Source organism: Capra hircus, chromosome 2, assembly GCF_001704415.2.
Source record: "Capra hircus breed San Clemente chromosome 2, ASM170441v1, whole genome shotgun sequence".
NCBI lineage: Eukaryota > Metazoa > Chordata > Mammalia > Artiodactyla > Bovidae > Capra > Capra hircus.
In genome coordinates, this window is record NC_030809.1 from 97488525 (window position 1) to 97776882 (window position 288358).

At 40.4% G+C, this 288358-nt stretch overlaps 1 protein-coding gene across 2 annotated transcripts; it reads right to left on the reverse strand.

The window, feature by feature from the left end:
* ACVR1 (activin A receptor type 1) lies at nt 93342-231222 on the reverse strand. 2 transcript variants are annotated; one of them, XM_005676108.3, is made up of 11 exons: nt 231073-231222; nt 172504-172678; nt 150409-150482; nt 131423-131686; nt 129055-129266; nt 121338-121437; nt 117757-117903; nt 109757-110032; nt 105537-105734; nt 95263-95393; nt 93342-94564 (listed from the first exon to the last, which is right to left on the reverse strand). In XM_005676108.3, exons 3-11 carry the CDS (start codon nt 150473-150475, stop codon nt 94430-94432), a joined length of 1530 nt encoding a protein of 509 aa, XP_005676165.1. In that variant the 5' UTR covers nt 150476-150482; nt 172504-172678; nt 231073-231222; the 3' UTR covers nt 93342-94429. The 2 variants fall into 2 exon arrangements, with proteins under 2 accessions (XP_005676165.1, XP_005676164.1); XM_005676107.3 differs by lacking the exon at nt 231073-231222 and adding an exon at nt 179947-179965.

The following is a 288358-nucleotide window of genomic DNA, read 5'->3' on the forward strand; positions in this document are numbered from 1 at the left end:
TTGAGCACTAGCTTTAAGCAGTTAACCTTCTCTTAAGGTGAAAGGTCATGTGATTTTTTTTTAGGGCTTCAGTTTACTAAAGATTCTAATGTCATTTGACAAATGCTTAATGGAGTGATAAACTACATAGTCTGTTTAAAGTCTGTTGGTGTTCTGCACATAGTAGGGTTTTACTAAATGATGGAGAGTGATTTTAACCACTTTCTTATAAGTGCCCATTGGCATTCATTAATGTAAGTCAGTTGCTTCTTTTTTATTTTTTTACCATTCTCGACTCGTTGAAAAATCTTAACCTTCCATCCAGGATATTTTGAATGGTGCTTTAGCTCTTAGCAGTAGTTAGATATAGAAAAGAGAATTTCATTCTTAGTGAACTAAGTGCATAAAAAAAGATTGCAGTAGTCTGAAGTTTATTAGTAGATAACAGAGAACACATCTTAATAAGGATAAAATTAAAATAAAAAAGAGGAATTCTTCCAGTCTTGCTTGAATTTCATCATTAAAAGAATGGGCCCTCAACTGTTTCTAAATACTTGGAATAAGAAATGCTCTTAAATAAGTAACACCTACAAATGATACTCAGAGAAGGCAATGGCACTCTACTCCGGTACTCTTACCTGGAAAATCCCATAGATGGAGGATCTTGGTAGGCTACACCCCATGGGGTCGCAAAGAGTTGGGTACGACTGAGCGACTTCACTTTCATTTTCACTTTATCCAGTTTTAAAGTAACTTTTTAATGTTATTCATAAGTGTGTACTCAGCAAAATATTGAAGGGCAATTTGCCAGTAACTGTTAGTTTAGAATTTAAAATTTTACTTCTGAGATTTCTAAAGAATGATTTGTACAAGTATATAAAAATAATCAAGCATGTTTGACTTTGGGAAACATTAATAGCCTAATTGTCTAATAAGAAATCTATTAACTGCTCAAATCACTCATCATCAGAGGAATGCACAATGAGATATCACCTCATACTTGTCAGAAGGGCTGTCATCCAAAAAGAAAACAAATAACAAATGTTGGTGAGAATGTGGACAAAAGAGAAACCTTGTACACTGTTGGTGGGAATAAATTGGTGCAGCCACTGTGGAAAACAGAATGGAGGTTTCTCAGACTAAAAATAGAACTACAAAATGGATTAAAGATCTAAATGTAAGACCAGAAACTATAAAACTCCTAGAGGAGAACATAGGCAAAACACTCTCAGACATAAATCACAGCAGGATCCTCTATGATCCACCTCCCAGAATTCTGGAAATAAAAGCAAAAATAAACAAATGGGATCTAATTAAAATTAAAAGCTTCTGCAAAAACAGAGGAAACTCTAAGCAAGGTGAAAAGACAGCCCTCTGAATGGGAGAAAATAATAGCAAATGAAGCAACTGACAAACAACTAATCTCAAAAATATACAAGCAACTTCTGCAGCTCAATTCCAGAAAAATAAACGACCCAATCAAAAAATGCGCCAAAGAACTAAGTAGACATTTCTCCAAAGAAGACATATGGATGGCTAACAAACACATGAAAAGATGCTCAACATCACTCATTATTAGAGAAATGCAAATCAAAACCACAATGAGGTACCACTTCACACCAGTCAGAATGGCTGTGATCCAAAAATCTGCAAGCAATAAATGCTGGAGAGGGTGTGGAGAAAAGGGAACCCTCCTACACTGTTGGTGGGAATGCAAACTAGTACAGCCACTATGGAGAACAGTGTGGAGATTCCTTAAAAAATTGCAAATAGAACTACCTTATGACCCAGCAATCCCACTGCTGGGCATACACACCGAGGAAACCAGGAATTGAAAGAGACACATGTACCCCAATGTTCATCGCAGCACTGTTTATAATAGCTAGGACATGGAAACAACCTAGATGTCCATCAGCAGATGAATGGATAAGAAAGCTGTGGTACATATACACAATGGAGTATTACTCAGCCGTTAAAAAGAATTCATTTGAATCAGTTCTGATGAGATGGATGAAACTGGAGCCGATTATACAGAGTGAAGTAAGCCAGAAAGAAAAACACCAATACAGTATACTAACACATATATATGGAATTTAGGAAGATGGCAATGACGACCCTGTATGCAAGACAGGGAAAGAGACACAGATGTGTATAATGGACTTTTGGACTCAGAGGGAGGGAGAGAGTGGGATGATTTGGGAGAATGACATTCTAACATGTATACTATCATGTAAGAATTGAATCGCCAGTCTATGTCTGATGCAGGATACAGCATGCTTGGAGCTGGTGCATGGGGATGACCCAGAGGGATGTTATGGGGAGGGAGGTGGGAGGGGGGTTCATGTTTGGGAACGCATGTAAGAATTAAAGATTTTTAAATTTAAAAAATAAATAAATAAATAAAATTTAAAAAATAAATAAATAAAAATAAAAATAGAACTACAGTTGACTCAGTGATTCCACTCCTGGGTATATAACCAAAAATAGCAAACACCAATTCAAAAAGATATATGCACCACAGTGCTCATAACAAAACTATTTACAGTTGCCAAGATATGGAAACAAACTGCATCAACAGATGAATGGATGAAGCACATGTGGTATATATACACACGATGTATGTAATACACATACACAAGATGGAATACTGCTCAGCTATAAAAAAGAACAAAATACCATGATGTGCATCAATATAGATGGACATGGCATTATGCTACGTGAAATAAGTCAGAAAGATGAATATATGTGGAGTCTAAAAGGTAACAAACTAGTGAATATAATAATAATAAAAAAAAGATTCACAGAGAACAAACTAGTAGTTACAAGTGGGGAGAGAAGGGAGGGACAATATATGGGTAGTGGGGTGGGAGATAAAAAATACTGGATGTAAGATAGCTCAAAGATGTACAACACAGAGAATATAGTCAGTGTTTTTAAATAACTATAAATGGAAAGTAATCTTTAAAAAATTGTATTAAGTATAGCCTCTGTTACAATTTTGGTATCCTTTCAACAAATTACATAGCATCATATATATTATATGTGCAAATTATGTAGCATTTGAAAAATTTTTTTAATCTATTAAATTACAGTACAACTATAGCTGTTTGGGAAGAAAGTTATTAACACAAATAATGCTATATTGTGCTGTGGTAAAACAGGTTATATGACAGTATTATATATGTGTTTATACATTGAAAAATCTAGAATAATATGGCAAACTATTAAAAGTGGATATATCTAGAAAATGGGATTGGAGAAGGAGGCAATATTTTAACATTCTATTTTTATATACTTCTATGTCCCTTAGGTTTATATATATATATTTGCTGTTAAAATATGTATGTCTTTTACACTATATGGGTGTATATTTGCAATAATTTTGTGCAAATGCCTGAGTAGAATTCATGAGTTACTACATTCCTATCAGCAATATGCAAATATGATGCTGTTTGATACTGTTGTTGCTGCTGCTGCTGCTAAGTCGCTTCAGTCGTGTCCGACTCCGTGCGACCCCATAGATGGCAGCCCAGCAGGCTCCCCCGTCCCTGGGATTCTCCAGGCAAGAACACTGGAGTGGGTTGCCATTTCCTTCTCCAGTGCATGAAAGTGAAAAGTGAAAGTAAAGTCGCTCAGTCGTGTCCGACTCCTAGTGACCCCATGGACTGCAGTCCACCAGGCCCCTCCTTCCATGGGATTTTGCAGGCAAGAGTACTGGAGTGGGGTGCCGTTGCCTTCTCCAGATACTGTTGTTAGGAATATGTATTGTTTTCTTTCACTATTCCCAACTGTGGGCTGCTAGTATGTAAAAATGCACTTCATTATTGAAAATTGGTCTGGCTAAACTCATTTATTGTTGTAGGTATTTGAATGTTCCTTAGAATTTTCTGTCTACATGATCATGTTATCTAGGAGTATAGTTTTACAAGTATTGTTGTTCCGTCACTAAGTTGAGTCCGACCCTGCAACGTCCTGGAATGTAATACGCCAGGCATCTTTATCCTTCACTATCTCCTGAAGTTTGCTCAAATTCATGTCCATTGAGTCGGTGATGCTATCTAACCATCCCATCCTCTGCTACCCCTTTCTCCTTTTGCCTTCAGTCTTTACCAGCATCAGGGTCTTCCAATGAGTCAGCTCTTCTCATCAAGTGACCAGAGTATTGGAGCTCTGGCTTCAGCATCAATTCTTCCAATGCATATTCAAGTTTGATTTCCTTTAGGATGGACTGATTTGATCATCTTGCAGTCCAAGGGATTCTCAAGAGTCTTCTCCAGCACCACAATTCAAAAGCATCAATTCTTCAATGCTCAGCCTTCGTTATGGTCCAGCTCTCACATCCATACATGACTACCAGAAAAACCATAGCTTTGACTAGATAGACTTTGTTGCCAAAGTGATGTCTCTGCTTTTTAATATGTTGACTAGGTTTGTCATAGCCTTCCTTCCAAGAAGCCAGTAATTCCATGACTACAGTCACAGTCCACAGTGATTTTGGAGCCCAAGAAAACAAAATCTGCCACAGCTTCCACTTTTTCCCCCCTTCTATTTGCCATGAAGTGATGGGACTGGATACCATATCTTAGTTTTTGAACATTCAGTTTTAAGGCAGATTTTTCAGTTTTATCTTTTACCCTCATCAAGAAGCTCGTTAGTTCCTCTTCACTTTCTGCCATTAGAGTGGTGTCATCTGTATATCTGAGGTTGTTGATATTTCTCTCAGAAATCTTAATTGCAGCTTGTGATTCATCGAGCCAGGCATTTTGCATGATGTACTCTGCATAGCAGTTAAATAAGCAGGGTGACAATACACATCTTTGACGTTGTGAACCAATCTGTTGTTCCCTTTCTGGTCTGTCTTTTGCTTCATGACCTGCATATAGGTTTCTCAGGAGGCAGGAAAGGTGATCTGGTTTTCCCAGCTCTTTTAAGAATTTTCCACAGTTTGTTATGATCCACACAGTCAAAGGCTTTTGTGTAGTCAGTGAAGCAGAAGTAGATACTTTTCTGGAATTCCCTTGCTTTTTCTATGATCCAGTGGGTGTTGGCAATTTGATCTCTGGTTCCACTGCTTTTTCTAAATCCAGCTTGTGCATCTAGAAGTTCTCGGTTCATGTACTATTGAAGCCTCGCTTGAAGGATTTTGAGCATTACCTTGCTAGCATGTGAAATGTGTATAATTGTGTGGTAGTTTGAACATTCTTTGGCATTGACCTTCTTTGGGATTGGAGTGAAAACTGGCGTTTTCCAGTCCTATGGCCACTGCTGAGTTTTCCAAATTTGCTGCCATATCGAGTGCAGCCATTTAACAGCATCATCATTTAGGACTTGAAATAGCTCAGTTGGAATTGCCTCACTTCCACTAGCTTTGTTCATAGTGATGCTTCCTGCTGCTGCTGCTGCTGCTAAGTCGCTTCAGTCATGTCTGACTCTGTGCAACCCCATAGACGGCAGCCCACCAGGCTCCTCTGTCCCTGGGATTCTCCAGGCAAGAACACTGGAGTGGGTTGCCATTTCCTTCTCCAATGCATGAAAGTGAAAAGTGAAAGTGAAGTCGCTCAGTCGTGTCTGACTCTTAGCGACCCCATGGACTTCAGCCTTCCAGGCTCCTCCGTCCATGGGATTTTGCAGGCAAGAGTACTGGAGTGGGGTTGCCATTGCCTTCTCCTAAAGTGATGTTTCCTAAGGCCCACTTGACTTTGTACTCCAGGATGTCTGGCTCTAAGTGAGTGATCACACCATTATGGTTATCTGGGTCATTAAGATATTTTTTGTATAGTTCTTCTGTGTATTCTTGCCACTTTTTCTTAATATTTTCTACTTCTGTTAGGTCTGTACCATTTCTGTCCTTTATTGAGCTCATCTTTGCATGAAATGTTCCCTTGGTATCTCTAATTTTCTTGAAGAGATCTCTAATCTTTTCTGTTCTTTTTTTTCCCTCTATTTCTTTGCATTGATCACTTAGAAAGGCTTTATCTCTCTTTGCTACTCTTTGGAACTCTGCGTTCAAATGGGTATATCTTTCCTTTTCTCCTTTGCCTCTTGTGTTCTTGCCACCTCTTCTTAATCTCTTCTGCTTCTGTTAGTTAGGTCCTTACCATTTCTGCTCTTTGTCATGCCCTTCCTTGCATGAAATGATCCCTTGATATCTCCAGTTTTCTGAAGAGATTCTAGTGTTTCTCATTCTTTTGTTTTCCTCTATTTCCTTGCATCATTCACATATAAAAAATAAATAAAAACACAAGAGTAAAAGAAGGCTTTTTTTTTTTTTTATCTCTTCTTGCTGTTCTCTGGAACTCTGTATTCAGCTGGGTATATCTTCCCCTTTTCCCTTCCCTTTCACTTCTCTTCTTTTCTAAGCTATTTGTAAAGCCTCCTCAGACAATTACTTTGCCTTCTTGCATTTCATCATTTAGGGATGGTTTTGGTCGTCACTGCCTCCTGTACAGTGTTACAAACTTCCATTCATAGTTCTTCAGGCACTCTGTCTACCAAATCTAGTCCCTTGAATCTATACTCATCTCCACTGTATAATCATAAGAAATTTGATTTACATCAAATGACCTAGTAATTTTCCCTACTCTCTTCAATTTAAGCCTGAATTTTGTAATAAGGTGCTCATGATCTGAGTCACAGTCTGTTCCCAGTCTCGTTTTTGCTGACTGTATAGAGCTTTTCTTCTTTGGCCACAAAGAACATAATCAGTCTTATTTCCATATTGACCATCTACTGATGCCCATATCTAGAGTTGTCTTGGGTGATTGGAAGAGGGTGTTTGCTGTGACCAGTGTATTCTCTCTCGCTTCATTTTCTACTCCAAGACTAAACTTACCTGTTATTCCAGGCATCTCTTGACTATCTACCTTTGCACTCCAGTCTCCTATGATGAAAAGGACATTGTTTTGGGGTGTTAGTTCTAAAAAGTCTTGTAAGTCTTCGGAATATCAGTCAACTTCGTCTTATTCAGTATCACTAGTTGGGGCATAGACTTGGATTACTGTGATGTTGAATGGTTTGCCTTGGAAATGAACTGAAATGATTCTGTTGTTTTGGGGATTGCTCCCCAGTACTGCATTTCAGACTCTTGTTTACTACAAAGGCTACTCATTTTCTTCCAAGGGATTCTTGCCCATCAGTTCAGTTCAGTCGCTCAGTCGTGTCAAACTCTTTGCAACCCCATGAATCGCAGCATGCCAGGCTTCCCTGTCCATCACCAGCTCCCGGAGTTCACTCAGACTCACGTCCATCGAGTCCGTGATGCCATCCAACCATCTCATCCTCTGTCGTCCCCTTCTCCTCCTGCCCCTAATCCCTCCCAGCATCAGAGTCTTTTCCAATGAGTCAACTCTTCGCATGAGGTGGCCGAAGTACTGGAGTTTCAGCTTTAGCATCATTCCTTCCAAAGAAATCCCAGGGCTGATCTCCTTTAGAATGGACTGGTTGGATCTCCTTGCAGTCCAAGGGACTCTCAAGAGTCTTCTCCAACACCACAGTTCAAAAGCATCAATTCTTCGGAGCTCTGCCTTCTTCATGGTCCAACTCTCACATCCACACATGACCACTGGAAAAAGGTGCCAACCTTAGTCGGCAAAGTAACGTCTCTGTTTTTGAATATACTATCTAGGTTGGTCATAACTTTTCTTCCAAGGAGTAAGCCTCTTTCAATTTCATGGCTGGAGTCACCATCTGCAGTGAGTTTCAGCCCCCCAAAATAATGTCTGACACTGTTTCCACTGTTTCCCAATCTATTTCCCATGAAGTGATGGGACTGGATGCCATGATCTTCGTTTTCTGAATGTTGAGCTTTAAGCCAACTTTTCCACTCTCCACTTTCACTTTCATCAACAGGCTTTTTAGTTCTTCTTCACTTTCTGCCATAAGGGTGGTGTCATCCGCCTATCTGAGGTTATTGATATTTCTCCCAGCAATCTTGATTCCAGCTTGTGTTTCTTCCAGTCCAGCGTTTCTCAGGATGTACTCTGCATATAAGTTAAATAAGCAGGGTGACAATATACAGCCTTGACATACTCCTTTTCCTATTTGAAACCGGTTTGTTGTTCCATGTCCAGTTCTAACTGTTGCTTCCTGATCTGCATACAGATTTCTCAAGAGGCAAGTCAGGTGGTCTGGTATTCCCATCTCTTTCAGAGTTTTCCACAGTTGATTGTGATCCACACAGTCAAAGGCTTTGGCATAGTCAGTAGAGCAGAAATAGATGTTTTTCCGGAACTCTCGTGCTTTTTTCATGATCCAGCGGATGTTGGCATTTGATCTCTGGTTCCTCTGCCTTTTCTAAAATCAGCTTGAACATCAGGAAGTTCACGGTTCACGTATGGCTGAAGCCTGGCTTGGAGAATTTTGAGCATTACTTTAGCATGTGAGATGAGTGCAATTGTGCAGTAGTTTGAGCATTCTTTAGCATTGCCTTTCTTTGGGATTGGAATGAAAACTGACCTTTTCCAGTCCTGTGGCCACTGCTGAGTTTTCCACATTTGCTGGCATATTGAGTGCAGCACTTTCACAGCATAATCTTCCAGGAATTGAAATAGCTCCACTGGAATTCCATCACCTCCACTAGCTTTGTTCGTAGTGATGCTTTCTAAGGCCCACTTGACTTCAGATTCCAGGATGTCTGGCTCTAGATTAGTGATCACACCATCATGATTATCTGGGTCATGAAGCTCTTTTTTGTACATTTCTTCTGTGTATTCTTGCCACCTCTTCTTAATATCTTCTGCTTCTGTTAGGTCCATACCATTTCTGTCCTTTATTGAGCCCATCTTTGCATGAAATGTTCCCTTGATATCTCTAATATTCTTGAAGAGATCTCTAGTCTTTCCCATTCTGTTGTTTTCCTCTATTTCTTTCTTATCTGAAGAAAGGCTTTCTTATCACTGAAGAAGGCTTTCTTATTTCTCCTTGCTCTTCTTTGGAACTCTGCATTCAGATGGTTATGTCTTTCCTTTTCTCCTTTGCTTTTCACTTCTCTTCTTGTCACAGCTATTTGTAAGGCCTCCCCAGACAGCCATTTTGCTTTTTTGCATTTCTTTTCCATGGGGATGGTCTTGATCCCTGTCTCCTGTACAATGTCACGAACCTCATTCCATAGTTCATCAGGCACTCCATCTATCAGATCTAGGCCCTTAAGTCTATTTCTGACTTCCACTGTATAATCATAAGGGATTTGATTTAGGTCATACCTGAATGGTCTAGTGGTTTTCCCTACTTTCTTCAATTTGAATCTGAATTTGATAATAAGGAGTTCATGATCTGAGCCACAGTCAGCTCCTGGTCTTGTTTTTGTTGACTGTATAGAGCTTCTCTATCTAGTATGAAAAGGCAAAATGATAGGATACTGAAAGAGGAACTCCCCAGGTCAGTAGGTGCCCAATATGATACTGGAGATCAGTGGAGAAAGAACTCCAGAAAGAATGAAGGGATGGAGCCAAAGCAAAAACAATACCCAGCTGTGGATGTGACTGGTGATAGAAGCTAGGTCTGATGCTGTAAAGAGCAATATTGCATAGGAACCTGGAATGTCAGGTCCATGAATCAAGGCAAATTGGATGTGGTCAAACAAGAGATGGCAAGGGTGAACGTCGACATTCTAGGAAGCAGCGAACTAAAATGGACTGGAATGGGTGAATTTAACTCAGATGACCATTATATCTACTACTGTGGGCAGGAATCCCTCAGAAGAAACGAAGTAGCCATCATGGTCAACAAAAGAGTCCAAAATGCAGTACTTGGATGCAATCTCTAAAACGACAGAATGATCTCTGTTCGTTTCCAAGGCAAACCATTCAATATCACAGTTATCCAAGTCTATGCCCCAACCAGTAACGCTGAAGAAGCTGAAGTTGAACGGTTCTATGAAGACCTAGAAGACCTTTTAGAACTAACACCCAAAAAAGATGTCATTTTCATTATAGGGGACTGGAATGCAAAAGTAGGAAGTCAAGAAACACCTGGAGTAACAGGCAAATTTGGCCTTGGAATGCAGAATGAAGCAGGGCAAAGACTAATAGAGTTTTGCCAAGAAAATGCACTGGTCATAGCAAACACCCTCTTCCAACAACACAAGAGAAGACTCTACACATGGACATCACCAGAAGGTAAACACTAAAATCAGATTGATTATATTCTTCTTGCCTATAGTAGTAGATATAATAGTCATCTGAATTGAATTCTTCCATACCCATCCATTTTATACCCATCCATCAGTCCAGTTCATTGATTTCAAAATGTTGATATTCACTCTTGCCATCTCCTGGTGTCTTCTGAATTGCCCATGTCCAATTCACCTTGATTCATGGACCTAACATTCCAGGTTCCTATGCAATATTGTTCTTTACAACATCTGACTTTACTTTCACCACTAGACACATCCACAGTTGAGCATTGTTTCCACATTTACCTAGCCACATCATTCTTTCTGGAGCTTTTAGTAATTGCTCTCCACTCTTCCCCAGTAGCATATCAGACACCTTCCAACCTGGGGGGCTTATCTTCCAGAGTCATACCATTTTGCCTTTTCATGCTGTTCATGAGGTTCTTGAGGCAAATATACTTGAGTGAGTTGCCATTTCCTCCAGGGGATCACGTTTTGCAGCAACTCTTCTCTAATGGGGCTTCCCTTGTGGCACAGCCGGTAAAGAATCAGCCTGCAATGCAGGAGACCTGGGTTCGATCCCTGGGTTGGGAAGATCTCCTGGAGAAGGAAATGGCTACCCACTCCAGTATTCTGGCCTGGAGAATTCCATGGACTTTATAGCAAAGAGTCAGGCACAACTGAGTGACTTTCACTTTCACTTCACTTCTCTAATGACCTGTCCATCTTGGGTGGCCTTGCATGGCATGGCTCATACCTTCATTGAGTTACACGAGTTCCTTCACCATGATAAATCTGTGATCCATGAAGGTGTTTACAAGTATACTTGTCTTCTAATCTCTGTGCCTTTTGTTCTTTCCTTATTTCCTGAGTGGGACCACTTATGCAGTGTTAAATATAAGAGATAAAAAGGTATGTTTTGGTCTGGTTTCCAGTCATATGGGCAAAACAACTTAGTATTTCATCATTAAATATGATGTTAAATGTAGGCTCTTTATGGATGCCATTGATCCGGTTGAGGAAATTCCCTTTTATTCCCTGCCCCTGAAAGTTTTTTTAATCGTGCATGATGTCTGCATGAATGTCAAATACATTTATTGTATCTACTGAAATTATCATATGGTCTTTTATTCCTCTTTTAGTATAATGAAATACATTGATTCTTGAATGATAAATCAAACTTGATTTCTTGAAATGAAACTTAATTTTTATAAATTGCTGGATTCAGAATATATGTTGTTGGATTCAACCTTTTTATCTCCCCCTCCAAGTTTTATTAAAATATAATTGAAATGAAACGTCATATTTAAGGTATGCAATATAATAATTTGATATGTACAGATTGTGGAATGATTACCACAATTTAGTTAACATCCATCATCTCACATTTTATATATATACATTTTGTGTTTGTGGTAAGAACTTTTAAGATCTACTTTCCTAGAAACTTTCAAATTACAGAACTGTATTTAACTAATCACCAGGCTGCACATTGTGGGTGATTGTGTATACACTCAGTCATGTCTGACTCTGCAGCCCCATGGACTGTAGCCTGCCAGGCTCCTCTGTCCATGGAATTTTTAGTCAAGAATACTAGAGTCAGTCACCATTTCCCTACTCCAGGGAATCTTCCCAACTCAAGAATCAGACTCTTGTTTCTTGCATCTCCTGCATTGGCAGGCAGATTCTTTACCACTAGCACTGCCTGGGAAGCTCATACTGCACATTATATCCCCACCACTTGTTTTCTGATTATACTCCATTATAGATTATTACAAGATACTGAATATAAATCCTTGTACTGTATTAGTAATCCTTGTTGCTTAGCTATTTTATGTATAGTAGTTTGTGTCTGTTAATCCCATGCTCCTAATTTGTCCCTCCACCCCTCTGTCTTCCCTTTGGTAATCATAGATTTTTTTTTTTAATGTCTGTGTGTCTACTGATGTTTATATAGATTCATTTGTATTTTTATATACCACATGTAAGTAATATCATACAGTATTTGTCTTTCCTGTCTGACTTACTTTGCTTTGTATGATACTTTCTCGGTCCCTTCATGTTTCTGCAAATGAAAATAGTTTATTCTTTTTCATGGCTGAGTATTATTCCAGTGTGTGTGTGTGTGTGTGTGTGTGTGTGTGTGTGTGTTAAGCAAATTGTCTGGACACTTGGGTTTTTTCCCATGTCTTAGCTATTGTACATAGAGATGCTATGAACATTGGGGTTCGTCTTTTCAAATTAGAATTTTAAATTTTTCCTGGATATGTACCCAGAAGTAGGATTGCTGGATCATGCAGTAGCTTTATTTTTACTCTTTTAAGGGACCTTCATACTGTTTTCTATAGTGACTACCAATTTACGTTCCCACCAATAGTGTATGAAGGTTCCCTTTCCTCTATGCCCTCTCCAGCACTTACTGTTTATAGACTTTTTGATTAGCCATTCTGACAGGTGTCAGGTGATAACTCATTATGGTTTTGATTGGCATTTATCTAATAACTAGTGATGCTGAACATCTTTTCATGTCCCTGTTGGCCATCTGCAGGTGTTATATGAAAAAAATGTTTGTTTAGGTCTTCTGTCCACCTTTTGACTAGATGGTTTATTTTTTGGATTTGAGTTGTATGACCTATTTGTATATTTTTGAGATTAATCCCTTGTCAATTACATCATTTGCAGATATTTTCTTCCATTCAATAACTTGTCTTTTCATTTTGTTGATGCTTTACTTTGTTGTGCAAAATCTTTTAAGTTTGATTAGGTCACATTTGTTTATTTTTGCTTGTATTTATTATGACTTGGAAACTAAGAAAATACTGCTGTGAATTATGTCAGAATGGTTTGTTTATGTTCTCTTCTAGGAATTTTAGGCTATCATGTCTTATATTTATGTCTTTATATATATCTTATATTTATGTTTTTATTTTGTATATGGTGTGAGGGAGTATTCTAACTTCATTGATTTACATGTAACTGCCCTGCTTTCCCAGCTCAACTTGTTGAATAGACTGTCTTTTTGCATTGTATATTTTTGCCTCTTTTGTCATATATTAATTGACTGTAGGTATGTGGGTTTATTTCTGGGCTGTATATTCTGTTCTTTTGCTCTATATAACTGTTTTTGTGCCAATACCACGCTATTAAAACAAAACAACTTTGTATTGGGGTATATCTGATTAACAATGTTGTGATGGTTTAAAGTGAATAGTGAAGAGACTCAGCCATACATATACATGTGTCCATTCTTCTCCAAAATCCCCTCCCATCCAGGCTGACTCATAACACCACGTAACACTGAGCAGAGTTCCACATGCTTATAGTTGGTCCTTGTTGGTTATCCATTTTTAATATAGCAGAGCGTACATGTCCATCCCAAACTCCCTAACTATACCTTGCCCCAGTCCTTCCCCCCGGCAACCATAAGCTTGTTCTATCTGTCTCAGTGAGTTTCTTGGCAAATTAGGAGGCTTGTCTCCTCCAAACAGGACCCCAGAACTGTGATGCCGAGATTGTGGCTCAGTCTGCTCACTTTCCAGGGAAAGGATACCTTTTTGTTGTTGTTATATTCATTAGTTTGTATTGTTTAGCTTTTGCATGTAAGTGACATCATACCATATGCTCCTGAATGGAAAAAAATATTTGCAAATGACTTGACTGATAAGGGATTATTATCCAACACATATGAACAGCTCATAAAACTCTGCATCAAAAAAATCAAATAACCCAGTTGAAAATGGGGAGAAGAATTGAATAAACAACTCTCCAAAGGGAAAGTTTAGGTGGTCAACAGGCACATGAGAAGGTATCATGAGGACCTTCTCTTCCTACAGATTACTCCTGGGAAATAGGCTCTAACCGGATGCCCTACGTTTTTCTGGCTACCTGTTTCTATGGAGAACTTTCTTACAGCTTTGGTTGTATGGGATCTCTTTTGCCAATTTCGTTTTCCATAATGATTGTTCCATATGTAGATGTATTTTTATTTGTTTTTGTGAGGAGGTGCTGAAGAACTGATGCTTTTGAACTGTGGTGTTGGAGAAGACTCTTGAGAGTCCCTTGGACTGCAAGGCAATCCAACCAGTCCATCCTAAAGGAGATCAGTCCTGAATGTTCATTGGAAGGACTGATGTTGAAGCTGAAACTCCAATACTTTGGTCACCTGATGTGAAGAGCTGACTCATTTGAAAAGACCCTGATGCTGGGAAAGATTGAGGGCAGGGGGAGAAGGGGACGACAGAGGATGAGATGGTTGGAAGGTATCACCGACTCAATGGACATGGGTTTGGGTAGGCTGTGGGAGTTGGTGATGGACAGGGAGGCCTGGCATGCTGCAGTTCATGGGGTTGCAAAGAGTCGGACACAACTGAGTAACTGAACTGAACTGAGCTCCATGTCCTCTTACTCTGCCATGTTGATTGTAGCCCCAGAACTTACTAATCTTATAACTGAAAGTTTGTACCTTTTGACTCCTTTCATCTGATTTTCCCACCTCTAATAACCAGAAATCTGATACCTGTCTCTATGATTTTGAGGTTTTTTAATTCCATATATCAGATCATATGATACTTGCCTTCCTTTGTCTGACTTATTTGACTTAATCACAATGCCCTTGAGCACCATTCACGTGGTTGAAAATGGCAGGATTGCCTCTTTTATGACTGAATAGCGCTCCATTGTATATGTACATGCCACACATTCTTTACCCTTTCATCTGTTAATAGGCTTGTTGTCATACCTTGGCTATTGTAAGTAATGCTGCAGTGAACATGGGGATGCAGATATCTTCTGGGACAGTGCTTTTGTTTCCTTCCTATGTTTACCCAGATGTGGATTTTCTGCATCATATGATCCAGGTTTCTTTACTTTTTAAGAAACCTCTATACAGAGTTTTATAGTGGCTACACCAGTCTACATTTCCACAGTGCACAAGTGTCCCTTTTTCACATCCTCACCGACATTTGTTTATTATCTTTTTGATAATACCCATCCTGACAAGTGAGATGAATTATTGTTTTAATTTGCATTTCTCTGATCTTGAGCACCTTTTCCTGTACGGTTAACCATTCATATATCATCTCTGGAAAAATGTTTTTTGGGATCTTTTTTATTTACTCAGATTGTTCCTTTGCCATTAAGTCGTGAGTTCTTTATATATTTGAGCTATTAACCCCTTTTCAGATTTGAAAATATTTTCTTCTGTTTCATAGATTGCATTTTCATTTTGTGGATGGTTTCCTTTGCCATATGGAAGATATTTGATATAGTGGTATCTTCTAGGAGTTTCATGGTTTTGTGTGTTACATTCAAGTCTTTAATCCATTTAATGACTTTGCATGTATAGTGTAAGATAAAGGCCTAGATTTATTTTCTGCATGTAGTTGTCCAGTTTCCCAAGAATCATTTATTGAAAAATCTATCCTCTCCTCATGGTATATTCTTAGCTGCTTTGTTGTACATTAATTGACCATATATGCAAGGGTTTATTTTTGAGCTCTCTGTTCCTGGTGTTCATTTTCATACCAATAGCATACTATTTCAATTACGATAGCTTGGTAATGTATTTTGAAATTTGGAATTGTGATGCTTCCAGCTTTGTTCTTCTTTCTAAATAGTGATTTGTCTATTCAGGATCTTTAATGGTCCCACACAAATTTAAGAGTTGTGTGTTCTATTTCTGTGAGAAATGCCATTGGAATTTTGATAGATTGATTAAATATAAATGGTTTCATGTAGTATGCACAGTAGTATGCACAGTGGGAGAAGTTTTATTGTTAAAATCTATGAGCACAGAATAAATATTCTGCTTATCAAATTTATTCATCACTCTCTTATAGTTATCAGTATATAGGTCTTGCACTTCCATGGTGAAATTTGTTCTACATATTTTATTTTTTGAATGCAGTTATAAATGGGATTATTTCAGTTTCTTGTAGCTTACTGTTAGCATATAGAAAAGCAACTAACATTTATATATGTTTATTTGAATCCTGTAACTTTAGTGAATTCATTGATTAGGTAGAACAGTTTTGTGGGTTTTGGTTTTGGTTTTTGGTTTTGTTTTTGAGTCTTTTAAAGCTTTTCTATATATACTATCTATAAATAAAGATTATCTTTTCCCCAACTTGGATGCCAGTGATAAACCAAACTTACATTCTTGTAACATACTCCACTTTTTATATGTAGCTTGATTTAAAATATGTTGTTCAAACCAGTTTCTGTTACCACAAGTATTTTGATCTATCTCTGTGAGAAATACTGGTTTATAGTTTATTTATAATGTCTTTGATTATGGTAACATGATAATGTTGGCATCAAAAAATAGATGAACAATATTTATTTTGAAACAGTTTGAAAAAGCATGGTATTTCTTCCTTAAATGCTTGATAAAATTTACCAGTGATAACATCTGCGCCCAGATTTTCTTCATAACAAAGTTTTTAAATGTACTTTCAGCTTATTTAACTGATACAAAGTTGTTTAGGTTTTATATTTCTTCTTGAAGCAGTCTTCATAATGTTTCCAAGAATTTGTTCGTTTCACCCACCTTGGTCATCAAATTCATTGGCATAACTTTGTCTATAATATTTTCTTGTTATCCTTTTGATGTATATAGGGTATCTTCTTTTACTGTTTTTCCTTTTATGGTTTTTCTACTGATAACTTGTGCCTTTCTATCTCTCTCTTGAAACATTGCCTTTTAATTTTATTAATGTTTTCAAAGAACTCAAGAAGAAGGAACACAAAAATTTAACAAAGAATTAGAAAATATAAATGATCACATATAGCTGAAAAGTATGACACCTGAAATAATACACTACAAGGAATCAGCAGAATAGGTGATGAAAAGGAGTGAATCAGCAGTCTGAAAGGCAGTAGTGGAAATCACTGAAACTGAACAGGAAAAAAAAAAAAAATGAGTCAGTTTGAGACCTCTGGGAAAACCTCAAGCATATTACCTTTCACATTATACTGATCCAGGAAGTAGAAGGTAAAGAGAAAGGGACAGTAAACTTACTTGAAGCAATAATAACTGGAAAACTTCCCTAATGACCTAGGAAAGGAAACAGACATGAAGGTCCAAGAAGCACAGAGTCCCAAACAAGATTAAACCCAAAGAGATCCACAATAAGATACATTGTAATTAGAGTGGCAAAAATTAAAGAAAGAATCTTGAAAGCGCAAGGGAAAAGCAACTGATTACATATAAGGGAGTGCCCACAAGACTGTAAGCTAACTTTTCAGCAGAAACTGTAGGCCAGAGATTAGTGGTGTTATTAGTAAACATAACCAAGAACACTCTACCTGGCAAGGCTTTCCTTCAGATTTGAAGAAGAGAGAAAGAATTCTACAGACAGGCAGAAGCTAAGAGAGTTAAGCAGCATTAAACTGGATCTATAAGAAATGTTAAAAGAAATTCTCTAAGTGGAAAAAAAACAAAACACAAGAAATATGAAAATTATGAAAGAAAACTTCATTGGTAATGGCAGGTATACATAGAAGGCAGTAGATCAACCATTTGTAATACTAGCAGGCAGTGAAATGAAGAAGTGAAGTCACTCAGTCGTGTCTGACTCTTTGCAACCCCATGGACTGTAGCCTACCAGGATCCTCTGTCCATGGGACATTCCAAGCAAAAATACTGGAGTGGGTTGCCATTTCCTTCTCCAAGTAGGCAGTAGATCAACCATTTATAATACTAGCAGGAATGTTAAAAGACAAGGCTAGTAAAATAATCTGTATCAACAACAAGTAGCTCATGGATGCACGAAACAAAGATGTAAAATATCATGTCAAAAACAGTAAACATAGAGGAAGGAGTAAAACACAAGGTTTTTAGAATGCATTAGAATTTAAGAGATTATCAGCTTAAAATAATAATGTACATGTTGCTATATATAAATCTGGTAATCTCAAACCAAAAACCTATAATAGATACACAAAAAAGAGAAAGGAGTCAAACATAACACTAAAGCTTGTCATCAAATCACAAGGGAAAACACCTAAACAGGGGGAAAATCTATTTTAAAAAAAACCAATAATAACTCTGAAAACATTTAAGAAAATGTCAGTGAGTACCCACCTATCAATAACTATTCTAAATGTAATAACTAAACACTCCCATCAAAAGACAGTGAGTTTATCTTTGTGTATGGCGTTTGGAAGTTTTCTAATTTCATTTTTTGCATGTAGCTGTTCAGTTTTCCCAGCACCATTTATTGAAGAGACTATCTTTTCTCTATTGTATATTTTTGCGTCCTTTGTCAAAGATAAGGTGCCCATAGGTGCCTGGGTTTATCTCTCGGCTTTCTGTCTTGTTCCACCTTCTAGAGTAATGGCAATAAAAAAATAAACAAACAAGTGGGATCTAATTAAACTTAACAGCTTTTGCACAGCAAAGAAAGCTATAAACAAGGTGAAAATACAATCCTCAGAAGGGAAGAAAATAATAGCAAATGAAACAACTGTCAAAGGACTAATCTCCAGAATGCACAAGCAGCTCATGCCCCTCAATACCAGAAAAATAAACAACCTAAACAAAAAGTGGGCAGAGGACCTGAACAGACATTTCTCCAAAGAAGACATACAGGATGCTAATAAACACATAAAAGTACATTCAGCATTACTCATTATTAGAGAAATGCAAATCAAAACTACAATGAGGTATCACCTCACATTAGTCAGAAAGACCATCATCAAAAAACTCTACAAACAATAAATGCTGGAGAGGTGGTGGAGAAAAGGTAACCCTCTTGTGCTCTTGGTGGGAGTGTAAGGTGATACAGCCACTGTGAAGAACAATATGGAGATTTCTTTAAAAACTGGCAATAAAACTATTAATACCATATGACTCAACAGTCCCACTACTGGGTATATACTCTGCTGCTAAGTCACTTCAGTCGTGTCTGACTCTGTGCGACCCCATAGACGGCAGCCCACCAGGCTCCCCAAAAAGAACACTGGAGTGGGTTGCCATTTCCTTCTCCAATGCAGGAAAGTGAAAAGTGAAAGTGAAGTCGCTCAGTCATGTCTGACTCTTCATGATCCCATGGACTGCAGCCTACCAGGCTCCTCTGCCCATGGGATTTTCCAGGCAAGAGTACTGGATTGGGGTACCATTGCCTTAGAAGATGAAAATTGAAAAAAACACATGTACCCCAATGTCCATCACAGCACTATTTACAATAGCTAGGATATGGAAGCAACCTAGATGTCCATCAACAGATGAATGGATAAAGAAGCTGTGGTACATAAATACAGTGGAATATTACTCAGCCATGAAAAGGAACGCATTTGAGTCCGTTCTAATGAGGTGGATGAACCTAAAGCCTATCATACAGAGTGAAGTAAGCCAGAAAGAGAAAAACAAATGCCATATATTGATGCATACATATGGAATCTAGACAGATGGTATGGATGAACTTGTTTGCAGGGCAGCAGTGGAGAAGCAGACATAGAAAACAGACTTGTGGACACAGTGGGGGAAGGAGAGTGTGGAACAAATTCAACGAGTGATGTGGAAACACATACTGGCTTATGTAATAAACACAGCTAGTAGGAATTTGCTGTATGATTCAGGGAGCTCAAACCAGAGCTCTGTGACAACGTGATAGGGTGGGGGATGGGAGGTGGGAGGGAGGTTTGAAAAGGAAGGAACATATGTTTAGCTATGGCTGATTCATGTTGATATGAATCAGAAACCAATATTGTAATGCAGTTATCCTCCAATGAAAAATAGACAGTGGCTGACTGAATACAAAAACAAGACTCATATATGCTGTCTACAGCAAACAGATACACTTCAGATCTAAAGAAACACACAAACTGAACTTGAGGGGGATGAAAAAGGGTATTCCATGTAACTAGAAATGAAAAGAAACCTGGAGAAGTAATATTTTATCATATAAAATAGACTCTAAAATAAAGGCTTAAAAAGAGACAAAGAACATTACAAAAGGATTAATCCAAAAAGAAATAACAATTATAAATGTACCTAATAGAATACCTAAATACATAGGATAACAAACATAATGGGAGAAATTGATGATGAAGTGAAATGAAGTCTCTGTCGTGTTCGACGCTTTGCGACCCCATGGACTGTAGCCTACCAGGCTCCTCCGTCCCTGGGATTATCCAGGCAGGAATACTGGAGTGGGTGGCCATTTTCTTCTCCAGGAGATCTTCCCAACCCAGGGATCGAACCCGGGTCTCCCATATTGCGGGCAGACTCTTTACCATCTGAGCCACCAGGGAACTAGTGAATTTTAATACCCACTTACATCAATGGACAGATCATCCAAACATATTAGGCCTATTAGGCCACATGAATTTTTTTAAATTTTATATTGGAAAATATTTGATTTACAACATTGATAGTTTCAAGTATACAACAAAGTGATTTAGTTATACATATATCTATTTTTCAGATTCTTTTTCTAGGTTATTATGGAATATTGAGCAGAGTTCCCCTTGCTGTACAGTAGGTTCTTGTTGATTATCTGCTTTATATATAGAAGTGTGTATATATTAATCCCAACCTCCTAATTTGTCCCTTCCCCCTTACCTTTCCCCTTTGGTAACCATAAGTTTGTTTTTTAAGCAAGTTTGTTTATGTTTTGTAAATAAGTTCATTTGTATCATTTTCTTTAGATTTCACACATAAATGGTATCACATGATATTTGTCTTTGGTTTACTTCACTTGGTATGATAATCTCTAGGCCCATCTATGTTGCTGCAAATGGCATTATTTCATTCTTTTTTATGGCTGAGGAATATTCCATTTTATGTATGTACCACATATTATCCATTCTTTTGTCAATGGACATTTAGGTCACTTGCATGTACTGGCTATTGTAAATACTGCTGCATTGAACATTGGGGTTCATGTATTTTTTTAAGGTGTGATTTTCTCTGTGTATATTCTCAAGAAGGGTAGTGCTGGATCATACGTGGCTCTATTTTTAGTTTGCCATAGTGGCTGTATCAATTTATATTCCTACCAACAGTATAGGAAGGTTCTCTTTTCTCCATACCCTCTCCAATATGTATTGTTTATAGACTTTTTGATGATGGCCATTGTGACCAGTGTGAAGTAATTCCTCATTGCAGTTTTGATTTGCACTTCTTTAGTCATTAACAATGTTTAGCATCTGTTTAGCACTGAAGAACTGATGCCTTCTAACTGTGGTGCTGGAGAAGACTCTTAAGAGTCCCTTGGACTGCAGGGAGGTCAAACAAGTCAATGCTAAAGGAAGTTAATCCTCAGTATTCTTTGGAAGGACTGATGCTGAAGCTGAAGCTCAAATACTTCGGGCATCTGATGCAAAGAACTGACTCATTGGCAAAGACCCTGATGCTGGGAAAGATTGAAGGCAGGAGGAAAAGGTGATGACAGAGGATGAGATGGTTATATGGCATCACTGACTCGATGGACATAAGTTTGATTAAGCTCCAGGAGTTGGTGATGGACAGGGAAGCCTGGCATGTTGCAGTCCATGGGGTTGCAGAGTTGGCCGCGACTGGCGGACTGAACTGATGGGATCGCAAAAAGTTGGACAGAACTTAGCAACTTCACAACAGAAAACTTGACATATATTTTATTCCATTTTCTAATTACTTATGTTAGGAGGGCAGTTCTATCCTTTTGTACTCTTTCATGGTCAGAAGTGGAAGCCTGTATTATGTTTAAGTGAATCTCAACATTTAGAAACAAATTTAAATTATAGAAATTAAACGTTTAAATTTATAGAATTGTTTAAGGTGTGTTAGTTTCCTACTTCCTGCCATAACAAGTTACCATAAACATACTGGCTTAAAAATGGCAATTTATTATCTTACAGTTTAATAAGTCAGAAGCCCACACATGTCTCACTGGGCAACAATTATTGTTGATGGGGTTACATTCCTTCCTAAAAGCTCTAAAGGAAGGTTTATTTCCTGAGCTCTTAAAGCTGCTAACAGCCCCTTCCTTTAACCTCAAAGCCAGCAATATTGCATTTGTCATGCCTGTTTTCCATAATCATATCTCCCTCTAACTACCCTCTTCCTGGATTCCTCTTCCATTTTTAAGAACCTTTGTGATTACATTGGTCCCTCGCAAATAATTCAGGGTAATATTCTTTTCTTACAATCAGCTGAATAGTGACCTTAATTCCAGATGTACCCTTTATTCCCCTTTGTTGTTGTTTAGTCTCTAAATCATGTCTGACTCTTTTGCAACCCCTTGGACTGTAGACCACCAGGCTCCTCTGTCCATGGGATTTCACAGGCAAGAATACTATAGTGGGTTGCCATTTGCTTCTCCAGGGGATTTTCCCGAACCAGGGATCAAACCCACGACTCCTACATTGGCAGGTGGATTCTTTACCAGGGAAATATTCACAGTTCTGGGGATTAGGATGAGGATATAGTTGGGGGCTCATACCCCATAAATAGTATGAAAAGGCAAAAAGATATGACACTAAAAGATGAATTCTCCAAGTCAGTAGGTACCCAATATGCTACTGGAGAAGAGTGTAGAAATAGCTCCAAAAAGAATGAAGAGGCTGAACCAAAGCAAAACCAGTGCCCACCTATGAATATGACTGGTGATGGAAGTAAAGTCCAATGCTGTAAAGAACAATACTCCATAGAAACCTGGAATGTTAGGTCCATTGTCGGGAGCCGCGTTAGGCATTACTGACAAAATGGAGGCACGGCCCTAAACCCCCTCCCTTTGTTCCGTAGGCATAGGCACGGACCAGAATGGAGGAGTTAGGCTTTGTGATTCTGACCTGTGTTTTCCTTTCCTTGGCTGAGTTGACTGAAGAGAATATTAAGGTGCTTATTGTTTTTGAGAGGAGCAGGAGAAGACATAAAGCCTTCTGCAGCTGTGCTCAGAGAATAATTCATAAAGTTAATCACTGACATTTGTTCAAGGACTTTTGCAAAAGACTGTTCCAGGATGAGCACCCAGGCCACAGCTTGAGGCCATAGGAGGGATTGCTATCTGAAGCCCATTTGTGAGAAAAGTGTTTATGGCAAAGGAGTTTGCTGAATGTCGGGCTTAGGAATAATTAAAATAGTTAGAAGTTAAAGATTTAAGGATTGCTGTAATGTTACAATATTCTACTATAGCTTATAGAAATTAGGGACTTTAGAGATATTATTAGCTAGAGCCCTTTCTAAGAAATAGTGCGCTTAGGATACTAGGGGCAAACAGGACTTAGAAAGATAAGAAATAAACTGAGGAATATGGTATGCAGCCCAGACATTAACATGAATTACAGTGTATTCACAAGGACACATGAGAAAAAGTAGATAAGAGAAGCACTGAGGAAGGAACTCCTTTTGAGGGGCAACAATGATTTTTAGAGAAAAATAAATCTGGGTCATTGTGAACTAAAAATATCAAACCTCTGACCTAATGCTTTTGCAAAAGTATAAAAGAGATTCATAAGTTTGAAATAAACAGGCAGTCCAAAAAAAAACTGAGAGGCTGCCTCAGATTCTCGTCAACCCCGCTCATCCCTTCAGGTTGAATCCCTGGCTGCTGGAGCTGGACTCTGGCAGTCCATGAATCAGGGTAAATTGGAAATGGTCAAACAGGATATGGCAAGTGTGAACATTGACGTTTTAGCAATCCGTGAACTAAAGGGACCAGAATGGGCAAATTTAAATCAGATAACCAGTATATCCACACAGTCAAGGCTTTGGCATAGTCAATAAAGCAGAAATAGATGTTTTTCTGGAACTCTCTTGCTTTTTCCATGATCCAGCTGATGTTGGCATTTGATCTCTGGTTCCTCTGCCTTTTCTAAAACCAGCTTGAACATCAGGAAGTTCATGGCTCACGTATTGCTGAAGCCTGGCTTGGAGAATGTTGAGCATTACTTTACTAGCATGTGAGATGAGTGCAATTGTGCAGTAGTTTGAGCATTCTTTGGGATTGGAATGAAAACTGATCTTTTCCAGTCCTGTGGCCACTGCTGAGTTTTCCAAAATTGCTGACATATTAAGTGTAGCACTTTCACAGCATCATCTTTCAGGATTTGAAATAGCTCAACTGAATTCCATCACCTCCACTAGCTTTGTTCGTAGTGATGCTTTCTAAGGCCCACTTGACTTCACATTCCAGGATGTCTAGCTCTAGGTGAGTGATCACACCATCGTGATTATCTGGGTCATGAAGATCTTTTTTGTACAGTTCTTCTGTGTATTCTTGCCACCTCTTCTTAATATCTTCTGCTTCTGTTAAGTCCCTACCTTTCTGTCCTTTATTGAGCCCATCTTTGCATGAAATGTTCCCTTGATATCTCTAATTTTCTTGAAGACATCTCTAGTCTTTCCCATTCTGTTGTTTTCCTCTATTTTTGCATTGATTGCTGAGGAAGGCTTTCTTATCTCTTCTTGCTATTCTTTGGAACTCTGCATTTAGATGCTTATATCTTTCCTTTTCTCCTTTGCTTTTCACTTCTCTTCTTTTCACAGCTATTTGTAAGGCCTCCCCAGAGAGCCATTTTGCTTTTTTGCATTTCTTTTCCATGGGGATGTTCTTGATCCCTGTCTCCTGTACAGTGTCACAAACCTCCATCCATAGTTCATCAAGCACTCTATCTATCAGATCTAGTCCCTTAAATCTATTTCTGACTTCCACTGTATAATCATAAGGGATTTGATTTAGGTCATACATGAATGGTCTAGTGATTTTCCCTACTTTCTTCAATTTAAGTCTGAAATTGGCAATAAGGAGTTCATGATCTGAGCCACAGTCAGCTCCCAGTCTTGTTTTTGCTGACTGTATAGAGTTTCCCCATCTTTGGCTGCAAAGAATATAACCAGTCTGATTTCAGTGTTGACCATCTGGTGATGTCCATGTGTAGAGTCTTCTCTTGTTGGAAGAGGGTGTTTGCTATGACCAGTGCGTTCTCTTGGCAAAACTCTTTCAGCCTTTGCCCTGCTTCATTTGGTATTCGAAGGCCAGATTTGCCTGTTATTCCAGGTGTTTCTTGACTTCCTACTTCTGCATTCCAGTCCCCTTAATTAAAAGGACATCTTTTTTGGGTGTTAGTTCTAAAAGGTCTTGTAGGTCTTCATAGAACCATTCAACATCAGCTTCTTCGGCGTTACTGGTTGGGGCATAGACTTGGATAACTGTGATATCGAATGGTTTGCCTTGGAAATGAACAGAGATCATTCTGTCGTTTTTGAGACTGCATCCAAATACTGCATTTTGGACTCTTCTATTGACCATGATGGCTACTCCATATCTTCTAAGGGATTCCTGCCCACAGTAGTAGATATAATGGTCATCTGAGTTAAATTCACCCATTCCAGTCCATTTTAGTTAGCTGATTCCTAGAATGTTGACATTCACTCTTGCCATCTCCTGTTTGACCACTTCCAACTTGCCTTGAGTCATGGACCTGACATTCCAGGTTCCTATGCAATATTGCTCTTTACAGCATCGGATCTTGCTTCTCTCACCAGTCACATCCACAACTGGGTATTGTTTTTGCTTTGGCTCCATCTCTTCATTCTTTCTGGAGTTATTTCTCCACTGATCTCCAGTAGCATACTGAAAGGGATGGGAATACCAGACCACCTTACCAGCCTCTTGAGATACCTATACGCAGGTCAGGAAGCAACAGTTAGAACTGGACATGGAACAACAGACTGGTTCCAAATAGGAAAAGGAGTACATCAAGGCTGTATATTGTCACCCTGCTTATTTAACTTATATCCAAAGTACATCATGAGAAATGCTGGGCTGGAAGAAGCACAAGCTGGACTCAAGATTGCCGGGAGAAATATCAATAACCTCAGATATGCAGATGACACCACCCTTATGGCAGAAAGTGAAGAGGAACTAAAAAGCCTTTTGATGAAAGTGAAAGAGGAGAGTGTAAAAGTTAGCTTAAAGCTCAACATTCAGAAAACTAAGATCATGGCATCTGGTCCCATCACTTCATGGGAAATAGATGGCGAAACAGTGGAAACAGTGTCAGACTTTATTTTGGGGGGCTCCAAAATCACTGCAGATGGTGACTGCAGCCATGAAATTAAAAGACGCTTACTCTTTGGAAGGAAAATTATGACCAACCTGGATAGCATATTCAAAAGCAGAGATGTTACTTTTCCAACAAAGGTCTGTCTAGTCAAGGCTATATGGTTTTTCCAGTGGTCATGTATGGATGTGAGAGTTGGACTGTGAAGAAAGCTGAGCGCTGAAGAATTGATGCTTTTGAACTGTGGTGTTGGAGAAGACTCTTGAGAGTCCCTTGGACTGCAAGAAGATTCAACCAGTCCATTCTAAGGAGATCAGCCCTGGGTGTTCTTTGGAAGGAGTGATGCTAAGATGAAACTCCAGCACTTTGGCCACCGCTGTGAAGAGTTGACTCATTGGAAAAGACTCTGATGCTGGGAGGGATTGAGGGCAGGAGGAGAAGGGGACGACAGAGGATGAGATGGCTGGATGGCATCACCGATTCAATGGACATGAGTTTGAGTGTACTCTGGGAGTTGGTGATGGACAGGGAGGCCTGGCGTGCTGCACTTCATGGGGTCGCAAAGAGTCAGACACGACTGAGCGACTGAACTGAACCATTGTATCTACTATTGTGGGCAAGGATCCCTTAGAAGATATGCAGTAGCCCTCATAGTCAACAAGAGTCTGAAATGCAGTACTTGGGTGTAATCTCAGAAACGAAATAATGATCTCCGTTTGTTTCCAAGGCAAGCCTCTCAATATCACAGTTATCCAAGTCTCTGCATGAACCACTAATGCCGAAGAAGGTGAAGTTAAATGGTTCTATGATGACCTACAAAAACTTTTAGAACTAACACTGAAAAAAATGATGTCCTTTTCATCATAGGGGACTGGAATGCAAAAGTAGGAAGTCAAGGGATACCTGGAGTAACATGCACGTTTGGCTTTGGAGTACAAAATGAAGCAGAGCAAAGGCTAACAGAATCTTGCAAAGATAACTCACTGTTCATAGCAAACACCCTCTTCCAGCAATGCAAGAGATAACTGTACACGTGGACATCACCAGATGGTCAATACCAAAATCAGATTCAGCCGAAGGTGGAGACGCTCTATACGTCAGCAAAAACAAGACCGATAGCTGACTGTGGCTCAGATCATGAATTCCTTATTGCCAAATTCAGAATTAAATTGAAGAAAGTAGGGAAAACCACTAGACCATTCAGGTATGACCTAAATCAAATCCCTTATGAATATCCAGTGGAAGTGACAAATAGAGTCAAGGAATTAGATCTGATAGAGTGCCTGAAGAACTGTGGACGGAGGTTTGTAACACTGTACAGGAGGCAGTGATCAAAATCAACCCGAAAAGAAGAAATGCAAGAAAACAAAATGTTTGTCTGAGGAGGCTTTACAATAGCTGAGAAAAGAGGAGAAGTGAAAGGCAAAGAAGAAAACAAAAAATATATCCATCTGAATGCTAAGTTGCAAAGAATAGCAAGGAGAAATAAGAAAGCCTTCCCAAGTGATCAGTGTAAAGAAATAGAGGAAAGCAAAAGAATGGGAAAGATTAGAGATCTCTTCAAGAAAATTAGAGATACCAAGGGAACATTACATGCAAAGATGGGTACAATAAAGGAAAGAAACAGTATGGACCTAACAGAAGCAGAAGATATTAAGAAAAGGTGGCAAGAATTCACAGAAATATACAAAAAAGATGCTAATGACCCAGATAACCACAATGGTGTGATTGCTCACCTAGAGCCAGACATCCTGGAGTGCAAAGTCAAGTGGGCCTTAGGAAGCATCACTACAAACATAGTTGGTGGAGGTGAGGCAATTCCAGCTGAGCTATTTCAAATCCTAAAGGATGATGCTGTGAAAGTGCTGCACTCTCTATACCAGCAAATATGGAAAACTCAGCAGTGGCCACAGGACTGGAAAAGGCCAGTTTTCATTCTGATCACAAAGAAAGGCAATGCCAAAGAATGTTCAAACTACTGCACAATTTCACTCATCTCACATCCTAGCAAAGCAGTGCTGAAAATTCTCCAAGCTAGGCTTCAACGGTGCGTGAACTGAGATTCCAGATGTTCAAACTGGATTTAGAAAAGGCAGAGGAACCAGAGATCAATTTGCCAACATCCGTTGGATCATAGGAAAAGCAAAGAGAATTCCATAAAAACATCTACTTCTGCATCATTGACTATGCCAAAGCCTTTGACTGTGTGGATCACAACAAACTGGGGAAAATTCTTAAAGAAATGGGAATACCAGACTGCCCTACCTGCCTCCTGAGAAATGTGTATGCAGGTCAGGAAGCAGCAGTTAGAACTAGACATGGAACAATGGAATAGTTTCAAGTTAAGAAAGGAGTACGTCAAAGCTGTATATTGTCACCTTGCTTATTTAACTTCTGTGCAGAGTACATCATGCAAAATGCTGGGCTGGGTGAAGCACAAGCTGGAATCAAGATTGCCGGGAGAAATATCAATAACCTCAGATATGCAGATGACACCACCCTTATGGTGGAAAGCAAAAAGGAACTAAAGAGCCTCTTAGTGAAGGTGAAAGAGGAGAGTGAAAAAGTTGGCTTAAAACTCAGCATTCAGAAAACGAAGATCATGGCATCTAGTCCCATCACTTCATGGCAAATAGATGGGGAAACAGTGGAACAGTGGCAGACTTTATTTTTTTGACTCCAAAATCACTGCAGATGGTGACTGCAGCCTGAAATTAAAAGATACTTAGTCCTTGGAAGAAAAGCTATGAAAAACCTAGACAGCATATTAAAAAGCAGAGACATTACCGACAAAGATCCATCTAGTCAAAGCTATGGTTTTTCCAGTAGTCATGTATGGATGTGAGAGTTGGACCATAAAGAAAGCTGAGTGCTGAAGAATTGATGCTTTTGAACTGTGGTGTTGGAGAAGACTCTTGAGAGTCCCTTAAACAGCAAGGAGATCGAATCAGTCCATCCTAAAGGAAATCTGTCCTGAATATTCATTGGAAGGACTGATGCTGAAGCTGAAACTCCAATACTTTGGCCAACTGACTCATTGAAAAAGACCCTGATGCTGGGAAAGATTGAAGGCAGGAGGAGAAGGGGATGACAGAGGATGAGATGGTTATATGGCATCACTGACTCGATGGACATGAGTTTGAGCAAGCTCTGGGAGTTGGTGATGGTCAGGGAAACCTGGTGTGCTGCAATCCATGGGGTCACAAAGAGTCGAACGTGACTGAGCAACTGAACTGATAGCTGGGGGGCTATCAGCCTACCTCAAAGGAGAAATAAACAATATACCATAACATCTTCCAATTTTTGATAATGGGTTTGGCTTAAGACCTAAATCAAAAAGAGTAACTTCAACTTTAAAACCCTACTGTTTACAATCTTAAGTATACCATTGACAATAGACTTTAAAAGATATTAATTTCTGCTTTTTGTGAAACAATATAGATTTGAAAACTTATTTTTTTATTCTGGTATCTATAATTACTACTGTTCTTTTTCTTATGTTCACAAGCTGTATTAAATATATAAACAGATGTAGATATAGTGTCCCTGCAGTGCACCTCATGTACAGCTTTGCAAATCTTATATTAAGCTATGTGCTTTTATATCAAGGTGAAGTTCCTTTTTCTAAGGATGAGATCTTTCTGTATGTGTTTTCTAGTTTTGTTGATGAATAATGAACCTTACAGCATTGTGCGGATTTGAAGTGTACAGCATAAGGATTAAACTTACATACATTGTGAAAAGATTGCAACCCTAAGTTTAGTAAACATCCATCATCTCATACAGATACAGAAAGAAAATTGTCTTCCTTGTGATGAGAACTCTTGGAATCTGCTTTCTTGCCAACTTTCTGATATACCTATAGTGATGTTAACTATAATCAGTAGGGTTGTATGTTACGTTCCTAGTACTTTGTGCATCTTATAACTTGAAGTTTCTAGTATTTTACTACCTTTGTTCAGTTTTCCCTCCTTCCACCATAAATCTGATCTCCTTTTCGTGGGTAGTGGTCATGGTGGAAATGGTGATTCCATGGTGATTTTTTAGAGTCCACGTCTAAGTGCGATCATACTGTATTTGCTTTTCCCTGTTTTGCTAATTTCACTTAGCATGATTCCCTCAAAGTGTATTCATGTTGTCACAAGTGTCAAAGTTTCATTCATTTTATGGCTGAATAGTCATTCTCTGTGTGCATGTATGTGTATCACATCTTATTCATTCATTGTTCAATGGACACTTACATTGTTGTCCATATTTTGGCTATTATAAATAATGCTGCAGTGAAAATGCAGGTGCAGATATCTTTTCAATTTAGAGTTTTTATTTTCTTCAGATAAATGCACAGAGGTTGAATTGCTAGATCATATGGTAGTTTATTTTGAATTTTTTTGAGGCAACTTCATACTCTTATAATGGTTATACCAGTCAACATTCCTATCAAAAGTTCACAAAGATCCCCTTTTCTCCATATGCTTGCCAACACTTGTTGTTTTTTGATATAGCCATTCTGACAGGTGTGAGATGATATCTCATTGTGGTTTTTATTTGCATTTTCCTGATTAGTGATATTGAACATCTTTTCATGTGCCTGCCAAGCCATTTTTATGTCCTCTTTGGAAAAATGTCTATTCAGATCCTCTGCTCATTTTTTACTCAGATTGTTGGGGTTTTTTGTTTGTTTTTGCTTTTGAGTTGTATAAGCTCTTTATGTATGATTTTGAGTATTAACCTCTTACCAGATAAATTACTTGCAACTATTTTTTTTCCATTCACTAGTCTGCCTTTCTACTTCTGCTTTTTTTTCTTTTCATGCAAAGCCTTTTTAGTTTGATGTAGTCCCATTTGTTTATTTTTGCTTTTGTTGTGTTTGTTTTGAAATAACATCCATAAATCATCAGCAAATCCATTATTAGAAAGCTTACCACCTATATTTTCTTTTATTAGAAGTTTTATGATTTCAAGTCTTACATTCAAGTTGTTAATTCATTTTGACTTAATTTTTCTGAGTGGTGTAAAATAAGGATCTAGTTTCATTCTTTTACATGTGAATATCCAATTTCCCCAACATCATGTATTGAAAAAACTGTCTTGTTTCCATTAAGTATTCTTGGCCACCTTGTGAAATATTAGTTGATGATATACACATGGGTTTGTTTCTGGGTCTTAATTCTGCTACCTTGGTCTATTTATCTAGTGGCTTTTTTTCTACCTTACTGTTTGATTACTATAGCTTTATAATATAGCTTAAAATCAAGAAATGTAGTGCTTCTTACTTCTTTCTCATGATTGCTTTGACAAATCAAAGTATAGTTTATATAAGTTTTAGGATTAATTTTTTTTCTATTTATGTAAAAACTGCCATTGGACTATTGACAGAGATTGCACTGAATCTATAGTTCACTTTCAGTACTATGGAAGAGTTAGTATTTTTAAGTATCTAATCAATAAACACAAAATACCTTTCCATTAATTTTAGTCTTCAGTTACTTTCATAAATGTCTTGTAATTTTCTCTGTAAAGATCATTCACCTCCTTCCTTAAATTCTGTTTTACTATTAGACACAATAGTAAGAGATTTTTTTAAATTTGAGGTTATTTGTTAGTATTTAGAAACATGGCTTTTTGTATGTTAATTTTGTATCCTACATCTTTACTGAATTCGTGAAGTAGCTCTAACAGCTTTTATCGTGTGGTCATTAAAATTATAGCAATTATTTGAAGTATTCTTGCTTTGCAATGTTGTATTAGTTTCAGGTGTACAGCGTAGCGATTCAGTATTTTTGCAGATTATATTCCATTACAGGTTTTTGTACAGTAATGGGTATAGTTCCCTGTGCTATACAGTAAATCCTTTTTTAAAGCTATTTCATATATAAAAGTTTTTTCTTTTCTGTTAATCCCATTACCACAATGTCCTTCCCTACTTTCTTCTACACTTTGGCAACCAGAATTTGTTTTCTTTGTTTGTGAATCTGTTTCTGTTTGCATATACATTTACTTGTATTATTTCTTAGATTCCACATATAATTAATAGTATATGATATTTGTATAGTTTGTCTTTCTTTGGTTTATTTCAGTAAGCATAATATTCTCTGGGTCCATTCACACTGCAGCAAATGGCAGTATTTCATTTATTGTGGTTGAGTAATATTCCCTTGTGTATATATACTACATCTTCTTAATCCAGTCATTTGTTGATTGGTACTTTGATTTCTTCCAAGTCTTGGCTATTTTACATAGTGCTGCTGTGAACTTTGTGGTGCGTGGATCTTTACAAATTAGTGTGTTTGTTATTTTTTGCAGATAGTGAACTCTGGGAGTTTGTGATGGACAGAGAGGCCTGGCGTGCTGCAATTCATGGGGTTGCAAAGAGTTGGACACTACTGAGCGACTGAACTGAACTGAACTGATCTCAGTTGGAATGGCTGGGTTGCATGGTAACTCTGCTTTTATTTTAAGGAACCCCCATGCTGTTTCCCATAGGTGCTGCACCAATTTACATTTCCACCAATGGTCAATGAGAGATTCCTTTTCTCCATGCCTTGTCCAGCATTTATTTGTAAACTTTTTCATAATAGCCGTTGTGACAAGTGATGTCATTGTGGTTTTGATTTCTACTTATCTAATAATTAGTGATGTTCAGCATCTTTTCATGCTCCTCTTGGCCATCATCAGTGGGTCATCTTTGAAAAAAAAAACAAACATCTATTCAGGTCTTCTGCCCATTTTTTGATTGGATTGTTATTTTTTGATACTCAGTTACATCAACTGTATATTTTGAATATTAACCCCTTGTTAGTCACACCGTTTGCAAATATTTTCTCTCAGTAGGTTAATTTTTTTTTGATGGCCTCCTTTGTTGTGAAAAAGCTTTTAAATTTAATTATGTCCCATTTGTTTATAGTTGCCTTTATTTTTTATGTTTTAGAAGACAGATCTGAGAAGGTGTTGCTATGAATTATGTCAAAAAGTGTTTTGCCTATGTTCTTTCACGAGTTTTATAATTTCATGTTTTACTTTTAGTTCTAACCACCTTGATTTTATTTTTTTAAATGATTTGAGGGAATGTTCTAATTTTATTAACAACATCAACTTTTTCAGTCCATACTTTCTGTTTGTGTCATCTTCAGTTTCTTTAATTGGTGTCTTAAAGTTTTCCAAGTACAGGTCATTTGTCTCCGTAAGTAGGATTTATTCCTTGGGTTTTATTCTTGTTGATGTGATTGTAAATGGTCTTGCTGATAGTTTATTGTTAGTGTATAGAAATGCAATGGATTTCTGTATGTTAATTTTCTGTCCTGCAGCTTTGCCAGATTGACTGGTGAGCTCTAGTAGTGTTCCTGGGGCATCTTTAGGATTTTCTATGTGTAGTATCATGTCATCTGAAAACAGTAACAATTTTACTTTTCTTTCTTTCTAATTTGGATGAATTTTATTTCTTTTTCTTTTCTGATTGTTTATAGCTGGGACCTTTAAATGTATGTTGAATAAAAGTGGTGAGAGTGTACATCCTTATCTTGTTTCTGATCTTAGAGGAAATGCTTTCAGCTATTTACCGTTGAGTATGATGTTACCTGTGAATTTGTTATACATGACCATTATGTTGGGGTATGTTTCTTCTATACCCATTTCCTAAATGGATGTCAAATTTTGTCAAAAACTTGTTCTGCATGTACTGAGATTCATTTATTTATTTATTCTTTGATTTGTTAATGTGGTGTATCACACTGGTCTGTGGATACTAAAAAATCCTTGCATTCCTGGGATAAGTGCCACTTGATCATGGTGTATGATCCTTTTAATATGTTGGCTTTATTTGCTATTATTTTGTTAAGGATTTTTGTATCTTATGTTCATCAATAGATGAACTATAAATTTCTTCTTTGTGTGTGTGATATCTTTGGTTTTGGAATTAGGGTGATGTCAGCCTCATAGAATGTGTTCAAAAGGACTTCTTCCGCATTTTTGGGACAGTTTGAGAAAGATAGGTGTTAAACTCTTCTCCAAATGTTTTGTATCATTCACCTGTGAAGCCATCAGGGCCTGGACTTGTTCTTTGGAAGTTTTTATTACTGATTCAGTTTCATTACTGGTAATCGGTGTTCATATTTCTTGGTTCAGTCCTAGGAGATTATAACTTTCCAAGAATTTGTATATATTTTCTATATTGTCCACTTTATTGGCATATAGTTGTTTGTAGTAGTCTATTATGATCTTGTATTTCTCTGCTATTGTATATAAGTTCTCATTTTAGATTTTGTTGATTTGAGCACTCTCCCTTTTTTTCTTGACGAGTCTAGATAAAAGTTTATTAACTGTTTTCAAAGAACCAGCTTTTAGTTTCACTGATCTTTTATTTTCTAATTTTAATCTCTAGTTTTATTAATGCTCTGATCTGTATGATTTCTTTCCTTCTACTAACACTGGATTTTGTTTGTAAGATTAGGTGATTTGAGATTTCTCTTGCTTCCAGAAGTAAACTTGTGTCATAAACTTCCCTCTTAGAAGTGGTTTTGCTGAGTCCCATTGATTTTGGATCATTGAGGTTTTTTGTTGTTGCATTTGCCCCTCTTTTTTTATTTTTTGTTTTTCTCTCTTTCTTCAGTGACTCATTGGTTGTTTAGAAGCATATTGTTTAGCTTCCAGGTGCTAGTGGGTTTTTTGTAGTTTTTCTCTTGTCGTTGATTTCTAGTCTCAAAATGTCAGAAAAGATGCTTGATATGATTTCAGTTTTCTTAAATTTATCAAGATCTACCACATGCTACACCATCAAGATCCCTTGATGGTGTAGCATATGATATACCCTGAAGAATGTTCTACCGGCATTTGAAAAGAATGTGTCCTGTTGCTTTCTGATGGAATGTTCTGTTTATATCTGATCTAATATTTCATTTAAGGCCATTGTTTCCTTATTGATTTTCTGTCTGGATGATCTGTTCATTGATATAATAGCTATATTTTGTTGTTGGTTTCTCCTTTTATGTTCATTAGTCTTTGCCCTGTGTATCTATGTCCACCTATGTTGGGTGCACATATATTTGCAATTGTTATATTTTCTTCTTGGATTGATCCCTTGATCATTATGTAGTATCCTTTTTGTCTCTTAAAACAGTCTTTATTTTGAAGTCTGTTTTATCTGATATAAGTATTGGTACCCCAGCTTTCTTCTGATTTACATTTACATACCTTTTTCCATCCCCTCACTTCCAGCCCATGTGAATTTCTAGATCTGAACCAAGTCTCTTGTACACAACATATATATAGATATTGTTTTTATTATTTTAGCCACTTTATGTATTTTGGTTGGAGCATGTAATCAATTTCCATTTAAGGTAATTATCAATATGTTCTTAGTGCTATTTTGTTAATTGTTTGGAGGTTGTTTTTGTAGGTCTTCTTTTTCCCTTCTACTTTTGTTCTCTTGTGATTTGTTGATTATCTTTAGCATTTTGTTTGGATTTTTCACTTTTGTGTGTATAACTATTAGAGGTTTCTGTTTTGTGATTACCATGTGGTTTCTACATATCTAGCTAGCTGTCTGATTATTTGAAGTTGCTAATATCTTAATATCAAAGCATTTAAAAAATCCTGCATTGTTACTTGCCTCCTCTCATGATTATTGTTTTTGATATCATATTTTACATCTAATTGTTCTGTATGTTCCTTAATTGCTTTTATGTGTGTGTGCTGATGGGTGGGGGCATGTCCCTGTCCATTTTTTTGGCCTGAGGTCCTAGCACTGATGCTTACATAAGGGTTTTGGTTGGGGTCAGGTCTTGGCACTCATAAGCTAGAGAAAAGATTCCAAGATGGCACACAGGTTGCCTAAAGGTTTCCTGACCCCACAGCTGCTATTAGGCATGTCCTTAGACACAGATGGCTAACAAACACATGAAAAGATGCTTAACATCACTCATTATCAGAGAAATGCAAATCAAAACCTTTCAATTCTGGTTTCCTCGGTGAGTATGGCCAGCAGTGGGATTCCTGGGTCGTATGGCAGTTCTATTTCCAGTTTTTTAAGGAATGTCCACACTGTTTTCCATAGTGGCTGAACTAGTTTGCATTCCCACCAACAGTGTAAGAGGGTTCCCTTTTCTCCACACCCTCTCCAGCATTTATTGCTTGTAGACTTCTGGATCGCAGCCATTCTGACTGGTGTGAAATGGTACCTCATTGTGATTTTGATTTGCATTTCTCTGATAATGAGTGATGTTGAGCATCTTTTCATGTATTTGTTAGCCATCTGTATGTCTTCTATGGAGAATTGTCTGTTTAGTTCTTTGGCCCTTTTTTTTTTTTTTTGAACACAATTTTTATTGAGGGATGCATTTTTTTAATTTTTTTTTTAAATTTTAAAATCTTTAATTCTTACATGTGTTCCCAAACATGAACCCCCCTCCCACCTCCCTCCCCACAACATCTCTCTGGGTCATCCCCATGCACCAGCCCCAAGCATGCTGCACCCTACATCAGACATGGACTGGCGATTCAATTCTTACATGACAGTATACATGTTAGAATTCCCATTCTACCAAATCATCCCACCCTCTCCCTCTCCCTCTGAGTCCAAAAGTCCGTTATACACATCTGTGTCTTTTTTCCTGTCTTGCATACAGGGTCGTCATTGCCATCTTCCTAAATTCCATATATATGTGTTAGTATACTGTATTGGTGTTTTTCTTTCTGGCTTACTTCACTCTGTATAATTGGCTCCAGTTTCATCCATCTCATCAGAACTGATTCAAATGAATTCTTTTTAACGGCTGAGTAATACTCCATTGTGTATATGTACCACAGCTTTCTTATCCATTCATCTGCTGATGGACATCTAGGTTGTTTCCATGTCCTGGCTATTATAAACAGTGCTGCGATGAACATTGGGGTACATGTGTCTCTTTCAATTCTGGTTTCCTCGGTGTGTATGCCCAGCAGTGGGATTGCTGGGTCATAAGGTAGTTCTATTTGCAATTTTTTAAGGAATCTCCACACTGTTCTCCATAGTGGCTGTACTAGTTTGCATTCCCACCAACAGTGTAGGAGGGTTCCCTTTTCTCCACACCCTCTCCAGCATTTATTGCTTGCAGATTTTTGGATCGCAGCCATTCTGACTGGTGTGAAGTGGTACCTCATTGTGGTTTTGATTTGCATTTCTCTAATAATGAGTGATGTTGAGCATCTTTTCATGTGTTTGTTAGCCATCTGTATGTCTTCTTTGGAGAAATGTCTATTTAGTTCTTTGGCCCATTTTTTGATTGGGTCTTTTTTTTTTTTCTGGAATTGAGCTGCAGGAGTTGCTTGTATGTTTTTGAGATTAGTTGTTTGTCAGTTGCTTCATTTGCTATTATTTTCTCCCATTCAGAAGGCTGTCTTTTCACCTTGCTTAGAGTTTCCTTTGTTGTGCAGAAGCTTTTAATTTTAATTAGGTCCCATTTGTTTATTTTTGCTTTTATTTCCAGTATTCTGGGAAGTGGGTCACAGATCCTGCTGTGATTTATGCCAGAGAGTGTTTTGCCTATGTTCTCCTCTAGGAGTTTTATAGTTTCTGGTCTTACGTTTTAGATCTTTAATCCATTTTGAGTTTATTTTTATGTATGGTGTTAGAAAGTGTTCTAGTTTCATTCTTTTACAAGTGGTTGACCAGTTTTCCCAGAGCCACTTGTTAAAGAGATTGTCCTTTCTCCATTGTATATTCTTGCCTCCTTTGTCAAAGATAAGGTGTCCATAGGTGCTTGGATTTATCTCTGGGCTTTCTATTTTGTTCCATTGATCTATATTCCTGTCCTTGTGCCAGTACCATACTGTCTTGATAACTGTGGCTTTGTAGTAGAGCCTGAAGTTAGGCAGGTTGATTCCTCCAGTTCCGTTCTTCGTTTTCAAGATTGCTTTGGCTATTCAAGGTTGGGTTTTTTTTTTTCATATAAATTGTGATATTATTTGTTCTAGCTCTCTGAAAAATACCATTGGTAGCTTGATAGGGATTGCATGGAATCTATAGATTTCTTGGGTAGTATACTCATTTTCACTGTATTGATTCTTCCAATCCATGAACACGGTTTATTTTTCTATCTATTAGTGTCCCCTTTGATTTCTTTCACCAGTGTTTTATAGTTTTCTATATATAGGTCTTTTGTTTCTTTAAATAGATATATTCCTAAGTATTTTATTCTTTTTGTTGCAATGGTGAATGGAATTTTGATAATATCATACCACTTCCTTCTGACATGCAAAAATATCTGCAGAGAAATGCTGATAGCTTTATGGGGATTCCCTTATAACTGACTCTTTCTCTTGTTGCCTTTAGAATCCTCTGTTTATCTTTCACATTTGCCATTTTAATTATAATTCTCTTGCTGTGGTTCTGCTTGGGTTCATCTTTTTTTAGGATATTCTCTGCTTCCTGCACCTGGGTGTCCATTTTCTTCTTTAGGTTTGGGGAGTTTTCAGCCAGTATCCTTCAAATAAACACATTTTCAGTTGCCTTCCTTCCCCTCTTCTGGAGTCCTATTATATGTAGGTTGGCATGCTTTATAGTAGATCTCATATGTTGTGTTTATTTTATTAATTTGTTTTTCTATCTGTTGTTCTAATTGGGTGATTTTCATTTTTCTATCTTCCAGATCACTTACACTTTGTTCTGTATCATTGAATTGACTATCAATTGCTTCTGGAATGATTTTTTTCTCAGAAATTGAAATATGTATTTTTGATTAGGTCATCTTTATAGATTCTAGTTGGGTGATTTTCATTTTTCTATCTTCCAGATCACTTACACTTTGTTCTGTATCATTGAATTGACTATCAATTGCTTCTGGAATGATTTTTTTCTCAGAAATTGAAATATATATTTTTGATTAGGTCATCTTTATAGATTCTAGTTCCTTGTTAAATGATCTACATTTATACTGATACTATTTCTTAATTCAGTTAGCATTTTTATTACCAACTTTTTAAACTCAGTGTCTGGTAGACTACCTGTTTTACTTTTTTTTTTTTTTTCAGGGGTTTTCTCTTATCCTTTCTACTGTGAGTAAGTTTCTCTGCCATTTGTTTTGCTTAACTGTCTCTGTCTCTATGAATTTAGGTGAAACAGTAATTCATCAAAGTCTGAAAAGTGTTTTTATGTGGGAGCATCTCTGTGTAGAGATAGAGGTTTTGGTTGGTTTTGGAGGGACTAAAATTTATGCAGTGTGTGGGGATAGGACTTCCCTTCTGCCTCATGGCTGTAGTCACACTATCAGAAACGATGTCTACTCCCCAGTTACTGAAGGGGAAGCCCTGAGTTTAATCTGGCTCTCTTCTTTAAGTGTGTGTTATTCTTTCTCCCTGCCCTTGGATCTTTGGCCCAAAGGAAGGGAGTGCTAAAGTAAATGATGCCCATGCTCTCACAGAGGTTTGATGCACTGCCTGTGAAGGCATATGTGGCTCGCCTTATATGCAGTCCAAGTTTGTGTTTTTCTTCTTATTGTGGTTGTCCCAAATCTAGTGCAGAGTTGTGGCTTGGAGTGGGCAGGGCCAGAGCATTTACTTGACTGGGACTGGGATTCAGGTCTTGTTGCAGGAACTGAAGCAGCAGCACAGCTATTAGAGGTCTGGACTGCTTCTGGGGTGCTCTTGAAAAAAAAATGCCAACACTAGCTGCATTCGCCACACCTGAACCCCCAGACCTTGAGCCTCCTCTGCATCCCTAGATCAGATATTTTCCCAGGACTTATTTGCTCCTGATCCAGCATCAAGCTGTGATGTGGAGTGAATGGGGCCATAGCATTAACTCAACTTGGAATGGAAACTGTGGTGTGTTGGTTTGTGGGAGTTTAAGGAGCCATGCTTGACCACCTCCAACTTACCTTGATTCATGGATCTGACATCGCAGGTTCCTGTGCAATATTGTTCTTTACAGCATCGCAGTTTACTTTCACCACCAGACACATCCACCACTGGTGTCATTTCTGCTTTTGCCCAGCTGCCTCACTCTTTCTGAGGCTATTAGTGATTGCCCTCCACACTTTCCCCTGGTTCAAGTCCTGGGTCAGGGAGATGTCCTGGAGAAGGGATAGGCTACCCACTCCAGTATTCTTGGGCTTCCCTGGTGGCTCAGCTGGTAAAGAATCCACCTGAAACGTGGGAGACCTGGGTTCAATCCCTGGAAGATCCCCTGGAGAAGGGAAAGGCTATCCACTCCAGTATTCTGCCCTGGAGAATGGTCCTGTATAGTCCGTGGGGTCGCAAAGAATCTGACATGACTGAACAACTTTCACTTCACTTTCCGCTCTTCCCCAGTAGGACATTGGACACCTTCTGACCTGGGGGTCTGATCTTCTGGTGTCATATCTTTTAGCTTTTTCATACTATTCATGTTCATGGGGTTCTTGTGGCAACAATACTGGAGTGGTTTGCCGTTCTTTCCTCCAGTGGACCATGTTCTGTCAGTGAGCACTGACATCTTAGAAATAAACTAAAATGGACGGGAATGGGAGAATTTAATTCAGATGACCATTATATCTACTACTGTGGGGAAGAATCCCTTAGAAAAAAATGGAGTAGCCCTCATAGTCAACAAAAGAGTTTGAAATGCACTACTTGGGTGCAGTCTCAAAAATGATAGAATGGTCTCAGTTCATTTCCAAGGCATACCTTTCAACATCACAGTAATCCCAGTCCATGCCCCAACCACTGATGCCCAAGAAGCTGAAGTTGACTGGTTCTGTGAAGATCTACAAGACCTTCTAAAGCTAACATGAAAAAAAAAAGATACCCTTTTCATCATAGGGGATTGGAATGCAAACTAGGAGGTCAGTAGGTACCCAGAGTAACAGGCAAGTTTGGCCTTGGAGTACAAAAGGAAGCAGGGTTTTGTCAAAAGAACATGCTAGTCATACAAATGCCCTTTTCCAACAACTCAAGAAATGACTGTGTACATGGACATCACCAGATGGTCAATACCAAAATCAAATTCATTATGTTCTTTGCAGCTGAAGATGGAGAAGCTTTATACAGCCAGCAAGAACAAGACCCAGAGCTGACCATGGGCTCAGATCATGAACTCCTTACTTTAAAATTCAGGCTTAAATTAACGAAAGTAGGGAAAACCACTAGGCCATTCAGGTATGACCTAAATCAAATCCATTACTGTTATACAGTGGAAGTGACTAATAGATTCAAGGGATTAGATCTGGTATACAGTGCCTGAAGAACTGTGGACAGAGGTTCATAACATTGTACTAGAGGAAGTGACCAAAACCATCCCCAAAGAAAAGGATTGCAAGAAGGCAAAGTGGTTGTCTGAGAAGGCTTTACGAAAATAGCTGAGGAAAGAAGAGAAGTGCAAAAGCAAGAGAGAATGGGAAATATTATTCCCAACTGAATGCAGAGTTCCAGAGGATAGCAATAAATAAAAAAGTCTTCTGTAATGAACAATGCAAAGAAATAGAGGAAAGCAATAGAATTGGAAAGACTAGGGATTTCTTCAAGAAAATCAGAGGTATCAAGGGAACATTTCATGCAGAGATGGGCGCAATAAAGGACAGAAATGTCAAGGACCTAACAGAAGCAGAAGATATTAAGAGGTGGCAAGAATAACACAGACCTATACAAACAAGGTCTTAATGACTCAGAAACCAAGATGGTGTGGTCAGTCACCTAGAACCAGACATTCTGGAGTGTGAAGTCAATTGGGCCTTAGGAAGCATCACTATGAACAAAGCTAGCAGCGGCGATGGAATTCCAGCTGAGCTATTTCAAATCCTGAAAGATGATCCTGTTTAAAGTGCTGCACTCAACACACTAGCAAATTTGGAAAACAGCAGTGGCCACTGGGCTGGAAAAGGTCAGTTTTCATTCCTGTCCTGAAAAAGGGCAGTGCCAAAGAATGTTTGAACTACCAGACAGTTGCACTCATTTAGCATACTAGTAAAGTTATTCTCAGAATCGTTCAAGCTAGGCTTCAGCAGTATATGAACCAAGAACTTCCAGACATAGAAGCTTGGTTTAGAAAAGGCAGAGAAACAACAGATCAAATTGGCAACATTCGCTGGATCATAGAGAAAGCAAGAGAATTCCCGAAAAACATCTACTTTCTGCTTCACTGATTACTTGAAAACCTTTTACTGTGTGGATCTCAACAAACTGTGGGAAATTGTTAAAGAGATGAGAATACCAGACCACCTTACCTGTCTCCTGAGAAACCTGTGTGCAGGTCAAGGAGCAATAGTTAGAACCTTACATGGAACAACAGACTGGTTCCACATTGGGAAAGAAGTATGTCAAGGCTGAATATTGTCACCATGTTTACGTTACTCATATGAGGAGTACCATCATGCCAAATGCCAGGCTGAATGAATCACAAACTGAAAGAGTGCCTGGAGAAATAACAAATTCAGATAGGCAGATAATACCCCTGTAATGGCAGAAAGTGAAGAAGAACTAAAGAGCCTCTTGATGAGGGTGAAAAAGCTAGCTTAAAACTCAGCACTCAAAAACCTGAGATCATGGCATCTGATCCCATCACTTCGTGGCAAATAGAAGGGGAAAAGTGGAAACAGTGACAGGTTTTCTTTTCTTGAGCTCCAAAATCACTGTGGATGGTAACTGCAGCCATGAAATTAAAAGATACTTGCTTCTTGGAAGGAAAGCTATGACAAACCTAGAAGCATATTAAAAAGCAGAGACATCACTTTGCTGACAAAGATCTGTATCATCACATCTATGGTTTTTCCAGTAGTCCTGTACAGATGAGAGAGTTGAACCTTAAGGAAGGGTGAGCACAGAAGAATTGATGCTTTCAAATTGTGGTCCTGGAGAAGACTCTTGAGAGTCCCTTGGACTGCAGGATCAAACCAGTCAATTCTGAAGGAGATCAGCCCTGAATATTTGTTGGAAGGACTGATGGTGAAGGTGAAGGTCCATTCTTTGGCCACCTGATGCAAAGAGCTGACTCATGAGATAAAAGACCCTGATGCTGGGAAAAATTGAAGTCAGAAAGAGAAGAGGGTGGTGGAATGAGTTGGTTAGATAGCATTGCTGACTCAACGGACATGAATTTTAGCAAATTTTGGGAGACTGTGAAGAACAGGGAAGCTTGGCATGCTGCTGTCAATGGCGTCACAAAGGGTCATACACAGTTTTAACGACTGAACACACACACATACACACAGAGCCATGCTGCCATCAGAGGTCAGCACTGCTTTCATGATGCCTCCTGGGCAACTGCTAATGTTGGCCACCATCAGTCTACCCAGACAACATCTTAGTCCCCTGGTCTGCTCCTGTGTCCCTATATCAAGTCTTCTCCCAGGCCCTGGCAGCCCTAGACCCAGTGCTACACTGAGGCATGGGAGGTGGGGTCAGGGTGTTCTTCGGCCTGGGAGTGGGGATTGTGACATGTTGGTCACGAAGACTGCTGTGGCTGCATTGCTTCCAGAGGTCTGTGCTACCTCTGTGGTGCTAGTTGAGTTAGCGTCAGCAATGGCTATTGTCTCTTTACTAGGTCAGGTCTTTTCCCAGTACCTTGCTGCCTTAGATCCCATGACAGGCCACTGTGTGGAGTGAGCTGGGCCAGGAAGTTTGCCCAGCTTGTACTCCCAGTACACTGAGGCAGCAGCCAGGAGCACAACAGTCTCTCTGCCCTGTTGGCAACCCAATACCCACACACTCCTCTTGAGCTGAGTCTAGGCTTCTCCAGCCTTTCCACCTGTCTCAGCACTTCTCTTAGCAGCCAAGAGGGCTTGTTTTTCCTGTCCAAGGCCTTGGGACTGGGATACCCAGTCTGTGGCATACTCCGCTGGATGAGAGCCCACTCATGCAGTCTGTCTTTTTCTCTCAGACCCCTTGCATGGTTCAGGTCCTAACCTAATGCTTTTTCTCCCATCCTACCTGGTTAGGTGGGATCTTTCCCTCAGCTTTGATCATTTAGGCGTTCTGCCAGTTTCCAGTTAGCTTTTCATGAGAATTGTTCCACATATAGATGTATTTTTGATGTGTTCCTTGAGAATGGTGAGTTCTACCTCCTCTTACTCCACTGATCCCCTTCCAGGATTTTCTATATATAAAGTTATGTCATCTTCAAATAGAAATCATTTTATTTCTTCCTTTCCAATTCTGATGGATTTGAATTATTTATTTGCTTGATTGCTGTGGCTAAAACAAACAGTACTATGTTGAATAGGAGTCGTGAGAGTGGGCACACTTGTTTCTGATCTTAAAGGAGAATCTTTCAGCCTTTTACCATTGAGTTTGATTAAGTTGTGGGCTTAATCACATATGATTTTTATCAGGTCGGGCTGATACATTTCTTCTGTACCCAGTTTGTTAAGGGCTTTTGTCATGAAATTTGTCAAATGCTTTTACTGCACCTATTGAGATGATCATGTGATTTTTTTTCATTCCATTAATGTGATGTATCTTATCGACTGATTTGGGTATGTTGAACCATTCTTACATCACAGGGATAAATCTCATGTGATCTTTCATTTCATGCTGAGTTATCTTTTTAACATCGTACTGAATTTGGTTTAATAGTAGTTTTTTGAGAATTCATGCATCTGTAGTTACCAGTATTATTGGCTTATACTGTCTTTCCTTGTGGTGTCAGTTTCTGGATTTGATATCAGTGTAATGCTGGCCTTTCTAAATGGGTTTAAGAATGACCCCTCCTCTTTGTTGTCGTGGGTTTTTTGGGAGGGGTGGGGGGAAGAGTTTGAAAATGATTAATTTTAATTATTTTCTAAATGTTTGGTAAAATTCACCAGTGAAGCCATCTGGCTCTGAGCTTTTTTCCTTGGGAGACTTTTTATTACTGATTCAGTCCCCTTACAAGTAATTGATCTTTTTCTAGTTTTCTGTTTCTTCCTGATTAAGTATTGGTTGGCTGTATATTTATAAGGCTTTTTCCATCTTTTTCTAGGTTGTCTAGAGTGTTTGGATTGGAGAAGGAAATGGCAACCCACTCCAGTATTCTTGCCTGGAGAATCCCATGGACAGAGGAGCCTGCAGGGATCACAAAGAGTCAGACACAGGTGATGTGACTTTTCACTGTGGAGTGTTTGGATATAGTTGTTCATACTAGCTCCTTAAAATCCTTTGTATTTCTGTGGTGGTAGTTATTGGACTTACTTCGTAGCTCAGATGGTAAAGCATCTGTTTACAATGTGGGAGACCCAGGTTCGATCCCTGGGTCAGGAAGATGTCCTGGAGAAGGAAATGGCAACCCACTCCAGTACTATTACCTGGAAAATCCCATGGATGGAGGAGCCTGGTAGTTATAATATCCCCTTACTGATTTATAATTTGTTGGGTTTTGTCCTTTATTCCTTCATTAATATACTTTGCCAATTTTTCATAGAAGCAACCCTTAATTTTATCAATCTTTTCTATTTTCCTGTTCTTTATTTCCTTTATATCTGCTATAATCGTTATTTCCTTTCTTCTGTTAACTTTAGGCTCAGTTTGTTTTCCTTTTTCTGAGTTCCTTGAAGCATAATTATTTGAGATTTTGTTTCTAGGCATATATTGCTGTGAACTTCCCTCTTAGACTGCTTTGCTGCATCCCAGAAGTTTTGGTGTTTTGTGTTTCCATTTTTGTCTCCATACTTTTTGTTTCCCTTTTAATTTCTTCTTTAATTCTTGGATTGTTCAGTACACTGTCAATATCCATACATACGTGAATTTTCCAGTTTTTCTTCTGTTACTTTTAGTTTCAAACCATTACAGCCAAGACAGTACTTGGTATGATTTTTAATCTTCTTGAATTTGCTAAGATTTGTTTTGTGGCCTGTCATGTGGCTTATCCTAGAAAATGTTCTTGTGTGCTTGAGAAGAATGTCACCAGGTAGAATGTTTTGTATGTCTGTTAGATTCATCTGAGCTATAATGTACTTAAAATCTGCTGTTTCTCCGTTCAGTCTCTATCTGTATGATATTTGCTCTACCCATTGTCAAAAAACATGGTATTAAGTTCTCCAAGTGTTATTGTATTGCTGTTTATTTCTCTTTTTTAACTTTGTTATTTTTGCTTTTGTATATGGGAGCTCCAGTGTTGGGCACAGAAATATTTATCATTGTTAGCTTCTTGATGGATTTACCCCTATATCATTATATAATTAACTTTTTCCCTTCTTACCGTTTTTATTTTAAAGTTTGTCTAAGTGTACCTAACTCTGCTTTTTTTTTTTTTTGGCAGGGATTGGGTCATAGGGGGAAGAAGTGTTAGCATTTACTCAAAACATCTTTTTCCATTCTTTCATTCTTTTTGTGTCTTTAAGGCTAAAGTGAGTCTCTTTCAGACAGCATTTTGTTGTATCTTGTTTTTTTAATCCAGTCATTCCATGTCTCTTGACTGGAGAATTTATGTTTAAAGTGATCTATTTATGTTTACTCACTGTTGGATAAGGACTTACTACTGCCATTTTGTTCATTGCTTTCTGACTGTTTTGTAGGTCCATTGCTCCTGTTTCTTATTCTGCTGTCTTTTGTTGTTTTGATGTTTCTTTCTATTTTGGTATCAATATGCTTTGCCTTTTTTATCATGTTCTTTTGTGTAAATAACTACAGAATTTTTCCCCTTGTGCAAACTGTTAGGCTTACATAAAATACCTTAAAACTGATAACCCCTGTTTCAAACTGAAAACAACTTAACTTGAATAAAATTCCTAACTCTCATACTTTATTTATTCCCTCACACTTCAGGTTATTATGTTATAGTTTATATATTTCTATGTATTATATACAATAATAGACTATTGTAGTTAAGGTTATTTGTACCAAGACTGTTTAATTTTTTAACTAAAGTTTGAGTTACACATAATCATTATCATTTTACAGATTTGAAATGTTCTTATATATTTACCATTACCAGTGAGTTTTATGCTACCTTCTTATGTTTTTATGATGATAATTAGTCTCCTTTTATCTCCACTCAAAGGACTTTAGCATATTTTGTGATATGGGTGCAGTTATGATAAACTCCCTGAGCTTTTGTTTGGGAAAGTCTGTCTTCATTTCTGAAGGACAGCTTTGCCATGTATGGAATTCTTGTTTACTTGCCATGTATGGTTATTCTTGAAATTTTTTCCTTTCAAAAATTTGGGTATATTATACAGTTCTATCCTTGCTTGAAATGTTTCTATTAGGACATCTACTGATTTTTTATGGGAGATTATTTATATGTAACTTCTGTTTCTCGTGGCTCTTAAAATTCTTTGCCTTTGACTTTTGTCAGCTTGATTATAATGTATTTTAGTGTAGCTTTACTCAGGTTCAACCCATTTGGAGTCTTTGGGGTCTCATGAATCTGGACGTCCATTTCTCTCCCAGAGGGGGAAAATTTTCAGTCATTATTGCTTTAAACAGACTTTTGGAAAGAAGAATGGAACTGGAGGAATCAACTTGCCTGACTTCAGGCTCTACTACAAAGCCACAGTCATCAAGACAGTATGGTACTGGCACAAAGACAGACATATAGATCAATGGAACAAAATAGAAAGCCCAGAGATAAATCCACACACATATGGACACCTTATCTTCGACAAAGGAGGCAAGAATATACAATGGAGTAAAGACAATCTCTTTAACAAGTGGTGCTGGGAAAACTGGTCAACCACTTGTAAAAGAATGAAACTAGATCACTTTCTATCACCGTACACAAAAATAAACTCAAAATGGATTAAAGATCTAAATGTAAGATCAGAAACTATAAAACTCCTAGAGGAGAACATAGGCAAAACACTCTCAGACATAAATCACAGCAGGATCCTCTATGATCCACCTCCCAGAATTCTGGAAATAAAAGCAAAAATAAACAAATGGGATCTAATTAAAATTAAAAGCTTCTGTACAACAAAGGAAAATATAAGCAAGGTGAAAAGACAGCCTTCTGAATGGGAGAAAATAATAGCAACTGAAACAACTGACAAACAACTAATCTCAAAAATATACAAGCAACTTCTGCAGCTCAATTCCAGAAAAATAAACGACCCAATCAAAAAATGGGCCAAAGAACTAAGTAGACATTTCTCCAAAGAAGACATACGGATGGCTAACAAACACATGAAAAGATGCTCAACATCACTCATTATTAGAGAAATGCAAATCAAAACCACAATGAGGTACCACTTCACACCAGTCAGAATGGCTGCGATCCAAAAATCTGCAAGCAATAAATGCTGGAGAGGGTGTGGAGAAAAGGGAACCCTCCTACACTGTTGGTGGGAATGCAAACTAGTACAGCCACTATGGAGAACAGTGTGGAGATTCCTTAAAAAATTGCAAATAGAACTACCTTATGAACCAGCAATCCCACTTCTGGGCATACACACCGAGGAAACCAGAATTGAAAGAGACATATGTACCCCAATGTTCATCGCAGCACTGTTTACAATAGCCAGGACATGGAAACAACCTAGATGTCCATCAGCAGATGAATGGATAAGAAAGCTGTGGTACATTACACAATGGAGTATTACTCAGCCGTTAAAAAGAATTCATTTGAATCAGTTCTGATGAGATGGGTGAAACTGGAGCCAATTATACAGAGTGAAGTAAGCCAGAAAGAAAAACACCAATACAGTATACTAACACATATATATGGAATTTAGGAAGATGGCAATGACGACCCTGTATGCAAGACAGGAAAAAAGACACAGATGTGTATACCAGACTTTTGGACTCAGAGGGAGAGGGAGAGGGTGGGATGATTTGGTAGAATGGGAATTATAACATGTATACTGTCATGTAAGAATTGAATCACCAGTCCATGTCTGACATAGGGTGCAGCATGCTTGGGGCTGGTGCATGGGGATGACCCAGAGAGATGTTGTGGGGAGGGAGGTGGGAGGGGGGTTCATGTTTGGGAACGCATGTAAGAATTAAAGATTTTAAAATTTAAAAAAAATAAAAAATTTTAAAAAAACAAAAAACAAGAAACAAACAGACTTTTGTTCCCTTTCTTTGTCCTTCTTGAATTTCTGTAATGTGGATATTAGTTTTTTAATTACATCCCATAAGTCACATAGGCTTTCTTCACTCTTCACTTTTTCATTTTTGCTCTTCTGACTGCGTAATTTCAAATACCCTAGTGGTCTTCTAGATCACTAAAGGCTTTCTCTGTGGTCAAGGTTGTTTTTAAAGCTCTCTATTGATCTCTGTAGTTCACTTATTGTATTTTTTAGGCCTAGAATTTCTAGAGTTTTTCATGACTTTTACTTCTTTCTTGAATCTCTCATTTTGTTCATGTATTATTTCCTAATTTTATTTTGTTGTCCTTTTGTGTTTCCCAGTTCAGTTCAGTTGCTCAGTCGTGTCCAACTCTTTGTGACCCCATGAGTCACAGCACGCCACGCCTCCCTGTCCATCACCATCTCCCGGAGTTCACTCAGATTCATGTCCATCGAGTCCATGATGCCATCCAGCCAACTCATCCTCTGTTGTCCCCTTCTCCTCCTGCCTCCAATCCCCCCCAGCATCAGAGTCTTTTCCAATGAGTCAACTCTTCGTATGAGGTGGCCAAAGTACTGGAGCTTCAGCTCCATCATTCCTTCCAAAGAAATCCCAGGGTTGATCTCCTTCAGAATGGATTGGTTGGATCCCCTTGCAGTCCAAGGGATTCTCAAGAGTCTTCTCCAACACCACAGTTCAAAAGCATCAATTCTGCAGTGCTCAGCCTTCTTCACAGTCCAACTCTCACATCCATACATGAGCACAGGAAACTGTAGTTCACTAAATTTAGGAGGATTTTCTGAATTCTCTTTTTGACATTTCATTGGTGTCCATTTCTTTAAGGACAGTTATTGAAGTTTTATTAATTTTCTATGGTATCATATTTATGATCTTTCATGATTTATTTCCTATATTTGTGTCTGTATATTTGAATAAGTAGTATCTTCTTCTAGACTTTATGGTTTGCTTTAGTTGAGACAGTTTTTCACCAGTCAGCTCAATTTGTACTGTAGAAGGTCAGCTGATAACATCCTTGGGCAGTTGAGGCTTGCTATCATTGTTGTTGGGTGTGGTCACTGTCCATGCTCCAATTTTGGAGGAGTTGCCACTTGCTTAGAAAAGGTAAGCAGGACTGCTGGCTTGATTCCAGTGTAGGATGGGGCCCATAGCTGCCAGGGTTCTTTGGTCTAGCTTCCTAGATGGTAGGGACAATACTATACTCATAGTAGCTAGAGCTATGAATTAGCTTCTTTGACCTGACTGTGCAGCAGAACTGACTCCGGGGCCCACATGGCTTGTTCTTTGGGGACCCAAATAAAGCAAACTATGCACTGAATTTCCTGACCATATGGGGTCCTTTTTTCTTTTTTTTTTTTTAATAGGGAAAGTCATGGGCTGTGCTGTCTGTTCAAGTGAGTGCCATTGTAAGTAGGACTGTGTCTTTATGGTCAGGCAGGTCTGGTAGCTATATTTAACAGAGGACGGCACTAGAAATTAGCTCCCTGCCTAGGTGAACTAGGTGAGCCAACTTTAAGCAGCTTTCCAAGTGTTCTTGATCATCTTTCTAGTTGGAAGTGACCAAGAGCTATACTCAACAGCAAAAAGTGTTATAAATTAGCTCCCCTGCCTGGGTGGAGTAGGGGAACCAACTCCAAGCTTGGCAAGGCTCTTATTTGTGGTCTTGATTCAAATCAAACTATTCCCCAAGTTCCCTGGCCAATGGCTTTGCTCTGTGGGCAATCAGCTCTACTCTCTACTCTAGCATTGCTAGGCTAAACACTTTCCAGGTATTTTGGCCAGCCTTTCTGGCTGGATGTGGCCAGTAGCTATATTCAGCAGTGAGTCAGCCTGTGACTCAGCTCCCTCGCCTGGGAAGAGGCAAACCAGTGTCCAGGGCTGCCGTGACTCTTCATTAAGGACTCAAATCTGGCAGACCTGCACCCCACCACATTTCCTGGTCAAACTGACTTCATTCTGCCATTGAGCAGAGCTGCTTATTGGTATTACTGCTTGTGCACTATAGGCAGGAACATAGTCTGCCAAGATCCAAATGCTATCAGTAACTGTTGCAAGCTCCTACTCCCTTCTCCATTACAATCAGATTCACAGTGGTCAAGTCCACAAGCAAATTTCCCTGTAATTTCTGTGGGATGAGGCTGGCATGAGGATTCCCAAAAATGATGCTAGGGAAGCTGGATGTCCACTCCAGGTTCTCCCTTCCCACTGGAGAAACAGAAGGGGAGACCTTTCATTGTTGTGCTGCACTGTCTTGGGAGGAGCAATGCAGTGTGTAGTCATTTTTCTTACCTTCTAACATGATGGGTCTTAGTCTCTGTGGTGTAGGGGGTGCTTCAACCTCACCCTCATGTTCTAGAGTTTTTTCAGTGGTGTCTTGCCCATGGATAGTTGCTTGTTCTTCTTGTGGGGGAGAATGAGATGAAGAATGAACTATATTACTATCTTAGTTATGCCACCTGATTTTTATTTAGTTATTCTTAATTTTCACATATGTCAACATCTAATCTGATCTTTCATATAATAATTACAGTTAGGAATATGCTTGAGAATGATGTTATTTAGAGGTCATATTACATGATTGTAGCAAGTAACAAAAGCTAATTCAGCCTAGGCCTTACTGAGTATTAAAATAAGAGGGAAAAATCTGACTTTGTTTTGCAATATTACAGATTGCAAAGTGCAAAGAATAAGCCTTCATGTGTGAGCAGAAATTGGCAAAGAGATTCTCAGTCAAAAGTCAGAATGCATGTTTTCTTCGGATTTCTCTCCTTTCCTCATTCTCATTTTGCAAGTGCTTTGAACATACTCCCCTACAGCTGGCTCCATCTTCTTCCCAACCAGTTGTACATCTCTGAAAAAAGATAAATGTGGCAGCTTTTATTTCCTGTTACCTACCATTGCTCAGTGGAAGTTGCTTATAACCATACATGGTGCATAATAAAGTGTTGAAGAAACATTCATAAAAATTAGCAAATGATTCTCCATTTCATGGTGATGGTATCATATTTTTAAGAAATTTTCAACACATTCAAAAAAAAAAGAAATTTCCAACACATTCCATATAAATGGTATTTCAAAATCATCTTTTTGTGAAAATTATCCTTTCAGATTTGTGTGTTGTGGGCCTTTCCCAGAGGAAACAATAAAGATTGCAGATATGACTGTAGGTGAGAGGAGTTTCTAGAAAACACTTCCGCAGAGCAAGAAATAAGCAACCCCAAAAAACATCTCTCCAAACTCCAGAACAGATGAAGTTGGGTCCCTATAACTTTGACACCACAATAGCAAGGCATTACAACTCCCTAGCTGTCAGTCCTATGAACTGTCACATTAGTGAGAGAAGAGATTTAGTGAATGCTCTATTTGAGCTAGCAAAAATAAGATTGTCACACTTTCCCCTTTATCCCAGAGCTGTTTTCATTGGTCTCGATCTCTTTTCTCTCTCCTTTTGAAATTTTTACTTCTACTAGCCTCATGATTGATTCTTTTGATCTGGCTGTGTTAGTGGATATTATCATAAACTACCATTTATTTGAGTGCCCATATGTGTATCTGTACAAAAAAGATCTTCATGACCCAGATAATCATGATGGTGTGATCACTCATCTAGAGCCAGACATCCTGGAATCTGAAGTCAAGTGGGCCTTAGAAAGCATCACTACGAACAAAGCTAGTGGAGGTGATGGAATTCCAGTGGAGCTATTTTAAATCCTGAAAGATGATGCTGTGAAAATGCTGCACTCAATATGCCAGCAAATTTGGAAAAGTCAGCAGTGGCCACAGGACTAGAAAAGGTCAGTTTTCATTCCAATCCCAAAGAAAGGCAATGGCAAAGAATGCTCAAACTACTGCACAATTGCACTCATCTCACACGCTAGTAAAGTAGTGCTCAAAATTCTCCAAGCCAGGCTTCAGCAGTACGTGAAAGGTGAACTTCCAGATGTTCAAGCTGGTTTTAGAAAAGGCAGAGAAACCACAGATCAAATTGCCAACATCCGCTGGATCATTGAAAAAGCAAGAGTGTTCCAGAAAAACATCTATTTCTGCTCTACTGACTATGCCAAAGCCTTTGACTGTGTGGATTACAATCAACTGTGGAAAATTCTGAAAGAAATGGGAATACCAGACCACCTGACCTGCCTCTTGAGAAATCTGTATGCAGGTCAGGAAGCAATAGTTAGAACTGGACATGGAACAACAGACTGGTTCCAAATATGAAAAGGAGTACATCAAGGCTGTATATTGTCACCCTGCTTATTTAACTTCTATGCAGAGTACATCATGAGAAATGCTGGACTAGAAGAAACACAAGCTGGAATCAAGATTGCCGGGAGAATATCAATAACCTCAGATATGCAGATGACACCACCCTTATGGCAGAAAGTGAAGAGGAACTAAAAAGCCTCTTGATGAAAGTGAAAGTAGAGAGTGAAAAAGTTGGCTTAAAACTCAACATTCAGAAAATGATCGTGGCGTCCGGTCCCATCACTTCATGGGAATTAGATGGGGAAACAGTGGAAACAGTGTCAGACTTTATTTTGGGGGGCTCCAAAATCACTGCAGTTGGTGATTGTAGCCATGAAATTAAAAGATGCTTACTCCTTGGAAGAAAAGTTATGACCAACCTAGGTAGCATATTAAAAAGCAGAGACATTACTCTGCCAACTAAGGTCCATCCAAGACTATGGTTTTTCCTGTGGTCATGTATGGATGTGAGAGTTGGACTGTGAAGAAGGCTGAGTGCTGAAGAATTGATGCTTTTGAACTGTGGTGTTGGAGAAGACTCTTGAGAGTCCCTTGGACTGCAAGGAGATCAGCCCTGGGATTTCTTTGGAAGGAATGATGCTAAAGCTGAAACTCTAGTACTTTGGCCACCTCATGTGAAGAGTTGACTCATTGGAAAAGACTCTGATGCTGGGAGGGATTCGGGGCAGGAGGAGAAGGGGACGACAGAGGATGAGATGGCATCACTGACTTGATGGACGTGAGTCTGAGTGAACTCTAGGAGTTAGTGATGGACAGGGAGGCGTGGCGTACTGTGATTCATGGGGTCGCAAAGAATCGGACACAACTGAGCGACTGAACTGAACTGATGTATATCTGTGTCTCTACATGTTAAACAAATCATCTAAAAAGGAACTATAAGTTCTTTTTAAAAAGTAAAATATGTAGAATGCGTATACAAAATTTGGACTTTAGATTTTCTTGGTTTGGCAGATTTTATATAACAACCCATAGTTCTGACTTTTTTGAAAAACTGGAAAACTGGCAGCATGGGGTCATCATTTTTGTAGAGCAGCAGTCAGTTGGAAATGACTAAAAGCTGCCTCCTTAGATTGGCTGCTTTTCAGAATTCCTCGTTCATCATTACTCCCTCGTACACTCCCCTCAGCCTACCTAAGTAATCTTAAATGTAAGAACCCTAGATTAGCTAAAGCTGCCAGGTGAGGCAGGTATTACTGGAAGGTCCAGCAGCATTTAAGATACGTCTGTTCAGCATCTACTGCAAAGGGAGGTGAATAGATATCAAGTATGTGCCAAGTGATCCCAGCTATCAGATAGCTCACAGTTTAGAAAGATAATCAAGAAAACAAACAGCCCAAAATACAATAAGGTGCATACTGAGACCCAGGTAAGAAACAAGTTCTTGTTTGCAATGAATATTCCTCTAGGTAGGCACTGGCAGAGTAATTTCAGCAGCAGATACTAACCCAGGCATGGGAATCTGCATTCAGGACACAGCTCCAAAACCTAGATGAGATTGTTATTGCAAGGCAGGAATGAGGATTATTACCTAAATTTTCCATACCTCAATTATTTCATCTGTAAATGGGGATAATAATAGCCTAATAGCCTCTCATTAAGTTACTGTAAAAATTGAGGTGATGTATTAGATAATGTTAAGCCCTTATAGGATGTTTGCATGTATTAAATGGTTTATAGGTGCTAGTGATTTTAATTATATATAGGCTAGTCTAAATGAGGAACTTGGCAGAGGTGAGGGAGTGTGAGCATAGGAGACTAACACTTGGTTACAGGGAACATACACAGACCTCAGTAACTGTATGCAGACAAAAAACACTATGTAGACCTTGGAGTAATAAAGAACTCCTGGCCCAGAATTCCTATTACCCTAAGAGTACCCTTTGCATTTTTGCATGGCTATATTCTTTAAAAGCACTTCTGTTTTGATGTTGCCTATCACCTGCTACAAACTTGGCTTTTAGTAAATTGCTAGTAAATGGTTGTTGAGAAGAGCATATAAACAAGTGAGAAAATTTGAAACTAGATTAATATCAGAACCTTGGGAATGGCAGGTCTGAGCACAGAGATGAGGGTAAAGGGGCCCCAGCTGCAGACTCAACAGTTCTATGGGCAAAGAATATGTGGTACAATTCCTGAATACTCAACAGCTTTGGGGCAGATGAGTCAACTGTATATAGTGTCCAGCAATTAGCAAAGTCACCCAGGTCTTTCATACTATCTAAGATGTTTCTCAGGCCACCAATCTTTCACTTTCAAATTAGGGTATATTCAAGAAGAGCCTATTTTGTAAAATATGAATAAATTTACTGTTTGGCAAAGAAGAAGCAAACCACTATAGAAACAGAACAGCAACTTTTGTCTCTTCTCTGTCTTTCTTGTCCCATTTTTGACTGGCAGAGAGGAGAGGCAGGGCCATCCTGTGGCCAAGAGAGACACAGTAAAGCCTTTTGGATAAACAAATCTTGCCTGCCTGGGAAACTGGCCGACTGCTGTTGAAGGCCAATTTTTTCAAGATAAGTGCTTTTACCCAACATTGTTGCAACTCTTGTCCAGTGTACAATGCCCTATGGCATGAACTCCTCTCCCCCTTTTTTGGAGCTGCCAACTTCCCCTCTGAAGCCAATAGCTTGTTTACCAGCCTTGGGATTAGGGACTGAGGAATCCCAAAACCTGGGGACATGGTCCCTGAGCACAGTCCCTTAGCTCATTTCCCTTGAAAGCCTGCTTCTCATATTCTCTTCATCTTGAATAACAACCCCTGTCATCTTCAACTTTTTACATGATTGGGGTCAATTTGTGTGCAAGTGAGATTGGCAGCTGCATAATTAAGAGGATTCAATGGTACTTGAAATGTTACCTAAGATTCCTTCCCTCTTTACTCAAACTGTGAGTTCTCAGGCACTGGTTCTCAAATTTAGCACCCATCAGAATTGTATGGAGGGCTTGTTGAAACCCAGACTCCTGGCTCCACAAAATTTCTCCCCATCTAAGTTTCCAATTCTTTATGTCTTAGATGCAACCTAGTAATTTTCATTTCAAGTAAGTCACCAGTTGATACTGATATCATTGATCTAGAGACTGCATGTTGAACCACTGCTGAAGGTATCAACTCAATCTAAAAATCACTAAGCACTAGAGAAAATGCATGTGGCAAATGGCAGAGTATAAAGATTTCAGATGAGCTCTTCTGGAAGCAAAGGCCTATATTATATGAAGATTATTCAGCTGGGTACTGATCAGTGCATGTATGTGATGACATTACTCAAAGCTGGAAAAAGAACATCCTGAAAGGAAGAGAGGCAACTGCTGTTGGTCTTCACACAGGACCAGAAATAAGGTCTATTTTTAAGATTGAAAAATGGTAATTCATAGGGTATTTGGTAACGTACATGCAAGAGGCTTGCCTCAATATTGAGGAATAAATAATGATTCTCAGACAGAGCATAGCTCCAGGCCCACCTAACAAATTTTGTTGTTTAGTTGCTCATTCGTGTCTGACTGTTTGCAACCCCCTGGACTACAGCTTGCTAGGTTCTTCTATCCATGGGATTTCCTGGGCAAGAATACTAGAGTAGGTTATCATATCCTTCTTCAGGGGATCTTCTTGACCCACGGATCAAACCCACATCTCCTACATTGCAGGTGGATTCTTTACTACTGAGTCACCTGCAAAGCTCCCAAGAACCAAAAGGACCTGTGTTTCCAAGTAACAACTGCATCCTAGAACAAAGTTTAGAAATACTTTACAGAATACCAAAATATATAGCATCCAGTAAGGTGAAATTCAGTGTGGCATCCAATAAGAAATTACCAGAATTCTAAAGAAGCCAGAAAATAAGACCTGTTACGAGAAGAAAAATCAGTGAATTGAAACTACCCAGGATTGACACATTTTTGAATTAGCAGACAGGGATATTGAGCAGTTATTTTAAGTGTGTTCCATATGGACAGAACTTTGAGACATGGAAGATTTTTGTTTAAAAACAAAATACTCATTTGAACTGAAATTCTACAGGTAAAAAATCTGCATGTAAGATGAAAAGTTAAATGGGGTTAAGAGCATATTGGGCATTACAGAAGAAAAGATTACTGAATATGAAGGAATAGAAACCCTCAAAAATATATAATGAAAAGAGAATTATAAAAAATAAACCGAGCATCAATGAACTGCAGGACTTTAAGTGGCCTAATATGTGTATAATTGAAGTCTCTAAAAAAGAGCATGGGAAACTAAAAAAAAAAAAAAAAAAAACTGAAGTAATGAAAAATATCCAAATTTGGTGAAAATAATAAGTTCACAGAGTCAAGAAACTCAGTAAGCTCCAAGAACAAAGACAAAAGTACACCAAGGTGCATTATGATCAAATGCTGAAAAGCAATGATAAAACATAATCTTAAAGCCAACTAGAAGGCTTAAAAAAAAGACACATTATTCTAGACAGAAAAAAAGATTAGGATGGCATCAGATTTCTCATAGGAAAAAATGCAGACAAGATAAAGGAACAAGAAAAATGTCAACTGAGAATTATATACTTGGTGAAAACTTCTTTCAACTGAAGATAAAATACTGTTTCAGATATAGAAAAGCTGAGAGAATTCATCATTAGCAGAGCCACACTAAAAACTGGTAAAGAAAGGAAACAATGTTATGGACAGAAGGAAAATAATACCAGATGAAACTCTGGCTCTTTGTTGTTGTTTGGTTACTAAGTCGTGTCAGATTCTTTGACCACATAGACCGCAGCACACCAGTCTCCTGTGTCCCCAACTGTCTCCCGGAGTCTACTCAAGTTTATGTCCATTCAGTCTGATGCCATCCAACCATCTCATCCTCTGTTGCCCTTTTCTTCTGCCTTCAAGCTTTCCTAGCATCAGGTTCTTTTCCAGTGAGTCAGCTCTTCAAATCAGGTGGCCAAAGTATCAGAGCTTCAGCTTCAGCATCAATCCTTCCAATGAATATTGAGAGTTGATTTCCTTTAGGATGGACTGGTTTGATTTTGCAGTCCAAGGAACTCTCAAGAGTCTTCTCAAGCACCACTGTTCAAAAGCACTCACCCTTTTTTTATGGTGCACTTCAGCACTCATCCTTTTTTTATGGTGCGACTCTCACATCCATACATGACTACTGGAAGAACCATAGCTTTGACTAGACAAACCTTTGTTGGCAAAGTGTTGTCTCTGCTTTTTAATATGCTGTCTAGGTTTGTCATAGCTTTCTTTCCAAGGAGAAAGCATCTTTTAATTTCATGGCTGCAGTTACCATCTGCAGTTATTTTGAAGCCCAAGAAAATAAAACCTGTAACAGCTTCTATTTTTTTTTTTTTCTCCATTTGCCATGAAGTGATGGGACTGGATGCCATGATCTTAGTTTTTTTTAATATTGAGTTTTAAGCCAGCTTTTTCACTCTCCTCTTTCACTTTCATCGAGATGCTCTTTAGTTCTTCTTCACTTTCTGTCCTAAGGGTGGTATCATCTGCATATCTGAGGTTGTTGATATTTCTCATGGCAATCTTGATTCCAGCTTGATTTCTCCAGCCCAGTATTTCGCATGATATATACTCTGCATAGAAGTCAAATAAGCAGGGTGACAATATACATCTTGTACTCCTTTCGCAATTTTGAACCAGTCTGTTATTCCATGTCTGGTTCTAACAGTTGTTTCTTGACCTCCATACAAGAGGTTTCTCAGGATACAGGTAAGATGGTCTGGTATCCCATCTCTTTTTAGAATTTTCCACAGTTTATTGTGATCCACACACTGAAAGACTTTAGCATAGTCAGTGAAGCATCTACTATGTTTTTCTGGAATTCTCTTACTTTCTCTGTGATCTAACGAATGTTGGCAATTTGATCTCTGGTTCCTCTGCCTTTTCTAAACCCAGCTTGTACATCTGGAAGTTCTTGGTTGATGTACTACTGAAGCCTAGCTTAAAATATTTTGAGCATTACCTTCCTAGCATGTGAAATGAGCACAGTTGTGTGGTAGTTTGAACATTCTTTGGCATTGCTCTTTTTAGGGATTGGAATGAAAACTGACCTTTTCCAGTCCTGTGGCCATTGCTGAGTTTTCCAAGTTTTCTGGCATATCATCTCTTAGGATTTGAAATAGCTCAGCTGAAATTCCATCACCTCCACTAGTTTTGTTCGTAGTAATGCTTCCTAAGGCCCACTTGACTTCACATTCTGATGTCTTACCCTAGGTGAGTGACCACACCATCATGGTTACCTGGGTCATAAGACCTTTTTTGTATAGTTTTTTTGTGTATTCTTGTTTGGCTCTACATGATGGGGGTGGGGGAAGCACTGGAAATGATAACTACTTAAGTATTTAATTGGCCAAAAGTTTGTTCAGGCTTTTCTGTAATATGTTGGGAAAAATCCAAACAGACTTTTTGGCCATCCCAATATATAGTAGGTTTCCATTATTATTTTAAAATTGTAAACTTTTACCTGCTAGGTTTCTTTGGGTAACTAGGAATTATCTAGATGAGTTCTTTTTCCCAATTCTTATACAAACCCAGAAGAAAATAAAGGAGAGGAAGAGGCTGGGAAACACTCATACAGAACATGAAGCCAACTGGCCGTTATGTTTTTATTGAGATATAATTGATATAAAATATTTTAGATATACAACAAAATGATTCCACATCTGTGCATACTGGGATGTGATAAGCACAAGTAAGTGCAGTCAACATCTATTACTATACTTATTTATAGTTTTTGTTTTTTTGAAAGCTTTTAGGATCTACTTGCTTACAACTTCCAAATATATAATACAGTATTATTAACTATAGTTACCACATTGTACCTACGTCCTCAGAACTTGTTTATCTTATAACTGGAAATTTGTACTTTGTGACCATTTTCACTTATTTTGCCCACCCACTGACTGTGGCAAACACCAGTGCTTTTTTGTGTACATATGAGTCTGAGCTTTTTATTTATTTATTTTTTTTTTAAGATTCCACATATAAGTGAGATCATATCATATTTGTATTCCTCTGACTTATTTCACCTAGCATAATGCCTTCAAGGTCTATCCATGTCACAAATGGCAAGATTCCATTCTTTTTTTATGGCTGAAAAGAATTCCTGTGTGTGTGAAAGAGGGTGTGTAATCACATCTCTATACATTCATTGGTCAATGAATGACTTACAATGTAATTATTTTAGCATATTATAAATAATACTGCAATGAATGTGGCATGGCAGATGCATTTTCAAATTAGTGTTTTCATTTTCTTCAGATAAATACCCTGAAATGAGATTGCTGAAATGTATGGTACTTCTGTTTTTCCTTTTTTGAGGAATCTCCATTGTCTTCTCCATAGTGGCTATAGCAGTTTACCTTACCACCATTAGTCAACAAGGGTTCTCTTTTCTCCACATCCTTAACCAATGCTTATCTCTTGTCTTTTTGATGATAGCCATTCTGAAAAATGTAAGATTATTTCATTGTGGTTTTTATTTTATTTTCCTAATGATTAGTGATATTGAGCATCTTTTCATGTGTCGTTTGGTCCTCTGTATGACTTCTTTGGAAAAATGTCTATTTGGGTTCTCTGCCCATTTTTCATGCAGTTGGTTTTTTTGCTATTAGCTCTGTGAGTTCTTTACACATTTTGGATTTCAGCCTCTTATTAGATACATGGTTTGCAGATATTTTCTCACATTCAATCCATTGTCTTTTCAGTTTGTTAGTGGTTTCCTTTACTGTGCATAAGCTGTATAGATTGATATAGTTCCACTTGTTTATTTTTGTTTTATTTCCTTTTGCTTTTGGAGTCAGATCCAAAAAAATCAGTGTCAAGACCTATGTCTGGGAGCTTACTGCCTCTGTTTTCTTCTGGAGTTTAATAGTTTCTGGTCTTCCATTCAGAACTTTAATCCATTTTGAGTTAATTTTTGTGTATAGTGTAAGATAAGGATCTAGACACATTCTCATGCATGTAGCTGTCCAAGTCCTTTTTTTTTTTTTGCATGTAGCTTCCAGTTTTCCTAGCACCACTTGTTGAAGAGACTGTCTCTGAAGAATATTGTATATTCTTGCCTCCTCTGTCACAGTTTAATTGATCATAAGCATGTAAGTTTATTTTGGGGCTCCCTGTTCTGTTCCATTGATCAGTGTGTCTGTTTTTGTGCCAATACCATACTCTTTTGATTACCATAGCTTTGTAGTCTAGTCAGAAGTCAGGGGTCATGATTTTTCCAGCTCTGTTATTCTTTCTCAACATTGTTTGTATGTGAAGTCTTTTGTGTTTCCATAAAAATTTTAGAACTATTTTTTTCTAATTTTGTGAAAAGTGCCATTGGTATTTTGATATGGGTTGCCCTGAGTCTGTAGATTGTCTTGGGTAGCATGGTCATATTAGTATTAATTCTTCCAAGCAAAGAACACAGAATATTTTTTTATCTGTTTTTGCCATGTTCAGTTCCTTTCATCTTACAGTTTTCTAAGTACCGGTTATTTACCTCCTTTGGTAGACTTATTCCTAGAGGGTGTGTGTGTGTGAATATATATATTGATGTGATGGTAATTGGGGTTATTTTCCTTAATTTCTCAGTCTCATATTTCACTGTTAGAGAATAGAAATGAAACAGATTTCTGTATATTCAATTTGTATCCTACAACCATAACAAATTCATTGTGAGTTCTAGTCTTCTGTAGCATCTTTAGGATTTTCAATGTATAGTGTTTCATCTGCAAACAGTGACAGTTTTATTTCTTTGAATTCCTTTTATTTCTTTTTCTACTCTGATAGCTGCAGCTAGGACTTTCAGTACTATATTGAATAAAAATGGCTAGATTGGGCATCCTTGTCTTATTCCTAGAGGAAATGCTTTCAGCTTTTCACCACTGAGTATGATGTTACCTGTGAGTTTGCTTTATGTGAGCTTCATTATGTTGAGAATGTGAGAATGTTCCCTCTGCCCGTTTTTCTAGAGAATTTTTTTTTTTACTATTTTTTTTTTTTTTTTAGCATCCAGTATCATGCATCGAACCTGGACTGGCAATTCATTTCATATATGATATTATACATGTTTCAATGCCATTCTCCCAAATCATCCCTCCCTCTCCCTCTCCCACAGAGTCCAAAAGACTGTTCTATACATCTGTGTCTCTCCTGCTGTCTCGCATACAGGGTTATCGTTACCATCTTTCTAAATTCCATATATATGCGTTAGTATAATACTGTATTGGTGTTTTTCTTTCTGGCTTACTTCACTCTGTATAATCAGCTCCAGTTTCATCCACCTCATTAAAACTGATTCAGGATGTTGAATTTTGTCAAGAGCCTTTTCTGCATGTATTAAGATGATCATATGGTTTTTATTCTTCATTTGGTGAGTGTGGTGTGTCAGCACTGATCTGCAAATACTAAAAAAAAATCCTTGCCTCCCTGGGATAGAGGCCACTTGATCCTAATCCTTTCAATGTATTGTTGGATTTGATTTGCTAATATCTTGTTCAGGATTTTTGCTTCTATGTTTATTGGTGATATTGGCCTGTAATGTTTTGTGATATCTTTGATTTTGGTATGAGGGTAACACTAGGCTCACAGAATGAGTTTGAAATGTTACTTTCTCTGAAATTTTTTGTAATAGTTTGAGAATGATAGTTGTTAATGTCACTAAATATTTGGTGGAATTCACTTGTAAAGCTGTCTGGTCCTGGTCTTTTGTCTGCTGGGAGTTTTTAAGTCATTGGTTGAATTTTAATACTGGTAATTGATGGTTGATTTTTCATTATTTCAATATTTTTAAATAAGTCATAACATTCTCTTCTGGCCTGAAGAGTTTCTTTTGAGGAAGTCTGCTGACAGTCTTATGGAAGTTCACTTATATAACTTCTTTTTCCTCTTTCTGCTTTTCCATTTTTTTGTCTTTGATTTTTGACAGTTTAACTATAATGTATCTTGGTGGGCTCTATTCGGGTTCAACCTGTTTGGGATTCTTTGGGCCTTATGAATCTGGATGTCTGTTTCTCTCCATAGGCTTGGGAAGTTTTCAGTCATTATTGCTTTAAATACACTTTCTGTCCCTTTCTCTTTTCTTTTTCTGGAACTTTCTTAATGTGGACATTATTTCTTTTGATTGTGTCCTATAAATCTTGTAGGCTTCTTCATTTTTGTTCTTTTTTCTTCTCTTATAATATAATTTCAAATGTCCTGTGTTCTAGGTCACTAGTTCTTTCGCATGGTCAAGGCTTCTCCTGAAGCTCTCCATTGGGTTCTTCAGTTTAGTCATTGTATTTTTCATCTCTGAGGTTGGTTTGTTTTGATAATTTCTATTCTTTGAACTTCTTATTTTGGTAATGCACTGTGTTTTTAATTTTCTTTAATTGTCTCTGTATTCCTGTATTTCACTACTTTAAAAGGATTATTCTGAACTTTTTGCCCGACAGTTCATATATCTCCATTTCTTTAGGGTCAAATAACAGAGTTTTCACTTTCATGCATTGGAGAAGGAAATGGCAACCCACTCCAGTGTTCTTGCCTGGAGAATCCCAGGGATGGGGGAGCCTGGTGGGCTGCCGTCTTTGGGATCACAGAGTCGGACATGACTGAAGCGACTTAGCAGCAGCAGCAGCAATAGAGCTTTATTAGCTTCTTCGGTGTCACGTGAACCTGATTTTCCATGATTCTGTATTCCTTATGTTGTTGTCTGTGCATTTGAGTAGTGTCCACTTCTAGGCTTTACAGGTTCACTTTGTCAGAGATGGTTCTTCACTACAGCTCAATATGGGTTTCTGGACATGACTGCTGGTAATGTCCTAGGGCTCACTATCAGGGTTTTGTTTTGGTTGAGGTCACCACTTAGGCTCTGAGGTCAAGAGTGAGGGTTGCCACTAGCTGAGAACAGTTGGATAGGACTGCTGGCTTTGTTCCCTTCCCAAGCGAAGACTTCAGGATGGGCTCCATCATTGCCTGGGTCATAGATCTGGCTTCCTAGACTATCCTCAGCAGTAACTGGGGTATGAATTAACTTCTCTGCATTGATGGAGCATCAGGATGTGTCACAGGGCCTGCATAGCTTGTTTAGGGGACATAAATCAAGCAAGACTATGTGTTGAATCCTGAAGAATCCCAAGTATGATGATTTTCTTGTCAGCCATTCTTTGCTGATGAGAAAAGCCACAAACTTTGCTCTCTGAACAAGTACCACTATAAATAAGGCTGTTAGATGAGCTTTGCAGTTTTCTGTGTGGTCTAGTTAGGTTTCCTGATTGGACAGACTGGAAGATGCATTCAACAATGGACAGGGCTACGAATCATTTAACTGCCTGGGCACAATGGGAGAACCAGCTCCAAAGCTAGTGAGGTTCTTCGTGGTCTTGACTCAGGCTCCCCAAGCTCCCTGGCCAAATGGGGGCACTGTCTTGGCTTTGAAGCCTCTCAGTTCTGCCTGCTGTACTTTCTGCTCAAATACTGCTGAGCTACATAGCTTCCAGGTGTTCTTGGCAGTCTTTCTGGTCAGACAGTGTCGGGAGCTATATTCAGGAGTAGGCTAGGCTATGACTCAGCTCCCCTGCCTGGGTGGGGACAGACCATGTTCAAGGGCCAGCAAGTCTTTGTCTGAGGACCCAAATCTGACGGACTTGCATCTCATCCAGTACCCTGGTCTGGCTACACCACTGATTTGGTTCTGAAGAAGAAGAAAAGCCTCTGCTTGCGACTACTAAGAAGGGTGTTTCAGGTAGAGTCTGCCAGAGTCCAGTTGCTGGTTGTTGCAAGCTCCTTCCCTTTCTCTATCATAAACAGATTCCCAGTGGTCAAGCCCTGCAGATTCTCCTGCAGTTTCCATGGGGTGAAACCAGATTGGAGGCTCCCCAAAAGCAACCCATAACACTGGGGGAACTGAATAACATCTTGGGCTTTCTTTTCCCCCTGCTGGAACTGTAGGCTTAGGGGAGATCCTCTCTGTGTGGATACCTCTGTGCCAGCCTGGGGGGTTGGGTGATACAGTTAGCACAAGCCACTCCTCTTACCCTTCTAATGTAATCTGTTTTAGTCTCTGTGTTGCAGGGGGTTGTCAGCCTCACCCCTATGCTCTAGGATTCTCTCAGTGATATTTTGTCTGTGAAGAGTTGTTATTATTCTTGGTTGCAAGAGGAGCAAAGTCAGGAATGTTTTATGTCACCATCTTGGTGGATGGTGTAGAGCTACTAATCTTTTTAAACAGTGATGATGTATATAATTTAGAAAAAGTTACAAATTCACTGATAAGTCACTCACTAAGTAAGTCTCTTGGTAAGTAGCAGACTGACCTGACTTCTGAAATCAGCACAAAATTGACATTTCAACATTCTGTAATGTTTTTCATTATAGAAAGATAGAAAATAGAGCAAATATGAAGAAATAGCCCAGAGTAGCACCACTCAAAGATAACAGTTAAATATTTTTGTATAATCTGAGTTTTTCTAGGCATTTTTTCAACAACTGAGTTCCTATCTGGCAAGTACATTTGTGTCCTATATTCACATCTAAAAATGTCGAAACTGTGTAAGAAGATCATTTGTTGGGAAAAAAAGCCAACCACATACTCATAGTAAAGCAATTTAGCATACATATTCTATTGAAAAGGAAGTCAGTGCCATCATTTTCATGCAAAAAAAGCAGAAAGATGAATAATTCTTTTGACAGGCAGCAGTACATAGTATATATATTAAGAGCACAGGTGCCAGAATCAGTGTGTCCAGGTTCAAATCTCAGCTCTCTGCTTTTGGGCTATAGACTGGACACCATCAAAATCACCTTGAGCCTCAATTTCTGTCAAATAAAAATAGTAATAGTGCCTGCCTGCTACTCTTGCTATGAGGAGTACCTGCAAAACAGTGAGTACAGTGCCTGGCAGGTAGTGAACATTCAATAAACATTATTATTGAAATTATAATAACCATCTAGTGGGTAACGTCTATAGCACAAAAATATATAATATCAGGCAGGATGAAGAAAGGGCTATAACCAAAACAAACACTAAAGGTCATCAGTGTGAGAGAAAGGACAGGAGGGAGAAGCTCCTCTCTGGAGAGATTTAGCAGACCTTCCTTAAATAAATGCATTTATTTATTCATTAATAAATAAATGAGTTACTTTAACAGTGAAGCTGAGCTATGGACGTTATTTTGGTGGCATCAGATTTGGGGATAAAAGATTGTATGGCTAGCGTAAAAGCCACTTAGGGTGATTCAGCTGGTGGAAACTATCAAAATTCAGTGCAGCAATGAACTCAGAGAATAGGTCTTGCATCGCAGGATACCTCCTGAAATATGTGAATTAATTAGGTTTTGAAAAAGAGTGCCTTAGGTCCCTGACAGAGAATGTGAGGCAGGAAGCTTTGGAGAAAGAAGCTTGCGAACAAAGTGCTCAGAGATAATACAGACCTCTAATAATTGATGGAATCCTTCAGGGTATTCCTTTTTAAGTGGAGAAATCATAATTTATTTAGGAGTAGGGGTGGAGGGGGAGATTGGAAGACTAGCTCTTCCCTTGAGAATATAATATCCTAGAAAAAGAAAGATTAGTCCAGGATATGTGTCACTTGATCAAACACAGTAAGAAATGAAACAACAAACACTGGACCAAATGATCTTCCTTTTCTTAGTTCTTCTCTTAGGGTGATACATAAACCAGGGTGTGTGTAGGGGGGAGGGTGGAAATAGTCAAGGAGAAGGCACAGGGTACTGAAAAGAGCTGTGGCCTAAAAGCTTAGGTATCCAATTTTAGTTCTGCTAATTAGGTGAAATGTCACCCTTTGCTACTGCCTTGGTTTTCTGATCTGTAATTTTGGGGGTGTAACATCTATTCTACCTTGAAAACTATCAGGAAAGACATAATGGGATAATGATCTATCAGTCAAGTTTAGTCAGGGGACAGAGGCCGCACCAGATTTGGGGAGGGTTTTAGTAAAGAGAAGAGTTAAGTAGGTATAATTATTAAATGAATAACTAAAAAGACCAAATAACAGTTTAAAGTATGGTAGAGGAGGAAATTACGAGAAGCAGCTATACACCTAAGGGTTAAACAATAAAGAAGAGAGAGTGGAATTATTAGAAATTAGAGGTTTAAAGAGGACCACAGAGCTGACACTTGGATCTTGAAAAAGACGGTTTGAGGGGCTGGTGCTGATGCTGTGAGTTTAGAGACGGGGCTCTGTGCAGCTGGGCTCTGCCCTCTGAGAACTGTACACTTGTCAGAAGGTCCTGGTGTCTGGAGGTGGGAGGCACAAGAAAGCTACTTCAGCAAATACTAGGAGAACTGCATTGGATCCACTTCCTGCTACCAGAAGGCACTGCCAGTGCTGGAATTAAGGGAGGCTGAGGGGATGCTGAGAGAATAGAAAGGAGGCCACAAGAAGAAAGTCTTCTCTCCTTTCTCTTCTTGCAGGCCAGTCTCCCTCTAATGCACCCCCTCCCCTTCCCAAATGGTGTGCTCTCCTAGCCCAAGCATAACAAAGTAGCATATATAAGGGAGGGTTTTCAGTTGGGAAACAATTGCTTCATGTCTGGTACAATGCCTACAAACGTTCATGAGAACCTGCCTGTCTTACAGGTGCTTTGAATAGGATGTCTCCATTACGTTAGAAAACAAGGGGGTTGCTTTAAAGAACTGAGCGAACTAAACAGGTCCTCACTCACCCTAGAGCTTTCAGTCATGATCTGCAACTCAGAGGATGTGATCCAGTGCAATGAAGGTAGAAAAGGTTAACTCTGAGGACTGATGTGTGGCCTAAGTAAGGTTGCACTTCAAGGTCTTGGAGTCGAGAGGTCTAGTCCCAACACCCGCATTACTCTGTCCTCACTTTGCATGCTGGATACCAGGATAGTATGATTCTACATACACCCGGCTCTTTGTAGGGGCTAGAATGTTTTGTCATCTTCTTAGCTCACCCATTTTCTAGCTCCTTCAAATACATATATCTTAAGTGAGGTTGGGTCCTAAAGTCAGCAAATAAGGGAGAGGTCAGCTGTGGTCTAAACTGCTTAGAAATATGCCATTTTGAGACCCACATAGAACTGTCCATCTGCACAGATGATCCTCCAGACTTAGAACAACGTGTTCAGTGGGTGAGTACCTAAGGAAACCATTAGATTGCTGAAAGGCCATGTTGTATAAATGTGTATCACTAAATGCTAGGCTCACATTCAACCAGCACATGGAAACTAAAATCTGTATATTTACTTCTTAGAACTTATTCTCATATAAATTCTGTAATCACTAAGGAGAATGGCAGGAGATACTTAAACAGTATACTTTACTCACTATATCCTTTTTGTTTCCTTGTTTAGCTAAAATATGTATACTTACCAGCTAAAACATGTATACCTACCAGGATGACTAAAATGAAAAAGAAACTCAAGTTTTGTTGAAGATAAAGAACAATGAGAGCTGTCCTACATGGTTGGAATATAAATTGAATAATCCCTTTTGGAAAATGGGAACATATACCAAACCTTATAATCCAGTGATTCCACACCTGTGTACCTCCCTGCTACCATCCATACTGTGTGGTTTTATGCCATGCTTAATAATAAGTGAATATTATATATGTTGTTAGGATAGTTCCAACTCTTGGGGTTAGAAGTGAGACAAGAGCAAAAAGGAGACTTCTATAAGTGCTAGTAATGTTCTGCTTTTTTAAAAAAAATTACAATATATTTGACATCTAATGTTGCATAAATTTAATGTGTATGATGTTAATTTGTTACATTTACATATTATAATTGCTGTTGTGGTGGTAATTAGCACCACTATCACACTACCTAATTATTATCTTTTCTAGTGGTTGGAATTAAGCTCTAATCTTTCAGGAAGTTTGTTGATTATAATATCATTGTCTATATCTTCTATTCTATGCATTAGAGTTCTAGGACTTATTTACTACTTGTAAGTTTGTATCTTTAAACTTCTGTCCTATGTCCCCACTCCCATCACCTAGTAATCACATTTTACTCTCTGTTTTTACTAGTTTGGCTTTTTTAGATTCCACATTAAGTGATATTATACTTAGTATTGATATAATGTGATCAAGGCCCATCCATGGGTCTCAAGTGACAAGATGTCCTCCTTTTTTATGGCTAAGTGATATTCCATTATATATATATACTACTTTTTTATCCATTCATCTGTTGATAGGCACTTAAGTTGCTTCTGTATCTTGGCTATTGTGAATAATGCTGCAATAAACATGGAAATATGTATATCTCTTTGAAATCCTTGTGGAATTTGTGTTATCTTTTTTAAAGTTAGAATCACCAGCAATTTTCTTTCTTATTGAAGTATAGTTGATTTATAATATTGTGTCAGTTACAGGTTTTTTTCAGATTATATACCATTACAGGTATTATAAAGTACTGAATATATTTCCCTGTGCTATACAACAAATCCTTGTTACTTGTCTATTTTATATATAGTAGTTTGAAAATGTTAATCCCAGACTTTTAATTTGACCCTTCTTCACTCTCCCCTTTGATAACCATAACTTTGTTTCCTCTGAGTCTATTTCTATTTTTTATATAGACTTATTTCCATTATTTTTAAATTCCACATATAAGTGATATCATATAGTATTTGTCTTTTTCATCTAATATACTTCACTAAGTATAATATTCTCTAGATCCACCCACATTGCTAGAAATGGAAATAATACACTCTTTTTTTATGACTAGATAATTTCAGTTGTTTACCACAATTTCTTTATCCATTTATCTGTTGATAGGCATCAGGTTGTTTCCTTGTCTTTGCTATTTTAAATAGTGCCACTATGAATATTAGGGTGCATGTCTCTTTTTGAATAGAGTTTTCATCTTTTCCAGATATATGCGTAGGAGTGGGATTGCTGGATCATATGGTAACTCTGTTTTTAGTTTTTCAAGGAACCTCCATACTGGTTTCCCTGGTGGTGACATAAATGTACCTTTCCAGCAACAGTGTACAGGGTTCCCTTTTCTTCACAACTTCTCCATTTATTGGTAGACTTTGGATGATAGCAATTCTGGCCAGTGTGAGGTGATACCTCATTGTGGTTTTGACTTGCATTTCTCTAAAATCAGCGATATTAAACATCTTTTCACATACCTTTAGCCATCTGTATATCTTTGGAAAAAAGTCTGTTGGGGTCTTCTCCCATTTCTTTATTAGGATCATTGATTTTCTTGGACACTTAGTTATGTGATACGTGAACTATGGATTTCCAGATGTTCAAGCTGGTTTTAGAAAAGGCAGAGGAACAAGAGATCAATTGCCAACATCTGCTGGATCATCGAAAAAGCAAGAGAGTTCCAGAAAAACATCTATTTCTGCTTTATTGACTATGCCAAAGCCTTTGACTGTGTGGATCACAATAAACTGTGGAAAATTCTCAAAGAGATGGGAATACCAGACCACCTGACCTGTCTTTTGAGAAATCTGTATGCAGGTCAGGAAGCAATAGTTAGAACTGGACATGGAACAACAGACTGGTTCCAAACAGGAAAAGGAGTACGTCAAGGCTGTCTATTGCCACCCTGCTTATTTTACTTATATGCAGAGTACATCATGAGAAACACTGGGCTGGAGGAAACACAAGCTGGAGTCAAGATTGCTGGGAGAAATACCAATAACCTCAGATATGTAGGTGACCCCACCCTTATGGCAGAAAGAGAAGAACTAAAAAGCCTCTTGATGAAAGTGAAAATGGAGAGTGAAAATGTTGGCTTAAAGCTCAACATTCAGAAAACTAAGATCATGGCATCTAGTCCCATCACTCCGTGGCAAATAGATGGGGAAACAGTGGAAACAGTGTCAGACTTTATTTTGGGGGGCTCCAAAATCACTGCAGATGGTGACTGAAGCCATGAAATTAAAAGACGCTTACTCCTTGGAAGGAAAGTTATGACCAACCTAGATAGCATATTGAAAAGCAGAGACATTACTTTGTCAACAAAGGTCCATCTAGTCAAGGCTATGGTTTTTCCAGTGGTCATGTATGGATGTGAGAGTTGGACTATAAAGAAAGCTGAGCACTAAAGAAGCTATGCTTTTGAACTGTGGTGTTGGAGAAGACTCTTGAGAGTCCCTTGGACTGCAAGGAGATCCAACCAGTCCCTCCTAAAGGAGATCAGTCCTGGGTGTTCATTGGTAGGACTGATTTCGAAGCTGAAACTCCAATACTTTGGCCACCTGATGCAAAGAGCTGACTCATTTGAAAAGACCCTGATGCTGGAAAAGATTTGAGGGCAGGAGGAGAAGGGGACGACAGGATGAGACGGTTGCATGGCATCACTGACTCAATGCACATGGGTTTGGGTGGACTCCGGGAGTTGGTGATGAACAGGGAGGCCTGGCGTGCTGCGGTTCATGGGGTCACAAAGAATCGGACATGACTGAGCAACTGAACTGAACTGAGTTGTGAGTTCTTCCTATATTTTGTATATTAAATCCTTGTCAGTTGCATCAGTTGCAAAGATTTTCTTCCCTTAGGTAGGTTGTTTTTTGTTTTGTTCATGGTTTTCTTTCCTGTGTAAAAACTTTTAAGTTTGATTAGATCCCATTTGTTTATTGTTGCTTTTATTCTTTATCTTAGATTTATCTAAGAAAATGCTGCTATGATTTTTGTCCAAGAATGTTTTGCCTATATTCTCTTATAGGAGTTTTGTGGTGTCATGTCTTACATTTATGTCTTTAAACCATTTTAGTTTATCTTTGTATTTAATGTAAGGGAGTTTTCTAATCTCATTGATTTAAATGTAGCAGCATTTGTAACACCACTTGTTGAAGTGACTGTCTTTTCTCCATTTTGTTCTTGCATGCATTGTTGTAAATTAAATGACCATAGGTGCGTGGGTTTATTTCTCTGAATTCTGGAAGGTTATGCTTCCACTTTTGTTCTTTTTCCTCAGGATTACTTAGGCAGTTTTGGGATTTTTGTGGTTCCATATAAATTTTAAGATTATTTTTTCTAGTTCTGTAAAAAACAAAAAAAGGTCAAGGATATTTTCATAGGAATTACATTAAATCTGTAGAATGCTTTGATTAGTATGGCCATTTTAACAAAATTCTTCCAGTCCAAGAGTGTGGGCTATCTTTCCCTTCTTTGAATCATCTTAAATTTTTTTTATCAGTGTTTTATAGTTTTCAGTATATAGATCTTTAATCTCCTTGGTTTTTTATTGGGTATTTTATTTTTTGGTGTAATTTTAAACTGGGTAGTTTTTGTACTTTCTGATATTTCATTATTAATGTAAGGAAATGTAACAGATTTCTGTATATTAATGTTATATGTTACAACTATGCTGAATTCATTCATTAGAGTGAATAGATTTTGTGTGGAGACTTTAGGGTTCTCTATGTAAAGTACCATGCCATCTTCAAATAGTGACATGTTTAAATTTTCCCTCCCAACTTGGACATTTAAAATTTTTTCTTATCTGATTACTGTGGCTAGGACTTCCCATACTATCTTAAATAGACATGGTGAGAGTGAGCCTCCTTGGATGGTTTTTGAATTTAAGGCTTTCAGATTTTCACTGTTGAGTATTATGTTGGCTGTGGGTTTGTTATAAATGGTTTTTATTATGCTGAGATATGTTTTCTGTAGACCCACTTGGTGAGAGTTTTTATCATGAGTGAATGTAGAAGTTTGCCCAGTACCTTTTCTGTGTCTATTGAAATGATTATGTGGCTTTTGCTTTTCCTTTTGTTAATATGGTGCATCACATTGAGTATGTTGAACCATCCTTAGGACTGTGGAGTGAATTTGATTTAATCCTGAGGTATGATTCTTTTTATGCATTGTTAGCTTCAGTTTGCTACTATTTTATTTAATATTCTTGCATCTATACTCATCAGAGAGATTAACCTGTAATTTTGTTGTTTGGTAACGACTTCATTTGGTTTAGTTATCAGGGTGATGAATGCTTCATAGAATGACTTTGGGAGTGTTTCCTGCTCTTCAGTGGTATAAGTTCTTCCTGTTTGTTTGTTAAAATTCCCCAGTGAAAAATACCATTGGTAGCTTGATAGGGATTGCATGGAATGTATAGATTGCTTTGGGTAGTATACTCATTTTCACTATATTGATTCTTCCAATCCATGAACATGGTGTATTTCTCCATCTATTACTGTCCTCTTTGATTTCTTTCATCAGTGTTTTATAGTTTTCTATATATAGGTCTTTAGTTTCTTTAGGTAGATATATTCCTAAGTATTTTATTCTTTTTGTTGCAATGGTGAATGGAATTGTTTCCTTCATTTCTCTATTTTCTCATTATTAGTGTATAGGAATGCAAGGGATTTCTGTGTGTTGATTTTGTATCCTGCAACTTTACTATATTCATTGATTAGCTCTACTAATTTTCTGGTGGAATCTTTAGGGTTTTCTATGTAGAGGATCATGTCATCTGCAAACAGAGTTTTACTTCTTCTTTTCCAATTTGGATTCCTTTTATTTCTTTTTCTGCTCTGATTGCTGGGGCCAAAACTTCTAAAACTATGTTGAATAGTAGTGATGAAAGTAGGCACCCTTGTCTTATTCCTGACTTTAGGGGAAATGCTTTCAATTTTTCACCATTGAGGATAATGTTTGCTGTGGGTTTGTCATATAGAGCTTTTATTATGTTGAGGTCAGTTCACTTCAGTTCAGTCACTCAGTCGTGTCTGACTCTTTGCAACCCCATGAATTGCAGCACACCAGGCCTTCCTGTCCATCACCAACTCCCAGAGTTCATTCAGACTCACGTCCATCGAGTCAGTGATGCCATCCAGCCATCTCATCCTCGGTTGTCCCCTTCTCCTCCTACCCCCAATCCCTCCCAGCATCCAATGAGTCAACTCTTCACATGAGGTGGCCAAAGCACTGGAGTTTCAGCTTCAGCATCATTCCCTCCAAAGAAATCCCAGGGCTGATCTCCTTCAGAATGGACTGGTTGGATCTCCTTGCAGTCCAAGGGACTCTCAAGAGTCTTCCCTAACACCACACTTCAAAAGCATCAATTCTTCAGCGCTCAGCTTTCTTCACAGTCCAACTCTCACATCCATACATGACCACAGGAAAAACCATAGCCTTAACTAGACGGACCTTAGTCGGCAAAGTAATGTCTCTGCTTTTGAATATGCTATCCAGGTTGGTCATAACTTTTCTTCCAAGGAGTAAGCATCTTTTACTTTCATGGCTGCAGTCACCATCTGCAGTGATTTTGGAGCCCAGAAAAATAAAGTCTGACACTGTTTCCACTGTTTCCCCATCTATTTCCCATGAAGTGATGGGACCAGATGCCATGATCTTCGTTTTCTGAATGTTGAGCTTTAAGCCAACTTTTTCACTCTCCACTTTCACTTTCATCAGGAGGCTTTTTAGTTCTTCTCTTTCTGCCATAAGGGTGGTGTCATCTGCATATCTGAGGTTATTGATACTTCTCCCGGAAATCTTGATTCCAGCTTGTGCTTCCTCCAGCCCAGTGTTTCTCATGATGTTCTCTGCATATAAGTTAAATAAGCAGGGTGACAATATACAGCCTTGACGTACTCCTTTTCCTATTTGGAACCAGTCTGTTGTTCCATGTCCAGTTCTAACTGTTGCTTCCTGACCTGCATAGGTCAAGTGGTCTGGTATTCCCATCTCTTTGAGAATTTTCCACAGTTGATTGTGATCTACACAGTCAAAGGCTTTGGCATAGTCAATAAAGCAGAAATAGATGTTTTTCTGGAACTCTCTTGCTTTTTCCATGATCCAGCAGTATGTTTCTTCTGTTCCTGCTTTCTGGAGAGTTTTTGTCATAAATGGATGTTGAATTTTGTCAAAGGCCTTCTCTGCATCTATTGAGATAATCATATGGCTTTTATTTTTCAATTTGTTAATGTGGTATATTACATTGATTGACTTGCAGATATTGAAGAATCCTTGCATCCTGGGATAAAGCTCACTTGGTCATGGTGTATGATCTTTTTAATATGTTGTTGGATTCTGATTGCTAGAATTTTGTTAAGGATTTCTGCATCTATGTTCATCAGTGATATTGGCCTGTAGTTTTCTTTTTTTGTGGCATCTTTGTCAGGTTTTGGTATTAGGGTGATGGTGGCCTTATAGAATGAGTTTGGAAGTTTACATTCCTCTGCAATTTTCTGGAAGAGTTTGAGTAGGTTAGGTGTTAGCTCTTCTCTAAATTTTTGGTAGAATTCAGTTGTGAAGCTGTCTGGACCTGGACTTTTGTTTGCTGGAAGATTTCTGATTAGTTTCAATTTCCATGCTTGTGATGGGTCTGTTAAGATTTTCTATTTCTTCCTGGTTCAGTTTTGGAAAGTTGTACTTTTCTAAGAATTTGTCCATTTCTTCCATTTTGTCCATTTTATTGGCATATAATTGCTGATAGTAGTCTCTTATGATCCTTTGTATTTCTGTGTTATCTGTTGTGATCTCTTCATTTTCATTTCTAATTTTATTGATTTGTTTTTTCTCCCTTTGTATCGAACAGTCTTTTGGACTCTGTGGGAGAGGGAGAGGGTGGGATGATTTGGGAGAATGGCATTGAAACATGTATAATATCATATATGAAACGAATCATCAGTCCAGGTTCAATGCATGATACTGGATGCTTGGGGCTGGTGCACTGGGATGACCCAGAGGGATGGTACGGGGAGGGATGGGGGTTCAGGATGGGGAACACATGTATACCTGTGGTGGATTCATGTTGATGTATGGCAAAACAAATAAAATATTGTAAAGTAATTAACCTCCAATTAAAATAAATTTATATTAAAAAATAAAAGAATAAATGAAATGATGAGTGAAAAAAAAAATTCCCCAGTGAAGCCACTGGTTCTGGACTGTTTTCACGGAGCTTTATTATTACAAATTCTATATCACTTCTAGTGATTATTATGTTCAAGTTATCTATTTCTTCTTGCTCAGTTTTGGCAGGCTGTATGTTTCTGTAAACTTGTTCATTTCTTCTAGGCCATCCAATTTGTTGGTGTATAACTATTCATAGTACTCTCATGTTTTTTTTTGTATTTCATGGTATCAGTTGTTATTTCTCCTCTTTCATTTCTTATTTTATTTGGGTCCTCTCTTTTCTTCTTGGTGAGCCTGGTTAAAAGTTTGTTAGGTTTGTTTATATTTTGAATAAGCCAACTCTTGGTTTTTATTGTTTTTTTTTCCTATCACTTTTTGTCTCTTTCATTTCCTCTCTGTAATTTCTTCCTTCTGCTGTCTTTGTGGGGTTTTTTATTTTTGGTTCTTCTCTTTCTAATTATTTTAGGTGGTAGTTTCAGTTGTTTGAGATTTTTCTTGTTTCTTGGGGAAGGCTTGTATTGCTTATAAACTTCCCTCTTAAAATTATTTTGATACATTGCACAGATTTAATAAGGTTGTATTTCCATTTTTGTTCATCTCAAGATATTTTCTGATTTCTTGTTTGACTTCACTGTTTACCCTTTGGTTTTCAGTAGCATATTGTTTAATGCTAATGTGTTTGTTCTTTTCCCATTTTTCTTCTCATTTTTGTTTTCTAATTTCATACTATTTAATTAGTTGAGGCTTATTTTGTGACCTAGTGTGTGGTCTATCCTAGAAAACATTTCTTTTCTTGAAAAGAAGATGTAGTCTGTTTTTGTTTTGTTCCTGTAGATATTAAGTCTGACTAGTCTGTCGTGTCATTTAGGACTTTTGTTGTCTTACTGACACTCTTGTCTAGATAATCTATACACTAATGTCAGTGGAGTATTAAAATCCCCTACTATTATTGTGTTATTGTCAGTTTCTCCCTTTATACTTGAGTCTTTGTTTTATATATTTAGGTTCTCCAGTATTGGGTGCATATATGTTAATGAGTTTAACATCGTTTTCTTGTACTGATCTGTTTATATATAATGCCCTTCTTTGTTTTTCTTTGTGGCCTTTGTTTCAAAGTCTGTTCTGTCTGATATGAGTATTGCTCCTCCTGTTTTCTTGTCATTGCTACTTGCATGAATTACCTTTTGGCATCACTTCCCTTCAGTCTCTGTGTCTGGTACTCTGAAGTAAGTCTCTTGTAGGCAATATATACCAAATTCTTGCATTTTTATCCAGTCTGCCAATCTGCATCTTTTGATCAGAGCATTTAGTTCACTGACATTTAAAGTAATTTTTGATAAGTATGTATTGCCATTTTAAACTTTATTTTCCAGTTGTTTTTGTAGTTCTTTTTTATTTTTGGTTTTCCTTTTGCAGTTTGATGACTTTCTTTTGTATAATGCTTGAGTTCCTTTCTTTTTGGTTTCTGTGAATCTGTTGTTGCTTTTTGATTTATGGTTGCCATGGAAATCAAGTATGTTGACCCATGACTACATCTGCTTCAAAGTGAATCATTCAAATTCAAACACATTCTAGATCTACATTTTTATACTCTCTTCTCTCACATTTTGTGAATTTTGATGTCCTGTTTTACATCTTCTTGCTTATCCTTTTACTGTTTATTTTAGTTATAATAACTTTTATAATTTTTCGGTTACTTTTAATCTGTGTCCTGCTTGTTTAAGTGATCTTCAATCCATTTATATAGTTGCCTTTCCTATTGTGATTTTTTATTTTCTATGATCTTGCTGCTTTTCTATTTAGATACCCTTCAATATTTCTTTTAGGATAGGTTTAGCATCACTAAATTATTTTAGTTAACTTGTCTGAAAAATTATTCATTGTCCATTCTATTCTAAATGATTATCTCACTGGGTAGAGTATCAGGTTGTAGATTTTTCCCTTTTAGCACTTTGAATATATTATGCCACTCCCTTCTGACCTGCAGGGTTTCTGTAGAGAGATCAACTGATAGCTTGATGGGGGTTTCCCTTGTAACTGACTCTTTTTCTCTTGCTGCCTTTAGAATTTACTCTTAACTTTTGCCATCTTAATTATGATATGTCTTGGTGTGTGTCTGTTTGGATTCATCTTGTTTGGGACTCTCTGTACTTCTTGTACCTGGATATCTGTTTCTTTCTTGAGGCTTGAGAAGTTTTCAGCCATAATTTCTTCAGATACATTTTCAATCTTCTTCACAATCTCTTCTCCTGAAACTTCTATTATGCATAGGTGTTATGTTGTCTCATAGATCTCATATGTTGTTTTCCTTTTTCCATTTGTCTTTCTGTCAGCTGTTCTAATTGGATTATTCTCAATTCTGTGTCATTTAGTCTGCTATTCATTGGTTTTATCATGGCAATTGAGTTACCTCTTTCAGTTGATTCTTCTTTATAGTTTCCAGTTCCTTGTTACAGTGATCTGCATTTTTAACAGTAATCTTTCTTAATTCCTTTAGCATTTTTATTATCTCCTTTTTGAATTTAGGGTCTAGCAGACTTGGGAGGTGTATTTCATTAATCTTTCAGGAGGTTTCCTTGTTCTTTTAATTGGAAATAGTCCCTCTGGTTTTTCATTTTAATTAACCTTCTCTGTCTCTATGAATTTAGGAGAAGGTTATCTACTGTGATCTTAAAGAGAAGTTTTTACATGACAGTGTCCCTGTGTAAACTGTGTATGTCCAATATTTTTGGTGCAAGGGCTAATTTCAACACAGATGCCAGTCATGTCTTTCCTAGAGTGTGCTGGCCATTATCCCCTTTATAGGTGGTGTGGTTGGTGTGGTAGTATCTAGAGCCTGTGTAGGATTTGAAGTGGGGCTTCTTCTTTGCTCTGTTGCTGTCACCAATCTGTTGGGAGTAGGGTTTGTTCTCTAATTGTTGGAGTAGAAGCACTGAGACTCCAGGTTCAGTCAGGCTCTATTGCTTTTGAGTGTGTGCCCTACTTAAAAAGGAGGTGATTCCTGAAGTGGGTGAGGTCTGTCCAGTCACAGAGGGACCTATACACTGCCCATATTGGTGTACATAGTTCCACTCAGAAGCAGGCCATGATTGCATGTCTTTCTCTGTTGTATTTGTCCTAGATCTAGTGCAAGACTATGGTATGAGATAGTCTGTGGTTGACAGTTGGAGCATTGTGGCTGCAGGAATTGTTGGGGTGGTGGTGCTGCCTGAGATATGGGCTGCCTCTATGGCTGACTTCTCCTAGAATCTCTCTGCCCCAGAGTTAGTGCTAAACTGTGATGTGGAGAGGGCAGAGTTGGGCTTTCTCATGGGAAACAAGCCACTGTGTATTCCTGCTCAGGGCTTGTCTACCAAGATCCAGGACTCAGTTGTTGCATGCTCTTGTGGAGCTGCCCACTGTGTGTGCCATCAATGTCCACTGCAACCTCAGTTCAGTTCAGTTCAGTTCAGTCACTCAGTCGTGTCCGACTCTTTGCGACCCCATGAATCGCAGCACACCTGGCCTCCCTGTCCATCACCAACTCCCGGAGTTCACTCAGACTCACGTCCATCGAGTCCGTGATGCCATCCAGCCATCTCTTCCTCTGTTGTCCCCTTCTCTTCCTGCCTCCAATCCGCCCCCAGCATCAGAGTGTTTTCCAATGAGTCAGCTCTTCGCATGAGGTGGCCAAAGTACTGGAGGGCCACCAGCTTCAGCATCATTCCTTCCAAAGAAATCCCAGGGCTGATCTCCTTCAGAATGGACTGGTTGGATCTCCTTGCAGTGCAAGGGACTCTCAAGAGTCTTCTCCAACACCACAGTTCAAAAGCATCAGTTCTTTGGTGCTCAGCTTTCTTCACAGTCCAACTCTCACATCCATAGGTGACTACTGGAAAAACCATAGCCTTGACTAGATGGACCTTTGTTGGCAAGGTAATGTCTCTGCTTTTCAATATGCTATCTAGGTTGGTCATCTGTGCTGACAGTGGGCTCTGCAGCTCCACTTAGGTCACACCCCAGGGCTCCACTCTGTCTCTGCATAGCTGGATTAAACCTTTGCCCAGATCTTGTGTTAGTCTATAGTGTGGAGTGAGCAGCGTTGGGGTGTTTACCCCCTTGGATTGGAAAATGTGGTGAGACTGCAGTTGCCAGTGCAAGGCTGTTCTCTGCCTTGACTGTTAGCAAGCCAACAAGTGTGCACTACCCACAAGTTGGGTTTTGGCCTCTCCAGTCCTTCTGTCTCAGCAGATTTTACAGCAGAGATGGTGTCTCACTTCTGGGAAGGACACCAGGCCTGGGATGCCCAGATTACAGCTCAGCCTGCTCATTCCTCAAGGCAAGGGTCCACCCATATGGGTCCTTTTCTTACAGATCCCCTCAAAGGCTATAGGTGCCAGCCAACCTGATACCATTTTTTCCTGTTTTACCCAGTATATAGAGATCATTCTTATAGCTTAGGCTTTATGGGAATTCTTTTGCCACTATGCAGTTAGTGCTCTGTGAGAATTATTCCGCATGTAGATGTGTTTTTCATGTATTTGTGGGAGGAGGTGAGTTCCACATTCTCCTACTCTGCCACCATGATTTGTTGTTTTTTCATTGCTAAGTCATGTCTGACTCTTTGTGATCCAGAGGACTGCAGCATGCAAGGCTTCCCTGTCCTTCACCATCTCCTGGAGTTTGCTCAAATTCATGTCCATTGAGTCTGTGATGCCTTTCAACTATCTCGTCCTCTGTTGTCCCCTTCTCCTCCTGCCTTCATTCTTTCCCAGCATCAGAGTCTTTTTCAGTGAGTCAGCTCTTCACTTAAGGTGGCCAAAGGATTGGAACTTCAGCATCAGTCCTTCCAGTGAATATTCAGGGTTGATTTCCTTTAGGATTGACTGGTTTGATATCCCCCAGTAGATGTTATTTTAAACTTTTTTAGGAATCTCCATATTGTTTTCTTTCATGGTTGAACAAATTTGCATTCTCACCAACAGTGTGCGATGGTTCCCTGTCTGCCATATCATCACTAGCACTTATTTCTTCTTTTATTGTTGATAGCATTATAATGAGTGTGAGGTGATAACTGGTTGCAGTTTTTATTTTTATTTCCCTGATGAGTGATATTGAACATTTTTCATGTACCTATTGGCCATTTGGGTGTATTCTTTGGAAAACTTGTCTATTTAGTTCTTCACATTATTAAAAACTACTGAATTATTTTCAGCTGTGCTGGGTCTGCCTTGCTGCGTGTGGGCTTTTTCTAGTGGCAGTGAGTGGAGACTATTCTCTAGTTGTGGTGCACAGGCTTCTTGGCTTCTCCTGTTGTGGAGCACAGGCTCTAGCGTGTGTGGGCTTCAGTAGTTGCAGCACATGGGTTCAGTAGTTGTGGCTTTCAGGCTGTGGACCACAGGCTCAATAGTTGTGGTACACAGGCTTAGTTGGTCCATGGCATATGCGATCTTCCTGGATTAGGGATCAAACTCGTGTCCCCTGCATTGCAGGACAGATTCTTAATGACTGGACCACCAAGGAAGCCCTAGCTCTTCACATTCTTAATTGGATTTTACTTTGTTACTGAGTTTTATGAGCTCTTTATATAGTTTAGATATTAATTTGTCTAATACATGGTTTGCAAAAACTTTCTCCCCATTCTCTTGATTGCCTTTTTGTTTTGTTAATTGTTTCTTTTGCTGCGCAGATGCTTTCAAGTTTGATGTCCCTTTTGTTGATTTTTGCATTTTATCATTTGTGTTTTTTGGTGTTATATTAAAAAAAAATCATTGCTAAGACCAGTGTCGAGAAAATTCTTCCTACATTTTTTTCTAGGAGTTTTATAGTATCAGGTCAAATGTTTGATCCATTTCAAGTTAATTTTTGTGAGTGGTATTAAGAGATGGGTCCACTTTCATTGTTCTGCATGTTTTTATCCACTTTTCCCAAAACCATTTGTTAAAGAGATATCCTTTCCCCATTGGGTTTCTTGCTTCCTTTGTCAGGTTAAATTGACCATATATCCAGGGATTTAATTCTGGGATCTCTGTTCTGTTCCATTGGTCTCTGTCTATTTTTGTGTCAATACCATAGAGTTTTTATAGCTTTGTAGTAGTTTGAAATTAGGAAGTATGATACCTCTACTTTTGTTCTTTATCTTCAGTATTGCTTTGGCTATTTAAAGTTTTCTGTGGTTTCATACAAATTTTAGGATTTCTTTTTCTATTTCTGTGAAGAATGCCCTTGGTATTTTGATGGGCTTTGCTTTAAATCTATAAATGGCTTTGAGAAGTATGGACACCTTAAACATTATTCTTCCAATCCACGAACAAAGGATGTCTTTGTGTCCTTGATTTCTTTCAGCAAAGTCTTATAATTTTATTATATATATCTTTCACTTCCTTAGTTAAATTTTTTAAGTATTGATTTTGGTGCCAATGTGAATGAAATAATTTATTTTTCAGACATTCCATCATTACTGTATAGAAAAGCAATTGATTTCTGTATGTTGATTTTGTGTCCTGCAACTTTAATAAAATTTTTGGTTAGTTCCAACAGATTTTTCATTGAGTCATTGGGATTTTTTATGTATAAAATTGGATAGCATATGCAAATAGCAACAATTCTACTTATTCCTTTCCAGTTTGTGTGTCATTTGTCTTACCCGATTGCTCTAGTTAGGACTTCCAATGTTGTATGGAATTAAAGCGGTGAGCATAAGCTTTCTTGTATCCCTGATCTTAAGAGGGAAGCCTTTCACCATTGAGTATGATTTAGCTATGGGTTTGTCGAATAGCATCTTTATTAAGTTGAGGTATATTCCTTCTATATCCCTTCTTTTAAGTATTTTTATCTTGGAAGGCTGTTGTATTCTGTAAAATGCCTTTTCTGTGTATACTGAGATGATCATGTGATTTTTATCTTTCATTAATTAATGTGATGTATTATATTCATTGATTTGTGTATGGCAAACCCAGGGATAAATCCTACTTGGTCATTGTATATAAACCTTTTTAATGTATTCTTGAATTCAGTTTGCTAATAGTTTGTGGAGAATTTTACATTTATATATATCAGGAATATTTTCTTGTGGTATCCTTATCTGGCTTTAATATCAGGGTAATGCTGGCCTTGTACTATAAATGTGGGAGTGTTCCATCTTTCTCACTTTTTTGGAGATTTGAGGAGAGTGGGTCTTAATTTTTTTTAATATGTTTGGTAGAATTCACTGGTGAAACCATCACGTCCTGGGGTTTTCCCCGTTTTGAGGTTTTTAAAATTCATTCTCTTTACTTGTCTTGTTTAGATGTTCTATTTCTTCCCGATTCAGTCTTGGTAGGTTGTGTGTTTCTAGAAATTTATTCATTTCTTCTAGTTTAACATGTCAGCACATAATTATTCATAATGGTCTTTTATTACCCTATTTATTTCTAGTATCAGTTGTAATGTCTTCTCTTTTCATTGCTAATTTTGAGGGTTGTTTTTTTTCCCTTAGTCTAGTTTAGAAGCATGTCTATTTTGTTTATCTTTTGGAAGAATTGGCTCTTAATTTTGATGATATTTTCTATTGATATTTTGGTCTCTGATTTGTTTCTGTTCTGATCCTATTTCCTTCCTTCTGCTAACTTTGGGGTTAATTTGTTCTGCTTTTTTATTCCCTTGTGTAAATTTTGGTTATTAGAATCTTCATAATTTTGTAGTATATGCATTTTTCCACTGTGAATTCTTTTCCGAACCACTTTTGCTATATCCTGTGAGTTTGATATGTTGTTCTTACTTCCTCATTTGTTTTGAGATAATTTTTCCTCCTTCGGTTTCTTCTTGACCCATTGGTTGTTCAGAAATGTTTTGTCTAGTTCACATATGTATATTTTCCAGCCTTTCCATGTTCTACTTTTATACTAGTCACAATTAGAAAAGATAGTTGCTTTGATTTAGACCTTCTTAAATTTGTTAAAATTTGTCTTGTGCCCTATTATATGATCTATTCTGGAGATTGTTTTATGTGCATTTGTGAAGAATGTGTATTCTGCTGCAATTCGATGGAATGTTCTATAATATGTTAGGTCCTTTTGTTCTAAAGTGTGGTTCAGTTCAAATGTTTCCTTGTTTTCTGTCTGGATGGCATATCCATTCTTAACAGTGGGATACTGAAATCCCCTTTATTATATTGTTGTCTCTTTATCCATTTAGATCTATATTTGCTTAATGTATTTTTAAATTAAAAGTTTTTTGAAATATAGTTGATTTACAATGTTGTGTTAGTTTCAGTTGCATGGGAAAGTGATTCAGGTAAATATATGTATATATGTATACACACATATATACATTTACATATGCTCTGCTGTGCTTTGTCACTCAGTCACATGTGACTCTTTGCTACCTCATTGACTGTAGCCTGCCAGGCTCCTCAGTCCATGAATTCTCCAGGCAAGAATACTGGAGTGGATTGCCATTCCCTTCCCCAGGGGATCTTCCTGATCCAAGGATCAAACCTGAGACTTTAACATCTCCTGCACTGATTTTTATGATTTTCTCTGGATATGTGCACAGGAGTGGGATTGCAAGATCATACGGTAACTTTTTAGTTTCTTAAGGAACCTCTGTACTGTTCTCCATAGTGGCTATGCCAGTTTACATTTTCAACAGTGGAGAATTCCCTTTGCTCCACATGCTCTCCAGGGTGTGTAGAAATCTACAAATCTGTTTGTAGGTTTTTTTGATGATGGTCATTCTAACTGGTGTAAAGTGATACCTCATTGTAGTTTTGGTTTGCATTTCTCTAATAATTAGTGATGAGCATTTTTTTCATGTGCTTTTTTGCCTTCTGTATGCCATATTTTGAGAAGTGTACATTTAGCTCTTCTGTCCATTTTTTGAATGGTTTTTCTTTAATTGAGCTCTGTGAGCTGTTTATATATTTTGGAGATTAATCCCTTTTGTCGTTTGCAGATATTTCCTCCCATTCCATAGGCTGTAGTTTGATTTTATGGTTTCTGTTGTTGTACAAAAGATTTTAAGTCTAGTTAGGTCCCATTTACTTATTTTTGTTTTTATTTCCATTACTCTAGGAGACAAATCCAAAAAAAAATATTGCTGCAATTTATGTCAAAGTGTGTCCTGCATGTGTTTTCCGCTAGGAGTTCTGTGTTATCTGGTTTTACATTTAGGTCTTTAATCTGTTGAGTTGATTTTTGTTCATGATGTTAGAGAATGTTCTGATTTCATTTTTTATAAGCTGCTGTCCAGTTTTCCAGTGTGACTTACTGAAAAGACTGTCTTCTGTTATATAGTCTTGCCTCCTTTGTAGTAGATTAATTGACTGCAGGTAGGTAGGCTTATTACTGAGCTCTCTATTCTGTCCCATTGATGTATATTTCTGTTTCTTTGACAGTACCAGAAGAGTTTTGATTGCTTTAGCTTTATAGTATAGTACAAACTCAAAAGTGCCTGATTCCACCAGATCTGTTTTTTGTTTCGTTATCTCAAGATTGCTTTTGGGTTTATATACAAATTTTTAAAAATTTTGTTCTAGTTCTGTGAAAAATGCCATTGGTAGTTTGATAGGGATTGCACTGAATCTGTAGATTGCACTGTGTAATCGAGTCATTTTGATAAGATTGATTCATCAAATCCCAAATCATGGTGTATCTTTACATTTGCTTATATAACGTTTGATTTCTTACATCAGTGTCTTGTAGTTTTTGGAGCACAGGTTAAGGTTATTGGTCTCCTTAGGTAGGTTTATTCCTTGGTATTTTATTCTTTTTGATGCAGTGGTAAATGGGACTGTTTCCTTAACTTCCCTGTCTGATCTTACATGGTTAGTGTATAGCAATGCAAGAGATTTCTGTGTATTAATTTTGTATTCTGCAACTTTACCAGATTCATCGATCAGCTCTATTAGTTTTCCGGTGGCATCTTTAAGATTTTCTATGAATCATGTCATCAGTAAACAATGATAGTGTTACTTCTTTTCCAACTTGGATTCCTTTTATTTCTTTTTCTTTTCTGATTGCTGACTTCCAAAGCTATGTTGAAGAAAAATGGTGTGAGTGAACATCCTTGTCTTGTTCCTGATCTTAGAAAAAAAGCTTTCAGCTTTTCATTGTTGAGTATGATGGTAGCTGTGGGTTTGTCATATATGGCTCTTATTATATATAAAATATATATATGCCCCTATATGCCCACTTTTTGGAGAGTTTTTTTTCCCCCCAGTGGATGTTAAATTTTATCAAAATCTTTTTCTCTACTGAGATGATCATTTAGTTTTTATTTTTCAGTTTTTCATATCATGTATCACGCTGATTTTTGGATATTGAAAAATCTTTGCATACCTGGGATAAATCTCACTTGGTCATGGTGTATGATTCTTTTAATGTATGTTGCTGTTGTTCAGTTGCTAGGTCATGTCCAACTCTTTGCAACCCCATGGATTGCAGTATACATGGCTCCACTGTCCTCCACTATTTCCCAAAGTTTGCTCAAATTCATACTCTGCCTCCTCCTCCTTTTGCCCTCAGTCTTTCCCAGCATCAGGATATTTTCCAGTGAGTCAGCTCTTCGCATCAGGTAGCCAAAGTATTGGAGCTGCAGCTTCATCATCAGTCCTCCTAATTAATATTCAGGGTTGATTTCCTTTAGGATTGACTGGTTTGATCTTGCAGTCTAGGAGAGTCTCAAGAGTCTTCTCCAGCACCACAGTTCAAAAGCATGAATTCTTAGGCACTTAGCCATTTTTATGATCCAACTCTTGCATCTGTACATGACTACTGGAAAAACCATAGCTTTGACTATATGGACATTTGTCAACAAAGTGATGTGTCTTTGCTTTTTTAATACACTGTCTAGATTTATCATGGGTTTTGTTCCAGGCATCAAGTGTCTTAATTTCATGGCTGCAGTCACTGTCTCCAATGATTTTGGAGCCAGAAGATAAAACCTGTCACTGCTTCTGTTTTTCTCCTATTTGCCATGAAGTGATGGGATCAGATGCCATGATCTTGGTTTTCTTGAGTTTTAAGCCAGCCTGTTCACGCTCCTCTTTCACCCTCATCAAGAGATTCTTTAGTTCATCTTCATTTTCTTCCACTAAAGTGGTATCATCTGTATATCTGAGGTTGTTGCTATTGCTCCCAGAAATCTTGATTTCAGCTTACAATTCCTCCAGCTTGGCATTTCACATGTACCCTGCATATAAATTAAATAAGCAATGTGACAGTATATAGGTTTGTCATACTCCTTTCCCAATTTTGAGCCAGTCTGTTCTTCCATGTCCAGTTCTAAGTGTTGCTTCTTGACCTGCATACAGGTTTCTCAGGAGACAAGTAAGGTGATCTGGTATTCCCATCTCTTTAAGAACTTTCCAGTTTGCTGTGATCCACATAGTCAAAGGCTTTAGCAGAGTCAATGAAGCAGATGTTTGAAGCAGGTGTTTTTCTGGAATTCCCCTACTTTCTCCATGAGCCAACGAATATTGGCAATTTGATCTCTGGTTCCTCTGCCTTTTCTAAATCCAGCTTGTACCTCTGGAAATTCTCAGTTCATGTACTGCTGAAGCCTAGCTTCAAAGATTTTGAGCATAACCTTGCTAACATGTGAAATGAATATAGTTGTGCAGTAGTTTGAACATTCTTTGGCATTGCCCTTCTTTGGGATTGGAATGAAAACTGACCTTTTCCAGTCCTGTGGCCACTGCTGAGTTTTCCAGATTTGCTGACACACTGGGTGAACCACTTTGGTAGCATCTTTTAGGATTTTAAATAACTCTGCTGGAATTCCTTCACCTCCACTAACTTTGTTCATAATAATGCTTCCTGAGGCCCACTTGACTTCATTTATCTTGATTCATGGACCTAAGATTCCAGGTTTCTATGCAATATTATTCTTTAGAGCATCAGACTTTACTTTTACCACCAGACATATCCACAGCTGAGTGCTATTTCCACTTTGGTGTAGCTGCTTCATTCTTTCTGGAGCTATTAATGTTAGTAATTCCCTCCACTGTAGCATATTGGACACCTTCTAACAGAGAGGGGCTCATCTTCTGATGTCATATCTTTGTTCTTTTCCATACTGTTCATGGGATTCTCTTGACAAGAATACTGGAGTGATCTGCCATTTCCTCCTCCAGTGGACCATGTTTTGTCAGAACTCTTCACTATGACCTGTCCATCTTGGGTGGATCAGCATGGCATGGCTCACAGCTTCACTGAATTATACAGTTCCCTTTGCCCTGGCAAGGCTGTGATCCATGTAGAGGCTTTTTAATGTATAGTTGGATTCACTTTGCTAGTACTTTGGTGAAGATTTTTGTGTCTATACTCATCAGTGATATTGACCTGTAATTTTTTTTTCTCTGTGGTATCTTCATCTGGTTTTAGTATCAGGGTGACGATGGCCTAATAGAATGAGTCTGGAAGTGTTCCTTCCCCTGCAAAATTTTGGAATAGTTTCAGAAGGATAGATGTTAACTTTTCTGTAAATGTTTGGTAGAATTTGTCTGTGAAGCCATCTGGTCCTGGAATTTTGTTGGGAATTTTTTAATCACACAGCAAGTTTCAGTACTTGTATTTCGTCTGTTCATATTTTCTAATTTTTTCTTGGTTCAGTCTTTCTAAGTTAAAAACTTGTCCATTTCGTCTACACTGTTCATTTTACTGGCCTGTAGTAGCTCATAGTCTCTTATGTTTCTCTACAAACGAAGATTCAAGTTGCAAACTTTCAAAATTGCAAATGTGTGTTAAGAGGAGGAATCCAGAGAGGTCTTGAGCAACTCAGTGAGCCTTAGCAAGAACCTCAAGCTAGATCTGTAAGGATGACTTCATTGAATTTGTGCAACACAAGATTATTAATGAAGACCTGATGGAATTGGAGGCCCATTTACATGAACTGTCCTCTTCCAAACCTTTACTTTTAACCTTTGTGTGTCTTTAGGGCCGATGAGTCTCCTTAGGCAGCATAGAGCTGGCTTTTTTTTTTTAATCCATCCAAGCTACTGCCTGCCTTTAACCTGGTGATTTCAGTCCATTTACATTTAGTGATTATGCAAGAATTTATCATTTACTTCTGGTGGTTTACCAGCTCCCTTGGTTTTTTTTCCCCCTCTGCATACCTTAGCAAATTGGTGGTTTTCCCTGTAATTTGCTCAGTCTCTTTTTCTTTCCCCATGTTTTATGACTCTATAATAGACTTTTGCTTCTTGGTTAACCAGAAGCTAAGATCTTATAGATGAAACAGCCCTTTTTATTCTGATAGGAACTTATCTTTGTTCACCTATAAAGGTTCCCCTCTTTAATCCTCCTCTTAGTTTTGACATCACAGTTAACCTTTTTATGCCATAAATTAGCAAGCTATAGTAGTTACTCTTGAGTTTTTTCCAATTAAACTTTATACTATCATTAAGTGATTAACAAACCATTCTAATGTAAAGTTAAACGTTTTCTAATTTTCACCTTTATCAGAGTATTATGAACTTCCATATGTTTTTCTATCACTGGCATGGTTTCATTTTAGCTTAAACTCTTTTAGAATTTCTTGCAGGCAAGTCTGTTGGTGAACTCCTTCAGTCCTCATTTAGGAAAGTCTTTACTTCTCCTGAAGATAGGTTTGTTGTTTAATTTTGGTTGACAGTTTTTATCCTTCAACACTGAATATGTCCTTCTTCTCTCTTTTGGCATATAGAGTTTATGCAGAGAAATCCATTGATAGCTTATTCAGGGATTACTTTGTAGGTTACTTGAATTTCTCCCTAGTTGCGTCTTCATCATTGATCTTTTTTTGGAGTGTTGCTTTACAGTGTTGTATTCATTTCTGCTGTACAGTGAAGTAAATCAGCTGTATATATACCTATATCCCCTCCCTCATGGACCTCCCTCCCACCCGCTCATCTAGATCATCACGGAGCAGCAGACAGGCTTCCCGTGCGTTATAGCAGGTTTCCCACTAGCCATTTTACACATGGTATGTATGTGTCAGCCTTAATCTCCCAGTTCATCGTCTACCCCAGTATCCCCAACCATGTCCACATGTCTGTTGATTTTTGACAGTTTTTATTAGACTGGGTCTTGGAGACAGTCTGTCTGCATTGGGATAATAGGCTGTTCTATTAGGATCTGTATGTCCAATTCCTTCCTCAGAGTTGGGAAGTTCTCTGATTATTTCTTTAAATAAACTCTACCCCCTTCTCTCTCCTTCTGGTACAGTTATCTAGTACTTGCTTTTCTGATAACTCTGAGTTTCTTTACTTTTTATAAACCTTAGTTCTGTTTTTTAAATGAATCATTTCTAAACTCCTACCGTTCAAGTCACTTATTTCTTCTTTCATCAGATCTGTTATTTTTGCTCACTAATGCATTCCTCATCTCATTCATTGACTTCTGCTCCAGAATTTGGTTCTTTTTAAAATTTCAATCTCTTTGATAAAGAACCTATAATCATTAAATTTACTCCTGCTGCTGTTGCTAAGTCGCTTCAGTTGTGTCCGACTCTGTGTGACCCCATAGACGGCAGCCCACCAGGCTCCTCTGTCCCTGAGATTCTCCAGGCAAGAATACCGGAGTGGGTTGCCATTTCCTTCTCCAATGCAAGCATGCATGCTGAGTCACTGCAGTCGTATCCGACTCTGTGCGACCCTATGGACAGCAGCCCACCAGGCTTCTCTCTCCACAGGATTCTCTAGGCAAGAATACTGGAGTGGGTTGCCATTTCCTTCTCCTAAGTTCACTGAATTTCCTTTCTGAGTGTTCTTATAGCTTGTTGAATTTCTTCATAATAGCTATTTTGCTTTTTTTTAAAATCAGATCACAATATTCCATGCCTTTGAGTTCAGTTACTGGAGAATTAACATTCTTTTTGTGGTACCATATTTCCTTGATTTTTCATAGTGTTTGAGGTTATGCACCTCTGCTTTTGCTTTTGAAATAGACACTTTTCTTAGTGAAGGATTTGTTTTCTTTGGCTGTCGCACATCAACAGGCTGGCATCTGAAAACCTTTTGTGTTCCAGAAGATGACACTGTAGCTCACGTTTCTGGTTTTTCCTTGCCAGGGTTAGTTTTCAAGGCTGCATTCAGGAGCACAGAAAGAGCCAGGAGCTGTGGGCTTAGCTGCCTGGGGCTTTGGGGGTGCCCATGACCTGACAGGGAGATCCACAAGAGATCCACGAGTGGAGTACGCCCAGAGATCTCTGAATAGACTGCTAGCTGAAAGCCCAAAGCAGATGGCAGGAAACACATTATTTTGGTGTTCTTTGGCATTCTTGTTTGCTTCCTTCCATCTCCTCTCCTTCCTCCCAGTCACAGAAATTCCCCCTCAGAAATCTACGAGCTGCTGGAGACAAATAAGTGTCTCTAGCAGCCAGGCAGTCTGTCACTCACATTTGGGCTTTCCACCTCTACTGGCAAAGAGGTAGCCACTGAAGCTGACCCAAGTGTAGAGGACTGCAGTGTCATCCTGGGCAAATCAGGTGCCTCAGTGGAGTCCCCTCTCTCCTCTGCCTTTAAACTCACCTCTGTCCAGCTCTAAGTGTCCTGGAACCTCCCATCAGGTTGGCTGAACCTCTACAAATTCTCTCCCGTGAGTGTCCGACACTCATTTCTATACTCTTCAAGTTTTCCTTTTCCTGATCACAGCAAGTAGGAGTGAGGCAGGCTTACTGTCTCCCTGGGACCCACAGCCCTTCTTAAGTTCTATTTTGAGGTGTAGAGATACGCAGTAATCCCTGCTGTCCTGGTATATAATGTGCAGAGGCACTTTTGTTCAGTTATGGATGTGATACCGGAGAGAAAAGAACTCATGCTGCCGTGATCCTGACATACCTCTAGAAGTTGGTGTTCTACTTCTTGATCTAGGTGCTATTTCCATGGGTGCAATCAATTTATAAAAATGCATCAAGCTGTACAGTTTTATATATGTATATAATACTTCAAATGTTAAATACAATTCCACTCCACTTTTGGTGAATATACAGCCAAAATAATTGAAAGGGGGAGGACTCAAAGAGATATTTATACACCCAAGTTCATGGCAGTATTACTCACAATAGACAAAAGGAGGAGGCAACTGAAGTGTCGGAGAAGGCAATGGCCACCCACTCTAGTACTCTTGCCTGGAAAATCCCATGGATGGAGGAGCCTCGTAGGCTGCAGTCTGTGGGGTCACAAAGAGTTGAACACGACTGAGCGACTTCACTTTCACTTTTCCCTTTTATGCACTGGAGAAGGAAATGGCAACCCACTCCAGTGTTCTTGCCTGGACAATCCCAGGGACAGAGGAGCCTAGTGGGCTGCCGTCTATGGGTCGCACAGAGTCAGACACGACTGAAGTGACTTAGCAGCAGCAGTAGCAGCAACTGAAATGTCCCTCAAAAGATAAATGGATAAACATTGTACATATATATATATACAGTGGGACATTATCAACTATAAAACAGAAGGAAATTCTAATGTATGCTGTAACAAAGATGAACCTTGACATTATGCTAAGTGAAATAAGCCAGTCTCTCAAAAGGACAAATACTGTGTGATTCCATTCCTATGAGGTACTTAGAGTAGCCAAACTAAAGAAAATAGAATGATGGGTGCCAAGGATTGAAGAGTGAGAAATGGAGAGCTATCATTTAACAGTTTCAGTTCTGCAGGATGGAGAGGGTTCTGAGGCTGGATAGTGGCAGTAGCAGCATAACAATGTGAATAGACTTAATACCACTGAACTGTATACATAAAAATGGTTATGATGGTAAAATCGGTTATGTGTTTTACCACAATTTTTTAAGTTAAATGTGACCTTAATATATGCTCTCCACATAAATGCTTACTAATGAAGTTATTAACTTACCTCTGGTGAACATTCCAGAATTTTAACACCTCTACTCTGAGTTACTCTAAATCCTACATTTTAAACCCCATTGAACACAAGTTTAAAAAGCCAACAACCAACTCTCCCCAAGCAGCAAAGGCAGGTTAAGATGCCAAAGACTGCTTTCCCTCACACAGATCTTTACACTAAACAAAATGCTTTTACCTTCTTCTTTCCACTTACATTCACAAGTCTCTTTCTAAGGAGGCAGGTCAGACAGTTTCCCCAGCTTTGTAGTGGGGGTAACAAACCTAAGAAAAAAATAAAATTGCAGCCCCTCCACCCCACCAAGTTTAAATTTTCTGGTACCAAATTTAAGATGGAGGGCATCCTCCTTAGAACCTTAAAGTTAGTTAATAGACTTTAAATGCAAATTTGACTTACAAATTAGTTTTGTGCTTCTGTTTCCATAAGAAAATGCCTTATAATATGTAGATCTTTTTTTATGTTGAACAAAATTCACTTTGACTTGAAAACATTTTATTTAATTTATACAAATAACTACTAAATACAAAAAGTAGATTAAAACAAAATAGTTATTTTTTTCTGGCAGAGTTTAAATGCACATAATGGATAATTCTGAAGAAAATGCATTTTCCCCACAGCGTTCAGGACTAAAATTCTACTGAAATCTTTGCTTCTAAATCAGTAATATATTCGGTGGTGTCACGTGGGTAATGGCTAAATACGTTCTGCATATGAACTGAAAAAAAAAGTTACAGTCTACACACATATAAATGTGAAGCACTTAAAATGTGAATTTAACAGATAATAAAAGAAAATGTCCATTTCAGAGTATAGTGTTAAAAACATTTTGGTAATAAAATCATAAGACCACATAAAAATAAGCTTTAACATATGCATGCAGCAGTTTTGTAAAAACTGCTACCTGCACAAGTAATAAATAATTTGCAAAGTTGTGTATAAACAATTCCTAATGTTCAGCGTCATTGTAAACATCAGCACATGTGTAAAATGCAGCAAAGTCTGACATTACATTTTGTTTTGCCAAATTGAATTCCTATTATCCAAGACAGACCAGTGGAGTACACAGCCAACATTTTGGCAAGTTGGGTCTTTAAAATTAAGAGTAACAGTGCAAGTAAGGAATGCAAAGAATTCCTAGTGCAATAAAGAAGAGAAGCACAGGCAATATTGCTGATTAAAAATTCACCACCTCCTTGAGTTTCCCGTGGGGAGTGTCTAGGAGACCTGTGAAGATATGCAAAGCCACTGTCTTAATGCCCAGATCTCTTTTAGGATTTCTCTGTGTTCCTCCAGTTCCCTACCTTTGCAACATTGTCTGTCCAACGTTAAGTCTCTGCAGTGTGAACAGTTTGTGAAATGCCCAGGTCACAGTCATTGAGCGAGGTTAGGGTGGTTTTGGTGTCTTCCCCAGCACACAGCCGGGTAAGATGTCTGCCTTGTCAAAGCAGCCATTTGGGGAGGGAGACAGATGGATTCTGTTCTGATAACCAGTCAGGCCAGCAATAGGTCCCAGCTGGACAACAACAATAATGTCAGATCTTCCTTCTTGACACCATGAAAATGTCAACAGTCAGTTTTCAATTTGTCTAGGGAATTATCAATTTTGGTCAAAGTCTTTTTGATACGCAGGGCTGTGAGTCTGGCAGATGGATTTTGATACCAGCATTCTTTCATCAGCTTGGCCAGGGAGGTTAATGTCTGAGGAGAGAAAGAACCAACACCACAGTGAATAAGTAGCTGGGCAGATGTTATTTCAACCATTTTGCAGGGCTCTGCAGGTCTTGTGATGTTATTACCATCCTCCTTACACAAATATCAAAGCCTTGGCCACTGGTAAAGAAGCCACTCTTGAGTGTCTTAATGCTACCATCTGACTTTATCAAGTCAATTACATATGCCAGTCTGGACCCCTTAACTCAGAGCTAATACTGAAATATGCAAATAGGGTCATTTCTCAATGTCTTAAGATTTGCTACTTACTACTTAACAACAGCAATTAAGGATTGTCAGCATTAAACAGCCTATGTTTGGAATTTCAGATATGCAGAGACAGAAAAGAATTTAAAAGCATTAATTCAAGTCTCTTGGTTTACAGGTGAAACTGCAGCCCTAGGGCTAGTGGCATAGTAATGACTCTCCCAATTCCTGGAGCTGGTCAAGGGCAAAAAATCTTGTGCATGTTGTCATTTGTTATCAAGATTTATACATGTGGCTCTTTCAAGAATGAGACCACTTTGTGAACCTGTTCAACTAGGTCTAAAGCCCTTTTACATAAAATAGGAAGAGAAAGCAACAGACCAGATCACTCTACCAGCTGAAAACTCTGGTGTGTATAGAGTTGTATACAAATGTACAGACAGTATAGCTCTGAAATGAAGCAAGCATAGTACTCTTACCGGGTCTGAGAACCATCTGTTGGGTATGTTAGGCCTCTGTTGATCCACACAGACTACCTTCCTCATATCTTCAAAACTTGGGTCATTGGGAACCACATCATAGAATGGTGGCTTGTAATCCTCCACAATACCTTCATACATGGACAAGAATTGTGTTGGTTAGCAAAAGAATAGAGGTTTCCAGGGTGTTACTGATGGGCATCACAGGATACAATGCAGAAAAAAAAGAAAAAAGTACTGATCACCTTCCTCAAACTTCAAAATGATCCTAAAAGCTACAGGTAGGTCTTGAAAAAATACGTGGAAAACAAAGCAAAGGAAGGAAGCCCTGCAGAGAACTTAGGGGCAAAAACTGTTTAGAAGAAAATATGACCACTACTTAAAGAGAAACTCTTTGATTAAATAGGGTCAAGATACCTAAAGAAGGTACATGAATCTAGTAACTTCAAACCATAAACTGAAATGAAATGCAGTCCATGAACTAGAGCTAGAGGCAAATAATCCAAAACCATCAGCAAAACACCCCTTTCTGTTATTAGGGAAAAAGTCACTGCTGTGAAATAAGCCATCCCCTTTGGAGGATGCAAATAATGTAATATGAAATGCAATTTCCTCCTTCATCCAGTATGTTCTAAGTGGCCTCTGTCACTCACAGCTGTCTGTTTGATGGCTCTATCATTTCCTCTTCGATCAAAGACACAGAACAAAATGTGGAGGACAGTCATCGGAAAGGAGAAGAATGACAAAAAGAACGAACTCTTCCTCACTCCCAGGCAATTACAAAAGTGGCTAATTTCTGCTCTGGCATGGTTTTCAATGCCTTGGAAATCTTTTTCCCCAGCAAAATTACATCAGTTCCTTACTCTTTGCAAAGAAAAGTAGTTCCACAAACAGAAAAATTTAAATAATTTGGAATGAGAACATGGATTCTTTTCTTTATAGAAATAAAACCCGGGAAATCTATTACTTCTCTTCCATCATCAAAGGCCTCAACAATGCGGCTAGTGGATTCCCTGGTTTACTGCCCTCTTCCTCCTAACTTCTCTTCCTAAATACCTACCAGATCGATTATTGGCACAGACGGGAAGATAACTGTTTTGCAATCTCCTTTTCATTTGTCAAAGAAATTAACAGTAAGAAGCTGTTCTAACAGATCCCATATAAATAAAAACCGTTTATGGAAAAGATTAGTCATGATAAGGAACATCTGTTAAATACTACAGTTATGTTAAACTTAATAGATTTATTTTTAAAATGGAATGTAGTCTAAATTACATTTTAAAATAATTGATATTTTAAAATCCAACTTACATTGCTTGGCTGTGTCTGCAACGTGTACTAGTCAGTGGACTAACACCATTCCTGGCAAACAAACAGTTCAGACTGGGCATAAATCCCTGCTTTCAAAAGACGACTTAAGATACTTCATCTCAGAGGCCCTACCTACTACTACTCTTGTCAGCCCTAGGAAGCATTCAAACAATATTTTAATTATTTTCAATACACGTATTACTAGGAGACATCACAGAAAATAGAGCTGAACACAGACCTGCAAGATAATTTATACCTTTATAAGGGCCACATGAATTTGTAAGAAACAGTAGGATTGTGCCTGCTTTATCATTCTTTAAAAATCTAGCGTGACAGCCATTTGGGAGTAATTTGCCTAGCCAGCTTGGGAAGGGTTATGCAACTATGAAGTTGAATTTTTATGTAAATACAAAAGTACAGTTAGATTTTTTAAACAGAATTTGGGAATACTCAACAGTAAATTTCACTATACAAAGATGAAGTTTTCTTTTGGGTTTATAGTTAATTTTAACTGCCATTTTTAATAAAAGGAATCAAGTTTAAAGAGATCATTTAATTCATTATGTCTGGGACTTAGTCACACCTCTTGTCAACCATTGGACAAATGGTTGACTCTCTCCATCTAATGTTGATCATGCTTCCCCAGAATAAAATAAGTCTGGGATTAAACTCCACCATCATCTGGAACTCCCTCTGGTCAAGGAAAGCAATTATTTCAAAGTATATTACATACCAACCATGTTTGGCACATCATACTAAACACTGAGGATGATAAAAGTATAAGACATGCTCTCAGTTTCCAAGGAACTCAAGTGGAAGATGAGGACAAGCCCCTCTCTTTTTTTGCTTAGATAATGGAAATCTTGTTAAAAAAAATTGTATTTTACCCCTTTATATATCTTGAAAGGCAAGAATAGATGTTCTAAGTTTTACTTGCTAGTTTCCAAATTGGCTCAAAAACCACTTTAATCCCTTAAACTGTGTGATCCAGAGGCTGTCCTTTGCACTTCAGTTCAGTCGCTCAGTCGTGTCCGACGCTTTGCGACCCCATGAATCACAGCACGCCAGGCCTCCCTGTCCATCATCAACTCCCAGAGTTCACTCAAACTCACATCCATCGAGTCAGTGATGCCATCCAGCCATCTCATCCTCGGTTGTCCCCTTCTCCTCCCACCCTCAATCCCTCCCAGCATCAGAGTCTTTCCAATGAGTCAACTCTTCGCATGAGGTGGCCAAAGTACTGGAGTTTCAGCTTTAGCATCATTCCTTCCAAAGAAATCCCAGGACTGATCTCTTTTAGGATGGACTGGTTGGACTGTCTAAGGATATACAAATAAAGATGTGATGTTGGTGATGAAAATAATGGGAAAAGAAGATATGAAAAAAATACAAACTAGGAGTAGGGAGAAGAGGTGGGGGACACGGTGCTCAGGGCGTTTTAGAGATTTAAACCACACCACTTGTGTGGTTTCAGTACCAGACATAAACCTGGTGCCATGGAAACATAAAAAACTTTCTGGGAGCCAGGACTTGAGGGAACCGAGAGATGAGCTGTCGAGAAAGACTATGGGACAAGAACACACCAAGGAGGGGGGGCACTCCAGGCCGGCGGAGCACAGGAGGGGATATGGAACAAAGACAAGGGGTTTCCAGTGATCCTTCCATGTTGGAGAGGGGCAGGGACGTTCCCTTGGCTGATATGGGCACACGTGGTGGGGAGGGTGAGAGGTCAAGGTTAGGCTGTGAAGTGACTCATGTCGAGGCAGGAAGTTACTTACAACTATTCCTCTTCTGCCAGAAAACAAGTGGACTTCCAATCCTTTTACAGTAGCACCCAATAAGCAACTGCCAAATCGTGAGCCAGCGAAGAGAACAGCGTGCACTCAGCAAAAGGGACTAAAAATACAAAGTACTTCAAGTGCCAAAGGAGTGGTACAGCAACAAAGGATCCAGGAGCACAGCCGGAGAGGAGCTCCTCAAGGTGGTCAAGGAGGGACAAAGCCTGCCAGGCCTTGCTTTTTCACCTTGTGGGGGGCGGGGGGGGGGGGGGGGGTGAAACTTCAAGAGCCATGGAAAGAATCAGAGAAATTATCCATAACCTCTTCCCCCACAACTTTGGACATGTGTATCTGATTTATGCAATTAGTTTTATTCCTGGACATATGTTTAAGTGATATTTTTCTCTGGGGCAAATATACCAACAATATCCCTGGCATTAATTCACTGCATGGTTCTAAGTAGAAGCCTTTATTGCCAGGCCTTAGTTCTAACACCTGTAAAGGACACATCACGATCTCAAGAATGCCCTGGACAGGGCTTCAAACCACATCAAACACCAGAGAGGTCTTTCTGAAAATTCAAGTATCCAGAAACAGGGCCTTCCTTGTGATCCTCCATACTCGAACCATTTGGCTTTTGAAGTTTTGGGGGTTTTTTCAATTGCAGATAAGGGTTTGTAGATTTAGCTGTAATCTGAACAATCTGAAGGTGAGGCAAAGATGCATGCATGGAGCTGCTGGATGGCACAGGGAGCTGAGGGCAGTGTTCTGTGGTGTCCTAGAGAGGTGGGATGGGGAGTGGGAGAGGGGCAGAGGGGATATATGTATGCATATGGCTGTCTCACTTCATGGTATAGCAGCAGCTAACACAGTGCTGTACAGCAATTATACTCCAATATCCAATAATTAAAAGAAAAAAATAATACATCCATGCAATGTTATAGTCAGGTAGATCACAGCCTTCTTTTCCTTCAGAAGAAACTGAGGACCACTCAGGGAAAATGTACTTGTCTAAGCACACTGCTAATTAATGACAAACCAGAATCCATTTCACTGTTTGTATTCTGTATCTCTTCCCAACAAGCCCCAAATGGGACAGTGCGTACATCTCATCACAACAGTGGGCTCACTCTCCCCACTGCCTCACAACTTGGGTGGACACATCCGAGTGACAGGTGAGGGAAGCAGAATCCCCAGCACCTACATACTTACAGAGTGCTACCATTAACAGTTAATGCCTACAGGAATTATAAAACCCTTCAGAAATCAGAACATTACAACTAAAGCCATTTTACATTGAATCAGAGTGCTTTATGGTTGGCTGCTGAGGAATCTCTACGTTAATACAGTGTTTCCTTCAGGGATGACCTGTAAGAAAACAGTTCACAGACAAAATGTTTTTTCATCTTAATTAAATAACTATATATGCATTTTTAACATTATCTTCCATTTAATGCCATGGGATACTGGCTTTCCCACTTCTGGCAGTCACATTCATTTCCTTTTAAAAAGAAATGTTTGAAAAATTTCAAAACAATTAAGAAAATAATGGTCCAAGTGGCACTTGGATAGGAAAAAGATCATAAAGGTGGTACATGGATGAAAGAATCTTGGGAAGCACTGTTTTCAGAGACGCATTTTTTCATGGTAGGAACAAGATTCAAAACATGTATCTATTTTGCCTGGTGATCCAGTGGCCAAGACTCTGTGCTCCCAACGCAAGGGGCCAGGGTTCAATCCCTGGTCAGAAACTAGATCTCACATGCCACAGCTAAGACGCAGCTCAGCCAAACAAATATGTTTTAAAAAATAAATGAAAAATGTTACTTGTCTTAAAAAAAAAATCTACTTGTGTTACTTTGCTTAACACGCCTCACAGGAGGGATTCAAACACAGTTTTCACGCCATGGCCCACATAAAACACGAGGGACAGGCAAATGGACGGCACTCTCACAGCCAAGGCGGTGACAGCCGAGGGGCTCCAGTCCCAGTCCCCCTTGACCCTGCCTCACTGCCAGAGATTTCAGAGTCACACCTGTAAGCCAACGGGGCGCACCTGCTGGGAAGCCGTCTTTCTCCCCAAGGGAGATGCCCTTCCTGAAACAGGAGCACAGTTGGAAGGACAGCTCTGTTCTCTGCTAAGTAAAGTACACGTCTGGCAGCGATGACCTCATCCCACCACCCCAACTCCAGTTCATGGGCCTGCGGAACCATGTACATCAAAGTCAAGACTAAGTGCATCATCTGAAATCTGTAAAAAAGTCATTTCCGCTACTGGGATTCCCAGCAAAGAAATAGCGCCACAGCAGAGAAGGCTGCCCCATCGAGCCCTACTAAAAATACTGATTAACGTTACAGCTGTTAGAGATGTCAAAGGGCCTAAGAGAGATGCGCGGCTATGTTCTGAGTTAAGCTATGACCAGACACCTTAGATCTCACATACCTCAACCTAGAGGGAGATGCTCCACTAGGGATCCAAGCATTTGCTGGCTGTGGAGGCCTTACAAGAAGAATGTATCATTCACTTGATGCCGGGGCTGCTAGAAGGTTGGCATCACAGAGGCGTGCCTTGGTGGAGGGCTGCTCTGAAAGGTGTGTCGAGGAAGAGAGACTGGTAAGCAGCAAATTTCACCCAGTAAAGTTCTGCTCGCCTCTCATTATTCTGTCGTGAGGTCAACTGACTGCCCTCCTCTGGTCTAGACCTTTAACGCAAGGCCATAAAGTTCCAGGAATCAAGGAAAAAAAATCCTTCCTTCCTACTCCACCTCCATATTCCTGCCCCAAACCCACACTTAAAGCCTCAGACAAACCTGAAAGAAATCACTTGAATACTTGAAAAGTTCTCTGTTTCTCCCCTTTGTTCAAGCCTTAATAGACACTGAAGTAGTGAAATAAAATCAGGAAACACGCTGGATGTTAAGTTGCTGACGAAAATCGAGTCATGGTTTCTGTGCACAAGCCCACTGTGCTTAGGAACTGGACACACACATGGCTCCTTGGCAAGCCCAAGGACTCACAGAGGAGGTTTTCCAAAGTATGTGTGCCAAACACAAGCTTATTCTAACAAGTATTTCCTAGTCCACACCCCATTAAGAGATGTAGCTTGGCCAGCAGGGTATTTTCAAGAAGACACGAACGCTTTTTGACACACTGGATTCCATCACAAAGTAAAGCCAGTCACAGGGCAACAAAAGCGTGTCTGCAGAACCCTCCTGTGGGCAGGGAAGAGGAGACACGCGAGGGGTGTAACAGAGGCTCCTGCTGCTGGGATGACGCCACCGTCAAAGGTGTGCCGAAGGAGGGACAATGAAGATCGTTTCAGTTTTTAAAGCCAAAAGCAGAAGATGACCACAGTATTAGAGCAACACAGCTCTGTTGTTTCTACCTACAGGGTTCTAAACACTGAAGCTGAGGCGTCAGAGAAAGGACTTCTGATCCCAAGAAGGAACGGCTGCAGGATACCTGGCTGGGGCTACTAGAGGTATTTTGATTAGCCCCAAAGCTAAATGGCACAAGTGAAGAGCTGTGATGCACCCACTTACCTGTGGTGTCCACATGTCAAGTTCTGTCTCCATGTCACACTGAATCCAGGTAACGAGAAAGTAGTGTGTCTGCATAACTGTATATTAAAGGAAGAAAGGAAGAGTACTGCCCGAGAAGCAGCAAAACCCCAGAAAGAAAGGCCACGCCCTAGCTACAAGACTAGAAGGAGAAAGGGACCCTTCTTCGGCTTGGAAGAGAGGGTAAGTTTCACGTATCAGAACACAAACCAAGAAATCCTGCTTACACAGGCTCTATCAGCATCCTAGGGACAGTCTTTATTTCCTGGCCTGATTAAAACTGATAGAATATGTTTCAGTTTTACCTGGGATCTCAAGAGTACAGTCACTGACTACAGCACAGCATCACCTGGGGCCCTGTTAGAAAACAAAATCCTGGGTCCAGCCCCAGACCTATTAATCAGAGACTCGGCGGGGTGGGCGGGGGAAGGGCGTTCAGTAGTCTGTGTTTCTGGGTGTTCGTACTGCACACTTTGCAGCTTAAGCACTAGTGATCCAAGCAAAACCCTGCCTTAGATCCACATAGAAAGTTCACCCAGAAATGGTGAGAAAATGGTTTTCCTTCTGACCAATTCCAAATTCAGTATCAAACTAAACACAAACAGTAAATTCCAAAAGATACTACTGAGATAATTTCAGATGCGAAAATGGACTGAACTCTCATTTCCTGTACAGACACAGCATGAAGTTTATTATTAGTAGCAAAGAAATGTAAAGTTCCCATGAAAATATAAAATGCAACATATTTTTATACTCATGGTTCACTTGAGGATCGTATTGCTCCAAGAGAACTATCTGGTCATCAATTTTTACAATAGACTCAGGAACTCAAAGGACGCATAATGATAATGACCTTCCTAAGATAAGATATTCATATATTTAAACGAGGTACATTTAATATGCAATAATTTCAAAAATATATATCCTTTTAATGTCAGTTCTTAAAGCTAGTAAGAAAGTGAAATAGGTACATCACACCCTGGGGTGAGCGGGATATTGTAAATTAGAACAACTCTATGGAAAGCAATTTGGCAATATGTGTCAAGCCATAAAAACATCCATATTCTTTGACCTAATAGGTCTACTTTGTTTCAAATTAAGAATAATTCCCTAAATGAAAAAGTTATATGAACAAAGACATCTACTATTGGCCCACATGGAGGAGACAGGATATCTAACAATAACAGTTAAATTCATGAACTGACCATTAATATGACCAAAAATGAAAACAGATTAACACTAAAAAACCACAAATGAAGAAGATACAAATTATATCTAAGAATTACAGAATTACAACTAAGTAAAATATATAATATATACATGCTTGCACAAAGAAGGCGGCGAAAGAAACATGAACGTTGGAAGGCAAAGGCAAAGCCTACTCATTTTTCTGTTTGGGGATAATACTACTACTCAATATGAATAGATTATCTGCAAGCAGCCTTGAACACTCGCAAGTTTGAGTTTGGATAAACTAATTTCTGTCTTTGTGCATGTACATATTCATGGGAGAAGGGAAACTCGAGAAAAGAGGAAAATACCAAATTAGTCATTGTCAAGGGACAGTGGCTGATTTAAAATGAGACTTACCACCCCCTAAAAATCAAACCACAGAACAGGAGCTCAACCCACAAAATTTTAGGAAACAGAGAACAATCTAAACCATGATGTAAGTAGGAGATCAGTAAATCAGAAAACATCCAAAATAGTCTCTCTCCCTCTACCCTTCACGATTTTCAGAAATAATGTTAGAAGATAGACTGAGAAAACTATTTGTTGAGCTACATTTTAAACCAATGACTCTAATTTCCATCTGACTCCTATTAATCACAGCTGATCTTCAAAAGCCATTTGGGTTTAAGCCTGTGACACAGGGAACGAATTTGCAACACGAGTTCTTACAAAGCCCAAGTCCCGAGTTTCTGCCAAGTTCGGCTTTCATCCACAGGCTGGCCTGGCACAGCTCCAGCACCCACAGCTGGATTGCTACCATCCTGGCCTTGGAACATTAACTTCCTCTTCATCTGGGGCAAGTTTCCCATCACACGGTTTATTATGACACCAATCCTTTTCTAACGTGTTTAAGATAAACTAATTATAATTTGATTTTCAGTTCTAAGCCTCTCAAGAATTATTAGGGAGGGGCATGGGGGAAATGAAGTTGCTGTGCAATTTCAGGCAAAGTTCAGACAGAACTTTATAAATCAGCAAAACAATCACTCTGTTGCAAACAATTCTCAAGGCGCTTGAATGGCAGAAAACGCAAGTCAGTAGCTCCCAACAATTGAGAAACAATTACCAAGAAAATGTTCATGACTCCATCCAAAGAAAAAAAAAACTTTAAAAGAACTGTCAGGTTACAATATTTGTGTGTTTATGTTTAATGTGAAACAAGGGCTTTGATACCCTTAGAGAGTTTGTTAAACTCTGCTTGGGGGTGGGGCAGAGGAGGGAACGCTACTCCAAAGGCTTGCCAATTTAAATTATTACACACTAAAACTATGTTACCCCAATTCCACTTCTCTCACAGAACCTCCTATTCTCTGGCTGTGTTATTCTCAAAAATTATGGTTGCCCCAAGAATTCCAATCATTATAAGGAAGTATCAGTGGAAGGTGAGATGGAGCTTGTGTTAGCGACTCCACCCATTCTCTCTAACACTTTAAATCTAGGATCCTAGTGGGTCCCAGGAAGGCAGAGCATCTCCAGAAAATGAGTATCAGTTTAAACATATAGCATTTTCTTCTGCTTTCCAAGAACAATTTCCAGATGTGTCCTCTGTGCAGTAAGACTTCCAATTGTGAAGGTGTGAAGAGGTCGATTTAGTGGATTTGAGAGATGCTGCTCTGATACCATTTTGTGGGTAGATGAGACACATGTTGTACTTGACTGAGAATAGGTATTGCCTCCAGAATGCAATAAACTTAAAGTTCAACAGTGCATTTTTGGTGTTTTTGGCTGATAAGAAAGACAGAGGTGAAGGTTATGGTAGGGAATATAGGTTAAGAATTATCGACAAATATGTGTTTCCCTAGCAGATAAGGCAACACCACCGTTTCATGAAACTTCCTTATACGAGGACCAGGATGAGCCTCCTATTCAGAGCTTCCTGAATGTAAACGTCACTTACTCAGCAAGTACAGCCTGCTTCTTACAAAGGAGTGAATTCCTAGTGTGCAATCTGAGTCTCTTCTCAATAATCCAAACTTGAGAAGGACACTTATCTAAAATAGCAACATTCACCCTTAGATTTACTTGAGCATTCTCCTCATGATAAACGTCACTTGGGAAAAGAGCAGAGGAGGAGAAAGGATGGGAGAAAGACAGAATCATGAGGATGGAGGAAAGAAGCAAAGTACGGACTGAAGGAAAAATACCAACAATCAAGGAATACGAAGTCTTTTGCAGAAATACTTTATCTATCACCATCTCCTTTTATGCAGTTAAAACAGACTGCCCTTATGCGCCTTGCACCGACCAGCCATAAATCAAATATAAATGCTGACAGCTTCACAGATATGATTCATGGAACAATGTGGACTTAAATATTCCCTCTGCCCTTTTAAAGGTAGCAGGATCAAGAGGACTCAGACAAGGACAACATTATATGAGATCAGTTACCTACCATTGCTCACCATCCGCCTGGCCACCTCCCACAAGACAAGTCCAAAGGCCCAAATGTCAACTCTCTTGTAAGAATCGAAACAATCCACCTGGATAGTTTCATCGAGAACTTCGGGGGCCATGTAGCGTTTGGTGCCCACACGGGGGTTGTTCCCCACATCGAGCTGATTGGTGCTCTGGGAATGCATGACTGCCAGGCCTAAAAGGAAGGAGACAACAGTGTCAACCCTTTCTCACAGAGGGTTGCTGAAGGTTTCCAACCCAACCCGGTCAACAGCGCCCTCTTGTGGCATCCAAGGTGACTGCCACATTTCCCACCCCCCACCACCCCTAGTCATCCCTGGAGTGCTGTTGTGATGACTTGGGTTGAGAGCAGGAAATAGGGCTGATGCCAGAAACATCCTGGGTGTATTAAATTAATATAGGAACCTCAGAGACAAAAAGGTTTGAGTAAATAATACACCAAACCAATATGAAGCCGGTGTTCAAAATCCACAAGAAAACAGACTCACTTGTTAAATGGGAGCCTCAAAAGAAGCGCTCAGCTCCAGCACAGCTCCCACTGGTCTCCAAACAAACTTCAAACCATTTGAAGAAGGGACTTTGAGGTAACTTATCACTACATAAAGAGGCGACTGCTCCGGGCCCTGCTCTGTCCCTAAAAAAGGACCACTCATCTGAACAGTTGTTATTGTTCAGTCGCTCATTCATGTCGACTCTTTACGACCCCATGGACTGTACCTTGCCAGGCTCCTCTGCCCATGGGATTCTCCAGGCAAGAGTACTGGAGTGGGTTGCCATTTCCTTCTCCAGGGGATCTTCCCAACCCAGGGATCGAACCCACGTCTCCTGAATTGACGGGTGGGTTCTTTACTACTGAGCCACCTGGAAAGCTCCATCTGAACAGTAACCTGGGCCAAACCCACAGGCTTTTTTCTCAACAGCCACATGTACAGAGAACAATAAGCTGACCCCAGATTGAAAGCACAGCTCTCATGTTAAATGGTTTTGAAGCACTTTCTTAAGCCATGACTCATTTCAGAATTCACCAGCCATCTAAAGAGACCCACATTCCTCACAGACCAAGGGACAGATACATGCTTGGTTTATTTAAGAATGGAATTTTTGATGCATAGGCAGACCAACTGAAGATGATCTTTTCTCTGACACTGAGAATAATGAAAATTGCCAGAGTGGAGTTAGCAGGCTGTGTAAACCTTTGTATCCTGGTGGGGATCCCTCAGGTCATCTGTGGAGGATGCTTCTCCCCCAAGTCCGTGGCTCTGAATGGGTGGGATGACGACTCCATATAAAGCCGGGAGATAGCATGCATGTCATCTCAGCCTTACTAATTACCAGAGACACCGGCAACTGGTTCCTCTTTCCCTTAATTTTATAATCAATCCTAAGATTCCATAGCTACTATGAACATTGCCCAAATCATATATGTCCCTCCACCATTTCCAGAACCAAACAGTCAAGATAACAGAATACAAAACAAGCGCAGTTTAAATAGGCATAGAGATGCTAGCTGTGGTGGTTTAAAAATATACCCATGAGTGTTTTGAAACTTCTCCCTTAAAGAGGGGAAACTCAATTCCTTATGCCTTGAGCATGGGCTGGACCATCAAAGACAACATGGCAGAAAAGTGTGTGTTATTTTCAAGATTAGGACATAGAAGGCATATGTTTCCCTGTTTGCTCTCTGGGGTCATTCATAGTGTTGGAGTTCACTCCAGCAGCCCAGTGAACAGGACCAACAGTGAGTGAGCCATCCTGGAGGTTCCTCCAGCCCCAAGCAAGCCTTCAGATGCCTGCAGTCCTGACTGACGGCATGACTGTTAGCCCTCTAAGACCCTGAGCCAGAACCACAGACTTGAGTTGAGCTTGACTGTTACCCCTCTAAGATCAGGAGCCAGAACCATAGCCTCGAGTTGTTCAGAGACTGCTGACTTGACTGGGTGAGATAATAAATTTGTGTTCTTCTAAGCTGCTAAGTTTTAGAGGTAATTTGTTTCCCAATAATCAGTAATCACACTAACTAAAGAGACAAACCAACCAAATGAAATGTGCCTCAATTCCTATTTCAAAAAACCTGGAAAAACTTGAAAATGGATACAGTAAATGATATTAAAGAATAATCAGTAACTTTTAGGTGTGATAAAGTATGATTATGCAAGAGTATTTCTTAGGGGTTCATTTTGAAGCATTTAGGACTAAAGAATTGTGGTGTCTACAGTTTATCTTCTAATGAATTTGCAAATATATATACTCAGCCACATATAGATAAAGGAAATTTGGCAAAATTTTAGTAACTGCTGCATCTAGGTGTTGTGGATATGAATGATCATCAAACTATTTTTTCAGTCTTTATGTTTGAATTTTTTTATAATCAAAAGTTAGGAAAATACAATACTGGTATTTTTGCTAAAATATTGGTAGTTTTGCAATATTAATAACAACATAATTGTGACTCTTAATTTCTAGGTATAAAGTAAAAAGCTAATATAAATTGTGGTCGCATAGGAACTATCTCCTGTGCTAGTGATCTACTTCCCTGAACACCCCTTAAAATACAAAGTTGTGTTTGACACCATGAATCCAAGTGGAGGGCTGTAGGCCAAAATAAATGTAATTAAATAATCAGTTGACTTTGCTGCAAATTTCTCCCAAGTCCCATAAACCAAAACCAACAGCTGCCTCAGTCTGCCCATCTTCCCTTGGCCTCTGGACTATAACAGTATCTACCATTTAAATGATTATTTGCAAAGCATTTATAAAATTTCTGAATCTTACATAAGAATCGTGTGAGGTATAACTGACTTTCAGTAACATGAATTAATACATGAACACACTATTATAAAAGTTTCCAACAACAGAGAAGGACAGGCACAGTATCAAATACTGAAATCCCCCCTGCTAAGCTCCCCCACTCTTGCACTGAGTATAAGCAGGTCAGCAATTAGGGCAGGTAAACAGAGGAAAGGACCTGCACAAAAATACTGGGTCAATAACTGGGGAACGCAAATCACCTTAGCTTCATAACTCCTGGCATAGTCCTAACAGTCTTCTACGCCACAACTTGCCACAACAAAAGTGTTAGTGGCATGCCTTCTCACACTTGGAAAACACCGTAAAATAATTTCTCAACATGAACACAAGGACTTTAAAGGGATTCAAGATAAATAAAGTTTTCTGATATGTCAACTATTGTGTTTAATAACAAACAATTTTATCATTTATATAATTAGAGCTCATACTGCCTAAACCTTTATTAGCGTACCTGCAAGACCTACAATGATATGAAAATAAGATAAACATTTTTTATCCAAGTAGAGTGGGCATCCCCAGTAGTTCACTGCAATGAAGACCCAATATTACAATTCAGTTCTCATTAGCCTATCACTCAGCCAATATTCTAGGGGTCTAGGGTAAGTAGGCTTTATATAGAATGCCACTGTAAATGAAAATAATCTTATTTATAATGCAATTAAAGCTACGTTAAGAATCACTCTACCACCTAAGAATGAGATATCTCAGCAGAGCAAATGGTAAATTGGTTTGGGGATTTCCCCCCGCCTCTTTGATTTATATAATTTTGCGTTGGTTACAGAAGAACAACTTTAGATACCATTTTAAAGATAAATTCATTCCATATTATTTAACTGTGTACCTACTTTCTGTAAAGGCTTGTGAAATCAGAAAGCATCAGTAGTGGTTGCCTCTCAGGTTGGGTTGGGGCAGGAACGAACTGAACCAGCCCAAAATGACTTTCTAGGGTAATAGGAAGGTCTGTATCTTAACAGGGATTTGGACTTTACAGCATCTGTCAAAACTCTGAAGAGTTAAGATCTGTGCAATTAATGTGAAGTGTAAATTTTACCTGAAAAGAAAAAAGTAAACAAAAACTTCCAGTGACGATACAGTGGTGTGTATGCTGAAGCCACTGGAAAGAAGGGCTCTTTTGCCTGTAGTTTACTCTGAAATGTACAAAGACTGAGGTGTACTGATAAATAGGAGGCTGGATAAGTGATAACAGTAAAATGTTCATGGGAGAATCTAGGTGGTAAATATATAGGTGTTCACCATGAAGCCATTTCAATTTGCATTCCTGAAATTTTTCGTTAACAGTGTTAGGACAGAAAAAGATGCAACCCAGCTAAAAGGGAACATGACAAAAGTTAAAAAACAGTAAATTAAAAAATACTTTAAAAAATTTACCCAAATCTGCTATGCAACACTGTCCGTTCTTCTTAACCAGGATGTTTTTGCTTTTTAAATCCCGGTGAGCAATGGCTGGTTTCCCTTGGGTCCCAAAGATCTCTATGTGCAAATGTGCGAGACCGCTGGCTATGGACAGAACTATTCTCAGGCAGCTCACTGTGTCCAGAGTAGTAAGCTGAAGGTAGTCGTACAGCGATCCCATTTCATGATAATGTGTGATTAACCACAGCTGTGTACTGGAGTGTCTAGATGTCATGTCTGAAGCAATGAAACCTGGAGACAAAAATTAACAGACAAGTGAGAATTCCACATTACAGCTTTAGTACACAGAAACAGTGACCCATATAGTAGAGAGCACCCATGACAAAAATAATTAAACTCATCAACTACCATGAAAGAAGGTTTACAGAGGCATCAGCCGAGAAACAGAATGTACTTATTAATGCATTCGAAAGGCACTGCTAATGAATAGGAAATTTTCATATTCACTTCCATTGTAAATAATCCTTAAAATTTTTTTTTTACCTTTTAAAAATATTTTACATTGCATTAAGATTCAGATAGGAATAATATCTTTGTTCTTAACAGACAGTAATAGTGTCAAACCCTTCATCATGCTGGCATTCCAAGCACAGATCATTCATCGTCCACCCAGAGAGAACACAAAACCTAGAACCTAGACACCTGTGTTCCAGTCTCAATCTGCCTGTGATCTGCTGTGTAATATTGGACAACTCATTTAGGCTCTTTGGATTGTCTCTGTTGTAAAATCAAGAGGTGAGTTTATATTAAATAGCTGATTGATTCATTAAATTTAAAAAGGAATCTATCAAATATAACAAGCATCCTCTTCGTCAGTCACACAGGGCAATCAAGACGATGGTTATTTGCAGGCTAGAAAACACAGATTTGAAAAGGAAAAATTACAGTATAATGTGAAAACAGCCTTACTGTATACTAATATGTGCAAAGGACAACAGGGGCCCAGAGCAGGGAATCATAATAACTCAGACTAGATGTTACAGGAGGCTTCCATCAAGAAGTGACTACTGAAGTGGTCTTGCAAAGAAGTGAGAGACTCATCCTGTGATAAACCATACAAGAAAAGAATATGACAATTTATATATATATCCGAGCCACTGTGTGTAAAGCAGAAATTAATATGACACTGTAAGTCAACTATACTTCAATAAAATGTTTTTAAAAACAAGTGAGATAGTGAAAGATGTAGATACAGAGGAAAGAAGAAACTTTTCTAGACATTCTGAGGGAACTTTTCAACACACTGGAGGAACTTGAAGTCAGAGGCACTTCTTAACCTGTGAAATAGTGTACCTGTCTTTTCTGCTACAGAGATGCTTTCCTAACATTATAGATCTATGCCTTATGAATACACTTGATGGAGAGTGAAATTTAGAACTTAGAAATATAAGGGGATTTTTTTTAAAAAAAAAAAGATAAGACTTGAAGAATTAAATGACTTGTGAAAGAATAAAAGAAAAGGAAAACACTTAAAATGCTTTACTTTAGATGAAGTACTTTATATAAAATTTTAACACTTTGAGAAATTTTGATTTTTATAATATTTTCACAAATTGGGATTTTTCTCAATAGACCACTTGGATAAATAACATTATACTCATTTTACAAATAATTGAGTTGCTGCTGGGAGGTGCCAAGGATCACACAGCTATTAAGTTGCTAACTCCAAATTTGATGCTAGCTGCCCTGATGCACCATACCTTGCATAAGAAAGTGCTGGGAACAGAAAAAAGTACCTAATTTGATCATCATCAACAGAAGCTGTTACTAATTAGTGAGAACTAGCAGTGTGCCAGAGACAGGTTTAAACACCTCACGTACAATCCTCCAACAACCAACCACATGAACGGGATGGATTACATCACTAACATTAAAGTCACTGACACTAAGGTCAGTAATGTTACTGACATTAAGGCCAGTAACGTTAAGGTCACTGACATCAACGTCAGTAAGCCAGCCAGCAGTCTGGCTCTAGAACCCATTCTCTTCCCTACCAATTCATCCTGCCTTCAGACAGGCTGGCTTCTACTCAGAGAAAGACAATCCTGACATCTGTACCCATGGGGCATCTGTGAAGTGAACTGAGTAACACTTCTGCACCTTGGATCTTCGTCTTTCTCCCGCTTCCTCTAAGGTGGGCCCCACAGCCAGCCTCAGTCTCTCACTCTTCAGTTCTCCAGCCTTTGTGTCCCCCATAGCTGATGCTCTTGGAACCCTTAGCTGACCACAACGTAAATCAAACTGTGCACTTAGATGTAGAAAAGATTTCTGCTACAACAGGGTCCTGTTATATGGCTGTGCTGGTGCTTAGTCGTCCAGTTGTGTCTGAGTCTTTGTGACTCCATGGACTGTAGTCTACCAGGCTCCTTGATCCATGGGATTCGCCAGGCAAGAATACTGTAGTGGGTTGCCATTTACTCCTTCAGGGGATCTTCCTGACTCAGGGATCTAACCAGCATCTACTGTGTCTCTTGCATTGCTGGCAGATTCTTTACCCACTGAGCCATCAGGGAATACACTATTATATAGCACACGGAACTATATTCAATATCCTGAGATTAAACCATAACAGAAAAAGAACACATAAAATAATGTGTGTGTGTGTGTGTGTATATATATATAAATAGATCACTTTGCTGTATAGCAGAAATTAATGCAACATTGTAAATCAACTATACTTCAATTTTTAAATGTTTCTGCTTAATCATTTTGTACCACATGATATCCATCTTTAATGACTTTCTCAAAAATGAGTATCCCAAACTATAGAAGCATCACTCAAAAGAAATTAAATCACTATGATAAATTTGTGTAGCCTTTATTGATTCCTCTGGCCAAGGGAGAACAGCATCTGATTGATTGAGTGATTAATTAAATAAATAAGTAAATAAGATTCATTCTCTCACCTTCTCTAAGTCCCCAGGTTCTCAGAAAGGGATTTTTCCTGGCCCTTAATTATGCTTTAGACCTTCAAGAAAACTGACTTTCAAATAAGTAGGATTTTTAAAAGCTGTTTAGCACTCAAGTGTCAATTTGTAACTACATTTGCTTCAACATGCTAGAGCAATTTTATGGGGCATTTGCAGTTTGAGTCAAAGCCCTCTACTGTTAGTGGAGACTGAACAGGTGCCCATAAGTTGGAAGTCTGGCCCGACCATTTGATGTGTTCATAACACAGAGAGAAAGTGATTAGGGCAAAAGCCTCTTTCAGAACAGCCAAAGTCATCTTCCCGGGCTCCTTAAGAACTAAAATAAAACCCAACTCTTAAGTGAGGTAAGCAGTACCCTTGTGAGCCTCTTGAGTGGCAGCTCTTGTGGGAACCAGGCGCCAGGCAGCTCTGACCGTGGAGGAGTGAGGTCAGCATGCCGTGGAGCATAGGGTTTGAGAGTGTTAGGCTCCAGGGCAGCACTACGAGGCGTTCACATGGCTCACCACCCTGAGCTGGGTGAGCCCACCTCTGTCACATAAAATCACCGTCTTGGGGGCTGGGAGAGAGGCTCAACAGGGAGGGGACATATGTATACTTATGGCTGGTTGACACTGTTGTGCAGGAGAGACCAATACAACATCGTAAAGCAATTATTCTCCAATTAAAAATTTAAAAGAAAAAATTTTTAAAGATTATATTAAATATAAAGAAAATCACCACCTTGGTTTCCTCGTTTCTAAGATATGAATAGCACCGTCCTATACTTAAAAGGGTTACTGTGAGAATAAAAGAATTAGTACAGGTAAAATGCTTTGTAAGATGCCTACCACACAGTAAGTGTTCAAGTACAGTTGGTTACTCATAGTTCAAAATAGCTCCGGGTTCAATTACAACCCCAAATTTTGTAATTTAGCATCTTTTAGGTAGTTTCCTTCCAGTTGGTCTAGAAAAGTTCTGACATTAAATGGTGAATCAGTACCTTTTAAGAGTATGAGATACTTCTATAGATGGAGAGTATAATGGCCGCACAATATGAATGTACTTACATCTCACTTACATGATTAAAATAGTCAACTTAATGGATACTGTACCATAATTTTTTTAGTGCTATAATCTCTTAAAAATTTATTTTCTTGAAGGATAGTTGATGTACAGTGTCGTGTTAATTTCTGCTGTATGGCACAGTGATTCTTTTTCATATTCTTCTCCATTACTGTTTATCACAGGATATTGAATATAGTTCCCTATGCTATAGAGTAGGACCTTGATGTTTACCCATTCCATATTTAAGTTTGCATCTGCTAGTCCCAAACTCCCAATACTTCCCTCCACCATCCTCCACTCCCCGCTGCCACAAGTCTGTTCTCTACATCTGTGAGTCTGTTTGTGTTTTAGAGATAAATTCATGTCATATTTTAGATTTAACATGTAAGTGATATCATGTGTACCATAATTTTTTAAAAAAGAATGTAAGATGACAGGAATTCCCTGGTGATCCAGTGGTTTATTAGGACACAGTGTTTTCACTACCAGACAGGGTTCAATCCCTGGACGGTGAACATCCCAGAGGCTGTGTAGCTTGGCCAAAAAAAAAGTTTTGGACTGAAATTCTTACATTAACTCAATCTCCCTGGTTTTAGTGATGAGGAAAAGGATGCTCAGAAACATACAACTCTGGCCCAGAGTCACACTGTGGGCCTCTAATTATGTGAGTAGAAACCAGCTTCCCAAACTCCCAGACACTGTTCCAAACACCATAAAACAGTCTCCCATCTTTCACTTACCTGCTGACTTCTACACCAGACAAAGCAGAAGAAAGAGTTGATTGCTTTAGGGAGATAAACAGTGAGGGCCCAGAACTGTGTGTGTATGTGTGTGTACAATTATGTATTTCTTGGGGGCTAGAGTTGGCAGTACTCAGGGGTGGGGGAAATCATGATCTCATATTCAAAACAATATGCTCTTTTGATAGAAAAGAAAATGATCACAGAAAACCTCCAAGCCTCTACATCCAAAAAGCTGCTAAAGAAGTTAAACTGAAAAAGGTGATACATTTTCTATGTGCCTTCTCAACTAAAGGGACTGACTACACAGTAAAATTAATCCATGTAGCTGTAATTATGATGAGGGTACCAGAACTCATTAATTCAGAATTTCCGAGGATCACTGGGTAACAAGCGGACGATGTTTTGCCTTCTGTGATCACACTGAGGGAACCTAACTTCTTTCCCATGAATTGTATTGCAAAGGTGGCTTTCAATTTCCCAGAATGATTAAATCCAGTTTAATCAATATTTACTGAGCACCTACCACATGCAGGGAACTGTCCCTGGGACTGGGTGTTAAAACAAAAACCTTATCAGTTACAACCAGGAAAACAGGAGTACCTACCCTTCTACAGTCAAGGTGAGGATTAATGAGAAAATGGACATGACATGCAGCAGTGCTTACTGCACGGTGACTAATCGTTACTGCTGTTACACACACACAAACTACAGTATAAGGCAGTGTATGGTAAGGGCTGTCTAGTGGAGGTACAAAGTACAACAGGGCAGAAGAGTACAGGTAAGCTCCCTTGGGAGAGTCTGGAAAGAACTGAGAAGTTTCGATGCAAGAAGGGGTGGCTGGAGCAGGGGTATGGGGATAGTGGGTGAGCAGGAGCCACACGACAAACGCATGGACAATACCGAGGAATAGCAAACACCGGAAGTGGCTGCGTGTGGGCATGTGTATTGCGGAAGCAGCAGGGACCCCTTGAGACCTCAGAACGGAGCACCTGGAATGCCAGGCTCAGACGTCACAGATGTTGCAAGCAGTATGAGAGTCAAAGACATCTTGAGCAGAAGCGTCCCAGCTCCCCAGTGGAAGATAACTTAGTATCACAAGATGGACTGGAAAGGCAAGACCAACAGCAGCGGCACAAGCGAGAACTAGGTGAGGCCTGGGGCCCAGCGGGGAGGGGAAGAGGAGAAAAGGACACCAGAAGCAGACGGTTCTGAGACGAAACACACCATCAAACCGGTAAGAGTCAAGCATCGAACAACTTTCACACCATGAGTTGCAGACAACTTGACTCACTTCCAGAAAAACATCTATTTCTGCTTTATTGACTATGCCTAAGCCTTTGACTGTGTGGATCACAATAAACTGTGGAAAATTCTGAAAGAGATGGGAATACCACACCACCTGACCTGCCTCTTGAGAAATCTGTATGCAGGTCAGGAAGCAACAGTTAGAACTGGACATGGAACAACAGACTGGTTCCAAATAGGAAAAGGAGTACGTCAAGGCTGTATATTGTCACCCTGCTTGTTTAACTTCTATGCAGAGTACATCATGAGAAACACTGGACTGGAAGAAACACAAGCTGGAATCAAGATTTCCGGGAGAAACATCAATAACCTCACATAGGCAGATGACACCACCCTCATGGCAGAGAGTGAAGAGGAACTCAAAAGCCTCTTGATGAAAGTGAAAGAGGAAAGCGAAAAAGTTGGCTTAAAGTTCAACATTCAGAAAACGAAGATCATGGCATCTGGTCCCATCACTTCATGGGAAATAGATGGGGAAACAGTGGAAACAGTGTCAGACTTTATTTTGGGGGGCTCCAAAATCACTGCAGATGGTGACTGCAGCCATGAAATTAAAAGACGCTTACTCCTTGGAAGGAAAGCTATGACCAACCTAGATAGTATATTCAAAAGCAGAGACATTACTTTGCCGACTAAGGTCCATCTAGTCAAGGCTATGGTTTTTCCAGTGGTCATGTATGGATGTGAGAGTTGGACTGTGAAGAAGGCTGAGCGCCGAAGAATTGATGCTTTTGAACTGTGGTGTTGGAGAAGACTCTTGAGAGTCCCTTGGACTGCAAGGAGATCCAACCAGTCCAATCTGAAGGAGATCAGCCCTGGGATTTCTTTGGAAGGAATGATGTTAAAGCTGAAACTCCAGTACTTTGGCCACCTCATGCGAAGAGTTGAGTCATTGGAAAAGACTCTGATGCTGGGAGGGATTGGGGACAGGAGGAGAAGAGGACGTTAGAGGATGAGATGGCTGGATGGCATCACAGACTCGATGGACGTGAGTCTGCGTGAACTCCGGGAGATGATGATGGACAGGGAAGCCTGGCGTGCTGCGATTCATGGAGTCGCAAAGAATTGGACACGCCTGAGCGACTGGACTGGACTGGACTGACTCAGGCTTCATTATCACACTGGCAAACACTACACTGGCAGTGCTGGAACAGAAGTGCATTCTGGCAGCGGCCTTGCTATAAGCCACACCCAACCCAACAGCCTTGAAGTAGCCCACACTATCCTATATTGAAGAGTCAGATTCTATAGATACTTTACATCCACTATTAAAGAAGCACTCCAGGCAGCACTCCTCGCACAGGTATTAGTATAAACACATTTAGAGAAACTCCTCAAGAAGAAGTCGACGGACTAAAGAAATATTCTAACCCTTTATACTTTCATAGCAGTATTTCAATCAGCTCTCCACATATTTCACAAATGTTTCCAAGCTTCAGTTTCCAAATTAAAATGTATGCTAAATCCCTCTCTAAATCTGGGCTTTAAAAAGCAATGCCTTGTTTGAAGGAATGTGCATTTAATTATGATGTCCCTGGGAGCTATGAATCTCTAGGAAATCGTCCAAAGATCTTTCTTAGCTTGATTCAAGTAATAAATATTCAAAAAGGGTGGGGTAAGCAGAACTACGGAGGAAGCCTTGAAGTGAACAATATGGGGCAAATTTTTGTTATTTAAATAACAACCTGCAGAGGAAGACTTAGCAATAACAATTTCCTTTTCATCATCCAGAGAATCTTCAAACTTAGCTTCTCTGCAGATTTAAACAAGAGATTGGTGTGAAAGGAAAATTCAACAGTGTATATAAATGCTGACGGTCCCTATGTCACCATTCAGGAGAGACTTGCACATTCACACACACCCAATCAGAGAGGGCAAAGGCAGGCAGTTATTTCTTTCTAGAAAAAAATTGATGAGGGAATTGTGTACTTACCTAAGATATTTTCATGCCTCAGCATCACAGTGTTGTACAATTCTGTTTCCCTAAACCACGACTTCTCATCCCGGGAGGAAAAGATCTTCACAGCGACGTTCTCCCCTTGCCAGCTGCCCCTCCACACCTCGCCATACCTGCCCTTCCCTGTGGAAAGCAGCACAGAGGTGACACCGGGCAGGAGGACAGGACAGGTTACCATTTACACTGTGCCCGCCACGCTCAACCCCTCCCTTGGAAAAATGCCACTAGGGAATATATTGGGTTGGCCAGAAAGTTCATTTGGGTTTTTCTGTAAGATGTTATGACCAACCTGATAAATACCACTACCTCTTGCTTGTAAAGACATCTGAAAGCAAGGTGGAAACTGCCCCTCCCAGCCTATTGTGATATCACATTAAACCCTCTCAGAACCTGCATTCGTACAATGAGCTGCTAGCTACAGAGTTTACATTTACATCCCTCTCTTAAAAGGTATGAAACGCATATGGTTTGTAAAAGGACATGAAAGTTAGTAAGACTCAGGAAATGGTATACATTATTAGACTTCAGTGTTGATGAAAACCAAGAAACATGTATGTGGCTAAACTGAATAGCTTATGTGATTCCTCCCCTTCATAATGGATCAACACAGGCATTCTCTAAGAGTCCAAACTGGTGAATTTACATAGGCCTTTCTATTTTTCACAAAGGAGACTATGAAGTTTGAGATGTGTGCTCTGAAGGATTAACACACGCACACACAAACAGCAATCCTGGTGTAGGAAATAGACGGGCAGCCGCTGCCGTCCGTAAAGGGTTTCTTGGCAGAGGATATATTTCCAAAGAGGATCTGCAAAGTCCTAGTCATCCCAGAACAGTCCTGATTTCTGACACTGGTTATGGGTGTTCCCTTGTGAGACAGTCCCTGTGAGGCCACAAGTGGGCGACACCAAAAAGGCCATTTGAAGACGACATTTTCAAAGCATGGTGACTAGCTGTAATCTGATCCATGGAGGACAGTCCCGGCACAACTGGCAGCTTGTCAACAACATGCTCCTGCTTCCACTTGTCTCCTTAATTACAGGTAGATGATCAGGGAGGTTAGGTGGAGGCGGGAATTACCATGAGACAGTGGGGATCATCACGGGGTATAATCAAAGGTGAAGACGGGCGCAGAACCTAGAACACTACAGCAGGAGATCCGACCTGCAGAGCAATGGGGCCTTCCACCAAGGCAAGTGGCTGATGGTAATCTCGGCTGGTAATGACCATACACAAGAACATATGCATGTACAGGGAAACAGCTCTTTCCTGCAAAACCAAGCCGCCGCAAACCCAAACATGGAGAAGGAAAGCATGTCTGTCCAGAAGATCATGTCCTGAAGCTCTGTGGGCCACTGTCAAGTCATAAAAATAGTATTGGGTGCAGGATTAACTTGAATAAAGTCATGGCAATTGTCCAGCATTTGTAGTTTAAGATGAAGACTAAGATCTATAGCATGGACTGCTACAAAATGGAACACTAATCTTCTCCTGCCTTTGGTTCCATTCTGTACCTTTATTAGCCCTTTGCCCTCATATTCTCATTAGGAAGGAGAGAAAAATACCCCAGAGCATTGTGGACATTACTATATGGTTGCCTCAAATCCTTTCTATAAAGGAAACAGAGACAGATGTCAGCGTAAGTAGACAGAACTGAAACAGAAACCTACTTCAGTGCTTTTCAAAGGCTTTTAAGTTGTCAAATGCTTTTTGCAAATGCAACCTTATGCATAAGTTCCTGAAAACGGAAGCCGAGCTGCCTCAAAGTCCTGGCCATGGAGACCCAAAAGAGGATACTCTAACACCTGAAATTTAGAGGTTCATTGATCACCACCTGTAACAACTTATCTAGTCCAATTCCCTGTATTTTTGAACCAAAAATGGTAAGATACTATCCAAACAGTTCATGACATATATTTTTATCCAAGGCTGTACTACATGAACACTAGAAGCTACTAAAATGCATGGCTCTTTAGCATTAAGGCAGTTAAATGATGAATTTGAACCATTTTTAAAAATGCTGAAGAGTGTCGATACAACCACAAACAGTATGCATTTTTAAAGATGCAATATCATCTTGTCCTCTGGACTCTGGGGTCCACCTCTGAGGGCTGCTATTGCATGAATGGTGAGTACCATGCGACAGAAGGGTTGGGGGTAATGTCCCCCTTCTCTGCCTTCTGATCCCAATCCAGTCACCCTTGTTCATAATCAAATAGGATGTTAGCTGGTATAAGACAACCACCTTGGTTGTAAGCAGTGAGCATGTTGGGAGCTTTTCCACTTTTGTTAGTATCTTCCCTACTCACAGTCCACCGTGGAGAAGCATGAAGTGGGAGTTCAGAAACAATCACAGTAGCCACAGACCTACAGAACAGGCCACAGGCTCCTGCCAGCAGCCTGTGTTCCTGCAGGTGGCAGTCACTGTTTTGACTACCTCTGCCCACCCGCCTTCCCCTGCTGTATTTGGGGATGTCCTGGCTTCCATTAAACCAGGAAGAAAAGTCGGAGGGTAGCAGCCAAGGGTGACGCCACCGAGGATGGCCAGTCACCTCCCGAAAACAAAAAAATGAGATGGCAGGAGCTGCAAAGCCAGCTCATGCCTCTCAAACTGGGAGAACGAGGAGAGTGTGAAGATGGTTCTAATCCGTTACTGCTACTGTGGCCATCCCTGCACGCCATCTAAAGGAGAAATTAATGAAAACTGTCATGTGACTTGCAAATATCAAAAACATCAGGACTTTTAAAAAAAAGCATGCTGCACCATCTTCTAAGAGGACAATTCAGCAATATATAAGACAAGGCATAAAAAGTTAAAAATCTGACCCAGGAGCCCCAATTCCTGGAATTTTATTCTGCTCACTCAAAAGAAGCAATATGTGCCATTTTTTTTCAAGTACTGTTAAAGTTATTACTCAATAGACAATTACTCAATCACTCAGATACCTGTGATGTGTACAAATACATGAAAATGTGTATGAGCTTAAAACTAAAAACAGGGACACATTATATACACACTATGATTACATCTCTACACAAATATATTCTGATACAGGAAAAAAAAATGTAAGAGGCCACAGAGAAATGCACATAGCTCCTTTAAATAAAGGAGTTATAAGGGTAGCGTTGGCAAATTTATTTCATTTTTTTTTTAAGGGGGAAGAATGAGAAAGTAAAAACTTGCAATAATCAAGATTATTGTCCAAAAACCAACTTACCTCAAATTCACCAATGCCAATCTTTGGTCAGGAACAGCCATATTAGTTCATTTTCAAGTAGTCCCAATATCGTGAAGGGTTTACTTAAAACTGAAAGTCTTTGACTAGGTATTGTCTATACTAACTAGTGGCAGACTCCTTTGAAAAGAACTTTCCCAAGTTCAAGTGCTCCAACACAAGTCACAGAGTAGAAGCATAGCTACTCCACAGGGCTATCTCACACCTCCTTACATTTAACAAGCAAGAGACAAGAAGCAGCAGATTTTCCAAGGTCCGTGTACTTCTAGAACCACAGCGAACCCTGCACAGAACCCACAAAGAAAGGGAAAAGAGAATTACCAACACACTCCAGCAGTGTGATCTGACGGGCCACTGTTCTCTGTACCAGAAAAGGAAGACCAGAGCCGCTTCCCGATGTACACGAATGATCCAATAAATCCTGTAGTTCAAAACAAGGAGAAAGAGAAAGGATTGAGGAACTGCTTCCGGGTCAGAGCGCGCATCTGGGTGTAACTTGCATGAAGGTTGCAAACGTGACCCATGCGTGTGCATGGAAAGCACCAGTGGATGAAGGACTGATCTTATTCCTTAGGAAAACCTGAAGCTAGCCCCTTCCCTAATATGGGATCGGTTTCCCTGAGGGATCTTCCTGAGTAGTCCTTTCTTATACCCAGAGTTTTAGAACAGAATAGCTGAAGAAAGAAAATGAGTGAACCAAGTCAAAGATGTAAATTAAAAAGCGCAAAATACAGGGCTGAGCCCAAAGGAAAGCAGTAGACAGAAAGTGGAGCAAAAATAAAAGGTTTTCAAGTCCAAAGGCTGAGCACAGTTGACCCTATTCTGCCCTGCTCATGGTATCTATCAAGGGATGTACATTAATTGACATGCCAGCTAAGGAACTCTAATAAGGAACAAACAAATTAGGAATGAGGAACAAACAACTCTAATGCAGTGGCCGTGTGCATCCTCAAAGTGGTACACTCAAGCAGAGAGTGTGTCCAGGATGCAGGTTACCTTTAAGGTAGGCAAGGAACAAGAGTCAGGAAATTAATACGTTTATGTCATTTCCTTTTTTAAAAAACTGTTGTCTACTCGTAAAATTTTTTTTAACTGATGAAAGATTCTTTAAATTCTATAGTGCTTTACAATTTTCAAAAGTTTCTCACACATGATTTCATATACCATATGTCATTCTTGATGTCAATTACCCACAAAGCAGAGAGAAAAAGAAATATAACTTCCATTAAAACATAAAACCATACCCCAAATCTACTTCTGGGCTTCCCTTGTGGCTCATCTGGTAAAGAATCTGCCCATAATGTGGGAGACCCTGGGTTCAATCCCTGGGTTGGGAAGATCCCCTGGAGAAGGGAAAGGCTACCAGTCCAGTATTCCGGCCTGGAGAATTCCATGGGCTGTATAGTCCATGGAGTCGCAAAAAGTCGGACACGACTGAGCGACTTTCACTTCACTTTACTTCAAATCTACTTTTAAAAATGAACACACTGCAAAAAAGATTCCCAATTAGTTCATTCATAAGTTTTCCATTCTTACTCTCAGTGCAAGCCAAGAAGCAGATGCCTTTTTGAATCAGGAATGGATTTTCTATAATAAACAATACTGCGCCTATGGTGATTGTGGTAATGTTACAGCAATGTTGAGCTAACACTCCCCAAAGCTCCTCCTTTCCCAAACATTGTAGCTGGCCTGCTGAAGGAATACATTTCTTTGTTCAGATTTCATCGTGTTTTACTTAATCTGAGCACCACTCTGAAATACTGTTGATCAGCAAAATTAACAAAATCTGAACATCCAAAGAAAGAAATTTATAATTCTTAAAAGCCACAAAATAGATAATCAGCAAGAAATTGAACGTAGATGAAGTAGTTTCACATCTCCCTAACTATCTCTTTTGCTGTTCACTTTTCTCTTTATTCATCCATTTTTTTGAGAGAATAGTTTTGAAAATTAAACTGTGTTTTTTTTAAATAATGTGCAGTCCTGGTTCTAAACCTAGTTCATAGACTTCAGGGGGGAGGGGGGGAAGAAATATCAACCAAAGACTAACAAACATTACTTCAACTCTTGGATGCCAAGGCTTCTTTTCCAGTGCAGGGGAGCTGTTTAGTAAGGTACACATTGCTGAGTCATGTAAATGAGAATATCACTTAAATAAGCAAGTCTGTAAACCAGTAATGATGACTTGCTTCAAACAGTGTTGTTTACTAAGTCATATCGTGATATACTGTCCTTTAACATGTGAAGAAAGCTGAGCACCGAAGAATTGATGCTTTTGAACTGTGGTGTTAGAGAAGACTCTTGAGAGTCCCATGGACTGCAAGGAGATCCAACCAGTCCATTCTACAGGAGATCAGCCCTGACTGTTCTTTAGAAGGAATGATACTAAAGCTGAAATTCCAGTACTTTGGCCACCTCATGCGAAAGAGTTGACTCACTGGAAAAGACTCTGATGCTGGCAGGGATTGGGGGCAGGAGGAAAAAGGGACAACAGAGGATGAGATGGCTGGATGGCATCACTGACTCGATGGACGTGAGTCTGAGTGAACTCTGGGAGTTGGTGATGGACAGGGAGGCCTGGAGTGCTGCAATTCATGGGGTCGCAAAGAGTCGGACACGACTGAGGAATTGAACTGAGCTGAACATGGCTGAGTGGAGAAGACTATCTTAGCATATGCTACCATTCTGCTTTCAGAATTATACAAGCCATTTAGATAGTAATTTAGTCTAGAGGTTCCCAGCAGTGCCCAATGCAATTAGTTACATTAGCAACTCTAAGAAACAAAATTCTGACTACTCCATCTCATACTTTTGCTAAAGTTTTGTCAGGATTCAACCTTGTATCTTCCTGGCTACTAACTCAAAGAACTCATTTAGTCTGCCTTAAAATGTGAAATAAACTTCTAAGTACACTTCTAAAGAAAAACTGGTTTTCTACTTTGTGAATGAAATGTCCTTATCCCCTCTCTTCCCAGTTTGATGTAGCATAATTTAAATAGGTAGGGGAAAGAAAGCTAAACAAGGTTTCTTCCCCCTTGTTTTCATACAAAATTTGACTGTGGTCCAGCGATGGAGAGGGCAGTAGGATAGGCTAGTTCCCAGCGTGTATCAGCCACCATCAAATCTCTGCACAGCTGGCTAAGGGCAGTCATCCAGGTGTAGCACCTGAGCTCCCAAGACTGGTAAGAGCAAGTCTTCTTCAGCCAAAACGCTTAAGTGCAGAACTCCCAGTCACTTTTAGCTTTGTTATCTAGCAGAAGACTTAATTCAAGACAGGTTTAGGCAATGCACAGTCATGGCATTAAATACCACCAAATCACATTAAAAGCTGCCACCCTGACCATCTTTCAATTCATCAGTCAATGACAAGGAGAGCATCGATTTGGTATCAGCATGACTTTTAACATCTTTCTAATATTCACAGATCTTTGCCTTTTTAAAAGGGACCATATGACTCCGCATAGTACCCCTGTAGAATGTTATTACTTTTCCCTTCGGCACTTGAGGTAACCTATTCATAACATGTGGTTCTCTTTCTCACTTAAACCTTCAGTTCAGTTCAGTCGTTCAGTCGTGTCCAACTCTTTGTGACGCCATGAATCGCAGCACGCCAGGCCTCCCTGTCCATCATCAACTCCCAGAGTTCACTCAGACTCACGTCCATCGAGTCCGTGATGCCATCCAGCCATCTCATCCTCTGTCGTCCCCTTCTCCTGCCCAAAATCCCTCCCAGCATCAGAGTCTTTTCCAGTGAGTCAACTCTTCGCATGAGGTGGCCAAAGTACTGGAATTTCAGCTTTAGCATCATTCCTTCAAAAGAAATCTCAGGGCTGATCTCCTTCAGAATGGACTGGTTGGATATCCTTGCAGTCCAAGGGACTCTCAAGAGTCTTCTCCAACACCACAGTTCAAAAGCATCAATTGTTCGGCACTCAGCTTTCTTCACAGTCCAACCTTCACATCCATACATGACTACTGGAAAAACCATAGCCTTGACTACTTTGTTGGAAAGTAATGTCTCTGCTTTTCAATATGCTATCTAGGTTGGTCATAACTTTTCTTCCAAGAAGTAAATGTCTTTTAATTTCATGGCTGCAGTCATCATCTGCAGTGATTTTGGAGCCCCAAAAAATAAAGTCTGACACTGTTTCCACTGTTTCCCCATCTATTTCCCATGAAGTGATGGGACCAGATGCCATGATCTTCATTTTCAGAATATTGAGCTTTAAGCCAACTTTTTCACTCTCCACTTACACTTTCATCAAGAGGCTTTTGAGTTCCTCCTCACTTTCTGCCATAAGGGTGGTGTCATCTGCATATCTGAGGTTATTGATATTTCTCCTGGCAATCTTGATTCCAGCTTGTGCTTCTTCAGCCCAACGTTTCTCATGATGTATTCTGCATATAAGTTAAATAAGCAGGGTGACAATATACAGCCTTGAGGTACTCCTTTTCCTATTTGGAACCAGTCTGTTGTTCCATGTCCAGTTCTAACTGTTGCTTCCTGACCTGCATACAGATTTCTCAAGAGGCAGGTCAGGTGGTCTGGTATTCCCAGCTCTTTCAGAATTTTCCACAGTTTATTGTGATCCACACAGTCAAAGGCTTTGGCATAGTCAATAAAGCAGAAGTAGACATTTTTCTGGAACTCTCTTGCTTTTTTGATGATCCAGCAGATGTTGGCAATTTGACCTCTGGTTCCTCTGCCTTTTCTAAAACCAGCTTGAACATCTGGAAGTTCCCGGTTCATGTATTGCTGAAGCCTGGCTTGGAGAATTTTAAGCATTACTTTACTAGCATGTGAGATGAGTGCAACTGTGTGGTACTTTGATCATTCTTTGGCATTGTCTTTCTTTGGGATTGGAATGAAAACTGACCTTTTCCAGTCCTGTGGCCACTGCTGAGTTTTCCAAATTTGATGGCATATTGAGTGCAGCACTTCCACAGCATCATCTTTCAGGATTTGAAACAGCTCAACTGGAATTCCATCACCTCCACTAGCTTTGTTCGTAGTGATGCTTTCTAAGGCTCACTTGACCTCACATTCCAGGATGTCTAGCTCTAGGTGAGTGATCATGCCATCATGATTATCTGGGTCGTGAAGATCTTTTTTGTACAGTTCTTCTGTGTATTCTTGCCACCTCCTCTTAATACCTTCGCTTCTGTTAGGTCCATACCATTTCTGTCCTTTATCGAGCCCATCTTTGCATGAAATGTTCCCTTGGTATCGCTAATTTTATTGAAGAGATCTCTAGTCTTTCCCATTCTGTTGTTTTCCTCTATTTCTTTGCATTGATCGCTGAAGAAGGTTTTCTCATCTCTTCTTGCTATTCTTTGGAACTCTGCATTCGGGTGCTTTTATCTTTCCTTTTCTCCTTTGCTTTTCGCTTCTCTTCTTTTCACAGCTATTTGTAAGGCCTCCTCAGACAGCCATTTTGCTTTTTTGCATTTCTTTTCCATGGGGATGGTCTTGATTCCTGTCTCCTGTACAATGTCACGAACCTCCATCCATAGTTCATCAGGCACTCTATCTATCAGATCTAGTCCCTTAAATCTATTTCTCACTTCCACTGTATAATCATAAAGGATTTTGATTTAGGTCATACCTGAATGGTCTAGTGGTTTTCTCTACTTTCTTCAATTTAAATCTGAATTTGGCAATAAGGAGTTCATGATATGAGCCACAGTCAGCTCCTGGTCTTGTTTTTGTTGACTGTATAGAGCTTCATCTTTGGCTGCAAAGAATATAATCAGTCTGATTTCAGTGTTGACCATCTGGTGATATCCATGTGTAGAGTCTTCTCTTGTGTTGTTGAAAGAGGGTGTTTGCTATGACCAATGCATTTTCTTGGCAAAATTCTATTAGTCTTTGCCCTGCTTCATTCCACATTCCAAGGCCAAATTTGCCTGTTATTCCAGGTGTTTCTTGACTTCCTACTTTTGCATTCCAGTCCCCTACAATGAAAAGGACATCTTTTTTTGGGTGTTAGTTCTAGAAGGTCTTGTAGGTCTTCATAGTACTGTTCAACTTCAGCTTCTTCAGCATTACTGGTGGGGCATAGACTTGGATTACTGTGATATTGAATGGTTTGCCTTGGAAACAAACAGAGATCATTCTGTCGTTTTTGAGATTGCATCCAAGTACTGCATTTCGGACTCTTTTGTTGACCACAATGGCTACTCATACTTCTTCTGAGGGATTCCTGCCCGTGGTAGTAGATATAATGGTCATCTCAGTTAAATTCACCCATTCCGGTCCATTTTAGTTCGCTGATTCCTAGAATGTTGACGTTCACTCTTGCCATCTCTTGTTTGACCACTTCCAATTTGCCTTGATTCATGGACCTAACATTCCAGGTTCCTATGCAATATTGCTCTTTACAGCATTGGACCTTGCTTCTATCACCAGTCACATCCACAGCTGGGTATTGTTTTTGCTTTTGTTTTGCTACTTAAAGCTTAAAGATGCTTTAAAATTAACACTTGACAAACAATTTCAACGGAGAAGACAATGGCAACCCACTCCAGTACTCTTGCCTGGAAAATCCCATGGATGGCGGAGCCTGGTAGGCTGCAGTCCATGGGGTCGCTAAAAATCGGGCATGGCTGAGCGACTTCACTTTCACTTTTCACTTTCATGTATTGGAGAAGGAAATGGCAACCTACTCCAGTATTCTTGCCTGGAGAATCCCAGGGACACAGGAGCCTGGTAGGCTGCTGTCTATGCGGTCGCAAAGAGTTGGACACGACTGAAGTGACTTAGCAGTAGCAAACAATTTCAAAAAGTGAAAAAAGACAGTCGCTTCTTAATGTGATTTCATCATTTTAAACTGCACAAAAAGAGTAACTTTAAAACATACAAATACAGTGGTTTCTAACTCTGTGCAAGCTGAAGGCTGACAGTGAGCCAGAGAAATGTGGCTGACCTGAATAATATGTGCTGTACGTGTCAAATGTACAACAGATTTTGAAAGTTTATTTTAAAAAAAAAGGATGCAAAGTATCTTATTAATAATTCTTTATATATACTGAAATGATTATTATGTTACCTAAGTCATGTTAAATATATTCTTAAAATTAATACCATATGTGGGTTGTTTTTGTTTTTTTAACTTTTTTAAAGACAGCAATGAGATCAAACCAGTCCATCCTGAAGGAAATCAACCCTGAATATTCATTGGAAGGTCCAATGCTGAAGCTCCAATACTGTGGCCATCTGAGGCCAAGAGCCGATTCACTGGAAAAGACCCTCATGCTGGAAGAGATTGAGGGCAGGAGGAGAAGGGGGCCACAGAGGATGAGATGGTTGGATGGCATCACCAACTCAATGGACAGGAGTTTGAGCAAACCCTGGGAGATGGTGAAGGACAGGGAAGCCTGACATGCTACAGTCTATGGGGTCGCAACGAGTCGGACACAACTTAGAAACTGAACAGCAACAACAACTAGAAAATTTTAAATTACACGTGCCGCACGTATTTCTATTCGACAGCACTGGCTTAACCAAATGAGTGCCCTCCACAAGGGGGCAGCACAGGAGCACAAAAAATGTAATAGCTGCTTTTTTGGATGTCAGGTTTTAAAGTCTTAAATTACAGGGTGTTAAAATAATCTAGACAGGAAAGTGATTTTTAATATTAGGCAAAGGGTGCCTTTTTTCCTAAAAGCCCTCTTATTGCTAAAAATAGAGTAACTGAGTACCATAAACTCCAACTCTGCCCTCTCACCATCAAAATTATAGGTGACCATTGTCTGTCCCTGTCCCTTTACTCCCAAAAGAAAAATAACTACCAAGATTCAACTAAAATAAATCCACTCACTCATTTAATGTAAACGTCTGTCTACAATGTTCTCACGTAGAGGAGACTAAACTCACATAAGCGAGCCAGCATATACTTGCTTAGAAATAAGACACCAGTAGTATGAGTGCGCTTGGTCCAGTCACCAGTAACTTCTTAGCATTTCATACTTGAAGTAAGTAACAAAGCATCTTCAGCCATCTCTGTCATGCTAGGGGTCCCCTGGAGCCCAGACTCACTGCTAAAGTGCTGTCTCCAACGTTGGTGGTGATGAGCCCTTCGATGGTGCCATATTCCACATCTCTGGGGTTGAGGCGTTCTTGATTGCGCCTTTTAAATTTTCGGAGGGCGACTCCCAATAGGCAGGCTAGAAGGCATACTGCGAACACTACAGACAAAATGATGAGGCCAACCTCCAAGTGGAAATTCTGTGTTCCAGGAAAAGACTTCCCTGGAGATGGGGGAGAGAAGGGTAATTGGCTATAGGATCATTGTTTTTAATATTTAGCATAACCAATATCTAACAGGTAGCTCCCGATCCCGACCACATAGTTTTATAAGTCGCAAAGTTCTAAAACTAAAATACTTCATAATACCTGGCCAACAGCCCAGTCATTTAACCATTATTCACTTAGACACAATAGGATTTTGAAAAAATTCCACTGAGAACCAACTTAATGCATCTGTGTGAAAAGTGTTTGTAAAATATAAAGTACTATATAAATCTGATACTATCCTTGTTAAGATTTGATCTGTAAGGATGTTTTATCATCAAGCCCTTACAGACAGATATTACGCTGCAATATTCCTATGAGAAAGTGCTATCTGAGTTAAGGCCAAATTATCCAATCTATGGGCCTTCTCTTCAGTGTTATCTTGGATATCTATTGCTGTATTCTCATTGCTATTTTTACATCATGATTTATGCCTAGGAACCTATTCATTCAACTTTCTTTAACTCACGTATTCAACATTAATTCACTCACTTAAAACATTCACTCTTTGATTCACGCACTCACCTAATCACACACTGACTCTGGCTCCGACATTATCACTTTACCCATTCAAACATTTATGCATTCATTCACCTAAACTTAACTCACGTGTCACAGAGGCTTTCATCTTGTCTAGTGAGTTAAGTCAAAGCTTCTTAGTTGGATAGTGAAGGTCATAATTAAAAGATCCCAAAGCTATTATCACCTCTGAATTTCAGACCCCTTCCTAAGACATTATACAACCAAGCCCTGTTCTTCCCCATGAAGGTCATATTCTTTCCATGTTCCTGGCCCCTTCAGTCATCCAATCTCAAGCTGAATTTCCTTTATAAATTTCTCTAAACTTTCCAAATCCAAATTAATCAACAACTTGGCACATAATACTCCAAGGTACATGTCATTTGTAAGATAAAATATAAAACTAATTATGTACAACATTAAATTATAAACATCATGTCTCCCTAATTAAATTAGAAATTCCTTCAGTAAATAAATTTTGTATTACAACTCTAATCTGGCAGAGTCTTCTGCAGATGAGAAACTTTTCATACTGTAGACATGATTTTTATGTGAATGCAGACATTTTTCATGGTCCATCCACTCTATTAATCACAGCTTAACTCACATAGTTTAAAAGTTTATTCCATCAAGTACCCTTTTTAGTTTTAACCATTTAATACAAAATCTATTTTATTATTCAATCCTATTTGCTTATCAGACTTTAACCTTTCTATAGACCTTAAGGTCCTCACCATAACTTTAAAAATTATGAATTATGCAACATGATCTTGTATCAGTTTTTTGTTTTTCTTTTTATTTTTTCATTTTTCTCTCTCTCTTGCTAGTTAGCATTTCTGGCCTTGGATGCTCCTCATAACCTCTCCTATAGTTTGTTTCTTTTTTGTGTGAGTGTAAGATTGATTAAGGACACCTGTTAAAAATGTACTATATATTAAGAAAGTAAATTTGGCTTGGGCTGTATCTACAGATTAAGGTACATTAATATTTGTAGGGACTTTGAGATGCAGTTTAGGGTTCATTTTATGGGGAGTTTCGGAAGAGGACTGAAGTCCATATTGACTATAATATGGAGACGGTTCCACATGAACTATAAGGTTGAGGTGAAATGTCACCCAGCCTCCAGCTGCAGTGACAGGTCACTGGGAGTCTGATACAGGAGAATGGCTTTGTCTCCTTCCTCTTAGGAAGGAAAGGTAGTCCTCTCGGATACCAGAGCCTTATGTTCCATTTCCCTCTCTACATGCTCAACATAGAGACAAGTCCCTAATAAGCACAACTGTTTTAGAAATTATGATCTCATAGCCCCTTTCAGAAAAAGGTATCAGAGCTACTCACCCTCTCATGACATCTGGTCTGCCAAATCGTCCCCACAGTAGATATCACTCTGCTCACTTTCCCCAATATGCCCATCCTCCTTATAAATTCCAAAAGGCCATGCCTTTCTCTTCCTCACTGGACCTAAACTTCCTTGTCACCCATTGTTCAAAGAGTAGGAGGAAAGCCTTGTGGCTACTCACATCTTTAACCCACAAAGAACCAGGATAAGACTAACTGAAACCCTTCACCTAGAAATAGAAAAGTCCATGGGAACCTTTAGTAGGCAGCTGGGCCGTGATGTTCCTGTTACACCAGTCCCCTTGGCAGCACTCCACAGCCTGGCCAGGTGACGGCGGGGTCTTACAGGTCATCTTCCCCTGCTCGTAGACCTGGAAGCAGCCTTTCTGGTAGACGTGGAAGCCATCATTTATGCTCAGCGAGGAAAAGCACTGCTGGCCTTCACAGTGGTCCTCACTCCCACAGGAGAGGCCTTCACACACACACATGTAAAGTTTGGGGTTTACCTTGGGCTTCTCATCTGCAAAGTGGGGAGAGAAAGGAAGACAAACAAAAATCACTGTGTGGGTTGTAACCCCACTGGGGGAATCATGCAGTCTCTTCAAGATCAATACAAACACATTAACCGAACCAAAAGTCAGGTGAAGCATCACCACTGGTCATGATCTTATATCTCTCATCTGACCAACCACCAAATAATAATCACCTCTCAAGATATGAGTGTGTTTCTATAAGCTGGGTGTGCTTTTAGATCCTACCAGGCTGAAGAACGGTTATCATCTGTTACAGGCTTCTGAAAATGGACTTCTCCCATTGTGGCTTTCAAGATATCTTTGGTCTGGTGGGCTCTCATACCCCAGTTCTTGAATCAGAATGTTTTTACCAGAACATAATGCTCATTACTTTTATTTTTTGTAGAAGAGGCTCCCAGATACATGGCATCTGCTAATACCAGCTCCTGCTAGCTGCATACAAAACCCCATCAACTACTCACACAAGGGCAGCTGATGTTCCTGCCATCACCTGTCTGCTTCAGAAACACAACAGTACAGAAGAGTTCACAAAGGTGCACGGTCTATAATTACATATCCATATTATCGATAGTTTCGCTTAGATGTCTAGATTAATTTTTCCGTAGGGGAACACTTAAGTTTTTACATTAATTACTATGGGAATTCATCACTGCTAAAACATTTTCACCTGGCAGAAAAAAAAATTGGCACTAATTATTGAGGATGGAGGCACAAAAAGACAAAGGGAACAGAACAGTGTTTGAACAGTAAAGTAACAAGTGGGACTAAAGGAAAAGCCTACACAGGTTGGTCCAAGGCACAAGACAGATCATCAGTGAAGCATACCTCACCAGACCTCCTAACTGTCTCTTTCTGAAAACACTCATTTGCAGTTTCATCTTTCAAATCACTCTTTTCTTTCCTGTGTTAGAATAATTAGTTCAGACTTGCTGGTACCAACAGTTTCCACTAGCGGAGAAGGAAAGTGAAGACAGCGTATAAACAGCCAATTCCTGGAGGCCCCTGATTAGTCTGCTGAGGCCACTTTGACCAAAGCTATGTTCATATAAAGGGGTGTCGCCTTTCAAAACCCCCTGAAGGTCTGCAGCACACACAGGCTGCCTTCTAGTCCCTGAACCCTCTGTGGCAGCAGGTCAGTGAGAGAATGGCTTCCTTCTTAAAATAACAGGTCAGATGGCTGTGCTTTCAAGAGGAGACCTTAAGGTAAGGTCTTTGAAAATGTCAAGTTCATTTACACAGATTTGTGTGGGTATGTGTGGAGGTGTGGGTTATCTCAAAAAGAGAGAAGCGTTCTTCATCTTTCTTCTTCCCTCTTCAAAGCAGTGAAAAATAGTTCACTGCCCACTGTAATGTGGGTGCCTCGTCCCACGGAGTAAGCGCATACAGACACACAGACACAAGCTTTCTATTTATAATTGCCTTGCTAGGTCTTTTGAAAACCACAAGGGGCTCATCCAAGAGCAGAGACATGCCCGAAAGCAGAAAATCCAAAATAGCCGCTGACAGTGTATGCATGTCACCAGACTCACCCCCAAGGAGCAAGAGCCCTCAGACATTTTTAATGAGCAATAATGCTAATGAGCCGAGGGGTAGTCTTTTATTTTTCCTTGCCTAGAGAAATCCAAGAGAAATTCCAGCACCAATCTATTTCTATGAGGATGAGAAACATATATATCTGTTGACATAATCCAGCAAAAAGTTTACTCTTGCCAAAAGCAAGTTGAAAGATAATATTTCTAGGGAGTCTAGACATGCTTGCCACTCTCGGATGGCACAAAGCTGTGCTGAGAGCTGCCAACTATGCTGCCCAACAGGTGATGGCTCTCTGGAGGGAAATGGATGGGCGGGGTGAGGCGCAGAGTTAGTGGTGTCATACTGATTTGCGATCAGAGCTGAGAATTTAAAAGTGTATGTTGAAACGCTGTTGAGTAATGTAATTTATGTAAATGTGAAACACAAATGTGTATTTTAAGACCCTAAATAATTTTTAAAGGTCATGGATATCCAAAAATACTTACTGAATACATTAAAGAGGTTGTATCTGTTGATGCTGGGTTGGAGAAGAGGGCTTGAAGGGGTAAAATGAAAATAAGACAGGAGAGGAGCTGGCCACAGACTGATAATGAATAGAGGAGGATGAATCATTTACTTGCTACATGTACGGTCTGCCAGGAACAACCACGACCACCCCAGGCCATAGAGGGCTCACTCATCACTGATTCTATGGAAACAGATGGTTCAGGGTACCAAAGAATTAATCGCACTTGGTGGTTCTAATAAAATTTTTAAAAAGTCAATTAAAAGAAATAAAGTAATGACAATAATTTCTCTAATGTGCCTTCAGAGTGAACTCAGTTCTTCAAGTCAGAGCCCAAACTTTAGGTGCACAGGCACAAGATGTCTCCTGCCTTGCCAAGGTCTAGCTTTTGAAAGGACATGGGGATGGTCTGACAGATGTTTAAACTGTGACCTAGAGAATATTGCCAGAAGTGAGCAGCCTCAAGTACATACCATCTTTAGCAAGATTCAGCCCACTAGACCCAACCCTGCAGTGTATCCAGGCATAACTGGGTACAGATCTTAATCAGATTTTATCCTGTGGGGTTATACTCTAAGTTAAAAACCAAGGTTTTCAGATCTTCCCTGCCACAATCAGAAAAAAGGAAAAAAGAAGGAAGACAACTCTTAACTCTATGTAATAATTAACTCAGTCTCTGATATGGGACCATGAGTTCAGTTCAGCAGTTAGCAAATGGGAAAGTATAAAAACTCCACCAACTCTGCTTCCTATTTTGCTTTTCACCAACATTTACTTTTCTTAATTTGTGAATTCCCATATAACTGATTGGCAGAGCCCTTAGTGAATCAGGTTTTCTTATACAGCCAAATATAAAGACTTTAAATTCACAAGAATATAAGAATGACCCCATGCACCCCCACACACATCTACACCAGACCCAAACATTAGTTAAACGCCACTTTGGCAATCTTATCCAACAGAATAGATCAACCTAAGAGACCCCAAGAGGATTTTCTGAGCCAGGATCACTAATTCAACAAAGCAGGTTAAAAGCAAGGTAGTACCATTTTCAGATCTTAATATTCACAATTCTAAGAAACACAGCAGGCCCCCAAATGCCTGTGACTCACTGTTTTCATCTTGTTAAAATTTAGGAATAACCATAACATGTGTAAGCCTGGGATATCTTATTTGGAGTAGGCTGGTGGGGTGGGGAAGTGTGAGAATTATCACAAAGCCCTTTTTAGGGCCACAGACAAGGGTCTGTGGACCTCTAATCTCTCAGACTGAGATATAAATACACTACACATCAGGGAACACCGAGGAAGGATAATCACCTTCTGTGACTGATTTTCAACAGTCCAGCCAGGAAGCACCACATCTGATATGAAGCATTTTACACTTGCCTGTGCAAATAACCAGGAAGTGCCCTGGCAGAAGGCAGTTAGTCTACTCTACCTAATTGACGCTCATTTAAATAATTCAGTAATTGAAACGTCAAGCCAGAGGTATTCCCTCTGTGCAGAGCTCACCCACACTGTTTGTTCTAAAGGCACCTCCCAGCATTACTCAGTGTTATGGCTGGCACCCTGTGCCCTCTGAAGCCCCAGAACCAGGCCTGTGTGAACACACTGGCAGCCCACGTCTGGCTGGGAGCAGCAGGGAGTCCTCGGTGCCACCTGGAAGGATCCGGGGCTGGCTCTGCAACCACAGGCTCAGACTGGGGATCCCAGGGGTTCACCAAGGCCGAATCTTTTAAAAGATTCTCCTTGTTCTGGGCAATACCCAGCTCACCATCTGGACACACCTACTCTCACAGCCTAATCCAGGACTGGCAGAGGAAGAGGCAGAGCAAAGAGCATCGCGGATTTTCTAAGACTGTCCACAGTCTGGGATGATCTTGTGCCTCAGAGCAAGAGGACCCACATTCATGTCGTAAGCGGGACTTGAGCAACCTATGCACACTATGAAGGGATTTCCATGTTCTCCTGCCCACCTGCCCAGTCATGCACTCCAGAATGCTCTAGGGCATTTCGGTTGATGATCATTCCTAATGGTGCACAAAACCCCACGTTTCCCACTGAAGTCTTTGACATAGAAGACAAATGAGAAAATGCTCCAAGTCAACCAGCCTTAACTGTGATCCCAGGAATCAGCAAAAGGAACAGCTGAATTTCTTACAAACTCACCTCAGAGTGGCACAAACAACACTGTAATGATTAGACTGCTGTCTACTAGACTATTGTCCAATATCTCAGAACTTTATAGGCTAAAAAAGGAGCCCCAAACATCCGTGGACTTCTTCCAACAGTATAAACAGTTCATTCATTTGAAATGACAGCTTCTATTAGGCTCATAGATACGGGAGGCCTTCCATCAGCTCCTAATCCGAGAGTGCAGTATGGCACCTTTCCAGAATCTTCAGCATTTGAGATCTCTGGCATTAAACAAAGGCTTACGGAAGGATTTTGCAATGCCAGGTATCACTGCCAGCAAGCCTGCTCCTGAGACAGAAACACAAAGGTCTGTCCAGACTGCCTAGTGAAGGGCATTTGATGGTCTGGCAAGAAAGCAGGCTATATGCTTGGAAATAAAAGACACTCAGGTGCCTAAATGCTCTCATTATAAAACATCCACTTAGGGAACCCAAATTTTTTTTTTTTTTAACCTGAACAGAGAAATTGATATTTGGTAAAGTTTTACAAGCCAAAAAGAAAATAGGAATGGGGCAATTGAATAGGATCACATATAAATTAGAATAACGACAATAAAAAATAATAGTAGGGTTTTCACAATTTTGAACTCACGATGCCTCCACTCTAAATGTGCCCTTTCTCCAGGGTTCCCTCACTGAGCTAATGGTGCCTCCATTTCAGATCTACAAGCCTGACTCCATGACCCTCAAAAGGGAGATATACAAGGAATTCCCAGCAGTTAGGACTCGGTGCTTCCACTGCTGGGGCCCAGGTTCAATCCTTGGTGAGGGAACTAAGATCCCACAAGCTGCGACCCTGTCTCCCTCAAAAACGGGGGGAGACACAGTGGTCACCCTGCCCTGGCTGACCTGCTCTCCACCTTTCCAGCCTCACCTCTGATCCCCTTGGTTCCGGGAAGGGTTCCTCCTGCTTCAAGAGCCCAGGTCTGCTAGGTATGGAATTCCCCACCATGGGATGCTGGGGTTCCCTCCTGAGGACAGCTCCCCCCCCCCAGTCTGTGCCCGTCTTCCCTTCAGATCTCACCTCATTCTCCTCAGAGGAGCCTTTGTTCACACCCCCAAGTGTAAAGCAGGAGCCCCTATCTACACTCACACACACGTGTCTGCACGGCTGTCCCACTTCCAAGTCTCCCCTCCAGACTGTGCACCCCATGAGGGGAGGAGCTGAGCCCACTCAGCTCGCCATCAGGCTCCCCACAACTGCCTCAGGCCCTGGCGGGAGGACACGCCTGATGAACGTTTAGCTCCAGAATGCATTTTCTCTTCAGACAGGATTTAGAGGTGGGAAGAGACATGATGCTGGTTTTCAGAGCAGACTGAGCCTATAAAGTCTTTAAATGTCAGCAGAGATCTTCAGGCAAGGCTTAGTCACCGAGCCAGCGTGTCTGTGCAAACCCCTTCTCCCTGCAGGCGCTCGCCACAGCGTCACAGCTGCTCACCTACTCGGGCTTACAAGTGTGGAAAATCGGTACTTTTTGTGGTATGGTAGGTTTTCTGTTTGCTTGTTTGTGTGTGTTGGAAGAAAGAAGTAAAATGCAAGAGTTCTGAAAACAAGGAATTATTTAATATCAGTAGAAGAGCAGGGCTTTTATGGGAGGTCCTTCCAGCCTCTTTGATACCATGGTGATCAGAATGATCAAAACACGAGTGCCCTGGCTCCAGTCAGCTTAGAGAGGTCTTGCAGGACTTGCCTGCTCAGCAGGGAAAGGATGCGCCTGGTCTCTGCTACCATTTTTCTCCTATCAGTGAAAATAATGGCATTTTCAGCAGGGAGTGAGGAAGAGTGAATTACATCATTTTCCCCTTCTTGCTCTGCTGAAGGTGATAAGGATTCCTAAGTCACCCTGCATTTGAACTGCTGAAGCTGGGGGGGGGGGGGGTGCGGTGGGGGAGAGTTCCATCTGTTTATTTTGTGTCTGGGCTGACTCCTTGTCTCTGAAATAATCCCTGTAAATGAAGTCTATTGCAGCAGCCACACCTTTTATTTCAAAGCCAAAAACTCAGTCTGTGTTTAAATGACTAACAAGTTAAAGAGCATTGTGGGGTATTGACCTAAGACAATACTGGTCTGTCTCTTCCATGATTTTTATGATTTTATGAACACAGCAAAGACTTAGCTTTAACATGTGTGCCATGTCTGTGAAGCAACTCCTTCATAGGGGAGAAATACGGGGGTCATTATTTAATCTTTCTTCACTTTGTTTCCAAACTTCTTGAATTGGTGCTTCATATAAACAAATGATTACCAGGCCTAATGGAAAGTACCTACCGAGGAATTCTTTCCAAAACAATATACCCCTACTTTGTCCCATGTATTATTGACAATTCTTTCATCTAAGTGAAGCTCCAGTTGTTGGGAGAGTAACAGAGAGGACCACAGGCTGAAGGAGGGGGAAAATGCACTGGGGAATTATAAACACTTCAGAGAAGTCATTTCCTGTTTAGATTCAGGAGAGTCGGTGACGCGGTATCACCCATAGCATACATAATAGGCTTGAAGCTCTGCTCACAACGTGGGAAGAGATGTTCCTGACTCATTTGGGCTGTCTTCACCACCCCTTAGGATATCTGGGGAGTGCATGGCTGCTCCAGCGAGGGTTTCCTACACAGGCTCTATACTGAAAATATACTGCATGGGACCAGACAGCAAAGAAGGGCCAACAGAGCTCCTACTTCTGTTCCCCTCCAGAGCCCATGACCTTCTTCTCTGGGAATCAGGGTCAGAGCCTCCAAGGTCGCCAATCTCTGCTTACCATCAGCCAGCCACCACCACACCCCCACTCCCTTTCCGGAAGCTTTCAAATCAGAGATAAACCCTTCAAAAGATGGGCAGCGCTCCAGTTTGTTAACAACAGTCTTAGACTGCCAGCCTCTAGGTATTGTGACACCCAGAGCTCAAGGCAAAAACATCTAGAAGTAGTTAAATCCAGCTAAATTCCTCCTCTCAAGCTCCCTACCCTATCCCATCCCAGAGAAAAGCAGAGATGAGATATTTCCTAGACTCTCTTCTTTCCAGCCCAAACGAAGCCAAAGAGGTCAAAATACCCAAGGGGAAAAAACTGGGGCATAGCCCAAACCTCTGACATTGCTGCTTTCCTGTCCCCCAATTTTTCAATCACGTCCCAAGGTCCTGTAGGTTCACAGCTCCAGGGAAGGTCAAAGAAAGAAGGAATCCCATGACTACAAGCTTTGTGCATCTGTATTATAATGTGATCTTTGCTTTGCCTATCTTTATTAGCCCAAGTCTAAAAATGAATACAGTCCACAAGAATTCATGAACTCCTAAATTCAACACACTTAAAACTGGCTTCCTCATCATAGACTGAAGATCCTACAAGTCACCATGAAAAAAGCTGAGTGTGGGTCATTTTCAGTTTATTGTTTCTTACTCCCAAGCCCACAGAAAGGTCCCAGGTGCCTACACTCTAGGTGGAAACAGAAAGCCTTTCTTCAGAGTGCTGTGAACCAGAACTGGCTTTTCAAACACACATTCCACACCCCTTCACCACCCCCCTCCCCAGCTCTGCAGCACAGCACGCCATTCCCAACTTCCATGATAATCTTGGACCTTGGCAGGAGAAAGGCAGCTAAATCCGAGATGTGTCGTGAGGCCACTGGCTGGGGAGCAAGAATATCTAAACACAAACCAAGGCAAGAGCAACAGGCCAGGGTTTCTGCAGAGCACCAACAGCCTAAAGATAACCCTCGTCTCTAAGAAGGGGCACTTTTAAATAGTAGCTTTATTACTGCCAGTCACTTGAGAAGTTTTTCCTTTCAGAGCCTGCTTCCATCCGCACCGGCGTGCCAAGCCTGCCCAACGATGGCAAGCCCGCAGCAGAGATGAAAGCCCAGAAGGAAGTGGAAAGAGTCCCAAAGGGAAACAGACAGCTCCTAACATGCTGGGATGACATTCTGTGCCCACATTTGGACTGCTGAGAAAGAATAACCTAGCAAAGAGACACCCTGTGGAAGTGATCCACTGACAGTCACGGGGGATTAATGAGCAGGTAAAAAATCAAGCAAAAGAGTTTAACTCAATGTCTCCCGCTTTCTCAAACTGTTAGCACACCATGTGGCTGCTGTCCAGGGCTTTTTTAGGAAAGCCTTTCCCTCCAAGAGGAAACAGACCTCTCCATTTGTCAGACCCCGTTTGGCTGAGCAAGGAGAAGTGTGTGGCATCTTCAGCACATACCATCCATACGCAGTCACGGTGGCCACTCACTAGCCACAATAGTGCCCAGTAGAACCGCTCAGAAGAGCCTGCTCCCCTTTTGTTTCCTTTTAAGCCAGGGCCAAAGTTCCCAAGATCTTCTTAAGAACCACTGAGATCCACTCAGCCCTTCACCTTAGCCAGCAGGGGAGCCCACGCTGTCCTAAATGGCAGTCGGCCCAGGGCTGGTGTACAAGGGACAGGTGCACAGTGGGCTATTTTCAGCTGCTATCAGCTCAATCACGAGCCGCACATGCTCAGTAGGCAGGCAAGTTTTGGTTGCCCTTCCAACTCTGGGCAGCCAAGACATACACCTTTCACAGCTGCCAGGGCAACCAGCAGCCCGGTCCTCCTCCCAAGACGGGAGAAATGAAAACAGTGTAACCTGGCCAGCCACGATGCCAGCCAGCCAGCAAGCAAGCTGCACCTCTTATGTCCCTGCCCGGGTTATTCTGAGCCGGGCTTACTGACACTCCATGGCAACACAGGAACAAAGGGCCAGCTAGAGAGGGATTTAAATATCTCACAAAAGTTGCTAGAAAAGTCAGCAGCTCAGCCTTCTGTTTCCATAATAAAAGTAGCGGTGGAATTATTGTTAGATTATTGTCGTTTGCTGCTGTTGTTAGAATTTGTGCGCTGCCTACCACAAAGGTCTTCTCTTGGAACTAAGGGGTTTGTTTTGGTTTTGTTTTTGTTTTGTTGGCCACAATCGAGTTGCTATAGTTGGGATGCCTTTGAAAAGGCAGCACGTGGGCCTGTCTGCCCAAACCCTGCAGGAGGACTAGCTGTTCCCTGTCCCTTCACCTCTCATCTTGCTGTATGGAGCCTGTGGTCCACTTCTACCACACAATTCCTTCAAAACACACAAACTGCACCTAGTTAATCTTTCCGTGGGCTTCCCAGGTGGCTCTGTAGCAAAGAATACACCTGCCAATGTAGGAGACACGGTTTCCATCCCTGGGTCGGGGAGATCCCCTGGAGAAGGCAATGGCACCCCACTCCAGTATTCTTGCCTGGAGAATCCCATGGACGGAGGAGCCTGCTGGGCTATAGTTCAATAGGACTGCAAAAGAGTCAGACACGGCGTAGCAACTGAACAACAGTCCTTCAATAGCTCTCAGTGCCCTCAAGATCCAAAACAAACACTTTATGCACAAGGCCCTGCCGGGCTACTTAGGGCCTCAGCTCCCAACCCGAATGCCTTCTTCAGGCTGCTCTGCCCTGCTGGACCCCCTAGGCCGTGTCTCCCACCCACCCACTTCTCTGGACTTGGCCCTTCCCCTGTTTAAAAGTCCTCCTCAGTTCTTCCTTTGCTGGTCTAATGCCTGTCCATCCTTCCAAACCCAGCCTCCCTGGACCGCTGTCCCCAGTCCCAGCCCCATGTGCTATGTAGACTCTTCCTGCTGACACCCCAGTATGGTGCTGCAACCTGTGTCTCCTCTGACTAGACTTTGACTCTTTGACAGCAGGAACCCATTTCCAGGTATGTTGACATCACCAGTACGGATCCTTGGCCTCATGCTTAATCCATCAGCTAAAAGAATGTTAAGACTGGTTCTCTTTTCCCAAACTTGGAATAAATTCTTTGAAAGGATATGCTTTCCTGTCCCCAATCCAGATCAGTTCCTTGGTCGCTTATAATATTATCTTTTCTATATTATGATAATTATACATTTGTCAAATATTCACTGAGCACCAACTACGTGCCAGGCACTGTCTCAGACACTAGAGAGAAAACAAAGACCACCGCCAAGTCCCAACCTCTCTCACCCTAGGGCTCACTTTGCACGGATGACCCCTCACCACCTCCCTGTTACTGTCCCACATGGCACTGCAGATAATGGCGCTTAACAGGTAAGATAACCCACATTCAGAAACACAGTAAAAAGGAAGAAGATGTCTCATGACAGTGTTTGATGCTCTTCTGAGAAAGGCTTGATTCCTATGCAGGCCAAGAGTCTTCTTTCAGAAGGCACTCCGACTAGCAATACCGTTTAATTACCAAAAATTACCCTAAACCTTAGCAAAACTGCCTGTTTGAAGCTCATGAAATAGGAAATGATGTGAAAGATGAACAGAAGACATGAGTGTTTAACTCTACATGGCATTCTACAGCATTATATATTTCACGGGAGTCAAAGTTTAAACTGGACTATTTGTTTTGCTTTCTCTATTTTTCACAACTTTCCTGAATGGGTCTGATTTACTATTATTATTTGGAGGGGAGGATTTTGTATTGGCTTGGTGTAAATATCAGAATTTGGAAAATAAACAAATTCAGCAAATGATAAATAAAAGAGGCTACTCCCTGCTCCAAGTCACCATTTGAATAAAAAAATATAGGTAGGGGTTTTTGTTTTTGCTTTAAGGTGTATTTCACCACCTCCTTTATCCCGCAAATATACATATCCTCAGAAAGTCCATGCTCCACTCTAACCTATAACAAAGAATTAGATGCAGCATTGTGGAGGATCTAGGAAACACCCAGCTCTGCAGAGCTCAGATTCAGCTGATTAGAATCAGGCAGCAGCTGTTCCAGTGTTACCACCACGGCTGAGAAGGCACAAATGTAAACTTCCCTCTTCCTGTCAAATCGCTGGCTTGCAGAGAGCGAATGGCAGGCTGCATAAAGTTGTAAAATAATAATAATAATAAAAGGTCTGGAGCAACACTGTTGGAGACTGTCTGGGTTAGCTGTCAGAGTTTTCACCTGAGGGCAGCAAGGACTTCCGAGCAATATGAGCTCTTGGGAGCAGAGGGGAGCTGTCTTTCTAAAACTGTGGGTTATGACCCATTCTGGGTAGGCAAATCGATTTAGCAGTTCAAGAGAGTTCTGTCTAAATGAAATAAAACTAAATAGAATAAAAAAGAGAAGAAACAGGAGTACATTAAGCATGGAGTGATAGCTGTTTCAGGAAACTTTCTTTTCAGATGTGTGTGAGCCCTACTCCATGATATTTCTAAATGCAGGTGCACTGGGTCCAACCCTAAAGTGTTTCTTCCTCTGAGTCAGGGAAGGTCTTGAAGGTTGCCCCGCCCTGTGCCTTACACTATCTTGGAATCAACAAGAGTTCTGCGTAATTACGACTACTGCATATAACCATTATCAGGGGAAGTTGCCTGAGGTCATGCTAGATGGCAGAAGGAGGTTCTCAGCCGTATTTGGAGAGTTACAAATTAATTTTTTTTCATTTTTAATTTTTAACTGAAGTGTGGTTTCTGGTACCCAGCAAAGTGATTGAGTTATACATACATACATATGCTTTCTCATATTCTTTTCCACTATGGTTTATTACAGGACACTGAATATAATAATTCCCTGTGCTATACAGTAAGACCTTGTTTATCTAATTTTATATATAGTAGTTTGTATCTGCTAATCCCAGACTCCTAATTTATCCCTCTCCTATGCCCTTTCCCCTTACAAATTAATTTTTTAATGTGTTTTATTTTCCTTGGTGTTTACTCTTCAAAAGCAAGACATAGCACACATGACATGCCTACCAATCTCCTGCTTCCCCAGTTTTTCCATAAGGAGGAGATGGCAGCCATGCTTTTCCCCCTTGAGACCAATCTCTGTAAGAGAGAAGCGTGGAAACTGTTGCACTGCCCACTCACTGTTGACCACAGGAAACCATTTAATGAGCTAGGGCCTTGGATTTGCTTTCCCATCTGTTCAATATTTGACTCTGATTGAATTTTCAAGTCCGTTCCACACCCTACCACTAACTTCTTTCAAATAAATGCACTGAATATGAGCATTTTATAATGTTCACTAGAAGAAAAAAAAAATGGATGTGGCTTTAGTTTAACTACATACAGCTGAAACAAACATTCCCCAGGAAGGAAAAGCTGAAAGGAAGCTTTGTCACAGCTCACCTTGCGTCAATACTACACTCACTCTGGTAGGTGAGAAAATGCGACAGTAAAGAAGCGGTATCTTGAACGTGCACAGCTTCATGTGATATTTACATTTTAGGTCCTCATGACTAACAGCTCAGTGCATCTCATCTCTCTTCCCAGCAAATCGCTCATACGATGATGTGTTTAAAAAAAAAAAAAAAGATTCTATTCTGAACAAAAGGAATAAATTATAGTAATGAGAAATGAGAGCAACAAATTTAATACGGAGACATTTCTCTTACATTCATTCACCCCTTCACGAACTTCCTGCACTCTCAATAATGAGAAATTCAAAGAAAGGCTTATTCTATTCTTCACCCCCAGTGGCAAAGAGGGGCACCTTTGTTGACCCTAACAAAAAGTCTATTGAAGTGATCTCCTTCCTTCTCTCACTGGGTAATTGGGCTGGAAAGTCTGAGTAGTGATGGCTTTGGAAATACTAAAATCAAGTCAACCCAGAAAATAATTTAGTACTTAGCAATCTTCTCCAGGACAGGCCAGAATCTCTTATGGCAACAAAACTTGCTGTAATAAAATCTAACTATGGCTTGCAAATGTAATAAAATGTGGGTCATCTTAGCTTTGAAATATTTTTGAAGAAGCAGTATGGTATTCCACTCTAAGTTATTTGTGTCATGCTCATCCCTGCAGAAGCTCATGGGGACAAAGGTAAAACCAAACAAGGAGTTTCTGGGACAAAAATGGCCTTCTCCCGGGTGGCATGACAGCAGTATTACAGCATGATTAGTCTTATTAATGGGAAGGAAAAGGAAGGATATACGGGTAATTAGGACTCAAGTGCTCTTCTCTATGAGAGCAAATAAAACTCTTCCTGCAGCTGGAGTTGTATATATAATGAATGTGAAAAATGAATACTAGTATGAGAGAGAAATAAAAAACACAAACCCAGGTAAAAGGAACTCATCATTCACTATTATGAGCTCTCAAGTCAGCCTGTCATATAGACTGGATTGAACTGGTTCCACTATGTGCCAGATACAATGTCAGTGGATGTAGCTAATTTAGGGTACAAAAAAATGCAAAATTCTGAAGAAAACTGATGATGACAAACTCTTGAACACTACTCCTCAAAGTATGCGTGAGTGCTAAGCAGCTTTACTTGTGTCCGGCTCTTTGTGACCCCATGGACTGCAGCGCACCAAGCCCCTCTGTCCATGGGATTCTCCAGGCAAGAATACTAGAGTGGGTTGCCACACCTTCCTCCAAAGGATCTTTCTGACACAGGGATCGAACTGGGGACCAAGTCAAACTTTGCCAAAATCACTGTTTGGGACCTGTTATTTAAAATGTTATCACTATATCTATCAATGTTTAAGAGACATTTGGGAGTATTTTGGTAGACAAAAGGAAAGAACCTTTGTTTTTTCTGTTTGTTTTTAATAGACTAAGAGGAGTACAATACCCAACAACATATATTAGAACAAAATCTCTCATGATTTTATTTATGCACCAAGAATGCCAACTAGCTCCAGTGAACCCAATCAATATGGTGCCATAGCTACTCTAATACAAACATCAAACATGGGTTCATTTCCTTGTTCATCTAAAACCCTGCACGAGACAATCTACGAGGCTCATATAAAGCTTTTAGTTCTCTTCCCTATTATTTACCTCTTTCAGTTAAGTATTTTGTACTTAACGTTTACTTTATGACTAATGTTGAGTATATTAGACTGCATTACAATTAAGGTTCTCAGTGGTGTTTTAAAAAATTTTTCTAGTAAACATGCAAAAACAAAGAATCTTTTCATAGAATATGCTGTTGATAGTTAACAAGGAGTTGAGTCATAGAAGGAAGACAAGACTAATATGATTAGCGCATTCTAGGTTATAACTGGATATTGTGTTTTGTTTTTTTTAAAAAAAAGAAGCTATTGTAACTAAAGGATGATGTGTTTTTTCCATACTTATAAACATCCTAGTGGTGGTGGTATATTCAATAGCAAAACCTTAGTGGCATCCATTTCCGTTTCAGCCAGACTAACACATTTCATTACAGATCTTCCCTGTGGCATTAAGAGGTCATTTGCTTGATTCTTTGGGCATCTTAAGAGCTTAAAGCAGGAAAAACCAACCAATGGCTGAACTGCTAATACTTTTCCATAACGGCCCTTTCCACTTCCTTTTCCCCCATTCCTTCTCCACTGCTTCTCCATTCATACTACATTTCTACCGCAGTTTCTTTTCCACTCTCTTTTTTTCCTATTGTGCCTACACCATGAGTCCAACCAGGACAGCGCGTGAAACTTGAAGGACTGCTCTGTGATACTGTGTATCTAGAGAAGCACATGGAATTCGGAGGGATTTCATTTCACAATGGTCTTTACTTTTTTGTTTAACTATGATCATATTGTATAGCCACAAAAAAAGGGGAAAATCTGAGCAACTTGCCTTTTGTCCCTAGACATTATCAAGTGTCCTCTGGGGGATAAAATAAACTCCTCAGCTGAGAACTACGGTTAAGCCATCAAATGTTCCCAGTCCATTTCTTCTTATTCCTCATTCCTTCAACCTAAGACCATTCAACCTATCTTCTAGTTAATATATCTTCTACTCCTTTAAACTTCCATGCAGGATCCTTATTTCAAATCTTTTTGGTGCCAATTTAAATGACTGCAATATTATTGGACTGTGTCAAACAACACTGCTTAGAGTGGGATACAGACTTTCAATAGCTAAATTGGTTGACAATAGTGCTTTCCAATAGAAACATAGTAGAAACCACTTTATGTAACTGTAAATTTTCATAGTTGTAAAAAGGAACAGATAAAATTCACATTTTTACTGTCTTCAAAACCCAATGTGTCTTTATACTTAACAGCATATCTCAATTTGTATTAGCTGCAATGAGAGTGCTCAATAGCTACGTATGGCAGCTCCCAGACAGGACAATGCAGATCTATAATATATGTCAATGAATATGGGAAGGAAGCAGGAACAGATCAAATATTATAACCTAACATATAACAAAATAGACTTCTAGTATATCAAGTACTGTTTTTCCACAGTGTTGGCTACACTAACTTGTTGTATTATATGCCTCCTTGGAAACTTATCAAATGTATAAAGCCAATCACTATACCCCCAAGACCCTGTAACAGACACATTAGTCTTACTGGCCCATCTGATCACAACAAAGCTGAGATTCACACCATAAGCACCACTCTTCATGGAGCAACCCTTTTAAAATAAAGTCCAAACTGCTTAATGCACAATAAAATATAGTTCATTTATAGATCTAGAAAGATTTATACCAACACGCTAAAAGCAATTACATGTAAGTGCAGGGAATTATAGGCAGCTCTTATTTTCTTTTTGATTATCTCTTTTGTGGACTCTGCATGGGCAGTATCATCCTTAAGTAGCTTTTTACAAATGGGGAGAAGAGAAGATAGAAAGAGTAAAGCCCACAGATGCCAAAGCATTTTGCCCGTGTGACCTCACACAACTAAGTTACCTGTGCCCCTTTAGGTTCTCACTGTTCCACGAAGCATTCATTCACATGAAAACTCTTTGTATAATTAATTGAATTTAATACCTAACACTTTTATACATAAAAATAGTATACTGTCTTAATGTATATGAAATTTACTCAAAATATAGTCACTGTCAATCAAGGGACAAATAGTCCCTGTTTTGATTCTTCAAAATTTGTTCACCAATTCAGAAAATTCAATCACTGCAGGTAAGATCACTTGTGCTAATTAAATCACCAATATAATAAATTCACTAGTACCAATAAGAATACAAACATTTATATACACACACATATATATTAATCTTTGATGTCTTAGAAAACAGAAAACATACCAATACATTTTCTGTTTTCTAAGACATCAAAGATTAATATATATGTGTGTACATCAATGTTTGTATTCTTATACAAACATTTGTTACTTCATTGTATCTTATAGTATACTCATGCCCAACTATATTACATTTGTCTATAAATGCCATTTTAATTATATGACCTAGTTAATTACATATTATTTTAAGAGAATTTTCTATTTCAGACAAGGAATAATATTAAATTTTTAAAACTTACATTTATAAGAAAGGTATGGTGTGTATAAGAATTACATTTTAAGAAAATCAAGGGACATTATCAAATATATATTATAAAAAGGGGGTGTTCACATGCCCCCAAAAATCTATAAGTTCACATGCCCCCAAAAATCTGTAAGTTCACATGCCCCCAAAAATCTATAAGTTCTGTAACTTATACCCCCTCATAAAAATTATTCAATTAATATTAATAGATCACAGACCTAACTGTAACATACAAACATTATAAACTCCTATAATAATGCAGAAAATCTAGATGACCTCATTGAGTAAAGCGATAACTTTTTAGAAGTATGATCCATGAAAGAAACAATTAATAAGCTGGACTCCATTAAAATTAAAAACTTCTGCCCTGTGAAAGATAATGTCAAAAGAATGACAAGACAAACCACAGACGGGGAGAAAACATATACCAAAGACATATTTGATAAAGGACTGTTATCCAAAATATACAAAGAACTCTAACAATTAAACAATAAGAAAACAAACAACCCAATTGGAAAATGGGCCAAAGACCTTAGAGACACTTAAATAAAGATATACAGATGGCAAATAAGCACATGAAAAGAGGTGCTTTTTTGCATACTTCATACATCACCAGGGAAATGTAAATTAAAGAATGAGACACTACCACATACCTATAGCAATGGCCAAAATCTAGAACACTGTTACTACCACAGGCTGGTAAGAATGTGGAACAGTAGGAACTCCCATACATTGCTAGTGGGAATGCAAAATGGAACAGCCACTTTGGAAGACAGCTTAGCAGTTTCTAACAAAACTAGACATATTCTAACATACAATCCAGCAATCACAATCCTTGTTGTTTAAGGAGTTGAAAACTTATACCCACACAAAATCCAGTACCCAGATGTTTACAGAAGCTTATTCATAACTGCCGAAACTTGGAAGCAATCAAGATGACCTTCAATAGTTGAAGGCATAAATAAACTATGGTACATTCAGACAATGAAACATTACTCAGTGCTAAAAAGAAATGAACTATTAAGCCATGAACACATATGGAGGAAACCTAAAAGCGTAATACTAGGTGAAAGAAGCCAATATGAAAAGGCTATACAGTATATGAATCCAACTATATGACACTCTAGAAAAGACAAAACTATGGAGGCAATAAAAGCCTCAGCAGTGGGCAGATGTTGCAGAGGTGGAGAGGGACAAACCGGTGGAGCTCAGAGGATTTTTAGAGCAGTAAAATACTCTGATACTTTAATGATGGATATAAGTCATTTTATATTGGACCAAACCCATAAAATGCCCACACCAAGAGTGAACCCTAATATAAACTATAAACTGGGATGATTATGATGTGCCAGTGTAGGTTCATCCACTATAACAGATGGATCACTTTGGTTGGGGGAATGTTGATAACGGAGAAGGCCATGCATGCATGCAGGGAGGAAGTAGATGACAAATCTCTTTACCTTCCTTTCAACAGCACTAAAAAGATAGCCTTAAAAATGGGGTAAGAGGAGGATTAAGTCTGACAGGATTAAGAACAAGCTGCTGCTGCTACTGCTGCTGAGTCACTTCAGTCGTGTCCGACTCTGTGCAACCCCATAGACGGCAGCCCACCAGGCTCCCCCGTCCCTGGGATTCTCCAGGCAAGAACACTGGAGTGGGTTGCCATTTCCTTCTCCAATGCAGGAAAGTGAAAAGTGAAAGTGAAGTTGTTCAGGCGTGTCCGACCCTCAGCGACCCCATGGACTGCAGCCTACCAGGCTCCTCCATCCACGGGATTTTCCAGGCAAGAGTACTGGAGTGGGGTGCCATTGCCTTCTCCAACAATGTAATACTATTCAGCTTTAAAACCTTATTCATGCTACACCATGGAGGAACCTTGAGGACATTGTGCTAAGTGAAACAAGCCAGGCACAAAAAAGACAAAAACTTCATGATTCTATTTATGTGAGAAACCTACAGTAGTTAAATTCATAAAGACAGAAAGTAGAATGGTAGTTGCCCAAGGCTAGAGCGGTGGAAACGGAGTTAATGCTTAGTGGGTATGGGATTTCAGGTTGCGTAGATAAAAGGTCCTACAGATGGAGAGTGGTGATGGCTAGACAGAAATGTGAATGTACTTATTAGTACTGAATTATACACTTAATAGTTAAGATGGTAAATTTTATATCTTGTGCATTTTACAATTATAAAAAATTGTGTGATGCAAATGAAGGCAATCAGGATTAAGAACAAGCTAGTTGACAGTAAACATTACACAGTATACTTATCCTACCAACTGTGAGCCACTTACCTTCCATACTAGGGGAAGGGAAAGCAATCATCACGAGCACAGGAAGAATCATCACTCCATCCACCATTGTACAACTGTGGAGGGAAAAAATAAAAGAGTTCAGTAAGCCCCCCCAAAAAATGTAACTGCAGGAAGACAAATGAAGCATAGCATCTTTAAACTTGTCATTCAAGGCCTTTCTTACAAATCCCTCTTACATATGTTGCCTTACTTCTTAGTAATTTAAACATGTACCCTTTACATGGATCTAATCTAAATAAATCATCTTAAAGTGTTAATCAGATTTCTCTCCTTCTGGTGGCCAATCCAAGACAACATTCTCTGAGTCTACCCTCTTATAAAGAGCTCAAAAGGGACATGAAAAATTCTTAGTTATAAGGCTAGGTATTCCTAAAGGACTTATAAGGATGGGTATTCATAAAGGACTTAAGTTTGAATTTTATCTTATTCCATTGAACTCAGAATTGGCAACAAGAATTCTGAGAAGCATGGATAGACTGTTCTAACATGATGCTAAAGATTAAGTGTCAGAATAATCCAAGCCAAATTACTATGTTTGAGCTTTCCTTTTCCTTCAAAAGGATTAGAGGGGAAGCAATTTACAATCATCATACAGCCCTAAAAAAGAAAAAAAAAGTAAAACACAAAACTATAGCTTATACTTCGTCTATGACAAAGCAACGTATTCTTACATTAACTTTAAATTTAACAAAGCATAGACACAATCAAGACAGGAAGAAATCAAATAAAATTTTAACATATGAAACTATATTGGAGAGAAAATAAGATATAAACTTTAAGTTGATACTGCCCTAAAACTACATGGGCAGAAGCTCAATGTTCTGAGTCAAAGGACAGCAACAGAGAACTTTTCCATTTGACTAATTTCTGCAAAATTTTGGAAATTATGATGAGAGTTTGGTTATACTAATTTTTTATTACAAAGAATAATTTTAAAATATTAAACCTTGAACTACTTGCAATCTTCTGGATGGCAAAAATTAAGAGAAAATGGGTAAAGTTCTTTAATGAAAAGGTTCATGTGCTATGTTACTCTTATAGCTTTAAAGCAAACAACAAGAACCCATTGCTATCTAAGCTGTTTGGAATGGACACCTTCTGACTCATCATCTTAAAATCAAACTTTTTTGTTAGTAGTCTGATTGTTCATGCCCCACACCTCTATTCTGTCTTGCTGCTGCTGCTAAGTCGCTTCAGTCGTGTCCAACTCTGTGCGATCCCAGAGACTGCAGCCCACCAGGCTCCCCCAACCCTGGTATTCTCCAGGCAAGAACACTGGAGTGGGTTGCCATTTCCTTCTCCAATGCATGAAAGTGAAAAGTGAAAGTGAAGTCGCTCAGTCCGTCCATGGGATTTTCCAGGCAGGAGTACTAGAGTGGGGTGCCACTGCCTTCTCCGATTCTGTCTTACCACCCCAATTTGTCTATAATTGCATTTCAGACTCTCTCTTCCCTAATAGCAAGGTGAGAGAAGGGGTTAAAGGAGAGTTTAGTGGACTTCCTTTTTATATTTTTAAAAGCACATGAAACTTGAGGGACCCTTTTTTTCTGTTTCCATTGTTTTTATTATTATTGTTTCCATGTTCACCATAGATCTTTTCTAGAGCGAGCCCTTATTTAATATACAAATGCCTCACCTCCCTCCGGGATCCCTACAAAGGTCTGTGCCTTTGAACAGAAGCACTCTGTTGGTTCCCTCCACTCCAGGTGACCTGAGCCTCCCCTCTACCTCTCTCCTACCTAACTCCCTCCTCCTGCCATTCATGATCCAGTTCAAAAGGCAAATGCCTGGTGCAATGCTCTCCATCAGTGGTAATTTAACCCCTCTCAGCAGTGGTCTAAAACTGCTCAGAATTAGTCATTTGTCTACATCAATCTCCAGCACTGGCCTACTTGCCCCCAAAGGGGTACATACTTCCACAGGCCATACAAAATAATGCATTAAATCATGGAATGAATATACTAAAACTTGCATCCTATTTAAAAAATGATTTAATCTAACAGAGTGATCAAGACCATCCCCATGGAAAAGAAATGCAATAAAGCAAAATGGCTGTCTGGGGAGGCCTTACAAATAGCTGTGAAAAGAAGAGAGGCGAAAAGCAAAGGAAAAAAGGAAAGATATAAGCATCTGAATGCAGAGTTCCAAAGAATAGCAAGAAGAGATAAGAAAGCCTTCCTGAGAGATCAATGCAAAGAAATAGAGGCAAACAACAGAATGGGAAAGACTAGAGATCTCTTCAAGAAAATTAGAGATACCAAGGGAATATTCATGCAAAGATGGGCTCGATAAAGGACAGAAATGGTCTGGACCTAACAGAAGCAGAAGATATTAAGAAGAGGTGGCAAGAATACACGGAAGAACTGTACAAAAAAGATCTTCACGACCCAGATAATCATGATGATACGATCACTAATCTAGAGCCAGACATCTTGGAATGTAAAGCATCACTACGAACAAAGCTAGTGGAGGTGATGGAATTCCAGTTGAACTGTTTCAAATTCTGAAAGATGATGCTGTGGAAGTGCTGCACTCAATATGCCAGCAAATTTGGAAAACTCAGCAGTGGCCACAGGACTGGAAAAGGTCAGTTTTCATTCCAATCCCAAAGAAAGACAATGCCAAAGAATGCTCAAAGTACCGCACAATTGCACTCATCTCACATGCTAGTAACATAATGCTCAAAATTCTCCAAGACAGGCTTCAGCAATACGTGAACCAAGAACTTCCTGATGTTCAAGCTGGTTTTAGAAAAGGCAGAGGAACCAGAGATCAAATTGCCAACATCCGCTGGATCATGGAAAAAGCAAGAGAGTTCCAGAAAAACATCTATTTCTGCTTTATTGACTATGCCAAAGCCTTTGACTGTGTGGATCACAATAAACTGTGGAAAATTCTGAAAGAGATGGGAATACCACACCACCTGACCTGCCTCTTGAGAAATCTGTATGCAGGTCAGGAAGCAACAGTTAGAACTGGACATGGAACAACAGACTGGTTCCAAATAGGAAAAGGAGTACCTCAAGGCTGTATATTGTCACCCTGCTTATTTAACTTCTATGCAGAGTACATCATGAGAAACGCTGGGCTGGAAGAAACACAAACTGAAATCAAGATTGCTGGGAGAAATATCAATAACCTCAGATACGCAGATGACACCACCCTTATGGCAGAGAGTGAAGAGGAACTCAAAAGCCTCTTGATGAAAGTGAAAGAGAAGGGTGAAAAAGTTGGCCTAAAGCTCAACATTCAGAAAACGAAGATCATGGCATCTGGTCCCATCACTTCACGGCAAATAGATGGGGAAACAGTGGAAACAGTGTCAGACTTTATTTTTTTGGGCTCCAAAATTACTGCAGATGGTGACTGCAGCCATGAAATTAAAAGACGCTTACTTCTTGGAAGAAAAGTTATGACCAACCTAGATAGTATATTCAAAAGCAGAGACATTACTTTGCTGACTAAGGTCCATCTAGTCAAGGCTATGGTTTTTCCTGTGGTCATGTATGGATGTGAGAGTTGGACTGTGAGGAAGGCTGAGCGCCGAAGAATTGATGCTTTTGAACTGTGGTGTTGGAGAAGACTTTTTAGAGTCCCTTGAACTGCAAGGAGATCCAACCAGTCCATTCTGAAGGAGATCAGCCCTGGGATTTCTTTGGAAGGAATGATGTTAAAGCTGAAACTCCAGTACTTTGGCCACCTCATGTGAAGAGTTGACTCATTGGAAAAGACTCTGATGCTGGGAGGGATTGGGGACAGGAGGAGAAGGGGATGACAGAGGATGAGATGGCTGGATGGCATCACTGACTCGATGGACGTGAGTCTGAGTGAACTCCGGGAGTTGGTGATAGACAGGGAGGCGTGGCGTGCTGAAATTCATGGGGTCACAAAGAGTCAGACACGACTGAGCGACTGAACTGAACTGAACTGAATAGAGTGATAACTTCATCTTTTATGACAATCCACTACAAGAGGTATCTTGTGGAAGTGAAAGTTACCTAATGTGAAAGAGTGGACATGGTTTGCTTCTAGAAGAGTCAGGTTAGAAAGTTTATTTAAGCAGAACCACAGGTTGTAAAGAATCCACCTGCAATGAAGGAGACCTTGTTGGGATGATCCCCTGGAGAAGGGAAAGGCTACTCCACTCCAGTATTCCGGCCTGAAGAATTCCATGGACTGTATAGTCCATGGGGTTGCAAAGTCAGACAAGACTGAGTGACTTTCACTTTCACAGGTTGTTATGGCCAGATACAATGAAATGAGCCCTCTCCAAATTTCAAGTGTTCTAAATCCATTACGGAAGTTCAGTTCAGTTGCTCAGTCGTGTCCGACTCTTGCCACCCCATGAATCGCAGCACGCCTGTCCATCACCAACTCCCGGAGTTCACTCAGACTCACGTCCATCAAGACAGTGATGCCATCCAGTCATCTCACCCTCTGTCATCCCCCTCTCCTCCTGCCCCCAATCCCTCCCAGCATCAGAGTCTTTTCCAATGAGTCAACTCTTCACATGAGGTGGCCAAAGTACTGGAGTTTCAGCTTTAGCATCATTCCTTCCAAAGAAATCCCAGGGCTGATCTCCTTCAGAATGGACTGGTTGGATCTCCTTGCAGTCCAAGGGACGCTCAAGAGTCTTCTCCAACACCACAGTTCAAAAAGCATCAATTCTTCAGCACTCAGCCTTCTTCACAGTCCAACTCTCACATCCATACATGACCACAGGAAAAACCATAGCCTTGACTAGATGGACTTTAGTAGGCAAAGTAATGTCTCTACTTTTGAATATGCTATCTAGGTTGGTCATAACTTTTCTTCCCAGGAATAAGAGTCTTTTAATTTCATGGCTGCAATCACCATCCGCAGTGATTTTGGAGCCCAAAAAAATATTAACTACAGATTAAATATGTTATTAATGAGTACCAGAGAATAGTAAGAAAATGGTGGAGCTGATATCTCTATTCCTAGTGGTTCATCAGTTTACTAGAGAAAAGTAATTAACATTCAGTTCAATGTGACATGAAGCAGGCTCACCAAGTTCAAAATTAAAAAATACATTAAAAACTGATTTGCATCCAGTATCACAAACAATAAACATTATCCTGAGTGACTTGAGATTTTCGTCAATAATACAATGTAATTACCGTTAGCAATACCATAAATATTTCACCTTAAATCTTTTTTAAAATTCTACTTTATGTATGTTTTATGGTATGTAGATTTATTTTATATAACAGTTATAAACAACATACACATTGAGGGTACACACTGAAAAAGCTTTTTAACTGATGAGATATAATCATCAAAAGCCTTTGAAAACCACTGAACTATCACAGTCTTATCTTTGAATTTCCAGCCCATCTTTTCTCCTTCCTTCCACAACTATTGGAAGCCTGCTATGTTTTAGAAATTAGAAACTTAAAATGATAAAGATATACAAACATTGTCCTTATTCTTACGGAGCTTACACAGTCTATCTATGGTCATACTCAAATAACCATACAGAAGACTGCACAGTTAAAAACTGAACTAAGTGTTAGGACGAAAGAGAGTTAAATAAGATTGCTAACAAAACAACTTGAAATTTTTCTGGAGGGTGGAGGAGCTTCCCTGGGGAGATTATATCTAAACAGGAACTAGAAAGCTGAGTAGGAGGTACTACAAAAAGGGTGAGAGTTTGTGTGTGTGTTTGTGTGTGTGCATGCGCACGTGTTTGTGTTGCAGTGGTGAACACTCTGGTGGAGACAGGAGGGCATTTAAGGAAAAAGGCAGTTTCTCGGTTTCTACACAGACCCTGTGGCCAGGGGAAGAATGGTGCATCCTGAGGACTTAAGACATATTTCACATGAAAATAAAAAAAACCCACCAGGCTAGGATACAGAGAGCTTATAGAAAAGAGTGATAAGGAGAGAAAACCCAAGAAGGCCGGGGAGGTAGCCCCCAGCCAGAACCTGGGTAAAACATGGTCAGCCCTAGTAAGTAAGCCCCCTACTCACCTCCCTACATTCAAGGCCCTTCTCCACTCCACTGTCCTTGGCACACCAACTGGCCAGCTTCCTGCCTGTCTCTGGACCTCTCTGTAAACACTGCTGCTACTCCCAGTGATTAGGCCCATCTTTCAGGATCCAATCTGGCAAATTCCTACTCATCTTTCAAGTCTCCAATGTCACTACCTTCTAGAAGCTTTCCTATACCCTCATATTCCCTCATTATACTCTCACATACCATTTTGTTGATTTCATTCATATCACTTATCATAATTAATAATTACATATTCATACTCCTGTGTGTGCTTTTGAACATCTGCCTCCCTCACTAGACTATAAACATTATAGTAAAATTTATAGTCTATTTTGTTCATCGCTACCAAAGCCAAGTAGGTGCACATTTAATACTTGCTGAATTTCCCCTGAACTAATCAGTTTGATTTAACTTTAAATTCCAAAGAATTAGCAATGCCCCCTCCACACTCCTAACACACAAGCACCTGCAAAGGAGTAGCAAGATTAAGGCATTTATCAACTGTTAACTTTATTGTCTAGAATTTAGTGCAGGTAATAATAGTCAGCAGGTAACAAGTCCAAAGCTTTAAAATCAAGAATTCTTTCACAATCTAAAAAATAATTCTAAAGACAATCACCACTGGCAATTTTTCCTGTCACAAAACCAACAAAAGTTCCTACACCTAAACACCTTTTAACTGATTATTATTGTGCAAGCAAAATTGAAACATTAATTTAGGCTCCTAAGTGGAAAACAGGGGAGGGAAAAAAAGGAGTTATAAATTCAGGCTTCCAAACAAAATCTGCTGTTTAGAGAGAGAGAGCTCAAAACCTGCCAAAAATCTTCAGGGAAAATGTGTCAGCATCACTTATTGGTCACTTTTTCAGTGTCTGGACTGTCTCTGCTGACCAGTTAACTCAGCTATTAAAAAGGGTACTTTCAAAACTAAAAAGGTAAAAGAAATGCAGAAAGGAGAATGTTCTGGAATAAATTTCCTGATCATATTTTATTTATGAAAAAAATCAATATGATAATGTCCCAACTTGAGGCCCCAGGCATCTAAGTTTAAAATATGCTAAGAAGAAAACACTGCTTTTAAAAGTAATTTTCAACTCCTTTGTACTCAAGTATTTTTAACTAAGGAGTTTCAGAAGTGGGCTGGCCCCAAAGAGAAACCGATAATGGGAGAAGAGAGTGGCAATAATCAATAGTTCAGGGATGTTTTAATTCAGTGATTTAAAAAATTTTTGATCTCAGAATCTCTTTATACTCTTGAAAATTACTGAGGACTCTAAGGAACTTGTCACATGGGCTATTTCTATCAACAGTTATTCTATTAAAAATTTTAAAATTTTTTAATGGAGAATGTTTTAATTACTGTCTTTGTTTTTAAATAACAACATATTATCCCATTTTTTTCTAAATTAAAAAAAAAAAAAAGAACTAAATGGAAACACAAATGTAGAGAACAAATGTATAGATACCAAAGGGGGAAAGGTTTGTTTTGAGGGTAGGGGGACAGGAAATTGGGAGATTGGGATTGATATACCTACACTACTGATACTATGGATAAAATAGATAACCAGTGAGAATCTACTGTATAGCTCAGGGAATTCTACTCAGTGCTCTAATAGTGACCTCAATGGAAAAGAAATTCAAAGAAAAGGGGGATCTATGTATATGTATAGCTGATTCACTCTGCTGTACAGCAAAAACTAATATAACATTGTAAAGCAACTATACTCCAATAAAAATTTAAAAAATTTTTTTAATTTTTAAGGAACATATCCCCCCCCAAAAAAAAATTGTAGTGAGAAAAATGGTATTATTATGCATTTTGACAAATCTCTATGTTTGGCTTAGTAGAAAGCAACTGGATTCTCATATATGACTCTGCATTCAATCTGTTATGACACGTGGCATCAGCTGAAACATAAAGAATCCAGCTTCACACATGAATATGTCTGTGTGACTGGAAGAAGAAGACACTGTGGAACACCCCTGAGACAGTCTTAGAAACTCCAGAGAATCCTGGACCATGCTTTGAGAATCAGTGCCTCACTCCTAAAAGATAGATTCTTCTACCATACCAGGTAATCAGATGGTACTAAATATCTTAAGCTGAGCAGTTGCTCAATACCTGACAAAAATGTTACTGTTCCTCAGGTTTAAAAATCTCTTTAAACTCTCTCACATCAAAGATGTCCACAAGTCCAGCAGTCAAGGGAAGCCATTATACACATCTATTTCATGTAGGAATAGTATTTTATGTATGCAATTAAGTAGTGTTTAAAGGAGACATGAAACTGATCAGAAGAGGTCTGATGTCCATCTGCAATCCAACTAAATCCTTTTGCAATAGTCTAAGCCCAAAATCCAGAACTGAAAACACTCATAGGCTACTGGGGGTTATAGAATATTACCTGAAGGATTCAGAGTGCAAAATTTTGCCTCCAGTACATACCAACTCCTTGCTGTTCTTGGATGGTGCTCTCTATCCCTGGTAACTGATCTTAATATTTCAGACATAAGGCAAAGAGCTACTCAGAAAAAGGATAGGGACCTCCTGTCAACTCACATCCCTTCTTTAAATCAGTATCATCTCTTACAATGTCTCAGGACTACTCCCATGGTAGACAGGACAGTCCCATGATATTCTACTAAAAACAGACAAACCATCAGGGCAAAATAGAACTGCTTTCCAAATCCCATGGTACTTTTCAGACTCCATTTATAGATCAGACTGATATCCAGTTAAGGAGCTAGTCTTTAGCTCAATTTTTAACATGTGTGGGCTTGAGACCAAGTTTGGCACTTCTTTTTGTCATCACAGTTTTACAGCTGGATAAAACCACCGATACACTGCAATACATTCCCTCAAAAATCACAAAGCATTTTGATGTCAGTCACAGAATAACCAAAAGTATAGTACACTTTTATATTCAACCTTTAGGGCTCATATTAAGTAATCTAGTTGATAATTATTGATACTATAAAAGATACTTCTAACACCTAGACTTAGGAAGAGCATACAACTTGTCATCTGTATGTAGAGGATGAAAGAGAAGCTGGAAGAGGAACCTTGAGATTCTTTCCCATCAGAAAATCCTACAAAATATTCATTCGTCTGGCCTGGTGGCCTAGACTCATTAGGCTTGTCCATTTGTTCAATGCATAATTCACTGAGCAGCTACTCGTTCAATAGGGACTTGTTTGATACTCTTCTCAATTCAACTTCTAACAATCTCCAAGTTAGAATCTTGAAAGACAGGTTGTACATTCATCCATTCCTATTTTGAATGACTTTCCCACTATCCACGTAAAGATGCTCTCTCACTGTTGGTGAGGACTATCTTGACTGTCCTGTTATATATCTTTTATACGGCCTATGCTATGCCTACCACAAGGGAAAAAAATTTTCTCTTTAATATAAATTAGAGTGTTCTGCTTTCCCTCAGTTATCTGTCAACACCACATCATTAGTACAGTAACAGTAGTGATACTTAGATAACCAAGCACTGTGCTTAGGGACCCTATGTAGTATCTTGTTTAACCTCTCCCCATAACACTGTATAATAGGGGTCCCCAACTCGGGGGTTTCAAGCCTGATGATCTGAGGTAGAGTTAATGTAATAATGATAGAAATATAGTGCACAATAAATGTAATGGCCTGGATTCATCCTGAAACCATCCCCTCTCCCCAGTGATGGAAAAATTGTCTTCCACGAAACCAGTCCCTGGAGCCAAAAAGGCTGGGGACCACTGCTCTAAAATAAATATTCATATTAATTCCATTTTACCGACAAGAAAAATCGGTAGGTAGAAGTAACTCGCTCAAGGACACAAAGTCAAACTCAAAGCCCACCTAACCAGAGTTCAGGTCCTAATCAACCAACATACACAACCCTCACTAAACCAGCCAGTCATTGTTTAGCAATCTGTTTTTGTCATCGTTAACATTTTATCCAATTTTCAACACACTATGCACTTTATCTTGATTTTCCTCTTGGAAAACAATCTTTACTCGTGGTTATTTGGGTCACCTTTCAAGCATGCCCTCTTTCCATTTCTCTAATCTCAAAATTAATTTCATATACTCTAATTATCTCCCCCACCCCCCCCAAAAAAAAGAAAAAAGATCTTGATGTGAAAGGAAAAATAAGCCATGTTGCTAGTATACAAGTAGTTTCTACCTCCCACCTCCCATCCTCATTCTTCAATTCTCTTGCAACTCACACGGTAAAATAAAAATGGGAATTAGTGTAAGTCAGGCACATTTGAGGACAAAGTTAGACTCAGTAAGATAAATTCTAGACACAAAACTTTGAGGGAAGGTATACTTACAACCACCACCTCCAAGTGGGACAAAAATCAGCCATTATGTGACAATTGTTACGTCCCTTCTCTGCTCAACAAGCAGAGAGAGAACCCAAGGGCAGCTTAATCCAAACTACCTGGGCCTTTGGAAAGGGTGGAGAGAGAGGGGCTGTCAGTTACAGATGCAAAGAAAGGCTAAACCAAAGCCATCATACCATATAAGTTAAGTCAGGGTCTTTTCTCCAGTTCACAAATGACCTGTTAAATATTTTTAACACCACACTCTGTCTGAACTGGCAATGTGCAAGTTGCCAGCACTTGGTTTTATATAGACTTCAGTGCTGCCAGAGGGTTTCTGGTGGGGTGTTACTTTCAGAATATTAGCATGTAATTTGATCTTTCAAGATAGATGAATACAAATAGCTTCTTGGACAAGTACTACAGAACTGAAACCCAGCCCCTGGATCAGTTCATCTTGTGGTCAGAGGAAATAATTACAGATGATTTCAGGAAAGAAAGCACTTTGACTGAAAGAGTTACACTCCAAACATTCCAGCTGTGACAGATGGACCCAAGACATGGTTTGGAATGGACAGGAAAAGAATAATATTTAAAAAAAAAAAAAAGGGTGAGGGGCAGGGAAATGAGGCTTAATTGAATGAAAATAAATAAGCAGTTTAAGTTAAGCTACCATGTAGAACTGAAGAATCCCCAGTAGGTTTATTTTAATTGTATACAGGACGGAACTGACTTTGCTACACCCCTACCAGATACACAGATAATAGCTAAGCTAAGCTTCCGATACCAATGTTTTGATCACCCACCACATACCTTTCTGGTATCTCAAGACCTGGTTTTATTTCTATGTGCCTGACTACATGGAAACTCTCCTTCATTTTCCACTTCATTCCCTCTGTATCAAATAGCCACAGCTCTCCTGCTTTGTTTCAACTGATAGCACCCATCATCTCCCAGCTGCTTTGTTTTATTCTCTTAGGCAGCTCAGGGCTCCTCTCTCTCCAGTCTACAAACTGGGAGTTTTTTGGTTTTTTTAACCTACTGGTAGATAGGAACCTCTTATTCACCACCTCCCACCCACACCCCTCCTCTTAGATGAGGCACTGTGACATCCATCTAACATCTTACCTCCTCCCCAAGCCCTCAGTTAGATACCCTCTCAGCACCTGCCACATTTCTAACTGCCTGCAGTTTCCCCTTTAGCCTTAAACTCAGATCTTCTATCCCTCCAGTCATCTGACAAATGGTGGCTTGGGCACTGCCATCTGATACAACCGTGCCAATTCTAAGGCCAACAGGACTAACCTGTAATAATTTGAAGGGTGGGGAGAAATTAAGATGTCAGCACCAGGGAGGTCTATCTCTTTTTGTTTTTCAAAAGGGAAGCACTAGCGCATACTTCTGTGGAGATAAGGAAAACCACCCTTTCTCTAGCAGCCTGACCAGAGCTCTTCTCATCCACGCTCCCCTACACACTCCAGTCCATTCCCCCGTCACCCCTCCCCACGCTCACCCCCTTTGGTGTCCTGCCAGCTTCTTCACAGCATTTAGCAGTGTGTGCAATTTGTCACTTATGTACTAGATTATTAGTTTTTATTATGACTCTGCCTCTCCCATTCCTTATTCCACACACCAAAATTCAAGTAGCATGAGAGTAAGAACTCTATCTGGCGCATGGCTATGCATCCCTGTGCCTGGCACATACCAGGAATGTAATATGAATTAAAGCACATTAATTTTAACTTCTTAGTCAGTGCTACACTTTGGGTTGGGTGAGAAGAGGAAGGTGAGGTTTATGGGAATTTTTTTTTTTTACAGCCTGGCAAGGAAGTGACTGGGGGAGGAGGCTGCCCCTCATCCTCTATGGAATATAGCTCCAACCAGGTATTGGAGATAAATTAAAAGATATCATTTGTAACCTGGATTTCAGTTTTCAAGGGTGTCATCCAAGAGCAGCAGCCAAAGGAAAAGATGGCTGGCAGACTCTGGGTATACCAGACGACTCCCTGGTGGACACTAGCCCATTTGGCCAGGACTGCCTGGCTCTCTAGTTGCAGACACCAGCTGATCTGCCCAGAGCCATCCCAAGTGACCTCGGAGACAGATTCTGGAGCTTGAAAATACATCTCCTACGAGTCAGAAATTGACATATTCCACCCACCCCCACCCCCCACCCTACCCCACCCCTGTCTTCTAACAGTTATTGACGCTATTTGGAAAGCCATGCTTCCATGCCTATTAATAACCTTCAGAAAGAACCCTGAGGAAGTGTCAAGAGAAAAATAGATCTGGCTGGTGGAAGCCAAAGACTCAATCAGAGGTTACAATTAGCAATTAATACATTTAAAGAAAAAGAAAAGTTGTAACATCTTCTGTATCATATGTTATCTGTTCAGGAGGCTTGAAACAAAATCTAAGCCAATGAATTCAACAAATGCTGAGTCAAGAACACCAGTTTTTACAGAAAGAAACTCTTTTAAAGGCCCCTTATCTGTTTAAATAGAGCAGCTACTAACTTTATCCTCGCATCAACAATTCCAGAGAATTTAGCCTGACTGATATCATTAAACCTTTACAGTTATTTATATCTTTATAAAGTTTCTTCAGGTGACACTTTAAATAGTAACAAAATCAATCTATTCTAAAATAATGGAACAACTAATTAACATTAATCTTTAAAAAGACTTTGCTTAGTGGTCTATTCTCCTCTCCCCTCCCCCAGCGAGAATGTGATTAATGGAATTCTCTCACAACTTAGCTTGAAATATGCTTTTGCCAGTCGAGCAGCTAAAGCAGAATCAGATAATTGTGGTATGACTCAACAAATGCACAGCTGTTCATTTAAATATATCCATCAAAAGTATAAATACGATCATGAGAAAGAAAATGAGCTGTGTACGCAGGGTCAGTGTACAAGATGAACAAGTTAGCAGCGAAGTAACCATACAGAAAACAAGGAGGAGGAGAAATGAGACAGGGAGAGGCTCTGGGACCACGTGGAAAGAGACCAGGAAACCGGCATGACCAAAAGCCACCCACGCAACCCCGAACCCTCAATGGACCCAAATCAGAAATTAATGGCAAGTGAAAATAAGTGCACTCAACTAAGTGAGAAGAAATAAAATCCAGGAAATAGAGGACGCCCCCAAGTACAAAGAGGTAGGAAGTTTATAGGGTGAAAAGGATGAATCGATCCTATTATGAAAAACAAAGACCCTGAGGCAGAGAAAAGCAGGAAGAACAGGGTGCTCACCTCAGTCCTCTCCCCACAACTTTCAGAGACAGACACTAGGGAATCCAGAAAATGGACGAATCCCTCCAATAGTCAGTCCCAAAGCAAACAAGTGAAGACCACCACCCCGTGGCAGGCAGCCCTTCTTGGATGTTCTACACGTGAGTGTTGCCCGATTACGAGGAAAAGGAAAACAAGAAAGAGAACAGGCTGTGAAGAGGAGCAGGGGGAGCACTGACTAAGAGCAAAGGCCCAACAACAAACAGAAACGCGCTGCTCCTGCCTTCTTCTCAGGGATGGACATAAAGACCCAGCGAGAACCTGAGGAGCAGAAGGACCTCTCAAGCACTCCTGATTATCTCTCCTCTTTCAGTGTGTCATTCAAAATATTAAAGCATAGAACATCTAATCCACAATGACCACTTCCAAGCTCCCCGAACCATCAAACTCCCGATCTTGCCAAAATGTAACCTCCCTGGTGCTGGTGGGCCCTGACCGCATGCCTGGCCACGCCATTCAGTCATCCTCGTGCATGGGGAACCATTCACACCTCCACTGTGACAAGCAAACCTCTCTTACATTATTATAGGCGAAACTATTTCAGCAGCCACCACCTCCCTCAGTCCCAAGCCCTCTTACATCTATCCTTTTCTCCCCTTGCAGAAAACTCCCCACAAAGAGCACTCTACAGAGCTCCTTGAACGTCCTCGCTCTCCCCACTTAGTCCATTACCAAACGCCTCCGGGTAAGGTTCTAACTTTGTACACTTCACCTTATCCTTCAGATTCACAAGGCAGCTTCCTCGAAACTCAGACTTGGAAGCCTCACTCCCCAAGATTTTTCTTTGACTGAGCTGAGATGGGGCCAAGGAATCCCCCAGACCCACAGCAGTTCGGGTGATGCTGAGGGTGGCATTTCTGGCCCACTGGGCAGCATGGCAGGGCTGGTGACCTCCTTCTCCCACTGGCTTTTTCCCTAGCTGGGTTTAGGAGGCTCCATCTCTCTGCTATCTCTACGTTTCTGGTTCAGATCTGCTCAGTGTCCTTGGGTGGTAGTTTCTTCTTCTGCCTCTCTCCTCTTAGATGCTGGCTTCCTTTGAGGCATCACATCTCTTGGCCTTCCCTTCTCCTCATTCAAGATGCTACCCAGCTTGACCACCACTGAGCCAGACTGAACCACCAGCTTAGGATGCTTTCTTTACTCATATTTCCCTTCCCTGACTATTTCTTCCTTATCACCTTCTTTCTCTATCATATGTCCTCATCTTTTCACTGTATTTAAAATTTTTAAAAAAATCTTTTTATAACAGGCGTTTCAAGTTACATAAAGAAAAAGGATAATAAACTCTATTTTGACCTCCCAGTTCCAAAAACAAACAATCTCATTTTCCGTATTCTGCCCATTTTATTCCTGATGTATTTTAACAAGAATCCCAGAAGTCACATCATTTCACCCACAAATTCTCTAACAGATAAGGACTTTTTCTAAACATGACTATAAAACTAACATTTCATCCAACAAAATTAAGTCTTTCTCCTCCAAATATCATCTAAAAGCTAATCAGTGTTTAAATTTGCCCAATTTTCAACAATTATAAATATCCCCTATTCCTCCTCCTGAACACTGGGAAGAGAATGGGGATAGCACATCAAAAAGGAGCTGTTTTTATCGCCTTTCAGTTCTCATCACTAGTGATACAGTGTTAGGATTGTGGCAGTGTTGACAATACTGTGTGCATCCTGTGGAAGGCAGCAAATGTGTAACTATAGCCAATTCAAATTCTATTGTTCCGGGCTCTTCCAGACAACCTAAATTTTCTGGGTGGAATAAAGGAGTTAGAGATATAATACTGAAAAGGTTAAATAAGAATCATATAAACTGAATTTGAATTGGAAGCATCAGTATGAACTCATTGAGTATTTTATATATATAATAAATATACACAGTATATAATAAATATACATGGTTATCCTCTGCCCATTAAAGAAGCCTAGAAACAATGACCTACCCAGCATCAGTGAGCATGCTGGATGCCCAGGCTGTGAACCTAAACTACCATTTCCTACTTAAAAAAAAAAAAAAAGAACAAGTTGAATTCAACAAACACAATGCCATCACTAAACCCAGCCAGTGGGAAAATAGAGGTCAAATGGCTGGGTTCTCAACATATAAGCTATAAGGAAAGCAAAGGGCTGGAGGGGTAACCTAAGGTTTAGGAAACTTCAAAAACATAAAAAGAAATGCAAGACTAAATTACAGAAGCTCGATATGAAACCACACAGAAAGGCAATGAAGCAGTTACTACAGAAGTCAGGAAGCTGGTTACCTCTGGAGAGAGAGAGACTGACAAGTAGGGGACACGGCAAGGAGCTCTCGGGGGCTGCTAATATGCTGTTGATCTGCATGGTGGTCACAAAACATATTCGCCTTACAAAAATTTACTAAGCTATGTATACTTTGTGTGATATCTGTATCTGTGTTTTACTTCATATAATAAAAAGGTAAAAAGGAGAAAACAAAAGAGGGATGTGTATTATTTAAACAAAGGCGCAAACTAACACACACCCACTCTCAGAGGCAGTAACAACGAGTATCAAATCCATATAGGCAAAAACTTGCCCAGGTTTGTGTTGCAAACAAGTTTATACAATAATCTTTTGAAATGTCAACTACTTTCTATCTTCAGTGGGAATATTGTTTTTTCACATTCCAAGTTTATTAACTTTTAATCGGGAAATAGGCTTCACTTCAGTCACTCAGTCGTGTCCGACTCTTTGCAACCCCATGAATTCCAGCACGCCAGGCCTCCCTGTCCATCACCAACTCCCGGAGTTCACTCAGACTCACGTCCATTGAGTCAGTGATGCCATCCAGCCATCTCATCCTCTGTCGTCCCCTTCTCTTCCTGCCCCCAATCCCTTCCAGCATCAGAGTCTTTTCCAGTGAGTCAACTCTTCACATGAGGTGGCCAACGTACTGGACTTTCAGCTTCAGCATCATTCCTTCCAAAGAAATCCCAGGGCTGATCTCCTTCAGAATGGACTGGTTGGATCTCCTTGCGGTCCAAGGCACTCTCAAGAGTCTTCTCCAACACCACAGTTCAAACGCATCAATTCTTCAGCGTTCAGCCTTCTTCACAGTCCAACTCTCACATCCATACATGAATACTGGAAAAACCATAGCCTTGACTAGACGGACCTTAGTCGACAAAGTACTGTCTCTGCTTTTGAATATGCTATCTAGGTTGATCATAACTTTTCTTCCAAGGAGTAAGCATCTTTTAATTTCATGGCTGCAATCACCATCTGCCATGATTTTGGAGCCCCCCAAAATAAAGTCTGACACTGTTTCCACTGTTTCCCCATCTATTTCCCATGAAGTGATAGGACCAGATGCCATGATCTTCGTTTTCGGACCAGATGCCATGATCTTCGTTTTCTGAATGTTGAGCTTTAGGCCAACTTTTTCACTCTCCTCTTTCACTTTCATCAAGAGCCTTTTTAGTTCCTCTTCACTTTCTGCCATAAGGGTGGTGTCATCTGCATATCTGAGGTTATTGATATTTCTCCCGGCAATCTTGATTCCAGCTTGTGCTTCTTCCAGCCCAGCGTTTCTCATGATGTACTCTGCATAGAAGTTAAATAAGCAGGGTGACAATATACAGCCTTGAGGTACTCCTTTTCCTATTTGGAACCAGTCTGTTGTTCCATGTCCAGTTCTAACTGTTGCTTCCTGATCTGCATACAGATTTCTCAAGAGGCAGGTCAGGTGGTCTGGTATTCCCAGCTCTTTCAGAATTTTCCACAGTTTATTGTGATCCACACAGTCAAAGGCTTTGGCATAGTCAATAAAGCAGAAATAGATATTTTTCTGGAACTCTCTTGCTTTTTCCATGATCCAGCGGATGTTGGCAATTTGATCCCCGGTTCGTTTGCCTTTTCTAAAACCAGCTTGAACATCAGGAAGTTCACAGTTCACGTGTTGCTGAAGCCTGGCTTGGAGAATTTTGAGCATTACTTTACTAGCATGTGAGATGAGCATAATTGTGCGGTAGTTTGAGCATTCTTTGGCATTGCCTTACTTTGCTTCACTTACCAAGTCATAATTAGAAATCAAGTATTAAAAGTAACAATATCTTATAATAAGTTGGTCCTTCCTCTCTACTTCAATTTTACATACGTTTCATGGGTGAAGAATATAGAACAATTATAGAAACCAAATCAGTGTTTTCCAAACACTGTGCAATATTAATCACCAAATAAGAAAAATTAACACCATAAAGCTATGGACCTCCTCTCACAAAACTTATTTAGCACAATCCCAATAATCATAATAACAGGTTTTCTTCTTAGCGTGGAGAGAGTGGTGACTATATATGATTAAAGTCCTTATTTTTTCAAAACCACACAAACACAGATAAATATAAAAATTCTATCAAAGGAAATTTAAAATAAATATGGAAATTCAGTAAAATGGAACTACCCCTACAGAAGAGAAAAAACATATTAAGCTCCAAGAGTTTAAGAAAAACAGCATGATCTTGCTACATGCATAGGCAGAGAGATCAATGAAACTAAACAGATATCCCAGAAATAAACTACAATGTATTTGAGAATTTATAAGACAAAAGAAATCAAAAGAAAAAATTTGGGACTATTCAGTAAAATTGCAATGACCAGTCAATGTGACAGAGACTGCTTATTTTCCACTAAAATTCCTTCTTCACTTCTTGGGCACATGCTGACCAGAACAGATCGCATTCCCCACCCCCCTCAACAACTAGATGTGATCACAGGACTAAGTCCTCACCAGTGGAATTAGAAGTGACATGTGATCACTTGCCCTGGACTTTCTCCTTCGTCCTTCACTCGGAAGGAACCCAGCTACAACCATACCGATAACTACAGAGCCACAAGACAGACAGAACCTGCCTCCCAGTGACCAGTGGATATGGGTGGTTCTGCAGACTTCCTTTGCTCACACTGGAACTGTTAAGTGAGGACAAAAATCAACTTCTCTATTCTTTGACCCATAGCATAGTTCAGTTCCTTGGTTACAGCAACTCAGCCTTATCTTAATTAATAGAGCACCTAGAGAAAAACTGAGTTAGATTCATACCTAACATTCCAGGTGGATCAAAGATTTACGTCTAAAAAAAAGAACAACATGACACTGCAAGGAACCATGAAATCAGTTTTTAGCTCTAAGAATGAAAACAGTCTTTCAATTGCGATGCAAAATCCTAAAGCCAAAAAAAGGTTGATTATATATTTATCTCTATAAATATTGGGGGGAGGGGGAGGGTTCAATCCCTGGTTCGGAAAAATCCCCTGGAGAAAGAAATGACAACCCACTCCAGTATTCTTGTGTCTTGTGTCCACTGCACCACCTGGAAAGCCCCACTCCAATATTCTTGTCTGGGAAATCCCATGGACAGAGGAGCCTGGCAGGCTAAAGTCCATGGGGTCACAAAGAGTCAAACATAGCAAATAAAAAACAACAACAATAAAAACAATAAATATAATTATTTTTATACAAATGACCAAATATAAATATCACAAGGATGGGGTGCTAATTTGTTCATGTATAGGAGCTCCTGTGATCTGATAATAAAATAGGAGCTCCTGTGAATTGATAATAAAAAGATCAATAACCCAATAGAAAATAGACGAAGGAATTAACACATAGGGAATAGAACAGGAATACAAAAGGTCTTTAAAACTTACGAAAATATGCTCAGTGTCAATCAAAATAAGAAAAAATGCAAATTAAAGCTCCATTAAACTGTCATTTTTCACCTATTGATTTGGTGAAGAAGAAAACCTATCAGTTTAACAATTATACTGTGACTGGCATGGGTATGAGGAAGCAGGGTTCTCATCCATTGCTGGTGGAATCTAAAACTTTGCAAGTTCTATGAACTTGCAATTTTGCAATAAATTTCAACCCAAACTAAAAGTACATAATTCTTTGACCCAGCAATTCCACTATTAGAAATGGATCCTACAGATACGTTCACAAGCATGTTTAACATGATATATGTACAAGGTTATTCCCTACAGCCTGGTTGATGATAATAAAATTGGAAATGATCTAGATAGTCATCAATAAGGTACTGGTTAAGTAAATTACAGCCCACCTCTAAATGGGACGTTAGGCTTCCTTTAGGAAAGAATGTAGCATTAATAACTTCCAAGAAACAGTATTTCAATGAAAAAAGAACAAAACGGTGTATGTTGTTACCACCTGGGTTAAAAAAAAAAAGAAAGAAACTGCAATAATCTTTAAATTATATGTTGATATATATACCTGAAATCTCTGAACGAATACATCAGAAATTGGTAACAATGTTTGTCTCTAGGAAGAATACTGAGAGACAGAGGACTTATTTTCCACTCTTTTGTACCTTTTAAATCTTATAAATATAAATATTGATTATTATATTCCTAAAACTAAGTATTTTATAAAATAATAACAATACAAATATTCATTTCTGGCCCCTGATATCTAAAAACTTTTCTGGTGGTTCTCACTGTCAACTACACTAGGAAGTTATTGAGCTGAGCAATTTTAACCCTGTCTCATGATTAAGAATCACAGGGCTAGCAATTAACTAACACAATCATCTCCTCCTCCTCCCTCAAATAAATATATATGCAAAATAAAGTCAAGTCTCTTAATTCCATCCCTATTCTTCATCACCTCCTCTTAAAACTCATTCAACCACATGCCACCTTAAATGGGCATGAAAACATCTCAAAATGCTCCAAGGACGGTAGCCAGAACTAACAACTCTGCTAATATATTAACACAGCCTAGTGCCAAAGTTCCTTCCAGGCATCCAGGAGATGAAAACTTGACATAACTGACACCTCGGCAACAGCCCCAAGCTGCACATCATCTGCTTGGAAGATAAAAACTCACATCCTCGATGACTAAATGTCCAATGTCAACAGGCAAGGCTTTTGTTTCTGCCCTAATGTGAAAGCTCCCCCCCGCCACATCCCCCTTTAAATTTACAGGCTAACCCCTCACTTGACGACTGGTTGTTATTATGTTACAGCCGTACACACAACACTAAGAAGTCATTACTCATATTGAGAGTCTTCCTAAAAGGGAAAATCCTGCTTAAAAGGAAAAATCTCTAAAGCATATCACGTAGAAGGAAAAAACAAGCTGTAAAACCAAATGTGTAGCCACTTCCATCCGTTTTTAATTAATATACACACTCTGTGTGCCTATGAAAAGTCTGTATATGAAAAACTGTGTGTTCCAGATTATTAGCTATAGGTAACAGAAAAAAAAGAGGGAGGAAATTTTATCTTTATACAATTTTATACTTTTTGAAATTAAATAAAAATACACTTTTACATAAAAAAATAAAGTTTCTGAAAATAATAAATTAGAACGTTCCTCAAAAAAGGAAACACTTGACAGCTACTAGAGATCTTGCCCCAAAATTCTGAACCTAAGGAGGCTGCAGAAACCTCACGCTTCTGTCTCTGTGTACAAGACGCAAACCATATCCAGGCAAACACAACTTTTAATTCAGAGGCACACCCACCAACATTGAGCACTTCAGGCCTCTCCTCATAAAAATATCTTACAGACCCTATGTAAGATGTTTTTTGAGTTACCACCATAGCTTAACACAGCCTTAACAGCACTTCATCTTGAGAGTGAGACTTCTTTACATGGATTTCAAAGTACTCCAAGAAAGCAAATTATGAAAATATAGCTCTGGGAAAAAGAAAAGTATGGAGACAATTAAAAAATTCAGTGGTGGCCAGGGAGTGGGTGGGTGGAGGGTTTAACAGGCAGAGCACAGAGGATTTTTAGGGCAGTAAAACTTTTCTGTAGGAAAATTCTACTTAAAAGGAAAAATGTCTATAATAGGGGAATCTATATTATTATACATTTGTCCAAAACCATAGAATGTACAACAACAAAAGCAAATAGTAATGGAAACCATGGGCTCTGGGTAATTATAATGTGTCCACGCAGGACCCCCTATTGTAATGAATGGACCACTCTCCCGGAGAGACTGAGAGTCTGGGAGAGGTAAGCGTGTGTGGGGACAGGAATGTCTATGAGAACTCAATTCTCCTATGAATCTAAAACTGCTCAAAGACATAGTCTACTTAGAAGGAAAGAGGGGGGAAAAGTAGTGGTCCTGTAGGGTGAAAGAATGGCAGAAGCATTTTATATACATATACATTTTTATACATTTCCCCTACAGGGAAATGGCAGTATCTGAACAACTTGGCAAAGTTGAAAGATAACCAAGCAGCGCCACCAAAAAGAGAAAAACTGCCTAGCTTCAAGGCAATGCAAGGATAAAGAGCCACTGGGTTTGGTCCTAACTTTCTTATGTTGGGTTCATACAAACTAACAACTGATCATTATGGCTCAGAATTTCCCATGTCATAAAAGAGGGGAGTTGTCAGAACAGCTCTACAGCCGGCCCTGGTAAGGCCACTGACAGCTCCTGGTAAAAGCTTGGCTACCTTAGAGCTGGCTCCCAGGCATCTCCTCCACGGTCCTTCCAGCAGTGGGCTCTTCCCCAAGGCTCCGTTCACTCACTCCTAGCGGTGGGCGAGGCACTCCCGGAGTCTCCAGGAATAAAGAGAACTCTCCAGTAGCTCTTGCGCTGGCAGCGTGATGCTCACAAGCGGCCCAGTGCTGCAGGAGGGAAGAAAAGTTCAGCTATTCAGAAGAAGAGTCTGCAGTTGTGAACGTGCAGGCTAAAGAAAGTGCACACTCGACAAGCCTTTCAAACGGGACCACCAACCACAGCTGGTTTACCGTCGCAGCAAGGGCGGAAAAGGGCCCAAAACAGACACATGGCAGGCTGAGAGCATGAGTCCACATGAATCTTGAATATTTTTCTAAATGACACAGAAGCCAGTAGGATCTGAGTTGGTGAACTTCAAGATCAAGTTCCTTTAAAGTCCATATACCACGTACTCTAGCCATTACAAAAACCAACCAACCAACAAAAACAATGGTTTTGCATATATTATTTCATGTACCTGGGAAAAACAAGGTTCAAGCTGTCTAAAAATACAGAATGCAAGTCTCTCTCAGATCTCTGGCTGCTATGAGAGATGCCCCATGTACCAGAGTAATCAGTTTCTCTTGCTTCCACCCAGAATAACCTGATTTGGGTCCATTTCAACTTCCATTTTCGGCGGTAGAGAGATCTAGTTCAAAGACTCATAAAACAAAGGTGGGGTTAGAAGCACACAGAGGAAGGGAAAGGGGCTCCAGATAACTATCAAAAACCAAAAACAAAAAGCCACCCAAGCTCCCTTTTCCTTTAGGAAGACTTCAAAAACATCAACATTTGCCAAAGGAAGAGGAAATTTTTATTAGAAGTAAACTTTCCCATTCAAAAAACAGTGAAAAACTTATCCCTTACGGAAAACAGCATTTTTTTTTTTTAATCTCAAGGACCACTTTGCCAAGAACACTTTCAGGTAAATAAATTTAAGCAGAAAACAAATCCAAAATACAGCATTCCTCAATAATTATTTGAAAGTAAAATCACATCTACTTTGGAATTGAAGGGAAATGTTTTACAAATAACTTCAAAAACTTGCCTCACTTTAGTTTAAATTCACAATCCAAATGAAAAGAGAATTGAGAATATAAAAATAAGATGGACAAAAAAATAAGATACTAAAAATAAGACACAAGAAAATATCCCCCCATAGAAAGGTCAACCAGAAACTTGACATTTTCAGCAATCATTTAGTGACGTTAAAGAGTAAAAATCCATTTCTAGAGTGGACATCTTTAAAAACAAACTCCAGTTAAACAGTATCCACAAACCTTGAGTTTCAGAACAAACTGTTGAAACCTTGGTATTTTCCAAGATCCCAGGCCAAGGAAATTTGGCAGATTCACACCAAAGAAGTTACATTCACGTCTGCTGAAGACTAACTGCATTTTAGAAGGTGGCCAGTTCAAATGGGCCAGTTTGTCTCTGCCCTTCCTAGGGCCGGCCATGTCTTCAAGTTATAGGTACATTTGGGGAGGAGCTTTAGATAAGCAAGAAAATGTAATAAATACTGGTGCATATTTTTCTGATTCTTTTTAAAACAGTGCTTTTTTCAAATTACAGATGTACTTCTAATTTCCCTGCCAACTTCCCAGCCCTATCACCTTTCCTGAAGGGAATTCCTTCAAGACCCTGTTCAGGCTCTCCTGCCTTGCTTCAGCCTTCCCTAAAGACTGACACATTTTCCAGATCTTTCCATTCTAATTCCTCTGTATTTATATTCTACAAGACTCACTCTACATGACCTAGCACTTAATCCTCTGCCTTGAACTGCTTTTGTCTCAAAAAATAAATAAATAAAACTAGGCAAGGATCACATATTATTCATTTGCGCTTTCCTTTCCTCATGGTACCTAGCAGTTAGTGCTCAAGAGTTACTAGATAAAAATCAAGTCTTCAAATTAAGCATAGTTTATTATTTGCCTTAAAATTATTAGGCTCTCAAATAACCCATAGGTTGAAGTCAAAACTGTGGTCTACTATAAAGAACAAGAAGTCAGTAAAATGAGAGCAAAGGTGGAAAGCAAATTCCAAATACTTGACTCTTCAAATGTGCTCCTCAGGACCCATCTCTGCACCAATCCATTCCATGCCAACAGCAACCATGACAGATCTCAACAGGTCTTGTTCAAAACCCCAAGAGCGTTTTAAAAAATAAAAACAAACAAAACAGAGGCGTGTGCACCAATTAAAGTCAGTGCTATAAAATAAATACCTATACAGATCTCTTTTGATTTACGTGATTACATCCTAATAAACCCATTGTTGAAATGTCCCAAGCTGAAAACGCATGCACCCACCAGACATCGTAGATGAGCCCAGCCTATCTCAAACCTGCTCAGAACACTTACATCAGCTTACAGTCAGGCAAATTCACTTACCACAAAGCTATTTCAGAATGAAATGCTGAATATCTCATGTACTTCATTGAACACTGTACGGAAAGTGACAAACAGCATCCTGTGTGTTGGCTGTTCACCCTGGTGATCGTGTGGCTGACTGGGAGCTGCCGCTGCCCAGCCTCATGAGACAGTGCTGCATGCTTCCCATCGTTTGGTAGGCCAGGAAAAGATCAAAATTCACAATTCAAAGTACACTTTCCACCGAATGCGTATTACTTTCGCACCATCTTAACACTGCAAAATCGTGAAGTCGAACCATCGTTAAGTCAGACACCATGTGCATATAGCAAAGTGCTACAACCTGTCACAAAACTTTCACTGAACTGAGTTTCTTCCAAAACCTTGGCCAATTTACTTGTTTAGCTATGGACGTTTAATTATTGGCAACTGATCATGCCTTGTGAAAATCCGACCCATAGTGGTTAGAGGCACATTCCTGTGAAGTGGAGGGTGAGCGTGAGGAAGGGGAAAAGGAGAAATCCAAAAAAACATTCTAACTCCAACTGCAGGCTTAACATAGTAGTACATTTTTCTTTAATCCAATTTACAAGAACATGCATAGTTTCTTAAAAGTTGTTGTAATATGATGGGACTGAGTAACAAGCAAGCATAAAAGGTACTTAAAATCAGACATGTTCTTGGCAGTCAATACAGCAGCTAAGCAACAGGAGAAAAAAATCAGGGCAAGTTTTCTCAACTTTTTAATTATAACTATATTCTTGGCTTCTAGAAGCTGTGACTTTCAAACACTACAGATCCTTGCCCTTTCAAGACACCATCCCTTGTATAGTGACAGATGTTAATTAGACTTATTGTGGTGATCATTTTGCAATGTACACCAATATTGAATCACTGTAATGTACACCTGAAACAAATATGTCAATTGTATTTCAATTTAAAAAAAGACAAAAGACGTCATCCCATACTTTCCCTGTCTATCCACCCAGCCTCACAACCCAAATAAACCATGGTGTATCTTACTACAGAATTACTGTTAACTGAAATGAAGCAGCATATGACAGCAAGAACCTAGACTTAGGAAAGAGTCAAACCCAATTTTCCAACCTACTAAATGTGATCTTACATAAATCACTTAAGCCCTGTTTGTTGAAGTTTTCCTTTGCCGTGAAACAAGGTTAATATCTCCCATCTTTAAGAACTGATGGCACATCTCTGGTGGTCCAGTGGTAATGCTGGGGGCTAAGGTTCAATCTTTGGTCAGAGAACTAAGTTCCCATATGTTGTGGGCAATAAGCCCACACACTGCAACTAGAGAGCCCTCGCATCTTAATTACTGGGCCCAAATGCTCTAGAGCTCATGTTCTGCAATAAGAGACACCCCAGTGCTGCAACTACAGAAAAGCCCCCCACCCAAAAAAAAAAAAAAAAGAAAAGCCCCCACCTGCCGCAACTAGAGAAAAGCCTGCATGCTGAAATGAAGACCAAGCAGAGCCCTCCAAAAAAGCTTTAAAATGTTAGTAAAAAATGCCAGCTATCATTTAGTTATAGAGCTGTGCTAACTACACACTTTCATTATCTGATTTCATCCTAACAACACAAAAATGGAGACGAAGGTATTAATAGTTCCATTTGAAAGATAAGAAAACAATGCTAGAAAGGTGAAGTAAGTCTGTCCCAAGATCACACTTTCGAAACGTAGCAAAACAAGTCAAGTTTCTGAGTCCAAAATCTGTGTTAATTACCAGTAAGTTAAACCTGTATCCTGACTATTCCTAAGTATTGAAATGAGTTCTTGTAGTAGATAGTCTTAGTTCCCTTCCCTGTTTACTACTTCTTAAAATAATACAAGTTCTAAAGGAGCATGGTAGAAATGCGTAAAGTATACCAATCCAAAACAATACACAAATCATCCAGGATACTACAAGTGTCCTCTTGTCTGGCTCTAAAATAACATCGCTTTAACCGATTATGTCAAGGATCCTTGAAGAATAATCTACTCCAGATACTTGAATATGTGGGCAGCTGCTGCTAAGTCGCTCAGTCGTGTCCGACTCTGTGCGACCCCATGGACTGCAGCCTACCAGGCTCCTCCGTCCATGGGATTTTCCAGGCAAGAGTACTGGAGTGGGTTGCCATTGTGAGCAAGGCATTATTTACAAGTAATTCTGAAGAAAAGCAACAAGAGATGTCAACCAGTTCCCAAGATTCCCAATCTCCAGTGGGAAAAAGAGCAGGTCACACGTCCTACACGACTGATGCACTTGGGGACACCACAGAGCCCACAGAACCAGGACAATCACATAAGCTGAGGAAAGATAAAGGCTGACTGAATCAAGAAGTAGAGAGGAGCACAAGGGTACAGCAAATCCCCTTCTCCAGGGACTTCCAAACTCTCCATAGCCATTAAGCTTTGGGATTTGGGAATGAGAAACTGAAATTTTCAGAAAGTTCCGCAGAATTCCCCAAATTATGAGCTATTAGGAAAAAGACCTTCCAAACACCCTTTTCCCATTATTATAGATACCTAAAAGAAACGTTAAAGAAATAAGAAACAAACTTAGTAGTATTTACAAAGGACTATAGAGCCTATAACAAATGTTCAAATGCTGGCAAATGTCAGTGAGCATTATTGGGGAGCATTCCAATAGCAAGCCAAATCCAGCCCACAGTCTGCTTTGGTAAACAAAAGTTTTACTGGAACACAGCCCCACTTGTTCATTTTACGTAGAGTCTGCGGCTGCTTGCACATGAAACAGCGGAGTTGATCGTTGTGACAGAGTCCATATGGCTTGCAAAGCCTAAAATATTTACTATCTGGCCCTTTGGAGGAAAGGTTTGTTGATCCCCGAAATAACCTGCATTTGGATCCATGAAGAAGGTCAACAGTACTACACAGAATCACATGTTGAAACTGCCATCTTTAAGGCCTATTTTGCTTTGGAAACGTATTTCCTGGAATACCACTCACACGATTCATACACCACACGCAATGCATATAAATCTGTATGTATTTTATTTGTAAGTGTGATTCATCAGTAGCAGCAGACAGGCCCACGAGCACACATTTATAACACAGCAACAGCTACAAGCAATCATGACCAATTCTCTCCTCTGCACTGCTATCATGACCTGGCTCTGGGAAATGTCAATCTTATCCTTCACTTCCACAGGTTAGCTTTCAACCTGACATCAGTGGATTCCTCTGATGTACTAACGTCTCTATGTTGATTGTTTTAATTGTCACAGGAGAACTGCAACACATTTCCCATTTACCTTTTTTAACTGTTTTTTTCTGGTAATTTGGAAAAATACAAATTTCTCAAGATATCTTGGGAAGGAATTCTATCCTGAAAGCACTATTCTCTTCAGGTGTACATTTAGATTCAGAATAGGACTCCAACTCACTAGCAAAAGACTTGGGGAGAGGAGGCAGGCATGAGAATGAACCAAGTCTCCAGGATGTTTTAAGGAGACGATTGAAAAAGATTAACGTCTGTCTCTCGCAGAGTCGGACATGACTTAGCAACTGAACCACAAAGCCTAGGCAGAAGATCAGCCAAAGCAGGGACAGGAAGAAAGCGAGATTTCCCTGGGATGGATTGAAGGTCCAAATGTCAGAGCACTTTCTCTTCCAGAATTTTAATTATAACTTGGCTTAGAAGAGAGGTATCTACTGTAAACCATGACAGGAGGGAGTACAGTTAAGTACCAGACTGTATTTCCGAAGATAACCTGCTAATAACTTATAACCTCAAATACCATCATCCAAAGTGGTTTGATGGCCCATCAAAATTCCATTTTTCTGTCCAATCAAAGGCTCACTTATTTGTGCCAGAAATATAAGCACAAGGATAATGATAAAACTCAACGAAACAAACGCACTGGAATACGGTAGCAACGAGAGGGCTCCAGACTTGAACCAACGAGTTCTGGGTTGAGTCCTGCCCTGCCAATCACTACCCGGGAAGTCTTGGGCCAACTGTCTGAGCCACAGTCTCTCCCTTGCAGAGGGACAAAATGGACATCAGGACTCCCTTGCGGAGCTGCCACATGTGAAGCACAGGACATCCAGTAGGTGGTAAGAGATGATAGCTATTATTAAAAAATTTAATATTTAAGGAGCAGGTGTAAGAAGAGGAAATATTGAGGAAGGTTGAGAATCACAAGGGTTGAATTAATAGGTTGAATCATATGAAATTGCCAAAATTTGACCACTATGACTCGTAACACTAGTAATTTTAAAATAAATACTAAAAGAAAAACCTGAAAGGAGAAAACATGGATAACTAATACCCCATACTCATTCCCCCACCAGTGGCAGCCTAGAAGAAATCCAGACACCAGATGGGAAGGCTACAGACTAAAATAGAAAACACCTTCGTCAACTCCTCAGCAGATAGGAGGTGTGACTTCAGGGAAAGGAAGATTCGACAGAGACAGAGAGAAAGACAGAGAAACACACACACCCCCTCACTCACATGCAGCCCGTGTAACTCACTCGACCGCTCTCTCTTCCTGCTCCCTCCTCTTCTTTCCTTATTTCTTTCCCCACGCAAGACCAAAAGGTGACTTGTTAACCATTTTGGGAAGAAAATGCAGCATTTCTGGTCAGCTGATGTTACCAGCTACCTGCAGGCTGGTAGAGCAGCTGACAGCTAGATAAAGAAATTCAACAGATCCACCACATTTACCCCCTTAGTTTTCCATCTTCTTTTCATACCATAGGTATTAGTTTCTTCAAATCTTGCTAGTCTTCACCCAATTAATAGGTCTGCCGTTATTTCATGGTTATGTCAATTCCTGGATGAGATCTGAGTTTTGAGAAATCCAAAGAGCCCAATCCAAGGTAGCTCTATCCTAGCTATATTTAAGTCTCTCAGAGGTTCTGAGGAAAGAATCAGAGCATCTTGAGTACAGAGGAATTAACAACAGGCAAAGGTAAGAAAGAAGGAACTCGTCATTTCTTCCATTGCCTCAATGCACTACTCTCTAAACAGAACCAATTTCACCAGTAGTCAGATCACCTCTCTGTTGGGTCCCGCTTTCACGGACGTAAATCCCATCCTTGCAGATCCTCGGTGCTCCCCGTTTCCAGGAGGATGAGTATTTTATCTGCTGTCTGGCAGGGATGTGGTAATCCTTGATGATTACCCTCACATGTAACACCATGCAGGCTTTCATCAGCGGATGATCTCAAAGCGCTTTTTACAAGAGTTTGCAGGATTACCACCCACATGGGCCGGAACCAGATTTGCTAGTTTTCTAATGGGATGTTTGTTTCTCCAAAGCTTCACTCTGGGATTCCTGGGTCTATATATGTTAACTAGACAGGCATGAGCAACGCTTCAACAGTGAGTTTCTAGAAAGTTAGGCACTCTGTATATCCAACGTCCTGCTGTATCTCCAATGCCTGGTTCAGCATCCCACTGGCCTTATGTAAATATTTGTGGCATGAACGAAGCTTAAAATTACAGAGACACAAGAAGTACTAACCATTTCAAGCTCATAAACTTGATAAAGAAAACGTCTCAATCACTAAACACTAAGTTTCTGTGCTGTGCTTAGTTGCTCAGTTGTGTCCGACTCTTTGAGGCCCTATGGACTGTAGCCCACCAGGCTCCTCTGTCCATGGGGATTCTCCAGGCAAGAATACTGGAGTGAGCTACCATGCCTTTCTCCAGGGGATCTTCCCAACCCAGGGATCAAACCCAGGTCTCACACATTGCAGGCGGATTCTTTACCATCTGAGCCACCAAGGAAGCTGGACTTAAATTCAAAGCAGCACAAAATGTACCAAACTCTTTATTTGGTGGGAACAGGTTACCACAAGAAACACATAAAGAATTCTAGAAAAATTACTATTTCATAAAAGTAGTCTTCATTTTAGAATGGCAGTAAGTTTTCCTAGCACATTTATTCATTAGAAAACTACTCCATGGTTAAGTTCTTCAGAACTGTATCTACAGAAATTTCCAGAAACACTGAATGGGGCTATTACAAAAGAGTAGTACAAAAATAAATGAACAGAGAACTAATGCTTTAAAAAATCATTCTTCCAGGACTTTCCTGGTGGACCAGTAGCTAAGACTATGTTCCCTATGATGAGGGGCCAGGTTTGATCCCTGACCAGGGAACTAGATCCCGCAAGACACAACGAAGAGCTGGCATGCAGCAACTAAGGATCCTGCATGCTGCTGAGGAGGACTGAAGGTCCGATGCATCACACTAAGACCCGGTGCAGCCAAATAAATGAAAAGGTTTTAAATAAAAGCCATTCTTCCAATGCCCTCTTGCAACTATTTATGTTACCAACCTAAACAAAATTTCCACCAGATCATCCTTCCTAATTAAAGTTCAACAAGGATAAACTGAATAAAGGCAATCAACATTCTTTTTCTAATTATTTGGTTTAATTTTTATTTGCCTAAGGGCACATAGGCATTTCCAAGGCTAGGCGGGAAACTGCTTGCCCCTGTGCAGACAAGGTAACAGACGAAAAAAGCCCAAGTAAAGTTTAAAAAAATTAAAATTGAACAAGATTTTGTATGGCTGTGTTTTCTTGTTGGGTGCTCTGTATGTGTACTACATGTCCATAATTATGTCTGATAAGCTATGCATTTTATAAGAAGTAGTTGCCAGACCTGTTATAAGTTATCTGAATAACTAACAGGCAAGCTTCTTGAAGAGAAAAATAGCTTATTTATTGTTCAGCTTTATAATAACTGGGTACCATACCATCCCTTCCATACCAGATAGTCAACAAACACTTGCTGACGGATGAACAATGAGATTAATTTGAAATAAGTTTAAAATCAAGAATCCTGTGGACTTGAGTCTACCACTGACGGAGCAGCCTTGAACATTAGACTTCTTCAAGCCCTGCTCTATTATCTCAATAGGATTATTTGCAGAGGGTCAGGGGGCAAATGGGAGGAAACGCTGCATAAATGAGCTGGGCGTGCCCCTGGACCAGAGCTACATGCCACTGGGAAGTCACCTGTGCTCTCTCTGGCTTCCATTTTTCCTACCCAGAAGTTGAGATTGGTGGTGTAAGTTGCAAAGTTCCCTCCCACCTCAAAGATTCTCTGTTTAGGTATTTCATTTACAATTAGTAACAGGATTCCTCAAGAATTAACAGAAAAGACTACCTTTTTAATTAAAGTTGGTTTTCTAATCTACTCCTGTACTGAAATGCCAAACCAATCCACTCATTAAAAAATCGTAACAATTTTCATTTAATTTAGCAATTTAGTTCTAAGCTCACAGAGGTTTGCTTTTAATTTCTTTTGGGGTTTACCTGATAGCTTAGTTGGTAAGGAATCCGCCTGCAATGCAGGAGATCCCGGTTCTATCCCTGGGTTGGGCAGATCCACTGGAGAAGGGACAGGCTACCCACTCCAGTATTCTTGGGCTTCCTGGTGGCTCAGCTGATAAAGAATCTGCCAGCAATGCGGGAGACCTGGGTTTGATCCCTAGGTTGGGAAGACCCTTTGGAGAAGGGAAAGGCTACCCACTCCTGTATTCTGGCCTGGATAATTCCAGGAGGTGGCAAAGAGTCAGACACAACCGAACGACTTGCACTTTCACTTTCACCAATAATTTGTTTCCCAACTGAAGGATAAGTGGGTAAGAAAACTCACAAAAGGAAGTAGAAAAACAGTGGGGCGGGAGGGTCTCTCAAGACCAGTCCCTCAAGGAGCATGAGAATGCATCCAGTTTCCAGGTCAAGGAATCTGGATTAACAAAACTAAAGTCAGCGTGTCCATCTCACCCACCACTCCAAACCTGCTCATCTTTGTTCAGTCTCATGCAATGGAACCACCAATGAACACTGATGACCAAACTGAGGAGTTCTGCTTTCCGACCCACTGCTGCCTTTGCCCTAGCCCTGACTATCGCCCACCAGCAGCACTCCAGCTCTTGCACCGGGACCTCCTCGACGCACTCACCAACAGCGCCGACACTGGCTCCCTGACCATGTGCAGATCCCTGGCCCAAGACCCCCCAGCGCCTTCCAGTCATCACCCCACAGGTACTCAGATGGGACCTTACAGCTCCCTGAGGATATCTTGATGGTGTTCGCCTTCTGCCTCTGCACTTGTCTACCTGAAAGGTGTTTTTGTTTTTTTGTTTCCATCTGTCAATTCCTATGCTTCAGGATCAGCTCAAGTATCACCTCCTGAAGGAAGTCTTCCCTGAAGCCCCCATGCCCACACCCTGTGTAAGAATATATGCTCTCTCATCTGTTGTTTCCAAATTTAATTATCATGGCACCTAAAAAACATACTTCAATTTTTTTTTAAATTTCACTGCATAGTGAGTCTGTGAATTCCTTGAAGATAAGTAGCATTTTTTCATTTCTGAAACATCAGGGATAGTCTTATAAACAAGGGGTCCTTAATAAATGTTGATAGATGAATGGGTGAACCCTAATAATGGATTCAAAGAAGAATAGGAACTCTCTAAGGGAAATATGAACAGTAAAAATTGAGAAATAACTACGCTAATGGAAAAAAGGAGGTAGGCTTACCGGAATACATGTTTTGTGTTGTCGTGACTTTTCAGTCAAAACAATAAAACTCCCCCAGAACCTAAGTTAAAGAGACTACGAGAGAACTAAAGCATTTTTTTAATGCAAAAAGACAATATGTAAACTAAAGTTACACACAAAACCAGTTTCCTACTGACTTACATATGAAAACAAGGAAGTATTCCCTACTCCAACTGTTTAGACCATAATCTTTTTCTAAATCACACATATACAGAAAAGTATCAATAGCTTGAGAATAACACTCAAATATGCTAACACTGTAATATTACTGGAAATTAAAATGTCAATAGAATGTAAGAAGGGAAATGATTCATCTTATAAGAATAATGTTAATTTTCTTTCAGAGAAAATTATTCCCTAGGTGGTACATGAAGCCAGGCCTCCACATAACTCCCTAGGTGAGGCTCTCACTTAGACTGCAAGATCAAACCAGTTAATCCTAAAGGAAATCAACTCTGAATATTCACTGGAAGGACTAAATCTGAAGCTCCAATACTCTGGCCACCTGATGAAAAGAGTTGACTCATTGGAAAAGACCCCGATCCCGCGAAAGATTGAGGGCAGGAGGGAAATGGGGGTGACAGAGGATGAGATGGTTGGATGGCATCACCAACTCAATGGACATGAATCTGAGCAAACTCTGGGAGTTAGTGAAGGACAGGGAAGCCTGGTGTGCTGCAGTTCATGGGGTCGCAAAGAGTCAGACACGACTTAGCAACTGCACACCATCAGGCTCTCACTGACTGGTCTCCTCCCAGACGTCTTCAGTCAAGGTGCTGGGGGCCAGAGGGGGAAAAACAATGAGTTCTTCTCACCATGACAATGCTACCTTCTTAATGGTTCTTCCCATCAGACCCATTTTTTCAACCTCAACCTTTTTACACCACATAGTGGGAAGAAAAGAATACATACCTAAATTACTATACAATTTAAATGAACTTAATAAACACCAAGATTGTAAAAGAAAGGAGCCCATAGCCAAAGTTGAAGGTTAAGGAAAAGAGAAGGAAGATCCAAGGAATAAGCTTGCTGGTTATTAGCACTGACTGCCTGGTATCACTTTACATTTATACACAAAGCTGCTTAATGCATGAGTCATTTCAAATCATGACTGTATTGATCCATTTAATATATTCAAAAAACCCTGCAATGAAGGCAACCTAGAAGTCTTGAGATGCAGATGATTCTCCATCAAGATAAGGGAAATAGAAGACATATTTCTAAAACTCAAAACCATAAATAAATGCTCAAAAAATCTGTACATAAAAAAGAATGAAATAATGCCATTTACACCAACAAGGATGCAACTAGAGATTATCATACCAAGTGGTGTAAGTCAGAAAGACAAATACCATGTGATATCACTTATACGTGGAATCTAAAATATGGTACAAATAAACCTATATATAAAATAGAAACAGACTTACAGACACAGAATAGACTTGTGGTTGCCAAAGGGGAGGGGTGAACTGGGGAGTCTGGGGTTGGTAGATGCAAACTAGTACATTTAGAATGGATAAACAAGATCCTAGTGTACAGCACGGGGTGCTATATTCAATATCCTGGGAGAAAACCATAATGGAAAAGAATATAAAAAAGAAGAGACACACGTGTATAACGGAGTCACCCTGCTGTACCGTGGAGACTGGCACAGCACGCAAATCAGCTACACTTCAGTTAGACAGCGGAATGAAAAACGAGAAATGTTTCAAAACGCTACTGCTTTCTCCTTATAAGCGGGCAGAAGAATGCGAGATTTCTTAGTCTATCCAAATCGAACATAAGTTTGACAAATGAAAGATTCGGAATTTACTGTTCTGGAGGATTCTGTCAATGAAAACTGGTGTCAACTAAAGGAGTGGCCCAGGAATTTGGCTTCTACCTTCACTTAGTTCAGAAGATAATATGGAGCCCAAACTTAAACTTCTACGTCAATGATCTCAGCTTCAAAATCAGTCTTATACGCTGATGGTTTCCTTTAGGGATGATGAATATGCGCTAATATTAGACAGTGTTGACAGTTGAACAACTCTGTGGATTTACTAAAAGCCACTGAACTGTATACTACAAAAGAGTGAATGTTTCAGTGTAAGAACAAGTCAACAAAAACTGTTAATTTAAAAATCAGGCTTAAAGCTCTTATGCTTTTTCTATATAACTTAGACCTTGAGCCTATGTTGTAATGTGCCTGCTAACTGTATGAGCATATTCTGTCTCCTGATTCACTTTGTGCAAAGAGCCGAAACACTAGGATCACAAAGTTTGGGAACTGAACCCAAGTCTGTCACTTCCCAGGCTCAGGGATCTTGGGCACACTACTGCCTGAGCCCCAGTCCCCAGCTACAGAACAGACAGACATTAGCTACCAGATGAGAGACTGGGCATCTGCAAATCATCACCACGCTCAGACTGAGAGTGCGTATGTGTGCTTAATCCGACTCTTTGAGACCCCAGGACTATAGCCTGCCAGGCTCCTCTGTCCATGGGGATTCGCCAGGCAAGAATACTGCAGTGGGTTGCCATGCCCTCCTCCAGGGGATAGTCCCAACCCAGGAATTGAACCCAGACCTCCGGCGTTGCAAGCCTATTCTTTACTGTCTGAGCCACCAGGAAAGCCCCAGACTGATAGTAACTGGCAGAAAATTAAAATGGGACGGGCTCTAAGAATGACATATTAGGAATAAGGAGAAATAAAAGAATAGATGCAAACGCAGGAAGGAAGTGGCAAATACAGTCAGGACCAAAGCCAGACTGCCCAGAATCAGGGCAGACTCCTCTGGAACCCCTTTTTGGTTCTAATGATGCTGTGGGGTGGTGGTGAGGTGAACTGGGATGATGGGGATCAGGCTAACCCCAGAGCAAGTGCTATTACCAACTTCTCTATGTATACTTCAATCTCTGGATTCTTCAAGTAATTTGATGAGCAACCACAAAGCAGAGACATTTTCCATACTTCTTCTATATCCCCTCAAGTGTCATTAAGCATTCAGTCCACTAACAGAATTATAGCCTCTTGATTTGGTTTGCTATTAATTAGAACACATAGTTTGGCACCAGGATTCATGTTACACAGATTAATTCTATATAATAAAACATGCCTGAAGTTTCTTATATTAGCAGCCTTTGCATCACAAGCCTCAAGACTCCACACCTGTGATTAATTTACATGAGCACAAGTTGAAACTTTGGCTTTTGCATCATTTGTGATATTGCAACCCTTAAGAAACAACTCACCTGACAATTAATACACCTAATCTATATTTACCATCAATAAGCCAAAAGCCCAACTGGGCCAGAATTTCTACAGTGAAAGTCTTCATAGTGGTTTTAATAACATCATTCCTCATGGAAAATGTGCACCATTTGCCAAGCAACAATTAAAAGAAAGAAAAACATTTTATATAAAGTGTGTATATATGCACATGTGTATATACACACATACACATATATACATTTTAAAAACATGTTAACTTTATGCCACACATGTTTCTACCCTCAAAAAACAATTCCAGAAGAGTTAAAAAGATCAATAAGTTGTTCTGTCCTCCCCCCAGGTAATGGCTACACCACAGCCAACTGAATTCTCTCACTTCAAGTTGCTTAGGAGACCAACAGGTTAATAAGCTATAGTCTTCTCCAGCAGCACTTTAAAGTGATAGGAGATTAGTAGGAAAAAATAAATTAGCAATTGTTGCTATTCACCATCCACACTGTCAACAATTCTGAGAAAATTCCACTGAGTTTCAGGTCACTAAACCCTTGTCCATTTTATAAGTATCTGTCTCCTGATTTGGCTTTTATACTTTTTAAACCCCAGAGGGAAATGATAATGTTCTATAAGTGTTAGAATGGCTCAGTTTCTAAAATTGGCAGGAAGGAAAAGGCTAGCTTCTATTAGTTCTAATTTTGAAAGCATTAAGTATTGGGGGAGGGACCTCTGTGATAATAACCTTTTATTTATTTATTTTAGTTGCCTGAGGTGCATTTTTGTTGGTTCTATCAGCATTGCTGTGCAATCAGGTTTATTTTAAGACAACACATTCAACTGAGTTTCTTAGACTTGTAGCCAAATTTAGACTGACTTAACCAGAAGGTGTCCTTCCATAGTTTTCATGTTGGATTTATGAAGAGTGGCTTAGATACATGTCGAGAAGCTATTTTATTTTAAACATAACTTTGTATGACTTTCCGACACACACACAGTCACATCAAACGCTTTAACTTCTACTTCAAGGTTGCAGTCAGCTCCTAATGCCTTTGGCAAAGACAAGATCCAATATGTGAGGTAATTTAGGAGGGGAAGGGCAAATAAATATAAACATTACACGGAAATAGGGGCCTGTCAGGGTGGGAAAAGCTTCCATAAAAACTTCCATATGTGAATATATTCTCTCTAAAGAGAAGTAAGTGGTTCCCAACTCTGATGTTTGCTGCTGCTGCTGCTAAGTCACTTCAGTCGTGTCCGACTCTGTGAGACCCCACAGACGGTAGCCCGCCAGCCTCCCCCGTCCCTGGCATTCTCCAGGCAAGCACACTGGAGTGGGTTGCCATTTCCTTCTCCAATGCATGAAAGTGAAAAGTGAAAGTGAAGTCGCTCAGTCATATCCGATCTTAGCGACCCCATGGACTGCAGCCCACCAGGTTCCTCCATCCATGGGATTTTCCAGGCAAGAGTACTGGAGTGGGGTGCCACTGCCTTCTCCGACTCTGATGTTTATTATACATCAAATATCAACAATGGTAAGGAAACTAAGTATCTCATACGGATTTACTGTCATTTCTCAAATAACTATGAATTCATGTATATGTATATATCTCCACATGTAATACATATAACATGAATATATGGGTTACATATAAAAAACACGCAACTACAACCTTTAGTGAAGGCTCTAATTATTATCATTTTAGGAAATGACCAGCACTCGAGGCCCTACCCCACCCCCAGGGGTCCCCCATCATTAACTCTCTTCTCCTACACTGTGGTTAAAACCCAGAGCAGAAGTTGACGTGTCCTGCCCAAGTTAGAACTCAGGCCCTGCCATTTGCAACTTTTAGTGCCTTAGGCATATAACTTAATGTGCCTCATTTCCTTCATCTGCAAAATTAAGATAAAAAGAATTGCACCTGCTTCACAGAGTAGTAATCATAAGGGCCGAATGAATGAATACACGCAAGGCACTCGGAGCAGAAGCTGATAGATGAGCACCATGAAAGGGTAAGCCATTACTATTACTGATGTTGTTGTCATTATTAGAACCAGAATCTTGACTTTTATGATACTCACTTCCTTTCTTAATAGTTCTTACCTTTTAATGGACTAAAAAATAGTTACTTTTTGTCTTTGAATTCCTTTCTCCTCTCACTATGGAAGAGGTAATAGAGTGCATAAGAGAGGGTGGTGCTGAACAAGCTCTAATGGGCATCAGAGCTTCTCAACCTAACTAATAAATAAGAAATGACCTGCAAAACTCACAAGGAACTGCAACCTATCTCCCCCCAAAGGTAGGACTGAAAACCAAAGGCCAGTCCAAGGATCCCTCAACCAGCAGAGTCTATCCACAGACTAAAGGGAAACTTTCACATTGATGACAAGTACATAGATTCCAGGGCTTCCCAGGTGGCGCGAGTGGTGAAGAACCCGCCTGCCAAGGGAGGAGACATAAGAGACTCGGGTTCAATCCCTGGGTTGGGAAGACCCCCTGGAGGAGGGCACGGCAACCCACTCCAGTATTCTTACCTGGAGAATCCCATGGACAGAGGCGCCTGGCAGGCTACAATCTATGGGATCGCAGAGAGTTGGAAACAACTGAAGTGACTTAACACGTAAGCACATAGATTCCACACCCTCCAGGGCTAGCTAGAGCAAGTCACCAACAATCAACTAGCCAACTGACATCTTGAATTGAATACACATACTGTTCTTTATCAGTAGGGATACATATGTGAACATCTATCAAGAACACTAGAGTCATTTATACAGTAAAATCTAAAAATGAAAAGCAAAGTGTCCCATCTGGAACTCAATCAAGTCCTTCAAACGTGTAAAATTAACACAGTGATGCCCTGACATTCAGAAAAAGCTAAGCTGAAGAGCAGTGCAAGTGTGACGTGTTAAATAAAGGCCATTCAATAGCAATGAGGAATCACATTTCCTCAGAACAGTCTCTCTAGTTGCCAGTCAAATAAAAACTATACTAAGAAAGACCACATACTTTAAAAAAAAAAAAAAAAATGCCTTAATATGAAGGCTTCACCTGAAGAGCATAGTCTGCTGTGGGTCTTACTCTGCTATGTTTAGTCACAAGAGAAAAAAGCAACTTGAGATACTACTGCCACTGCCCCTTCGTGTGGCCTGGGAGGGAGAATCTGCCAGCAGGAACCTTGAGATCGCTCGCAATCCACATGGAGTTTCTGAAAGGGGAACACAGGCGGCACCTAAAATCCCCACTTACTGCTCTCCCTTAAACATTTTACCCAGCATCTTCATTCTGTGCTGAAAGCCTTCCATCGGGGGCAATGGGGCAAGTCTCACTCCCAGCCAAGCCACCAGCAGGTATTTTTGTCACGATTCCCTTCCCCCCAGGGTGCTTGGACACATATGTCCTGCCCTGGCTTTGCCCACCAGGAAATGACGGCCAGCTTCTCTCTGCCAGCAGGACTGTTTTCTTCAGCTCTGAGCCCCAGGCCCTGGCATGGTGCCTGAAACATGGCATGCACTCAAGGAAGGTGCTAAAAACTAACCGACTGTGTGTGTCTCGCCTCTTCCACGGAGCTCTCCTGGATTTCAAAGCAGTGTACACCCTGACCCTCCCTCATTCTGACAGGTCTAGATAAAGAATGTCCCAGGTCCTCTTCTGGATGCCCACTGCAATGACAATGAATCACTGGTTCTTTACAATTTGTTTCATTCAAACTGCACCCAGGAACAGCAGCAGCCTTAAGGAAGCTAATTCCTCAAGCTTTACATTTCTTTCACCTGTAAAATGAGGCTACAGATACCAACTTCCTAATATATATGAAGTCTGTGGCAAAAGACTTGACACAAAAGTCGATATCCAAATTATCTGTTCCCTCTCCATCACATATCACACATTAAAAAGTCAAAGCAAGGACTTCCCTGGTGGCCCAGGGGCAAAGACTCCGTGTTCCCAGTGCAGAGGGCCTGGATTCAATCCCTGGTTGGGGAACTAGATCTCACACACTGCAACTAAGAGTTCACATGCCACAGCTAAAAAAAAAAAATCCAAATGCTGCGAAATAAATTTTTAAAAAGTCAAAGCAACTTGCATTTCAAACTCAAAGGAAACGGAGACAGGACTAGGGTACTAGAACCTCTTTGGAGCTGCTTTCTACACCACTCAAATAGCACTTCTTTCCTTCCCTCCTCTGGAGACCCCAGGGCTTACATGGCTGTGGGACAGTAAGTGCCCAAAGTCAGGTCTCGGCTCACAGCCTGGCTGGCCCAGGATCCAAGCAGAGGGCTTGACTTGGAGAATGGGCTCAGAAAGCACACAGAGAATGAGCAGAGCTGAACCAACCCTTTGTCACTCTTCAGAATGAGATTTTTTTTTTTTTTTTTTGCTAAGTTTGAGCATGGAAATTCAAAGATACTTGGAGGGTGGTGGAGGAACTAGAGCAAGACATCTGCGACCAGTGACTTCTCCTGGTTCTTCAGTAGAACTCTCACACTTTAAGAATCCTAACACTTAGATACATTTTATAGAAATTAACAAGTTCCTATTGTCACAAACCCAAATTAGCGCAGACAAATAGGCCTGGAAACTACCAGCCAATTTCATTCTGTGAGTAACCATTAGGTTTTAATCAGATGTGGTTCAATTTCTGGAACAGTGAGCATTAAGAAGGGTTCCTCAAGGAAAGTGGGCAAAAGGGGAGAAAGGAGGCGGAGGAGGGGGAGGCGGAACGGAACAAAAGAACCGCCTCCAAGCCAGCCCTGTAACACGGACTCTTGACTCTGCCCCTCTCTGCAGCTGCTGTCTCCGGCAGTTGGCACGGAGCGCTGCCAGTCTGGGACCGGCTTCCAGTGAGGGCAGCATGCTTTTATTGGCTACTGAGGCAGTGCACACACCATTAATGGAGTTTTTATCTCTCCATTTTCCTGTCAGGACGGAACCAGCCAGTCTGACTCTGTTATTATCATTAAGAAAGCTTTTTTTTTTTTCCCTTCCCCACACACACTCTTTAATCCAAACAACATCTGGGAACTTCAGCCTCTATCATATAAAAGGGAAACAGATTTAGAAGGAAATGGGGGCAGGGGGGAATACAGTTCCAGACACACTGAACAATAACCGAATTCTAACAGCCGAACTTATCTGGAGCCACCTAGTATTAGTGAAACACCGCTCACTTCAAAATGCAAGGTACTTTCCACCACACTGCTTTAAACCTCCTCTAGACCTTGACTGTTGGAGAAGGAAATGGCAACCCACTCCAGTGTTCTTGCCTGGAGAATCCCAGGGACAGCAGAGCCTGGTGGGCTGCCGTCTATGGGATTGCACAGAGTTGGACACAATTGAAGCGACTTAGCAGCAGCAGCAGACGTTGACTGTATGGAAAAAAATCCCATTTTGACATATAGCCTTTTTTAATTTTTTTTTTTTTCTTTTGGCCATGCAGCTGTGGGATCTTAGTTCCCCAGCCAGGAATTGAACCCAGGTCATGGCAGTGAAAGTGCCAAGTCCTAACCACTGGACTGTCAGGGAATTCCCAACATGTAGCTCTTTAAAAAAAAAAAGGAAGAAGAAGAAAATTGCTGCTTTCCTAGAGAAGTTCACTTGAAAACTCCTAAAGAATAATATTTAGAAGATAAGTTTTTAAAGAATGATTTTTTAAAAACGGAATAAAAAACAAAAACCCTTTACAAGACATTAGTAGTTAGGACATCTCTAGTGTACAAACTAATAGGGAAAAACTGGCACCATTAAACCCAGAAAACATGTCCTCCTGTAACAGACAGCTGTCTCCTCTGTCCTTTAAGTGTGCTTTTTGCTTAGATCATGCTCCGTGAGTCATGGAATCAATACAGGAAAAGGCAGAAAGCGAGCTACCCTGTGGATTCACTCAGCAGAGCGGATTCAAGCCCCACAGCTCCTCCGTCCCTTTCCTGTCTCCCCACGTGCATCTGGGGTCCCCAATGTCCTCGAACATGCCCCGTGGGCTCCCCAATGTCAGTCCTTGCAGCATAGACTCTACATGAGCAGAGCTAAAAGCTACAGACCTAAATATGCAGATGTACAGCAACCCATCACATACCTCTACCCCTACTCTTAAGTTTTCTAGAACATACCAAGAACAACTATACTTAGCTTAGTAGGGATTAACTTCCCCAGAAGTGCTAATCACCAAGGGGAAGACACAATCGGAACTGAACATTTCAGGAAAGCCAAAATACAAGCGTCAGCAAAGGTTAATAGTTTATTTTTAATTTATCTTTTTGTCCCATTCAGCAGAAAGAGGAGGAAATCACTGTCTGTCTGAGCCACAGGCTCCCGCTCACGGGAAGCTCTGCCTTAGAGACCCTTGCAGTCTGCTGTTAATGACAGTCTGAGTAACCTGATCCCCACACGGTGGGAGACTTGAGTAAGCACCGGCCTCTCTCTGGTCTCGCCTTTCTATTGTCCCACCCTGCAGGGCCAGCTGTTTCTGACAGCCAAATTGCTGCGTGCTAAGCAGTGAATGCTGTCAGAGAAGGAATTTTCATTTCTATAATGCATAGGCCTCTGTGGACAAATTATCCAGCTTATGGTGCTGGCTGCAGGATGCTGCTCCGGGCTTGAAGCACTGCCAAAATGCGGCCTCTCCTCCTCCCTTCTGCCCAGCCCGGAGCTGACAAGACCGTCACCCAAAACGAATCTGAGCGGCCAGAGAGAAACAGGACATGTGCTTTCAGGGACAAACAAAACATATGTCAAGACTGGCTGTCCGGCTACAGTCTTTGATGGAATGGCACACAGTGAAAGCTAACTGTGCTAATGTCACACCACAGAGCTACCTAGTGTGGGATCCATTAAGACTTACTGTCATTTGATAACCTGCAGTGAGTATTTCTGGGGCATCAGCAAATCATTGGCCCTCTGCTTCAAAGGGATGTCAGACTTACCCAGAAAACACACCCAGAACTTAGAAGGTGGTAACCACTAAGCAATAATCCACGAGATGGAAAAACAATACTCTTCCATGATGACAAAGTCCCCAACAGGTGATTTATGGAATCATTTTGTAGGAACTGTCTGCCTCCCCAGTTTCTGTCCACACCACCTTGCGCCTTCCAGCCACAACCTCTGACTCTGGGCTAGGGCTATAGCTCCTCCTATTTTGGGAAGTAGGCCAATCAGCACACTGCATTCTCCAGAGGTGTGGAACGTGGCTTACACTGGTCCAATCAGAGTGACCCTTGGGATTTTGCAGGAACTGCTAGAAAACAAAGTTTGATTTTTCCATTATACTTGAACCTCAGAGAATATACCATAGTCATTTTGCTATCAGGAAGGGAGCACCTGCCTGAGAATGGAGCTGACAAAGGAAGAAGAATTAGAGGGGAGACAACAGGGTCCAGGGGTCACTGCTAGAGTCCTGGGTCAACACAGATCTAAAACTTGCCCTACTCTAGACTCCTCAGTATGACCGATATTAGATTCTCATTTTACTAAGGCTAACCCAGGTTGTTTTCTGCCCCTTGGAAGTCCAAACTAACAAATGAACCATCATCATTCTATCCTAAGAACACCCAGGCTGCTGTTGTTGCTCAGTCGTATCCAGCTCTTCATGACCCCATGGACCCACCAGGCTCCTCTGTCCATGGGATTTCTCAGGCAAGAATACTGGAGTGGGTTGCCATTTCCTCCTCCAGGGGATCTTTCCGACCCAGGGATCGAACCCATGTCTCCTGTGTCTCCTGCATTGGCAGGAGAATTCTTTTACTGCTGAGCCACCAGGGAAGCCCTGGAATTCTCCAGGCAAGAGTACTGGAGTGGGTAACCATTCCTTTCTCTAGGGGATCCTCCTGACCCAGAGATGAAACCCAGGTCTCCTGCATTGCAGGCACATTCTTTACCGTCTGAGCCACCAGAGAGGGCCCCAAGAACACCCACTGGTGAAGAAAAAAGCTCATGCTATAATCTGACCAAGAAAAACATTTTGCATTTGGGATACTTCCTATGAGAACTTTGACTTTTCCCTTCTAGTACTTACACCCCAAAGCGAGTGAACACATGCAAAGTGTCACCAGATTGCGGCCTCCTCTGCAAAGCAAGTCTAAATATCTGACCTGAATTCAAGGAGATGAGGAAGCTAAAATCATGATCCGCATTTTCTTTTGGTGTCATAAATCTCCACAAGATGTGGTCCATGAAGCACAGAGAAAGGGGACCCCAGTTAGTGAGTGGTTGCATCAGTGAAGCCAACTCAGAGAAAGGCTGGGAAACCATCGAAGCCCTGACCAGAAGGGGGAGGGAGACCCCTGCTCTGCCACTCAGGGTTCGGGTCGGCCACAGCAGCACCTGCAGGCTGACAGCTACCCAGGCCATCATGACACCACATCGTGCAGCCATCTGTTTTATCATTAACCACTGTCTGGCCAACAAGGGCAGGGTTCAGCTCAAGAACACCAGGAACTCTAAGGCGGGAGGCATATCCAGAACCATGATGGGCCCACAGCCACTGGCTATGACTATAAATATCCTCCTGGCTGCCCGCCTGACAGCAACCGCACTTCCTGCTCCCTTGTTGGTAGCAGACAGCAGGCCTTTTCCCCCAGGAAGTTCAGCACCACCTGCCAGGTAAGGCAAAACAATGAAATGTGCATGCAAACTTACAGACACCCTGGCGAACCCTGTTTCTCACCCTGCTTACTCTTGTCCATACTTGGTTTGGATCCCCAAAGATCAAAAAAGAGGGGACTTCAAAGCTGAAAATCATAAAAGATCTCAGTTTGGTGCTTAGAAAAACTGTAGAACACACAGGCTCAAAACTGTGATAGAGGGAGGGAAGAAGGGAATTAGAAGACCAGCTCACTCTCAACCCCTTCTCATCGTGACAGTCACAAAGGAACTCCAAATCCTTATGATTCACTCTTTTACCTGAGTGGGCAGGAAGCAGATGAGGGCTGCACTTGAATCCTCACCTGGGGTGGGAACCAGGGGAGGGCAACAGAAAGAAGCAAAAGAAGGCCATTAAGAAAGAGAAATCATGTAAATAAGTCAATGGCCACATTTATCCATCAGTTTCTCAGGGACAATAAAAGGGACCAAAATTCTCAGGACTGACTTAGGCTTAATGGTTAGAAGACTGATCTAGTCCCTCGAGCCTGGCGATCACCCTGGTACTTTAGGTGGAGTCATTCTAGGGAACTATCCTTTGTCACATCCGTTGAAAAACAGAAACTATAATAAGCCAGATGCTGAAGACAACCCTGGCTGAAGTCTCTGGCACCATTTGCTCCCAGTTCCTGGCATGTCTGGCACACAGTTGATGTCCCAACACATAACAGCCCCCAGAATGAAGGGATAGCACCTCCAAACAACTGCCTGCCCCCTAGGAAAGGCTGATTCAGAAATGAGCGGCATGGAATCCACGGGGCATTCTGAACCCGACCAGATCACCTTTCCTCCCCATAGCCATTCATGGACTTGACTAACACATACTGAGCCAGTGGGGGTCTTAGGCACTGGAGGTATGATAGCAAATATGACCAAGGTCTTACCCTCGGGCAGTTTACGTTCAGGCAGAAAACTCCACGTGGAAGTTCTTTCATTCATCTAACCGTGAAAGAACTGCTATAAGGCCCTAAACCCAAGAAGACTCCCTCAACTGTATGAAAATTATATGAACACATGCTCCTACATAAGGAATACTTTAACACATGAGCCAATTAACTCTGGCCAAAGTCTTCAACATCCAGAACTTAGAGACTATTAAACAGAATGAAGTAAGTCAGAAAGAAAAATACTGTATCCTAACACACATATATATATAGAATCTAGAAGTGGGGGGGCGGGGGGGGCTGATGAACCCATCTGTAGGGCAGCAATGGAAACACAGACATCGAACACAGACTTCTGGACAAGGGTGGGGAAGAGGAGGGGAGAGGGAGATGAATGGAGAGAGTAGCATGGAAGCTTGTACACTAATATATGTACAATAGACAGCCAGTGGGAATTTGCTGTACTATGCAGGGAGCTCAGATCAAAATCTGGTGCCCGGTGACAACCTAGAGGGGTGGGATTGTGTGGGAGGTGGGAGGGAGGTTGAAGAGGGAGAGGATACTTACATACCTATGGCTGATTCGTGCTGATGTGCGGCAGAAACCAACACAATATTGTAAAGCAAATATCCTCCTTAAAAATGAATAAATTTAAATTTTTTCAAAAAGTCTTCAACATCCAGTAACAAAACCAACATTCAAAGTCAGATATAGCCCAATGTACTCAATTTCTAGCACTCAGAGCCCAATCCTCCCTCCAGCCCCAAAATTATCTGATACACTGAAGGGCTTGTTGATGTTCTGCTGCTGAGTCATGTCCAACTCTTTGCGACCCCATGGACTGCAGCATGCCAGGCTTCGCTGTCCTTCACTATCTCCCTGAGTTTGCTCAAACTCAAGTCCACTGAGTCAGCGCTTAGAGAAAGGAAGCTTAATCCAAAATATCGCCTCTGGGCAGGAAACGTTCTAAGGCTCATTCTACTGTGACTTCTTTTCTTCAGTCTGGAAACTAGCAAGGCAGCAGATGAATTCAAGGTTTCCTAGTACAAAGACCAATGTATTTAATCACATCTCTGTGATAAAAACCAAGCGATACAGATTAAACCCCTCAGACCTAACAGTCACAAAATTATGGCTAAAAACACAAATTTAAGACTAATTAAGCCATACTCTAACCTTTATCCTCCCAGTTTGGAGGGAGGAACTTTGAACTAATGAGAAGTGTAGTTTTACAGAGCGAGCATAATAAAAAGCATCAGCTCAGGAGTACAGTTACTAAGTGTGTTTTTATTCCTATCACTTTTCAAATAAATACCATACAAGTAGCAAGGACTGACGTACTCAACACATTACTCCACACACGTTGGACTGTTTACTAAACCCTGTTAGAATCTGACTGTGGGGAACGTGGAAACATTCCTTAACACCACTAGTGTTCCAGTTTTCCTTGCAAAGTAAATAATAACAGTAGCCACAATTTTTTGAACACAGGTCAGGCACCAGATACTGCTATGCTACAGACCTGCACGCATATTACCATATTTAATCCTCCCAGCATGCATAACAACACAATAGGAATTATGTCCATTTTGCAGATCGTAAAACAGAAGCTCAGAGAAGTTAATTAACTTCTCTAATGATACAAAGCTGGAAACGTGGAAGGATGAAATTGAAACCCATACTTGCCTGACACCATCAGCCATCCTTACCCATTATGTTAAAGTCTCTGCATTCGTTTCCAGCCAGGATATCAGGGAGAAGATTAACATGCGCCTTACGGAGCAATCCTGCTATAGAAAGCTGTCACTGTAAGTAATGGTTACATTTCACAGACTCAAGCAGTTATATTAGGATTCACAGTATAATAAAACTACAAATGAAGGTACCACCAGCTTAAAAATAACCAAAAGGCTAAAATCATCCCTTCAAATGTTTAAAAGGGAAAACATCAGAGTGCTACTTAGACTTTAACAGGGTTAGACTGCCAGCATCCATTCAAAGTAAGACTGAGACTAAAGAAAAAGAAAAAAAAGATATTATCAGGTAACCTTGAAATTAAGCCAAATGAAGAAAATAGTTGGGAAAATAGCCTAAGACCTGTGCTCCCCACTAAGCTGAAAAGCAGCTGTGCTTACAGGGCAAGGCCAAGGAGAAATAAGCCTGCTGGGCAGATGATCCTATGAAGTCACGTCCTCAGGGAAAGAAAGGTTGGGGACTGCCCTTGTCATGATCCTCCACTGGGCTAAGGGAGATCAAATCCAGATGCCCACAAGAACTGTCTTCTAGGTTTATAAAATCCACTGGAAAGGACTCTAGGGGAGATCCACACTTCCAGGAGACCAGGCAGACCCAACCAACAGAGGCGGATCTGCCAATCAACCTCAAAGCTTTCCCTGGCCAATCTCCAAACCCACTGTCCCCAGAAGGTTTGCCCTTGCATTTCTCTGCTCTGTTTCAGCTCCGCAATTTCACTATCAGCTCTGCTCTCTCCTAGCTACTCACTTAAGGTTTCTGAGAAATAAACCCCCCCATCCCACCCCCCCTCCAAAAAAAAGAATACCAGAAATAAAGAAAAAGCTTGCAGGGAGAAAGACCACTTTCAAAACAGCATCCTGATCATCATTATGGTAGGATTTTTACATGCCACTTTTTTCCATTAAAAAAAAAATCTTTATCAGTTTCTTAAGCACTCTGCCAGGAGTTAAGGGTTGCAGAGCAAAAGAGCCTTCCTGTCCTCAAGAGCTTATAGTCTGGCCATGCAAAATAACAGGACAGGGATGAGGGGTTCCAAAGCATGCAGTTATGCCAATTATGTCAAGAGGTTAAAGAAGCAAACCATGATTGCTAGCTGAGGTGTTGCAGTGGGTTAAAAGGGGCTCCCCTCCCCACCCCCAAAAGATACATCCCAGAACCCGTGATGTGACTTTATCTGGAAAAGGGGTCTTTGCAGGCATCATCAAATGAAAGGTCTCAAGATGAGACTGTCCTAGATTATCCGGGTGGCCTCTAAAGACAATGAAAAGTGTCCTTATAAGAGACACACAAAGGAGTCAGAGAGAACAGGCAAAGACCATGTGAAGACGGAGGCAGAGATTGGAGTAATACAGGTGCAACTCGAGGAATACCCTCACCCAGAAGGTGGAAGAGGTCAGCAAGCCAGGGTCCCCACCATAGCCTGGCCGGGCTCAACGTTCTGATCTCAGACTCTCATCCTTACAACCACGAAAGAATACATTTCTGTTGGTTTAAGCCACCAAGTCAGTGGTAATTTGTTACAGAAGCCCTACGAATCTAATACGGATGGTGAGGAGAATGCTGCTCAGAGGGCCTTGCAGCGCGAGCGGCAAGGGACTGCAGACAGGTAGGCAGGGGGAGGAAACCACACAAGGAAAGAGTCAAGCTGGAATGAACAGTGAGGAAATGCACCCTGCCACATTAGAGGTGAGAGAAAGAGGGAGGGAGGCAGGGAGGGGAGAGGTGAGTTGGGGTGGGAGGTAGAGGGAGGGAGAGGCAGAGAGAGGAGCCTGAAATGTATTTGGGTGAACAAGCAACTTGAATGTCTATCTAGGTCATATTAATTTTTTTAGCTAAGAGGGGAGTCACCAAAGACATCTGAGCAAGGGAATAAATTGTACAATGTGGTGTTTTAGGAAAATTAATCTAGTAGTAAAAAGGAGACTGAACTAGAAACAAATATCCAACAGACTTTGCTTTTGTGAAGAAAGATTCCTGAAGAATAGAAACCCAGTATCCACATTCTAAACCCCAGAATCTATGAATATTACCTTATATGACAAAAGAACTTTCATAGATGTGATTAAATTAACGATCTTGAGATGAGGAGAGCACCCGTATTATCCAGGCGGGCTCTAAATGTTATCACAAAAGTCCTTTAAGGAGAAGGCAAAGGGAGGTTTAACAGAAGAGAGAAGACGTGACAAGGGAAACTTACTGAATGCTTGGAATTTGTGGAAGGAGCTGCAAGCCAAAGGAAATGGACTGTCCTCTCAGAGCCTCCACAACCGTAAGAGGACAAATTTATGTTTTTCAAGATATTAAAAGTGTGTCATGACTTGTCACAGAATATCTCCTCCTCTGAAATTCATATAAACCTTTCTTCCCCCGAACTCTTCCCAAAATTATTCATTCTTGCTTCTCCCCTTGGCTCACTCAAGCTGGTCCCCTTTTATTCTTCCAAAGTTCACATTCAGCATCCTCTGTTTTAACACTTCCTGGAGTTGCTTTAGACTTTCGTGTACTTCAAAACTCAACATTATTACCAGTATATGCCCTATAATGGGCCTGGAAAGAATCTAGTAATTTACTCACACACCCATCTTGTTCGAGAAAATAAGAATAAGCTGTTTCCTTCTGGGGTGATGAAAATGTTTTCTATCTTTATCAGTGTGATACTGATATGGATGAATACGGATGAAAAAATGCATTGAGTTGTATGTTTAGGACTCATGTATTTTACTGTATATGTGCTATACCTCAATAAAAATGTAAAAGAGAAAAAAAGAAAAAGCAGATTCCACCTCTTCTCTTGAGAACAGGAGAGTAACCATAAAGTCTTCAAATAAGAGCGAAAGCAACATTTGTCACACAGAGCAACTGAAGTTTATCTTTAAAATAGGCTGGGTGGGTGAAGAAAAGGTTGAGTATAAAAGAATGTGTATATATGGTCCCCAGAAGGGATCTTCAGATCAGCTCTTAGAAAGGACATCAAAAGGAATAACTAAAAATATAGAAACAAGAGAAATGCATTAGAAACACCAAACGTTTAGGAAGAATTTACATAGGAGTATCTTCCAAACATTTTTGACCCCCAACTGTAATAAAAGATATGCTACATTTTAACTCATTGCACACAAGCATACATAAAACTGAAAAAGAATTTCATGAAGTACTTATCTGTGCAACGTATGAGTTCCCATGGGCCTTGGCTCAAGCCCTGGTAGGACAATTGAGATCTTACAAGCTGCAGGAGCAGCCAAAAATAAATATATAAATAGGGTTGATTCAGGTAAATAAACAGGAGGTCTGTTTTTTTAAAAAAGAAAGAATCTGTATTAAACAGAAAGTTTTCTTAATATTCTCATTAAAATTTTCTTCTTAATCACTGCCAAGTCCCAGCCCATCAGGGTCCCAATTTTGAGACTCAATCCAATACTGAATCTTCAACTTAAGGAACCCATATGTTCTGAGATATGAAAAGGTAAACAAGATATAATCCTCACCGTCAAAGAGTTTATAATCTACCGATAAAGAAAAAAACTGAAAGATACAATTACAAACAGTAATGTTGTGGGAACACAAAGGAAGGAGAAACTGCTTTTAACCAGATGAGATACGACAAAGACCATATGGAGAAAGAGATGGTATTTGAACTGGGGACGGGTTCAAATTGTTTATGTACAGAGGTACTTAGACACAAAAGTATACACAGGAAGCTGGCAAATAAATAGTTGGCCATGGCAGATTCGAAACATGGCTCCCAAATTCTTTGGCTCTCTGGCCATTAAGAGATAATCTACACTAATCCTAAGAGAAATGCAAATCATAACGGCCTTGAGGTAGCACCTCACACTGGTCAGAATGGCCATCACCAAAAAGTCTATAAATAATAAATGCTAGAGGGGATGTAGAGAAAAGAAAGCCCTCCTACATGGTCAGTGGAACAGTAAATCGGTAGAGCCACTATGGAGGACAGTGTGGAGGTTCCTTAAAAAGTTAAAAATAGTTACCAAACGATCCAGCAATCCTACTCTTGGGCGTATATCCCTCTAATTTGAAAAGATACATGCACCCTGATGTTCAAAGCAGCATTATTTACAATAGCCAAGACTGGAAGCAACCTATGTGTCCATTGACAGATGAATGGATAAAGATGTAGCATATAACCATACACACTTGCACACATGCGCACACACACACGTGCGCACTCACACACACAACGGACTATTAAATAATGCAGCAACAAGCATGGACCTAGAATTATCATACTAAGTGGAGTAAGTCAGTAAAAGACAAATATCATATGATAGCACATATGTGTGACATCTAAAAAATGATGCAAATCAACTTATTTATAAAACAGACTCACAGTCATAGAAAACAAACTCACAGTTACCAAATGGGAAAGTGGGGGTAGGATAAATTAGAAGTTTGGGGTTAGCAGATACACACTACTATATATAGAATAAATGAACAACAAAGACCTGCTATATGGTGTGTGCGTGCTCAGTCACGTTCAACTCTTTGCAACCCTATGGGCTGTAGCCCACCAGGCTCCTCTGTCCACAGGATTTTCCAGGCAAGAGTACTGGAGTGGGTTGCCATTGCCTTCTCCAGGGATCTTCCCCACCCAGGTACTGAACCCAGGTCTCCAGCATCTCCTGCTTGGCAGGCAGATTCTTTACCACTGAGCTACCTGGGAAGCCCACTGTATAATACAGAGGACTATATTCAATATCTTGCAATAACCTATAATGGAAAAGAATCTGAATAGGAATATATATATATTCCTATTACATTTTATATATATATTCCTATTATATTATATATCTATTCCTTATATATTCCTATATTATATATATATTCCTATTATATACATATAGCTATTATATTTTATATATATATACATATATATATAAAAAAACTGAATCACTTTGCTATAGACCAGAAACTGACACAGCATTGTAAATCAACTATACTTCAACTAAAAAAAAAAAAAAAAAAGATGTGTGATGTCTCCCTCTTCCCCTGCCCTTGAATCTGGGCTCCATGACGGCTTGACCAACAGACTACAGTAAAAGTTTCCAGGACCAAGTCTTAAGAAACTAGCAGCTTCCATTTTCTGTCTCCTGCAACACTTGCTCTTGGAACCCAGCCGCCATGCTCTAAGGAAGCTCAAAATAGCCCATACAGAGAGACCACATGTAGGTGTTCCAGCTGACAGCCAGCATTACAAGCCAGACATGTGATGGAATGAGCCTCCAGACGATTCCAGCCCCCAACCTTCAAGCATTCCCAGCTGAGTTCCCAGACACTGTGCAACAGAGGCAAGGTATCCTTGCTGTGCACGTTCCAAATCCCTGCTTTGCTAAAATGTGAGTAGAGTAAAATGGCTTTTGTTTTATACCACTACATTTGAGATGGTTTACCATGCAGCAACAGATTGACTGGAACAGTATAGTCAAGAGTGTAAGAGGATGTGGTTGAAGATAACCATGGAAAAGAATCTTAAGGAAGATGCCACACATCTTGAAGTCAATCTAAACAGTTTAGAATTTCTTCTATATGCCACGGTAAGCAGCTGACAGTCTGAAGGTCAAGGGAATTATATGACTGGATTAGGAAGCTATATTAGCAGCAGCGCACAGACAGGAGCTCTAGCAAGTTCAGAGAAACACTTGACATGGATACAATAATCTTAAGTGTAGATCTCATAATTGTCCCCATTTTACAAACGAAATTCTTGATAGATGAAGATCACCTAGAATAATCTGACATCTAATTCAGTAGCAAAATCCTTTGGCTCTATCTTCAAAATATATCCTGATTCTAACCAACTTCTCATAACTCCAACCCTGGTTCAAGCCTTCACTATTTTTCACCTAGACCAGTGATCATCCAACTAAATTTATCATCCATATCAATGAATAATTCTACAAAACACCCTGTCCAGTAAGTTGGGTCCACAGATCACATGTTAAATTATAGCAATATCAAAGTGCCCTAACAGTTTCCAAACACATAAGCTCAATTTCTGTATCTATCATATAATAAATACAAATACTTCTTGGGATAAGCACTATGGCCTACTGTTTCCAAATCCCCTACAGACATCAATGTTTGGGATGTAGGAATGAAAAAAAGAATTCCTGAGAATTCTTGAAATCACAAATCATTTAAAAAATATTGCCAACATTCTGGGACTCCCCTGGCAGTCCAGTGGTTAAGACTTTACCTACCAGTGCAAAGGGTGCAGGTTTAATCCCTCGTCGGGTATTTAAGATCCCACAAGCCTCAGGGTCAACAAATCAAAACACAAAACAGAAATAATACCGTAACAAATTCAAGAAAAACTTTTAAAATGGTCCACATTAAAAAAAAAATCTTTAAAAATTTTATTACCAACATTCTTCACTATTTACTACTGACATCTTTTAAAACTTGTTTAATAATTAAGAGTGTTTAGTAGTAGTTATTTACAACAACTGAAGCATATAGAAAACATTCAGACACTGACTAATGGCAGGAAACATTACTTCACACTATCTGAATAACCAAGGTCAGCAGCACTATGCAGAACCACATGTCAAAACAGCCAATTTAAGGATTATTTTGCTTCCAAAATTTATTATCTCTTGGCACACTACACATAGGGTTTTATTTTAAAAATACGCTACAGTTAAGTTTATTAATGTTTATTTGCAAAATGACTCATTGTACCAGTTGGGCCATGAACATACTATACACATATAACCTGGCAACAGCAACATACAAGTCCAACTGGTTATATGGTGATACTTCTGAGCGTGCTCTTCTCAATTCCCAGAATAGTCAGCCTTAACCTTACTCCATGTGTCAGCATTTCCTGCCCTGCCTTTCCAGTTGAAGTCAGTAGTTTCCTTAGAGTCAATAAAATCTCTGCTTCGACTGTGGCTAGTGACTGCCTCCTGGACAATGTAAGCATCCATCACCTTAAAGGATGGAAATTGAAAGAAGAGAAACAAGCTATCTCAGAAAATTCCAAAACTGGGGGGTGGGGGATGGAGGATGGGGTAGAGGAAGTCAGCAAAAACCAAGTCAGAAAGGATTAAATGATCAGTAGATGCTTTGGAAAAATTAAAATGAGGGGAAAATGTCAAAGTCAATGTACAGAGACCAAAGTTCCAGGCAAATTTGTCAATGGATTTCAAACAATTAGCAAGAGATAATCCCTGGAGATCTCAATACTAAGAGCAAGTTATGCAAGATGAACCTAACTTCGTTTTTCAATATGACTCCAAAACGAGAAGCACAAGGAAACATATTTTAGAAGAGCATCTGACAAAGTCTCCTATGAAATATCTGTGGTCAAGATGAACAAAAACAGGGCTTCCCTGGTAGGCTAGTGGTTAAAAACCTGTCTGCCAATTCAGGGAACATGGGTTTCATCTCTGGTCCAGATACCACACACCAAAGAGCAACTAAGCCTGTGCTCCACAACTATTAAGCCTGTGCTGTAGAGCCTGAAAGCCCCAACTACAGGGACCATGTGCCACAATACTGAAGCCCAGACACCCTAGAGCCTGTACGCCACAACAAGAGAAGCCACCACAGTGAGAAGCCCACATACTGCGAGTAAGAGCAGTCCCTGCTCGCTGCCACTAGAGAAAGCCCACACGCAGCACAAAACCCAGCACAGCCAAAAATAAATCTTAAAAAAAAAAAAAAGACAATGGACAAAAAGATAAGCAGATATATCTGTGAGTTACTGTAGTCAAAGAGCGCAATAGAACTCATCTCTTCCCAAAGTGATAGAAACGGAATCCCACAGATTCAACAGGTTAGCGCTATGGAATGAGACCTGACAAACTAGAAATCAATCAAGGTAAATTTAAGGTCCTACATGTAGTAAAGGAAATAAAAGGCAAAGACACAGGTAGATAAGAAGTGCAAGGAAAACAGGTCATGGCAGCAGAAATTGAGTTCCATGGGTAATCAACTCAGTAAGTACGACAATGTGCATCTCTGAAATACAGCAGTTTCCATATATACAAGCATGGCAGTCAGAAACATGAAAGGAGAGAAAAATCCACTCAAGAATATTGCAATCAGTTCTAAATACCAATTTTCAAAGACTTTCAATCAAACAGAAGCATAAGCAATAAGGTGGGTGGGATGGCAGTGACCACTGGGAAGCCCTGGAGAGATTCTGCTCAGATAAAAGAATATCTGGATAAATGAGACAGGTCTGATCATGTAAATATGATATAGTACTCTATTCCTTACAGCTGAAAAAAGAACAGCTCTGACCAAGAACAAACAGACACTGCACATACTGTAGACCAAAAAACCCAACCTTCTGACAGTCAGGGCTGTCCAAAGGTAGACAGAGCTCGTGGTAGAATCTGCACCCCGAACTTTGCAGAACGTCAGCGAAGCCTGGGGATTCACTCAAAGGGTACAATTCAGAGCATCGCTGACTCTGGGTGGTCGGGCTAAAGAACTCCTCATAAGCTTGTGACTCTACCACTAAAGAAGAGGCCACTGAGGAAGTAATGAATACACATCCCTTCAGAAATATGTAACCAATGGCAGCAACTTCTGAAGAACAGAGGCAAAGATAGCATTCTGTTTCAGAGAAGATGACCAAAGGCTGAAGGCGGAACAGCAGCAGTGAAGTGAGTGGAATGAGTAGACTCATTTTTTTGAAATGCTTCCTCAGGAAATGGCTTATGAAAGTCATAGGGTTCAAAACATTTTGTTTAATAGCAGGAAAGATCTAAGCCCATTTCTAAGCTCAGGGGGAAAAGCCAACAAAAGAGGATAAATTGGAGGAGTTTGAGGAGAAAGAGCAGAGAGAAAAACAAAGAGCAAAACCTTGGGAAAGGAGACTAAACTCAACATGAAAACATCTGGCACAGGGTTAAATGCTGGATAACATTGTTAAGACTCATCTTCACATGTACAAACAAAAGTATTTAAAACTATGCTCTTTTAAATAGTTCTGCAAACATACCCCAGATAGGTACCAACTTTACCACAAATATTACAGTCTGCCATAGTTCCATGATCAAAAGGCTATTAATTCCCAATAAATTTTTATCACTTGCAAGTAATTCCTAAAACCATACAAACATAAAGATTCCTTTAAAAGAGTCTAAACATGATAGTATCAAACTTTTATGAAGCAGAGGAGGACTGTCCAACGTACTTAACCCTCAGGCATTAAGTACTGATAACTGACTCAATGCACATGAATCTGAGCAAACTCTGGGAGACAGTGGAGGACAGAGGTGCCTGGGTGCTGCAGTCCATGGGGTCACAAGGTGTCAGACACAACTTCGTGACTGACCACCAACAACAAATTGGGCTGTACCAATATGCAAAAGACAAAATTTTAAAAATTAAAACAAAATTTAAAAATTCAAGGCATGAGTGGATTTCTGTAATAAAAGGTAGTATGTTGAGATGTTTAAGAAAGTTCTCCCAGAAGACTTATCACAGAAGTGATGTTTTATAACAATAACGTCTCAAAACTAGATTTGAGTCAACATGAATAGTTTCCACACTGAAATATTTTTCAAAACAGACTAAGCCAAATGAATGCTACTTACTTGAATTATCATAATATCCTTCCTGTTTCTAGTTTCACAATTACTCAAATATAAAATAGATCACATTAGTCTGCTCAGAACATCATAATAAAATAGCATATGTTGGGTGGTTTACACAACAGTAATTTATTTTCTCACAATTCTAGAGGCTAGAAAATCCAACATCAAGGTGCCAGATCAAGGTGCTGGCCAATTCAGTTCCTGAGGAGGACTCTTATTTCTTACTTGTAGATGGTTTCCTTCCTTCTGTGTCCTCTTATGGCAAAGAGACAAGTTCTCTGATGTGGCTTCTTACAAGGGCACTAATTCCATCAGGAAGGCCCCACCCTCATAATCTTATTTAACCCCAATTATCATCCAGCAGTCATGTATGGATTTGAGAATTGGATTATACAAAAGGTTGTGCTGTGCTGTGCTTAGTCACTCAGTCACATCCCAATCTTTGCAACCCCATGGACTGCAGCCCAGTTCAGTTGAGTCGCTCAGTCCTATCTGATTCTTTGCGACCCCATGAATCACAGCATGCCAGGCCTCCCTGTCCATTACCAACTCTCGGAGCTCACTCAAACTCACGTCCATCAAGTCGGTGATGACATCTACCCATCTCATCCTCTGTCATCCCCTTCTCCTCCTGCCCCGAAATCCCTCGCAGCATCAGGGCCTTTTCCAATGAATCAACTCTTCACATGAGGTGGCCAAAGTACTTTTAGCATCATTCCTCCCAATGAACACCCAGGACTGATCTCCTCTAGGGTGGACAGGTTGGATCTCCTTGCAATCCAAGGGACTCTCAAGAGTCTTCTCCAACACCACAGTTTAAAAGCATCACTTCTTCAGTGCTCAGCTTTCTTCACAGTCCAACTCTCACATCCATACATGACCACTGGAAAAACCACAGCCTCGACTAGACAGACCTTTGTTGGCAAAGTAATATCTCTGCTTTCAATATACTATCTAGGTAGGTCATAACTTTCCATCCAAGAAGTAAGCATCTTTTAATTTCATGGCTGCAGTGATTTTTGGAACCCCAAAAAATAAAGCCTGACACTGTTTCCACTGTTTCCCCATCTATTTCCCATGAAGTGATGGGACCAGATGCAATGATCCTAGTTTTCTGAATGTTGAGCTTTAAGCCAACTTTTTCACTCTCTTTCACTTTCATCAAGAGGCTTTCTAGTTCCTCGTTACTTTCTGCCATAAGGGTGGTGTCATCTGCATATCTGAGGTTACTGATATTCTCCCAGCAACCTTGATTCCAGCTTGTGCTTCCTCAAGCCCAGCATTTCTCATGATGTACTCTGCATAGAAATTAAATAAGCAGGGTGACAATATACAGCTTTGACGTACTCCTTTTCCTATTTGAAACCAGTCTGTTGTTCCATGTCCAGTTCTAACTGTTGCTTCCTGATCTGCATACAGATTTCTCAAGAGGCAGGTCAGGTGGTCTGGTATTCCCATTTCTTTCAGAATCTTCCACAGTTTATTGTGATCCAAACAGTCAAAAGCTTTGGCATAGTCAATAAAGCAGAACTAGATGTTTTCCTGGAACTCTCTTGCTTTTTCGATAATCCAGTGGATGTTGACAATTTGATCTCTGGTTCCTCTGCCTTTTCTAAAACCAGCTTGAACATCTGGAAGTTCACTCTTCATGTACTGCTGAAACCTGGCTTGGAGAATTTTGAGCACTACTTTACTAGCGTGTGAGATGAGTACAATTGTGCAATAGTTTGAGCATTCTTTGCCATTGCCTTTCTTTGGGATTGGAATGAAAACTGACCTTTTCCAGTCCTGTGGCCACTGCTGAGTTTTCCAAATTTGCTGGCATATTGAGTGCAGCACTTTCATAGCGTCATCCTTCAGGATTTGAAACAGCTCAACTGGAATTCCATCACCTCCACTAACTCTGTAGTGATGCTTCCTAAGGCCCACTTGACTTCACATTCCAGGATGTCTGGCTCTAGGTGAATGATCACACCATCATGATTATCTGGGTCATGAAGCTCTTTTTTTGTACAGTTCTTCTGTGTATTCTTGCCACCTCTTCTTAATATCTTCTGCTTCTGTTAGGTCCATACCATTTCTGTCCTTTATCGAGCCCATCTTTGCATGAAATGTTCCCTTGGTATCTCTCATTTTCTTGAAGAGATCTCTAGTCTTTCCCATTCTGTTGTTTTCCTCTGTTTCTTTGCATTGATCGCTGAGGAAGGCTTTCTTATCTCTTCTTCCTATTCTTTGGAACTCTGCCTTCTGATGCTTATATCTTTCCTTTTCTCCTTTGCTTTTCACTTCTTTTCTTTTCACAGCTATTTGTAAGGTCTCCTCAGACAGCCATTTTGCCTTTTTGCATTTCTTTTCCATGGGGATGGTCTTGATCCCTGTCTCCTGTACAATGTCACAAACCTCTGTCCATAGTTCATCAGGCACTGTATCAGATCTAGCCCCTCAAATCTATTTCTCACTTCCAGTGTATAATCATAAGGGATTGATTTAGGTCAAACCTGAATGGTCTAGTGGTTTTCCCCATTTTCTTTAATTTAAGTCTGAATTTGGCAATAAGGAGTTCATGATCTGAGCCACAGTGCCAAAGAATTAATACTTTCTAATTGTGGTGCTGGAGAAGACTCTTGAGAGTCCCTTGGACAGCAAGGAGATCAGACTAGTGAATCTTAAGGGAAATCAACCCTGAATACTCATTGGAAGGACAGATGTGGCAGCTGGAGCTCCAATACTTAGGCCACCTGATGCAAAGAGCTAACTCATTGGAAGAGACCCTGATGCTGGAAAACATTGAAGGCAAAAGGAGAAGAGGGCAGCAGAGGATGAGATGGTTGGTTGGCATCACTGATTCAATGGACATGAACCTGGGCAAACTCCAGGAGATAGTGGGGAACAGGGAGACCTGATGTGTTGCAGTCCATGGGGTCACAAAGAGTTGAACACAACTTAGTGACTGAACAACAACATCATCCCCAAAGACCCCATCTTCATATGCCATCACATATGAGAGTTAGAGCTTCAGCATATGAATCTGGGGGAAATACAAACAATTCACCCTACAGCATAGACAGATAATATTTTTAAAAATCATCCTCAGAACTGCTACTAGTGATTGCTCCAAAATCTAAATCTGATTAGATCCTTTCCTATCTAAAATTCCCTAATAGCATAGTTTGGAAGGAGGATCTGATCTGAATTGTCCAGCAGAGAAGGAATCCTTCAGTTCAGTGGCTCAGTCGTGTCTGATTCTTTGCGACCCCATGAATCGCAGTACACCAGGCCTCCCTGTCCATCACCATCTCCCGGAGTTCACTCAGACTCATGTCCATCGAGTCAGTGATGCCATCCAGCCATCTTATCCTCTGTCGTCCCCTTCTCCTCCTGCCCTCAATCCCTCCCAGCATCAGAGTCTTTTCCAATGAGTCAACTCTTCACATGAGGTGGCCAAAGTACTGGAGTTTCAGCTTTAGCATCATTCCTTCCAAAGAAATCCCAGGGCTGATCTCCTTCAGAATGGACTGGTTGGATCTCCTTGCAGTCCAAGAGACTCTCAAGAGTCTTCTCCAACACCATAGTTCAAAAGCATCAATTCTTCGGCGCTCAGCCTTCTTCACAGTCCAACTCTCACATCCATACATGACCACAGGAAAAACCATAGCCTTAACTAGAAGGACCTTAGTTGGCAAAGTAATGTCTCTGCTTTCGAATATACTACTAGGCTGGTCATAACTTTTCTTCCAAGGAGTAAGCGTCTTTTAATTTCATGGCTGCAGTCACCATCTGCAGTGATTTTGGAGCCCAATAAAATAAAGTCTGACACTGTTTCCCCATCCATTTCCCACGAAGTGATGGGACCAGGTGCCATGATCTTCGTTTTTTGAATGTTGAGCTTTAAGCCAACTTTTTCACTCTCCTCTTTCACTTTCATCAAGAGGCTTTCTAGCTCCTCTTCACTTTCTGCCATAAGGGTGGTGTCATCTGTGTATCTGAGGTTATTGATATTTCTCCTGGCAATCTTGATTCCAGCTTGTGTTTCTTCCAGCCCAGCGTTTCTCATGATGTACTCTGCATAGAAGTTAAATAATCAGGGTGACAATATACAGCCTTGATGTACTCCTTTTCCTATTTGGAACCAGTCTGTTGTTCCATGTCCAGTTCTAACTGTTGCTTCCTGATCTGCATACAGATTTCTCAAGAGGCAGGTCAGGTGGTCTGGTATTCCCATCTCTTTCAGAATTTTCCAGTTTATTGTGATTCACACAGGCAAAGGCTTTGGCATAGTCAATAAGGCAGAAATAGATGTTTTTCTGGAACTCTCTTGCTTTTTCCATGATCCAGTGGATGTTGGCAATTTGATCTCTGGTTCATTTGCCTTTTCTAAAACCAGCTTGAACATCAGGGAGTTCACGGTTCACGTATACAATGTAGGTTTCAACCACCTCTCCAGCTTTATGTCATATCAATTCCCACATGTACCCTTAGCTACGGTTAAACTCAATTACCTGCTGCTTCCAGCATGTACCACTCTCTTTATGCCTTCTACCTTTAGACTACATGTTCCCTACTCTAGAATATTTCTGCCCCTACATTGTTAGGCTTAGTTCCGCTTATTCTTTTTTTTTTCTTTAATGCTTTGGTTATTAGTCTTTTTTTTAAATTATTTACTTATTGTGGCTGTGCTGGGTCTTCGTTGCAGGCTTTTCTCTAGTTATGGTGGCCGTGATTCTCATTGTGATGGCTTCTCTCGTTCTGGAGCACCGGTTCTGGGCTATGTGGGCTTCAGTAGTTGTGGTTCCTGGGCTCTAGAGAACAGGCCCCATAGTCGTGGCCCAAGGGCTTAGTGGCTCCACGGCATGTGGGTTCTCCCTTCATCAGGGACCAAACCGGTGTCTCCTGCATTGGCAGGTGGATTCTTTACCACTGAGCCACCAAGCCCCTCTACTAAAGTGTGTGCTTAATAACCTCCTTTGAGGTGGAACCTTCTCTACACTCCTCCTCCCAAAGCTGGTGAGGTGTTCCCCCTCTGGATTCGCTGCATCTTCTGCCCGCCCCTGTGACCGACAGCACCTGCCAGCCTGTACTTGAACTGCTAACTTATGTGTCTCCCTTACTAAGCCGGGACCTGGCCTCTCTCCTGAGGCCAGTAATAGCACCTTTGGTCCCTGTGTTACCAACACATATCAGTACAAGGCGTATCACACAGTCGGTATTCTCCCCCTCAAAAAAAAAAATACACAGATAAAAGCAGGAATCAAATAGACCATAAAAGAGTTTAAGTAAAAGACAATGGAAGCATTTTTTACTTCTGACGTTTCACATCCATTTCCCATGGACATATGTCTAGTTAGTTAGACATCTGCACAAAGCTTTGGTGATTATCTCAGTCACCAGCGAAAAGGAACACAACATAGAAATCACTCTCAGGTCAAGAGGAAAGAGAGGAAGAGAATGAGTAGAGCTGGCAAACACAGAACACGCAGCAGAGTGTTTATCTGTGAAAGAAACTTCACACTCCCCAACATCACCGGTTCATTTACTACCTTTTAATATTCTTCATATCCGCCAATGAACAACTGGTAGACCCCTCACCAAAAAACATCTCATTCAGACTTGCAGATGGCAATTCCGGGTTATCAATTGATTAAAGCATCCTCCCTAGAAAAACAGCTCACTTGAGCCTCCCTCAGCAGAAATGCCAACTTTTAATACAGGAATCAGAGCAGAATTGTGGGTGGTCTTGGGGGAAAGGCTTTATAAACTGTAAAATCCACCAGTAGTCATTACTGTCTGAATTATCCTTGTGAGGTGATGGTCCTTCAGCAGGAGAGTGGCTGAATTAAGTGAGAGAAATGACTTGGTGCTCCATCTGACTCATATTTTTTCTCCTCTCAAGAGAAACAAGCTCTAATGATACATTTTCTGATGACCAAACATTAACTCATCCACTGAAATCTCCTCAATGACTAAAAAGTTCCTTGCTTCATAATAAACCAGTAGCCTGAAAAGTTAATGTAAATACACACAAGGGAGTCAAATTTTTATATTTTTTCCCTCAAGTCATGACACCCTAAAAAAAAGTCATCTTAAGAGCAGATTTTTTTAGACATGGCTCTAGAAAAGACGTTATCCGCTACTTGCCCTTCGCAGAGGCAGGGGAAAAAAAGTGCTCTAATACGCTTTTGTCCTGTGGCTGTAATTAAGGTTAAAAAAGGCCTTCAGTTTTCCCCTTGAAGACGTCATCAGATTCGAATGACTCCTGTCTCATCCTCATCTCCCCTCAATGTGCTCTTTTAAAACAACCTCCATGTCTTTCCATTTCCCCTGAGCAACTAACTCCTTGCTTTCAACTTTTCACCACTTATTCAAAGCCTGTCCTCTCTTGTCCTAAAAATTGCTGATTTTATTTCTTTACTCTCTTTCATCATCATTCCCCTTCCCCAAATCCTAACACTAGATCTTTAATGACTCATGGGAAAGATAATTTTTTAAAAAAAATTGACAGTGGTCCATTGTGATAAAATAGAGAATGCGTAACACAAAATAACATCTCCCTTGATTCAAAATAACAAGTATTTATTGAGTGTCCACTGTGTGACCTGTAGGAGCTACAAAACAAGATCAGCTTTCAGTAAAGCTGCAAGCTTTGTGACAGGGGCTGATTCATCTCCACATCCCTCCACTCAGCTCATCAAAGTATCTCATACACAGAGGAAGGCCCCTCTGAAGTCCAGAGAGGTTTGGGCCTCTTCCACTCTGATGCCTTCTGGTATTACAAAAAGAAATGTCAAAACTCAGTGACAAAAACTGCGTATGTTTTAAATATTTACAAAACATGCCAGGCAATATTATTGGGCTGGTCTCAAAATAATTACATGGTCCAGTAATGAGACAAAAGTTCAAAGTCGTATGATCCAGGACGCCTTCCTTCAGTCCTGTTGGTGTATTTCTGGGCTCTGTCATTCAAAAGTAGTATTAAGACCAATGTGAAGGCCTTGAAAGTGGGCTGCTTGGGCCCAAGGGAACTTCTATCCTCCACCACGACCACCTCCCAAGGGCCCTACATAGCAGCGAGAGGAGGAGTCATGGAAGAGTCGGTAAACAACTTCAACAGTGAACACAGGGTCTCTATCCTCAGGGAAGTTACAAACCAATTGTTTTAAAAAAGGACACACTTTCCACCCCCATCCCTCCCCAAATATAATGGAAGAAATGTTGCACCAGAAGACCAGGACTACATCCTGGATCCATCTTTAATCATGGACAAGTCTTTAACACATTTAAACTTCAGGATTTTCCTTTTTTTTTTTTTCCCCTGTAAAATAGAATATATTAATTTTGGCCATGCCTTCTGTATAAAGGTTATCTAAAGGCTCATAAAAGATGTGGTGGTATTTTAGTAAACTGCAAAGCCCTCCACAAATGAAAGATACATAGGCCCAATGGTTGAGTGTTTAATCACATGCTGCCTTACCATTGCCATTTAAAAAAAATGACATTTATAAACATATAAATTCAAAATTTGGCATTGTTGTGTCCAGCAAACAGTAAGAAAAGGGGAGAAAAGGTGTGTGGCTATGACTTGAAAGTAAAGCAGTCTTATCGGGCCCCAGAGAGCTCTGGCAATTTTTCTGTGAATATCTGAATACTCCTTGTAATCATTACTCCTTGTTGAAATAACTTCCATGAGTAACCACAGAGATGACTAGTCCTCAAACAAACCCAGATTTACTCTCTAACGCCCCATACTATGCCAGGCTTCTTCTGCAGTTAGAACTTCTAGAGTCATTTGCCTGAGCAAGTCTCCTCCCTCTGAACCCCTCTAATCTCATTTCCTCGCTCACGCTAAGCATACACAAACAGGACTAACCTAAATTACCAAAACAAACTGCCCTGGAAAACCCTTATCTGTTTGGGTCATAGGAACCATGCTTCCCTTCCCTTCCTCCAGGTGGGTGGAAAAGACACTCCCCTGGGCATCCCACCCACTCCTCCGCTTTCCAGACTCAGGGTCCCTCTCCCTGCACACATCCCATGGACCTGCGGCAGATCACTCTCTCAGCCCTTCTCCCGAGGCAGGTTGCTTCCCCACCTTGAACTTCATGCCTGGACCTGGAAAGGCTCTCATTGGAATCCAGATCAGCCTTTCCTCCTGAGCTACGAAGGCTCTTCTGACAGCTCCCCCTGGATGTCCCAGAGAACCTCAGGCAGACTAGTCAAGCTGAGCCTGCCCCATCCAGCACTCCCCGCCCCCCATTCTGCTCTGCTTTCACCATCTATCCATTCCTGCTGTGACCTGAGACTCTCCTCCTCCTGCCTCTCCGGGATCAGATCAGTGGTCGCCCACCTCAGCAGCCCTGAAATCACCACCATCCTCTCCAGCCACATCTGCCGCCGTTTCCAGACAAGACTGCTGTTCCCTCTGGCTCCACGTGTGTTCCACAAAGTGGGACATGTTTGACTAGTGGTCCCCCCAACATAATGCTCCACGGCTCTTCATTTTGTCACTTTCCAACAGTTAATGTTTCTTCTATTACATAGCAAATTCTTAAGGTGCACATCGAGACCACATTTCCACAAGTATAGTTGTTTTGAACAAATGATCATGCTCCTTAGAATAATGTGAGGAACCTTTAAAAATTCTGGGTACATCCCAGAACAGTTAAATCACAACCTTGGCGGTGGCGGGGCAGGGGCGGGGTGGGGGCGGGGCGCGGGTGGAGCATCAGGTTTGGAAATTCCAATGTGCAGATGAATTTGGGAATGACTCTATTAGAATAAGCCTGAGAGACAAGTATTTCAGGGAAAAGGCTTGAGACCATTTAAAGAAAATGAGTTAGTCAAAGATATGGTAAACAGATAGGAAGGGTGCTCAGTTCACCCTGGTTTGTCCAGGGCTCTAGCACTGAAGATCCTGGCACAGCTCTTCATCACAGGCAAATCAGGACAGCGGGTGACCCTACTCGTCAGAATAGGCAGTGTCTGAAATTTGGAAATGAGTGCTAGTCTCTTCCAAAATGTGTTCAGCAAAATACTATCCCCTCTCCCTGGGGTGTGAACAGCTGTGTAGCCATAAAGGGTTCCACTGTGGAATAAACTGGAAAGACCCCAGGGATATCCCAGGATAGATGATTAAGTTAACGGTTTTCCTCATTGCCAGCTTCCCAAAACTTCCAACATACTCTAGTCACTTACACTGTCTGACAGAAGGACATAGCCTGCACTTCTCAAGCTCATATGAGAGCCTTTGTTGGGGAGTACTGTATGACTGAGGATTCAAGAAACTTTTCGTTAAATGTTGCCTTACTTGTACTTCCAGGGAATTCTGGGAAAAAGTAAATCTCATGATGTCACTTCTTTCATGATCAACCTCCTATTTAGAAAAAAAAAAAAAAAAAACCCAGGGACTTCCTTGAGGTCCAGTGACTGAGACTCTCCATTCACACTGCAGGAGGCATAGGTTTGATCCCTGGTCAGGGAACTAAGATCTCACATGCTGCAAGTTTCGGTCAGACCATGTTAAAAAAAAAAAAAAAAGTCTGTCTCCTTTTCTAGGTCTCCTATCTTTTATCCCTTTCTGTGTTCTATTGTTTTACAAATTTTTAGAAGCATTCAAATCACCTGGTGATAGTGCTGCAATGCTGATTCTGATTCAGTAGCACTGGGGTGGGCCTGAGACTGCAATTTTAGTGATGCTAACTCCCAAGTGATGCCACAATTACTAATCCGCCTCACTGGATGGCATCACCAACTCGATGGACACGAGCCTGAGCAAGCTCCGGGAGTTGGTGATGGACAGGGAAGTCTGGCATGCTGTAGTTCATGGGGTCACAAAGAGTCAGAAACGACTGAACTAAACTAAACTGCTAATCCAAGGACCACACTTAAGCAGTAGGGCTCTGGTCACTCAAGCCTCTGTGTTTCAAAAGCCCTTTTCCCACCTGATGCCTTCCCGCCCATCTTTTAAGATGCTTGAGAACATCACTGTCCTGAGAAAATGACTGTGCTGCCCTTTCAAACAGAACCACACATCCCAACTTTATGCTTACAGCTCCGTTCTGGTGCTACAATGTTATAGCTTAACCATTTTTCTGTCTCTCCCAAGCTGAGCTCTCTAACAGCCTGTCTGTCTCTACATGCTCAGCGCCTGGCACAAAGTAGCTAGTCAACAAATCTATGTAGAAGGAAGGAGTGGCCATACAATAAAAGAGATGCATGATCTTGGTCCAGGGAACACTTTTTAAAAATGAGGTTGTTAACAGAATCAAATTTTAAGATTCGAATTTTGTGGTTGAGGATCTTCAGCAGGAGAAACAAGCAGAATTTATGCTATCATTGCAGAGTCAAATCACAATGGATTATCATCACCTATTTTGTTATAGGATACAGAACAATAAAATTCCCATTTTCTTGAAACAAAATCCAGATAATCTTCTGATGAACATTTAACAGACTAAAATCACTAGGCACCATGGGAAATGAAACACCACTGACCTCTAAATGTGCATTTATCCACTTTATGGAGAATCCTTTTGACAATTCCAAGTTTAAACAAACCTTTGTGAAAAGATTACTCCAGCAGGTTTAATGTAGTCACAGCTGTCACAATCATGGGCAATGTATCACACTTAAGAGAGCATTTGAAAATATGTCAATAATTATAACTAGACACTTGTACCAGATCTAATATACTTTCAATACCCTTTTACTTCAACTGATATGAAATTAAAACCAGTTACTTAAAACTGCAACTCTCAGATCATAATTTACTTCTAAAGTAGATATAAAACCTGTCACACTACTGAGATGGAGTACATTTTACTCAAGAGGATAAAAGGCCACAGTATTGTAATACATCATTTTAGGTAAGGTGACCACCTTTAACACGCAAAGGGTAAAATATATTATTGAGGTGCAAAATCTTCCATTATTTACCCACCTGTATCTAAAAATTTCCTCTTCAAAATTATGCACGACCCACACAGCCCAGAGATAATAATTCTTAACATTCCAGTGTATTTCCTACTAGCCTCTTTTTTCTATGTCCGTATAGTCTAAGACTACAAACCTGAACTGTCCTATGTTTTATGTTTATGGAATTGTACTTACTTTGTGTATATGGAATTATACTGTTTTATAGTGTCCTGCTTTTTGAACTCAATGTTGTTTTGTATAACCTCCATGGCCAATCAATTTATTCCAGAATTTTCTTCATGCCTACAATGGATAAGGCAATATACTGTACTTGGGATAGGATACATGAACACAGGGGTTACCAGACACCAAGTACAGAGATACTGCTCTTGGTATTTAACCACAGATATACTGATTATATATACATGATATATATGCTATGCATTATATATGCATACATACATATGTATATGTATACATACATATATTATATATATAGTAGTACATGCAAGATACAGAAAAGGAAGCACTAACTACATGGAATAGCCAAGGAAAGTCTCTTTGAGAGGGTAGCTTTTAAGGTGAGATCTGTCCCTGGAAATTCACCTAATATTTCGTGATTATGCATAATTTCCATGTTATTCATAACGTGTGTATGCATACACACATATATAGCTTTTGTGCATATACACCTATCCTTTATAGGTTACTGTAGAACATTTCGATTCTATTTTTTTTATTATTCTTTTTTTTATTTTAAAGAGACTTGAATAAATTTGTATACTCAAAGAGCTTAAGTGATTTTTTTTTTTTTGATGAGTAACCAGGGGCTCAAAATCTTTTCCAGAATAATTACATTTATATTAGCAGCCCAAAATTCCCAAGTCTTTCAAGTGAAATAATCCAAGCATGTTGCTTAATTTTAGGGGAGCCAATTCCAAAAAACTACTGAAGTACAGGGAATAAACATGAATTTTATATTACATTTTATTTACTTGGTTTTGAATTTTTAAGTACATCTAATTTGGTAACCACCAAGAAATCCAATCATCTTATTAAACTATACCAGCTAAATATCTCAAAATTTTAAACAATCCCCTCTTTTACTTTCTTCATACTATAAAATACTTAGAAAGAGTTAAAGCAGTCTGCTCTGGCCTGTTCCATAAAATTTTTCTGTTTCTTAAAGATTGTCTATCATAGACCCATTGCTTTTTTTAAAAATGCTATTACAAAAATAAAACATTTTTCCCTAAGTCTAAAAATCTATTGGCTCTATTCTTGATCAATAATAAAAAGCTGACTATATGAGTTTCTTTGTCACTAAAGGCCTACTTATCACTCACTGTATTTCAGAGAGAAAGAGAGACAACCAACCACGTAAGCTCTGCTTTTAACATAAAGCACAAACCAGACACAGTGCTTTAAAACAATCAAAGTAAAGCTGTGGTTAGTAAGGCTCCCGAAGCCCAGGATTCTTCACAGACTCAAAATTATATAGGGGGAAAAAGTCATCAGGCTCCATTTACTGGAACAGCCAAAACAGAAGACAACAGAAGAGAATCAGCAAATTATTAAACTTCAGAAATAGCTGAGTCTGTGCCCTTCCTGACAGATAAGGAGAGAAAAGTGCCACAAAGAAAAAGGTTGATATAGTGACTTTTGGGAACCACATCAGTGGTTTACACCAGATAACAGACTAGTGCTTGAGTCTTATGGGTTACTTTCTCATTTCCACAATGCCATTGTGCTTCAACCTATGCTGAAAATTCAAATGTAAACATCCTTTAATTCAGCAACTGCAATTCTAGATACTGACCCCCAGATATACAGGAGATAGGGCTTCCCAGGTGGCTCTAGAAGTAAAGAACCCACCGGTCAAAGCAGGAGACATATAGACACGGGTTCGATCCCCAGGTGGGGAAGATCCCCTGGAGGAGGGCATGGCAATCCATTCCAGGATTCTTGCCTGGAGAATGCCATGGATAGAGGAGCCTGATGGGGTACAGTCCATAGGGACACAGGGAATCGGACACGACTGAAGCGACTTAGCACAACACACACAGAGCACGTACAAGAGATAGACAGATGGATCTGAGTTACACGGTTTCAGATCTACATATCCATCTATATATAAATCAATATGTAGATATAGTAGTAAATGTAAAGATAGGCACTGCAACATTGTAACACATAATGTTACCTAAAATAACAAGTGAAAGACTGGCTGAATACATTATGATACATCCACACAATGAAATACCTTTCAAAAGAAGGAGGGAACTGGATGGTACTGGTAGCAAAACATTTCCAAGGTAAGTTAAAAGAAAAAAGTCAGGTATAGAATTGAAATGTGCACAATATGAAACACTTATAAGAAAAACACATCCGTCTGTAAACATAGAGACTATCATCGGAAGGATACACTATTAGTTTTAATCATGGTTTTTCTCCAGAAAGGGAAAGTAGAAGGCTGAAGAACAAGGCACCTTTCACTGTATATGTCCTTCCCGTACTTCAAGTCTTGCCATGAGCACATGTAACATAACACAAAATTGGTTTCTAAAACACAGGACAGGGAGGCCTGGCGTGCTGCGATTCACGGGGTCGCAAAGAGTCAGACACGACTGAGCGACTGAACTGAACTGAACTGAACCATAAAATACTATAATGAATAAAAATGACTGGGGCGGGGCAGGCGGGGGGCGGTGCGGTGGGCCAGGACCCAGGATTGAACCCGTGCCCCTTGCAGTGGAAGCACAGTCTTAACCACTGGACTGGCAGGGAATAAAAATACATTATTTTTGAGGTTCTGGTGGGACACCAGAAAAAAAATTTTAAGAACTCATATTAACATGTCCATGTAATGAAATAAATCTATTTGTGTGTTAGAAATAATACTCCAATTTGAGAAAAAATAAATAAAGAACAAGATGGTCCAAAATGGAGACTGAAATATCCAAGACAAAAATCTTTCTGAGAACAAAAGAAATGCTCTCCTGGAAGATTTCCATGTTCAATACCCACACCTGAAAAAGATCACTCAACCTAGGCTTAGAATGTCCTAGGACAATGGAACTTTTAAGGATTAAAAGGGAACCAGGGGAGAAGGAGAGTAGCTGAGGTGGATGTAGCTGATTAAGTAACAATGAGTTGGAGGGAATCCTAAACAAACAAGCCAAGATAAGGGGAAAAAACTCCTCTGAATTTGAAAAGGACATGCCATTCTAAACTGGATAAAGGCAGGAATAAATCCCAAACTGAACCATTCTCTTTTGACTTTTTCCCCCAATCTCAGGGCATCTGTGATACAATTTAAAAAGAAATAATCATTGCTTGAATTCTTTTCAGCTAAATAAGGCTTAGCAAAATAGGCAGAAACGTAAGTTAAAGGTGTCACTAATCAAAAAGTATATCTGCCTTTGAGTCTATGAGCAGATGTTCATCAGTTCCCATGTCCAAAAGCTGAAGACTGTTATTGTACTCCTTTGTTCGGATAAATATTTGGTTTATTTGCAAGACAGGGTGCACCTGACCCCAAAAAAAGTCAATAAGAGACTTTGAACTGTTTGTAGCTTCTTCATTTATCATTCAGATCTTAGCCCATGTTTTCCCATTTCCAAAAGGCACTTCCATCGTTTCCCACAGCTTCAAGTCCTTGTTTCCAAGGTTCCAATATCATATTTCCAACTCCTCACTAGACTCAAATAAGCCCTCTTCTGTCTCCATGTCCCACCAGAACCTCAATGCCAATACCACTCCCCATCTCAAACCAGGTCCTCTTACTAACCTTCTGCTTTAAGATCAACACCATTCTCCTAGTCATTGGTGTTCCAAAAGTTCGATATGCTTGCCCACTACCCATCCCTCCCTCTCTTCACAAAAATGATTTAATTAATCTATGGCTTCCCCAGCCAGAAGTCAAAACCCTAATTCTACTTTCATTTCTTCTTAGATTCTGGCCATCTGCCCTCATCACTAGACTGATCACCAACAGAAGGCTATATAACAGGGGTCTCACACTCATGCCTACAGGGACAATGCAGTTAGCATATAGCAGTAAGGCTGGTTAGGAGTCTGAAGAAATAAACAATAAATAGCAACTGAGGCTGGGCCTCAGTACCTGCGGGAAAAACAGGATGACAGAACTCTGGTGAACCCAGCACACACATCCCCTCAGACAGACACGATCACAGGTTTCCTGCAGGAATAGAGGCCTACTGCTGCCAGAGCTTTCAATTCCGCAGGAGTAGGTGGAAATTTGGACTTTTTTGTGTGAAATTTCCCCCTATTTAAATGTTGGCAACCATTTGAAAAAAATGTTTTGAATGCAATCTCAAGCAGGACAAAACTGCAAGGTGGATTCAGCCCAGAAACCCTCAGTTTTCAAGCTCTGCTCTACAGCATGACGACGTGGGGATGCACAGCCTGGATTAAAGCTCAGACATGGGACCTCGGACTTCTTCCGTCACCCCTCTAAGTCTCAGTTTCTCTTTCTGCAGAATGAGGATAATAAGATGAACTACCGCATGGAGTTGTGTGATCCTTGAATGAGAGAATGCAAATAAGGAGCCTGATCAGGGCCTCCTTCACAGGTACTATTATGTTATTTATGCTCTCTAAAAATCAAGTCTAAAACCTCCAGCCTGGCATTCAAAGTAAACCATAATTTGACTCTCAGTCTAAGTTTTCTTCTAAAGTCCTGACCTTCAGGTACTCCAGTCACATTGCAAACAGCTTTTTAACTTCATTAATTTCCATATTTGCTTAGCCAAAAAAAAAAAAAGTGGGAGAGGGGCAGGGTATGCAATATAATCATTTAAATAACCCTGGCCATTCTACTCAGGACACTTTGGCCCTGAAATTAGTGCAAACTGGAAGACAAGAGTCTGCTGTTCCTTTGCAATGTCTCAGGTCTTAATGCGTCTCCAAGAAGCTATACCTCAAGGCACTGAGTCTGATTCCAGTGATTAAAAATATGTACAGTTCTGTGTTTTACAACTAGGCTCTTAAACAAAACCCAGCTACCTCATATTTACTTGCCCCATTCCCTGCTTTGAGAATGTTGCCTGTTCTGTAACCTACACATATACATAATAGATACCTCTCCAAATGATAGCATCAAAATGGTACCTCTTTCCAAGGCCAGCTAAACAGCTACTTCCTCAAAGGAGTTGGTCTATCCTTATCCCTCTGTATCTTGTGACCAAAATACTTGGGAGTTCTGCCCTATTAGTTAGTTACATGTGCAATTCTTCAAACCCTTATTCAAGTGCCCCTTGAGATCAACTTGGTTTTTTACTGAACTTGATAAATGTTTAATAAATGAAGAACAAAGAAGGGGAAAAAGATGAAGCGGCAGCAGCAGCAAGGCAAGGAAATGTTAACAATAAGGACAATGACAACAACGATGGCTGCTGCCATGGGATTTATGATCTTACTTACATCTTTTAATGCAAAGAGCTGTCCCCTATTAATCCCGTGTTGCATTTCTGAACAATAAATGTACAGGGTCACCTTCTCCACCTCTCCCTCTCATCCTTTTGGGGCATGTTACCTGCTGCCCGCATATTACCGGTCACCTTTCCATTCAAATATAATCTAAATAAACAGGGAGCTAAATGGCTCCTGCCACCAGTTTAAATCAATTAGCCCCACCTTCGATGTTGGTTGGGATCAAGATAATGATGCACTCTTGAAGCTGGTCCAAAACCCATATTAGTCACTTTAACCTGATCTGGAAAAACAATCAAAGACCCTTACACAGAGAAAAGAACAACAGGGTGGGGGAGATGATGGGGGAGCAAAGCGGTGTGGGTCATCTGTAAGAATGACTAAGGCTCATACAAGAAGAAAAGCAAAATTCTCACCCAGATTAGAAAATATTTAATAAACGAATTACGGCTGATTTTCACAATACCTAGAACAGGTTTTTTCAAACTGCTGGTTAGAACGCATTAGCAAGTCGTGAAATCAATTTACTAGATAGAGACCAGAATATTTTGTAACAAAAATTGAACTAGAAATTAGAAGGCCCTGCAACATTGTTCTGTAAAATGTATAATTCAGCTTTATTTTTAATATGCACGTTTATGTACTTGGTCATGATGTAAAATGAATTACCAAGAAAGAGTCAAAGATGTTTTTAAAACATTGAAATAGAACGTGCGTGTTTATATAATCTCTGGGGACTAAGATTTTCCATTTTTTACTAGGCCACACTCATAAAATAAGAGAATGTCTGTTCTTGAAACCTGCTGTGCATAATAGTTCAGTTCTTCAGGTTCAAAAAAGTGTATTAAAAATTATCATTTGGCATATTTTTCCCTTACCATTTTCCTATTCCCAGAAAGGAAGGTAAAGGTCACTTTAGAAAACCACCTTCACTTTTTCTTCCTACTGATTGTCCCTCCATATATTTCTTTTTTGTTGTTGTTGTTAGGCTGGTTGTTTAATTTATTCAGTAACTTCTATTTTTTAAGATTGATGCAAATTATCAACACATTTATTGAGCAACTATATGCATACAAAGCATCCTGTTAGGAAATGTGAGAAAGGTGACATGATGGTATTTATTTTTTTATATTAATTTATTTTAATTGGAGGCTAATTACTTTCCAATATTGTAGTGGTCCCTCCACATATTTCTATCTTGTTTAAGTTCCTGACATCAAGTTACAAGCTCAAAAGCTCTAGCTCTCTTACTGATATTAGCTTATAAGCATTAAACTATCACTTAAGGAGAGTGAGCAAGCACAGTCAATTTTCACCCAGAGTGTAACATCACTCATCAATCTTCAATAGTGAAGATTCAGAATTTGGTTTAAGATACCTTCTCAGCCTAACTCCTCTAGACAAGAAATAGTTTTGCTCAACTTCTTATGTTTTTCTCAGTCCCTGCTCTCCAAACTCCAAGTATCACCCTACATCTAACATTTAGCTTTGTCCAAGATCACCCCTATCTTCTTTTATCCCTTCTGCACATTTCTCATCAAACTCAAGGTTACTTTTTAGTTCAGTCAATAATTCTTCCATAACTACCTGAAAAAAAAAAAAAGAAAGAAAAAAGAAACAAAAACTACAGCAGTCTTATTTTCAATGGTCTCAATACTGCATGGTGGCCACCAAGGCCCATCTGGCTTTCACAAATGAGCAAGGCACCCTGCCATCAAGCATTTAAGTGGAAAAGGTCTACGTGGGATACCCACTCAAAGCAGCCCTTAAAAACCTACTGAAAGAGAAGTTTACTTTGGATTCCATCCATTTACCCAAGAGGTCATCCACCGTCCACCTCTCACACGAGTACTGCCTACCACACTATTTTCACTGTCAACTGTTTGAGAACAAACGCAACAGGAGAAAGTCAGTGTCAAGGAGTCCATTCACCAATGTTTGAGTACCAGCCCCACTCCCCACCGCCCCACACATACACAGTACTTCAGGAGTCCTAGCTCTGCAGGGTAGGAAAAATAAGTTGAGATATTCTTCCCCCCAAAAGAAGTGTCACCCTGAAATTCAAAAACAATCCAAAAAGGAAACATATATCAAAAAGAGTAGATGTCTTTTGAGATCACTAAGTACAAGTTATAATACCATGCATAATAAATAGATATAAACAACAGTTCCTTCTACCTAAAGAGTGTCTTTTGTCCCCAGCTCCCAAACTCACATTTAAGGACCTGTGTCTGGCATCATCATCTCTTGAGACCACCTCCCTGACTGTCCAGAGTACTGGGTTATTTTGCCCCTCTCATATACAACCATCCATTCATTCTCTTAGCAATTAATAAATGATTTACTGACTGTGTGGTCTGGGCCAGGTGTTATATAAGGTGCAAGAGATACACAAAAGATGAATAAGACACAAGGAGCCCATTAAGAGGATTTGAAAAGTTTTTAGTGACAGAAACTGAATTTTTTAGAATTTTAAAAATACAGAAATGAATAACCTCAAGTCCTTGCTCCCAAAGAGATCAGTCAAATCCCAGCAGGAGTACTGAAGACGGCCAAACACTAGCAGAATGTCAAAAGGTAAAATCCAGGAAGCACATGCTTGCTATGAAACCACTCTGAGCCCTAAAGGATTTGGTTCTCCCCAAAAGTGTGGAAAAGGACAAAACAGCCAAGACTTAGCCTTATGATGAAAGAGCTGAACTCCTACAAACCCATCAGGACATCTGTGCTAAACAGGTCCCTCTGACCTAGGCCATCCTCCAAAACACAAACCTCACCTGCTGCATGAACTTCCACAAACTCTGGAAAGGCTAAAATTTAAAGTCACTTTCCCAGTCACAGAAATAAAGGTCAAATACCCAGAGCAAACAGTGAAGCAACTCCAGTGGGCAAAGTGGAATGTTGGTCAGAGACTCAAACCCAAAAATCAAACAACTGAGTCGTGGTGGCTCTGGAAAACAAAGCTCTCATGATCACAGAAGAGTCTTTAGACACATAAACAAGCTCAGATTTCCACAGACACACATAAGAGCGCAAGAACACTGATCAGTCGTGCAGCTGGTGTGAGTATTGGGGTAGAGGGAAATACGCTCACTTCGACTTCAAAAAGGAAGCTGCTGAGCCTCTTAAATAATTTTGCGAGCATAAGTTCAAGTAAAACTACCTTCTCTCTGAACCAAATGCTGTGATGTGCTAGTCACGCCCACGTGAGGAAGCTCTTCCATAAGTGGTCTTCCCGATAGACAAATCCCGGTTTAGAACATCTGATTCTTCAACTACCACGGCAAGCAAGGGCACTCTATGGCTAAGGACTAAAAGAAAAGAGGTGAATCTTCCATTTGGTTCTTCTAAGAGCTGGAGTTGGCTGCAGAAAGAAACAGCAAGTTTTCACTCCAACAGATCAAAGAAGGCATTTTGTACCAGGAAACCCAATTCAATCCTCATTTCCAGGAATAAAGCCACAGTGCCCAATATTTGCTTGGGAAAATAAAACAGGAGACTATGTGGACTCCAATTAAAATCTCTTGACAGCTTTATTTCCCAGCCTCACCAGTTTAAGGCTGTGAACATTTTAGCCAGGCACTGATTTAACTTAAATACCAACTCCCCAGTCTGAATGGTCACACTTACCACCGGGTAGAAAAACGAAAGTGTTTTAACACTTCATGACAGTATTCTTTGCCCCGTCCTGAGCACGAGATGTATAAGACAAGGTGATACTGAGAAGTGCCAGCCTCAGCCCAGCCCCTCTCTCCCATGACCGCAGTCAGGAGAAACCACACAGCAGCCCGCTATTATTTTAGTCACAACACTGGAAATGAGAGTGGAAGCAGGAGAAAATGGGTGGGCGGTGGGCAGAGGGGCTTACCTCAATCTTATTTGGGTATGACAACAATCAGCTTGCTTTAAAATTATCACCTGGGTTCTTGTCAATCAGCCAACAGTTCTTGTGTGCCTACTTCACACAGGCACCAAGCTAAGTCTATATAGTGCAGGGAAATATTCCCCAAGTAATCATTATGTTAATAGTTATGTGTTTAATTTTCTTAATCTTTTTACAAAAAAAGTATGTATCCTGTATGTAGGTTATAAAGTCTAAAAATAAAATCAGCACCCATGAACCCATCACTCAATCAAAAACCAGAATACCAACCAACACTGTATCATCTACCTACGTCCTCCACCCCACCCATATCCCCAGGTGCCTTCAGCACACACACACACACACACACACACACACACACACACACACCCTACACGCGCACACGTGCACACACACCCCACACACCCAGGAATTCATTATCCAGAATATGGGTTTCAATCTAAGTGTCAATGCATCTTTAGGATTATCTCCTAATCATTATAGGTGAGTTGGCTTTCCAAATACAGTAGCGATATACTGTTTCTTCTTAAAATGCGGTGTCTTTAAGGCTTTTTTTTAGGTAAACTGCTGCTTTAAAGAAAAATACTAACAGACTAAGTGAGACAGACTTAATTATGGTAAACTCATGACGACAGTGTAGAAATGAATTAAATTTGGCAAACACTGGCAAAAACAGCCGAGAACATAGGTTCCAGCATCCCACAAACTCTTGGTTCAAATCCTTACTCCACCCTTGATGAGCTCTACAGCTTAGGGCAACTCAGTTTTGCCAAGCCACAATTCTTCATTGTAAAGGAATGGAATAATAATAAAACATATGGTTGTTGTGAAAATATAATGAAAAAGTGCGTGTAAAGATCTGAGCACAGTGTCTGGCACACATCCAGTCCCCTCCTCCCCAAATCATATCTGTCATTAAATTCACTCAAAACATATCAAAGGATTTTGCCACCACCAATAGTTTATATTTCCCTAATTTCTAACATGTAAAAATAAATCAAGAGGCAGGGATCCAACAGCAGAACAGTCACAGAGGACAATTCCTAGTTCCAGCTCCTGTTTGCCTAAAATTATAGTATACACTCATTGATTCCATCTCCACCTCGTGACCTTGAATAGCAGGATCATTTTTCAAATCCATTTCTGCCCTGGCCCTTCGTCGCTGAGAAGCCTGGACTACTCAATCCAACCTTACCTGGAAGCCTATTACAATCATCACAGGACTAGCTCTGTGCAATGTAGAGTAAACCAGGCATAGTCTCTCTTTACTGATTCAGTCACTGTTTTCCATTCCACGGACAGGTGCACAAATTTGGTAGATCACTACTTAGAAAAACGATCAGTACTATTAACAGAATTAAATTCCTCACATCTGAAGTTAATTCATCACATTCCAGAACACGGCATTCTCCTCCATCTTTACCCTCCATCATCCTTGGTATCCTTTTAAGTTACTCAGAGGTAACAAGAAACTTATTCGTATTCAAATGATCACTCTGTTCCAGGGTACAAAAGCTGTAAAACTACTACCTATATCAAGTTTTATCTAAAGCCACTCTCTCCACTTCAAGTAAATCTCACCCATACTGAAGAGAATGAATCCATCCTGGCCCTTGTTTTCTCATCTGTCCAGAATTTATTGCAACATCATTAACTACCTTTGAGTATCTTCACAAAGGCTGATTGTAGAAATGTGGTTATCCAACACACAATTCCATCAACCTAAGGATTACGCATCTCAGCCTCAAAAGACTTCTGTTTTTTAATTCCAGGACAGAAAACAAAAACAACTGAATCAGGAAAAAAAGTGGTTTGGTCTCAGAAGCCAGGTGATCCAAATCCTGTCTAGGCCTAAGATAACCTCCCGAACGACCCCTGTGTCCCCATCAGCAAAATGGGGAAGATCCATGTTTCACACTCAAGCATACTGTAAAACTGGAGGGCGAGGCCAGTGTCTGAGGTCAGCAGAAGTCTAGCGTCTGCTGGCTGCCAGAGCCCGGGCCCCCCGCCAGCCACCCACCTCCAGAGACAAGTGCCAGGACATACTATAGTGTTTCCATTTAAGGCCCGCCACTTGGATCAGCCCATCTCTTGAAATTTCTTACCACCACCTTTCCAGGAAGAATTTTTTGGGGGGAAAGGGGAGGTGGTGTCTATTTTTTGCCACCGACTTTCCTTGGGCTGTCAGAGTAGTCTGCATCTCTGGAACAGGATTCTTGAAAACCACTGGGCTAGTCTGTGTTTAAATGCCAGGCCTCTTTTCAAAAATATACAAAATGCGGATGAGATCAGTCCCTTCTCTCACAATCTAACTCCCATCACACACACTTCAAAAAAGAAAGCAAGCCCAATGAAATTAGCAAATCCACTGTATTACTTTCCTATCTCTCTACCAAAGCCACAGTAAGCACAACTTTTTAACCAAGACTTTTCTTCTGCTACTAAGTGGAATGTTTTCTTCCCTAAGGAGCTTCTTCTACAGCTTCTTTCCCATGCAAGGAGCGTTCAAAACTCCAGAGGGAAAAAGGGAGGGTCGGGGAAGACTGGGAGACCTATCTAGCACAAACTGGACAGAGCTGAAACAGTCTAGCACCCGACGGAAGTGAGTGCTTCCCGCACGGTAGAGGCCCACCTCTCTCCCCAGCGCACCCACGGCTCCAGCCTCACTGTTTTGGTTACAGTGTTGAAGGAAGGGTTTTAAACTTGGCAAAGTTCCGTGCAACATCTGTAACCACATTTGCCTTCTGGGGATCGGAAGATGAATCCCACATTCCTGGCTTTGAAGCTTTTTGAAACTGCAGCTAGGAAGAACGGAGGGAGGGAAGGAGGGCGTTGAGCAGAGTTTATTGGCTGTCTCTCCAGCAGAAAATTCCTCTTGGAAGAGACGGATATTTTGAGGGTGGGGGGTGATTTGCCCATCCCTTGACTCTCTACCAAGCTCAGCTGGGAAGGTGAGCCCCGTGGTCAGGCGGCCAGATCGATTTACAAGTCTGAGGCGCACATCCTGAAGGAGTTCACTACAGGCACACACACTGCAAACCCGAGACCACCCCACTCCATGCCTCTGCCCTCTCCCACATCCCACCAGCAGTTCAGGCCCACCGCAAGACAGTTTTGTTCCGCGGCTGCTTCCCCCACCGAGAGTGAATCGGCTTGGGGGGAGAAAGGAATGAAAGCGAGGGGGAGGCACCGCAGACGCCCACCCTCCACCCCCAATTCCTGCCCCTTTTCCCGCTAGGTTCTCCCCTCCCTCGGTCCCCCGGGCTCCGGCTGGCGCGGCGGGCGACCTGCCCTCACCTCTTGTCCGGCGGCTGCGGGGGGCTGAGCCGGGGGGAGGCGGAGTGCTAGCCAGCCGGGCGCTGCAGGTCGGCGCGGGGCGGGGCGGGGCGGTGCAGCCGGCGAGGGAGCCCGGAACTCCGCGGGGCTGAGGGCCGGCGGCCGTCCCCGAGAGGCGGCGGCGGCGGCGGCGGCGGCGGGCGGGTGCGGGGGGCCGGGTGCCTTCCAGCCCGGGGGCCGGTGCGGCTGGCCGAAGAGCAGCCTGGCAGCAGCAGCGGCGGCGGCGGCGGCGGCAGCGGCAGCCACCCCGGGGAAAGAGCCGGGGGAGGGAGGGGAGGCGGGGTGAAGAGGAGGCGGAGGAGAAGGAAGGGGAGGAGGGCGGGCGGAATAAACTTCCCGAGGCGCCGCGGCACGGGCTGGGAGGACGGCCGCGGGCGGGGCGGGCCGGATGGGGGCTGGCCCGGGGGGCAGTCGCGGGGGGGACGGTCACTGAGAGTAGAAAAGTTCCCCAGCGCCGAGGGGCAGGCTGCGGCGGCGGCGGCTGCAAAGAGCCGGAGCCGGAGCGGGAGGAGCGGGAGGAGGAGGAGAAGGAAGTGGCTGCGGAGCGCTCGGCCAATGAGTGTCTGGAGCTGTGATTAACCAGGCAGCAACACATCATTTCCTCCCGGCGCGGATCCAGGGAGCCGGGAGGGAGAGGGAAGACGGCGGGGCGGGGCCGTCCCCGCGCCCCCTGCAGGCGCCCGGCCGGGGGCGAGCCCGCCGAGCCCCGCCGAGCCTGGCCGAGCCGCCCCCGGCGCGCCCCTGGCTGTCTGGCCGGCCCGGAGGAGGCTGCAAGCGCGCCGCCTGCGGGGCTCTTCGGAGGCGGGGAGGCGGCGGGGCAGGCCCAAGACGGGCTCCTGCGGCCGGGGTGGGAGGCGGAGAGGCCGCGCGGCGGGGTGAGTGCCCAGGTAGGCGCGGGCGGGGCCGTCTGGACAGCTCCCGGGGGGCGCGCGGAGCGGGCGGGCCGACTGCCTCCCGGCCCGGGACTGCGGGCGGTGCGCGGCTGGACTCCTGCTGGGCTGACTCAGGCTGGATGCGCAGAGAAAAGCCTCGGCATTCTCACCCAGGCCATTTCTGACCTGCCTTCAAATCCCCTTCCACTTTGCTCATTTCCTCGCAAGGTCTGGGGTTATGCAAGAGCTTGCCATTTTCGCAGACCGCCTCCTTAGGAATAAAAATATGCATTTGGGGCGGGGGGGGGCGGCGTCGGGGGGGGGGGCGCTGCTGTTCTGCGGTAATCTAGCCCTGTCCTAGGCGCCATGGGAGCTTACAGTGGAAAGGAAGGAACATTCCCCGACACAGAGAGGTTGACAACCCCGGTCCTTAGATACACAAAACACTCCAGTGTGCTAATATTATCCAGAGCATCAAAAAGGCATGTGAGGATCAAATTTTGCACGGTGCCTGATGAGTATAAGGAAAGCACTAAGCCATTTTCTCTGCTCTACAGAAGTTTACAATGTAGTCCTATCACAAAGCCAAATAAAAGCAAGAAAGCAATAAATGGTAATACCATAAAGTATTTTTATCTCTACAGGTTCATTCATGCAGCAGGCATTACTGGGTGACTGCAGTACTGCAGAAGGTTGCAAAGAAAATGGATGATCTGGTCCCTGCGGGTCAGGAGTTTACAATCTAATTAGAAACACAAGGCAAATATACATGAAACCCCTAGAAAAGAATCCCCAGGTAATATAAGCAAGAAGATGCAGAAGAAGGGCTTTGTACCTGTATGATTGGTGGGGATTTGGAGAGGAAACTCCAGGTCAATCAAGCATGTGTGCCTGTATGCACCCACCTTCCCCTGTAGAACAGTGTGGCAGGGACGTCAGTGTCTTTTGGCTGAAGCATCATCCCTGTCACTTAAAACCTTTGTGACCTTGGGCACATCTTTACCCTCTTTATGAAGGGAGTACAACCTGTCTCAGGAGGTTTGTTGCACGATTCAAATGAGATTACACACATGTGGGAGCTTCTCAAGCTTCTGTGTAAATATTTCTCAGTAGGGTCCGTTTAGGGAGTCCTCACGTTACTGACCTCTTCAGGTAACCTTCTTTATAGTATCCTGTAGGCTGTAAGGGGCTTCCCTGTTGGCTCACTCCATAAGGGCAGGGACCAGGCTTGGTTGTGTACACAGTGTATCATCATGCCTATCAGACTGGCACATGTGAGTACTCAATAAAGGTTTGCTGAATAAGTCAATAAATGAACTAATGAATCCTATTATGATCTTAACTGTTCCTTTTATCTCTTCCTTCATAGTGGTCTTTTTGTATGGCTGGCTCAATGCAAAACCTTCTAACTTAACCCTCATGTAAACTAAGTTGTATTCCAGGAGACTCTCTGGGAGGATTCTGAGTCGTTATTTGTGGCCTTGTAACATAGATAAGTTGATTGAGTGTGTGTGTGAGTGTGTGTGTGTGTTTATAAAAAAAGAGGATACACAAGGATACAGCCCTTCAAACAAGCCCCACTGACACAAGGGTACAGTCCAGATACAGTCATTTGGCTTGGATATCTTAATCCAGGGTTTCTCAGTGTTGGTGCTGTAGACATCTTTGGCTTTGGCTAGATAATTGTGGGGTGCTGTCCTGTGCAGGGTAAGAGGTTTTACAGCACCCTTGACCTCTATCCATTAGATGTAAATAGGACTCCCTCCACAGTCATGACAACCAAAAATGTCTCTTGTGCTCTGTGTGGGCTCAGACACTCAGTCGTGTCTGACTCTTTAAGACCCCAGGTACTGTAGCCCGCAGGCTCCTTTTTCCATGGGATTTTCCAGGCAAGAATACTGGAGTGGGTTGCCATTTCCTAATGTCTAGGGAGGGTAGAGGGAGGTGAAATCACTGTCCATTGAGAACCATAGCTTACTCCAACATCTAATCCACTGTTTTAACTGGTGGAAAATCACACCAGTAAAGTAACTTGGAGGAAATACATCTTCTGTTGGTCTAAGATTTCCAGATCTCCTTCATCATATGTTTCAAGGAGCACAACTCTTGTTAATTAATTGCCTGCTGCATTGTGAATTGGCAACTCTTCTGTTTTCTGCATATCCTCCTCCTTTACGCCCAGATCAACATGTTCATTTCTAAAAGTCAACAGCTTTCAAAAACTATTAGGAAACAGTCTTGAGCAACCTAAGAGTCCTGTACAATATTTTCCTTTAAAATTGGGGGAATTTATTACACAAAATTTTGCAGAGTGTAAGTAATACAGACTATAAATTGTAAATTTTTAGAAATGATTTCATTTAAAATAACTATGTAATTCCATTGAGTGATTTTCTCTCATCCTGAAGCGATTACTTTTTGGCTCCAAGTGAGTTTTCCTTTCATAATGGTATGAAGGAACATGTCTTATTAAAACCTATAAAGCAAAAATCAGCTTAGTTGTTTATATTAACTTTCAGAAGCAAATTCTTTAGAAGTATATTGGTGGGATGTTTGAGAGCTGGTGTTGATGAGAATCATGATGGATTGATGTGCTGAACTTCAATTTCTACAAGTTTCTGGAAGAAAAATAAAGATTAATGGTTGAAGGAATGAATAAACAAATTCTAATAAGTCTGTTCATTTGGTCTGGACATGTAGAACGGCCCCACCAAAAATCTCTGCTTCCAGCAGGCGATAGTACTGGGTTTACAATGTGAGTGGACATTTTTGTTCAGTAAGACAATATCATCTGTCTCATTAAATAAAGTTATTTGAAGCATTGGTTTTACAGTTTTGTTCATACTTAGTTTGGATTTTACAGTTCTGTAACAGTTACAAGCATATGGAGATTACTTTACATCTAGTTTGGTGGTGGTTCACATTTAAGTTGAGCATTGAAAGCTAGATAGACATAATAGCTTAGAAAAAAAGGCAAAGTTTGAGGACTGGATGTGGTTTATGGCATAGTGATTCTCCAATTTGTTTTGATAAACTGGAATTGGGACACATACTCTTAAGGGACCTCCAATGAACTTTGTTCTTTTGCTTTAGTTATAATTTTTTTTAATTGATGTCATATTAAAGTAATTAATATACATATTCTGGATTATATGTCTGTCAGGCAACCATGATTCCGCTACCATTTTTTGCTATGTACCTTTCATGTAGTTTATTTAAGTGAAATTTTATAAAACTTATTTAAGATCTGTGAAGGTCTGTGGAACTTTTTTCCTCTTAAATGTGTCCATACATTACTCAAGTGTGAGAAATGCTGACCAAACTGCATCTTTACTATTCCTGGACAATGATAAATCCAAAGACCCTGAGATCTGGAATTTAGTCCTAATCCTGAGGCCCATAAGAAACCAGTTAACCAGTATTATGTTCCGAAGATTGAAATGACTGGATCAGAATAGTAAGGGGTGGAAAGAAAATCTTAACCTGAAAGGGTCACTAAAAATCCTATCATTACTGGCACCCTTTTCCTCAAACAGTAAACATTTAACCCTTCAGGACAGATACTTGTTTATCTTCCAATTAAACTTTGACAGGTGTATGAATGACTCATTAACTACATTTCTTATAAAACTTTATTGACCATCCACCATATTCAAAGAGCTGTGGGGGCTATAGCCACTTCCCATTTAGGAAAGTTCATCCAGTCACTCCTCACACAGCAGGTGACAAGCAAAGCAGTGCTCGGCTATGAGCCAACCATATGATAAAAGAGGCACTACCAAGCTGTTGCAGAAAGAAAGATTATTCATTAAACAGTGTCGAGGCACTTGGACAAAATCCTGTTATTGCGTCCTCTCACAGTATTCCTGAAAATATTTCCAGAAGAAATAAAAAAAGCTTACTTTTTAAATTATAAATTAACTCAGAGCAAATATAGGTAGATACTTTTGGATAGAGATAGGACTATTTTTTTTTGACCGCAGCACAGGGCCTGTAGGATCCCCGCCCAGGGATCGAACCTAGACCTATGGCAGTGAAAGCACCAAATCTTAACTGCTAGACCACTAGAAAATTCCCAGAAAGGACTTTCTAAATAAAAGCTATGGAAGAAATTAAAAAGATTGGATGAAAAATAATAAATAAAAATAAGAAAGATTGGTTGGCTTGACTATGTAAAATTTTCCCCCTAAAATGTCTCAGGGAATTACCAAACAAATAAAACCACGGGGAAGCCAAGCAGTTAAGCTACTTACAACACACACTCAGAAGGGTTAAAATGTGTTGTTTGGTGTGTTTTGGCTGCTCTGAGTCTTCGTTGTTGCTGCAGGCTTTCCCTGGTGAGTGGGGCCTACTCTCTAGCTGCTGTGCGTGGTGGGCTTCTCATGTGGTGGCTTCTCCTGTTGCAGAGCCCAGGCTCAGTAGTTGTGGCCCACAAACTTAGTTGTCCTGGGGCGCTGGCAGCCGAACTCTTAACCACTGAACCATCAAGGAAGTCTCAACTCTTTAATTATTAAAAATGAAATATATATTTAAATTAAATTTAAAATTTAAAATTAAATATATTTTTTAAATTAATACATTTAAAATTTTAAATTAACATATTTAAAAATTATAAAATTATCTAAACTTTAATATATATAAAAAATTTGAAAATTAACAAAATGTACCTTTTAATAGAAAGTTGAGATGTCATAATAGATAAAAATTTTATTTTATGTAAAATAAAATTTTACATATGAATATTAGGGAAAAAGTTCACTCTAAAAATTGAGATGGTAATGCAAATAAAACTAAGATAAAATGTTTTATACAATTTGTTAGTAATTGAGCATATTCTCTAGTGGTAAGGTTGACTTTATAAAGGACATTTAGTTGCTATGGAGAGTGTAAACTGGAAAACAGTTTCTTGAAGATAATTGATGTGTATCAAACACCTTACAAATATTTATACCCAGATACTTTAATCCCATTTCAGGAATTTATTCTATGAAAATAATCATCAATCACACAAAGATTTATGTAAAAGAATGATCATCATCTAATAATTTTGGAAATGCAAACGATAAAGCATAAGTTGAAAAAACAGGATACAAATATTCCAATCCCATGATATTATAAACACATGAATCCCTCACACTCACATAAGATGAAAGGCTACAATTTTTTCAGATGTGTAGTAATAGCTTTGAATCATGGATAGGGTTGACTTATTTTCTTTTTTACACATGTCTGTGTGTTCTAACTTTTCTGTATTTCATAAGCAGAAATAATCATTATAAAAATAGAAATGCCTGTATTTTTAAAGGGTCTGACAGTCATGGGACAAACCTAACCGTTAAGGAGCATATATGGACTTGTATGTGTGAAGTGGGAGTTAGGAATTAGAGAACAGAATTCAAATTAGGCATTTTTGTGCTCTGCTAGTATGTCCATTTCCTTCCAAAGAGAATTTCTCAGAGATCTCAGAGTCTTATCTCATTCTTTGCTGGCATCTCAGTCTCGTTGTGACTCAGTTCCTCACAACCTTGAGGGCTATCAAGGGCTATCAGCCATCAGCCCTGCTCTTGGTCTTGCTCACATTCTGAAGCTGCTTGAGTTTCTAGTTCCCTTCAGCCAGTTCACTCGCTCAGTTATGTCCGACTCTTTGCAACCCCATGGACTGCAGCACGCCAGGCTTCCCTGTCCATCACCAACTTCCAGAGTTTGCTCAAACTCATGTCCATCAGGTCGGTGATGCCATCCAGCCATCTCATCCTCTGTCGTCCCCTTCTCTTCCTGCCTTCAGTCTTTCCCAGCATTAGGGTCTTTTCCAAGGAGTCAGTTCTTCTCATCACGTGGCCAAAGCATTGGAGCTTCAGCTTCAGCATTAGTCCTTCCGATGAACATTCAGGACTGATTTCCTTTAGGATATCTAATTCCCTTAACTACAGTTAATTTAGCTACATTGTGGAGATTTGGATTTTTAAAAGCTACTTCCGTGGATAAATGCCCTCAGGACAACCAAATTAATTTCTTCCTCCAATTAAACGGTATATTTTGAACATAACTGTGTAGCTCTTGGTAGAATTCAGCATTACAGTGGCTTTTCATTTTTAAGGAACATCCCTTTGCCTGACTGGTCCCTCTGAACATTGACATCATGAAGACATTGTCATGAATTAGAAATCAAATTAATTTTCCAAGTCCTAGTATAGCCCTATAGCCCCACTCTACCAATATCTAAAATCCAAAGGCTTCCTTTTTATTAACCTACTTTTGTTTAATGAAACTCCAGAGATTAGCTGCTAAGGTTAATTACATATAGCGGAGGACTAGCTGTGTGACCTTAGGCAGGTAACTTCTAGATTTCAGAGCCTAGCTTCAGCCTACCTTCTCCTCCAGTGTAAACGTGAGAGGTGAGTTGCATTTCAGAGGTCTCTCAGTTTCAAAATTCCACAGCTCGAGTTAGAATTACTAAGAAGCTTAATATATGAAGTTGCTGATGCTGTGTTTGACATTTTGAGAATGAAGCGCTGAAGATTCTCTAGGAACTGTCCAAAGCCCAGTGGGTCTGGAATGAAAGGAGCATATCATAAAGCAACCATAGAGGACTGGCCCGTCCTTGCAGGTATCCCAAAATCAGGCCAGGGAAGTGATGAAGTGATTAAAGGGGTTTCAGCAAAGGAGTGAGTGACAAGTTTGCTTAAGGTCATTTATCACTCCACCCAAGACATCTATGCCCCTTTGTTGACAAGATTTTTCCCCTAATGATTATTTTGTTTTTTTTTTTTTAAAGATACAAAGTATGCAAGTACAAAAGGATATATTGTATAAGGAAATGGAAATTCCAGAATCATCAGTTTCCCAGTCACCCACCCTCTTAATACAGAAACTCTGTAAACATAGCAAAACTACACGTGTTCTCTTTTGCTTTAACACAGATCATAGCATGCTATACACTGTTCTGTCCTTCGTTTTCTTTGTTTATCACCAAACCAATAATGCCAGTTCCCACTGATAAATAGTCTTTGCTATTACAAAGATGTAGTTTCAACCAGTTTTAGTACTGTTTTTGTTCTCCTCTTCAAGTAAGCATAGACTCACAGAAGTCTAAAATTGAAAGGGACCAAAAATCTCATCTAGTCTCAGCTCTGCCTTTTACAAGGAAAAAGTTTGTTACCAAAAAGTCAAGTGATTCCTCAAGGTCTCAACCCCTTAAAATAAGGCTGGATTCAGAACTGGGTTGTCCTAATCATCTTTAGGTCCCATTATACTTCTTGATCATAAAGTTATACTTGTTGTAGTTAAAAGTGCTTTTTAAGTGATATGCATGGTAAAATCTGATTTAATCTTTAAGCAGATATGTATGAGCACAGAATGAGTTTGGAAGGCCATGCAAAAAGATGCTGTCAGTGGTAATCTTGGCAATGCAGGCAGCAAGTTTATGAGGTATAAATCACATACCATACAATTAACCCATTTAACCCATTTGAGTGTACAATTCAATGGTTTTTAGTATATTCACAGATTTTTATACCTATCACTACAATCAATTTTAAAACATTTTCAATATCTCCAAAGATACCCTGAGCACATTAGCTGTCCTTATTTACATTTTTAATTCTTATTTTGTATTTCCTAAAAATTTTGAAGTAACTGGTACTGTTATAATAAAAATACATCTATTTGAAACAGAAATAAAACAATGCAATATTCACTGTGAAAATATACAGAGGAAATAGAAAGAAAAAAATATTTCAAATAAGACAAAATAATTGTACTATTTCTGATATAAATAGATATAATATTTTGGATAATTTTCTCTTAGTCTTTTCTGTGCATATTTATATATTACAAGGAAATAACATAGTTTACTCTTACTCAGTTATATATGAGCATTTTCTCAGGTCAGTAGATACTCTCTGAGAGTATGATTTTTTGACTGATTTAAGACTATGAGTCCATCTCACCAACCTTTTGGTGTCTTTGTCACCATACCCTCTATTATCCTTGCCAATTTGGGAATTTAAAAACTTCTATGTTTTAATTTGCATTCTTTTGATTGCTAATGAGATTGTAACTTGCTCATAAATGTATCAACTATATTTTTTCAATTTTCTTTCAATTTAATGCCCTTTACCTATTATCCCATTGGAATGTTAGTGTTATTTTTATTGATAAGAATATAAACAGCTTTCTATTTTTCTTTCCTATTGAGCACTGACCAGGTAGAAATTCCAACCTATAAACAAGTTTTAAAGATTAGCTTGGTTTTTCGCTCATTATATCCCAGATTTTTTTAAGTAGGACTGGCTGCTTTTCTTTAAGGGGACTCTTCATTTCTATTTTACTAAAGAAATCACTAAGGATGAGGGGCAGTCTGTGATTCCTTGCAGTTTGATGAAACAGTTCACCAATTTCATTCTAAAGCTCCACAATAATACCTTATTTACTACTAGTAATATAAAAACTATTTTAATAAGGTATGATTTTTCTAAGTAGGCAGGTAAGTTATGTTGAGTCAAGTTCACCCACTCTTGTAAAAGGTAACATCAACCCTTTGCCAAGTATACTAGGGTATGTAAAATGCACTCAAGGCTCACTCCATTTTTCTTTTTGACAACCATGAGTTTTCAAGCCAGCGAACAGTCTGAATTTTTTGTGTTTGATATTAACTTTTTCTATTGACTTATCATTGATTCACAGTGTTGTGTTAATTAACAGTCTGAAGTTTTAACTATGACTCAGTTCCCCCAAGTGCTTCACCAGAGTACAAAAGGTTACCAAATCCTCCAGTTGCTAACCTAGAGATCCAACGTGGAATGGAAAAAGTAAACCTATCACTCTTCAGCAGCTAAAGATGTTGTACTCATCAGTATAACTTGGAAAGGAAAACAAATACATAAGCAGCAAAGAAAAGATATTGATGACAGCAATTATTCCTGGATAGAAAATGGTCACATAACCCAGTTGGTAGAGAGAGGAAAAAGGCAATTTATTGATCTGAGTGAACACACAGCAAAGGCTATTCCATACAACCTCTCAAAGAGCTGAGACAAGCTTTCAATTTAGAAAACCTTACTCTATTGCTGGTAAAGGTTGGGGTTCCCTGTTGACAAATCAAGCAAAGATTTGTTGACAAATCAAATGTTCATCAGAAGGTCTTCTACTGTGAATTGTCTGCTTCTACTTAATTTTCTGTTTTATGTATTAGGCACCAGTAAATTTAATACTCAGAACACAGCTCTAATTATTAATAGGTACTATTTGTTTTTTTAAATCAAAACAAAAACCGCTTTATTATCTTTACAGTGATCATTGTTTAGCCTTTAAAAAGAATGATGGAGTCTTCTATTTTGAAGAGAGTTTAGAAAAATGTAGTACAGCCTCCACTTATCTTTTCTTATTGTTTTCCAATTTTTTTTTTTTGAGGATTTTGTGATGCTATAGTTTCCTTTTAAAGAAAACTTTTAAACATAAAAGAAAAAAAAAATAGAATAACAAACCCTATAAACCTATTGCCTGGTTAAGCAACTATCAAGATTAGGCCAGACTTGATTCACTTATTTCCCATGCCCCCTTACACACCCTTTTTTTGGTGAGCGGAGGAAAAAAGTATTATTCAGAAGTAAACTTCAGCTGTCATATCATTCTATTCCTACTTTTTCAGCAAGTATCTCTAATACATAGGGACATTTTTTTACCCAACCATAATGCGACTATCATACCTAACACAATTAATGATTACTTGGTATATCTCCAGTTCAGATTCTAATTGCCTAGATTTTCTCAGAAAAGTCTTTCATCAAATCATGATCCAGACAATGCCTGCTTATATAATTTAGTTGTTTGGCCTATGATTAAGTCTCTTTTAATTTTGAGATCATTTAATCCTCCCTCCATACCCCACCCTCATATATGGATGTGAGAGTTGGACTATAAAGAAAGCTGAGCACTGAAGAATTGATGCTTTTGAACTGTGGTGTTGGAGAAGACTCTTGAAAGTCCCTTGGACTGTAAGGAGATCCAATCAGTCCATCCTAAAGGTGATCAGTCCTGAGTGTTCACTGGAAGGACTGATGTTGAAGCTGAAACTGCAATACTTTGGCCACCTCATTTGAAGAGCTGATTCATTTGAAAAGACCCTGATGCTGGGAAAGATTGAAGGCAGGAGGAGAAGGGGACGACAAAGGATGAGATGGTTGGATGGCACTACCGACACAATGGACATGGGTTTGGGTAGACTCCAGGAGTTGGTGATGGACAGGGAAGCCTGGCGTGCTGCAGTTCATGGCGTCGCAAAGAGTCGGACACGACTGAGCAACTGAACTGAACTGAACCATACCCCACCCTCACCCATGTTTGTTATTGTTGGTCATGGTGGTAAGTGAAGTTGATGCCATTGATTTGTTGATGAAACCAGGTCACTGGGTTCCACTTCCATTTTACTTTCTAACTGGAGGAGAAATAGAGGCTTAAAAAATTTGAGTCAGTCCCCCATGAAGAGGTAGTTAATCAATATAGAGCAGAATTCAGAGCTCCTAACCCCATCCTATCATGCCCTTTTCCCATATATAATGTTGTCATGCTGTTTTACAATATCTATGACTTTAGTGTTCTAGTGGTTCAGAACATATTAAGAACATTTTAAGCTTAATTTCTTTTGGGATTATTTACATTTAAAATTCCTACTATTTCCCAAAAGTTAGTCAGGATTTAGAATTTGCAGCTTGCGTTTCCCCAATGCCTGGTCCATTGAAGTTACTCTATAAATGTTACTTTCTGAAAATATACAAAAACTCACTGAAAAACTTAAGTTTTCAAAAATTCCAAATAAAATAGAAACTCATAGCAGACTAATAAAAAGTACAAGTGCTTTGAATCTGAAACAAAATTATTCAAACAATAATAAAATGCACCAAAAATTGAGATCAGGCATTAAAACTTGGAAAATGTCAAAAACAAATTGATTTATGGAAACCTATTTTAGTTAAGCAGGACTTATATTTTTCTTCTGGTGATAGAGTTAGTACATGAAGTAAAACATGATCATTGGTAGTTTATATATTCTCAGGAAGCATGAAGGTAGAGAGGGCACAGGGAAATGAAGGCCAAAAACACATCTTTCATCCCTTTCTGAAGAGTCTCCGGAGAAGAAGGAGAGAAGAAACAAAACTTAAATCCATTTTAATGGCTCCAGCTTTGTCCTTTTTAACAAGTCAACCAACAAATCATTTTTTTTTAACCAGTTTTAGCTAATAAAGACTTTTATTTGCATATGCTGTTTGCAGTCTTCCTGCGTTCAAGAACTCTGATTAGGAATTGTTACTTTCAAACACCACAACTTCCTCACATAAAAATGAAGAATTCTTGGCCACGTTTTCCCCTCCATCCTCATCAGGCTGTTAAACCAGGGGTCATCTACCACTCTCTGGAGTTTATTTCAATTCTTAAATATATCTGAAGCGATTTAAAAATATTTGTTACAGTAGAATAGATTCTGCATGGTTGCTGCTGAATATGTTTTTCTTTCTTTCTTTCTTTCTTTCTTTCTTTCTGAGAAGGAAGGAGCAAAACACATTGTTTGAAAAACATGTTTTTAAAATAATTTTATAGATTGCAGATTTTGTAAATGATCATGTTAATTGTTGGGAAGGGGTTCCCAACCTTGTTAATGTCCCCTTCGCATTAGGCTTTTGTTCCCCAGCATTGAATATGTCATTTTCTCCCACAGACTGCATTTCTAGGGGTATAATTGCTGTCTCCATGTAAAAGACAACTCATGTGCATAAATTTCCACTCACTGAAACAAGACTGCCTCCCCTAATTTTAATGCAGATGTGATCCAGGGGGTAGGGTTACACTTACTCCCCCAAGCAAAATGAAACAGATTATACATTAAATATTGTCTTTGGAACCAGGTGCACAGAAACAGCCAATTACCTAGACAGCTCATCACGTCCTGATATGTTTACCACATTGTTTTTTGTTTTCTCTTTAAACATTTGGTGAATTATTCTGAGGCTTTCATTTCTTTATAATGAAGAGAATACGCTTATTAATAAAGGCCACTTTTGTGTGATTCACGAACAGTTGCCTCACAAAAAGCCTTTAAAACCACGTTTGAAAGTTTCTGAACTGAACTTGAGTTCCTGTGAAGACAAAGCCTTATTACTATGAAGAGGAGCAGTTCTGGCCCTTCTGCTTCTGCTGCTTCCTCTTTTCTACATAACTGATATCGAAAAACAATTTAAAAGAGGAGAAAGGATGTGAATTTGTGAAGAAGAGAGATGGAGGAAGGGTGCTTCTGTTTATCCTTGAGATATTTTATATGGTTCATACTTAAAGGTTACAGTATCCATATTAATTTATCACATTTTGGTCACTGCTCATTCTACCATCTTGAATTTTTATGCATATTATTACTTCTTTGGGGTTTTGAATTCATTGAAAACGCTGATGAATTCAAGAGCTCTTTCAAGGCTGGTTTCTATTATTCTAAGAGAATTTACCACTTCCTAACGAGGGGCTATTTTAGATTTCCAGCCATTATATTTCAAAGAAATGTGAAGAAGAAATAGAGTGGCAGCAAAGATGGAATTGGTGCAAACCATCAGAAAGGTTAAAGTCAGGGGGCTTTGTGGTGGGCATGCCTGACAGTGGACCGAGGGGAGGGGTGGTTAAGGATAGGGAGGAAGAAGATGTTACTGGAAATTCCAGGGAAAAGCTTAAGGGTAAATGGCCTAGAGATCAACCATCTGCTGGTTGAGTGGTTCCACAGGTACTAATTTGCTGAGAATCAGTCCTTAAACTGTATACTCTGAAGTTCCTTTGGAAGTTAGGGGTAGCTCTAAGCAAAGTAGGTGAAAACAAGAAAACTTCTTTATATGTGAACAGGGAAATTGAGTGGAAGCCTTCAGTTCAGTTCAATTCAATTCAGTCGCTCAGTCGTGTCCGACTCTTTGCGACCCCGTGAATCACAGCACGCCAGGCATCCCTGTCCATCACCATCTCCCGGAGTTCACTCAGACTCACGTCCATCGAGTCCGTGATGCCATCCAGCCATCTCATCCTCGGTCATCCCCTTCTCCTCCTGCCCCCAATCCCTCCCAGCATCAGAGTCTTTTCCAATGAGTCAACTCTTCGCATGAGGTGGCCAAAGTATTGGAGTTTCAGCTTTAGCATCATTCCTTCCAAAGAACACCCAGGGCTAATCTCCTTTAGAATGGACTGGTTGGATCTCCTTGCAGTCCAAGGGACTCTAAAGAGTCTTCTCCAACATCACAGTTCAAAGGCATCAATTCTTCGGCACTCAGCTTTCTTCACAGTCCAGCTCTAAGCCTTATGTTATTCTTTTTGATAAACATTTTAGAGAAGATGAAATACATAATGTAGGAGTAGGAAAAGAACTTGAAATCATCAAAACTAATAATAATAAGGAAATTCTTCATGTATTGCTATGAACTGACCTCTTCAATATAGTGATAACTGGGAGGAAAAAAAGGCAATTGGATCACAGGCTACCATTTGAGTTTAAAAAGAAGGAGAGATAATACATTTGTATTGGCTAGTATAACTGGACAAAAATTATTGCAGATAGCAGGATGGAGGAAAAAGGAAACAACAGAAAGACAGGGACAGGGTAATATGTTTCACTTCTTTGCAAAGGAAAAAGTTCAGCGTTTAGAGGAAAAAATTGCTAGATCTGGAGTGAGGCAGTCCTGATTCTGATTACTGGTTCTAGCACTTTCTGACTCTATGACCTCAGTTTCCTTATCTGCACAATGAGAAGATAATACTACCTGCCTCATGAGGGAGCTGAAGATATTAAGTGAAGGAATATATAACCTGCAGGAGAGGAGGTACAGCGCCTGGGATACATTCATTCAGTGCAGGTGGTCACCATTATTCTTAGTAATACTACCACTGGCTTTCTCACAGATGGCTGGGTATTTGGGGAAGAGGGTGGAAATGGGTTATGAGAATAATTTACTAGAACAGAGCATTTTCATCTCCGAAGGAGTTTGCTGAAGGGTTCAATACCATCGAAAGCATTTATAGATCACCTCTCTGCACCTGGCACTCTTCTCTGCAGAATTAACAAATAAGGACCCTTTCCTGAGCTTCATATCATGCACCTCTCTTTTCAAGTTCTGATGGAAAATAGGACACTACTAATTGGTCTGACTTGGGACAAGCAACAAAAGTGTCAGCCAAGGAACTTTTTTGCACTTTTTATGATTTTTTAAAAGTGGGGAGAGAGGGAAGAGAGAGGATATTTTCCCTACTATCTACATGATTGTAGGCAGCAGGCTGGGTGGCTTTGCCCTGGGCAGGCAGTGAAGGAAATGGTTTTCCTTGCAGATATATAGAAGGTGTAGCTTAAAGGCTCAACTGACCTGTGAATTTAAGGAAGCAGAGAATGAGTAAGTGGACACAACCTTGAATTTATGTTCCCCCAATCTGCAAGATTCCACAGATAGACCCTGAGCGGTTCTGAAAACTCAGAAATTATATGCAGAAGTGTGTTTGTATATGGTAATATGCATTTTCAGGGTAAATACATAACTTTAATCAGATTCTCAAAGAAGGCTGATCTCAAAAGGATTAGAAGGCCCTGCTAGACTGACGATGATTTTATGATTCATCCAACATTGGGAACTTGAGGCCTACACAATAAAGATTTTCCTAAGATAAAGAATTAAAAGACCGCTGCTCTGCTATGGTTGCTTCCTAAGCTGCTAAGTTTGCATGTCTGTTTGTGTTTTGCCATATTCATTTTTATTATTACTTGCTGAATATTCTTCTTTAAATTTGTTCACTTTTTAAACTTAAATGCCTAGTTTAGACTCATCCTGTGCAAAAATATCTGTGAAATCATGGGTATATTGTGCCATTTGCAGTTCTTTTCCTAGTGTATGTTAGATGAAATTTATTACTTTTAAAATTTAAAGATGTTTGTATCATTGCCAAAATCATTTATTGCATACTCAGAGGTGAGCTTATGGCATTTTAGGAAACTGTCTGTAGGTATTCTAAAATTCACATAAAGCATTCCATTTTATAGGGGAGCATGAGGCAATTAACACAACTTATTAGAGATTCTAAGCAAATGGGGGAAAACTTTAAGTCAGGTACCAGGCAATGCTGTATCTGCTAATGACTCGGCCATGCTGTCTATCTCATTGCTATGCAGACAGCTTAAAGAGATTTTCAAATGCTCCCATATTTCCCCACTACCACATAAAGAGAATCAACTAGAGGAAAACCTTGATCAATTTAATACTCTGGTAATGATCCCAGTAACTGAGGAGGGGGAGGGAGGAGCCAGTGAGTTTCTTTCTACTCAAATTCCATCTCATTTTTATTTTCTCTTAATGTTTTTTTTGAATCCCAAGTTCCAAAACCTGTCCCCTATTATGCAGTGCAAACGAGAACAGATGGGGAAAAGTTATGTTGGAAAGGGCTTTGGAGGGCCACAGAGAAGAGAAATATGACTACTCAATGTGTCACACACCAACTTGCAGCTGCCACCAGCCCTTCCACACGACACGCTGCGTATGGAACCAGCCCATGGTGCTTGGAGGAGCAGGCTGACTGCAGGAAGGGAGTGCAATGAAAGAACAGTCGCTTTACTTGTGTTTCCTTGAAAATACGAATAAAGAGCAGAGCAGCAGCACAGCCAACAAAGGAGAAATCAGTCCAGAGGCCAGCCGGGAAAACAGTGAGCTGTACCCCCAAGTTTCCAAATGTTAACTGAGAATCAGCTTTATCCTGCCTTTTTATATCAAGCGATGCCTCAGCATTTTTCAGAGTCACACTCAGGGCTTCACTCTGTCTAGGAATGCTTCCTCCAGAAAGACATGCTAGTTCACACGCATGGTGTGGCCTTCCAACAAGTATTTGTCTGTGCTTACATGGTGCGTATGCGTTCACTAAATATTTCAAGGGCAAGGCAGCTGATCTGGTTTCAATTGGCAGGTCTGTCAGGTACTAGCTGTGACTCCTCAGGAAGTTACCTTCTCTGAGCCTGGGGTCCATCATCTATAAAACAGCTAACATGACTTACTGCTGAGGGTGTTTGTACTCCAGGTACTATATATAAATGTCTGGCATAGGACCAGTGCTCAGTAATGGCAACTATTATTACTGTGATTATCAAAAAGCATGGAACAGGTTCTCTCTTTTCTTTGAATTCAATATAAAGATAATAAGAATGTGTGTGTGAGTGTGTATACACACATATACATGACTAAGAATCCATGAGAATCTACGTTGAAAGCAATTATAAAGTTAACATGGTTCAAATGATTTGAATCAAATGGTGATTCAGGTCAAACAGACATTATCTATGAACAAATCTTCATGTTGTAAATACCTGCGTTATTAAGTCCTGCAGGGACTTCCTTTGCCATTAAGCCCCACCTTTGTAGAGTAAGTGTGTGAAGTCTTCATACCATAGAAACAGTTTTCCATAGTATTTAGTTAAGGCCAGATCATCAATACTGTCTTCGTCCATAAGAGACACTTGCTTGGTTACAGTTTGTCATGAGAGGGTGGCCATACATCCCAGTTTACCTCTGGCAGCTCCAGGTTGCCCAGCATAGTTATTGAAGCACTTCTTTTCATTTTTAAAAGTGTCCCAGTTTGAATGACTAATTATATTATTACTCTGACTTCACATGTAGGACATGAAAAAGGACTGGCAAAATATCTAAGATGTTATTCACCAGTAAAAAGGATATGTCTAAATACCATCAGCAACAACAAGGAGGTGCTTTGGGCTGAAGTGACCCAGGAAAGATCACATAAAATTGTTTTATTTCAAGTTATTCTATAAATTAGTATCAAGAAAAGAAAGGCATAGAAAAGCTAGGATTCTAGACTGTTTGATATCTCCCCTCTCACCAAAGCAGCTGAGCAAAAAAGCACAGATCTTGGCACTGTATAGAGTTAGATATTATCTGTCTTTCTGCTACTGGCTGTGACTCTGGGCAAGTTACTCAATGTCTCCGAACCCCACTTTAATCATGTGTATAAAGGTAATAAGCTACTTCAATTGTGAGGATTTCATGATATGTATATAAAGCACTTGGTGCCGTGATTAGCTGGCTGCTCAATAGCAGCAGTTCTGCCATCAATTCTTCCCGTCATGACCACCCTGCCCTGTAGATCCACCAAAGAGATGTGACTTTTAAAGCAATCAGTCCTTGCAAGGAGTCATGAGGGTGCTGTGGAAATGAGACTAGATTCCTAGATTCCAGTCTATGGAAACTTCTTCCTTCTTCCATCTTTCTTTCTTCCTTTTCTGATAAAGCCACAAACCCTTTTTTTTTTTTTTTTGATAGAAAGAAACTAAAGGGATGAGTAGTAACAGAAGACTAATCAAGAAAAGTATATTTATAATCATGGGAGGGGTGAAAACAAAATAAGTGAAAAGGGAGGAAAGAAAGAAAGGGAGGCAGGAAGAAAGGAAAGAAGGGAAGGTGAAAGAGAGGGAGGAGAGAAAGAAAGAGAAGAGGCAGTGGTGAGATATAACCACTGGTCAGCCAAAACCTGGCTAGGATTGGGGCTGAGATCTTCTGTAAGGGGTGCTGCCAGACTTGGGGGGTTGCATAGGTGGGGTGAGACATAGTGCATCCTATGGAAATGGTGCTACTGTTCATCTAACTGTTGCCTCTCAGCCATCCAAGCGGGCTGTTTGGGTGGGCGGGATGGAGAAATACTATTCCGTTAAAACGAAGAGCTTTGAAGTGGAGACCAACACAATCTGGTAGTATTACAGAGCATTATTCACCCTGATGACTCACTCTCTTTGGCTCCTGCACAGCAGAGACAAGAAGTAAAATCAGTGACCTTGAAGATGTCGGCCAAGTATAGATCTAGCCGTAAGGCCTGATTTTTCAAATGAACACCTCTATGTGTGTGTGTGTAGCTGGAGAGAGAGGGAGTGAAAGTGAAAAGTAAAAGTTGCTCAGTCCTGTCCAACTCTTTGAAACCTCACGGACTATATAGTCCATGGGATTCTCCAGGCCAGAATAAACTGGAGTGGGTAGCCATTCCCTTCTCCAAGGGATCTTCCCAACCCAGGGATGGAACCCAGATCTCCCACATTGCATGTGGATTCTTTTACCAACTGAACCACCAGGGAAGCACAAGAATATTGGAGTGGGTTGCCTATCCCTTCGCCAACAGATCTCCCCGACCCAGGAATCAAACCAGGGTCTCCTGCATTGCGGGTGGATTCTTTACCAGCTGAGCTACCAGGGAAGCCTAAGAGAGGGAGAAGGGGAATACATGCTAAAGAGTGTATCCGTGAGTGCTCTCTTCGGCAGCACATATACTAAAATTGGAATGATACAGAGAAGATTAGCATGGCCCCTGTGCAAGGATGACACGCAAATTCGTGAAGCGTTCCATATTTTTATGTACACCCGTGGTGGATTCATGTCAATGTATGGCAAAACCAATACAGTATTGTAAAGTAAAATAAAGTAAAAATTAAAAAAAAAAAAGAGTGTATCCGTGAGCAATTCTAAAAAGCTAATACAAAAAACTCTTAATATTTAAATAGCTAAGTCATCTAAATAACAAGTACTTACAAAGGAAATAACCATTGTGTGAGTAGTCTCAGCTCAAAGCATTTGAAATGGTAGTTCATCGTGGTAACACTTAAAATAATCTTTCTTAGCTAGGAGTTGAATATGGAATCCAGTCCCAGTCATGGATTCAAATCTCTCTCATCATTTCCATTCATCATGACTCCATGAATCCAGCTTGCTTAAGATAATGTTTTCTGTTTTACATAGTGTTTGACATACTACTTAATGCTTGGAGCCCTACAGACAAAACTCAAACAGATGCAGTCCCCAGGTCTTTGACAACATGCAATGGAGAGCAGAAAATAGTAAAAGGATGCATCAGAACATACAGATGTGCAGGCAGCTGCACAAATGGCAAACAGTCATGGCCTTAAACCAGATGGTCCCTGCAGTCTAGTGAAAAATTATCAACATGGAATCCAGCAATCAGTTCAGTTCAGTTCAGTCACTCAGTCGTGTCCGACTCTTTGTGACCCCATGAATCGCAGCACACCAGGCCTCCCTGTCCATCACCAGCTCCTGGAGTTCACTCAAACTCACGTCCATCAAGTCAGTGATGCCATCCAGCCATCTCATCCTCTGTCGTCCCCTTCTCCTCCTGCCCCCAATCCCTCCCAGCATCACAGTCTTTTCCAATGAGTCAACTCTTCACATGAGGTGGCCAAAGTACTGGAGTTTCAGCTTTAGCATCATTCCTTCCAAAGAAATCCCAGGGCTGATCTCCTTTAGAACGGACTGGTTGGATCTCCTTGCATTTTCAAGGGACTCTCAAGAGTCTTCTCCAACACCACAGTTCAAAAGCATCAATTCTTCGGTGCTCAGCCTTCTTCACAGTCCAACTCTCACATCCACAAATGACCACTGGAAAAACTATAGCCTTGACTAGATGGACCTTTGTTGGCAAAGTAATGTCTCTGCTTTTGAATATGCTATCTAGGTTGGTCATAACTTTCCTTCCAAGGAGGAAGTGTCTTAATTTCATGGCTGCAGTCACCATCTGCAGTGATTTTGGAGCCCCCCAAAATAAAGTCTGACACTGTTTCCACTGTTTCCCCATCTATTTCCCATGAAGTGATGGGACCAGATGCCATGATCTTAGTTTTCTGAATGTTGAGCTTTAAGCCAACTTTTTCACTCTCGTCTTTCATTTTCATCAAGAGGCTTTTAGAATAGTTTAAGGTTAATAGACATAGTTAATCTTGGAATAGTGCATTGAATCCTCAAAGAAAAATAAAAGGAAAACCATGAAGCTATTTGAAGCTAATCCAAAAAAGTGGGGGTGGGGGAGGGGCGAGGCGCAGAATACAGGAGTTAAGTACTGAACACCTAGAATAGAAAGGATTTCTACTTACAGAGTATGACACAAGGAATAACCAGGACATGGCAGCAGAGCACAGCATTGTAAATAAAGCTTGAAGAATCTTAGACTGGTCCCTATGTCTGTATGGGCAAAGACAGAGAGTTGGTATGAGAGTGTCATAAAAGATGGCTTAAAGGTAGACTTGAGACAACTAGCCTCTTATAGATTGTTATTGGTGTAAGTTACCCAAAGTTTACAATAGTGTTTCAGGAGTATATTTGTCCTTCAGTATTTCTACTTTGGGTTTCCCTGGTGGCTCAGTGCTAAAGAACCCACCTGCCAGTGCCGGAAGCATAGGTTTGATCCTTAGGTCAGGAAGATCCCCTGGAGAAGGAAATGGCAACTCACTCCAGCATTCTTGCCTGGGAATCCCACGGACATAGGAGTCTGGCAGGCTACAGTTCATAGGGTCACAAAAGAGTTGGACACAACTTAGTGACTTAACAACAACAACAATAACATACTTTATATAAAATTGTTACTTTTCTTGGGTACATATAAGTTATAGGAAGTAAGGTGCTGTTTGCTCAGCATTCATAGCTATAATTAAACAAAACACTCTTAGGGTCTCTTCTCTGCATTAGCAGAACCCAGCTCAAAACTCAAGGCTGTATATTGTCACCTTGCTATTTAACTTATATGCAGAGTACATCATGTGAAATGCCGGGCTGGATGAAGCACAAGCTGGAATCAAGATTGCAAAGAAAAATATCAATAACCTCAGACATGCAGATTACACCACCCTTACGGCAGAAAGCAAAGAAGAACTAAACGGTCTTTTGATGACAGTGAAAGAGGAGAGTGAAAAAGCTAGCTTAAAATTCAAGATTCAGAAAACTAAGATCATGGCATTCAGTCCCATCACTTCATGCCAAATAGATGGGGAAACAATGGAAACAGTGACACACTTTATTTTCTTAGGCTCCAGAATCACTGCAGATGGTGACTGCAGCCATGAAATTAAAAGATGGTTGCTCCTTGGAAGAAAAGCTATGACCAGCCTAGACAGAACACTAAAAAGCAGAGACATTACTTTACCCACAAAGGTCCATCTAGTCAAAGGTTTTTTCAGTAGTATGGTTGTGAGAGTTCAACCATAAAGAAAGCTGAGTACTCAAGAATTGATGCTTTTGAACTGTGGTGTTGGAGAAGACTTTTGAGAGCCTCTTGGAGAGCAAGGAGATGCAACCAGTCGATCCTAAAGGAAATCAGTCCTGAATATTCATTGGAAGGACTGATGCTGAAGCTGAAACTCCAAAGCTTTGGCCACCTGATGCGAAGAACTGACTCACTGGAAAAGACCCTAATGCTGGGAAAGATTGAAGGTGGGAGGAGAAGGGAACAACAGAGGATGAGATGGTTGGATGGCATCACCAATTCAATGGACATGAGTTTGAGCAAGCTATGGGTGTTGGTGATGGACAGGGAAGCCTGGCTTGCTGCAGACCATGGGGTCCCAAAGAGTCAGACACAATTGAGCAACTTAATGAACTGAACTCAAAACAGCCCAAGGAAAAGGGAGATTTTATTGAGAAAATTCATTTTTTCCCCAGATCCCCAAAACTGAGATATAGGTGGGTTTCAGAAACAATTGGAACCACGCATACACCATGAGCATTCTCTATCTTTTGTATTCATTTCTCCATCAATCTGCTTCGTGCCACCCGTTTGCTAACTGCTAATTTTTTGATTCCTGGAGAAGGAAATGGCAACCCACTCCAGTACTCTTGCCTGGAAAATCCCATGGACAATCTTTAGGTGGTGCTCACAAGTACACACAGGAAATACAATTGCCAACAATCTACAGGTTTACTTTTCTTCCATTTCAAAAAGCAGCAAGAGTGAGTTAAATCTCTTTAGTTTAATTCCAGACTCCTTGGGAAGGACTATGATTGGCCCATTTTGAGTTAAGTACCCAACCCTGAATGAATTAACTGTGTGAAAGGAGTCACACTGTAATGAACTTAGCTCTCTTCATAACCATATTCATTTAGATGGAACAGTCATAGAAAAGAATCGTATTTTCTATACCAGGGGTCCCCAATCTCTGGGATCTAATGCCTGATGATCTAAGGTGGAGCTGATATAATAATAAATAAATGTAATGCATTTGACTCATCATGAAACTATCCCCCCTCCCCCAACTGTGGTAAAATTGTCTTCCACTAAATGGTTCCCTAGTGCCAAAAAGGTTGAGGACCGCTGGTCTATACAAATTGTATCAGTGTATCAAGATGCTTTCAATTAGAAGTAAGAGGTTATTCACTATCTCACATAATAAAACAACTTGTCTGAAATTTGGTGAGTCTGAGATTCAAGTCAGTTCAATTCAGCCAATATGTATTAAGCATCTGCTATATGCCAGTATTGCTTTATGTGTTGGAGATGGTTGAGTGAATACAGCAGACAAAAATTCCTATGGTTGGTTAATTCAGGAACTCAGCAACATCAACAAGTTACTAGGGTTTATGTTTACTGTTTTTCTTTTTTTTTTTTTTTAAACTCTGCCAAGGCCAGCAAGTCAGCTGTAATAATCTCTGACAAGAGGACTAGAAATGAGAACACAACTTTTAGTAACTCACCTAGAGTTACACAATTGCTAATGGAGGAATGGTGATCCTAATGGCACCCCACTCCATTACTCTTGCCTGGAAAATCCCATGGATGGAGGAGCCTGGTAGGCTGCAGTCCATGGGGTCACTAAGAGTCGGACACGACTGAGCGACTTCACTTTCACTTTTCACTTTCATGCATTGGAGAAGGAAATGGCAACCCACTCCAGTGTTCTTGCCTAGAGAATCCCAGGGATGGGGGAGTCTGGTGGGCTGCCGTCTATGGGGTTGCACAGAGTCAGACACGACTGAAGCGACTTAGCAGCAGCAGCAGCAGCAGCAGATTCTTAGCTGGTATGTAATGCTGTTTCTTCCCTTGGCCTGGAGGGGGTTCAGCCTCCCTGATGCATATGGTTGCCTGATACCTGAATAGAATCGGGGATCTATGAGCTAGAAATAAGTGAGAAATTCTTCTAAAGAGGGAACTACCGTGACTTTTACAGCCTGTTGCATTGGGATTTCTTGGGGCAAATGTATCTCCAGGTCTTAAAACTGACCCCTTTATTTATTGGTTGGATGCTGTCCCAGAGGTCATGGTTAGGAGATCAGGAGAGAGCCCGGGTAGCATGCACAGAATCAATGCACCTGTAAGTCAATGTTTCTATTTGCAAAGGCATTGACCACTACAGAAGGGGTGGGGCTTACGGCCATGCCAACGGGTAGTTTTCCTAAATACAGAAGATTGATATGGCAAAAGCATACAAAGGCTGGAATTTAGAGACTCTGGGATAATTCCCTGTGATGGAACAGTCACAGAGTTCTTCAGGTATGTTGGGGCAACATTTTGGCAGACGTTGAGGAAAATTATCCTACTTTGGTTCGAACCAAGAAAGGTGCTTTTGAATCTCAAGTTCCAAACCTTGATTTAAGTGACCCTCTTCAGTGATGGAACTTAGGAACTTCTAGGGGGAAAAGCATAGATTTAAACAGAATTTAGATAAACTTAAATAATATAGGAGGAAGAGGAGGAGGAATCATATAGATAATTATTTCTAAGAAATAAAAGGTAGAGGCATAATGTCCTATAAAAAGAACAATAAAGCTTCATATTAAGAGACAAGGAGTCATCACAACAGCTGATAAATACACAGAAAAAGTGAAAGTCGCTTAGTCATGTTAGCAACTCTATGAACTATATAGCCTGCCAGCCTCCTCTGTCCATGCATTTCCCAGGCAAGAATACTGGAGCAGGAAGCCATTCCCTTTGCCAGGAGAACTTCCCAACCCAGGGGTTGAACCTGGGTCTCCCACATTGCAGGCAGATTCTTTACCATTGGAGCCACAAGAGAAGCCGAAAATACACAGAGAAAACTGAATCATATTTGCAATGAGTAGTGGGTACAATGGTGTATGTTATATTATTCCCTATGCCTTCTTTTCATTTTTTATGAAATATTTCATTAGCAAATTTGGTATCATTTTGCTTGTTTGGAATCTTTCATTTGTAATTTGATGAGTTGTCGTTAGCAGAGAGGTAGAGAAGAGAATTTGAGTTGTGATGTCTCCCTCCTGCCAGAAGGAAGGGTCAGATCTGGGGTCCCTGATCTCAGATCATCAGCGATGCTCCTCACCTCTTTGCAGTCACAGTGCTGCCTTACTCTCCGCTGTCCCCTGCTCCTTTGCAATTTCTTTCCCTTTATATTTGGGAATTCAGTTGCACCCTACAATTTGCCACTGTCCCAATTGCACCAAGGAGTGGGTGTAGCAGAAATTCACCATCCACTGGTATGTGTCATTGTTCCTGAGTCAACTTTGCTTTTCAAAAACACAATATGTTATTAAACAAAATCTTTCTTCAGTTCTGAACAACAGACTAGTGGTTGGGTTTTTTAATACAGATTTAAGAAAATAGTACACATGCCTAGTCCACTTAAAGGATAATCACCTGCCAGGGTTTATTGAGAGTTGCTAGGGTGGGTTTCCTTTTTACCCCCAGTACCAGTTTTTCAGTCACATAATGGCAACATTTTGCTATAAAAATGCTAACTTCTCTTCTGTTGTGCTTCTGCTGTTATTCAAAAACAGCCAAATGGATGTTATTGAAATCCGGTCCCAAAAAAGGTTGAAATTGCTCCCCAGCTGGGCCTGAGACCCTGTGTGCCAAATTTCAGCCTAAAGAGAATTCTTATATTTGAGTCACTGTGAGCAGCTGAAAATATGAGGTTTGGGGTGGAAATGCTAACAGACTCTTAACTATCATTTTGCAAACCATGTGATTATAACACAATGCAAACCTCCTCTGGAGCAACTCTCTGGCAAAAGCAACAGAAACAAGATGTCTGGGGCCCCAAGTTCTGCCTTTATAAGCTTCTGCCCGGCTAGCAGCAGGCAGGGAAGGCCTGACAGTGACATGGACAATCTTTCTGTTTTTGCTGAGGTCGAAAGATGGGCCCCTCTGGTGAACTCCTGTTAAATAACAGGAGTGCGTACAGCTCATTCCTTTACAGGGCTCCTTGGAACACGGGTTTATGGTCACCCTTGCTTGTTCTGAAGTGCTATCGCCAACATGGTGCTTGGTTCCAACCAGACACGAATTGTTTGCCACCTCTAGTCCCATTGGCTTAGTCACACTTGCTCCCATTCCAACTTGGCAAAAATGCCTGCACGGCTTGGCCACTTGCTTCTATCATCTGGCATTTAAACGTGGGCTGAATCTCTCCTCAGTAACGTCCGGGGCCACAAAGATGCTTCAGTTCCAGGCTTTGAACACATGTTCCAGGCGGCAAATGCCCAACCGTAGTTGGAGTTTCCATAGGCTGATCCATTCATGGATGGAGAGGCGATCAAAGCTTCTCAAGATCAGCCCCCAAGAGTGCTCTTTCCAGAAGAGTCCCTTACCACATCTCCTACAACACTGAGCCCTCTCCAGGGGCTGTGATAGAAATCTTTCCTCCCAAAGCTCAGTTAGCTAATCTGTTTCTGCCACTTAAAAAGCCAGGTCTACTTTGGGCAAGACATTTAGCCACACTGAGCCCCAGTTTCTTCATTTATAAAATGGGGATAGTACCTGCCTTCTATCCAGTTGTAAGGACCAAAAAATGTGAGAGTGGTTCCTAAATTGCAATGCACTATATGCATTTTTGGTAACGTTATTATCTCCAGAATCTCATTAAAATGTCAAAGTTCTGAGTTAAAACTCTGGTTGAAATCAATAGGAATGGATTGAAAAGATCTCCCATTTGAAATAGCAGGCCACAGGTTCTAAGAATCAATATTTATCAGACGCCTCATATTAATATAAGCTCAGTTCTCTGCCAGGGGCTACAGAGGATACACAGAAAGCAGAGATATAATCACTAACTTTGAATATAATTCAGCAGGAAACATAAGATATTTGACAATTAGTGACAGGTGCTCTAAATACAGTATCAGTTCAGAAGTGAAGAGGAGTGAGGCAGGCTAGAGAAACAGAGTTGGGTATTTCTATAGCCACGGGAGATTCTATCATTTATCAAGATCCCTTCTTGAGTGGATATGATCTCCCACCCTCCAGGTAGTTTTAGCAGGTTTGCCAGTCACTCACTGTGTGATTATAACATAATGCAAACCTCCCCTGGACCAACTCTCTGATTACAGATGAGGGCTTAGGCCCCAGGCTTGTCTACCATGGCAGCCCATTCTTCTAGCTGGAAGGACTGAACATGGGAATGGCAGGTGATCCAAATCAGGCCAATGAAAAATCCCTCCCAAGATATTATAGTCTTTAGCAGAAGATGGTAACTAAGGGGAGGGCTTCAGCCATTTTGGCGTGTTACTCAGTTTTCCTGGGTCTCTCCCATGTATAATATGCTATTAAACTTTTGTGTGATTTCTATTTTAAAAAATCAAGTTACCAGAGGACCCAGAGCATGATAACAAATCAGTGAGATGCTGGAACTGGCTCATCTCTCCCCAGATCCTTGTGTGCTCACATCATGTGGTAACTTGAAATTGGCCATCTTGGGAATGTTTACACCATGGAAATTGGCAGATGACTTAAGTCAGGTCTTTTTTTTCTTCCTCCTTGGAGAACCTCCCTAGTAAATGCTATTAAATATTTACCAGGATACCACTGGGTAACATTTTTAGAAATATTTAAAACAGTATATCACAGTAACCTTATAAAGGCAAGTATTTAGTGTGATGAACACATTCAGGAACTGAATACTTCTTGAGAGGTAGGAAAGGAATGTGATTTGGGAGGGATACACAATGGCTTCAACTGATCTTGAAATGTTTATTTCTTAAGCTGAGAAACAGGTATGTGAGTGATCATTACTTCACGCTCTATACTTTGCGTTTTCCTAAAATATTTAGTAAACGATGAGATATAGAAGCCAGTGTTCTCATACAGTACAGTTACTTGGGTTAGACAGGGGAGGCACCACACTTAATCTCTATCCTTGAGCCATCCTACCAGCTTGGCAGTGATGGGGAGATCTGTGGTCCTCAGGTTTGGTGACTGAGAATCTGTAGGATCTCTGGGGCTGCACCCAGGTTCCACATTTGATTCTGAGGTTTCAGAAGAAAAAGGGAGTAAACAGCACAGCAAAGAGGTGAGCTGATCTGAGGGGACTCTTTCAGGTGCTTGTCATGATCATTTATGGATAACCCTTTGTGCTGTTCTGTGCTTAGTTGCTCAGTCATGTCTGACTATTTTTGACCCCATGGACTGTAGCCTGTCAGGCGTGTCTGTCCATGGGGATTCTCCAGGCAAGAATAATGGAGTGAGTGGCCATGCCCTCCTCCAGGGACTTTCCCAACCCAGGGATCAAACCCAAGTCTCCCACATTGCTGGCAGATTCTTTACCATCTGAGCCACAAGGGAAGCCCAAGAGTATTGGAGTGGGTAGATTTATCCCTTCTCCAGGGGATCTTCCTGACTCAGGGATCGAACCAGGGTCTCCTGCATTGCAAGTGGATTCTTTACCAGCTGAGCTACTAAGGAAGCCCGGATGACCCTTTAGCTCTACCTAACTGACAAGGCAATGGCACCCCACTCCAGTACTCTTGCCTGGAAAATCCCACGGATGGAGGAGCCTGGAGGGCTGTAGTCCATGGGGTGGCTGAGGGTCAGACACGACTGAGCGACTTCACTTTCACTTTTCACTTTCATGCATTGGAGAAGGAAATGGCAACCCACTCCAGTGTTCTTGCCTGGAGAATCCCAGGGACGGGGGAGCCTGGTGGGCTGCTGTCTATGGGATCGCACAGAGTCGGACACGACTGAAGTGACTTAGGGTAGCAGCAACTGACCGCTGGGCTTCCCAGGTGGCTCAGTGGGCAAAGAACCCACCTGCAACGCAGGAGATGCAGGACACTTTGGTTCGATTCCTGGGTCAGGAAGATCCCTTGGAGTAGAGTATGGCAAGCCACTTGAACCTTCTTGCCTGGAGAATCCCATGGACAGTGAAGCCTGGCGGGCTAGTGTCCATAGGATTGCAAAGTCAGACACAACTGAAGTGAGTGAGCACACAGGCACAGCTGACTGGTACAGGCCACCCAGCAGGCTGGGGGGTATATTTGGTTACAGGCAGCAAACAGACCTTACATTGTTTAAGTGCTTGCTTCTAGTCAACCTGGGTCATAAAAAAGCTCCAGTTCTTCTAGCAAGGGGCATGTGTAGGAAATGTTAAGGGTAGATTTACAGCAAGCATAGGTCAGGGGATTCTAGGAAGGGAAGAAGGTCACTGGGGAGAAATGCCTTAGCGTTTCTATTTGGATTTTTGGCTTGTTATCATTCCTAAGTGAGGTGGACCGAAGTGCCTATTTTATTTCCATTCCCCTCTGCTCTTGAAAGCAAGTTAATAAAGCATTTATAGGCTGATCTGGATTTTGTACCTTACCTGACCTCCTTCCTCCTCTTCCCATTTAGTGACACTTACAGTTTGCTAAACACACCATGCTGTTTCTGCACATGCTGTTCTCTCTGCCTGGAATCTACTACCCCACCCACAGTCCTTCTCTTTCTCTAAGCTCCTCCTGTGTGGAAACTTCCCTCCCACCCCTCCACATGAGCAGGGCTTCTGTCTGTCTCCTGTGGCCCTGCTCTTCCTGGGACACACCTTCATCGCTTTTCTTTGCTCATGGCAAGGTAGTGACTGCTCATTGGTCCAGCTCCCCTGCTGTAGTGCTGAGCTGGTTTGTGACAAGGATCCTGTGTTATTTAATTTTCTATCTCCAGGGCCCAACACCTTCTCTTTTACTCTATCTTTTTTCTTCAAAACTGTCTGCTAACACCCATGCAGAATTTAGCTGAAGGCAAGGAAGCAAGGCAAAGGGGGGTGGAATATGCCAAAGACAAGGAAATGGACACTAGTTGGCACAAAATTCTAATCCCATTCATTTGTGGGACTTCACTTGACCTAGTGCAGTCTGTGCAGAATAAACCACCCAAGACACAAAGGCTGGAGGTATGCAGAAGGCAGGGGTGTGGGGATGATAGCAAAGCTCCTCATATCTCTCTTTCCCTTTCCTCTGTCAACTTCTGCTTTTCTCTGTCTCCTGACCTGGTCTGAAATCTCCTGAACTGTTGTCAATAGCTAGCTCTTTCAAGTGTGTGGTGCCCTGAATTCTGTTCTGAATACAACACTAGTAGGCTCCACTAATTAATTAAATTGTACTTCATAGACTTGGAGTCAGGTCGCTTGAATACAAGATGCAAATTTATGCAACATATGCAAATCACTCATGTTCTCAAATTCCATGAACAAAATCTGGTAGCCTTGAGATAAAAAAGCCCCTGCCAAGCATCATCTCTTCTAATTATTGCTTAATTCCACCCCCGACCCCCCTTTAACATTGAACTAACACTTTCAGGCTTGGCAGGAACTGGTAGACATACAATGAGAATCAGTTATAAACAGGAAGTTCCTTAAGGGCAAAGACCCTGTAATCTATTTCTTTTATGTTCTCCAGTGGCTCCTAATATATATATACTATCAAGTATACATAGTCTTGCATGGTGCACTCTACCACCAGTCCTGACTACTAAATTAGGGATGATGCAGATAAAAGTCAGGAGTTCTGTTAGCTCTGCAAAGCATGGCAGCAGGATCTAGAAACAAGGAGATGGTGACTTGCCCTGTTGAATACATGTGGCTATAGAAATTCAAGTTAGTTAAACGTAAATGAAATATTCAAGTTCAGGGCTTCTCTGGTGGTCCAGCGGTTAAGAATCTGCCTTGCAATGCAGGGACCCTGGTTGGATCCCTGGTCTGGGAAGATCCCATAGGTTATGGAGGAAGTGAGCCCACAGGCCACAACTGCGGAAGCCCACAAGTCTAGAGTCTGCTACGCAACAAGAGAAGTCTGAAATGAGAAACCAGCACACCGCAGCGAAGAGTAGCTCTTGTTCACTGCAACTAGAGAAAGCCCACACAGCAACGAAGACCCAGCGCAGCCAAAAACAAAGTAATTAAAAATAAAGAAATATTTTTTAAAATATTCAAGTTCAGTTCTCAGAATAGCCACATTTCTAGGGTCTAGCAGTTATGGATGGCTGGTGACTTTCTTATTGGGCAGTAGAGATACAGGTCGTCTCCATCATTACAGAAAGTTCTGTTAGATAAACCTGCTCAAGCTCTTTGTCCCTCAGGTGCGGTCTGCTGACCAGCAATATAGTATCACCTGGGCACTTATTGGAAATGCAGGATCTCAGGCCCTACCTCAGGTTCACAGCATCAGAATCTGCATTTTAACAAAGTCCCCAATTCATTCACATGTATATTCTAGTGCGAGGCATCAGTCTACATCTAGAATAGAAATCAGGGGTTCTCACATTTTAGTCTGCATCAGAATCATCTGGAGGGCTGATTAAACACAGATTTCTGGGCAGCAAGGTAAGAGTTTCTGATTTAGTTGGTGTATTAGTTTCCTAGGGCAGTTATAACAAATGACTACAAATCAGATGGTTTTAAACTAGAGAAATATATTATTTTTCCCAAATCAGTGTTGGCAAGGCTATGCTCCCTCTGAAACCTTCCTTGGGTAGGAAAGAATCCTTCCTTGCCCCTTCCTAGCTTCCAGTGGTTTGCTGACCATCTTTGGTTGGCTTGAAGGTACAACTTCACTTCCCACCTCCATCGTCACATGACATTCTCCTCTTGTGTATCTATGCCTTGTGTCTGTCTCTTCTTCTAATGACACCAGTCATTTTGCACTAAGTTCCCATCCTACTCCAGTATGACCTCGACTTAGCTGATTACATCTTCAATGACCTTACTTCACATTATGATGTACTAGGGGGGTTACGGAGAAGGCGATGGCACCCCACTCCAGGACTCCTGCCTGGAGAATCCCACGGACGGAGCAGCCTGGTAGGCTACAGTCTATGGGGTCGCTAAGAGTCGGGCACAATTGAGTGACTTCACTTTTCACTTTCATGCATTGGAGAAGGAAATGGCACCCCACTCCAATGTTCTTGCCTGGAGAATCCCAGGAACGGGGGACCCTGGTGGGCTGCCGTCTATGGGGTCGCACAGAGTCAGACACGACTGATGCGACGCAGAAGCATCAGCAGCAGCAGCAGCAGGGGGTTAAGACTTCAACATTTCTTTTTGGCGGAGGGACATAATTCAATCCATAACAGGCGTCTAGGGTGAAATCTGATAATATGTACTTTTAACAACCTCTGAGGTGATGCTGTTGTTGCTCCAGGGACCACACTTTGAAAACCATAGGTTTAAAATATCTACAAAGCAGAAATACATAGAACTAAAAGTTGGATCATGTTATAGAAACAACTGTGTTCAACTTCCCAAATGTGCAGAATTCCATTTTAAAGCACACTTGAAAGATTGCCATCCAGCCTGTGCATGAATACTTCCAATGACAGGGTTCTCCTTACTAGCAGAACAGCCTTCTCCACAGCTATGCCTGTGAAAATTCACACCCTTTGAACTTCCTGAATATCTGATATATCTAGATATATCTAGATATTTGATGGCAACTGAATGTTTCAACATTGAACTCCACATTTCCTCTGTGTGACAGAGTTCCTGGAGTCCTCTGGATTCTGGCTTGCTCCAGACAGCAAGTTTTTAGGGGTGATAATCATGCCTCCCACTGGTTATGAATTAATTAGAAATAGACACAGGAATCCAACTGATGATGATCAAATAGCCAGGTTTATTTCCAGTAAATATACAGTGGAGAGTAGAACCTGGACCTTGACCATAATTAGCCTTCTTACTAAGCACTACCTAATTGACTTCATATGACACAGTCAGATACAGAGAAGTAGGACTGAAGCAGGGCTTACCCTTAAAGCCCTACATTTTGAGCAGGGCTTTAAGGATAAGTGTTATAGCTATTACCACAAAAAGAAAGATACCACCATTAGGAGAGGGCCGATTTTCCTCAAAGAGAAAGGAAAGCTACCTAGCTTCTCTTCCCCCCGAACTCACCCACCCAGTAAGACCTTCATTCTCCTCTGACTAGATTTAGCATCTATATGGCATTCATCTCTACTATTCTCCTCCTTTCAAAAAGAGCCCTGATGTTCACAAAAGCCCCTCTCTTTCATGTTGCCTAAATGTCTCAGGAAACTGATTCTATTCTCAACTCAAGCCAGTCAGAGTGATTGGTTCAGTCAAGTGATTGGTTCAGAATGTAAGCTTAAGCCAATCAGTCCATGGTATTATCCTAGAGGCTGCTGTTGGACCAGGGATTGGTGCGGGATACATACTAGCTTAATTAGACTGAAGGTGAGAACTTTTATTCACTGGTTAGAAGAGAGATTTTCTAATGAGGAAGCATTTTGTTCCAGGACAGATGGTAGCCATCTTCTAACCACTAGAGGAGAGGGTTTGAAGAAAAAGCTTCTACCTAGAGGCTGGAAGAGTTCAAAGTAGAGCAGAGATGTAGGTCCCTCACTCCAGTTATGACATGTTTGCACTACCTTTGAATTTATTATCATTGTTATGAACGACACTAAATTTCCTTATTGTTTAAGCTAGTTACATCTGTGTTTTTGTCATTTCCAGGTAAAATATTTAACAATAAAATTCTCAAATATTATTCCCATAGGTTAGAAGCTGCCTCATGGAAACCTAAAGAAACAGAATTAAGTCTCCACCTACCAATGCTCCACTTTAATTAATTAATTCTGCTCTTACTGTAAGTGCCCTTCACTGGACAGATTATTCCAGACACAGTGCTACCATCAGCTCCCTGGATCCAGCATCATACCTACCATGGAATACACTCTAAGCAATCATTTATTGAACATATGCAGCTGGAGACTGCATTAACATTTTTATCAGACACATAATAGTTGTCATATTAAGTTCAGATGAAATAAAACCCCTGGAACATTTTTATAAAAATTTATGTCAAAGCTGTCTGTCTCAACCCTGTATCTGAGCAGTTGCATTGTATATGGGGTTTCTTTTTTTTTTTGAAAAAAATTTAACCTAAATAAAAGCCTTGATATTTATTGCTATTCAAGTGTTTGTAGGAGAGTCCAGCCTGTGTTGCACTCAGTTGAGACAATTTTTAATTGGGTCCCATCGTTTGTCATGTCAGATATTCTTCCTATTTTGGAAACAACTTCAAAAGAGATACACATTCCTTCTACATCTTCATATGAATCCAGTAGCAAAATGTGGACTGAAACAGCAACAAGAAGAGAAGACCAACTCGAGGTTCATCCGTTTTTGCCAGACGTAACCACTCTATTTCTCTCCTTGCAATCCTAACTTGGCTGGTAAAATAAGAATTTCTGCCCTTCCAGAAATGTCAGGATTATAATGTCTGCCACTTTTAGCCCACTCCATCTACTTCTAACCATGCTTGGTGAATTTGGGGGAAGGCACTGCAAATGCTGCCTGAATCCTCTCTGAGTTCTTCGAAGTTTCTCTCAGTCTCTCTGCTCAGGACACATTAAATCTCTTCCACCAAGCCCTGAGCTGCCTCCTAGGGGGAAACCTGCAGCGGTCCAGTTAAGCCCATGACTGGACAGGGTGTTGGAATATCAGGAATGATTAGGGGTTAGATTGTGGGCACGTTACCAACCATAGTCTCCCATCAGTTTTACCAAAAACAAAGCTGAGGATTTTTTTCTCTATTGGGTTGACATTTGCGTTTACTTTTCTGTTGCTTCAGAATTTATACAGATAAGAGCAATTTATTATTAACAAACAGTTAGCAAAGCTCAGTCTTAGCACTTAATTGTGCAAAGCTCAGTCTTAGCGCATTTAATTGTCTGATGACTTCAAATCCATCAAGATATATAGCTATTGAGGCCTTCAAATGAATCAAAAATAAACCAAGTCTATGATAGTCCCCTACTCTGACAATATAATACTCCAACTCAAAAGGGAAAATGAGTGAATTTGGTATGACTTATTTTGAGTAAACTCATCATAATTTGAAATGATTACTTTCTTAGTTTGGACTTGTTATAACAGACTACCATCGACAAGGTGGCTTAAACAACGGAAATTTACTCCTCACAGTTCGATTTCACCTTTCTTTCCCAGGCGCACAGACCCACTCTATTGCTCTGCCACCACTCTAACATCTCACCAGAGCTAAGTGACTAAATCTGGCTGATGGAATGTGACCTTAAGTGACATATACCACTTTTAGGCCTGGCCCTTAAGATGTCCTTATGATCTGTCCATTGCCACCTCCAATGTCTTTCTGGTCTGGGTAGCAGAAAGCAAAGGACTGCAAAGTCTAGACAATGATTAGAAGAGGCGATGATGGAAGGAGCCCAGATGCCTGAGTTACCACCTAAGAAGAGCTGCCAAAAACAGTTCCCTGGTCAAAGAGCACCTGGCCACCTTAGACTGGGTAAGAGGCAAACTTAAGACATTGTAATTTGACGTCTTTTGTCTAATGACTAGTTTTAATTACACGCCTGATTCAGATGTCTCACCCTTCTTTCTCATGCAACGCATATGCCTCCCAGATGCTTATAACTGAAGTAGGGGAGGAGATACAAATAATGGCTGAGATTGAATTTCTCACTGGCTCAATGGGATCCTGAAAATTGCATTTCATTTGATGTAAAGAAAATGCATTACTTGGAAACAAGACTTGACAACATAGACTAAGAGTTTTACCTCATTTCTCTACCCACACTCCTTTTTCTTTCTGGAAAAGGCATAACTGAGGAATCTGACCTCTCTGACAAGATTCCCCGTCATACAACTAACAGCAATTCTTTCCACCAAAGTAGGTGTCAGCTTCCTGAACCCCCACACCCATCCTTTTATTTTCAGCCCCTCTCGGTCCTTCAAGGGTATGGACAACACCCTAGAAGTAGCTTATGGGTAGCAAAGAGTTAAACCTTTCCTTCAGGTCTTTAGCTTCTTCAGTCAATTAATTAGATTGGAATTTCAACTTCAGGCTGCTCAGCTGGTCTCTAGTAGTGCTGTCACTCGAAATACTGCCCACCACACGTGTGCTTTTGACAGCAAGAGCCGCTCAAAAGCCTCTCCATGCCTCTATTTCAGGAATAATCCAAGGAAAGGGCTGATACCTGTGAAAACTGAGTGCTGAAGTCCTCTCTGTCCACCGCTTCAAAGGAATAACTACCCTCAGCCTGCATTTATTTTGTGCTATAGCTCTTCTTTTTCAATGAAAAGTCCCTGTTCTCTATTCATTATAAGAATAAAGAGCTTTTCAAGTGTGAGTTGCTAAACCCAGAAGGGAACAGAGCTATTTTTAAGAGGGTTTCAACTCTGAGCTGCTGCACCAGGCCAGCCTGCCAGCCGCGGAGGTCTTCCAGGGAGGCTGAAGGCAATCACAGCCTCTCTTTAGGAGAGGACATTCAGGAAGGAACTTCCTGGGGCAGAAGCATCCCAGCTCTCTGGCCCACAGACAGCCCTGGTGCTTTCCTACCTGGCTCCTCCAGGCAAAACCGTGCAAGGGGGTCGGGGGAGTAGTTTTTATTCTCACTCATCTGAGGTTTGCCTGCTGCCTTAGGTTTCTCACATGCACTTCCTCCAAATAGGAAACAATCTGCTTGATTCTCATCCGGGAGCACAGGGAGGAGGGGGGCGCCTTTATGTCCTCTCCTATCTTCGTCAAGCCATATGCAACTGGCAGCCACCACGCTTCTCTCTGTGGGAAGAGGATAATCAGAGCCGGATTCCGAATGAAAGGGGAAACATGCAGAGTTGCCTGCCTCCCGTCCAACAACAGTGGAATCCTTGTGGCCCAGGCCAGGCCAGAGCTCTTCTGAAGTCAGTGTACTTGAGGGGCGGGGTTGGGCTCACAGATTTAGAGCTAGAGGACCTGGGTTCAAGTCTCACTTGTGGGAGCCTCTGTTCCCTCAGGGTAAAAGGAGGACAATGTTACCATTCTCTCAGAGGTGTTGCAACTGAGGATTATCCATCCTCTAGTTGGGTACAGAAAGGTTTGTAAACTCTGCCATGGCACATGTGTATTAATCATTGATCCGAAGGTTTAGATATGCACTCTAATTTATTTCAAGAACAGAAAACGGTGCTGCTGGATGACAGAGGAGATATTGTCAGTTTGATAGAAACTATTAATGAATAGGGCTTCCCAGGTGTGCTAGTGGTAAAGAACCTGCTTTTCAATGCAGGAGACATAAAAGACACGGGTTTGAAGGGCATGAACCTGCTCTAGTATTCTTGCTTGGAGAATTCCATGGAGAGAGGAGCCTGGTGGGTTATGGTCCATAGCGTTGCAGAGTCAGACACACCTGAAGAGACTTAGCACAGCAGACATTAATGATTCAGTAGGACTGAGATTATGTTTTCTATCTCCCTATCACATTAAGTTTTCCACCACAGAAAAGGGGTAGGGAATTAAAACTATTTCATTATTCTGGTAGCTACTGGGAGTAAAAGATTGAATATATGCTAAAAGATGATATGGAACAAAAATGCTGAACTAATTTCATGTAAAGAATGGCTAAAGAAAATAGAGAAACATATTTGATTATGATGCACCTTGAACCACAGAGGTATAGAGCTTACAGAGATATGCTTCCATAAAGAAAAAATTTTTAAGAAAAAAATAATAGGAAAAATACAGGCAAAATACGGGCAAAATATGATGATTAAACCTAAGGGCAAAGAGTGCATATACATGGAGGTGATAAAGTTGTAAAGATGAGACAACCAATAAGACTCTGAGCTTCCAGGAGGCCAAAGCAAAAAGGGAATATGATGTTACCAAATTTATATCCTATATGAGGAACCCCCTACTGCTACCAATGCCTTATCCTTTTTTATCATAAGACTTATAAGCATAGATATTTATCTTCAGGAAGAGAATACTTAGGGAGTTTCATTATGGTCTTCTTTGTGTATTTGATGGGCTGCCAAGTACAAAAAGGAAAGATTGCTTTGGGTAATTCCAGACCACAAAACTAGAATCAATGAGAGTAAGTTAAGGAGAACAGATTTTAGTTAAAAATAAAGAACTTTCTAACAATTAGAGTTGTCCATAAATGGAATGAACTGTCTGGCAAAGAAGTGAGCTCCCTGTTACTGGAAGTGATCAAACAGAGGCTGGCTAACCATCTGTTAAGGATAAAAAGGATTTGTGCATAACGAGAGAATTATGCAACAACATAATACAAGATTCTTCATGACAGTTTTATTTATAATCATAGGAAAGAAAATAGGATCAACCTACATGCCCAACAATAGGGGATTAGTTAGATTATTTAAGGTACTCTCACACCATTTATTTTTTACAGATTTTACATAGCAATAAAATAATGATATTAAAAATGCTTATAATCTATTACTAAGTTAAAAACAGTCTACACAAAATAGCATATATCTTGTGATACCATTTTGTAAAGAAAATTTCTGTATAGAAAAATAACTCTAAAGAGTGCATACAAGAAAACATTAATAGTAATTACTATGAGTGTTTGAATTATGGGTGAGTTTCCTTTCCTGGGCTTCTCACAGTTTTCCAGGTTTTCTACTTCAAGCATTTACCACTTATGTTATTAGGGGAGGAAAGTAAAACAGAAAGAACTTCCAAAGAGTCTCTTATTAACTAGTAGTTTGAAATATATAATGTCTATAATTTTTTAAACCTAATATTTTATAATTTTAATTTTAAACAGGTTTTTTTCTCTTATAAAATAACTCATCTTTTAAAAAGATTTCTATCAAATATAAACACCTCCCTACCAAAAAAACTGACATAAATTATGAGGTTTTGGCATAAATGCAGTTCTGATTGCTATGGTCATTTTCATCTGAAGTCTCTTTTGGAAATATGTGGGATATAAATTTAAAAGTTTGTATGTTAAAGTAGAAAGAGCTTAAGAATTGGAGTCAGATAGCCCAGGGACTCAAATTTTGGCTCTGTTGCATACCAACTCAGTTTATTTGATTTTAATTTGGGATAATAATAATAGGTAAGATTTGTAGAAGATTCCCTATGTGTCAGGCACTGTCTAAGTGCTTTATGTGCAATGGAATCTTCAAAACAATCCTCTGAATTCTATTCTTATTTTTCAGATGATAAAGTCAAAGTGCAGAAAATTTCAATATCTTGCCAAGGCAGAGAGCTAGGAAGTATGGAGTGAAATTTCAATGTCAGGCAGTTCAACCTTAGAATCCAGGGTGTTAACCATTATGCTACACTGCCTTACAGAGCTGTGAAAGGACTGAGTAAATCAGCAGGTGTAAAGTACCTAGCAGAAAATTGGGCAGTGAGTGTATTAAGTCTCTCTCTAAACTTCTCCGTAGCTCTTTGCTCCAGAAAGACTTTTAATTATCTTCCCCAAGACTGCATTCAATCAACACATTGAGGGAAGTGTGGCTCTGGGGTAGGTAGTCTTATGGGTGCATTATCAACAGCACTCATGTCAAACTTAGGGAGGTCAGAAATCATATCCCACAGGACTCTATTCTGGGACTGATTCTTTAATATTTCATCAATGATTTACATGGATAGAACAGAAACTAAGCTCCTAGAGCTGACAGATGATACATGCTGTTAGCAGATGACACCCATCGTCAGTTAGGAAGGCGGGCATCCAGGACAGGATTAGAATTCCAAATGGCCTGGCAAGATGGAGAAGAGGTGGAGGCAGAGAGGATGAACTTCATTAGCAGCTAGCACAGAGTAATATGTTTATTAAGAGGGAAAACATTACATACTCGCATAACAAGGGCACGACTTAACAACGAATGATTGTTGCTGGAAAGAGTTAACGGTTAAAGTTGCTCATAAGCTGCTGGAAGTGAGACAGAAACTTGAGTATGATTCTGGAAATGTATGAAAAAATAGGACTAGGTGGGGGTAAATAATTTTTCCTATTACATGCCATATTTTAAAAAACTCTTTTCAAGTGCTGTTTTTTCCCCCTTTTTCTTCAACAGTGTTCTGCACATCTTGGAAAAGGTATATGGAAAGCAGCAGAAATCCTTACAATTGCTAAATAAAACCTGAGGGGATAGGAACAGAGAACTTTCCAATGAGGAAGACAATTCATGGAAGAATTCCTGATGAAGCCGCCTCTGTGTGTCAGTCTGTGCTGGGTGCTGAGAGACAAAGAGAATCAGATCTGGTTTCTGGCCTTGAGAAACTCAGAGACAAGAGGATAATCACTGTAAAGTTTATGAAGACTCTTTATTTAGTACTCTGGTATTGTATGATTCCCGGCTAACTCCTACACCTCTCCTGTATCTCCCCTTTCTTCCCTTCTTTTCTCGTTTCCTTTTCTTTATTCTTTCCCTTTGCTAGACTTTAGGTCTGTTATTGGAGCCCACCAGCATGCCAGGAGTAGCTGGGAGTATTCAATGGAGCTCCATCTGAGACTCTGCCAGAACACAAAGCCTCTCTCTTCTTATATTTCAAGGTATTTCTATAAATTTATCTTTCACTCTACATGTACTCCAATAAAATTGCAAGCAATAACGCAAGGCTGGGAGAGAGAAAAATAGGTTCCCAGATGGCAAATAGATCAGTTTGGCTAGAGAAAACGCTAGAGTAGACATATTATGAATTTTATAATATTAAGGAAGTTGAACTTTCTCTTGTTGATGACAGAAAGTCAATCAAAGTTTGTGAGAAAGGGAGTGGCAAGATCAATTTAGGGTTTTGGGAAGAGTAATCTTATTGTGGTAGACAGGATGGGTTGTTAGGAGACATTCTGGAGGCAAGCGGCTCATCAAAAGATGGTTATTATGCTATAAAAAATAAGGACCAGGCAGTTAGGCAATCTGAAGAGTTAGAAGAGAAAGAGACAATATAGACATGAGAGACACTGTAAAGGAACAATCAATATGATTTGGTGCCTAAATAAGTACAAGCATCAAAGGAGCAAGGAATTGAAAACAACCCATAGGTGGTAGACAAGGGGGTCTGGGAAATGAAAATATCATTAACCAACATGGGGCAGTGGAAGCTGAAGGTGGCCTGTGGTAAGGGAATCAATGCTAGACAGCTTGTCTTTGTGCTGATGGAACATATAAACAAAAGTCATATATCCAGCAGAGAGCTAGGAATAGATTTCCTAGGTGATCATCCTCACAGAGGTAATAGGGTGTTTTAGACACCTCCACCTGAATATCCCACTGACACATCACATTCTACATGCCTAAAACTGAGCTCGACTGACATTCACAAGCACAAAGCTTAATTTACATTTCTCTTCAATGTTAGGCATGCTTTTAAACACCCAGGCTACTTAAACTCAGTCATTTCTGGTGCTTTAATCTCCCACCCTTTCTGCTCCCATGATCAACTAGTCACCCAATTGCTTCTGAGAGATCAATGTGTTGTACATCAATTCCTATTGCCATAATCAAAGCTTGCGTGATTTATTCCCTTAACTATCACACAGTTTTATAATAGGTTTTCTTGCTACATAGGTCTGTATTTTTCCACTGTTTACAGATTGAAATTCAAAGTCTTCCAGGAATGAACATACCTGTCCAACCTGATCCTTGAGAATATCTATACATACCCAAGGTGAAAGCTCCACCTTCTTGCCTTTCTTTAATGATGCCAGGCATCTCTATGCCTGGGGTGCCCCTACTGATGCTGTTCCATTATTTTGGAATAACTTTTTCCACTCAAGGATAGTATCTTTCACAGTTCTGAGTCACATGCCAGCCCCATTGTGAGGGCTTCCTGACCACCCATTGCTTGTCTCTCTTCACTCTCACTGCTTTTTGTGAAAGCAAGAGCCTGAACCAGGAGGTGGGAATAGACAGGGGAAGAAGCAAAGAATGCTATGAAAATCTAAGCAAAGCATTGTGGGGAAGGGGAGACAGAGAAGGGAGAAGCTCAAGATAAAATGACAGGCTTGGCTACCCTGGCTGACTGGGGAGAATTATAGCAAGGAAAAAAAAAAAGATTACTTGGGCTTTGAGTTTGTTCTAGAGCTGAGATACCAGGAATGAATCCTAACTGAGCTGATAATTTAGAAGTCTTACAGAAATAAAAAGGGTGGTTGGGCTAGAGAAAAACATTTGGGGTTTATATGCAAAGAGATAGTACTAGATGCATGGAGAATCAAGGAATGGAAAAGATCTCCAGAGAAAAGTCTGTCAGATAGAAGGTTGAAGACAGAGCTACAAACATATTACCAATTTCTAAAATGAGAGGAAGATATTCAACTAGCAAAAGAGCCAGACAAGCCTGGCTACTGAGAAAATATTACATATTTTACTTTTCCTAAAAGGCAAGCTTTTTGTTTGTTTGTTTGTTTTTAACCTTTTATGGGAAACTTTTTTATTTTGACCATGCTGCATGGCTTGTGGGGTCTTAGTTTCCCAGCCAGGGATTGAACCCAGGCCACAGCAGTGAAAGCACCATATCCCATAGGAAACTTTTAATTTCTGAGATGTTGTGCTTCTGATTTATGGAAACTGCTGGTTCTCTGCTCAAATTGGATCCCTTTTAATTGCAAATCTTGATACTCAGTGGTATGAAAATTAGTATTCCAATATTACATGAGGATATCCAAATAAAACCAACAACCACCAAATATTAGGCTGTAGAATTTAAAGTGAAGTGGGAGAGTAGGGGCTGCTTTTCATATAATCTGATAACATATTCGGGGTAAGGTGGAGGTCTAGAATAAGATGTGTTAAAATGGATTTGATTTGTCCAAATCACAGGTTTTGAAAGAACTTCTGTTTAGCACAGGGGATCTTTGTTGCTTTTGACGAATTTCTTGAAATAAAAATATTATAAAAATACATGCTTGTTGTAAAAGTAACTCAAGCAATCCATATAGAAGTAAATATGACAACACCCTAGGGGAAGTCCCTGGCTATCTAGTGGTTAGGACTCTGTGCTTTCACTGCTGAGAGCCCAGGTTCGATCCCTGGTTGGGGAACTAAAATCCCATAAGCTCCAAGGCATGGCCCCCAAAAGGGAAAAGTCCATCATAATAAATAGTGTGGCATATACCCTTCTAGGCTTTTCAGAATACACACACAACCATATATGCATGTCCCTTTTCTATATGTACCATGTCCCACTCCCACCATCTAATTTCCCCTAAAAATAACACGCTATAGCAATGAACAGGCGGCGCTAGTGGTAAAAAAAACATCTGCCTGCCAATGCAGGAAACCTAAGAGATGGGGGCTTCATCCTGGGTGGGGACGATCCCCTGGAGGAGGGCATGGCAACCCACTCCAGTATTCTTGCCTGGAGAAGCCCATGGACAGAGGAGCCTGGCAGGCCACACTCCATAGAGTCTCAAAGAGTTGGGCGGGACTGACGTGACTTAGCACACAAGCATAGCAATGAACAATTACATTAATAAACATTTTATTTGTATAGCACATCCACACACATTATATTTCACATGCATTATCTCCCGGATCTTCACTCTGATGTTCGGAAGTAGGCAGGGTGGGATTACTGGTGTCATTTTATAGACAATATCATTTGTTTAAAGTTTCAAAGCTACTGTGCTGAAGAATTTACGGGTGGACTTGGGTTCTCCATACCAAACAACATGTTTATTTCCTACATCATGTGGTTTCCCACAGCGAGTTTTGCATATCCAGGTCTTCTCAGCCTCAGCCAAAGTGTCCTACAGAGTTTAGCAGCTTACAGCTTGAATTAAGATAATTCTGAACATCACCACACAGCTGCCTACTAGTTTTCTTGAGATGGGAAAAATGTGGCCTTGTTAGCTTGATCTGCCAAGTATTTGGATTACAGGTTGAAAGTGATGACAATGGAGGGTACAATGAAAATTCTACAGAACCCCACACTGATGTCCTTATACGTAACACTGATATCTTTGTATGTAATCCAGCTAATCAATTATGCTGAAAATGGGCACATCTACTATTGAACAATGTGCTATTAAAAAAAAAAATACAACAGACCCCATACAGAGTCACTTAGGATAAGCCCCATATCACCATGCTGCTGCTGCTGCTGCTGCTAAGTCGCTTCAGTCGTGTCTGACTCTGTGCGACCCCATAGACAGCAGCCCACCAAGCTCCCCCGTCCCTGGGATTCTCCAGGCAAGAACACTGGAGTGAACTGCCATTTCCTTCTCCAATGCATCAAGGTGAAAAGTCAAAGTAAAGTCGCTCAGTCATGTCCGACTCTTCATGACCCTTGGGCTGCAGCCTACCAGGCTCCTCCATCCATGGGATTTTCCAGGCAAGAGTACTGGAGTGGGGTGCCACTGCCATATCACCATACTGAGATTTAATTACCATTTCTGCTCTCTTAGAAATGGAATCTTAAACCAGTCAGTCAGGAATCTCCTGATCATCACTAGTTAAGTAATCTGTTTGATAGATCCCCACCATGCCCTAAAGAAAATAATCTTGTAACAACCAATTCATTCTTTTGCTTAACCAAAAAGGGCTGCTCCTTTCTGCATATAATAAGTCTTTTTGGTATAGCTCCTTGGAGCTCCTTTCTATCTGCTCAATTGAATGTTGCCAGATCCAAACCCATTTTTTCTCAAATGAACTCTTAAAATTTTTAATACATTTCAGTTTATCTTTTAACAGTTCTAATGAAGAGAAATTTGAGAGGAGAGATACAAGATGTAGTGTAATGGAAAAAGCACTACTATATTTCATTTCTGAGAAACATATTTTTCCCCACATTTTAATACCTGAAAATAGGCATTCATCTTACAAACCCACAGATCTTTGATTTGGTAAAGAGCAGTAAGTGGAGACTCGTTAAAACAACGAAACTCTTGTCGAGACTGCATTTGCCCATCTTGGGCAGTGTTGTGGACATGAGGCGATGTATATCATGCTCAATACAGACTATACAGGATGCTCTTAATGATAACTACCATTTATTGAGGGTTTACCCTATTCCAGTTACTGTTCTTTGCACACTGAGAGGATTTTCTCATTTAACCCTCACAGTGAACCTCTAAGAAAAGTCCTATAAATATCTCAGTTTTATAGATAAGCAAAGTGAGATTTTAAAAGTTCAGATGAATATGGCTATGGTTAAAAACTGGTAGTAGCAAGGCTGGGGGTTGAACAAGGTATGAGGCCAGGGACTCCCAAGTACTATTGACCTACTTGTGACCTATGACTTCACTTCATCATCCTTTTATTTGCCTTCATCCTTTCCCATTCCTCTGCAGGTTTACTAGCTGATTTTGATTTGTGATAAACTCAGATGCCTTCAGGATTATAAACATAGAGCTGGTGAGGGATGGCAGACATTAGAGATGGTGAACAATATGATTCTCAGCCAGGACACCACACACAGACACACACACACACACCCATGCACACATACCACACCACACACCACATACCACACCACACACCACATACCAGACTGACCTTTGGATGACCTTTGCACAGCAGTAAAAAATTAAACAACACATCAAATTTATCAAGTCCCCAAGGAAAACAATAGCAACAACAAACTGGGACTGGCTCTTTTAAAAGTAAAACAAATTAAAGTTGTTAGAAATCCTTGAAATCTCAAAAAAGAAATGTACTGACTTCAGCTACCAGTTCAGGAACTTTTGCTAAGTTTCAAAGTGTTAATAATAATATATATTTCAAGTGGATTAGAATGAAACCTGAGAAAAACTTCAGTAAAGCTAAGAGACACAAAAAAGAGAAGCTAGCTCATAATAAATCTACAACATCCCAGAGGGGAGGTCTTAAAATGGCATTTTAATTAATGCCTCCTACCAAACACAAGGTATTTTCTTTTCTCTCTTTCATCTTTCTCATGCATCAATTTTGTAGATAGACGGCCCCATTTTACAGATTATACAATTAAGGCTCTAGGGAGGGAAAAACTTGCCCAACGGCTTCCAAGCCTCCGCTTTTCTAGTACACTCTACTGGGGCAGAGGCAAAGATACTGTAAGCAGACAGGGTAGAGGGTCCTCAGAGAAAGAGAACCAGGCAGTTTTCTTGATATTAGAGAAGCCAATTTTGGCCTAAGCCACTCTGTGATGTAGATAGCACATTAAAAAGCAGAGATATCACGTTGACAACAAATGTCCATCTAGTCAAAACTATGATTTTTTTCAGTAGTCATGTACAGATGTGAGAGTTGACCATGAAGTAGGCTGAGTGCTGAAGAAATGATGCTTTCAAACTGTGGTGTTGGAGAAGACTCTCGAGAGTCCCTTGGACTGCAAGGAGATCCAACCAGTCAATCCTAAAAGAAATCAACCCTGAATATTCATTGGAAGGACTGATGCTGAAGCTGAAGCTTCAATACTTTGGCCACCTGATACGAAAAGCCAACTTATTGAAAAAGACTCTGATGCTGGGAAAGGCTGAAGGAGGGAAAGGGGATGACAGAAGACAAGATGGTTGAATGGCATCACTGACTCAATGGACATGAGTTTGAACAAGCTTCGGGAGATAGTGAAGGATAGGAAAGCCTGGCGTGCTGCAGTCCATGGGGTTGCAAAGAGTTGGACAAGCCTGAGCAGCTGAACACCAACAACAAAAAGAGTCCCAATTCCTCCTCAAGGGATATACATCACAATCTGATACATATTTTTGAGTTCTGCAGGAACTAAGGCTCCCACCCAGGTGGAGGACTGTAACTACATGCTGAGACCACAGACTGGTCAGAACCTACGATATGATGATGGTGACATTTTCTGACCCTTGAGACTTCAGTCAATTAAAGCCTGCACTCTGTCAATCTTTTCCCCAATTCTATGCTGAATTCTCCTCTGCTCAAGCCCCTTTACCAGTATGCATACACTGCCCAAGCCCCCTTCATGGATATGCATGTACCTTTAGCCTAAAACTTCTCCAATTTTGCAATACAGGGAAACTGCAATTTTGCTGCTCTGGGAAAAAGGGCCCCAGTGATCACCTTACTTGCTGCAAGTAATAAATCCTTCCTTCTCCTGATCTTTGGCTGGATACCCAGCAAGAGGCAAACTCTGTTTTTGGGTAACAGCATCATGAAGCCAATGATGACCCTCAGTTGTTATTTTCAAAGCCTCAAATCTGACTATTCATGGTTTGTGTTCTCTTTCTTAAAGACAGCCCTCCAAATTGTACAAACATTGGGCTCCCCCAAGCCCTGGATCCACACCTGTATGGGAATCAAAAGTCTGTGATAACAGCTGACTTGAGTAAGTCAACCTCTGACTCCAGCTCTCTCTGGAGAGAAGAGAATGCCTCGATGCCAGGATCTCCAGCCAGATCCAGGACAGCGGGACTATAGACATCCTGCATTTCTCCTGGAGGCCTTCTCTGTCAGTGTAGTGATTAACTCTCCTGTGCTGGCTCACCACACAGAGATGCTTGGAGGGCAAGGTTGACTATATTTTTACAGCTTTGGTTTTTCTATTAATTGTGAAGTTGGCCCTAGCCTACAGGAAATAAGATGCCAAAAGAAAGGGGAGTGGATCCCTTCCAGACCTCTACAAGACTCAGATTATACCAAACCAAGAGCAAAAACCCTTTTTAGCATTTGAAAGGGAAGGCAATTGTATTACTAAGCCTCACTCAACCGCCTCCAGACTTTTCTCAGCCAGAGAACAAAGGGAAAAAAGCAAACACCACTTCACACCCTTATTCACTGGAGGTTAAAAGAGACCTCCCACTAGACAAAAGTCCTTCTAAAGGTCAGTTTGGGAGTGTATGGAAGAGGAGGGCACTGGCCAGGGAACAAAATGTTTACCATCATTCTGAGGCGGGCTGTTTCTGTTTTCCTTTCAGCACGTGCATGGGGTACATCTGTCAGAATTGGACATTTTCATCCTGATTTGCTTGCTGGTGGCCAAATTATACTTCCTTGGACCTCAGTCTTTTTCAGATTCTTGATTCCCATTGAACTAAGAAAGAAGGGGCACCCTGAGCCAGGATAGCACCCTGGGGATGATTAGTCATTCATATTCATCAAGTCAACAGCTCTTATTGATGTGTACAATGTGTCAAACACTATGAGAGGTGCTTGAAGGATGTAACAATGCAAAAGCTGAAGCAGTGCCTGAACACTTCAATCCAATGGGGACAGACTGCTGTTAAATAACCAAACACACACACTCCATTGTTAAATACAACTAGTCATGTCCGACTCTTTGCGACCCCGAGGACTGCAGCCCACCAGCCTCCTCTATCTATGGAATTCTCCAGGCAAGAATACTGGAGTGGGTTGCCATTCCCTTCTCCTGGGGATCTTCCTGACTCAGGATTGAACTCTGGTCTCCTGCATTGCAGGTAGATTCTTTACCATCTGGGCCACAGGAATATGATAAAGGTTTGAAGGAGCAAAGTGTGCAAAGAGAGCTTAGCATGAGGGTGGCTGATATCACATGGGTTGTAAGAGAGGGGAATTCTTTGAGGAAGTGAAGGAGTTCTCTATGCACTAGGGAGGTGGACTTTCCATGTGGTTCTAATGGTAAAGAACCTGCCTGCCAATGCAGGAGATGTAAGAGAGGCAGGTTTGAGCCCTGGGTTGGAAAGATGCCCTGGAGTGGGGCATGGCAACCCACGCCAATGTTCTTGCTTGGAGAATCCATGGACAGAGAAGCCTTGCAGCCAATGGCCTATAGGGTTGCAGACGGACACAGCTGACTAGTAGGCACTAAGTCACTTAGTCTCCTGCGTTGCAGGCAGATTCTTTACTAGCTGAGCCACAGAGGAAGCCCTAGCAGGCACACAGAAAAGCTGAAATCATGCTGTTACAGGGGAGCAGCAGGCAAAAACTCCCAGGGACTTCATTGCCCGGCACAGGCATTAGAAGGATACTAATGTGGTTGGAGTCCAGTGGGCAAGCCAGATTGGGGCTGGGAACTAGGCAGGAGGGGGACTATGGTAGGGCTTTGAATTCTGTAGGCTTTTGCCTTTTATCTGCAAAGCAATGGGAAGCTAGTTAAGAATTTAATGAGGGAACATGACTTATGTGGTTTGCAGTATAGAGAAAGAGTTTTAGGGGCCAAGAGATTGATATAGGAAGACTAGATATTCAGTTCAGTTCAGTTCAGTCAGTAGGGTCTGACTGTTTGCAACCCCATGGACTGCAGCACCCCAGGCTTCCCTGTCCATTGCCAACACCCAGAGCTTACTCATACTCATGTATAAAGCCTGTCATTGTTTCCACTATTTCCCCATCTATTTGCCATGAAGTGATGGGACCAGATGCCATGATCTTAGTTTTCTGAATGTTGAGCTTTAAGCCAACTTTTTCACTCTCCTTTCACTTTCATCAAGAGGCTTTTTAGTTCCTCTTCACTTTCTGCCATAAGGGTGGTGTCATCTGCACATCTGAGGTTATTGATATTTCTCCCGGCAATCTTGATTCCAGCTTGTGCTTCTTCCAGCCCAGTGTTTCTCATGATGTACTCTGCATAGAAGTTAAATAAGCAGGGTGACAATATACAGCCTTGACACATTCCTTTCTTGATTTGGAACTGGTCTGTTGTTCCATGTCCAGTTCTAACTGTTGCTTCTTGACCTGCATACAGATTTCTCAGGAGGCAGGTAAAGTGGTCTGGTATTCCCATCGCTTGAAGAATTTTCCACAGTTTGTTGTGATTTACACAGTCAAAGGCTTTGGCGTAGTCAATAAAGCAGAAATAGATGTTTTTTCTGCTCTTCTCTTGCTTTTTCAATGATCCAACAGATGTTGGCAATTTGATCTCTGGTTCCTCTGCCTTTTCTAAATCCAGCTTGAACATCTGGAAGTTCATGGTTCATGTATTGTTGAAGCCTAGCTTGGAGAATTTTAAGCATTACTTTACTTTTGTGTGAGATGAGTGCAATTGTTCGGTAGTTTGAGCATTCTTTGACATTCCCTTTCTTTGGGATTGGAATGAAAACTAACCTTTTCCAGTCCTGTGGCCACTGCTGAGTTTTCCAAATTTGCTGGCATATTGAGTGCAGCATTATCACAGCATCATCTTTTAGGATTGAAATAGCTCAACTGGAATTTCCGGAGAAGGCGATGGCATCCCACTCCAGTACTCTTGCCTGGACAGAGGAGCCTGGTACACCGCAGTCCATGGGGGTGCAAAGAGTCGGACACAACTAAGCGACTTCACTTTCACTTTTCACTTTCATGCATTGGAAAAGGAAATGGCAACCCACTCCAGTGTTCTTGCCTGGAGAATCCCAGGGACAGGGGAGCCTGGTGGGCTGCCGTCTCTGGGGTCACACAGAGACGGACATGACTGAAGTGACTTAGAAGCAGCAGCAGCGGTAGCAACTGGAATTTCATCACCTCTAGATATTAAGCTTTGTCAAAAGCCAAGATGATAAGTTCTCAAATTTTGATGAATTCTCTGAATTTTGACAAAAAGTAGATTCTGATTCAGGTTGCTTAGGGTAGGGTCTGAGATCTGCATTTACAACACAGTTGCCCATGCTTCTGGTCCATACAATACTTAAGTGACAGAGTTTTAGATCAAGGTGTCTGCAATGGAAATAAAGAAAAGCAGACAAATTTGAGAGCTTTCCTTGTGGAAGTCTAGAAGGGCTCTGACTTGAACAACTTGGTGGAAGAGGTTGACATTCACTTAGACGTGATGCACCAGAAGAAAGAGCAACTTTGGGTGGGAGATGAAAAGCTCAGTTTTGCATATACTGAGTTTGATATGTCTGAGGAATATCTAATTAGGCTAGAGTACATATGGATATGAAACTCTGGAATGAGGTGGAAGCTGGAGATACAAATTTAGGAGTTATCAATATGTAAGTAGGAATTGAAGCTATGAAAATGGATACTGTCAGCATAGGGAGACGTTCACAAACTCATATTTGGCCTGCTGGCCACCTATTGGTCTTGTTGGGAAAAGAAAAGTTTCAAGACAAAGCAAGTATTTAACATCTGAGTGGTCAGGAGAAGCTGGCCAAAAAAAAAAAAAAAAAAAATCTGTGAAGAGGAGGCTGAAAGGATGGAAGAAAAACCAAATTGCTATCTAACAGTCATTGCCTCTCCTTCTTGCTGACAGAACAAGTTTCAGACATGAAGATGGTTTGAAATCCACGAAAGTAAACTCTTCCTGTAAGCCGCAGCGGCTGATTCATGGTTGATTTAAATTAGACACAATAATCTCATTCTGTTTTGCCTGAAGATTTGAGCTCTGATCAATAAGACAAAAAAGGAAGTAGGTTGGGGTGAATGGGGATTCAAGGAAGGCATTTTTCTTTCCCAGAAAAAGGGTAAGGACAAGAAAAGAGCTTCATAGTGTCATTGCTACCTCCCTTTTCCTGCTCTAAACTAAGTTGTGATGTCAGAGCAATGTCAGCTATCCTAAGGCTGAGAGGAGATAGCATAAGGGTGAAAGTTCAGCAGCTAAGGATGGTGAAATTGAAGGGTGTTCAGGTTGCTGATGATATAGCTGCTCTGGAACCAGCTCCCTCTAATTTCTTTGTTAAGTGACATGATAAATGCCCCAAATTGCTTAAGCCATTGTTATTGGGTTCTGCCACTTGCATTTTCAACTGCTATTTAAGGTATATTGTAGAGGGTAGTTCTGGAACTAGATAGACATATTGCAGGTAGATACAGTACTTAACTCTGGACATTCTGTATATTTCTTCATCTGCAAAATGGAGATAATAATGGTATCTATTCAAAGAACTATCATATACTCTTGGTGGAAGTGTAAATTAGTAAAACTACTTTATAAAGTATAATAATTTAGCAGGGTTTAGTATAATAAAACTGAAAATACATGAAACTTAAGGTACAGCAATTTCACTTCTAGGTAAATCCTACGGAGATTCTTGCACAATGCATTGAGAGATGTCTGTAAGATTATACAGTGAAGCACTTCGTATAATAGGAATTAGCAACAGCCTAGATATCCATCAGGGCTTCCTAGGTGGCTCAGTGGTAAAGAACCTGCCTGCCAAGCAGGAGACACTGGAGACGCAAGTTCGATCCCGGGTCCGGAAGATCCCCTGGAGGAGGAGATAACAATCCATTCAAGCGTTCTTGCCTGAAAAATCCCCTGGACAGAGGAGCCTGGCATATCACAGTCCATGAGGTTGCAGAGTCCGACACGACTGAGCGACTAGACACCCATGCAGATATCCATCAGGAAAAATTTATACATGAAGTATAGTATATCATCATGATAGTATACAGTGGAGCAGTTTAAACAGATGGACTAGCTCTATGTGCGTATACATCAAAAGGGATGGAGCTCAGAAACTTAATGCTGTGTAAAAAAAGCAAATTGCAGAGTGAGATGTGCAGTATGCTCCATTTATATGCATTTTAAAAGCAGACACTACGCTACATATTTTTGTGAATCTGTAAGTCTATGGAAAATAGATTGGAAGGACACACATCAGATACACTCAGGGATGAGGGACAAAAGAGATAAGAAAAAAGAGGGGTCATGTCTAGACGGATGATTATATCATGCCAGTAACGGAAGAATGACTGATTGAATCAATTCAATTCTGGGCATCTGCAGCTCAACCTTAGAAACAAAATGAAACAAAATAAAATAGTATCAGTCTTCTAGGATTAAATAACACACTGTATAGCACATAGTAAGAATTTAACAAACGGTGGCCGTCCTTATCACTATGATGCTCATCTGCTTTGCTCTGCCTTTTTTGTTTTCCATAGGTTCTTTCTAGTAATTTTAGAAAGATGAGTTTGGTAGGGTATTTCTTTCTGTACCTACATTTCTGTTCTCACTTATTGGTGTAAGGGCTGTAAAAGCAAAAGGCTTGGTTTGGGCCAGGCCCTCATGTGCACACAGGCTATTCTGCTGCTGCTGCTGCTGCTGCTAAGTCGCTTCAGTCGTGTCCGACTCTGTGCGACCCCATAGACGGCAGCCCACCAGGCTCCCCCGTCCCTGGGATTCTCCAGGCAAGAACACTGGAGTGGGTTGTCATTTCCTTCTTCAATGCATGAAAGTGAAAAGTGAAAGTGAGGTCACTTAGTCGTGTCCAACTCTTTGCGACCCCATGGACTGCAGACTACTAGGCTCCTCCGTCCATGGGATTTTCCAGGTAAGAGTACTGGAGTGGGATGCCATTGCCTTCTCTGCAGGCTATTCTAATGAGTTTTTTAAAAGTGCTACCAGGCATACCCAGTGGTAGCCCTAACCTGCCAATCCCCAAAATAGCCACAAATAAGAACACCTTACTAGTATAAGTCTTTGCATCTTGAATAAGTAGTTTACATTAATCAGGACTAGATTGAGTAAAAGGGAAAATTTTTTGGTGCTTATGAAAATTGGGAGTTTCAAGAAAAAGAACAGGCTTCAACTTTCTCAACTAAATCGGGGAACTCTTACTGCCTTGCACCTACCTACTTCTGCTATTTCCACAGCTAAAAGTCTGTTCTTGCCGTGTCCACTTCCAGGTACCAATTTTGAGCCAGTTATGCAAGCAACTGAAAGAAGGTTTGACTCACCAAGTGGAAAATAGAATTTGCTGGAAGCAAATACTATAGTTCATAGAATTAAAGGAAATGCTCAGAGCCAGGGCTTGGGAAGAAAGAAAAGCAGGAAGCAACATAATCTTAGTAAGAAGTACATACTGTTTCTTTAGGTCATGCCAGGGGCTTCCCAGGTGGCTCAGTGGTAAAGAATCTTTCCTGACAAACTGGAGTCACTCAGGAGACACGGGTTCGATCCCTGGGTTTGGAAGATCCCCTGGAGAAGGAAATGGCAACGAGCTCCAGTAATCTTGCCTGTAAAATCCCATGGACAGTGGCCCCTGGTGGGCTACAGTCCATGGGGTCACAAAATTGTTAGACAACACTTAGTGACTAAACCACCACAACAAATGGGAACAATCCAATCCACCAACCTATATTCCCACTGTCATTCTCCCTGAAGAGTCTGACTGGCTTAGTTTGGGTCATGTGGGGTGGGCCCTGTGATTGACAGCCCTAGTAAGACTCCACAGAATTGAGAAGTTGTAGTCCCCTGAAAGACAAGCAGCTTTCAAAACAAGGGTAGGAATGCTGGCCTAGCAAAAACGGTAGACATCTACTTCACAGCTAAAAGTGGTTTGCATCTTATTAGAGGGTTCCAAAGGTCACAGACAGAAAGATGTGATATTATAATGTCACTATCAGCTCACATCTGATGTTGGGAGCTTACTTCACAATTCTATCTTTTCCCTCTTCCGTATCTGTAAAATGAAGTTTATGACGCATTCCTTTCTTGTATCACCAGATGTAAATCTCCATAAATTAATAATAACTCAGAGCTGGAAATGGTCTCAGATCTCTTAAGGGAGTGATTCTCAACCTTGCCTTGGCTCAACAGTTTTTTAAAAGCACACACCCACAGATTCTGATTTAATCGGTCTGGGAGAGAGAGCTTGGGCATCAATATTTTTTTCTGAAACTTTCCCAGGAGATTCTAACATGCAGCCACGATTGAGAAGTCCTGGGAAAGGCTTTCAGGGGTAGTTTGCTTTAATGCACTCTCCTCCTGCTGAACGTTCCTCTGTATCTCCAACAGGTGATTGTCAGCTTGTTTTAATGATTCTAGTGAGGAGAGCATTTTAGTTTGCTTCAACTGAAATAATAAAATACCATAGACTGAGTGGCTTAAACAACAGCAATTTATTTTCTCATAGCTGTGCAAGCTGGAAAGTCCAAGATCAAGGTTTCAGCAGGGACCAGCTCCTGGTGAGAGCTCTCTTTGCTGTGTCCTCACAGGGTGGAGCGGGAACAAGCTCTCTGGTATCTGTTCTTATAAGGACACTCATACTATGAGATGAGGGTTCTACCCTTATAAGCCCATATCACCTCAGTTACCTCCATAAAGGCCATATTTGCAAAAACAGGTGGGGTTGTATTTGGGGGTTGAGGTTTCCGTACATGAATCTTTGGGGGATGTAAACATTCAGTCCATAGCAAGGAGATCACAGCTCACTGGGCTGTAGTGGGATTCAAATTATTAGAAAACTCTTTTTCATTAGGCCCCAATCTGTCTCTTTCCAAAGCCCTTCTTAGTCTTAGCTCTTCAGAAAGGCTTAAGGGAAATTTTTGTACTTCTTATTTAGTTGTGAAGTCATGTCTGACTCTTTTGAAACCACATGTACTTGTAGCCTGCCAGGCTCCTCTGTCCATGGGATTTCCCAGGCAAGAATGCTGGAGTGAGTTGCCATTTCCTTCTTCAGTGGATCTTCCCTGACCCAGGGATCGAAGCGTCATCTCCTGCATGAGCAAGCGGATTCTTTACCGCTGAGCCCCGCAACACATCAGGGAAGCCCTAGGGAAATAGAAGGCCAGCTAATCCAATAAGCAACCATTTTGCTAGGCATTTTACATACATTCTATCTCTCAAGATACTGTGGAGGATACTGTGAGAAAGATATTGTGCCTAATTTCCAGATCAAAAGACTGCTATCAGAGAGGATGGATAATCTACCTTAATTAATAAGGCTGATCAGTGGCAAAATGAGAATTCACACCCAGGTCTTTCTATCTCCTAAGCCCATGTTCCTTCTATGCTTGTGCTGCAGAGTCATCGCTTCTACAGAAAACCCTCAGATACCTGAGGATAAAGCTGCCCATAGGATTGAAAGGAAAGTTCTCCTGAGAACTTGCCTTGTCCATCCAAATACTGCTTCTGCTACTGTGGATGTCTTTGCTTTTCTTTCTCTCCTTTATTTCATACTTTATTATTTATGCCTCATCCTAGGTTTGATTTACTTCTCTCCCCCATGATCTTATTTTTCCTCATTGTTCTTTCTGGACTTCCTTTCATTTCACGGACTCTAGTATAGACCAGATATTAGCCACCTCATGCGAAGAGTTGACTCATTGGAAAAGACTCTGATGCTGGGAGGGACTGGAGGCAGGAGGAGAAGGGGACGACAGAGGATGAGATGGCTGGATGGCATCATTGACTTGATGGATGTGAGTCTGAGTGAACTCCGGGAGTTGGTGATGGACAGGGAGGCCTGGCGTGCTGTGATTCATGGGGTCGCAAAGAGTCGGACATGACTGAGCGACTGAACTGAAGAATCATAGAAATATTCTGATTGACTTGGTGAAGGGGGGATGAAGGATGTACATTTCAAACAGTTTCTCAGGCTGCCACTGGTTGGTAGATTTCATTTGAATGTACTGGAATATATTCACTTTTCAGCCTTTCTAACTAGCTGATCTGTAGGAAGGGTTTCATATGCTTCTGTACTTTCTCCTCCACAGGGAAGATCAGCTTGTACTTCCAGTGCCTTCAATTACGACAGGCATAGACAGAAAACAAAAGGGCTTCCCTGATGGCTCAGTGGTAAAGAATCTGCCTGCCAATGCAAGAGAGGCTGGTTCAATCCCTGGGTCAGGAAGGTGGCCCCCCGCTCCCCTGCCCCCAGAGAAGGAAATGGCAATCCACTCCAGTATTCTTGCCTGGGAAATCCCATGGTCAGGGGAGCCTGGTGGGCTACAGTCCATTGGGTCACAAAAGAGTTGGATATGACTTAGCAACTAAACAACAACAAAAATAAAGAAAAAGCTTTGAGAGGATAGACTCTCAAGGTCACGAGAGCAGCAAACCGTCATTTGTACAGAACACGATGTTCTTTCTCTGCCCATCACCCGATCCCCTTTCTCTACAATAGCACTTCTCTTTTATTTTAGGGGAGCGCTTTTAGCCCACTCTGTGTGATCCTGGTGGTTCTGTCAATCATGTGGCCTCACATATTGCACTGTAGGAGTAAACACAGGAGTCAGAAGAGCAGGTCAGAATGTATGCACCACGTCCCTGGTCACTGTGACTGGAATCTAAGTTGTTCAGCAAGTGATCCACGAAGGACCAGTCAGAATATTTTTTCAAAGTGGCCATAATGCTGGGAGAAAAGAGGTTTATTTCCTTGCTGTTGCTGGCTATTGGGATGACGCAGGTCTGGTGATGCTGGTTGCTGTCTTTGCTCTCACATGGAGGGAGCCTATCGGGGAACAAAGCTAACACAGAGGGGAACAGAACCCAAAGATGGAGAGGGAGAAAGAAGCCCCAGTGGCCTTGCATCTAGCTTGGCTGTAGCCTGTTTTTCTTAGATTGCCCATTCCCTTGAGTCAATAAGTACTGTTTGGATTCATCTTGTTTGAGTTTTTGCTTTTTGCAGCCAGACTTAAGCTATAAAATGTGCCCACCTTGTTCAACACTGCATCTCCAATGCTTAACAATCAATATGTGCTCACACAATACTCACCAAATGAATGAACAGAGAAAAGACCTCACTGTACAAATATTTTTCTGGGTCTCAACATTCACTAAAATACCACTCTTCCAGGTCACGTCACTTGGAACCTACTTCAGAATCTGCTTTGGTTTCTGGGCTGTAGCAGATCTGGGGATGAGAATCGTGATTAAGAAATCAAACTCTAAATTGGGCAGAACTGGGTTCAGATGACAGCTTTATTACTTGCTACAAAGTTTAGCCTCTGAGACATGGTTTTCTTCCCCATCCTAAAATAAAGGTAACACTGTTTATGAAGCAATTATCAC

Excerpts from the sequence above, each read along its gene's own strand:
- ACVR1 (XM_005676108.3), bottom strand. The coding sequence starts at position 150,475 with ATGGTGGATGGAGTGATGATTCTTCCTGTGCTCGTGATGATTGCTTTC. Across the intron at positions 117,904-121,337 it reads CACACTGCTGGAGTGTGTTG|GGAAGGGCAGGTATGGCGAG; the intron begins GTAATTCTCTTT and ends TGCTTTCCACAG. Across the intron at positions 105,735-109,756 it reads GTGTTGCATAGCAGATTTGG|GCCTGGCAGTCATGCATTCC; the intron begins GTAAATTTTTTA and ends CCTTCCTTTTAG.